Source organism: Mastigoproctus giganteus, chromosome 9, assembly GCF_048544385.1.
Source record: "Mastigoproctus giganteus isolate SK-2022 chromosome 9, ASM4854438v1, whole genome shotgun sequence".
NCBI classification, from domain to species: Eukaryota; Metazoa; Arthropoda; class Arachnida; order Uropygi; family Thelyphonidae; genus Mastigoproctus; species Mastigoproctus giganteus.
In genome coordinates this window covers 87,686,457-87,930,249 of record NC_143583.1, presented here as the reverse complement: position 1 = coordinate 87,930,249, position 243,793 = coordinate 87,686,457, and the positions used below count along the sequence as shown (strand labels likewise).

Here is a 243,793-nt window from a genome sequence, read left to right as displayed (position 1 = left end):
TGTACATACATACACATATGTATATATACAGGTGATTATAAAGCAACTTTGGAACTTCATTACTGAATGCCTTGATAAAAGTTCGTCCTTAACATCTGAAATTTTATAGGAAAGTTACAGAGGAACACTCAAAGAGCTATCATTACAGGTTTTACTACTAATGGTGCTACCAGGACAAAATAAGCATGAGCATGGTAAGTAGTTTGTGAGAACCCCCAGAATTTATGCAACTTCCACAATGTTAGTATTCAGGTATTCCCTTTACAATATATTAGTATTAGCAGTGGTAAATGATGCAAAAAGACAAGCTTTTAAAACATCAGCCAAAAAAAAAAAATCTTCCCACCTTGTCCATCCCATCCAGTAGTTTGTCTAGTCCTTCCTTGAATTTATTCAAACTACCTACCCACTTACACAACGACAGAGAGATTTATTAAAGATATTTCAACAGATATTTTAAAGTTTATTAATTCATTAAAAAAAATTTTCTGTGTTTATGAAAGTAGTTATATAAAGTATAAATTTGTAAACAACGTTGAATGCAGGTACTAGTTTTAAGTTTTTCGTGCGGGTAGCGAATATAATGTGTATTTTTCCCCAAATGGACTCCAAAAAACTATTTCCACTTAGGGTTCTGAAAGCACTAAATTCATTTCTGGGAGTTTCACCTGCTCAAATTCCATTGCATTTGTAGTAAAGAGACATATATATAGGCAAACTACTCAGTATTATATATAGGCAAACTACTCAGTATTATATATAGGCAAACTACTCAGTATTATATATAAGAATCATGTTATGTGATATTAATAGGAAAGCACAGCTGAAGTCACTACCAATGGAGTGCCCACATTGATCCACTGTCTGCCATACTCAGGCCAAGCTGCTCGTGATCTTTCTCACAAGGAAATCTGAAGAAACATACAGGATGCACTTGCTTCAAGCAAGGAACAGGAAGACCATAAGTGCTATAGACCAGAGTACCCAGTATCCACCACACCATACAGAAAGAGGCTGCCACAGATACGAGATGTTCTCATGCTGTCTGCTGGTATCTGCCTCTCCTTCCATTCTTTAATGTATGTAAATAGTGTTTTGCACCACACTACAGATATTTCCATAATGATGATAACAGCAGTGAACACAAATCCTCTAATTTACAAAGGAATATTTTATTCTGTATCATAAGAAATAGAATACTTTCATGTGTTCAAGATTAACCATTGCAGTTTTTCTATGCAAATTTACTATAACTAACAAACATTTACAATAAGAATTACATTAAGGATTTTGACAACAAAACACTACATAAACAAGTGGTGAAATGCTTGATCAGTGCACCAACAATAAGTTATTCTGCAAGGATTATCACTGAAGAAGTAATTTCATGCAAAAAAATATTTTCTACATAATAATGCAATAATATTTCTGGCAAGATGGTTGATGAGCAGGTGGCTTGGCCCACTTCACTGTTATCAGTAATGCTAACACATACAACTGTGCCAAGTGGATGGAGTAAAATCCACAAGATTTCCATAATGCTGCTACATTAAACTAAAGTGACTGTTTTGTTTAGTTTCAATGCCTATATTTCTGCTGTTATTCTCCAAAATGAGAATAACGTTGAAACTGTTGAAGTGTACTTTGTCTGCTGAACTGTACTGAATGGCACGATCGTCATACAACACAAGAGATCACTTCATGTCATAAAGGTGATAGATGCCCTATGAGAACCTTTTCATGGCAAACTACCAAACTCCATTTGGTGGATATTTGAAATCAAATGTGTATATGTGCATTGTAGCAGGTCTCATAAAAACCCAGAACCAAACCTGTCATGTCTCCTCATAATTTAATGAGAAGACATGACAGACATGATTTCCTAATGCATTCTGAATATCAAATAAAGGAATCTACACTGAGGAGCATACAATTGAATCACATCATATGAAAGACACCTGCCCAAATTAACAGAATAATTTAGTCATCAGTCAAGTTTGATATAATCATGTTACAGCTAGGAGTAAATGCAAATATGACATACTTGAGCATAGTTCCCCATTACATGCAAAATTTCAGACATCTAGGACTAATTTTTTACAGATATTTAATTCTGAGGCACCAAACTCCTTTATAATCATTCTACACTCACACTCACACATACACACACATATGCATATATATACATATATATCATTCTTTATAATAATTCATGCAGTGCATGCTCCTTATAGGAAATGCAAACTAATGGTTTATGTGCACTTTGTGCACGATGGAACATTCTGATCTGCAGGCTATATCAAGCTGCAGGATATCACATTTTGTCTTGGTGATAAAAGGAACCTATCTATGAGTCACCACATGACTATAACTGAGGCTTTCCATCTGCTCCAGATGACTGCAGTAATTTAAGTTGTCTTAGTACATTACTATCACAAAGCATCACTGGGTATCTGAGAAACTGTAAATTTAGTAAATAATAACTTGTCTAATTTTTTTTTTTATGTATTTTGTTTTTGTAACTTTCTGTGTAGTCCCGAATAATTTTTTGCTGAATGGTCCTGACATGTTTGCAGAAAATGATTGGCCTGGGATTCACAGAGAGAGTCGATATCCAGAGGTACTGATACAGATATTTTGGAGGCTTCATTCAATTGTAACTGCTTTGCTTCCATGTTCCTTTCTGGACAAGGTTCTGATCCATGTGAAGACATAATGCGATCATCATACAGTGAAAATCTACCTTTCTTTATTTCAAATGGGGTTTTAATTCTTTTTACAATTTTTTGTTTACCAGCACTTTTTTTTCCTATTTTTATATTACCACCATTTTTCTTACCTTCACATTCGTTATTGTTAAAATGCTTTCCTTCACAATCAGAATCCGAACACAATAAACTAAAATCAAGTCCATATCCTTGGACTGGTAAAGTGGTAGGGCGTTTCTGCTTACAAGTCACATCATCAGAGTCATTAAGAAACTTATTCAAAGATATGCACCCTACTTCTGGTGATAATACTGCATTATGTTCATGCATGGTATCTGAAATATGTTCATGATGCAAAACAAGGTTACTTGGCATTTCTTCAGATTTAGGAGAAAAAATATATTTTGATCCATTTTCATTAATAACGGGACGAACTGATGTATGAGAACAAATATCATCATGCCCTGAGGTGACAACATATACTTCTGTTTCTACTGGTTGTTGTGACTGTTGTTTAGTTTCCATGTTGCCTAGGTTTGACTTCATTATATCATTAGATCCGGAACACTGTGGATTGCCAGATTTTGATGGAGAATTTTGAGAACTATAACTTGGTACTGGATTTTCTTTGGCATCTTTATCTCCACTACTCCTTCGTATCCTCAAAAATCCTTTAAGTCCTTTGATTTTTCTTTCCCCACTAACATGTGCTTTCATTTTATCAAATATGCCAAGTGGTTTGCTCTTTTTATCTGTAGTTTTAGACTCTGAAGATGATAAAATATGGTGTCCATTTCCAGGAACATTTGGTTGTTTGGGTATGGTACTGGCTTGGTGAACAGCATTCTGCAGATATGGAATAGGATTGCAAACACGAGTGGAGTGATTAAGAACATCATTTGTTATCAAAGCGTTGCTCTCCATGTTATCAGGAAGCTGTAATGCATCAAAAATATCAGCATCTGAATGAGTTCCTTGAGTAGCCCTGTCATTATATTTTATGCCCTTCTCTAAGATAGTATTTCCACTAATTGATACTTCCTCTACTGGATCTCTCATGAGATTACGCTCCATACATGGATTGCGGCCCTGATGCGGTTGAAGGGGCACTGTTACTCTTGGACAGTTTGCTACAACATTGTTTGCTGAGTGATTCTTGACATTACTGTTACCAGAAGTGCTGTTCTGAGAGGAAGAATATGGTTCTGAAGGAGACATAGTTAAACTAGTTTCTGCTGTATTTTCTGACGAAGAACTAACACAACTACGGGTACTTCTGGGAGGTCCAATTCCATTAATTTTGTTGTTTGGACTGAAGGCTTCTCGAGTGGTAGAGCTTTGATTAATAAGTTCCGATGAATTTCCTTTATAGCCAGTACTGCTTACTGACTGTACAGAGCATGAAGAAATCACTTTGTGGTAGTTAGTGGGATTAACAGTTGGACTTACACCAGGAACAGCATTTCCAGCTATAATTAAAAGAATATTAATTAGTGAAAATCATTTTTTAACTTACAAACAACTTTGATTTATATAATTCGAAAATTAATTAAAACTATAATATACATAGTGGAAAAGTCTAAATACATGAGTTATAGCTATAATGAGAAAACTGAAGGATATCATATAAGTTGTGAAATTACGACCAAATTCTGCCAACTCACCTACCCTAGAAGAGGATATCATTATGAGCAATCCCCCTTTAATTTTTTATTAATAACTGATTTGCATAATACAATTAGCTGAATATGCTGCTGCATATTTTATATTTGATAGACTGCAAATGCTCTGTAGCTGAGTGGTCAGGAGCAGGAGTGCAATAGCAAGCGCTCTTTGAGTAGACCAGGGTCCAAGCCCCTGACTGCTAAATATGGTCAATCTGCTAACCTGCACTGAACCAGTGTGGCAGATTATGGTCCATTTCCCTCAACATGAATCACTGAGGAGGCTCCCATCCTGCAGTGGATTGATAATGGCTGCAGTTTAAATGTTCCATTAGCATTTATACAGAGAAATGGTGAAATTAATTTATGATTGATAAAATGTTATTTGTTGCAATTGCAAATCTGTGATACATTTTCACAGTTCCCAATTTTATACAAATTTTTTAATCTTTTTCTTTTATTAATGTAGAATTTTTTCCAAATTTCCTTCACACACATAGACCCAAACTGCTTAAATTTTTACAGGGGAACCAGTGAAAACATCAGAGGCTTGAGCTAGTTACTGCCAATATTTATAATATTAAATATTTATATCCTTTAAATGATATTTTACATATAAGGAATTTAAAAAAAAAAGGTGAAAGAGAAAAACATCACAATAATAATCAAACTTGAACCCAGAGGATGAAATGCCGACTTGCTTTTCACTGTTCTACTACATCTCAAAAAAGGATGCTAAAATGTTATTAGTCTCATACAGTCACATATTTAAAAGAAAGGACTGGGAATTGACCTCCACCACAAGAAAAATTAACTCTATTTTATTTCATTTATTGAAAGCAATAATTAAAAATTCATTATTTTAAATGCTTAATTCTATTAGCAAATGTCATGATACTAATTAGAATAATATATGAAATAGACCTACAATCCTATATTTTATAGGATTGCATATTTTTATGCAATATATAAATGTGAAAACAGAAAAAAACTGTGTAATGGACTACAGTTTAACTTAACCAAGTCAAACATAATGTAAATTTGATAAAAGTAGATTAAAAATTTGTCAAAGTTCAAAAGGCAGTCACCTGAAGATACATCTATCCCAAATTATTTTTGACTTCCTCAGTGAAAGTGATACAAAAAAAAAAAAAAAAAACAGGAAATAAACATAACATAATGAATGGAAACACATATGGGGCATCCATAAGTAATGATCATACTGAAATATCAACTTTTGTAAACATCAGCCAATGACATTTAAGACAAAATTATGTTTTATATACCAGTTAACATGAATTCACATAACAACAAATTGTTGTGTGAGTTAATGTTTGATAACAGATAAATCAAAATTGTTGATATTACCGGCAATGAATGTTTTATTTTTCCAAGTATGGGGGCTGGAATTTCAGTAATTTCGAGGCAGGTAGTCTTTAGTACAACAAGATAGGGCACTATTATATTGGTTGTGATTCATTTGAAATGCTATCAAATGCACTTCAGCTTAAACTGGAATCTATAAGAGACCACTCCCTTACTTTTTTTTACTGGTAACATGCCTTGGTGTTCTTTAGCTTGATAATGGATGGTTTTACCACAGATTACAACTATAAACTTCAACGAACTCCTAATTGTAAGTCTATAACTTTGCTTTCAAAATATGCAAAGTGGTATCATTCTAAATGATGGGTGGATATCTAGTATCAAATTTCCACAATACTGTATTAGTCTTGCTAGAGATAAACCGCAGTACATTATATGCATTCACTGCTGAACTCACACTAGATTAGTCTTTAATTCACATAGTTTGAATGTATTATCAAATTTTTGTGTTAAAAATTATTTTAATGCATCTGTTCTTAAAAATAAAATCAGTGTTTTTATTTAAGCAAGTGACTTTATGTACATTGAATTGTAGAATTTACAGAAGAGACTGGAACATGGTGTATAGTGCCGACTGGGCTAGCCGGGTGGGTAAAGTACCTACCTGGCAACCCAAAGGTCGCGGGTTCGAATCCCGCCTCGGGCTTGGATCAAAGTACTGCAAAAACCTTGGGAGGTGCATTATGACCACAGAAGCCGATGTGCCAACAACTACAAAAAAAAAAAGAAAAAAAAAGGTGTATAATGTTGATTGTCAGATGGCACCAGGGTTCCTCCAACTCTGCATTTGTATACTCTGTGTCACAGTACAAACTCTGTAAAGGCCAGAGATAATGTGAGTTTGCATGGTGTTGTGTTAGTCTGTCATTCCTCTAGCCATTTAGCCACGGAGCCCCTTGTGGGACTCCACATTGCCCATCCTTGCCTCAAGGAGGCAAATCAGGTATAGTAAGAAGTAGAAAGGTCTCTGGTGGGGGCAAACCCTGGGTGATGCCTGAGCTTGCCAGAGAGGACCCCATGAGAGGGGGGGGGGGAACCAACAACACTGTAAAGTGAAAAAGTGGAGTGGGGAGATAGGCAAGGGGAGGAGAAACAGATGAAGATAAAGAAGGTGGACGATAGGAAAACTTTTCACCTGGTAATAGGAAGTTAAATGGGTAGAAGGGGTACCCACTTTAGCTTCCTATTTCCAGGTTGGTTTGGGAGCTGGGGAAGGGAAACAGGGATTGTACGGGAGTAAAGTCATAGGACCAGGGTGCTCTATGTGGGGAAAGAGATCGAACTGCAGACATGCAGTGCTTCTCTATAAGTAATCCCATACTGGCCAGGCCATCTGAAGCCAGTATGGGATTTGGGGGGGGGGGAACTGTTAGAACAACACACACTCTACATGCACTTGGCCCATTTGCACACCTGTCATACTTATTAACTCTTTTTTTTTTTTTTTTTTTTTTTTACATTATTATTATTATTATTAGAACAGAGTCAAAAGTAGAAGGGAATCATCAAAGAAGAGAAGAATGATAATATACAGCTCAGGACCCTGGGTGTGCCAAGCCCATACTCACCAGATGTGAGCCCTGGGATAAAGATTAATCTACTGTGAGTTCTGCAGTGAATGCATATAATGTACTGCAGTTTATCTCTGGCAAGACTAATATTGTGGAAATTTGATAATAGATATCCACCCATCATTTAGAAAGATATCACTTTGCATATTTCATATAACATATTTCAGGGCAGACAATAACAGCACATAACACTCTCTTACACATTTGTCATTCTTACATTCATCATTATACAAACGGATAAGTCACATGTACAATCTTGATATTTTTTTTTACATATTAATCACACTCATTCGGTCACAGCATAGTTTACACAGGTGACCTGACATTCATTCACATTTATACAATTAACCTGCAAGATTAGTTAATTTAGAGTTCTTTTACATTATTTTTAATAATATTATTATTATTTTTATTATCCATATTCAGGGTACAACAATTGATACTTATAAGACATTCTCATTCATTCCCCATTTTCACATGCTTATCCCATTCAATACAGTACCATGAATAGGTCATTACACACAATTTTTTTCCCCATAGTGGATTCATTTCCCACCTAACATAAGACAAGAATAAGCGGGAATTAACTTTTTTTTTCAACGTACACACACACACACACACACACACACACACACACACACACACACACACACACACACACACAATAGCAGGCTCATTCAACCAAAACGTATACACATTATCACATTAAGACTTACTGTTTGGGCCGTTTTAATGCATGGGCGTGGATGCCAGGGGCCCCGGCCTACTGGGGGCCTCAGTTGTTGATCTTAATAATTTTTTAAAAGACCCTCCCATATGTTACGTTGCAGTCGAAAGCACCGCAAATACGGAACATAATGATATACAAATAATGTTTTTGGCTTTCTTTACAAATAGTTTTAAGTGCCGAAAATATTAATATTTAGAAAAAAAATTAAATTTATTTCTCGCTTTTATAAATTAATAATATATATATAATTATAAACATTATGTAATTACAATTATATAATATTTATAATTATAATTATATTATTTAATTATAATTTTTATGTGTCCTCTATGCTCCGTGCAAAGCTTCTCGCACGCAAAGTGACATCATGGATGCCATATAGGTCCACTGCCGGTTGACAAATTTATTGCTCGACGAATTGTATTATGCAGATTTGCTGCATCATCGTTATTGCAGTTGGCCACCATACTGGTTATATTATTTGTCATATAATTACCTGTCAGTCTTCACCAATATAGTATTTTACGTCCTGTTGGTCAAAAAAGAAAAGAAAAAGAATTTTAAAAAGAAAAAATTAAAAAAAAAAAAAAAAAAAACTCCATCAATGGGTTTCCACCTTGATGCAATGATGGAGCATAATTTCCAGTTTGTTATTTGGTTGTTTGTTATTTGGTTTTTAGGAGCATTAGCAACTAAGGCCATATTGCTACAGGATATGCGGTGGTCATTCCCTGACCTTTCCGCATCCTCCGTATTCTCTGTATTTGGTGGTGACGGGCTCGAACCCTGGTCTAATCAAGAAGCGTGTGCTACGCACTGCTGCTCCTTCCCACCTGGCTACGGAGGCGCCTATAATTTCCAGTAGCTCTTTTAATACATAGGGTTAGGAATGCAACTATGAGAGACCCAGAAAAAAAAAAATTAAAACAAAATTTAAACTGAATAGGGGCCACATTTAAAAATTCGCTGTATGAGAGACCCAGAAAAAAAAAAAATTAAAACAAAATTTAAACTGAATAGGGGCCACATTTAAAAATTCGCTGGGGGGGGGACCCAAGAGTTCTTAAAATGGCCCTGTTACCTGTGCTCATATATTCACACTCGTATATCCATTTATATTTATAATTTGTATACTAATAACAATAATAGACATATGTCTATTATTGTATTTATGGTTAGGAATATAAAATAATTTTAGGCACATAAATAAGTCAAAATATGACACAATGACAAATAAGACAAAAATATTATATCTAGAAAAGTGTTAGGAAAGAAGAGATGTTATAAAACATAGTCGTGCAAGCTCTCAATCATGCCCGACAAAGTGGATGCACCTGAGAGCTGCATCCACTGAGGAGCACCTGAGATGCACCTCAGTGGATGCACAAACCAGAACAGATCACCATTTATGCTTCTAACTTATAACCAAGCAGGAGCTCCTCATCAATTCCGACAATGCAGGCGTGACAGAGCACTGCAGAGAACGAAGGCTTGAACATACAAATGCTCATTGACCTTACATACACCAAGAAACAAACAGCCAGGCAAGAGCTCTCCATCATGTCCAGCAACTCGGATGCAATAGAGAGCTCCAACCAAGCAACCATGCACACAAGCATTAGCATTATAGAGGTATATGATGCCAGAAAGCAAACTTATACAGCATGAGCCAAAAAAAAAAAAAAAAAAAAAAACCCTTCCTATTTCACCCATCCATTTCGGCCCAAATGTTTGTCTAGTTCTGCCTTGAATTTACTTAAGCTATCAACTTCTACAACAGATGGAAGTTTGTTCCAGCAATCATCCACATGCTGGCTAAAGGCAAACTTCTGCACATCTATCCTACAAATGTCCTTCGTCAATTTGAATTTATGCCCTCTCAGGCGATTATTCCGAGCAAGAGGAAGAATCCCATCAGCATTAAGCACACTCAAACCATTCAAGGCCTTATACACTTCAATCAGACCACCTCGCAAGTGCCTAGTCATCAGACGCTGTAATTTGCAAATGTCAAGCCTTTCATCGTAAAAGCAACCCTTTGTTCCATTCACTAATCTTGATCTTGTTGCCCTTCTCTGAACTCGTTCCAGCAGCTCTACATCCTTCCTAACATGAGGACTCCAGACCTGTATACAGTATTCAAGGTATGGCCTGACCATTGCCTCATACAAGGGGATAATCACCTCTTTATCTCTGCTAAAAAAATTCCTGTATATCATTGAGAGGACACCATAACTCTTTCAGACTGTCTAAGGCTGACAAACACTAAGCAGTGAAGTTTTCTAAGCAGTGACAAACACTGTTTGCACTGCTTAGAAAACTTCATATCTGACTGCACAATTACTCCCAGGTCCTTTTCATTCTTTACCACCTTGAGTGCAGTACCACACAGTTGATATGTTACTCGGGGTTACTGCTATCCATATGCATTACCTTACATTTGTCATTGTTAAACTTCAGTTGCCACCTCTCAGCCCATCTGCTCAACGTTTCTAGATCCTCTTGCAGTAGCATACTGTCATTAACAGCCCTGCCAACCTTCGTATTGTCTGCAAACTTAGACATTAAGATTGATATACCTTCATCAATACCATTAATAAATACAGAAAACAACAATGGACCCAACACTGAATGCTGGGGGATTCCACTAATAACATTAATCCACGAAGAGCAGTGTTCACTGTTTACTGCTCTCTGTATTCTCCCACTCAACCATTCCTTGATGAATATAGATGCAAAATACTCACTTAGTTAGTTAGCCACCTGAGCAGGGTCATCAACAGTTGAACCATCGATATCCAGTGGGCCAATCTGATTCAGCCTTTTCCTTCTAGAGTTTACATAGATAAATAACTCTTTGCTGTTTTTCTTTGCATCCTTTGCCAAAGATTTCTCATAGTCTGCCTTTGCCTGCCTAATCTCCTTTGTAACTTGGTTACAGACCAGCTTATATCTATCATAGGCTTCCATGTCACCCATTAATTTATATGTATCCCATACATTTTTCTTCTCTGCCACATGTCTCATTAGTTCATCTGATATCCATTTAGGCCTAAACCTTGAACAATATTTCTTAGTTGGTATGTAAAGCCTAGTAGCTTTCAAGATTAATTCTTTGAATGCCTCCTATTTTGAATTTGGTAACATCATCAGTTGGTCCCGCCGTATAGAATTTAAATACTCTCTCAGATCATTGTAGTCACCTTTACGAAAGCAATAACCCTTCCCTTTACCCCTAATGGTAGTTACCTCTTTGAGTAAATCCCACTTCAGCACACTGTGATCACTGCCACCTAGTGGTTCATTTACCTGCAGATTCTTAATGCATGAAGAATCACTACTGATAATCAAATCAAGAGTATTACTCCCTCTAGTTGCCTCCCGAACATGCTGATGTAGAAAACAATCATCCAATAAATCCACAAAAGCCTTGATAGTGTGTGAGTGACCAAGCCACAATTTCCAGTCAATATCCGAGAAATTAAAATCCCCTATTATAAGACTCTCTGATTTACTGGCCCACTCTATTTCCCTGTACAGTCTTTTGTTATACTCATCAGAGTCATTAGGCCTATAGCACACTCCTACTCTCAATTTTGATCTCCTAGTGCTTATGTCACACCAAACTGACTCGACACTGCACTGTCCAGCGATGTCGACTTGCTGCACTTCCTTGGATTTTATGTGTTTCTTAACTAATAGCATAACCCCTCCTCCCTTCCTATCCTGTCTTTTCCTCTGTATTCAGTGTTGCATTTATAAGACAGTTCATAGCACCTTCAGTTGAACATCCAGATTTGAAGCCAAGCTGTTTGTCTGACTGAAGACCTTCACTTTCATAGTGGATCTCTAGATGGAGGTGAATTAACTGTTCCAATACCTTACCCAGTACTGGTAACTAGGCTATTGGCCCGTATTATTTTGGATCATTTGGGGGTTTTCTCTGGATTTTTTAGTATCAGACAGAGGTTTACCAGTTTCCATTTGTGGGGAATACTCTCTTATCCAGACAGTTGTTATATATTTGTAATGGATATTGTGGAAAATATTTAATTAATTCTTTTATCATTTCTATTTCTAATGAGGTTGTGGCCTGGACATTCTTTTATCTATGGCTCTTTTAACTGCTGCAAGCATTTCCTTTGAAGTAAATAGTAATTTTGTATTTCTCCTAGCATAGTTTTCATTCTCAATACATAGTTCAGTTTAATCATGAGTGAGAGGGTGACTGTCCTCAGGAAACAGCATATCCAGGATGTTATTTACTGTTTCCTCCCAGGTATATGTTGTTGCCAATGGTAGATCTCCCATTGGCAACTTGTTGGTAACTATGTGATAAACTACACCCTATGGTCAGCACTACCAGAGGTACCAACAAGGGTTTGCCAAACTTCCTTTTTCTTTTGTCTTATCAAACTTGTATAAGTGTTTCTCAGAGAATGATAATTCTCCCTCCAGGTATTTACTTCAGCTGGTGGCCAACCAGCTCAAGATCTCTGAAAGTGTTTTCTTGCCTGGTTCACCCTTTGCAGGAAATTCTCCAGCTCAAGGCACCACCAGGGGACTGCATTTGCTCTTAGTTGTTTTCTTTTCATGGCAGTTTTTGTGGCTTTCCTGATTGTCTGTGTTGATTTTAATCTGATTATATCATAGATTGGAGGTGGAACTAGATCCAGTTGGCAAGACAGCTGAAAAGTGATGGCATGGTAGTCAGATGCAGTCCAGACTTCCCGCACTTTCCAGTTTATTAATTTATGGGCAATGGCTTGGGTGGCCATTGTAACATCAATTTCACTCTTGTACAGGGTACTACTGTATGTTGCAAGATTGTGTGGCTGGTTGATAACTCTAAGTGATGTGGTGGCTACAAGGTCCTCCATTTCCAGCCCATTACGAGTGCTGTTTATGTCTATTGTATGGCTATGCAATAGAGGTGACCTGCAGTTAGCATCCATGGATACTATTATTCTGTTGCCAGATAGTAGGTTGAGGGCTGTTAGTAAGTATTGTACACTTGCGCCAATGCTTTCACCTGACCTACAGTAAAGCAAATTGACATGAAATGACCCCAGAGGGAAAGTAATGTGCACACGGAATGCATATATTGTTTATCCTGGTCACTGTGATTTTATTATTCCAGATTACTATTGCTGTTTATGAGGCGTCTGTGGTGGATTCTATAATCCTGCAGTATCTAGGGTATTCCTGAACCCTATTCCCAAGGGGGGGGGGGGTAGGGCTCCTAGATACAAGCAATGTCAATCTGTTTTTCTTCCATTATTACTTTTAGCTGATTGACAACAGTACGTGCTGTCTGGGCATTTAATTGCAGGAGCTTCGAAGCATTGGTGATTATGAGAATTATACAAATTGTCCATATTTTACCTTCTGTTTGTGCTGTTCCACAAACAGAAGTTTGCAAACTACTTAGGCACTTTGCTTCTTGGAACTTAGTCCAAGAGCAGACTGTAACAGTCTGTTACAGTCTGCTCTTGGACTACACAATGGCCTGTGGCCATTGTGCAGTCCAAGGACATGACTGTAACAAGGACAAGATCAGATGCTCCCAGCTTTCTCTGTCATGTCCTTGGACATGACAGAGAAAGCTGGGAGCATCTGATGTACCAGTGCCCTATATATGAGGTTCTGCGGGGAACCTTCATAACGAGACTGAGATTCATAATCCAACTGATCTTATCAGCATATTCTTTAGTCTCTATCACTATCACTGTCATTCTTATTTTTATTAGCCTCTTTATCTTAATTGTTTTAAATTGAGGTTCAAAATTCTTGGTAATGGCTTGCTTTATGGCTTCATTGAAGTCCAGCTTGCTAGACTGTTGGCCTAATGATAACAACATTTTCCTCTTTCTTATGTAGTTCAGTCTTATTGGAAGTTTACTTGTCATGTGGTCATGGTGGAGCCCTTTAATGCTTGTGCATATGTCACTGAGTGTTGTTTTTGTGTTTGACACTCTGCTTCTTTTGCTTCTAATTTAGCCCTGATTAGTGATTGTCCTTTCAAGGGTGGTCCAATATTCTATGGTCTGCTTTCTGACTGGGACTGTAATTCTACCAGTTTGCAATGCTATTAATTTCTCAAGCTTGAGCCTGACTTCAATAACTTTTTCCAGGGCAGAGCTAGTTGCCTGGGAGGATGGTTCTGTCTTTCATTGTAGTCTCTATTTCTGCAAACTAGTTTCAGTATTTTCTTTATTCTTTGGAGATTCAGTTTTGATTCTTATCTTTATTCTTGCAGGCTTGCTTGAGTCAAGTCCTGATCTGCTCTCTTCTTCATCAACTGTTTCCTCATCATTGTTCACTTTCTTTGGACAAACTACTGGATCCAGATCCTAAGTTTCAGTCTCAGAATTTGAGGTGATATTTCCCGTATTTTCTGTTTTTCAAATTTATCGATTTTTGAGGCATACTGCAGTAGAAATCGAGAATTAAGCCATCTTGTGATTCTGTCAAAAATTCATGCACAAAATAATGCTCTTCTGTTGGCAAATTTTGTCCACAAAGAGCGAGTTCAGATGTGGGAGGGGGATAGAAATTCCCAGTGGTTTACTCACGTACGTTTCAAGGTCAAATACTACAAAAAATGTCTCAAATTTAAACTCACTACACCTATTACAAGACATCTTATTTTTAACTAAGTCTACCTCTACACTAAAGTCAGCGTTCAAATAGATGTGAGCATGGCAAGTGTGGACTGTTAAGAAACAGACAACCCTATGCTGAAGCAATAGCGGCCAAGAACAATCATGCCATTGCCATCACATAGTGATTTAGTTTGCCCAAATGTTATTAAATAATGAATGAAAATAAAAATAACAGTGCTTACCCGGGGCACTCAAGGTTCTGGTGGGAGTCTTACCACTGGATCTAGAAATCATTAGGTGTGGCCTGACATTCTACATAATGAAAGGGATTACCGTTACCTTCTTGGGGCATACAATAGAACCAGAAAATGGAGAAAAACAAGAGTAAGCACAATTGCAGACACACCTGAAACAAATGTGGCAGACCAGATGGTCCACCTCACACAAGGGCGAGGTAACGAGAAAATTCATCCCCCTTGTAGAAAAAACTACCCGAAGTCGCCTGCATGGATCCACCTGGGCCTCTACACAACCTTCATACCGACTGGCCACGGGCCCTTTAATGACAAACTTGCCACACTGGGAATACTCCAAGATCCAAACTGTCCTCGTGGAGAAAGAGAAAGCTGGGAGCATCTGATGTACCAGTGCCTCATATATGAGGTTCTGTGGGGAACCTTCATAACGAGACTGAGATTCATACCCCAATGGCAAGAACATCACCTATTGGTTCAAGGGATGAATACCAAATCCTGTCCAAATTTGCCTTGGACCTCTTCACAAGAAGAACTTGAAATGCGATCAGGAACTGATGAGAAGATCCACTGAAGAGAATGTCGTAAACAAAATGACACAAGGACAAGACATCTCAAGAGACCGAGTATGACTCTCAACTACAATGATCAATCCTCCTGAGCACTCAAAGAATGAGATGAGACCCTGCTCCTATGTGCGACCCAAGCACATGAGGTACGGATTACCAGTCAACTCTACAACCCAGGACAGGAAGGCACCCCTTATGTGACCTGAAAACATTCCACAGTTCATTATTACAAAATTGGACCCATGGAAATCACAGCAGGGACACTGTCCCAGATATGGTCATTAGTGAACTGATAAAAGGCGCCATCCTCTGAGCAGACACCTGAACACCGAGAACTAATGTGACGACTTGCAAAGCAACTGATAGGACAACTGCTGAAGACAAATTGAGATAACCTGATCCAGCCAAACAACGATGATGGACGCAGCACCTGGCTGATAGTGATTCGCCACCAGCTGAGACAAATAAGGAACCAATCTCCCCAAAGAAAACACCCAAAGCAGGAATAAGAAAATACAAGGATGGGGTTAGCCCCATAAATGATGCAACTAGAAACGACGAAACTAAGTGCAGGTTAATTGCCAAATCCCATATGCCGACCTGAAGAGAGCACCCTAGACCCCCTTCATTTTTGAATTACATTTCCCTGGGGAAGGGAGGGGATGTTCCCCCCCCACTTTTCCTCTCTAGTGGTGCACAGAAAGAAAGTGGCCCCACTGAAACCTGGGACCACTTTCTTTCTATTGGCCCCATATTTCTGCCTTTCTCCCGCCAGTCTTGTCTCCCTCCCCTCTCCATTTATATGCTAGCAAAAACCCCACACCTAAATTTAAGGACGTCAAATCACCTTTCGCCCATATTTTGGCCTTTTCAAATTCAAGCAACATCACCCTCACACAATCATTTAGTTAAAAAAAAAAAAAAAAAAAAAAAATTTTTTATTATTATTTTTTAAGGTCCTAGCTGCCAAAATCTCAGGAAATTATGCGGCACGACCTGCTAGAGTAACTAAGTCTACTGGGTTACTGGTCTGCCTCTAGGGGCGAAAGTGGGGCAATGATGGGCCTCAGCAGGGGTCCAGTGTCTAAATGACCAGATGAACAATGGTACAAGACATCACACAAATACAAAGCCCACACACTTTTAAATCTCTGGCATTCCCAGCGAACTGGTACACCTACAATGAAAGCAACACGGAGATGGGAGGAACCCCTGGTGCTGTCAGACATTAATACATTTTCACTTTAGTGCTTACCCTCTTGCATCAGAATGCTGCAAGATCCATAATTAATAGCAAAGTAAATGCTGGAAAACTGCTACAAATTCTGAACTTCCAATGATGATCCTCTGTCTACATCAAATTCCCTTTATTTTCCTTAGAACTCGTCTATCCTCCATCTACCATCAAGTGCAGCGATCAACCGCATGTATAACCACGTCAGCATCCACAGGCAAGAGACTAGGACAGGAGGGAGGGTGGAGCCATGCTCTTAGTTAAAAAGTATACTAAATCTAAGGCAGTGCACCCAGCAGACATGGGTGGCCAGTTCAATGCTCAGTCAGTTTGGTGTGACATAAGCATTGGGAAAACAAAAGTGAGGGGAGGATGTGTATTATAGGCATCATGATTGTGATGAGTCCGGTCATAAACAGTAGGACAGTAAATCAGAATGTCTTATAATGGGAGGGACTTGAATGGACCTTGTGGGTTGAGTCCCTCACACAGCAGCAAGAATTTTGTGGATGATTTTTCCCACAGCAGCATGTTAGAGAGACAACAAGAGAAAGCAATATTCCTGATCTTATTATCAGCATACCCTTCTTGCAGAAACAAAGTCCCACTAGGTAGCAGAAATTAATGTATTGATGTGGGATTTCTTAAAGATGTAAATACAGTCGATTCCAGTTAATTGGGACACATCGGGACTAGTGCATTTTGCCCGATTAAGTGCCTGCCCTGATTATCCAAAGTTTCACGTAAAAAAAGTTAAAAATACAATGGACCCCCGCTTTACAATTGAATCACTGTACAATCAAATCATGTTACGATGGAGTCACCATAGTAAAGTACCGTTCACTATATAATGTGTAGTAAGTGCCGTTCATTGCAATCACATTTGCACACTGAATTTTAATTCTATTAAACAGTGATTCTAATGAGCTAAAATAGGAGGAATATTGTCCACTGGCTATAAAAGTAAAGATATATTAAGCACAAATTTACCTTTTATTACCTTACTAATTAAAAAATTAAATGATACGTGAAAATCGGAAGAATATACGTGATAATCGGAATAATTAATATGTACTGTAATATGTACATACCAACTAGTTGACATTTCTGTTCACTAACATTTGTCGGTGGGGGTTAAAATTTAAAACAGTATAAAGATAAGCAATCAATACCAAAGAACACGGCACACACACAAATTTCAAGTAATGCGATACACGCATGTGAGAACGGAGTAACAAGTTACGAAGCATTAAAAATAGGAATGAAGAGAAGATTCTGAAATAAAATTTTTTATATGATTGAAGATTCCATGGAAGTGTAAACACATTTCACCATAATAACCCACAGAGCTGTGAGTATTAGCATTAGAAAGGGCACATGATGTAAGAAAGCAAGCTTATATAGCATCAGCCAAAAAAAAAAAAAAAAAACCCTTATTTCACCCATCCCCCTTGCTCCAAATGTTTGTCAAGTTCTGCCTTGAATCTATTTAAGCTATCAACTTCTACAATGACAGATGGAAGTTTGTTCCAGCAATCAATCACCCGTGGCTAAAGGCAAACTTCCGCACATCTATCCTACAACCGTCTTTCCTCAATTTGAATCTATGCCCTCTCAAGTGATTATCCTGAGCAAAGAAAGAATCCCATCAGCATTGAGCATGCTCAAACCATTCACGGCTTTATACATCTCAATCAGATCACCTCGCAGGTGCCTAGTCTCCAGACACTGTAATTTGCAAAACTTAAGCCTTTCTTCATAAGAGCAACCTTTTGTTCTGTTCACTAATCTTGTTGCCCTTCTCTATACTCGTTCCAACAGCTCTACATCCTTCTTAAAATGAAGCCTCCAATCCTGTATACAGTACTCAAGGTGTGGCCTGACCATTGCCTTATACAAGGGGATAATCACCTCCTTATCCCTGCTAGAAAAATTCCTGTATATCATTGACAAGACACCACGAGCTACTTTTGCAGACCATCTGCACTGCTCACAAAACTTCATATCTGCCTGCACAATTACCCCTAGGTCATTTTCATTCTCTACCACTGTCAGTGTGGTACCACAGAGTTGATACATTACTCTGGGATTACTGCTTCCCATATGTAGTACTTTACATTTGTCAATGTTAAACTTCATTTGCCACCTCTCAGCCCATCTGCTCAACTTTTCTAGATCCTGCTGCAGCAGTGTACTGTCATTAGTGTCATTAACAACCCTGTCAACCTTCGTATCATCTGCAAACTTGGACATTAAGCCTGATATACCATCATCAGTATCATTTATAAATACAGAAAACAACAATGGACCCAACACTGAACCCTGAGGGACTCCACTAATAATAGTCCACAAAGAGCAGTGTCCACTGATTACCACTCCGTCTTCTCCCACTCAACCATCCCTTTATCCATAGCAGCAATATGCCTCCAATGCCACACTGCTCCAATTTGTGCAGCAGTCTTCCATGAGCAACAGTATCAAAGGCCTTTCTAAGACCAAAATATATGATATCAAAGTTATAGTTATTCTTTGCATCCAGTTCCTTTGTGACTACATCATAGTATCCAATCAAATTAGTCAGGCAAGACTTCCCCTTAAGAAACCCATGCTGTGTCCGAGCTATAACTGAAGTCTTGTCTAGATGATCCTGCGGTGCTTCTTTAACAAGTGCCTCCATTAATTTCCCTGGAACAGAAGTTAAACTAACAGGACTGTAATTACCTGTGTCTCCCTTTGATCCTCCTTTTTGGATTGGGGTCACATTTGCTCATCTCCAGTCCATGGGTACCTCCCCTGAGTCCAGGGAAGCTCTCATAATTATGGCTAAGGGTTTGCTTACTTCCTTTGCTGCCTCCTTTAATAAAACTGGATAGATTCCATCCACCCCAGGTGCCTTTCTTATGTTTATCTTCAACAATTTCTCCTCCACTTTACTCTCAGTTATTACAAGATTATCTAGCTTACTGCCAGAGTCGCATACACCTCTGGCATTCCCCTCCCTGAATTACTCCTCATGTGTGAATGTGACCCCAATCCACAAAGGAGGATCAAAGGGAGACACAGGTAATTACAGACCTGTTAGTTTAACTTCTGTTCCAGGGAAATTAATGGAGGCACTTGTTAAACAGTTGATATCTATGGTTAAACTGTTGAACCATCGACATCAAGTGGACCAATCTGATTCATCCCTTCCTTCTAGAGTTTACATAAGTAAAGAACTCTTTGCTGTTTTTCTTTGCATCCTTTGCCAAAGATTTCTTGTAATCTGCCTTCGCCTGCCTAACCTCCTTTGTAACTTGGTTACAGACCAGCTTATATCTATCATAGGATTCTGTGTCACATGTTAATTTATATGTATTCCATGCATTTTTCTTCTCTGTCACATGTCTAATTAGTTCATCTGATATCCATTTAGGCCTAAATCTTGAACAATATTTCTTTGTTGGTATGAAAAGTCTAGTAGCTTCCAAGATTAATTCTTTGAATGCTTCCATTTTGAATTTGCTGTTGGTAATATCATCAGTTGGTCCCACCATATAGAATTTAAATACTGTCTTAGACTTACGCAGTCGCCTTTACGAAAGCAAAAACCTATTAGAATGAGCAGAAGCCTGAAAAACAAGATGCATGGTATTTCAGAGACTGCTGGGAGACACTGAGGTACAAGTAAACACATGGGTTGTGTTAGGGTAGCTAAGAATAGAAACAGGTGCATGTATACCTGCGTGTACACCAATGCTAGGAGTTTAGTAAATAAATTTGATGAATCTGAAGTATTGCTCAAAACATCAAAGGCAGATATTCTTGGGATATCAGAGACGTGGTGTCACATAGATATAAGGGATGCAGAACTGCAATTTGGGGAGTACAACGTCTACAGAAAGGATAGACAGGATAGGAAGGGGGGAGGGGTTATGCTATTAGTTAAGAAACACATAAAAACCAAGGAAGTGAAGCCAGTCGACATCGCTGGACAGTGCAGTGTTGATTCAGTTTGGTGTGACATAAGCATTGGGAGATCAAAATTGAGAGTAGGAGTGTGCTATAGGCCTAATGACTCTGATGAGTATAATAAGGAACTATACAGGGAAATAGAGTGGGCCAGTAAATCAGAGAGTCTTATAATGGGAGATTTCAATTTCCCAGATATTGACTGGAATTTGGGGGCTGGTTACTCACACACTAGCAGGGCTTTTGTGGATTTATTGGATGATTGTTTTCTACATCAGCATGTTCGGGAGGCAACTAGAGGGAGTAATACTCTTGATTTGATTATCAGCAGTGATTCTTCATGCATTAAGAATCTGCAGATAAATGAACCACTAGGTGGCAGTGATCACAGTGTGCTGAAGTGGGATTTAATCAAAGAGGTAACTACCATTAGGGGTAAAGGGAAGGGTTATTGCTTCCGTAAGGGCAACTACGATGGACTGAAACAGTATTTAAATTCTATACAGTGGGACCAACTGATGATGTTACCAACAGCAAATTCAAAATGGGTAGCATTCAAAGAACTTATCTTGGAAGCTACTAGGCTTTGCATACCAACTAAGAAATATTGTTCAAGGTTTAGGCCAAAATGGATATCAGATGAACTAATGAGGCATATGGCAGAGAAGAAAAATGCATGGGATACTTACAAATTAACACATGACACAGAAGCCTATGATAGATACAAGTTGATATGCAACCAAGTTACAAAGGAGGTTAGGCAGGCGAAGGCAGATTACGAGAAATCCTTGGCAAGGGAAGCAAAGAAAAACAGCAAAGAGTTCTTTACTTATGTAAACTCTAGAAGGAAGGGGATGAATCAGATTGGTCCACTTGATATTGATGGGTCAACTGTTGATGATCCTGCTCAGGTAGCTAACAAACTAAATGAATATTTTGCATCGACATTCACACATGAGGAGTTATTCAGCAAGGGGAATGCCAGAGGTGTATTCAACTCTAGCAGTAAGCTAGAGAATCTTGAAATAACTGGGAATAAAGTGGAGGAGAAACTGTTGAAGATAAACACAAGAAAGGCACCTGGGGTGGATGGGATCTATCCAGTTATATTAAAGGAGGCAGCAAAGGAAGTAAGCAAACCCTTAGCCATAATTATGAGAGCTTCCTTGGACTCAGGGGAGGTACCCATAGACTGGAAATGTGCAAATGTGACCCCAATTCACAAAGGAGGATCAAAGGCTGACACAAGTAATTATAGACCTGTGAGCTTAACTTCTGTTCCAGGAAAATTAATGGAGTCACTGGTTAAAGAAGCACTGCAGGATCATTTAGACAAGACTTCAGTTATAGCTCAGACACAGCATGGTTTTGTTAAGGGGAAGTCTTGCCTGACCAACTTGATTGGATACTATGATGCAGTCACAAAAGAACTGGATGCAGGGAATAACTTTGATATTATATACTTGGATCTTAGAAAGGCTTTTGATACTGTTGCACATGGAAGACTGCTACACAAATTGGAGCAGTGTGACATTGGAGGCAAATTGCTGCTATGGATAAAGGGGTGGTTGAGGGGGAGAAGACAGAGAGTGGTAATTAATGGACACTGCTCATCGTGGACTAATGTTATTAGTGGAGTCCCTCAGGGCTCAGTGTTGGGTCCATTATTGTTTTCTGTATTTATAAATGATATTGATGATGGTATATCAAGCTTAATGTCCAAGTTTGCAGATGATACAAAGGTTGGCAGGGTTGTCAAGGACACTATGCTGCTGCAACAGGATCTGGAAAGGTTGAGCAGATGGGCTGAGAGGTGGCAAATGAAGTTTAACATTGACAAATGTAAAGTACTACACATGGGAAACAGCAACCCCAGAGCAACGTATCAACTCTGTGGTACTACACTGACAGTGGTAGAGAATGAAAGGGACTTGGGGGTGGTTGTGCAGGCAGATATGAAGTTCTCTGAGCAGTGCAGACGGGCTGCAAGAGTAGCTCATGGAGTATTGTCAATGATATACAGGAATTTTTCCAGCAGGGATAAGGAGGTGATTATTCCATTGTATAAGGCAATGGTCAGGCCACACCTAGAGTACTGTATACAGGTCTGGAGGCCTCATTTCAAGAAGGATGTAGAGCTGCTGGAACGAGTACAGAGAAGGGCAACAAGATTAGTGAATGGAACAAAGGGGTGCTCTTACGAAGAAAGGCTTAAGTTTTGCAAATTACAGTGTCTGGAGACTAGGCACCAGCGAGGTGATCTGATAGAGGTGTATAAAGCCTTGAATGGTTTAAGCATGCTCAATGCTGATGGGATTCTTCCTCTAGCTCAGAAAAATCACCTGAGAGGGCATAAATTCAAATTGAGGAAAGACAGATGTAGGATAGACGTGCGGAAATTTGCCTTTAGCCAGCGGGTGGTTGGTTGGTGGAACAGACTCCCATCCCTTGTGGTGGAGGTTGATAGCCTAAATAAGTTTAAGGCTCAGCTGGACAGGTATTTTGAACGAACAGAGGGGTGAAGTGGAAGTGGGTTTTTTTTTTTTTTTTTTTTGGCTGATGCTGCATAAGCTTTCTTTCTTGCATCAAATGCCTCTACTAATGCTAATGCTAAAAACATTTCCTTTAACCCGGTGGTAGTTACCTCTTTGAGTAAATCCCACTTCAGCACATTGTGATCACTGCCACCTAGTGGTTCCTTTATCTGCAGATTCTTAATGCATGAAGAATCGCTACTAATAATCAGATCAAGAGCATTACTCCCTCTAGTTTCCTCCCAAACATACTGATGTAGAAAACGATCATCCAATAAATCATAAAAGCCTTGCTAGTGGGTGAGTGACCAACCCACAAATTCCAGTCAATCTCTGGGAAATTAAAATCCCCCATTATAAGACACTGATTTACTGGCTCACTCTATTTCTCTGCAGAATTGCTCATTATACTCATCAGATTCATTTGGTCTATAACACACACACCTATTCTCATTTTTCCTTTCTCAGTGCTTATGTCACACCAAACAGACTCAACATTGCATTGTCCACCAACATCAATTGGATGCACTTCCTTAGATTTTATGTGTTTCTTAACTAACAGCATAACTCCTCCTCCTTTTCTGTCCTGTCTATCCTTTCTATACACATTGTACTACCCAAATTCCAGTTCTGCACTGCTTATGTGTGTGTGACACCATGTCTCCGATATCCCAACCATATATCTGCTTTTGATGTCTTGACTAGCACTTCAAGCTCATCGAATTTATTAACTATACTTCTAGCATTGGTGTACATGCAAGTATACATGCACCTGTTTCTACTCTTAGTTACCCTAATACAGCCTGTGTATTTACTTGTTCCTCTATGACTCCCAGCAGTCCTGGAAATCCCTATTGCCTTGCTTTCCAGGCTGCTGCTCAATTGCATTTCAATAGAAGTAGTGCAAGAATCACTTTTACCTCTGCCAGCAACTACTGTTAATCTATTAATCTGTGTATCTCCCCAAGTTAGCAGTTTTCTGACCCATCTAACTCTGTCTCGATAGCATCAGCAAATATTCTTGCACCCTTTCTATTTAAGTGTATCCCATCCCTGTATTATCGCAAATTCAATAAGATCGAGTTTACTATCCGTTTATGATAGATTGCACAAACAGAAAAGCCCAATAAACAGATGACTGCTAATTGTTTTTATTGTTTTATGGTTGTGACCTCCAGAAATCTGACCGAACCACGTGGTATGGTTGGAGACAATTGTAGGAGACAGTGGAGATAATCTCCAGTGCTGCGGTCTCCTGCTCCGATTAAACGGCATCTTGTCCCAATTAAGCAAAGTAAACCATGGATATTTTCTCGATTGGGTTCTGTTTTTTTAAGATTTGCCACAAATAAACGGCTGCCCCGATTAACCGGTGGCCCAAATAACCGGAATCCACTGTACTGTCAAAGGAAAGGGAAAAAGCTTTTGCCTGTGTATAGGTAATTACAGCAGTCTGAGACAGTTTTTAAATTCTATGCAGTGGGACCAAATGATCACTTACTAACAGTAAATTTTAAATGGGATGCATTCAGCAATTCAGAATGCTACCAGGCTTTTTAAACCAACTAAGAAATACATTCAAGGCACAGACCTAAACAGATGAACCGATGAGACTTGTGGCAACAAAGAAAAATGCATGGGAAGCATATAAATTATTAGGTGATACAGAGGTCTATGTTATACATAAACTAGTCTGCAATCAAGTTACAAAGGAGGTTAGGAGAGCTAAGGCAAATTATGAGAAATGTCTACCAAAGAATGCAAAGAATAGCAGCAAAGACTACTTATGCAAGAAGTAAAAGGAAGGGGTTGAATCACACTGGTCCACTAGATATGAATGGATTAACTGTTGATATTCATACTCAGGTTTGTTTCTGACAAACTTATTGGGTATTTTTTGCAATTACACTCACATGTGAAGAATATTTTAGGGATGTGGATGTCAGAAGTGTATCAAATTCTGACAGACAGCCAAATGATTTTGTGATAACTGAGAGGAGAAACTGTTGAAGATAAATGGAAAAAAGGCACCTAGGGTGGTTAGGATCTATCAAGTTATATTAAAGGAGGCAGAACTTCATTCCATCATTCATGCTAACATGGCAAGGGGAGTCTGAAAAGTTTGGGTAATACCTTATATGTTATTACTTACAACTGATATTTACAATATGTTTCTTAATTTTTCATGAAAATTTGTTTCCAACTCAAATATTTTCGTTTACAGCTTCCAGAAACAAGTAAGGACGGAAAAAATAGTTTCACTTTGTTTATTTTGGAATAATAACTTTGAAGTGAATAATTTATTACCTCCCCTTCCACCATTCAGATAGCAAATCCTTTATAAAATGATGACTTTTATGAAGGGTAGTGACAGAGCAGTAGATTTTTCAAGAAGAACAAACCAGTACCACACTTTTCAAATAAAAAGAAATGAATTAAACTCTATTTTTTCAGCTATAAAAACCATAAATGCCTTCCTTACCTTTATGTCGTTCCCACAAAATAGGTAATTCCAAAAGACGCTCCTCTACACACAAGGCTGTAAGTCGTGCTTCTGCATCTTGGTCCCAACAATCTTCTATTGTTTCTTTTAGTGCCCTCACTGCCTAATAAAAATATTAGATATGCACTTTTTTTTTTTAAATAAACTATATAAGAAAGTTAACTTTAATTGTGTTAGAAAATGTGTAAATTCTAATTCTGAGTACAAGTATTACTACTGTATTAAGAACACTTCTACAAAATAAGAAGCTCTAATTTTGATATAAACTTTTACAAAAAATTATTATTATTATTATTATTATTATTTTTAGCCATATGGTGCAAGGAAGTCTGAGGCTTATGCTGCACCAGCCAAAAAAAAAAAAAAAAAAATTTTAGTTAACCTGAGAGAGAGAGAATCACCAAGAAACAGAAGGATGATGATATCTGGCTTAGGACCCTGGGTGTGCCAAGCCCATACTCACCCTGGAATTAATAACAATACTAAAACGCATATTACATTATGGCACATTTCAGTTTGCCCTCTTCTGAGATCCTGCTGACAAGGGGCAATCTTTGTTAATAAGATTAACAAAGAATAATCCGTTAGTACTTTCTTTGTTAGTATTTTTTTTAGTATAAGTAGCAAGCCATAAAGTGCAAGCAAGTCCCAGACTTGTAACACTAGACAAAAAATAATTAAAATAACAATGCTCTAGACATGCTTCCTTCCTCGTATAGACGCAAATCCAACTGAATTTTCAATTTCCCCAAGAACAATAGATTGTTCTTTTAGGACCACTCCTATCTTTTACTAGGAGTGGTCCTAAAAGGACCACTCCTAGTAAAGGAGGTTTATAGCTATCATATAGTTTATAAGTCTTTGAAAGTTTTAGTTTAATTGAATTTCAAAAGAAGACATTCAGATGTACTACTAAATTGTAAGATTTGTAGAAAAATAAGAGAATTTACCACAATATGATATGTAGAACACTTCCATATTACACTCTCCAGCAATTAAAATTAACATAAAATTAAAGCAAAATGATTACAGTAATAAAATAAATTAACAATTCAAAAATATATTAAAAATGTTGATTGAAATTGTTCAAATTTTGCAAAACGACAAAATTTTGCAAAAATTTATGTTAATTTTTTTATATTTTTTAATTGTTGTTAATTGATTTTATTCCAGTAATCATTTTGCATTAATTTTAATTGCTGAAGAGTGTTATACAGAAGTGTTCTACATATCATATTGAGGTAAATTTCTCTTATTTTTCTACAAATATTGAAATACAATGAAGAACATATTGAGCACCGTAGCACTGTTTTATACTAATCATAAATTGTAAGGTGCATTTTAGTAAAGTTTATATCAAAATTAAATGGCCTCTTAATATCCTTATTACAACAGAATATAAATTATTTTAATGTAGTCCAAACTTACTTGATTTCAATGAATCTTACTAATAAATCTAAGGTTTAATGCAGGAATGAAAACATGAATAACTAAGAACTCCTTTGTAATGAGGGCTAAAAATTAAAGGTTTAAACTTTGAAGTTTCATCACTTGTCTTGGTTTTGCACTATTTCTTACCCTGAAAAAGAAATCTGCTATTTATTTAAAAGCTGCTGAGATACTGCTAAGGCACTACCAAGAAAACAGTAATGATTTCCCAATATCCTGCAGAACAATCCTGACCTGTTTTTTCTCAACACACACCTGTGTAAAAATGGTTTACATTTTTATTTAAGCTATCAACTTCTACGACAGACGGAAGTTTGTTTTAGCAATCAACTACTTGCTGGCTAAAGGTAAATTTCTGCACATCTATTCTACAACTGTCTTCCCTAAATTTGAGTTAATTCCCCCTCAGGTTTGTAATCCGAAAAGAGGAAGAATCTCTTCAGCATTGAGCCTGCTCAAACCATTCAAGGCCTTATACACCTTAATCAGATCACCTCGCAGGTGCCTAGTCTCCAGAAGCTGTAATTTGCAGAACTTACACCTTTCTTGGTAAGAGCACCCCTTTGTTCCCCTCACCAATCTTGTTGCCCTTCTCTCTACTCGTTCCAGCAGCTCTACATCCTTCCAAAAATGAAGCCTCCAGACTTTTATGCTTTACTGAAGGTGTGGGCTGACCATTGCCTTATACAGGGGGATAATCACCTCCTTATCCCTGCTAGCAAAGTTTCTGTATATTAGCATTAGCATTAGAATTAGTAGAGGCATATGATGCAAGAAAGCAAGCTTATTCAGCATCAGCCAAAAAAAAAAAAAAAACAACCACTACTCCCATTTCACTCCTCAATTCGTTCGAAATACCTGTCCAGCTGAGCCTTAAATTTGTTTAGGCTATCAACTTCAACAACAAGCGATGGAAGTCTATTCCACAAACCAACTGCCCGCTGGCTAAAGGCGAATTTCCGCACATCTATCCGACATCCGTCCTTCCTCAATTTGAATTTATGCCCTCTCAGGTGATTATTCTGAGCAAGAGGAAGAATCCCATCGGCATTGAGCATGCTCAAGCCATTCAAAGCCTTGTACACCTCTATCAGATCACCTCGGCGATGCCTAGTCTCCAGGCTCTGTAATTTGCAAAACTTAAGCCTTTCTTCGTAAGAGCAACCCTTTGTTCCATTCACTAATCTTGTTGCCCTTCTCTGTACTCGTTCCAGCAGCTCTACATCCTTCTTGAAATGAGGCCTCCAGACCTGTATACAGTACTCAAGGTGTGGCCTGACCAATGCCTTATACAAGGGAATAATCACATCCCTGTCCCTGCTAGAAAAATTCCTGTATATCATTGACAAGACACCATGAGCTACTCTTGCAGCTCGTCTGCACTGCTCAGAGAACTTCATATCTGCCTGCACAATTACCCCCAGGTCCTTTTCATTCTCTACCACTGTCAGCGTAGTACCACAGAGTTGATACGTTGATCTGGGGTTACTGTTTCCCATATGTAGTACTTTACATTTGTCAATGTTAAACTTCATTTGCCACCTCTCAGCCCATCTGCTCAACCTTTCCAGATCCTGTTGCAGCAGCATAGTATCAGTAGTGTCCTTAACAACCCTGCCAACCTTTGTATCGTCTGCAAACTTGGACATTAAGCCTGATACACCATCATCAATATCATTTATAAATACAGAAAACAACAATGGACCCAACACTGAACCCTGAGGAACTCCACTAATAACATTAGTCCACGTTGAGCAGTATCCATTGATTACCACTCTCTGTCTTCTGCCACTCAACCATCCCTTTATCCATAGCAGCAATTTGCCTCGAATGCCACACTTCTCCAATTTGTGCAGCAGTCTTCCATGCGCAACAGTATCAAAAGCCTTTCTAAGATCCAAATATATAATATCAAAGTTATTCCCTGCATCCAGTTCTTTTGTGACTACATCATAGTATCCAATCAAATTGGTCAGACAAGACCTGCCCTTAACAAACCCATGCTGTGTCTGGGCTATAACTGAATTCTTGTCCAGATGATCCTGCAGTGCTTCTTTAACCAGTGCCTCCATTAATTTTCCTGGAACCGAAGTTAAACTAACAGGTCTATAATTACTTGTGTCAGCCTTTGATCCTCCTTTGTGAATTGGGGTTACATTTGCACATCTCCAGTCCATGGGTACCTCCCCTGAGTCCAAAGAAGCTCTCATAATTATGGCTAGGGGTGTGCTTACTTCCTTTGCTGCCTCCTTTAATATAACTGGATAGATCCCATCCACCCCGGGTGCCTTTTTTATGTTTATCCTCAACAATTTCTCCTCCACTTTCCTCTCAGTTATTAGAAAATCATCTAGCTCACTGCCAATGTTTACTTCACCTACAACATTCCCCTTCCTGAATAACTCCTCATGTGTGAATGTAGATGCAAAATACTCGTTTAGATTGTTAGCCACCTGAGCTGGATCCTCAACTGTTGAACCATCAACATCCAGTGGACCAATCTGATTCATCCCTTTCCTTTTTGAGTTTAAATAGGTAAAGAACTCTTTTCTGTTTTTCTTTGCATCCTTTGCCAAGGATATCTCATAATCTGCCTTTGCCTGCCTAATCTCCTTTGTGACTTGGTTACAGACCAACTTATATCTATCATAGGCTTCCACGTCACCCATTAATTTGTATGTATCCCATGCATTTTTCTTCTCTGCCATATGTCTCATTAGTTCATCTGACAACCATTTAGGCCTGAACCTTGAACAATATTTCTTGGTTGGTATGTAAAGCCTGGTAGCTTCCAAGATTAGTTCCTTGAATGCTTCCCATTTTGAATTTGCTGTTGGTAACATCATCAGTTGGTCCCACTGTATAGAATTTAAAAGGCGCCTCCGTAGCCAGGTGGGAAGGAGCAGCAGTGCGTAAGCACACGCTTCTTGATTAGACCGGGGTTCGAGCCCGTCACCACCAAATATGGAGGATGTGGAAAGGTCAGGGAATGATCACCGCATATCCCGGAGCAATATGGCCTTAGTTGCTAATGCTCCTAAAAACCAAATAACAAACAAAACAACAACAACAATAGAATTTAAATACTGTCTCAGACCATCATAGTCGCCTTTACGAAAGCAAAAACCCTTCCCTTTACCTCTGATGGTAGTTACCTCCTTGAGTAAATCCCACTTCAGCACACTGTGATCACTGCCACCCAGTGGTTCATTTATCTGCAGATTCCTAATGCATGAAGAATCACTACTGATAATCAGATCAAGAGTATTACTCCCTCTAGTTGCCTCCCGAACATGCTGGTGTAGAAAACAATCATCCAATAAATCCACAAAAGCCTTGCTAGTGTGTGAGTGACCAACCCACAAATTCCAGTCAATATCTGGGAAATTAAAATCCCCCATTATAAGACTCTCTGATTTACTGGCCCATTCTATTTCCCTGTACAGTATCTTATTATACTCATCAGAGTCATTAGGCCTATAGCACACTCCTACTCTCAATTTTGATTTACCTATGCTTATGTCACACCAAACTGACTCAACACTGCACTGTCCAGCGATGTCAACTGGCTTCACTTCCTTGGATTTTATGTGTTTTTTAACTAATAGCATAACCCCTCCTCCCTTCCTATCCTGTCTATCCTTTCTGTAGACGTTGTACTCCCCAAATTCCAGTTCTGCATTCCTTATATCTGTGTGACACCACGTCTCTGATATCCCAACAATATCTGCCTTTGATGTTTTGAGTAATACCTCAAATTCATCAAATTTATTTACTAAACTCCTAGCATTAGTGTACACGCAAGTATACATGCACCTGTTTCTATTCTTAGCTACCCTAACACAACCCATGTGTTTACTTGTACCGCAATGACTTCCAGCAGTCTCTGAAATATCCTGCATCTTGTTTTTCAGGCTTCTGCTCATTCCAATAGAAGCAGTGCAAGAATCTCTTTCACCTCTGCCAGTGGCTACTGTTAATCCATTAGTCTTTGTCTCCCCCCAAGCTAGCAGTTTTCCGACCCACCTAACACTGCCTCGATAGCATCAGCAAATATTATTGCACCCTTTCTATTTAAGTGTATCCCATCCCTGTAGAAGCAATCTCTCCTGTTAACAAGTACAGTCCAGGCTGAAAAAAATTCTACCCCTTCAGCCTTGCACAATCTTTCCAGGGCCAAATTGATCGACAAGGCTCTCATCATATACTCCCTCCTATCGTGTCTGGGCAGAATTGCAGACACTTTCAAATTTAACCCTACTTCACGGCTTTTTTTCAACAGAATATGACTGACAAAACATTATGACCTGTCCTGGCAGCATGTCTACACTTCAAGAATTTCATGAGTGACCAATGCACAAGTTCTAGTCAATATCTGGAAAGTTTAAATATTAGTAGTAGTAGTAGCAGCAATGGCAAATGACGCAAGAAAGCAAGCAAGCTTATATAGCATTAGTCAAAAAAAAAAAAAAAAAAAAAAACACACACACTTCACCCATCTGTAACTCTTCAAGAATTTGTCTAGTTCTTTGAATTTATTCAACCCATACATTTCCACAACACCACATGAAAGTCTGTTCCAAAATCCACACACTGGCTGACAGCAAACTCAGCTCATCTATCCTGCAACCATCCTTCCTCAAATTGAATTTATGCCCACTCACATGAGGCGCCTCTGTAGCCAGGTGGGAAGGAGCAGCAGTGCGTAGCACACGCTTTATGATTAGACCGGGGTTCGAGCCCGTCACCACCAAATACGGAGGATGTGGAAAGGTCAGGGAATGACCACCGCATATCATGGAGCAATATGGCCTTAGTTGCTAATGCTCCTAAAAACCAAATAACAACAACAGCCACTCACATGTGTAGTCTCAGCAAGAGACTACACACGTAATGTTAATACCATTAACATTCAGCTTACTCAAACCGTTCAAGGCTTTAAACACCTCAACCAGATCTCCCCGCAGGTGCCTAGTCTCGACACGCTACAATTTGCAGAACTGAAGCCTTTCTAGGTATGCACACCCTTTTGTTCACTTCAGCAATCTATTTGCCATTCTCTGCACCTGTTCCAGCAGATCTACATCGGCCCTAAAGTGAGGCCACCAGACTTGTATACAGTACTCAGGATGCAGCCTAACCATGGCCTTATACAAATGGATAATCAACTTCTTATCCCTGCTAGCAAAATTCCTGTATATCATTGACAAGACCCCATGACCTACTCTGGCAGCCTGTCTGCACTGTCCAGAAAACTTCATATCTGACTGAACAATTACCCCCAGGTTTTTTTTGTTCTCCACTACCCTGAGTGTAGTACCACACAGTTGGTACATTTCTCTGGGGTCACTGCTATCCAAATGCAGTAATTTGCATTTGTAAATGTTAAACTTCAGTTGTCACTTCTCAGCCCATCTGCCTAACTCTTCTAGATCCTGCTGCAGTAGCATACTGTCAGATATATTTTCGTAAATATCATTCATAAATATACAAAATAACAATGGGCCCAACTCCAAACCCTGGGAGACTCCACTAATAACATTAATCCATAAAGTGCAGTGTCCATTGATTACCACTCTCTGTCTTCTCCCACTCAACCATACTTTTATCCATTGTAGCACGTTGCCCTTAATGCCATACTGCTCCAATTTGTACAGTAGACTTCCATGTGCCACAGTATCAAAAGCTTTCCTGAAATCCAAGTATATGATATCAAAATAATTTTTTTCATCCGGTTCATTTGTGACCACATATAACCAATCAAATTATTATTATTATTATTATTATTATAATTTTGGTCAGACAAGACTTCCTCTTAACAAACCCATGCTGTGCCTGAATTATTACTGCAGTCTTGTCTAGATGATCCTGCAATGCTTCTTTAACCAGTGACTCCATTATTCTACATGGAACAGAGTTAAACTAACAGATCTGTAATTACCTGTGTCTCCCTTTGATCCTCCTTTGTGGATTGGGGTCACATTTGCACATCTCCAGTCCATGGGTACCTCCCCTGAGTCCAGGGAAGCTCTCATAATTATAGCTAAAGGTTTGCTTACTTCCTTTGCCACCTCCTTTAATATAACTGGATAGATCCCATCCACCCTAGGTGCCTTTCTTATGTTAACTTCTACAATTTCTCCTCCACTTTGCTCTCAGTTGTTACAAAATCATTAAGTTCCCTGTTAGAGTTTAATAAGCTTCTGTTCTCCACTTCCCTATAGAATTCCTCATGTGTGAATGTAGATACAAAATACTCATTCACTTTGTTAAGTATTTCAGCAGGTTCACCAACAGTCAAACCATCGATCTCAAGTGGACCAATCTGATTCATCCCCTTCCTTCTTGTTAAGTAAGTCCTCAGATCTCCTACTCTTAATATCATTAATGCCAACGTGTACAACAATATCACCTTTTGTGCTCTTAAAAGATGATATCTGCTCTACAACATCATCTATCTTTGTCCCTGGTAAACATACTCTGTTTCTATTTCATCTCACTTTCTTGCACAACATATTTCCTGTTTCCCCAATAATAGAGTCACCAACAATAACCACCTCCTGAGGGAGTAGCACATTCTGCATTGAAGATTATTGCCGTGTTGTCTGATGCACAAGTGTGAGCTGTGCTGTTGAGTTGGGCAGCTGAGAGCTAGACGAACCCCATTTTAATTAATTCCTTCGATGGCATCTACCCTACTCTTCAAACTCTCACAAATGCCCATCAGAAAGCTGAGTTGCCTTATTTCTTCACACTTCCTGCACCTAGCACACAAAGACTGGCTGGATCGTGTCCTGTTCAGAAAGTTCTGCAAACATTTCACAGGTTGCACATTTTTTAGGCTGTGATATGTTGGAGAACCGCCCCCTTCATTTCTCGCCCAAACCACAGCATTCCCACTACTTTGTGCCCCTTGTTTTACTGCTCTAGTCTAAGGCATGATTTCTGTTTAAATACAATTTAATTGATTAACAATGAAAAATTAATAAATTTAATTGATTAATTGACAATACTAAAATAAGTTAATACAGTGGTTCCCAAACTACTGAGATCTACAGATCCCTTCGAGAGGGGGGAAAAAAAAAAACAAAAAAAAAACACGTTTACGTACCCTCCATACACACACAGAAGTGTGTGTGTGCACGCGTGCGCGTGTGTGTGTGCACGTGTGTGTGAACACTGGGTTTTACAAAAAGAAAATTCAAAGTTTTATATTTAAAAAAACAGCTTTATTCTTATTTTTACATAAATATATAATAATAACTTTTTTTTATCATCAATTTGCTATACACAGAACAAATAATTTTACTCCAGTTCCAGAGAGTGTGTTTTGCAGACCCCAATTTGGGAAATGCTGAGCTAATAGATTCCTAAATGCAGTGATATATATTACCCTACCAAGTTTTATGTTATACCTTATGTTATCAAGTTCAAGATAGACATTACAGTATGCCATTATGATTGCAGTGTTAAATTAGTTATAGCCTTACTAAAAAGTAAAATTCCTTAGCTAAACACAAAAAGATATGCCCAACAAGTGATTAGAGCCTTCAAGCTACTTATCACAATTAAAACCCCACTATTCCACTGCACTAATCGGTATGTGCTACAATATTTGCGCTGAAACACCAATACAATAGTGGTACGAATAGTAAGTAATAACTTACAAAATCACTAGCTAAATTTAAAAATAAGCTAAAGAACGTGACTAAGGCTATTTAAACTATTTGTAAAAGACAATTCAATATGTTAATAATCAAAAAGCTTTTTGTTCCCACAAGCTTAAAATTCTTCATAATTGCTCATAGATAAAGGAATAACATGTATTTGAAATTAGTATGCAATGTAATGCTAGATATATCCATCCCAGTGGCTTGCTATAAGTGAAAGTCACATCTTGAATTTCAGCTTTTTTTTTACATTTTGTTGCTTTTTTTTTTTTTTTTAAATCTCCTATAGAAGGAAAAAACTAATTAAATGAGAAACATGCATATCATTTAGTCTTTTAAAACTTTTTGATTATAAAACAGTCAATGCTCTTTTATAATTTAGATAGTCAAATAATACTTGCATTGGTCCATACTTGGGCACACAACTAATTCAGATTTAAATGAAAGAGAAAAATTCCAACCAATTAGAAAAATTTGAAAACTAAATTATGATTACTTTTCCCTCATCGGATAGCAGAGAACTTTTAGTGATGATTCCCTCACAAAACAAAATACGAAGTTGTTTGATATGAATAGTTGAATAGCCATATGGTATATGAAGGGAAAACTTCAAAATTAGAAAGTACTTAATGCTGTTCAGCCTTTTCAAAATTACAAAAGAGCAAAAGGACTGCATCATACTACCTTGTGTTATGAGATGACAAGAAATCTCTTGTACCTTTTCATAATTTTGAAAAGATCAAACGGCATTAGCTACTTTATAATTTAGAAGTTTTAAAACATTAAATTCCCAAGAATACAGTTTCCCAAAAAATAATCTTGGGAAACCATATTCCCATGAATATTTCTCAATTCACTAGTTTTATTCTTCTATATTATTTGAAAAGGGATTTAAAAAGGCAACATAATAAAAAGAGAACTGAAATGCAAGGTGTGGCTCATATTTATTATGTATAGCAAAATCCTGGGATGTAATATCTTTAGCATTACATTGCACAATGAATTCATATATATGTTACTCATTGATATCTACGAGTAAGACACATTTCAAGTGGCTACAGCTGTATTCAAAATCAAGTTCCATACAATCATGTTCAGTATTATTAAAGAACATGGGTGTGATATGCTCCAAACAAGGTTCTGAGCACACATTTAACCCATGACTGCTAAAATATTCTGTTGGGAATCATTGATGGTTTGAGAGTAGTGGGAACCATTTTTCTTTCATGAATCTCCCACTTGTCTATATCAAACAAAAACAGGTCAGAACTGACTGCCTGCAGAACATGGGCAGTCATTACCCTTTTAAATCAAGCACCCAGGAAACAGTTCTAAGGAGTTCAGGATGTGTGGGCTGCAGCTTCATCTTGTTACAGAATTTGATTTTCAAGGTCAATACTCCTGCTTTCAAAGGTTTCTAAGACATCCTTGGAAATGCTCAATACATTAGCAGCAGTATGCCCCTATGGCAACAATGAAGTATGATTCAAGGTTGACATAGAAAGTCTTTCTATATCATTCTTGATAGTCTTTCAATATCATCAATGATACTGAAAGACTATTTCATCAATTTCAATGATACTCTTTCTATATAATCTTTGATGAAGTATGATTCAATAAGACTGTAGTTCAAACTCAGCTACCCACATTCCTCAGACTTTTCCCAAAATGAAGTGCATATTTTGATTACTGAATTGATATTAATTCAGTAATAATTAATATTACTATTAACAGCATGACTTTCATCTGACCATCACCAGTTATTAAGGTAGATGGTTGTTGTTAGCTTTGTTGGTGCATCAGCAACTTAGGCTATAATGCACAAGGTAGATGGATTCTCATAAATGTTCTCAGAATATTTGCATGAAAACTGACCATGGCAGAGGAAGTCATCTGGTTTCAGATCTTGGAGTGTTTTGTATATGATACAAAAACACTACAGGAACTCATATCATATTATATGATATAAAAACATTTCAAAAACATTGGTGTGTTTTTGTCTATTCCCATTCAACCTTTCCTGTGGATGAACATAAAAATACATGTTGCCTTACCATTCTAATACATCTCAGTAAAACAAAACACAACATAAAATTTCATTTTCATTCACTTCAATTATTTCAGTAACTTTTCTGGACTAGCCTTTATAAAGGACTTCAAATGGAATCTGACTATTATGTTCTGAGATCTAATTTATCTAATTAATCTATCTTATCTAATTCTTAATTACAGACGATCTATTCCACCTCTAATTTATAGTTATTCACTTATAGTTATGAAACCTTATTTACCTATTTTTTTTATTATTTTTTTTTTAAAGTGCAACCAAAATGAACTAAATGTACTCAGTTATATTTCAAATGCCTTTTACCAAGGCTCTGTTGATGATAATATGTCCTTTGGAACAGTGGCATAACCAGGATATTTTTTCAGCGGGTACATTCACAAAAAAGGCACCAACTGCCTAATGCTAAAAGGTGCCACAATACCAGATTTTAGCATCAGGGGGTACAATATACCTATTGACCCTACCTTGTCTATGTCACTGCTTTGGAACCACATCTCATTCTGGTAACAGAACAAGCATTTGCTCTAAAACAAACAAAGGAACTGCCAATAAATAGTCATTGTGACTATCCTGGCAGAAAACAGATTTTACAATGCACTTAATTCAATTTCATGATTAAAAACTAAATATGAATTATTCAAACAGTTTAAAATATCAAACTAAAAATCAATCTTTCTGCGAAAGGTATTGAAAGTCTCAGTGTAACTGGCTATTCCATTTTTGAGTGGTTTGTGTTTGGTTCTTTAAAATTTCAGAAAAATTCTGTTCAAATCTTTCTGAAACTTTAAAATAATACTCTGCAAAGAGCTGTAAATGAGAGCTGCTCTTCACTTTGTAGTGCAAAGAGCTCTCCCTCTTATGATTTAAAAAAGAAATCCATCTATAAACAGCCAGCTGCTCTTCACATCAACCAACGTATACTATACAATTTTCATATAAAATAGAAACTAAGTATGTGTAAAATGATATAAGAAAAATAAGAAAATGGAAATTAAAACTTACTGGATTAGTATCTTTCCAGATATCTGGAAAGAGAGGCCGAGCTTTATGGCGAGCAACTAAAACTTGCATTTGATCCATACTTGGGTGCATACCCAATTCAGCTTCAAATGGCATTTTATAGTCTGGGAGTTCCATTCCTGGTAGACAAAAACCCAACTGGTTAGGAAAATTTAAAAACAACTCATTGATTAAATTTAAAATTGTGATAATACTTCTCAAAGTTCTCATTATATATAAATCATACACTAGCAAACAAAATAAACAACTACTACTTATAATGGTGCAAAGTCTGTCACCACTGGTATGAAAAACTTAGAAATATTACAAAAGAGAAATTTTTATTATTATTTTTATTATTAGCCATATGGTACAAGCAAGCCTGAGGCTTATGCTGCACCAGCCAAAAAAAATTTCTGAACTACCCCGAGAGAGAGAGAGAGAGAGAGAGAGAGAGAGAGAAATAAAAGGGAATCACCAAAGAAGAGAAGAATGATGATATCCAGCTCAAGACCCTGGGTGTGCCAAGCCCATACTCACCAGATGTGAGCCCATTTTTCTCCTTTCAAGACAATTATACTAACTGTTGTCGTTTGAGAGCTACTGGCACAAGAGAAACCTATGCTATAATGTGCGTAGCTTCAATTAGGAAAGTTTCACATGATGTAATGTTCAGGTTTTCTTGTCTTGTCCAGTGGTGAGCTATAGTGGCCTCGCAAGAGCCCATTGTTATTATTATTACTATTTTTTTTTTTTTCAAAATTTGCAAGCCCATTGTTGAAATGGTCATTTATTTTACAAATTAAATCCCAAATTCAATTACTGAGTGTCCAGAGCCAGAACTACAATGGGGTGAGTGGGGCCCCAGGCACAGTATTTTAAGGGCACACTAGACCAGTTATGTATTTTAAAATTGCTTCATTTTTGATTTAACCATGGTCAGACCTCTGTTTAACAAACTTCTTTATTTGAATTCCTCTTGGTAATTACATTTAAAATAGTTTCTGCAGAACAAAGAAAATTTCCATATAATGAACAGATTATGAGAGACTTAACTTTGTACGCATTGTTCCCACCTCTGACCTTTAGGCAATTATAAAGTGGGAATTAAGGGTTAAAGGGATTATTGTTCCACAATGTTAGTGGTGCCCGTAAAACCTATGCAGCCACCTATCCCACATACCAAGAAGTCGCACTACTCAATATGCTTTTCATAGCCAGTGAAAAGATTAGGGCATATTCCTGACACTGATCACAGCCTCTGGTCAACATGAGTTGTGGTTCCCCTTTACTCCGGCGAGAAGTCATCTGTTTTTCAGAGAAGTGAGTGATTCAGACCTTTCAGTAAATTTCGCCTGTCTATATGTTTACATGGTCACAGTAGCTGAATATCTGAGTAATTCCAACATTTTGGGCAGTAATCAAAGAACTAGTGACAGTAGCGACATCAGGGGGGGGGAGGATGAGAATAAGGGAAACTAAGATATTAAATAAACTTTCTGAAGATCAATGTTGGCAGATTTTGAAATTGCGTCGAGGCCTTCACTGTGAAGAAAATGTTTCAAAATATAATGGCATACAGGCAATAAATAAATAAATAATAATAAAAAACTGTATGCATTACATCACCAATCTCCAAAAACCCAGCACAATTTAAAGATGATTGCTAAAGAACTTGATGTGGAAATTGTAAAGATCGGTCATATGTTCAGGTCACAATGGGTAGCTTGCAGATGGTAATTGCAGTTTGGAAGAATCCCGCTTTGTGAAAACGTTTTGAATCAGAAGTTAAATATTCTGGATTATTAAACCAACTTTTAAATCTGGGATTTCTTAATGATGTAGCACTAATGATCGGCATCCTGCAGGAGCTCTCATACCTTTCAAAAGCTTTACAAAGTAGCAGCATCACTATAGTAAAAGCAGATTAATTATTTGAAATATCAATGCTATTGCTAATTTGAAAAATTCTGAAGGAACCAAAATCGAAAGTAAGAACACTTCTAAAAAAATTACCTCGTGACAAGTTATTAACTGTGTTGTTTTATCCAGAGTAGTAACATAACTTACTACTCTGTAGTTTTATCTGTACATGATTTGATTTTTTTGATTTGGTAGTTGTTGGCGCATCGGCTTCTGTGGCCATATTGCACCTCCCAAGGTTTTTGCAGTACTTTGATCCAAGCCCGAGGCGGGAATCGAACCCGCGACCTTTGGGTTGCCAGGCAGGTACTTTACCCACTCGGCTAGCCTGGCCGGCTTTTTATCTGTACAGGATTGGTTATTAATGCAATGGAGAAATTTTAAATTAAATAAAGAAAATAATGATATCATTGGTGATGAGGAATTCAAAGGAAATTTAAACATATGCTACCTGGAAATGGGGAATATGGAAGAACTTCTGTCTCCATGGCAAGAGGGTGGAGAACGAATAAGAAATTTAAGTTTTCTAATAAAATATGAAATAAAAATTATTGATTTTAAAGATTTTACCAGAGACAGTTTATTTTTAAAATTGAGTGAAATTCTCTTTTCAATTAAAAAAAGCCACAAAAATCCTTCGAAACTATTGCAATTAGCATTGCTGAAGCTAAGTGAGCTTTCAGCGTAATGAATAATATTGTAACAATAAAGAACATCTTTCACAATTAAACATATTGCAGATATGATGACCACAAATCTAAATGGAAAACCACTGCTTCAATTTGATCCAGATTGTTACATCAAATCTTTCCTCTGTAATCACTGCTCAAGCAGAAGATCAACAGCAAATGAGCAGTGTGGCATTGGAGGCAAGTTGCTGCTATGGATAAAGGGGTGGTTGAGGGGGAGAAGACAGAGAGTGGTAATCAATGGACACTGCTCATCGTGGACTAATGTTATTAGTGGAGTCCCTCAGGGTTCAGTATTGGGGCCTTTATTGTTTTCTGTATTTATAAATGATATTGATGATGGTATATCAGGCTTAATGTCCAAGTTTGCAGACGATACAAAGGTTGGCAGGGTTGTCAAGGACACTACTGACACTATGCTGCTGCAACAGGATTTGGAAAGGTTGAGCAGATGGGCTTCGAGGTGGCAAATGAAGTTTAACATTGACAAATGTAAAGTACTACATATGGGAAACAGCAACCCCAGAGCAACGTATCAACTCTGTGGTACTACACTGACAGTGGTAGAGAATGAAAGGGACCTGGGGGTGGTGGTGCAGGCAGATATGAAGTTCTCTGAGCAGTGCAGACGAGCTGCAAGAGTAGCTCATGGTGTATTGTCAATGATATATAGAAATTTTTCTAGCAGGGATAAGGAGGTGATTATTCCCTTGTATAAGGCAATGGTCAGGCCACACCTAGAGTACTGTATACAGGCCTGGAGGCCTCATTTCAGGAAGGATGTAGAGCTGCTGGAACGAGTACAGAGAAGGGCAACTAGATTGGTGAATGGGACAAAGGGGTTCTCTTACGAAGAAAGGCTTAAGTTTTGCAAATTACAGTGTCTGGAAACTAGGCACCAGCGGGGTGATCTGATAGAGGTGTACAAAGCCTTGAATGGTTTGAGCATGCTCAATGCTGATGGGATTCTTCCTCTAGCTCAGAAAAATCACCTGAGAGGGCATAAATTCAAATTGAGGAAAGACAGATGTAGGATAGATGTGCGGAAATTTGCCTTTAGCCAGCGGGTGGTTGGTGGGTGGAACAGACTTCCATCCCTTGTCGTGGAAGTTGATAGCCTAAATAAGTTTAAGGCTCAGCTGGACAGGTATTTCGAACGAACAGAGGGGTGAAGTGGAAGTGGTTATTTTTATTTATTTATGTTACTTTTTTTTTTTTTTTTTTTTTTTTTTTGGCTGATGCTGCATAAGCTTGCTTTCTTGCATCAAATGCCTCTACTAATGCTAATGCTAAATATTAAAAAAAGAAGTAAATTCTATATGGCAATTTTTAGAATACTTTGATTTTTTATGTAATATTTGTTTTTATATTCTAGAATGTAATAGCTTTTTATGTTATTTGTGATGTGGTTATATTTTATTCACAATATTAAAATTTTATCATTAAAAAAAATGTATTCATTATATTTGGCTAGATGAAAAAAAAAAAAAAAAAAAAAACAGAAGAAGAAAAAAGTCGGCAAAACTGCAAGCCCATTGTTAAAACATTCAAAGCTCAACACTGTTCTTGTCTCAGTGGATGTTAGAATACCATGACTCTGTATTATAATAATGTAGTTCCTATACAAATGATGTAGTAGTAACTTTTATGTGTTGGAAGTAGCCAATAAAACTAGGAAACATCACTAGCTAGTAAAAAACTCTCATGTGTTATACAGGGTGTTTCAGTTAAACGTTTCAGAACTTCTAAGAGGGGTAGGGTACATCCTGACAACTCGAAATCATATAGCAATGTGGGGTCGGAAATGCTTTCCTGAAGCGGTGTTGTACACAGAAGCACCATAAAAAGAAAAGAGACCGTAAGTGAGAAATCGTTTTAATAATACATGAAAAGAAGCAAAAGGTACATGGATTAAAGTAAGTGTTCGAAGTTTCTTCCACGGGCTACAATGCACGCCTCACATCTCCGACGCATGGACATCCGAACATTCTGGAATACTCCAGGCAGCGTGTCCAGACACAGCAACCGGAGGATTATGCACCTCGTATTGCTTTCGCACAGTGGTACCTTGGAAAATGTGCTACAAATCCCCTTTTTCCTGCTGAAGTGTTGTTTTCCGATGAGGCATCCTTCACAAGGGAAGGAATTTTCAACACGCATAACGACCATATCTGGGCGGTCGAGAACCCGCATGCAATACGACGTCGTGCAGCACAGATTCGATTTTCGGTCAATGTATGGGCCGGTATTATGGGAGATCACCTCATCGGACCTTACCTGTTACCGTGTCGTCTAACCGGACCTATCTACTTGACCTTTCTGCAGCAAGTATTGCCACAACTTTTGAGAGATGAACAGATTTCTGCATCGACGCAACAGACAATGTGGTTCCAACACAATGGAGCCCCTGCCCATTATAGCGGAGATGTTCGTAACTACCTGGATGTCACATTTGGTCAACAGTGTATCGGACGTGGTGGTCCCGTGCGTTGGCCTGCTCGGTCACCCGACCTATCATGTCTTGATGTTTATTTCTGGGGTCATATGAAATCACTAGTTTATGACACCCCTGTTGACAATGCTGAGGAGCTGGTTGCAAGAATCGCAGTAGCTGCCGAAGAAATTCGAAATTCGCCTGGAGTATTCCAGAATGTTCGGATGTCCATGCGTCGGAGATGTGAGGCGTGCATTGTAGCCCGTGGAAGAAACTTCGAACACTTACTTTAATCCATGTACCTTTTGCTTCTTTTCATGTATTATTAAAACGATTTCTCACTTACGGTCTCTTTTCTTTATGGTGCTTCTGTGTACAACACTGCTTCAGGAAAGCATTTCCGACCCCACATTGCTATATGATTTCGAGTTGTCAGGATGTACCCTACCCCTCTTAGAAGTTCTGAAACATTTAACTGAAACACCCTGTATATTTAATGATACCTGTCACATCTTTTCTTGATGAATTTGTATATGTATCTCCAAAAATTTCTTTTTGGCTATTACAGAAACCATTCTTTAACAGCTATTTTTAATTAAGTATCTTAATTGAAATGACAATTTTAAATACTTTTTCAAAGGAACAAAAACCAGAATTTTTCTCTCTAAATAACCATTCTTATATTACATGGGTTTTTCAGAATTAGTTTATTTAGTCTTATTAACTAAGTGTATTACTATACAACAGGTAATGTTTCAGGAACCTTGTCAGAACCCATCATCATGCCATACTTGGCTGTAGTCTGACGATAACTAAGTATATTACTATACAATCAGGTAATGTTTCAGGAACCTTGTCAGAACCCATCATCACATCATACTTGGCTGTAGTCTGATGATAGGTTCCGACCTGTTTGCATCAGGTTCTTTAATGTCTCATGCCAAAAGACTATTGTGAATTAAAAAAAAAAAATTTTTATAATTCTACCTACAGAAATTTGAGATCAACTTTTTTTTTTCCCTCTTGGAGACTGGGGATGTTTCTACTGCATACTGGAAGTCTACACCAGTTCAAAATGATGGCAGCAAGATTCATCTCCTGCCACGATGTTATTCAAAAATTCGTAGCCTTCCTGAGAGCATACCAAGTGCCCGAACAATAATTCCATTTGGAAGTTATTCTTTCAAAAACTTTAGAATCTACTGAGTTGTGATATTACAGTAACCACAATGATGAACAATGGGGTAGAGACTAATTATGCTCATGTTCAGCCATTTAAGATTCCCTTTGGGAATCTATTATTGCATAGCACAATTTCCAAAATTTCAATATTCACCGAATTTCATGGGGCTATCCTGAATGTGGAAAAAACTATGTCCTCTCTTGACCACTTTACAGCAGCAGTTCTGAGTTACTACTTTCACCATATACAGCCAACATTCTGCTATAAATTTCTTGTGGTTTTTTCCCTTTAGCAATTAAAAATTTAAACACTGTCTGGTCTTCTTTGGATGTGGCAACAAGAGAGATGATTTTCCACTGGGACGAATGCTGTTATATTTCTGGATCATACCCAGAAACAAAACAGATGTTATTTTATCATCTGATAATATATAAAAATTATCCGTAAACTGACAGTGTACAATAAAAGCGGGGGGGGGGGGGGGGTTGTCCGTCAAGATTTTAGCATTTATCAGAGTACTGACTTTGTTAAAAAGATTCAATTAAGCTATTTGAAAAAGCTATTTTTGAATATATTTTTTAAACTGAAAAAGCACATGTTTTTGACACACCTTGAAACAAATCAACACAACGTGTGGCTATCTCCCACAGAACCAGTCCAAGCGCATAGACATCAATCTGCTTCAGAGATGATTCACAGTCACGAAGATTGACTGCACCCTCTAATACTTCTGGAGCCATATAACGCAAAGTTCCAACCTGATAAAAAGTATTTGCCAATTCATTACATGCATAAACTTTAAATATTTACAAATATTATCATAATCATGCCATGTTTTATTATGATGTTTAATAACTATTAAAGTAGTGATGCATTCATTCAAATTAGTTTATCTTAAAAATACTACCTTTTGGTAGCATTTTTTTTATTTGAAACTACAAAACACATCAAGGCATTTGTTTTATAATAATTTTTACTAATGTTAAATTTTGTGCTTCAATAGAAATTATTTCTTAATTATTTAAATGAAGATTTTGCTCTCTCTCTCAGAGTAAAATATTGCTTAGTATAACAATGTTAGCATTAGCAATGGCACGTGTGCGAGAAAGCAATCTTATATAGCATCAGGCAAAAAAAAAAAAAAAAAAAAACCTAATTTCACAATTTCCACTCGCTCCAAATGTTTGTCAGTTCTGCCTTGAATCTATTCTATCTTTTACAGATGGAAGTTTGTTCCAGCAATCAACCACATGCTGGCTAAAGGCAAGCTTCTGCAGATCTTCTGCTGCTTCTGCAGATCAGAATAATTGTCAGGCGATTATTCTGAGCAAGAGGAAGAATCCCATCAGCATTAAGCACACTCAAACCATTCAAGGCTTTATACACCTCAATCAGATCACCTCGCAGGTGCCTAGTCTCCAGACACTGTAATTTGCAAAACTTAAGCCTTTCTTCGTAAGAGCAACCCTTTGTTCCATTCACTAATCTTGTTGCCCTTCTCTGCACTCGCTGTTGTTATTTGGTTTTTAGGAGCATTAGCAACTAAGGCCATATTGCTCTGGGGATATGTGGTGGTCATTCCCTGACCTTTCTGCACCCTCCGTAGTTGGTGGGCACGGGCTCGAACCCCGTCTAATCAAGAAGCGTGTGCTAGACACTGCTGCTCCTGCCCACCTGGCTATGGAGGTGCCCTATGCACTCACTCCAGCAGCTCTACATCCTTCCTAAAATGAGGCCTCCAGACCTGTATACAATACCCAAGGTGTGGCCTGACCATTGCCTTATACAAGGGGATAATTACCTCCTTATCCCTGCTAGAAAAATTCCTGTATATCATTGACAAGACACCATGAGCTACTCTTACAGACTGTCTGTGCCACTCAGAAAACTTCATATGAGCCTACACAATTATCCCCATGTCCTTTTCATTCTCTACCACTGTCAGTGTAGTACCACACAGATGATATGTTACTCTGGGATTACTGCTTCCCATGTGCAGTACTTTACATTTTTCAATGTTAAACTTCAGTTGCCACCTCTTAGCCCATCTACTCAACTTTTCTAGATCCTGTTGCAGCAGCGTACTGTCATTAGTGTCCTTAACAACCCTGCCAACCTTTGTATCGTCTGCAAACTTGGACATTAAGGCTGATATACCATCATCAATATCATTAATAAATTCAGAAAACAACCATGGACCAACACCGAACCCTGAGGCACTCCACTAATAACATTAGTCCATGAAGAACAGTGTCCATTGATTACCACTCTCTATCTTCTCCCACCCAAAAATCCCTTTATCCATAGCAGCAATCTGCCTCCAATGCCACACTGCTTCAATTTGTGCAGCAGTCTTATATGTGCAGCAGTATCAAAAGCCTTTCTAAGATCCAAATATATGATATCAAAGTTATTCCCTGCATCTAGTTCCTTTGTGACCACATCATAGTATCCATTCAAATTGGTCAGACAAGACTTCCCCTTAACAAAACCATGCTGTGTCCGAGCTATTACTGTAGTCTTGTCTAGATGATCCTGGAGTGCTTCTTTAACCAGTGCCTCTATTAATTTCCCTAGAACAGACGTTAAACTAACAGGTCTGTAATTACTTGTGATGCCCTTTGATCCTTCTTTGTGAATTGGGGTCACATTTGCACATCTCCAGTCCATGGGTTCCTCCCCTGAGTCCAAGGAAGCTCTTATAATTATGGCCAAGGGTTTGCTTACTTCTTTTGCTGCCTCCTTTAATATAACTGGATAGATTCCATCCACCCCAGATGCCTTTTTTATGTTTATCTTCAACAATTTCTCCTCCACTTTGCTCTCAATTATTACAAATTCATCTAGCTCACTGCCAGAGTTTAATTTACTTCTGGCATTCCCCTCCCTGAATAACTCCTTGTGTGAATGTAGATGCAAAATACACATTTAGTTTGTTAGCTACATGAGCAGGATCATCAACAGTTGAACCATCGATATCAAGTGGACCAATTTGATTCATCCCCTTCCTTCTAGAGTTTATATAAGTAAAGAACTCTTTGCTGTTTTTATTTGCATCCTTTGCCAAAGATTTCTTGTAATCTGCCTTTGTCTGCCTAACCTCCTTTCTGAATTGGTTAAGGACCAGTTTATATCTGTCATAGGCTTCCGTGTCACCCATGAATTTATATGTATCCCCAGTATTTTTTTTCTCTGCCACATGTCTCATTAGTTCATCTGACATCCATTCAGGCCTAAAACTTGAACAATATTTCTTAGTTGGTATGAAAAGCCTAGTAGCTTCCAAGATAAATTCTTTGAATGCTTCCCATTTTGAATTTGCTGTTGGTAACATCAACAGTTGGCCCTACCGTATAGAATTTAAATACTGTCTCTGACCTCCGTAGTTACGAAAGCAAAACCCTTCCCTTTATCCAATAGTAGTTACCTCTTTGAGTAAATCCCACATCAGCACACTGTGAGCACTGCCACCTAGTGGTTCCTTTATCTGCAGATTCTTATTGCATGACGAATCACTACTGATAATCAGATCAAGAGTATTACTCCCTCTAGTTACCTCCCGAACATGCTGCTGTAGAAAACAATTATCCAATAAATTCAAAAAGCCTTGTTAGTGTGTGAGTGACCAAACCACAAATTCCAGTCAATATCTGGGAAATTAAAATCCCCCATTATAAGACTCTCTGATTTACTGGCCCACTCTATTTCCCCATACAGTTGTTTATTATACTCATCAGAGTCATTAGGCCTATGTAACACTCCTACTCTCAATTTTGATTTCTCAGTGCTTATGTCACCCCAAACTGAGTTTACACTGCACTGTCCAGTCATGTCGACTGGTTGTACTTACTTGGATTTTATGTGTTTCTTAACTAATAGCATAACCCCTCCTCCCTTCCTATCCTTCCTGTACACATTGTACTCTTCAAATGCCATTTCTGCATTCCTTATATCTGTGTGATGCCACGTCTCTGATATCCTAACAATATCTGCTTTTGATGTTTTGACCGAAGCCTCAAATTCATGAAATTTATTTACCAAACTCCTAGCATCGGTGTACATGCAAGTAGACATGCACCTATTTCTACTCTTCGTTACCCTAACAGAGCCCATGTGTTTACTTGTACCGCAACGACTCCCAGTAGTCTCTGAAATCCCCTGCATCTTGTTTTCCAGGCTGCTGCTCATTCCAATAGAAGCAGTGTTCATGAAACAAAATACAAACTGGTGCTTCTTTGTGATACGTTTACATTATCAGTTAAACAATAAAAATCATAATCTTAAAAAAAAATTAAGAAAAATTTGTTTTTTTTTGGTGTCCTTATTCATACATAAGCAAAGAAATTAAAATAATTTACTTTATTAGGAGTGAACATAAAAATTGTACATTAAAAAAACTTAACATACATCTGCTAAAGATGTAGTTTCAGCAATCTGTTCTTCGCCATTTTGATAATACTTTGCTCCAGATATACATATGGCAAAACCAAAATCACAGAGGAGGCAGCTACCATCATTTTTCACCAGGATGTTACGAGATGTCAAGTCTCTGTGTGCAATGCACATTTTTACCTTATCTGTTAAAAATAGAAATTCTATATAACAGCAAATATACATAATTCATTTCATTCATTACAAAATTATAAATATCTTATGTTTACTACTGATATTCAATACATACAAATTAATTTAACTAAACTAACTTAACTTTAAGTTAATATTAACTTAACTTCACAAATCACTTCACATGAAGGAAATGAATGTGGTGGATCATCTATATGGCATACATACACTTAGCATGTTTATTGGATCATAAAAACAGAGTGCTAAGTGAATCTGCATTAAATGGGGGGGGGGATTTAGCCATAGGAAATAATGTAAATAATTTTAATTGGTTCACTAGGGTTTCTAGCTGAATTTAAGGCACTGTTTCTTACTTCTCCCTACATTTAGACTTTTAAGTATAAATTACCCTATATATGTTCAAGAAAATGCAAGAAAACTTGCTTTAATTACAGTATATTATATGTGCATGGTATTTACACTAACAGCTTATGATACTGTTAATTTTCAGAAAACTCAAAACCACTAAATGTGAAAATTTAGTGCTCTCCCAAATTCACTCTTTTTAGTTTCCAATGATAAGTTTTTCCAAAGATTTTCACCTTCTTCATGTTATTAGCACTGAGCAATTTGCAAAACTGAAGCTTTTCCTGGTAAGAGCACCCTTTTGCTCCTCCTCACCAATCTTGTTGTTTTCCTCTGCAGCCATTTGAACAGATCCATATCCTTCCTATAATGAGGCTTACAGATCGGTATGCAGTACTCAATATGAGGCCTAACCACTGCCTTATACAATGGAATAATTACCTCCTTATCCCTGCTAGCAAAATTCCTGTATATCATTGACATTTCATGAGCTGTCTTGAGAGTTGTGTGTGACTGCACAATTATCCCCAGGTCTTTTTCATTCTCTGCTGCCCAAAGCGTGGTACCAAAGAGTTTGTTGTTCTTGTTGTTTTGGTTTTTAGGAGCATTAGCAACTAAGGCCATATTGCTCCGGGATATGCGATGGTCATTCCCTGACCTTTCTGCATTCTCCGTATTTGGTGGTGACGGGCTCGAACCCCAGTCTAATCAAGAAGCGTGTGCTATGCACTGCTGCTCCTTCCCACCTGGCTACGGAGGCACCTACCAAAGACCTGGTGTGTTAATCTGGGATTATGGGTCCCCATATGAAGTACCTTGCATTTGTCAATATTAAACTTCAATTTCCACTTCTCAGCCCATCTGTCTAATATATCTAGACCTTGCTGCAGTAGCATACCCTGAGTAACCTTCTTATCATCTGCAGACTTAGACATTAAGCCCGATACGTTTTCATCAGTATCATTAACAAACAGAGAAAACAACAGTGGTCTCGGCACTGAACTCTGGGTGACTCTGCTAATAACATTAGTCCAAGAAGAGCAATACTCATTAATAACTACTCTCTGTCTTTTGTTATTACTTATAGAAAATGAATTAAACTAATAATGCCACTTCTAAAAAATGCATTTAAAGTAATAATAAGACTGCTTTCTTCTAGGAAAAACAGATGAACCAGAATGGCAATCATTTGTATCCATCAAAAAATGGGAGTATCACCGTCAGGGGGACACATGCATAAGAAAACTAAAAGTTGAAAAATTTAGCAAGCAGCACCTGTCTAGTTCTTTCAAGCAAAATACTCTGAAAAAATGTACAATATTGCTTCAAAAACAACCAGAGTAAAACTAGGTCTACATTTTGGAAGGCAGAGAGAGTTTCAGTAACTGATCTTCAACCAATCTTCTTAACTTTTATATATTTCTCATTCCACAAGCGACTGATTAGTCTGTGATATGAGGTGATGATTGTGGAACAGAAACATTTTCTGTATATACCAGTTGCTTTGTAACACATTTGTTACTACATAAACAGGTTTGGATCTAATTAAAAAAAAAAAAACACAAATTAGCTATTTTGCCTTTGAAAACTGCCACTTCTCAGACTCACTGCATGCATTTTTTACTGTTAAAATTTTGCAGATTATTGGGGAAACAGTCATGTTCCAATCTGGTCATATGATGAAGACTCATAGCAACAGATCCATAATTTCCTAAATAACAGGCACAACAACATACAATTCACATTCAAACTATAGGGTTCTCCTCTTCCTCCACATCATTCTCAACATAGAAAATGGTCCATTCACAAATTGGATCTATGGATAACTACCAACGAGAATAGGTTGTTACATATCTCTCCACTGAAGTGAAAAATAGATGTAATATAGGGCCTCACTTTCAAGACTCTAGAACAAGAGATTAAAAAACATTTACTATATCCTGCAACAATATCTATACTTTCAAGTACTTATAGGACATGTATTGAGAAGAGAAAGCATGTAGAGGAAAGGGGTTGAGGGGTAGATGTGTGGGAAGAGAACTGTTGGGAGAAGAAGAATTGGAATGATGGATTGGATAAGAGGAAATTATGCAGGAATTAAAAGTATAGCCAAAGACAGAGAAGAATGGAGCCCTGAACCTGCCTGAGGGCAGAGAATTTGAAGAAAAAGATTTTATAACTGCAAAAAAATATAAATATCTTTTCTTTTATGAAAACCCCAAACACGAGAGGTATTAGAACCTATAGTACTTAGTACCGTGCTTGGGTTGGATATTGAGAAGACGAAAGAAGATATTTGTAGACATTAGACTTGAACTTCTGTAGACTGTAATTTTCAGAAAGACATATGAAGGAAGGTTGTTCCAGAAAACGGCAGTTGAATGAATAAATGAGGAAGATGAAAAGTTGGTTCTGTGAGTTTGAAGTTGGACAGTAAATGGATGTTGGCTGGTGGCGGCACGTGTTCAGACTGTTTTGAAAGAGAGAGCGGGAATTATCAAAGCCAATTCAGAAGAACAGTGCCCATGGAAGTATCTGTAGAAAAAGCATGCAGTAGAAATAGTACGTCTATAAGACAGTCACTGGAGAGACTCTGTATTATTATTAAAATTATAAACAAAACCATCAACAACTTCAAAAATGGTCCTCTCACACCCAGGGAAGACATTAATCCATTCTTGTTTTTGTTTTAATTTTCTATACAACTGCTCTGCATGCAAGTGTAATATGACCTACATAAGGCAATCATAAAGAAAATTAAAAAGTAACAATGTGTGAATATGGCATCCCAAAAAAACTACACTGCTTTCCATAAAGGGACGGAAGACCGTAGATTCAGACTCGAATATCCTCAGGATGCTAGCCAAAAACCAATAGATAAAATGAAGAGAATGCCTAGAGATGTTTCTGATACATTAAAACCATCGAACAGAGTGAATTAAGTAAAAGATGCCCCTCCCCACCAGATAGCACTTGTCAACTAACCAATGTCAAGTGATTCCTGGAATCCTAATTAGCCTATCCTACTCTTAAAAACTTCTGATAGAATGCACTAATACCCTGCTATCAACATGCACCACTAATTACAAATAACTTATTAATGTTACTTTTGTGGCAGTCCACTCTTAAATTTTATTATTATCAAATCATTAATTTTAACTAACTGTTAAATTAACAAAACAGCTGGTAAAACTATGTGTGACTAATAACAGTAATGCATAAAAATTTAACTGCAAAAATTTAAATCTAATGCAAAAAAATTTAATATATTAAAAATTTTTAAAAATAAAATTAACACCTGTATTATGTTTTCTCTATAAAGGATTATCATTACAGTAAACCCCCGCTATTCGCGGTATCTGTATTCGTGGTTTCGCCTATTCGCGATCGCCGATTTAATATAAAATGAAATCTAAAAAAATGTGAATTTTAAAGCGCCATGAATATTTTCCGCCATTAAAAAACATGGGCGTGGCTAGAATTATCTTTCCCGATCAAAACAGCGCTAAGTGGGTGGGGGGAGAGGGGTGACAAAATCGCGAGCATGGATGTTTATCGCTAATCCTTGTTCAGTATGTGTTATGCGCTTGTCATGGAAGGTTTCGTCGTTTGCTTTTAATTTATATGCTTATAAATTGAATAAATTTATCAATTTATAAATTGATATGCTTACAAAAATGATAAATCTACCGTTTTGCAGTGTAAAACAGACTTTTTCGAGCGTGTTAACGGAAGAAAGTGACTTTATTGCGGACAAGTTCTTTCTAACCCGTACAAAAATATGGCTACGAATAACAAGGGAAATGTGAAAAGATCAAAGAAGGTGATGTCATTAGCGAATAAAATTCAGTTATTAGACAAAATTTCTAATGGTGAAAGTGTCTCCTCAGTGGCAAAACATTATAAAATCAATGAGTCAATGGTAGGATCAATCAAGAAATCAGAAGAAAAAATTCGCCGTAGTGTCCGTAAAAACGCGCTAATTGCTTCAAAAATTTGCTCTGTAACTCGTGATGTTAAATTAGAAAAAATGGAAAAGGCTTTAAATCTGTGGAGAGAAGACTGAACTCAAAATAAAATTCCATTAAGTTCACTCATCATTCGTGAAAAAGCAAAACTCCTTTATCAACACTTTAGCGAAACTGGTGATAGCACTGGCGGGATAAGTTTTTTAGCTAGCAAAGGTGCTGGTTTGAAAGATTTGTTTGAAATTTCTAATAAATATTACATTTAATATTAAATTGTTTCTTTCTTTTTTTTTTTTTTTTTATGAGAACCCCAAACACGAGAGGTATTATAACCTATAGTACTTAGTACCGTGCTTGGGTTGGAGGTTGAGAAGACGAAAGAAGATATTTGTTGATATTGGACTTGAACTTCTGTAGATTGTAATTTTCAGGAAATACGTATGAAGGAAGGTTGTTCCAGAAAACGGCAGTTGAATGAATAAATGAGGAAGATGAAAAGTTGGTTCTGTGGGTTTGAAGTTGGACAGTAAATGGATGTTGGCTGGTGGCGGCACGTGTTCGGACTGTTTTGAAAGAGAGAGCGGGAATTATAGAAGCCAATTCAGAAGAACAGTGCCCATGGAAGTATCTGTAGAAGAGGCATGCAGCAGAAACAGTGCGTCTATGAGAAAGCAAGTGGAGAGACTCTGTTAGAGATGAATCATTAATTAACCTAACTGCCCTCTTCTGAATGGAATCAAGAAGCCTGAGAGAGGTTTTGGGGGCACCACCCCAGATGTGGGAACAATATTCCATGGCAGGGCGGATTTGCGATTTATACAGAGTGAGCAGCTGTTTGGGAGAAAACTAACACCAAGAGCGAAAGAGAAAACCAAGTTTTTTAGATGCAGAGGAAGCAATATTTGTAATGTGCTTGTGCCAAGAGAGATTAGAAGTCAGGGTAATCCCCAAAAGAGATATATCATTTTGCCTAGAAATCGGAGTGTCACTAAAGATAAGCATAGGAGCAGAAGAATCCTTTTTGCGAGATATAAGACATGATTGAGTTTTAGAAGAGTTGAAATCAACTAAGTTGTCTTTGCCCCACTGGAGAATTACCTGAAGATCGGCATTTAAGGAATTGGTAGCAGATTTTCGAGAACTTGAAGCTGATTGAGCTGGACAAGGTTTCTCAAAATGGAAAGTTGAATGCAATGTGCTATCATCGGCAAAACTATGGATAGGATTTCCAGTCAATGGAAGAAGGTCATTGATATACAAGAGGAAAAGAGTGGGGGAAAGATCTGAACCTTGGGGGACACCGGCATTAGTGGAGAAGTTAGAAGACAGAGAGCCATCTACCATCACCCTCAGTGAGCGATCAGAGAGAAAACTGGATAACCAATTACTAAAAACAGTTGGCAAACCATAAGATGGAAGCTTGTTTAGAAGACCTTTATGCCAAACACGATCAAAAGCCTTTGAGATGTCAAGAGCAACTACTTGTGTTTCACCGAACCTTTCCATTGAATTAGTCCATAAATGGGTAACATAAGCCAGAATATCACCAGTGGATCGACACTGACGGAATCCATACTGGCGATCGTTGATCAGACGGAAGGTTTCTAGGTAGTTTAAGAGTTGGCGGTTAATTGATTTCTCCATTACTTTAGAAAGAGTAGAAGTAATTGCAATGGGACGATAATTGGATGGGAGGGATTTGTCACCCTTTTTAGGAACTGGCTGGATATGCGCAAATTTCCAAGCAGAAGGAAAAACACCTTTGGAATAAGAAAGTGAAAAAAGGCGGCAAAGAATAGGAGTAAGTTCAGGAGCACAGGTTTTGAGAACAAGTGGAGAAATACCATCAGGACCTGGAGCTTTCTTAGCATCAAGATTCATCAAAATCCTTCTGATATCCTTTTGACGGAAGACCACAGGAGGCATTGAATGGAGCGTGTTAGGAATGGTGGGAGGTGTTTTACCAAGATCATTAATACAAGAGCTCAAAGAAAAATGGGATGCTAGCAAGTCAGCTTTATCCTTGGCTGAAGTGACAACAGAACCATCTGGTTTGGACAGAGGTGGGAGCAGAGATGGGCAAAAGTTGCAGCCAATAGCTTTGGCAAGAGACCAGAATGCTCGGCTACCATTAGGGCAAGGAGCAAGTTTTCTACTCTTAGCCTGTTCAAACTCTAGTTTGGACTGATTAATAACTGCTTTACAATTGTTGCGAGCTTTGGTGTAGGCAGAAAATGAAACTGAAGAATTATAAACAAGCCAATTACGATATGCAACGTTCTTCTCTTGGACAGCCTTAGCACATTTATTGGAAAACCAAGGTTTAGATAAAGGACGAGATTTTAAAGTGGAGTGTGGGATAAAGGATTCCATTCCTGCAAGAATAATTTCACTGACACGATCTGAGCAAACGTTGACATTTGAAATTTTGAAACAGTAATCAGACCAAGGAAAAGAAGTCTCGCAGGTCATCCCATTTTGCATTCTTGTAATGCCAAAGAATACGAGGTTGGGAATAGCCATGAGATAAAGGTTCCATTGGAGAAGAGACAATCACCAAGTTGTGATCTGAAGTGCCTAAAGGACCTCTCACTTCAACCTTGTACTTAGAAGGGTTGTTTGTGAGAAAAAGATCAAGCGTATTGGCTGTATGATTAGGATTGTCTGGTATTCTTGTAGGTAAATGAACAAGCTGTGCTAGGTCATTAGTAATTGCAAAAGCCTCAGCATCTCGACCTGCTGGGTCGGTGTGACTAGAAAACGGAAGCCAGCTGGAGTTGTGAACGTTAAAATCACCAAGGAAAATTACCTCACTGTTAGGAAAGTTGGACTGGAGAAAGTCAAGTTGCAAAGAGAGGAAGTCAAAGAGCTCCAAGTGATTAGTGGAGTTGGGAGAACGGTAGAGACAACAGATGAATTTTACACAATGAGGTAGAGAGATTTTAAGCCAGAGAAGATCAAAGAGAGGAGATTCCAAATTGCCAAGTCTCTGACAGGGAATATCAGAACGGACATATGCACAAGTACCACCTTTGAGGCGAAAGGAATCATACAGCAAATAATTTGGACATCTGAGATGAGCAGTAGTTGAATCAACTGATAACTGAGATTCAGTCAGAAAAAGTACATGGGGTTTGGAAGACTGCAAGTGGAAATGAACATCGTTGAGATTAGAATTGAGACCACGTATATTTGTGAAATGAAGTAGAAGTCCTTGGGAGGTTTAGATCTTTTCGCAGATAAGCTTGCTCTATTATTTTGACAATTCATGGTGTATTCAATAGTAAGAAAAAGTGGGTGGGACATGCTGTATGAAGTAATGAAATTTTTGGATATGGCGTACATGTGGTAAGAATATACCCAGATCCTTGACATAACGTGGCCTCGACAACGCTCCCCGCATACACACTACTCGGACTCCCTCCAGTCACTATCTGGCAGAGTAGAGGTAGCAAGATTATACACTAGCTGATCCGGAAGCTTCCTAGAGAGTTACCAATAGGTTCAGTCTGGTGTACTAACCAGCGGCCGGCCTGCGAACACCGTTTTAGAGCTGTACCCTCGAAATGTAAGGAATATTGGAACTCGCCACGACATTCATCATAACCTCAAAAATCATCAATCATACTGCATGATGGAAGAGATAGGGAAGGGTTGGCCGGAACTTAGCTCTAGAGACTAAACATGGGTTCCACCACTTCAAGCCTCCAATAAGCAAAGTGGTGGTATTTCACCGGTTGATGAGAGTCATCTACCACCTAGTACTGCCTGGTAACATAGAGGGGCGGCGTTCCTCCATGTGGTGTGGGCGCCACACCTCGACCCCTGCTTACGTTGGTTCACACCTGGGTGGTCACCCACCATGTACTTGTGCATGAAGGTTATACCCAGGATTACTAACAGTCCCACCATCGTGAAGGTGCAAGCAGAGGATTTGGCTGTCATAGACCGTCCGGACTTCGCCGAAATTGGGTCCACTTTGACTTGAGTGTCACCCGAATATCAGTTCCATCAGCGTTTTAGACTCCCAGGTAGCAAGAACAGCTTGTCTGGCATATCTGAGAGAATGTCTGTGACAACCTCAAAGACCAAATGCTTGCATTTCACTATGTACATAGTCATAATATGAAGGTACATATAATACATACATAGACAAAATTTTAGACTAGGTTTTCTTATATATTTCATACTTTGGACCAGAACCCCTTTATTACTATGGGAGCCATAACTCAGTATTCGCGTTTTCGTTATTCGTGACATTTCTCAGGAACGTAACCCCCGCGAATAGCGGGGGTTTACTGTATTACTTGATTTAATATGCAAACTGAAAAAAAGTCTAAAACTCCTATACAATTTTAAAAAAAAAAAAATTTCTCTCATACCTCCTTTCTTTATTTCTGTATGGAGGTGAGCCAAACCACGAGTTATAGTCTGTGCCATTTTACACAAAGTTGGCCAATCAATATGGTTGTGAAGAAGATAATCATGCAAGCATCCTAAGGGTGCAAACGATAAAACCAACAGATATTCTGGCCTTCCTTCTGCTCCTGCACGCTCATCAGCTCCTAAACAATAAAAATAAGCATTATACTGGAGAGACTCTGTATTATCAGAATTATATTACTAACTGAAGGTAACTGACAAAACCTACAAAATTAGTTTAAAAAATAAAAACAGATTAAGAAATTTAAAATAAAACCTACAAAATTAGTTTAAAAAATAAAAACAGATTAAGAAATTAAAACATCTTTTATGATAAATCTGAACACTAAGCTATGAACATCTTATAGCAGTGTTGTGCCAACTAAACTAACAACAGAATGAGTATTTTATTAAATAAATCTGATAATTGTTGAAAGTGTGTTTACAAGAAGGTATGTATACAAGGTGTGGCGTTCCAGCTCCTGGAACTAGCTATAGCCGCATTCAACGAGTTTTAAAATAATGGAAGTGGTGTATTGTAGTTTGAACTTCCTCTAACAGGTGATGGTGAAAAGAATGTACAGTAGGCTGACAGATTGCAAGTAACAACAAATTTCATTAGTAGCAATAACGTTCTGTGTCACAATTTTGCAATGGAGCAACAAATGAATATCAAATTTTGTTTTAAACTGGGAAAATCTGCAACAGAAATATCTGAAATGTTAAAAACTGTTTATGGTGATAAACATAAGAAATACCAGTGTGTTTGACTTATACCATTCAAACACACAGTCATACCAGTGCAGTGTGTTTGAATGGTGTAAGTCAGTGGTTCCTAAGATACTGAGATCTACAGACCCTTTCAAAAATCAAAAAAAAGTTTGCAGACCCCTATATATATATGAACACTGGGTTTTCTGAAAAGAAAATTCAAAGTTTCATGTTTAAAACAACTCAACTTTATTGTTATTTTTACATAAATATGTAATAATAACTTTATTTACCATAAATTTGCTATACATAGAACAAATAATTTGACCAGTTCCAGAGGATTCGTTTTGTGGACCCCAGTTTGGGAAACGCTGGTATAAGTGATTTAAAGATTGGTGTGAGGATGTTCATGATGACTGAAGAAGTGGGAGTCTATCATCCTCTCGAAATGAGGAAAGAGTTGCAAAAGTTCGGGAAATTGTGGCAAGACATCATTGTTTGACCTTCAGGATGATAACTGATGTGTGGATATAAATAAGGAGATGATGCATCAAATTCTGCATGACGATTTAGGGAAAAGGAAGGTCCATGAAAAACCTGTACTGCATAGCCTCACAAATGAGCAGAAGCAACAAAATGTGTCATCATGAGAAGACTTCATCCAGACTTGTCAAGACAATCCTAATTTCCTCAACTGTATTGTCACTGGAGATGAGAGTTGTAGGTATTTCAGAACAACCCAGAGATGAAGTGTCAGAGCATGCAGTGGACTTCAAAATCATCACCAAGGCCCAAAAAGTTTTGTTTACAGAAGTTCAGGATCAAGACACTGTTGACCATATTTTTGATAAACAGGGTGTGATTCACAAGGAATTTGTATCTGAAGGGGAGAAAGTCAATGCTGCATTCTATGTACAGGAGCTTCAAAAACTATTGAACGCATTTCCCATGTGAGACCACACTTTCAAGGAAAAGGCAGCTAGCTATTTTTACACAATGCCCTTGCCCATTCAGCACCTGTTGTGAAGACATTTCTGACAAAACATGGCATTGTACAGATCAATCATCCACCCTACTCTCCCAATCTAGTACCAGCAGACTTCTTTCTCTTTTCCAAGGTGAAAAAAAAAGCCCTCAAAGGAAAGAGATTTCAGGATGTAGAGGACATAAAGAAAAACATAACTGAACTGGACATCATCTCTTTGGATGCCTTTGCTGACTATTTTTCAGAAACTTTTAGAATGGTGTAATAAGTGCATTTATTTGGGTGACAATTACTTTGAATGGAAATAAAACCATTTTTGAGCTCCCTCACTTTGTGTGTTCTTTCTGTTGCACCAGTGAAGATTTTTTAGAAAAACAAGAGAATGGTGAAATAACATTATACAGTTGAGCTTTTTTGCACTGTGGCTAAGGTTGCTTCAGGTGAGGGCTGCATGGTCAAACAGACAAACCAACCAGAGAACACACGTAACGCAGTACACTTTCAGAATAACGGCACCTTCGGGGATTCAAGGTACCATTATATCGATTTTTCTGTTATCTAGAAAGTTTTATTTTTAATATATTTAATGCAGAAATAATGAGGCCAAATAAAAAATAAAGAGATTAAGAATGCAATTTTATTAACTGCACATAAAAAACATAAACATGTTGACAATCCAATGTTATATTCTGCCATTAATACACTCCTACTTATGCCCCGTTCTATTTTCTTTATTACATCAAGTTTAGTCTGTGTGGGTAGCACAGTAGTATCGTCACCATCCTCCCCACACTGGGTTGAAAAAGCCTGAGTTCGAATCCAGTTGATGATGCGAGGAACTTTTATGAGCTTTTTTCACTTCATGGCTGAGTTAGTTGGTCTCAGGCATAGATAGCAAGGTTTTTTCTACAGAAACTGAGGTTTCCATCCAGTGGATGAAAAACAGGCAAATCAACCAGAGAACACACACAATTTAAAGACAAATACACATGGGTATATGAATTAACTTTCCGGGTGACCCTAATGTAATAGTTTGGATTGTATGAAGTTTATCACTAAGCTTTAACTGTTGTTGTTCTTTTTCTTTTCCTCTGTATAAGGTTTATTAACTTCAGGAGCCACAATGAGGGGTTTTTAATTTAAAATAAATGTAAAACAGCGGGGTATAATCTGTGATATCAATACAGAATTCATTTTCAAAATGACAAATGTAAAGTAATACAGTAATCACATGACTTTCCATTTTCTTTTTTTGCCACTGCAAGACATCTGCACTGTATATAAACATTCGATCTCAATGTGCCATTAGCTCGAATGTTCCGTTATTTGGGGTACCATTATTTCAACAGTCTATTGTATACAGAAAATTGAGGTTTACAGGAGAATTCCATAGCCAAAAAAAGTTTGAAAGCTAACTAAGGTCCTATAGATCATTGATAGTTACACCGTAATCCTTCACAATAATCTGCATAAGCTGCAAGGAAAATTTAAAATCTGCTCGTATCACAAGGTCTAAAATCTTTCTCATCCTGAACTGCCTTTAATTCCTTGTCACCTAGTCTGTAAATCACTTTGATTCCTTTTTCCCAAAAGCAAAACCTTAAATATTAAAGAAGATTAAACTTCAGTTTCCATCTTTCATACCATATCTGTTAGTGATCTAGCATTTTGAAGCAGCATAGCCTAGTCCTGATTATTATTTGCCATCTTGTCTACCTTTGAATTATTAGTAAACTTTGGCAGTATATCATCATCAATATCACTGAGAAAGATCAAAATGAAGAGTGCCCCAATGCTGATCCCCAAGGGATCCCTACTCACTGCAGTGATCCACTCTGAAAAATGCCTATTTGTTACCACCATCCATCTCCTTTCACTCAGCCAGACCACTGATCCACTCAAAGATCCTCCGAGTAAACCCCAATATACTCTATTTTGTACTGTATGCTCAATAGCCTCCTAAGGCAAACCAAATCAAAAGCTTCATTAAAATCTAGATATAAAATATCAATTTTTTCCTGCACTTAAATGTTTTATGAAATCCTGAAGGAATTACAAACTAATTCCTTCAGGATTTCATTCTTATAAATATGTTCCAGTGTCATCCTTAATTGCCTTAATCTTGACCACCAGAGAAGTCACACTCATCAATCCATAGTTGCTCATCTCCACCTTAGTCTCTCCCTTGTGAATCAGCAAGACATTTGCACATCTGCAAATGCTAATACAATAAAACTACAACAAGAACTAAAAAAAAGAAGGCATATTGGCTGAGAAATGGCAATTAAAGTTTAATGCTGATAAATGCAAGGTACCGCATATGGGCAGCAGTAATCCTAGAATAACATACCAATTGGGTGGTACCACACTTCTTGTGTGGAGAACAACAAAAAGACCTCTGGGTAAATGTTCAGTTCAATATGAAGTTCTCTGAGCAGTGCACAGACAGCCTGCTAGGACAACTCATGATTTTCTGTCAGTGACATACAAAACTTTTGCCTGCAGGGACAGGGAGGTGATTATATCATTGTATAAAGCAAATGGTTAGGCTGCAGAGAAGAGCAACAAGATTAGTCAAGGACAAGAAAGGGTATTCCTATCATGAAAGACTTCAGTGGTACAAATTGCAGTTCTTGGAAACCAGGCACCTGCAAGGAGACCTGATTGAAGTTTAAGGCTTTAAACAGATTGCATATACTAAATGCTGATGGCATTCTTACTCTTTCTCACACAGCACATATAAGAGGACAAACTTAAATTGAAAAAGGAAGGCTACATTACAGGATAGATATGCAAAACTTTTCTTTTGACCAGAGTGACACTGTTGGAATAAAATTCCACCTTGTGTTGTGGAAGTCGGTTGTACGAATAAATTTAAGGAGCCATTAAACAAATTATTAGAGGGGTTGGACAAATGAGAGATGAGATTCAGGGTAGGGTTTTTTTTTTTTTTTTTTTTTGTTGTTGATGCTGTGTAAGCTGGCTTCCTTGCATCATTTGCTACTATTAATACTAATACTTCTCCAGTCGAAAAGAATCACTCCAAGACTGCAGAAGCATTCCTAATGGTATGGTGGACTCTGTTGCCTTGTTTAACATAACTGTATTCATCCCATCCACCCCAGGAGCCTTACCCTCTCTTGAACCTCAGTAGTTTTTCTATTAGGCACTTCTCAGAGATCATTTTATTACTAATCTTATGGCAACCTGATTCTTCTTCTCTGTTATTCTTCCCCACGCTGGTTAAAATGTCTTTTCAATTATAAAAACAAAAGCAAAATACCTGTTTAATTCATCTGCAACTTCAGCTGGATTGTCTATGATTTTGCCATTTTGAATCCGGCAGCCGTGTACAACCCTATGTGCCACTAGGAGGCAAAATAAAATTTTCTACCCTAAATGTTGAATATTAATAAACATCAATCAATCAGAAAGCAATTTCAAAAAAAAATTTGGCACCCTCAAGAACTGCTGCCTGTAGGCAATGCCTACCTTGCCTACCCAATTATGGTGGTCCTGGGACCTGAAGAGGGACCTACATGATTTATTGACATCTTTTTTGAATTAGTATGAGAAGTACTCCTTGTATCTGTTTTTATCTCTTTGTTTAAGTGATTTCTCATACTTAGCTTATAGCAGTCATATGTAAAAGTATTGTGAAAACTTGGGTACTCCAAAGAGGCGTCCAGACCTCTTTGCAGTACACAAGATGTGACCTGACCACTGCCATATACAATGGAATAATCACCTGCTTATCCCAGCTAGCAAAATTCCTGTATAGCAATGACAAAACCACACAAGCTGTCATGGCAGCCTGTCTACATTGCTCAGATCCGACTGCACAAACACCCCCCAAGGTTATTTTCATTTTCCACTAGCTTGAGTGTAGTACCACACAGTTGGTATGTTACTGTAGAGTTACTGCTACCCAAATAGAGTACTTTGCATTGGTCAATGTTAAACTTCAATTGCTATTTGTGGCCTGAGTATAAAGGGTTTATTTGAGGAGTCTGACAACATGTTCATTTTCAACACAGTTTCAGCTGATCTGATTAACTTTTCTAGATCCTGTTGCAGTAGCATACCATAATTTCTATCATTAACAATCCTGCCAACCTTTGTATCATCTGCAAACTTGGACATTGAGCCTGATTTGCTTTCATCAACATCATTAATAAATACAGAAAACAAAAATGAGCCCAACACTAAACCCTGGGGATGCTATCGAGGCAGTGTTAGGTGGGTCGGAAAACTGCTAGATTGGGGGGATACAAGGACTAATAGATTAACAGTAGCCACTGGCAGAGGTGAAAGTGATTCTTGCACTGCTTCTATTGGAATGAGCCGCAGCCTGGAAAATAAGATGCAGGATATTTCAGAGACTGCTGGGAATCATTGGGGTACAAATAAACACATAGGTTGTGTAAGGGTAGCTAAGAAAAAGAACAGGTGCATGTATACCTGCGTGTACACCAATGCTAGGAGTTTAGTAAATAAATTTGATGAATTTGAGGTATTGCTCAAAACATCAAAGGCAGATATTGTGGGGATTGCAGAGACGTGGTGTCACACAGATATAAGGAATGCAGAACTGGAATTTGGGGAGTACAATTTCTACAGAAAGGATAGACAGGGTAGGAAGGGAGGAGGGGTTATGCTATTAGTTAAGAAATACATAAAATCCAAGGAAGTGAAGCCAGTCGACATTGCTGGACAGTGCAGTGTCGAGTCAGTTTGGTGTGACATAAGCATTGGGAGATCAAAATTGAGAGTAGGAGTGTGCTATAGGCCTAATGACTCTGATGAGTATAATAAGAAACTGTACGGGGAAATAGAGTGGGCCAGTAAATCAGAGAGTCTTATAATGGGGGATTTTAATTTCCCAGATATTGACTGGAATTTGGGGGCTGGTCACTCACACACTAGCAAGGCTCTTGTGGATTTATTGGATGATTGTTTTCTACATCAGCATGTTCGGGAGGCAACTAGAGGGAGTAATACTCTTGATTTGATTATCAGTAGTGATTCTTCATGCATTAAGAATCTGCAGGTAAATGAACCACCAGGTGGCAGTGATCACAGTGTGCTGAAGTGGGATTTACTCAAAGAGGTAACTACCATTAGGGGTAAAGGGAAGGGTTATTGCTTTCGTAAAGGCGACTACGATGGACTGAGACAGTATTTAAATTCTATACAGTGGGACCAACTGATGATGTTACCAACAGCAAATTCAAAATGGGAAGCATTCAAAGAACTTATCTTGGGAGCTACTAGGCTTTACATACCAACTAAGAAATATTGTTCGAGGTTTAGGCCTAAGTGGATGGCAGATGAACTAATGAGACATATGGCAGAGAAGAAAAATGCATGGGATACCTACAAATTAACACGTGACACAGAAGCCTATGATAGATACAAGTTGATAGATACTGTAACCTATGATAGATACTGTAACCAAGTTACAAAGGAGGTTAGGCAGGCGAAGGCAGATTACGAGAAATCTTTGGCAAGGGATGCAAAGAAAAACAGCAAAGAGTTCTTTACTTATGTAAACTCTAGAAGGAAGTGGATGAATCAGATTGGTCCACTTGATATCGATGGGTCAACTGTTGATGATCTTGCTAATGTAGCTAACAAACAATGAATATTTTGCATCGACATTCACACATGAGGAGTTATTCAGCGAGGGGAATGCCAGAGGTGTATTCAACTCTGGCAGTAAGCTAGAGAATCTTGTAATAACTGAGAGTAAAGTGGAGGAGAAATTGTTGAAGATAAATACAAGAAAGGCACCTGGGGTGGATGGGATCTATCCAGTTATATTAAAGGAGGCAGCAAAGGAAGTAAGCAAACCCTTAGCCATAATTATGAGAGCTTCCTTGGATTCAGGGGAAGTACCCATGAACTGGAGATGTGCAAATGTGACCCCAATTCACAAAGGAGGATCAAAGGGCGACACAAGTAATTATAGACCTGTTAGTTTAACTTCTGTTCCTGGAAATTAATGGAGGCACTGGTTAAAGAATCGCTGCAGGATCATCTAGACAAGACTTCAGTTATAGCTCAGACACAGCATGGTTTTGTTAAGGGGAAGTCTTGCCTGACCAATTTGATTGGATACTATGATGCAGTCACAAAAGAACTGGATGCAGGGAATAACTTTGATATTATATACTTGGATCTTAGAAAGGCTTTTGATACTGTTACACATGGAAGACTGCTGCACCAATTGGAGCAGTGTGGCATTGGAGGCAAATTGCTGCTATGGATAAAGGGGTGGTTGAGGGGATGAAGACAAAGAGTGGTAATCAATGGACACTGCTCATCGTGGACTAATGTTATTAGTGGAGTGCCTCAGGGTTCAGTATTGGGTCCATTATTGTTTTCTGTATTTATAAATGATATTGATGATGGTATATCAAGCTTAATGTCCAAGTTTGCAGATGATACGAAGGTTGGCAGGGTTGTCAAGGACACTACTGACACTATGCTACTGCAACAGGATCTGGAAATGTTGAGCAGATGGGCTGAGAGGTGGCAAATGAAGTTTAACATTGACAAATGTTAAGTACTACATATGGGAAACAGCAACCCCAGAGCAACGTATCAATTCTGTGGTACTACACTGACAGTGGTAGAGAATGAAAGGGACCTGGGGGTATTGTGCAGGCAGATATGAAGTTTTCTGAGCAGTGCAGATGTGCTGCAAGAGTGGCTCATGGTGTATTGTCGATGATATATAGGAATTTTTCTAGCAGGGATAAGGAGGTGATTATTCCCTTGTATAAGGCAATGGGCAGACCACACCTAGAGTACTGTATACAGGTCTGGAGGCCTCATTTCAAGAAGGATGTAGAGATGCTGGAACGAGTACAGAGAAGGGCAACAAGATTAGTGAATGGAACAAAGGGGTGCTCTTACGAAGAAAGGCTTAAGTTTTGCAAATTACAGTGTCTGGAGACTAGGCACTGGCGAGGTGATCTGATAGAGGTGTATAAGGCCTTGAATGGTTTGAGCATGCTCAATGCTGATGGGATTCTTCCTCTTGCTCAGAATAATCACCTGAGAGGGCATAAATTCAAATTGAGAAAAGACAGATGTAGGATAGACGTGAGGAAATTTGCCTTTAGCCAGCGGGTGGTTGGTTCGTGGAATAGACTTCCATCCCTTGTCGTGGAAGTTGATAGCCTAAATAAGTTTAAGGCTCAGCTGGACAGGTATTTCGGACGAACAGAGGGGTGAAGTGGAAGTGGTTATTTTTTATTTATTTATTTATTATTTTTTTTTTTTTGGGCTGATGCTGCATAAGCTTGCTTTCTTGCATCAAATGCCTCTACTAATGCTAATGCTAAAGAGCAATGTCCATTGATTACCACTCTCTGTCTTCTCCTCAACCATCCCTTTACCCACAGCAGCCACTTGCCCTTAAGGCTACACTGCTCCAATTTGTACAGAATTCTTATGTGCTACAGTATCAAAAGCTTTCCTAAAATCCAAGTATAGGATACCAAATAATTTTTTGCATCCGATTCCTTTGTGACCAAATTTTAGTATCCAATCAAACTGGTCAAGCAAGATTTTTCTAAAAACAAACCCATAATTTTCCCAAACATGAGTTAAATTAACAGGTCTGTAATTCCCCGTGTTACCTTCTGATCCCCCCCCCCCCCTTTGTGAACTCGTGATACATTCGTGATTGATGAGTGACAGTTCAGTACATTGTAAAGTCAAATGAACAACTGTATCATTTTCAAACAGATCAAGGAAATTTCCTTTCCAAGGTTTGTGACCATGGATGAGATGTGGATCCATCACTTTCAGCCAGAGACAAAGGAGCAGTCCAAATAGCAGGAAAAAAGCTCTTCCCCTCCTCCAAAGAAAGCCAAGTGGATTCCTTTTGATGGCAAGGTGATGGCATTAGATTTTGGGATGCTAATGGAGTATTGCTAGTGGATTACCTACAGAAAGGCCAGTCAGTTTATGCACAAGGTCTGCATTATATGCAGACCTTGTGCATAAACATCAAAGACAAATCCAGAGGAAACTCAGTAAGGAGTCCTGTTCCACCAGGACAAGATGCCTGATCACAAGTTTGTTATTTCCAAGGCTGTACTGCATGAGTGCAGCTTTGAAATCTTGGCCCATTCCCCATATTTACCAGACCTAGCACCATCACACTTTCACACATTTCCTAATTTGAAAAAATACCTGGCTAGCTTCCATTTCCCCACTGACGGTAGCACCACTGCAGCAGTGGATGCATTCACGGAGGCCCAAGAGAAAACTTTCTTTGCAAGTAGAATTAACGCACTGCAGCACTGGTGGCAATAGCATATTGACCCCAAAGGAAACTATATTGAAAATTAACATGCTGTCAGACTCCTCAAATAAACCCTTTATACTCAGGCCACAAACTTTTTAAATGCCCCTTGTATATCATGTTCTAAGATAAAGATTACACTGAAATTTTATTATTTCAAAAATGGATAATCACTTACCAATAAATTTTGGAAGGCACGTATGATCCATAAATGGAAGACTATAAATTTCTCTTTCATTCATAAAATTCTGTCGATGCTGATAAGCAAAAATCTTCACTGCTACAGTATGATTATTGAGTGTTCCTCGACATACTGCTCCATAGCGTCCACGACCAACAGTTTCTTGTACCTTTAGATTGTCAAGATCCAAAGTTGGAGTAGGAGGGGGTGGTGCTTCCATTAGGTGGATAGAGTCAGGATTAAGTTTCTTGGAGACTGAACACAAACGGAAGATAAAGAAAGCTGCCACCATAATGATAGCTAATGAGCAGACTGCAGCCAGAGCTATTATCACAGTTTCTGTATGGTAAGAAGCTTGTTCTACATATAAGGCTAAAAATAAAGAAAAGTAAAATCAGTTCTACTAAGAAAGTATAACAAGTCTCCAATATTAAAGAAATTCACAAAAAAAAGTGTAATGTTCCTCCTCATTTACAGAAAATCTTTACTGAGCATTTTATGTTATAACTGTTTTTATCAATTGTCTGATTCAATCATTTTTATAACTAGTTAATTGGAGTGGTGATGATAAGTAGTAAAGAGCAACTGACCATAGTAAATGATGAGTTTATAGCTTTCATTTGTAATATGTTTTTTCAAAAGCATATTGCATATTGCTTGTTTTTTACTAAATGTTTATAGCCACAGATATAACATAGGCAAAATTTTTAATTTTTGTAAGTACATTATGATTTTTACCCTTTCTTGGTCTCCTAGAAGTATCCAGTTTCTGTTTTAACATTGACACAACATATCTACTGTATTTTTCACCAACTTTTTGGTATATTTTTGGATACAATAATGGAGGGGTTTTAAAGATATGATGATAAGTTAATTTCTTAATATAAATTGTTGTCTGTTAGACATTACTCTTTTTATTTGATGCATTTTGGTGATGTTTAATTAATTCACAGTCTCTTTTCTACTGGGTTGGTAGGTGGCAACTATCTTTTTTTTTTTTTTTTTAATATATTATTTTTCAAATATTCTGGCTATCTGAAAGCTGATGGATGGGTGGCAGATAGTTATGCTTTTACTTTAATAATTGTTATGAAAAATTAATTCAACTAAAACAGTCCCAATAACTAAACCTGGCTACATTTTGGACTGAAATATTCAGGCCTGGATTTGAAAATACTGAAATCTGTCTTTGGGCATAGATTTTGGGTTTAGAAGATTATCAGATCATGGGAGGGTTAAGTTTTTTATTTTTTATGATCCAGGCCTGAAGACATTTAAATATAGAAATCTGAAATATGGCCAAGTTTATTTAGTTATTAGGACTATATAGGTCAAACTGTATTACTTTGTCCCATCATACCAATAAACTAATTAAATATTATTAATTAATATGTTCCCATGTAATGTCCTTCTCATGCTTAATTATGTTTATGTGATATTATTTGTAACATAAAAGGCACAGGTTTAACCTAGCATTATTCAAAAAGAAAAATTAACAGATTTGCATATAACTCTGAATTAATGAAACATCAATGATTATCTTCTCTAAGGTTTTATTAGGTAGAATCATAAAACTGCATATCGCTCACTCAGTAAGTTATGATACTGATGTCCATTTTAAAGAAAGATGTTCACTTAAAATAAAAAAAAAAATCAAGAAAATTCTACATTGTGCTTAGTTGATTTAACCTGTAATGATGCAACAAATCTGATAACAAATGTCCTTACATTCAGCTTTGTATGTTCTGTTTTTTTAACTTTATTTTGATTTTCATGTTCTTATTTCGAGTATTACTAAGTACAATAGTCACTCAATATCTATCGTTAATTGGTTCCTTAAATGTGCAATGGATCAGAAGCAACATACTCACATGTTATAATGACTATTGGTTCCAGGGGAGGTCATAAACTTGAGCAATGAATTATTTTTCCAAAAAATAAACATTGCTGAAAAATAATAATAATAACTCTATTGGTTTAAACAAATACACATCAACTTGATCAAATAAACAAATACACATCATATAAACAAATACACATCAAAAAGTTGAGGAGTGTAGTTTCCTGGAGGCACTAACCTTCTTCTTACAAAATGAATCTAGAGTTACTGCATCCTAGCCTTTTTCCTTTCATTAAGACTTCCGTACAGCAATCAGAAGCTCTATGTATTTGGATACTCATCTAATGCTCCTTCATTCATTCTTATTCTTGAAGAAATCTGTCAACGTTAAAATTCTTAATTTATTTTTCTACATCTCTTCATCAGGTAACACCTCTGAGGTCTTGAATTCACTCAGCCAAATCAGGTTTTAAATGGTGGATTTAAGCTGAGCTTTTCAGCATGTGCCAACAGTTCTTCAGGGTACTTAAATTATTTTTGGCTGGTGCAGCATAAGCCTCAGGCTTCCTTGCACCATATGGCTAATAATAATAATAACAGTACAGAACTAATTCCAAACTGAACAATCCTTTTATGCATTTTTTTTTTTTTTTTTTTTAGTGTCTCCTATCAAAATCAGGACACAGTTTTGTTCACAAAGCACTCATACAGCAGGAATTGACTTCATTGCAGCCAAATGCAATGTTTTCTGTTGCATTCTTGAATTGAAGTATTTCTAACTTACCCTTAAAGTGGAATATTGTACTCTTCAATGGCCTCCAAGCATTTACTAAATGTGTCCATATGGTAACATCACTTGAATCAGCAATCACATAGTCCATGTGCTGTAAGATCAATTTCATACTGATAGAAAGAAGACTAACTTCTTCATTCCATCTCCACCATCCTATCAAGATTGTCTGGGTGACCCAGAGAATTATCAAAAATCTACAATGAATAAAAAGCCCGTAACTCTTCCAAGCTGAAATAAATATATATTCTTATCTTGCTGAAGTAAATATTTACTGCAGAGAAGAAATGATGGCAGAATCACTCTTGGAATGAGACCCTGATAATCCAAGCTTCCTTGATTGATTCAAATCTCGAGAGCTAAAGTCTTTCAAAACCCTTGATTTCTTGTAATGGTAAACAGGTGTCAGTTTCAACATGCAAGAAGCATTGCCACCCAGAAGAAATCAGTTGGCTCTATGATGATTTATAACCTCTTATAAGCTCTTCTTTTCCTTCATGATGAAAGTTCTGTTGTGTATCTTCTTCCAGAATAGCCATTTCATCGAAATAATGCAGTTGAACTGATGTTCCTGGTGCTGCCTTCATAAGTCATCTACTTACATAATCAGTGAATGTGTATTTAATTACAGGTTTCTATAATCTTTCCATAGAATTATAAGAGAGAGAGAAAAAAAAACTTGTGCTATTACCTCCATTTCATATCAAATTAGGATTAATTAAGCAATTTACATAAGCAATTAATTTAGGGTTAAAGCAGTTACTACCTGCTTTAGGGTTAAAGAACCCTTCAAATACTGTTGTGCAGAACCTGGCAGATACCTAACAGTGCACAAAGAGTGCTTAATTTCTGTAGCAGACATCACCCAACAGAAAAGAAACATATTGTTTACATTACACTGAAACCAAAAGTAGCATGTGGAAGGAGAAGGCAAAAATAGTAAATAGTTGTATGGGACCTGACAGGTTTTTTGCACGTACAATTAAAAAAATAAAAAAATAATTGTACACTGCCAAAACTGCTCAAATAAAAGGCTCTCCATATCTAAAAATGTAGTACTGAAAGTTTCACCCAATTGTACTGAATCAACAATCGATACACAACAGTTATATTGGAGAGTGACTGTCAGGTCCTGCGTGAAAACCACCAGGTTAAGTTTTGTTGCAATCAATTTAAGTTTTAGCTGATGCAAAATCGAAAGAAAGCATTTTTCATTAACTTCATAAGTGAATTGAAGGAATGCTAACCATAATTGAAAAATAAGCATGACCTGACTTCAAAAATGTTCACAATTTCCTACCTTGGCAGTGGACTTACAAGACCAGTCTGTTTACTTGTGAGAAAAAGTTTTGCATGTTTTTTGGTTGTTGAAGATTAATGTCTGAAAAATTCTCTACCTTCCTGCAAGAGACCAGTTTTTTTCCAGTTATTTTTTAAGTAATGTTTTACATTTTTCACAGAATACGTTATGTGAAAGAACCAGTCATATGCAGTATGACCCTTTCTCTCACTTTTAATTTTCTCAGGCATGTGATCTCTCACATGTGCCACATCAATACTAACTGCATCAAATGATTGCTTCTAGTTTGCCCATTTCCTAGAAGTGGTATTATTAGTTAAGTCTGTTTCCAAGAAGCAACACAAATAAAACCCTATGGATTTGTAAGTTATTGGAAAATATGTAAGAATTCACAAAAGGGCTATTTCTTCCCTGCACCCTTCTTGTACTATAATTATTTTCATGAAGGGCTTTGGTTCTGAATAAGTAATAAATCCTCCAGTTTTACAGTGGCTTTTAGTTTATTAAACTGCTGACCTGTTTTATATAGTTAGTTAGATTCTAATTATTTTACACATACACAAGCAAGCAAGCAAGCAGAAACGTGCACGTGTGCAATTTTAAAATTTCACACATTTAATAATTTTATAAACTCGAAAATCAAATTGCCTTGATAGTTTCATGTTTATATTTATTATTATTAGCTATATGGTGCCAGGAAGCTTGAGGCTTATGCTGCACCAGCCAAAAAAAATTTTGGAATTACCCTGTGAGAGAGAGAGAGAGAGAGAGAGAGAGAGAGAGAGAGAGAGAGAGAGAGAGAGAGAGAGAGAGAGAATAAGAGTCAGAAGTAGAAGGATATCACCAAGAAAGAGAAGAATGATGATATCTAGCTAAGGACCCTGGGTGTGCCAAGCCCATACTCACCAGATGTGATCCCTGGGGGAGTATTTTATGATCATTACATTCTTTTTTTTATTTTTTATACATTTTCAGCAGAATTAATAAAAGTTTCTAAATATTTCTGCTTATATACATAATATATAAGTAGAAATATATGCATATGCACAATTTTGAAATAGGGAATGTGTTTTCTGCACTGAAAATGGGAAACTGTTTTCTGCACTGGAAATTGAAAGTGACAGTTTATATTTTATGATAACTTTTTTTTTTCTTTCAACAGAATTAACATTTTTTAAATGTGTAAAAAAAAGCACAGAATTTTTGAAATATTTATCATTTGGAATATAAATTTTTGGTTAAAAAATAAAAAGTTAGATACAATACATATGAAAATCTATTAAAAAAAGATGACACAGCAAGCAGAACTAAAATATCCAAAAACTTTTTCCATAAAAAAAACAAAGCTAGTTACATCTCAGATACAGTGTGACTTCTCCTCCCTTGAAACAAACTGGAGCAAGACTACTGCTGAGAGTTAAGGAACAGATGTCAATTACAAAAATTTTATTTAAAAAATGCAAAATACATTTCAAAAATGAGGCTGTAAGAGAAGTTTAAAGATTTTTTGCACTGCCAAAGCCTTTTTTTTTCTGGAAAAATCTTGTTTCTGTCATTGAGGAATAGGGTGAGTAATTCCACCAATCTGTAGGGTATAGTGAAAGAATATACCAGGGCAGATGGAATGTGAAGCATTATAGCAGATTGCTTGTCTTTTAGAAGAAGGAGATAGCTGACATAATGCATAAAATCGAAAAAAAAAAAAAAAAAAAAATTTCATTGGACCAAAATATCTAAAATTTATTCCAAGAAATCTGGTGAATCTGTAAGCATTCACTTTTATATTACTATTCTACTATTTTCTGTTTTTATAATAAAATGAACAAAATTGAGTTAAAACAAAAGTACATAAACTGTTTAATTAGATAAATTTTTAAAAAATAACAAAAGAAGATAAAATGTATTTTCCACTTTCTCCACTTTTCGAAAAGTCATTGTCACACAAAAAATTAATATCAGTTCTGAAATCAGTGTAGCAAATTTAGAGAAGTTAACATTAGAACAGAGACACCATTCCACATGTTTTTGCATGCCTCTGTAATCATTAAAAGTAGAGAATCTGAAAAGATTCCATTTTAATGTGAAATACACAAACTCACCTGGTTGTACTACTTCGGCATGCGGGGAATAAGCATCTGAAACATTCATATTGCACATGTTTCCCATACAACAACAAAATTTGGTATTATTACGTGCTTTTGAAGGTCTTTTGCTAGACGTGCATTCATCTGTACTGCAAGATATCTCACCACTGTCCCAGCACCCTAATAAACATACATGGTTTATAAAATGTATTTTAATCCCTTTTGAGTTAATTAAATAAATACATTTTATACCTATTTTTTATAGTACAAGCTATTAGTAAACTAAATTTTACATTGAAAACAACAAATTATAATTTTATAATGGTATCATCCCTCTTTTTATAGAACATTTATTTCAATTTGCTAACAGCCTATTCTTAGATATCCATGAATGAAAGTTTCTGATAATATATATATTTTATTTTTTTTCTACATATGCTTATTAATACTGCCGAAATGCACTTAAAAAGTAAATTATAATTTTTATAGTGCCTTTTTTAGAAAATTATATATGGCTATTTTAGAGATAGTACTATTGTGGAAACTGTGAATGTAAGTAAAAAGAAAGCTATCAGCTTAGATGTAAAGAAAAAGGATATTAGAAATGTGTAAAAAATGGTTCACAATATAGAGATAGCAAACAACACACTGAATATAGCTGAGAGTTCAGTTTCAATAATTGTTAAAGGAAGTGATAAAATTCTTGAAGGAATTCAGAATGTTACTGAAATCTACTTAAAGATGTAACTACCATCAAGGCTAAAGGGAAGAGCTTTTGCTTTCGTAAAGGTGACTACGGGGGGGGGGGTCTCGGATAATTTTTAAATTCTGTAAAGTAGGATCAACTGATGATGTTGCCAATGTTCAATTCTAAATGGAAAGCCTTCATGGACTTAATTTTGGAGGCTACTAGGCTTTTCATTTCAACTAAAAATTACTGTTCAAGGCTTCAGCCTAAATAGATGTCAGATGAATTAATGAAGCTCATGGCAGAGAAGAAAAATGTATGGGATGTATATAAAGGTATATAAAGTATCAGGTGACACAGAAGCCCATGGCAGATATAAACTAGTCTGTAATCAAGTCACAAAGGAGGTTAGGCAGATTACAAGAAATATTTGGCAAAAGATGCAAAGAGAAACAGCAAAGAGTTCTTTACTTATGTAAACTCTAGAAGGAAAGAGATGAATCAGATTGGACCACTTAACATAGATAGGTTGACTCAATAAGTTATTCAATGAGGGGAGGGCCAGAAGTTTATCAAACTTTAATGGAGAGCTGAGCGATTTTGTGGTAACTGAGAGAAAAGTGGAGGAGAAATTGTTGAAGTTAAACAAAAAAAAAAGGCACCTGGGGTGGACGGGATCTATCCAGTTATATTAAAGGAGGCAGCGGGAAGCTGAGTGACTTTGTGCTGACTGAGAGGAAAGTGGAGGAGAAATTGCTGAAGTTAAACAAAAAAAAAAAAGTACCTGGGGTGGATGGGATCTATCCAGTTATATTAAAGGAGACAACAAAAGAAGTAAGCAAATCCTTGGCCATAATTATGAGAGCTTCCTTGGACTCAGGTCCCCATGGACTGGAGGTGTGCAAATGTATCACCAATTCACAAAGGGAGTTCAAAAGGTGACACAAGTAACTATAGACCTGTTAGTTTAACTTGTGTTCTGGGGAAAATAATGGAATCACTGGTTAAAGAAGCATTGCAGGATCATCTAGACAAGACTGCAGTAATAGTTAAGACACAGCATGGGGTTGCTAAAGGGAGGTCTTGTCTGACCAATTTGATTGGATACTATAATGTGGTCACAAAGGAACTGAATGCCAAAAATAATTTTGATATATACTTCGATTTCAGGAAAGCTTTTTATACTGTTGCATATGGAAGACTGCTGTACAAATTGGAGAGGTATGGCATTAAGGGTAAGTTGCTACAATGGATAAAGGAATGGTTGAGTAGGAGACGACAAAGAGTGGTAATCAATGGACGCTGCTCTTCGTGGACAAATGTTATTAGTGGAGTTCCCCAGGATTCGGTGTTGGGCCAATTGTTGTTTTGTATATTTATCAATGATATAGATAAAGGTATATCAGGTTTAATGTCCAAGTTTGCAGATGATATAAAGGTTGGCAGGGTTGTTAATGACAGTATGTTACTCCAACTGGATCTAGATAAGTTGGTCAAATGAGCTTAGAGGTGGCAACTGAAGTTTAACATTAACAAATGCAAAGTACTGCATATGGGTAGCAATAACTGAAGATAAACATACCAACTACATGATACTACACTCAGGGAAGTGGAAAGTGAAAAAGACCGAAGTATAATTGTGCAGTCAAATATGAAGTTCGCTGAGCAGTGCAGACAGGCGCCAGGCATGTCATGGAGTCTTGTCAATGACATATAGAAATTTTGCTAGTAGGAACAGGGAGATTAGTTAGTTAGTTAGTTAGTTATTTGGTTTTTAGGAGCATTAGCAACTAAGGCCATATTGCTCCGGGATATGCAGTGGTCATTCCCTGACGTTTCCGCATCCTCCGTATTTGGTGGTGACGGGCTCGAACCCCGGTCTAATCAAGAAGCGTGTGCTACGCACTGCTGCTCCTTCTCACCTGGCTACGGAGGTGGCAACAGGGAGGTGATTATCCCATTATACAAGGCAATGGTCAGGCCACACCTAGAGTACTGTGTACAGGTCTGGAGGCTTCATTTGAGGAAGGATGAAGAGTTGCTAGAATGAGTACAAAGAAGGACAACAAGATTTGTGAGAGGAAAAAAGGGGTGCTCTTACCAAGAAAGGCTGAAGTTCTGCAAATTTCAGCACCTGGATAGTAGGCACCTGCAAGGTGATCTGATTGAGTGGGTTGAGTAAGCTGAATGCTGATGGGATTCTTCCTCTTGCTCAGATTAAGAACCTAAGGGGGCACAGTTTCAAATTGAGGAAAGACAGTTGTAGAATATATGTGTGGAAATTTACCTTTAGCCAGTGGGTAGTTGATTGGTGGAATAGACTTCCATCTTTTGTTGTGGAAGTTGATAGCCTAAATAAATTTAAGGCTGAGCTGGACAGGCATTTGGAACGAATGGAGGGCTGAAATGGGAGGGTTTTTTTTGGCTGATGCTGCATAAGCTTGCTTTCTTGCATCATATGCCTCTACTAATACTACTAAGTGCATTCATCTGTACTACAAGATATGTCACCACTGTCCCAGCACCCTAATAAACATACAACATGGTTTATAAAATGTATTTTAATCCCTTTCGCTTTTGAGTTAATTCAATAAATACACTTTACACCAATTTTTTTTAGTACAAGCTATTAGTAAACGAAATTTTGCGAAATTTAATTTACTAATAACTAAATTTAATAGTTAAATTTCATAATGGTATTATCTCTCTTTTTATAGAACATTGATTTCAATTTTCTAACAGCCTATTCTTAAATGTCCATGAATGAAAGTTTCTGATAATATACATATTTTCTTTTTTTTCTACATATGCTTATTAATACTGCCGAAATGCATTTAAAAAGTAAATTATAATTTTTATAGTGCCTTTTAGAAAATTATATGTGGCTATTTTAGAGATAGCACTATTGTGGAAATTGTGAATATAAATAAAAGAAAGCTATGAGCTTAGATGTAAAGAAAAAGGTCATAAAAATGTGTAAAAAATGGTTCACAATATAAAGATAGCAAGCAACACACTGAATGTAGCTGAGAGTTCAGTTTCAATGATTGTTAAAGGAAGTGATAAAATTCTTGAGAGAATTCAGGAGGTTACTGAAATCTACCATCATGCAATAGATGAGAATAAAGAATCATAATTCACATATCACTGAAATGGAAAACCTTTGAAAATTAATTGTTGTAATAACCACTCTGCTAGCACAAGTGAGATTAATAATACAGCTTATAGCCGAAACCACTATACATTTAATGGTGACATATCAGGCAATTTACTGCTGTTTATAAATTTAAAAAAAAAAAACAGGAAATAAAATACCCCAAAAATCCTGAAGAGCAGCCCACATACGACTTCCCCCAGATCCCCTGTACCAGCCTGCAGATGATACGAACATGAAGGTAGCGCACCGCAAACAAGAAGCACTGGGTCCAGGATAGTCAAACTTGGCACTGTACTATTGGTCAACAGATTTAATGCTATAATGTAACTGATGGCAGCACCTCTTAATGTGATTAATGCCAACATGTATAACAATATCACCTTTTATGCCCTTAAAGCCGACCGGGCTAGCCGGGTGGGTAAAGTGCCTGCCTAGCAACCCAAAGGTCGCGGGTTCGAATCCCGCCTTGGGCTTGGATCAGAGTAGAAAAGGCAAAAACCTTGGGAGGTGCAATATGGCCACAGAAGCCAATGTGCCAACAACTAACAACAAAAAAAAAAAAAAAAAAAAAAAATGCCCTTAAAAGATGATATCTACTCTACTTCATCAACTTTTTCCCTAGGCAGACATACCCTGGTGCTATTCCACCTATCCTTTTTTGCACAATATCTTTCCTGTTTCCCTGACAACTAGCTCCTGTGGGACCAGTGTATTCTGCTTTGGAGGTTGCTGCTGTGTTGCCTGATGATCAAGTGTGAGCTCTGGTGTTGATGTGGGCAGCTGAGAGCTTGATGGGACCACAATTTAATTCACCCTGCTCTTTAAGCTGTCATAAAGGTTCATCCCAATGCTGATTTGAAGCCAAATATCCTCACACTTCTTACATTGAGGATGACTAGGATGTGACTACGAGTGTGATCAGAACTATAAAGCTTATAGAGTATGATTTAATATGACAACTAGGTCAATAAAATTGCAAAATTCTTCAAAAACTTATCTTTTCTTTTAGCTGGAAGGTTCTTTGACTAGCAGGTGGATACTCTCTTGTTACTGGAGAAGTTTTCCATTTCATGAAAAAGATATGTGTACCTAATAAACTGGCAACTTGGTGTAAATAATATAGCTGGCCATGTGGTTCATTGCACTAATTCTTTTGAAAAATTAATTATTTAAGTTTTGTTTTTTTTTTTACCTGAACATTGCCCATGTAATTTTCAAACAGATCTTACTATTAGGTGGAGTAATTCCAATTCCCTGCAGTGAAAACACAGATGTATTCTTTAATTGTACTACACACATTATGAACAGAGGCATTAGAAGAGAAAAAATATGGCTGATCTAACATAAGTTCCTTTCCTTTCTGTCATTTTGTTGATAAATATAACTAATTAAAATAAATCAGTCCAACTAAGAAATATTCAAATCACGAAAGTTATCACACTGTCACGAAAGTTATCACACTGTGTAGGATTATCCCTGAGACAATTCTCCTGTTTAAAATACAAATACATTATAACATTTTAAAATAAAAGAATAAATAATAAACTACTTAAATTTCATTTATCAAAATTGTTATGCTGCATTTCCAAAACTACATGTACATAATTATGAGTAATAACATTATAGTATGCTTGTATGTAGCTGTGCTACATAAATGTTACTTTGATTGCCCAACTAAGACTATATATAAAAAAGTAACATGTTTAAAAAATCTCACCTTGGGCAAGGATGATAACAGTTGTTTTGTTTGATGGATCCTCTTGCCATAAAGCATAACAGTAATTTGATCCTCCTGGGCACCTTTCAGTTGTATTTGAATCCAATAATTCACCAGTTATGAAAGAATCACCATCATTTTCATCAGAAACTGATCTTTCTTGAGAGGAGAATTTGACAACTGACTGTCTAGAATATACACAGAATTCTGTTCCTCTTGCACAGTCTGTAAAATATAAATGATAAATTTGTCTTGGAATAAATATATTACAAATATATTTATTCCAAGATAGTATTGAAATATATTTATTTCAATCAACTATAAAAGACATTATTAAAAAAAAAAAATCAGTAAAGGAGTCCTCCCAGCACTGCATCTTGAGGGATTCCACTTATAATAAACAATGGCCCAATCTAAAGCAAGACTATTTTTAAACAACTCTGTCTCTTCTCCATTAGTCGTCTCTCAATCCACTGCAGGATCTTGCCCATAATCTCAATATGCTCCAGCTGGTAATGTAGCTTCCATGTTTCAAATGCTCCATTGAGGTTCCTTTGCTGAATGTTATATTCAATACTGACATCTAATTACGCAACTAGTGGCAAGTGACCACATACACTTATGTGGTTCTTTCTGAGATTGATCCCATTCATAAAGTAATGAAAAGTATATCAAAAAATATATGAATTGAAATTTTTTGTATGTGGATGCATGTTTGCACCTGCCAAGCACAAACATACATCTCCAGTATAAGGACAAGCAAAGTCCATACATATAGTCAAAATGCTACAGCAATATTTCTCTACTCAAGAAGTTTCAACCAATAGAAGTCACAAATTCACCTGCACGACTATCAAAGATAAAATATGCAATCACAGGGTGCTTGCTTGTCCTTCCAAAATGTTAAAAGATGATCAGTTTCTAAAGTTTAAAATTACCCAAAAAGGGATTTATCTAAATTCACAGATTAGGACTGCCCAAAAACAATTTGGATATAGCACAAGCATGCTTATGGTGTCACAAATTGTTATTAAAAGACTTCAGAATTACTTCATAAAGGCAGGTTCAAGAATGATATGCTGTCAACTTCACTGAGATACCCACTACCTGGCTACAAGTGCTCACAGAACTAATGATTAGATGTTATACAAATGAAATGAATTCCTTGAAACTGCAGGTAAATGCATATCAACTCAGACTAGGCAGTGTTCTTTAACAAAGAAAATTTACCAATGATCATGCATTATAACAGAACACAGAAAGGGGTAGAAGAATGTGGTCTCATTCACACAGAGGATGTTCTCTGAGTGAAATGGAAATAAGAAATACTGTATAAATAAAAAGCTGGAAATACAAAGTTATAAGTGGTAGCTAAATCTTATAACTGAGAAGAGAGTGGAAGATTAATCGTTGAAACTAAAAGTAAATAAGGCAACTGGGGTGACAGGATCTATCCAGTTATATTAAAAGAAGTAGCAAATGAGGTAAACAAACCCTTGGTCGTAATTATGAGAGCATCATTGGATTCAGAGGAGGTTCCTATAGATTGGAGGTTATAAAATGGTCTTCTATTCAGAAAGTGTGGATCAAAGGGTGATGTGAACAATTATAGACTGGTAAACTTGACTTCTGTTTTAAGGAAAATGGTTAAAAATGTACTGCAGGATCATCTTAACAGAAATCATGGCAATCGGTTTTTTGAGGGTGGATCCAGCCAGCCAATCTGATAAGCTACTATGATGCAGTAAAAAAAATAACTGGACGCTAAAAATTAATTTTGACAGGAACAGTGTACAAAAATAAATTTTGTACACTGTTCTATACAAAAGACTGCTGTACAAACTGGAGCAGTGTGACATTACAGGTAAGTTACTGCTATGGATAAAGGGATGGTTGAGTGGCAGAAGGCAAAGGGTGATTATAAATGGGCACTGTTCTTCTTGTATTAATGTTACTAGTGGAGTCACTCAGATTTCAGTATTGGGCCCCCTTACTGTTTAACAATACTGATGATGGCAAATTAAACTTTTAATCTAAGTTTGCAGATGATACTACTGCAGGAGACACCTAGAAAATTAGGCATATAAACTGTGAAGTGACAATTGAGGTTTAATTGTGGTAAATGCAGTGGTGGAGAACAAAAGAGACCTAGGGGTACATTGTGATATGAAGTTTTCTGAGCAGTGTGGAGAGGCTGGTAGAACAGCTGATGGGGTTTTGTCAATGATATATAGGAACTTTGCCAGCAGGAACAAGGATGCAATTATTCCATTGTATAAGGAAATGGTAAGACAACATCTTGAGTACTACATACATGTGTGGAAGCCTCATTTTAAGAAAGGTTTGAATCTAATGGAATGAGTGCAGAGAGGGGCAATTTTATTAGCCCAGAAAACAGTACTCTTACCACAAAAGACTGGTTCGGCAAATTGCACTGCTTGGAAATTAGGCACTTGTGAGGAGACCTGACTGAAGTGTTTAAAACTTTAAATGGATTCAATAAACTTAGTGATTGTATTCTAACTCTTTCTTGGACAACACACATACACACACGGGAATATAAAATTAAATGAAAAAAAAAAAAGATGGCTGCACGATGTGCAAAAATTTGCCTTCAGCCAGAAAGTAACTGATTGTTAGAACAAACTACCACTTGGTGTTGTGAATTAAACATACTATTAGAGAAGAAAATATATCAGGTGGAGTTTTTTTTTTTTTTTTTGTTTTTTTGATAATAAGACTTATTTCTAATGATGGTTTTTGATTATATTATACAATACAGTGTCAGAAGTCAGAATTAAGAATAAATTTTTAAAGTTCCCCCTTTGAAACTAACTCTTACCTCTCCTCCCCCTCAAAATGAAAGAGTGCGCCAGTTGTTGTTATCCTTAACTGAACCCCCTGCTAGGTGCTTATTCAAACATCAGTTATGTCAATCTTTTTATTATTATTATTATTATTATCACTAGCCATATAGTGCAAGGAAGCCTGAGGCTTATGCTGCACCAACCAAAAAAAAAAAAAAATTCCGAGTTACCCAGAGAGAGAGAGAGAGAGAGAGAGAGAGAAGTAGAAGGGAATCACGATGAAACAGAAGAATGGTGATATCCAGCTCAGGACCCTGGGTGTGCCAAGCCCATACTCACCAGATGTGAGCCCCTGGGGCTGCAACGGAAACGTACAATTACTTTAAAATCTTATTACAAGGAACTTCTGAGCAGGGTGGAGTGCAAAAATCATTTCACTATACCCAGTGGTGAGCTGTGAATATTTTAACAATGGGCTCGCAGATTTTCCGACTTTTTTTACTGAGTAAATTCTATCCGTTACGGAAGTGACATCATCCGCTAGAGGCGCTTCCCACGCTCGCACTACTAGTAGTGTGATTAGAGCGCGTGACGCATTTTTCGTGACCGGTATGACATCTCGAGTCAGGGGCGGATTTAGGGGGTAGACAGATGCGCCTTATTACCCTTAACCATACGTATAAGTGAATGTGTAAAACGTTCCTAGGTCTATCTAAAAAAAAAAAAAAAAACTTTAAAACCTGATCGTCATGCCTCGCCTTACGATGATAACTGGATACAGCAGTGTCTGGAGTACAACCTTTTTGAATAGTATGACGTCGCAATCATGCTTCCTGAAGTTACTACTGCAGTAAGTATGATTGCAACAATATAAATATTTGTCAACAATTTCTTTTTTCGTCTCGCATTTTCGTTACATTCTATTGTTAGGTTCCCCTAACAGCTGCGTATGTTGCTTCAACTACAATCGGTACAGCAATCGGTGCTATTTTACAGAGATATTTAGATACGTTGCACTCGCACGTATACATCTCTTACTTTAGTTATCATAAATCCATTGTATCTTGTCTTCCAGAAATTATGCAAATCTGTGCAAAATTATGCAAACCAGAAATTATGCAAAAAATTATGAATGATCAATAAAATATTTACAATAAAAAAGCTCTTATTTCGTAATCAATAAATACAAATTAAAATACCTAAAAGAAACGCGAAGGATATTTCGCATAAACCATCTACCGCGCATGCTCGGCACAAGCGCAACTTTTTTATTCGTCTTTTTTTTTTTTTTTTTTTAACAACTGGGGAAATATAATGGATACATTTTTTCATGATAAAATTTTAATATTGAGAATAAAAAATAACATGAAATATTTCCCTTGTCACAAATAACATAAAAACTATCACAAAACATTCCACAATATAAAAACAAATATTACATAAAAAAACAAACTTTCTAGAAAAAGTACACAAAAAAATCACAGATTACATGAAAAAACCTATTTCACAAATATTCAAGAAAAATTTATTCTAAAAATTGCCATATACAATTTACTTCTTTATTAATATTTGTTGTCGATCTTCTGCTTTGCTCAATAGCTAAGCGATGATTACAGAGGAATGATTTGCTGTTAACAGTCGGGATCAAATCGAAGCAATGGTTTTCCATTCAGATGTATGCTCATCATAATCTGTAACGTGTTTAATTGTCAACATTATTCATTCACACAATATTATTCATTACGCTCAAAGCTCGCTCAGCTTCAGCACTGCTAATCGCAATGGTTTCAATTTTATTTCTGGCTTTCTCAATTGAAGAGAGAATTTCACTCGATTTTAAAGATAAACTGTCTTCGACAAAATCTCTAAAATCATTAATTTTTATTTCATATTTTATCAGAAAACAAATTTCTTATTCGGTTTTCACCGTCTTGCCACTGAGACGCAAGTTCTTTCACATTCCACGATTTCCGGTAGCATATGTTTAAAATTTCTTTCAATGGTGTCATTATTTTCGTTATTTAATTTAAAATCACTCTGTTGCATTAATAACTTATCCTTTAAGGATAAACAATGCATTTAATAACTTGTCACGAGGTAATTTTACTGTTCTTACTTTCGAATTTGATTCCTTCAAATTATTTCCACTGCAACACGCTCTCAATTTTAGCTTCATAATTTCCTTCAGAATTTTTCAAATTGATAGTTCGAATAATTAATTTATCTGGTTTTACCATAGTGATTCTGCAAAGCTTCTGAAAGGTAGGAGAGCTCCTGCAGGATGTCGATCATTAGTGCTAAATGGTTAAGAAATTCCAAATTTAAAAGTCAATTTAATAATCCGGAATATTTAAACTTCTGATTCAAAATGTTTGCACAAAGCGGAATAATTCCTCCAACCCACAATTGCCGTCCCCAAGCTGCAGGCTGCTTAAAGTGGCCCAAACACACAACCGTTCTTTACAGTTTCCACATCAAGTTCTTTAGTAATCAATTTTGGAGATTGGTGATACAGTTGTTGTTTTTTTTTTTTTTTTTAAATTATTGCCTGTATGCCATTATATTTTAGAAAATTTTCCACACAGTGAAAGGCTCGACAAAGTTTCAAAATCTGCCAAAATTTCATCTTCGTAAAGTTTATTAGTAAATTAATAAGAGGAGTTTACCTCAATATAGTACGTGGAACACTGCCGTATGATACCCTCCAGAAATTAAAACGGAAAAAACGAAAAAATCGACAACTTACCGGTACATTAAAGAAAAATATAAATAATTAAATAATCAATTTAACACAATTCAAAACAATTAAAATTCAAATTAACGCAATTAAAAGAATCTAACGAAAATATTCAAAACGATTTTCCTTCCTCTAACGAAAATATTCAAAACGATTATGATTATTATCAACGTAGAACGTATTGAGTATTACAGCTCTGATTCATACTATCGTAAAGTTTATATAATATCTTAAAATGCTGGGAATGCATCCCCCCCCAACGTAGTTCCGGCTCTGGATACTCAATAATTGCATTCAGAATTTTATTTGTAAAATAAATGATCGTCTCAACAATGGGCTCGCAAATTTTCAAAAAAAATAAGAGTTGGCTGTCGCGAGCCCACTATAGCTCACCACTGACTATACCACAATTTCGTTCTAACAAATATCGTCAGAAATAGTAGTAGTAGTAGTGGCATGTGATGCAAGAAAGCAAATGTACAAGCTTATGCAGCATCAGCCAAAAAAAAAAAAAAAAAAATCACACCATTCGCTCCAAATGCCTGTCCAGTTCCTCCTTAAATTTATTCAACCTATCAACTTCCACAACGACAGATGGAAGTTTGTTCCAGCAATTAACCACCCGCTGGCTAAAGGCAAATTTCCGCACATCTATTCTACATCTGTCTTTTCTTAATTTGAATTTATGCCCCCTTAGGTTCGTAATCTGAACAAGTGGAAAGATCCCATCAGAATTCAGCGTGCTCAACCCATTCAAGGCCTTATACACCTCAATCAGATCACCGAGGAGGTGCCTAGTCTCCAGCCACTGCAATTTGCAGAACTTAAGCCTCTCTTGGTAAGAGGATCCCTTCATTCCCCTCACCAATCTTGTTGCCCTTCTCTGTACACGCTCAAGTAAATCTACATCCTTCCTAAAAAAATAATTCACTTGGAAATTATTCCAAGTGAATTATTATTTGTTCAAATCAATTCTGCTGAACTTTCCTAACATATAGTCATAGTAACTCCGGTTTATTTTACTTAATATCCACATTAAAATCAATAATAAACTAATAAAATGGCTAAACAGGTATACTACATGAGTAAAAATATTTAATATTTAATAAAAAAAATCCGAATTTTTCGTCAACGTTCACACCAGACTGACAAGACGCTAATAATAAGGAAAATCGACTGGCTCATAGATATATTTTCTCACTGAATTTTTTTCTAAAACGGTATTCGTTGTAACGGGATTTTACTGTACTGTACTTGGACTTCAGATCGTATTGGAAGGACTACAGGATGGGTTACCATTCTGCAATTTCAATTAATAAAAGATTCTCGGGCAAGCTTTCACGTTCCAGACCATCTATTAAACCAGTTCAACAAGCAACATCTGATGAATGCGACGATTACTTTAAATTACACTTGGAAATGGATTCAGCTCCCTGGAGAGAGAACCAAGGACAAACAGTTTACAGATTATGTGTAGTGGCGGATCCAATGGGGAAGAATGATCGCGGCTCCCAAGAGCCAGAGTAAACTGGAAATAATACAATGTTTTATGATATTCAATTACTGTCCATCGCATAATCATCATCATTATAATGGCTTCCTCCCTCCCTCAGAAAAACATTCTGAATCCGACCTGAGTATGTGATTTTGTTTTTGTCTGTAAATCCCTCTCGGAATCTGTACTGGGGTTCTGCCTTTCGTGTATTGTATTTAATTTTTTTATTATTATTTTTTATTTATCTTTTTATTATTTTAGTCTTGTGCGACTCTTTACGGCAATAAAGAGTACCATTTAGTGTGTGTCTGTGTGTGTGTGTGTGTGTGTGTGTGTGTGTGTGTGTGTGTGTGTGTGTGTGTGTGTGTGTGCGCGCGCGCGCGCATAAATGTGATAAAAGGAGCAGTGGGTGTATATTGTATAGAATGTCAGATGTAGAGGATATAAAAAAGGAAAGTAAGGAAAAGAAGGAATTTTTTTTTTAAAGAAGAAAAAATAATAATTAAAAGCAAAAGGATGCAAATTAACAGTAATGATATTAATTGATACTAATGCAAAAGTTAATGATGTTGTAGAGCGGAGCTAATGGCATTTGTAGCCTATTGCCACTTCAGCAACAAAAATATCGTGAGCTGTTGTTGGGCCAACTACAGCCACTTCGACCCTGGGACTGTCTACTCTACTATATACAGGGTGTCTCGAAAATATTGGTACAAACGTTTAGGGGAGGTAGGTAACATCTAAAGGAATGTGAATCGCATAGGAACCCATAACCGGAAACGTCACCGTAAGTCACTAGACGGCGCTGTTCATCAGTTCGCGAGAGGGAAAATTTCTGGTTTACTCATTAAAGCAGTAGTGGCCGCACGAAGAGCATGCATCGATATATGAACTGTGAGCTGGCAGACATGCACCTAGTGTATGGATTAGCAGAGGATCCACACGGTGTGCTCCCCCATGCGGCACAACATCGCTTCGCAATAAATGTGTGGGCAAGTATGGTCAGTGACTGCTTAGTCGGCCCATACATGTTACCTGTTACCATCCCACATGAACTCCGCTAAATATCGGATCTTTCTTGAACAAGTTCTACCAGGGTTACTTGACGACGTTCCAGCAAATGTGAGACGCAACATTTGGTTTCAACATGACGGGCGCCTGCCCATTATGGAAGGTGTGTTCGTGACCATTTGAACAGGCCTTTTGGGCGTCGATGGACTGGCGGTGATGGACCCGTTTCCTGGCCCCCACGCTCACCTGATTTATCGAACCTTGATTTCTTTCTCCGGGGGGGGGGGCTCAAATCTATCGTATATGAATCGCCTGTGGAGACGGAAATGGATCTCGTGGCGAGACTCGTCTGCGCTGCTGCTACTGTCAAAGAAACTCCAGGTATGTTCGATCGTGTCCGCCAATCCATGGTGTCACGCATGCATCGCGTCTCATGGTGGAACCTTCGAGCATTTGTTGTAACATCATGAAATGCATCCATCTCGTACTCCATTGTTAATATTATGTCAAATAAATGTTTGCCACTAATTACTCTCTTGTGTCATTTCTGCTTCTTTGTGCCTCTGCTACTACTTTCCCGTGACGTTTCCGGTTATGGGTTCCTATGCGATTCACATTCCTTTAGATGTTAAACTACCTCCCCTAAACGTTTGTACCAATATTTTTGAGACACCCTGTATATATAAAAAAAAGTTATAAAATTAAAAAGATACTTTATAAAACTACGTTTTGAACAATTTGGAATGAATGATATGCGCGGTGGAAGTGAGTAGTTTGAATCAATTTAATGAGGAATTAAGACTACTAGTACTATTAGAGATGAACATATCAGGTTTTTTTTTTTTTTTCCCTTCTCCCTCTTTCTTTCTGAGCAGCTCTTGGAACCTTATATCTCTCTAATAGATAGCAGGCACAAAAGGTTGATTGGATTGGGTTTTATTGGCGCATTAGCAACTAAGGCTATAATAGCTATATGGCCAAAACCAGGACATATAAAAGAAAAGAATTAAGCTTTCAACGACCTAACGAATTAGGTCACTATGTCAAGATATATAACAATACAGGAATAAAAAGATATAAAATATATAACGATAAAGAAATAAAAGTAAACACTGAATGCGAGTAAAAAGGTTTATTGATTTTAAATAGCTAAAAACAGCAGACACGTGGTCATTTTCAGACAATATCTGGCTGAATGTATAAGGCTCAGCCAGATGACTAAATGCAATAAAATATAAATCACGTTCATGTCTAAAACGTATACACGCAATTAAAATGTGAAGAATGGTTAAAATGATGCGACAGTTCTGACATATAGGAGAGTCATCTACCCACAGCAGAAATGCATGCATAAGATGACTATGTCCTATGCGGAAGCGAGCTAGAACAACTTCCTCTCTGTCAAGATTGTTGCCATTGTGAAAGTAATAATAATATTATTATTAGCCATATGGTGCAAGGAAGCCTGAGACACCAGCCAAAAAAAAATTCCCGAGTTACCCTGAGTAAGACAGAGAGAGAGAGAGAGAGAAGAATTACCAAGAAAGAGAAGAATGATGATATCCAGCTCCGGACCCTGGGTGTGCCAAGCCCATACTCACCAGAGCCCCTGGGGTAAATATGGAATGTATTAGCGATAGAAGTGGTTGTGATAGAAAGTTGAAACAACACCATGTGTTGTTGTTATTTGGAGCATTAGCAACTAAGGCCATATTGCTCCGGGATATGCGGTGGTTATTCTCTGACCTTTCCGCATCCTCCGTATTTGGTGGTGACGGGCTTGAACCCCGGTCTAATCAAGAAGCGTATGCTACGCACTGCTGCTCCTTCCCACCTGGCTACGGAGACGCCTGAATGTATTAGCTGCCTGTAGTCTGTATAGGAGACTGGCAGATTAATGTTGTGTGGTGGCGGTGACCGGGTTGCAGCGTTAGCTAGTTCGTTACCCATTATCCCAATGAGGCTTGGGATCCAGAAGAAACGAATGTCGAATGAACACTCAGAAAGAGAATGTATCGTCTGATGGATGCAGGTCAGGAATGGATGAGGATTATACCTAATCCCCGATAAAGCCTGTAGTATACTTAGTCAGTATACACCATACCTTTGGTACTTGTGGATTTTAATGTGGCCCAAGGCTAATTCTATAGCATACAAATCAGCTGTATAAAAGCTGCATTCGTGGGGAAGCCTCTCAGATACAGTGCTATCTGAGAAGAGGGCGGCAGATCCGATAGATGAATCTGACTTCGAGCCATCAGTAAAGACAGGCAAGAAGTCAGAGTACTCGGCTCGGTGGGCAGCATAGAGTTGTCAGTAGACAGAAGATTGGGCGATGGCCTTACCCAAATTTTTAATGTAGAAGTCGTATGATGGTACGCGAGGATGAAGTAGTTGCCTTGGTGACTGGGCAACATTGTCCACCGTGATATCAAGCTCTCTGAGCAGCTCTTGGAACAAGAATACCAAAGGGACAGTTGGCAGTCTCACGGGTGTTATAGAGAGTTCCTATAGTGGCTCGAAAACGTAGGGTTGTGTGGCAGGGGCTGCACATGTCGAGGGCCAAAGGCAGTTTAAAAGTACTGCAGATTCAAATAATAAAACAAAAATAGACCAGACAGAAAAAAATAGTTATGAGTTGGTAGCTCCCCACTTAGACACAGGAAATTTACCCATCCTTTAAAAACAATTTTATAACAAAACATAACCCCCCCCCCCCATGCAGGACCTCTACTAACGGGGACAGGTAGTCACGCACCCGGATTTTCGAGTGGAAACTTTCATATCATTTCCTCCAAAAAACCTTTAAGCTGTTCTAAATCTCTAAATTTTCAAATTCCAAAACTATAAGAGAAATACGAGGGGGTGAGAATTTTCCTTCTATCCTCTTCCTACTTAAACACCGCTCCGCGCGCTTTTGAAATACTACAATGGAATTTTAACGTATATTTTAGTGACAATTGCTTTCGTTGGAAGGGACAGTTTATATGTGGGGGAGGAATCGTATAAGGAGAAGATAACAGAGAACCTTTATTTCATTGTCTTCAGCCCACAGTGCTTCCCAAGGTAAGCAAAGGAAGATCTCTATACGAAGACTGTCGAAATACTAACTGGTGACTATCACCAGTGGCCAAGTGCGAGGGTTTGAAGTATACGTGCTTTAAGTGACTGTAGTTCGAGCCGGCATGATTACTAAATACGGTGCTGTTTCTTGTATTCTCTCCATATTGTTAACTCCTCTGACGGTGTGTTTGTCCCGCAGTATAAACAGAAAATTTATCACATAATATGAAAGACATTACGTGCTCCTAAAGTGTTTTCAGTGTGCTCGTTTGTAATTAGCATACTTTATGCCTGATTAGTATGCACAAAATAGCATAATTTATACGTTAAAGTGCACCACACGGTAACTTTGGTAAGGCGGCTTTGCGCTTTTTCAACTGTTATGATTGTGTCAGTGTTTTCAGTCCACAGTACGTTACATCTCTTGACGCCTACATGGAAAAGGGATTCATCAAACCACAAGATGTTCCTCAACGAATCGGGCATGTATTCCAACCACTCCAGCACACTGAAAATTCTATTCGCCAGTAGCAATCTTCTGGGAAGGGTTGGTGTACGTAATGCGGTTTATGCTGATGTGACCAAAAAAAGGACAGTAGTACAAGCGTTTGAGCTGACCATAATTAGAAACAATGTGATCACAAAATACTGGAGTGTAAACAGATCAGAACATTTCACTTCACGTTTCAATGCATAAATGAATGGCGCACCGTTTCAACAGTTGGAAAGTGGGATATCAAGAGATATCCACTTCGTTTCATGTCTACAACTGACTCTGTCGTCATGAGTTTTATGTGAAAATCCTCAGTGCCCAAGGTTACAGAGATGTATGTCCTCCATGCTTCCCCCCCCTGTCCTATTGCTTGTTTGTTTGTTATTTGGTTTTAGGAGCATTAGCACTAAGGCCATATAGCTCCGGGGATATGCGGTGGTCAATCCCTGACCTTTCCGCATCCTCCGTATTTGGTGGTCACGGGCTCCAACCCCAGTCGATTAAAAGAAGCGTGTGCTACGCACATGCTCCTGCCCACGGAGGCGCCTAATGTCCTATTACACTATCTCTGCACTTGTACAAGTGAATTCCGCGCTTCAAAGAGTGATGTTGGGTTCGACTAGCTGTTAGTGACCACCCGATATGCAACTCACTATTGAGAGTCACATCTCAATTTAAAATGACATAGAAGTACAGGGCAAAATACAGTTGGATATGTTGAGGTGCGCGGTGTGGAAAGTGAAATGATATAAAATAAAGTGCAATAAGCTGAAGATTGTTTCTTATTCACATCATTTTTCTACTTTTTATACGCAAAAAAAAAAATAAATAATAATAAAAAAAAAAAAAAAAAATATATATATATATATATATATATATATATATAAAGTTACTCTTCAAACTTCTTGTATAATGTAAAATGAAATTTGTGGTACAATTAATTCCTCAGCAATGGGCAGTTAACAATTCCTTTCAGTCAAATAAAACATGTCCATAAAGTACCTGAAATACATGTAGAAAGAAGAGTGAAAGTCTTAATTAGGTGATACATTACACCGATGGCTTTCAACAATGGTGCCGCGGCACCTTAGAACGCCGCAACAACATTCTAGCGGTGCCATATAATTTGGGTTTAAGTTACATAAACTTATTTTTTTATAAATTTATATATTTATTTCATTATAAAAAGGTGTACGGTACTTTTTAATTTTGTAGTGATCTATATAATTCATGCTTATTTAGTACCTCTATATAAAGAATAAAATTATTATTATTATTATTATATATATACAGTAAACCCTCGATTTAATGGACTAATAGGGAAGAAGTGGTGTCCGTTAAGGCCGAAAGTTCCTTAATTCGAATGTGACCCTGGGGGGGGGGGTTAATACAATATACAGTACTGTACAAAATAAAATTATGTTGCAATTTGGCCTTTGATTTCCGGATATCAGAAACAGTTTGTTTTTTAATGCCGTAAATTTCACAAACACGTGATACTGAGACGCCTTATTCTAATTTCTCAATTAGCTCTAATTTGTGTGCTACATTTAAGTTCACACGCTTTCTTTTAACTCCACTATAAATCGATGCCATTTTAAATTGTAAGGATTGCAAAATTATTTAATAAATAAAGTCACAATTCAGAAATCACAGAAACACTCTGTATACAACCTGACCGCACGACAGCTTGAGGCATACCGAGACCGAAACAAAGCGAGTCGGTAGACCTGCGGTTTAGTGTCCCGAGTCACGTTCAGCTCACAAGTCACCGCCTGCTCTTATCTGTTATCTGGGAAAACAGCTATTTGAAACACGTTTTGAGAAAGAATAAAAAAACAATTTCCTGAATTTTATATAAAAATAAAAGTAGGTAATTATCAAAACAATAATGGAAATTGGTAATAATTATTAATTTTCAATTAATAACACTGAAGTTTTGTATAACCTAAAAAAATAATATGGTCGAGATTAATGTGTACATTATTATTTGTCCGGTCTGTTAAATCCGAAATCCGTTATATCGGAGTCCGTTAAATCGAAGGTTTACTGTATAATAAAAGAATAATAGTATTAAGAAGCTAAGTAATCACAGAGAGTGGAGAGTAACAGTACTCTTGATTTGACAGAGGTTCGAGGCTGTGATCACCAAATACGGAGGATGCAGAAAGGTCAGGGAATGACCACCGCATATCCCCGGAGCAATATGGCCTTAGTTGCTAATGCTCCTAAAAACCAAATAACAACAGCTTAGTGGCGGTTAGATTCGTGTATCCCTATACAACCTAACGTATCCTACATATGTTAAGAAAGAGTACACATTGTATTCAGAAGATACACTGGTGTACAAATGTCTTGTTGGTGCGTGCGGACACTAGATCGTCCTTGGAAATTATTGCAAATGCGGCGCTTGTGAAGCTCCAGAACTGGGCAGCCTTGCACAACCTTACCATCTCGGCAGAAAAAACAAAATCCATTCTCCTCAAGGGCAGACTACAAATTAGAAGACCACCTACGATGAAATTAAACTTCTCTCCCATCCGACTGTACACAGAGGTTAAATACTTAGGTATTTACATTGACTCGGATCTTACTTTCCATAACCACCTGAAATATCTAGCCACCAAAATCCGTAAGTATGCCGCCATGATCAGGAGGGTGAGCAGAGCCGACTGGGGCCTGAAGCACAAAGCTCTGACCCTCATATACAAAGCAGTATATGTCCCGATAGTTTGCTACGGTGCCTCCACCTGGTACAGACAAGCTACACTAGCAAAAAACAAACAGAAGATGGATACAATTCAAATGTTCATGCTGCTATCAATTAGTAGGGCGTGCCGCACTGTTAGCACCCCTGCCTTGCAAGTTATAACAGGTTGTCAGCCACTCTACCTAGAAGTCGTCAGGTGAGGCCTATATTACCACCTTAGGAAAGGAACACCAGCTGAAATAGTAAATCTCCAGCTGGATCTTGCAAATGAAATGACCCCAAGATAGAGAAGAGGAGAATCACCCAACACCTACAAGCGATATGACAACGGAGCTGGGAAACCACGCAGAAAGGAGACATCACGAGGCGATTCCTCCCGACTATAAACCATATTCACCCAGAGCCCCCTCCCTGGTTCTCGCCTGGTCTGCACATGACGTTTATTATCACTGGAGACGGCCCCTTCCGTCAGAAACTCACAGCTATGGGGATTGAAAGAGACCCGCGGTCCGATTGTGGAGAAGAAGAGTCCTGGGGGCATCTCGTGTATGAGTGCCCCGCCTATGACAACAGTAGAATCAAGTTTGTTACCGCAATTCAAAGGAATCCACGTAATCAAGAGTCCTCGCTGCTGCTCGATGAAAACACATACAGGGCACTAATTGTGTATGCGCAGGAAATCTTCGCACTGAGGCGAGCCAAGATTGCTGAAATGAGAACAACATTGGATCACGCTGCCCAAGGCCTGAATCAGACTGGCGTGGGTTAGCTCCTTCTCTGCTAGAGGACACTGCCCTGACAACTTGCTAATCCTTTAAGGGTAGGAACACCGCTGGCACCATTCTGGTGCGGGGCTGCTGGCACTCATCGAGTGCAGGATACTGCTGCAAACCCCTTATAGGGTAGGATCAGCCGGCACCGTCCTGGTGCGGGATTGCTGGCACTCTGGAGAACTCCTGAGTGCGGGATACAGAGTCCACTGGCCTCTGGTGATCATGCAGGGGCACCTGTCCCCTGCTACTTTAACTCCCACTCCCAGACCCCTATTTTCACCTCACAAAGAGCGGACTGCTCTTCAACTTCAGTCCGTCCTCCTTTTCTCTCTTTCTGTTCCTTCTAACTCGTACCACTGTTCTGTTTCCTCTTCCCCCCCTTTTTTTTTTCACTTGGCCTTTGTCAGGAAGCTCAGGCAACCTGGCAAAGGCCAGCCAGAGTATAATGGGCAGCCTGGCTCACCTCCCAGTAGTGGTGGTGAGCAACGTGGGGTCCCACTAGGGGCTCTGCGGCCAAGCAGCCAGAGACAACAACAAAACATAACACTACTCTGACAGAAACCAGACATTACACTTTTTCTGGCTTTTACAGAGATTCTGTACTTCTTCACAAAGTACCATGGTGCAGATGTGGGAAACCACAGGTGGCGCCTTTCACAAAACACTGTGTACAAAACTTAAGGACCAACACTATTTCCAAAGGTTACAACCACAAAATATTTACTTAAGGTACTCTTTACTGATGGTTACAGATTCAGTCTCAGCAGCGATTCTGGACGTCAGCTAATCTAGCGAGAGGTTAGCACACGGTATCGCGCCGCAAACATCACTGAATGGGATCGATATGGCGGTCGAGGTGTTCTCGTCTGGAGAGGCGTTATCTTGGATGGACGTACACAACTCCAGATACTGTAACCGGTGCACGCTACTGTACTGAGGTAAATCCTTCCCCATGTGCGTCTGTTTCGAGGTGCCATTGGCCCCGAGTTCGTGTTTAGGGATGATAACGCCACATCCTATCGCACTGCAGCAGGTGATATGCTTTTGGAAAGTGAGGACATTGTTCGTATGGATTGGCCTGCCCGTTCCATCGATCTAAATCCCATGGAACGCTCTGAGGAGACGCCTAGTAGCACGTCCACACCCACCAGAAAATGTTCACCAGCTGAAGATGGCGCTGACAGAGGAATGGACGATGTTACCGCAAGAACTTATTAACAACATTGTTCTAAGTATGGACAGGCGGGTTCAAATCCCGTCGATTATGCGAGGAACTTTAGTGGGCTTTTTTCACTCCGTGGCTGAGTTTGTCGGTCTCAGGCGTAGATCGCAAGGTTTTTACCCCCGGATCTGGGCTTTTTTCGTCCAGCAAACAGGCAAATCGACCAGGAACACACGCAATTTACAGACAAAATAAATATGGGTAGATGTAATCATTTACAGGGGATCCTAATATCATAATTTGGTTGTTTTTTTTTTTTTTTTTTTGTTTTTTTTTGTCAAAGTATTGCTTTGTTGTTGTGTCTCTGGCTTCTTGGCCGCAGGGTCCTTAGCGGGACCCCGCGTTGCCCGCCACTGGGAGGTGAGCCAGGCTGCCTGTCGTATTCTGGCTGACCCCCGCCAGGGTCGGTCGCCTGACAGGGGCCAAAAAAAAAAAAAAAAAAAAAAATTGTTGAAAGGAAGCACTAGGTAAAAGAAGTAGAGAGGTCAGAATGGGGGAAAAAGGAGTAGGTGGTCAGATAGGGGAGATTGTCCATCCTAAATTAGGCAAAGTTTGGGAATGGGATTATAAAGTTACAGGGGACAGGTGCCCCTGTATGATCGCCAGAGGCCAGACTGTATCCCGCACTCAAGAGAATTCCAGCAATCTCGCACAATATAGTGCCAGCAGTATCCTACTCTTTGCGAGTTTACAACTGTATCACGCACTCAAGTGAGTGCCAGCAATCCCACACAAAAGGTGCCAGCAAGAAATCCTACTCTCATGGGTTAGCATGTGGGCCGGAGTTGACATCTGGGGCTATCCCACTCCAGTCGGGGACTGGTTGTTGGCGTTTCCGTGTAAGGCTCTAAGTTCTGCTAACTTGTTTCTTCAGGTAATGAATACAGCTTGGGCATATTTGGTGAGTCTTTGTATGAATCTTCGTCCTGGAGTAGGATGCTCTCATGATTTCGGTGGTTTCCCTGAATTTCAGTGAGGAATCTAAGTTTGTCTCTTCATAGGTTTGATATTCATACATGATGTGACCCCATGTCTCCACAATTGCAGGGGTTCCGTTTCAATACCCAGGGCAGTTAATTTCTGTTTAAACGGACCATGACCAGTGATTATAAAGGTGACTTGTAGGCCAGGTGAGTACCAGGGTAAGGGGTTTTAGGATAGGTTGTACTATCCTAATACTAGGTTGTATTTTAGGATAGGTTATATATGGGAGAAAACGTTTAGTTATTTCTCCCTTGGGCGTGGTTTCCCAGGATTGTTGCCAGAGTCTTTAGAGGTGATTGCAAGTTCGTCTTCGTTCCTACTTTGCATTGTTGGCTAGGGGAGATATATTGGGATGATGTGTATGTACAATCCAGTGTGAGTTGGATAAGATGGGGGAAAAATTATGTGAATTGGAACGCAGCATGTTAGTTGGCGCCAGAAGTGCCATCAGTCCTAGTGGGGTTTTCACTTACGACTGTGTATGGGATGTACTGAGATTGTCCAGTAACCAAATAACATCGAGCCAATGGCGATCTGTGATCGGAAACAGCTTGTTGATGCGAGAAGTGAACAAAGGCTGGCAAGATTTGTGCAGAGTGACAGAAAGATTACAGTCAGTCAAGTAATAATCCAGTACGACAGTGATAACAAAAGGGGCGTTTCAGAATGCACAACTCGTCGTACCTTGTCATGGATGGGATGTCGGAGCCAATGGCTGAAACTGGTTCTGCTCCTCGTAGCAAAAAAAACAAATCGATACGGTAACAGTGGGTTCAGAAACACCAGCACTGGACAGTAGAGATTGAAAAAACGTTGGCCCTTCCTGACGAATTCCAGTTTCTGCTGTTTCACGATGATGGGAGATCAGAATATAGTGACGATAGCATGAATTCATGGACCTGCCACATGCAAAAAATACAGGCGATGTTATTGATGTGGGGAATGTTTTCGTAGTACATATTGGATCCCTTGTTACCAATAGTGCGACACGTGTATGCTACAAGATGAGAAACTACAGGATTTGGATTCCTGTGGTTTCCCATAAAATCGCCGGATGATAAAGGTTATAATCTGCGAATGGGTTCTTCCAACAGGATAATGCGCCATGTCACAAGGCCAGAATTGTACAGAACTAGGTTTAGCAACATGAAAGTGAATTGTGTCCGTTGGTGTGGCCTTTCCACTCACTAGATCGCAATCCAGTCGAGGACTAAAAGGTGGGAAAGTATCTACTTGATATTAGGTAGGTGTATTTAATAAAGTGTCCACTCAGTGTATGTGTGTATATTTTTAAAGGAAAAGACTGGATGGGATAACTGTGTAGTGTGGAAAACCTTTCAAGAGATTAACAAAACGGTCGGCGAAATTTGGTGTCAATGTAATTTTTCCTTATCGAGTAATGGCCAAACATTCAAAACGTACTTCGATTTATATAGAGTACACAAAATTTTATAGATGCAAAAAAAAAAAAAATAAATAAAATAAAAATAAATAAATAATAATAAATAAAATAAAAAATTAAATAAAATAAAAAAATCCTATCAAGATGGCTCGAAAAATCTTTGTAAAAAATCCTAAGTCACGTTTTCTCACTGGGGGCCGAATCGTAACATGCGGACGGACGGATATGGATATGGTGAAGATAAATAAGCGCTTTAAAATTTGCGACCTCACAAATATATCATAGCATATGAACCAGCGCAATATGTGCTAAGTAGGCGATGCAACAAAAAAATCCACAAACCCAACTGCTGCTGTTTCTTCTTATAATTATCATCAGCAAGCAAAACTGTCCTTTTGCCGGTTACACATCTAAGCTATGCACTGATGACAACAAAATAAAATTGCACGATCTAATGGCACATTATTCGAAACTAGAGTTAGCGTATCTTTGATTTGTTTATCTTCAACACCACGATACCCATTATACGAGTAATTGGTTAATGTTGCAACTGCCTCAACACGGCCAAAAGCCACAGTTAATCCAATCAGAATTAATTAGGTAAAGTAATTATAAGATTAGTGGCTCTCACGCGTAGTACAGTTGGTATAATTGCCTTTTCGATACATCGGGTGAATGGGCCAGCGTTCGAATCTGGTCAGTGATGCGAGGAATTTTTATGGTCTTTTTTTCAGTGTGCCTGAGTTAGTCAGTCTCATACGAGAATTGAATGCTTTAACCCCCCCCCCACTGAAAATTCTTGTTTTTCGTGCAGCAAACTTGCAAATCGGCCACAGAATAAAGTAATTTACAGACATGATATACTGATGCCTTAAAGCCCTATTTGATTTGGCGCCTTAACACGCGCACACAGATTAGAATAAAATTAACATGATATAATTATTCCCCACACGATGCTAAGTATTTACTGTATTATGCTATTTACAATTTTACATCACGTAAGGTTATGCATGGATATGGTGCTTCAACCCCAGATACAAATAAGGATTTTATCACCAGACACAACAGAGACTGTCTAGAGCAGTGTTTCCTAACTTTTTTTTTTTTTTTTGAGATACGGACCATTTTTATATTTAAGGTGGAAGGAAACCAGGGACCACAAAAAATATTAAACTATGCATACAAATAATTAATAACTACACTGGTGTGCAAAATTTAAGGACCAGTCAGATTTTAACCTGTAGCTTTTCATAGGATTGGCCTGGATATATGAAAAGCATATCAAAGGAACCTCGTGAGGTACAGAAATGATGAAGGAAACAACACTGACACAATAACAGAAACAAAACGGTACAGAGGGACTTTATTCAAAAATGACAACATAGCACTGGCTGCCATGATACAGATGCATCACTGCCAAAGATGGAAGAAAGGGAAGAGGTGGTCCTCAGTAGGAGATATGGCCACCCTTGATGTCGATGCAGGCTTTGCATATTTCAAGCTTTGTGCCAAAATACAGCGTCTGACACAAACCAGACATTACACTTTTCTGGCTTTTACAGAGATTCTGTACTTCTTTCACAAAGTACTATGGCACAGATGTGGGAAACCACCGGTGGCGCCTTCCACAAAACACTATCCCAATATATCTGCACACCTACTTTACATCTCCCATGGTATACATCTTAAGTAGCGCCCCATTTCATGAAATGAGTAAGTGTATCTAATAAATTAAGTGACTACTCTGTGTGTGTGTGTGTCGGACATTACTCGAAATATATATAATTATTGTTTTTAAGTTCAGTAAATAACTACCGTAATTTCTTGAAATGCACTGTTTTAAATTGCTTATTGAAGTAGTGCACTTACACTGATATTGGTTTTTCTGACAGCAGACAGGATGCTGTTTGCAATAGCTCATTGTTCACTACACAGTTACTTGCAGTATCAATTTCATAGGCGCTTAGCCATAACGTCGACTTCGGTCACCACGTGGCAGCGAACATCAACAAGGACAAAGACTGCTTGTTGCTTATAGTAGTTTAACTGAATAAAGGATAAAAGGATTGTGTATGAGTGGAGATTAACTATGTATTTTGCATATCAGTTTATTTTTTCTGAAAGGTTGTTTTGACTACCACGTGAACACTTATCTTACGACACGTGATAAGGAACTTTAAAAAAGCTGCAGCTTTTTAAAGCTTGCAAATTAAAAAGAAAACAAAAACATGCCCCATTTCTGTTAATGATAAACTCTCTATTACGAATATTCACTTCAAGCGAAATTTAAAAAGGCGGAAAACTAACTACATATTTCTGCAGTAATGGAAATTGTTTCAACAAAATCTATCAGTACTTTGTAGAATGCCACGAATTAGTGGCGCACAGTTGCCACCCTCCGGATTTCATCCAGTTTTATCATAATATATTCTTTTAATAATATTTCCTTGACATCTTGATTCCTATCAATTTGATCTTGCTGTCTCTTTTTTCCGCATGGCTTGGCTATATAATAAAATATTCTTCTTTGAAAATGCCTAAAATTTTCAATTTCTCTAAATTATGTTGGGATAATCAACATAATTTAGAGAAATTGAAGTATCCAAACATAATCTCTGAGGCCAGGGGCGTTAGTAGAGTATGTTGCGCCTGGGTTCCAATTGCAATTTAGCGCCCGGGTACCAATTTAAAATTTCCTTCCCCCTTAAAATTTTCTTCATATGTGTATGAGGTTTCATGTTTTCAGGCGTTCCTTGAACGTTGGGGTCCGGGTGTAGTGCACACCTTGCACCCTCGGGACGGCCCGCCCCTGTCTGAACATTCAAACATAACCAAATATTATTTAGAGTAAAAATAAAAACTAAATCCTTTACATCCAATGTAGAAAAATATAAAAACCAGAGCTGATTCTGTCAGACTTGAAAAGGCCTAAAATTTAAGCTGGGAATAATATCCTACCAAATGAAATTCACTATTTTCTTAATCACTTGACTCTAGGAAAATTTGGTGCATTATGGCCTTGCTGCCCTTGCGCCGTAAAGCCCATAAACAAACAAACTTCAGGAAATGGCTTTACTTTATTCCGAGAGCTGACACCTCGCAGGTAATCAGAGCCCACCAAGTTGGCCCACGAAATAACTTCCAGAATTTCCTGATTAGTTCTTTAAGCTTTGAAACACAATATACGAAAAAGACAGTCAATTAGTTCCCTTATCCTGTGCCAATTATATAACCAGATTAGTAGTTATCTTAGACCGCCATTACCTCCATTTTTAATACGTGCCTGAAAGATTCTTTTTTTTTGGAAAACGAAAATAATAATCCTCCAGCTCTTAAAAATCTCCGTCCCATCTCTATGCTCGTCTTATTTCCTGTTCTAACAGAACAGATTCTTCCAGTTGAATTGCCAAATACAGTATTCATTACGCAAACAAAGGCATCTCCATTTTCACTAATCTGTTAGCATCATCGTTTCTTCCACAAAGGCGCTTGATCAAATGTAGCATCTTGACAATGTCTACCTTGACATTTTAGCTGCTTTTGATTCTGTTAGAAATCCACGAATATCCTCCCTCCTTATCCAATTCTATGGGATTTCGTGGGGATTACCTCCTTCACTTTATTAGAGCATCACAATCATTCACTTTCCACTGAGCCACACTTTCAAACAAAATTGTCTCACCTAACATTTCACGGGCAGGAACATTTCGGCCTTACTTTTTACCGCTTTAATCTTACCCTTACTTACTTACTTGCAGTCCCATTTTGGAAAGGAGTTCGTATATAGAAATGGAAACAGTGCATAACAGTGAAAGTTCACATTTAGTAGTTAATACTGAATCGAAAAACTGATGAGACATGATACAGCAAGGGGATAACTGGAATATCTGGGGTGACCTCAAAGTAACTGGTATGTTATGTGCACACAAAGAGGGTTCAAAAAATATTTCTGTTCCTATGCCTATGGGAGCTATCGCAGAACATAGCATCAAACGTGACTGGTCCCACAAAGAAGCACATATGAGTAGGGTTTGTTTCCGGGGATACCGGGATTTCAGATCCCGGGATCCCGGTTGATTTTTGCGGCGGGATATATCCCGGGATTTTCCGGTCTGAATCAATACTTACAGTCTTACACACACATTATAAATATATAAATATATATATACAAAGGGTACTAGGAAAGTTTTGCAATATGACGCAACAATGAATCACAGGAAGCTGCTTGTTGCTGCATGTTGAGACATGTTCATACGTGCATAGTAGCCGCCGCGCCAAGTCGATGGGCTCAGTTATTCATTAGTAGTGAGAGTGTAAAGTGCTTGCGATGGCATCGTGGTCACGAAATGAGATAAGGACAGTTTTGCGGTATAATTTCGTGCGTGGTTTAACCATAGACCAGTGCTTAGAAGAAATGACTCTTGCACTAGATGATGATTGTCCACATCGTACAACGATATTCAGGTGGTATAGAGAATTCCAAAGAGGAAATTTCACTCTGGAGGATTCTGAGAGGCCGGGAAGGCCACGAACGTCAGTTACGGAGGAAAACGTTACTGCTGTGAGGAAAATGCTTGACGAAAACAGGCGAGTGACCTACCAACAGATAGAGGATACTTTGGGCCTAAATGCACCAGCAATTCGTTCGATTCTGCAAGATCATTTGCACGTGAAGAAACTTTGTTCTCTCTGGGTGCCGCATCAACTGACTGAAGAGCAGATGACACGACGTGTGACTTGGTGCCGGAGTTAGTTAGTTAGTTATTTGGTTTTTAGGAGCATTAGCAACTAAGGCCATATTGCTCCGGGATATGCGGTGGTCATTCCCTGACCTTTCCACATCCTCCGTATTTGGTGGTGACGGGCTCGAACCCCGGTCTAATCAAGAAGCATGTGCTATGCACTGCTGCTCCTTCCCACCTGGCTACGGAGGCGCCTGACTTGGTGCCGGAAGATGTTAAAGAAGTTTGATAAGGGACAATCTCGGTATGTGAACAACATCGTGACAGGTGAAGAGACTTGGCTGTACTATTACGATCTGCCGACCAAGGCTCAAAACAAAGTTTGGGTCTTTGATGATGACGACACACCCGTAATTGTCAGAAAATCCCGATCTGTAAAGAAGAAAATGATAGCTGTATTTTTCAAATCGAGTGGAATTGTGGAACGTGTCGTTTTGGACACGCAGAAGACAGTCACAGCTAAGTGGTATACTGAACAATGCCTGCCTAAAGTCATTGGATCTATGAAGAACCTGCGGCCAAAGTCAAGAATGGACACCTGGTACCTCCATCACGATAATGCTGCAGCTCACCGCGCCAAAGCCTGCACCGAATATTTGACCACGACAGGACTGAAACTTCTCGAGCACCCTCCCTACAGTCCAGACCTTGCTCCCTGCGACTTTGCACTGTTCCCGCATGTGAAAATGAAGCTAAAAGGGAGGTGGTTTTCCAGTGATGAGGACCTTCTACGGGCTTGGGACAACGAGTGTGCTTTACTCCCTAGTGAAACTTGGCAGAATTGGTTTAAAGATTGGTTTCGGAGGATGGAGAGGTGTATTGAATGTAGTGGAAATTACTTTGAAAAAATTAAATAAACAAAGCTGTATTGCAAAACTTTCCTAGTACCCTTTGTATATATGCGATCATCGTGCGCTGGCAAGATATACATATAAAAAAAAAAACAGAAAGCGAAAGACCAGCACTTTCTTACATATCTCTGTAATGTCATCGTCGTCATTTCTCGAGTCTCGACTCTTCTTGACTGAGTTAACTGAGTCGACTCGAGCTCTTGTACACGTTCACGATTATACATGTCATTTGTCCTAGAAAGATCGTCTTGCAGTTAAGCCGCTTTATATATATTTTATTGTTTAATATTTTGTGACGATGGAAAGATCAAAAACATTCGTCTGGCAGTACTTCATTAAATGTAATAATAATGAAGAAGCAAAGTGTAGTCAATTGTGGTGCAATACTCAAATGTAGAGGTTTTTCTACAAGTGGCTTGGTTCGGCATTTAAAAACTAAAACATTCTATTGAGAAGCATACGTTCTTCTCAATAGAGAACCTCAAACCTCATTGCAAAGCTTGTAGCTGTAGATGAATTTCCTATCAGTGCCATATGTAAAAGTGAATTTATTCAGCAAGCATTCAGTGAAAAAGGTTTGCTTCTTCCTAAAAATCCCAATCATGTTATGCAATTAGTGTATAAACAGTATAATATTATAAAAGAAAATTATAATAAAAGAAATTGAACAATCATTAAAAAATGGTAAGAGATTCAGCCTTTCTCTAGACGAATATTCGTCGCTTAAAAACAAACTTTATTTAAATATCAATGTTCATCAAGATAAAGACAAATTTTGGAATCTAGGAATGATTGCTATTAATGGTAGAATAAACGCCGAAAAAATGGTTGAAGAAGTAAAACAGAAGTTATTGGGGTTTAAATTATCAATAGAGCATCATATAGTTGCTTGCGTAACGGATGGGGCGAGTGTTATGGTGAAATTCGGACAGTTGATAGATTGTGAACATCAGCTTTGCTATGCCCACGGTATACACCTTGCAATATGCGACGTTCTATACAAGAGATGGAATGATTCGGAAGGTTTAATTGAGGTAGAAACAACTGAAGACAGCGAGGAAGATTTAGAAGAGGATGAAACGGAAAGTTACGATTCAAATCTAAGCTTCGAAAACAATCCTGATAAGGAACAAAAATGTGATTTCAGAGATGACCTATTCTCCGGTGCATTAAACATAGGTAATATCATTAATAAAGTTGGAACGATTGTGCGAATGGTTCGAAAGTCTTCCTTGAAAAATGATACTCTTCAGAATTATGTTAAATCTTCATTCAAGCAAGAAAATTTAAGCCTAGTACTCGATTCTAAAACTAGATGGAACAGTTTGGTAGCCATGTTAGAACGGTTCTTACAGTTAAAATCGCAAATTGAAAAAAACAATGATTGAATATAATATGAAAATTCCAATATGTGAAGCAGAGTATACAGCTCTTAATGACCTTGTGCGTGCGTTGAAACCCGTCGAAATCGGATCGCAAAACCTTTGCAGTCGTGATGCGACACTTCTTACTGCAGAGGGAGTTTCTTCTTTCATCATACAAGAACTTTCTGAGCAAAATTCTATCTTTTCAAGAAAAGTTCAGGAAGCACTAATTTTAAGGATAAACGAGAGAAGGCAAAAAGCTTTGGTTTGGATTACTGAAGTATATAAAAACTGTAAAAACGTATTATAAAAGAAATAGAAAAATAGTAGAAACCGAGTTGCAACCATTTCCAAGCAAGTCAGCCTTGTTGGTTACAGCAAAACGAATAATAACTCGTCTTGGGTTTTCCTCTTCTGAATCATCGCAATCTGATTCGTCACATTCCGACTCCGAGAAAGAGTGTGACAGTGAGAGCGAAAGACAGCAGACGCTTTGTGACAAATTGGCGCGTCGAATCAAAAAACAAACTGAATGTGTTTCTAAAGACCCTCAACATGAAGCTGAAGGTCAATCACTTGCAAAGAATATATCCAAGGAGTTCGAAATCTTTGAGGCAACTGGTGAAAAAAAAACAACAAATGGATTAAAATGAATGGACGCTCTCGAATCCATACCACCAACAAGTGTAGAAGCTGAAAGGTCCTTTTCGGCTGCAGGACTATTTATAACCAAACTTAGAACTAGACTCAGCGATAAAAGTGTAAATTGCCTGTGTTTCTTACGTTCATATTACGTGTCAATTGCCAAATCATTTTCAAAATAAACTGAAGTGAAATAAATTTTTGTTTAACAATGTAGTCACTAGTCTGTCAAGGTTTAAAAAGAACATGCTAAGTTTCTGAAAAGTAAGTTTTGAATTCGTTTCAATTCGTAGTTTATATATATGTGAATAAATAAAATGCTGTAAAATTTTCAGTTTTAATTCCACCTACAATAATCCCGGGAAAAGAACATTTTTATCCCGGGATCACCGAAATCCGGGAAAAAGACAATCCCTACATATGAGCCAGGAATCGGTGGTGTGCAGTATGTTCCATCAGTGAATTCAATGAACATTTTCCTTACACCTCTCCACATTAAACTTAGCCTAATGAAGAGCTTTATGAAACCGATGGATAAGATGAATTAGAGAGGATTTCATTACTTACGTGAGAAATTCCCAAAGATCAATGAAAGAGGGAATCTCTCAGGGGAAGATCTCAAAATCAGAGAGCTTCTGCAGGATGAAAACTTTGTCAAATGACTCACTGAAACTAAAAGCATGGCAGGCTTTCAAATGACATTGTGGAACCTTTTGGGGCCTTCCTGCACACAAAGATGGAGTTCAGAAACTGCTCGATCCATATAAAGAAATGTGATTTCGTACGTTGCCAAAACTTCTGAACAAAAAACCCATAATAAAAATTAGCCACGTTTTGAAAAAGGTCCATAAAAATTCTTCGTCATTGACAGGATTCGAGCTCAGGTTTTATCTAACGCGATGTGCGGAGGACGGTGCTTAACTGAGCAATCCACGAGAGCAAATTTATTTGTACTGATATTGCCAAAAGTTGTATAACAAAATCAACACGTGTGCCAGAGCAAAAAAAAAAGAGAAATTATATTTGAAATTGGCGTGCAAAACTGGTTTAGAAAGTGCCTACATCTTTGATGGAAATTTAAAAAAATAATAATAATAAGTAATTTTTGTTGACCAGTAAAAGCGGCCAATTAGTCCTTCCCTTGTTTAAGAATAGTGCAATAAAAAGTCGAATTGTGGTGAATTAAAGTCCACAGTGGCGCGTTTACACATAGGTACACTTAGAGCACGCTTAGGATCCCCAATATATGTAATGAAATAAACATAATAATGCATAAAATTTTACAGAAGTAGAGCACTAAATCGCACAGTGCCTTATGGTCCCCATATAGTTTAAACAAGGTACTGGAAGTCCGTACGTTTCAAATCACACCAGATATAAAAAAAAAAGTGAGAGGGCAGGAAAGCCATATTAACCTCTCATAATTTTGGAAATGCCAAAATGCCATTAGCTACTTTATAATTTCAAAATACACAAATTGGTCAAAAAAATACGAATCTTTGTATTAAGACAGTCACCGACAGAAGAAATGCAAATAAATGCAAATAGATACAAGAAAACTGTGACGTGGAGTGATGATATGTTGCCTCGTTGAGTATAAAGACTGCAAAGGCTGTTTGACTGCAGTAATCTTAAGCAGAATGGGGAAAACACGTGATCTATAAGACTTTGAAAAAGGTCTTATCGTGGGTGATTGTTTAGCAGGAGCCACGACTCAAGAAACGAAAGATATGACTAGTTTCTCAAAAGCATCTGTTTTTAATGACTGGGGAAAAGGCGGTTCTTCCACATCTGAAAGGCGTAAATGTGGCAAAAAAACAATACTTCAAGGGCGAACACGTCATACTCTAAGGAGGACTGTACGAAAAATAAGACATCCAGTATGCAGAAAATAACATCTGAATTCAACCAAGTTAAACCTGACGTGTTAACTTGAACCAATACACAATTTCTGTTTTAAAAAAATAAATGATGGACGTGTGTGCTCAATTACGTTGTTGTTGTAGGAGCATCAGCGACTAAGGCCATATTGCTCCGTGTATCTGTAAATTGCGTGTGTTCTGTGGTCGATGATTCTCTGTTTGCTGGACGAAAAATCCGAGTTTCCGGAAGGAAAAACCATGCTATCCTCGCCTGAGACCAACTAACTCAGCCACGTTGTGAAAAAGGTCCATAAAAATTCCCCACGTCATCGACGGGACTCGAACTCGGGTCTTTTACACCCGATGTGGATAGGAAGACTATTCTATCAACTGTTGTTACCCACTAGGGCTCAATTATGTTGGTTTATATTTTATATATATTGAGAACAGTCTAGTTACAATGAAAAGTTTTAGAGTGGAAGAACTGCTGCAGAAAACAACCAGAATAAAGTGAGAATGGCGAACAGACGAAGAAACTGAGACTGAAAAATTAAATGACATTTTAAATAATTATCTTTAATAATAAAATAACTACTCGACACAAACACACACACCACTGTTAAATTCGCTCATGGCCAAGACTACCAATTCTTTGCGAAATGTTAAGCAGCTAGGGATATTGCTCACACGAGGTCTTTACACTAATAAAATCCGATAACCCAAGGAGAATGATAAAAGAAAGTTTACGTCCTGGGCACTGAAGTGGCAGGATAAAGTGTTCCAATGAGTGTTGACAAGGCGGCACAAAGAGGCTTTTTAAAAAGCGTCGAATGAAGTGAGTGTCGTAGTCAGTCAGCTAATTTTAGAATCTGGTGTAATCTGTATATCCTTTTTGTAGGTCTGTTAAAATATTTGGGTTACGTATCTGTAACCACGCACAATGTGTCACGATCAAACAGGCATGTCGACGGCAACAGTCAAAGACGTGAATCTCCAAAAAAAAAAAAAAAAAAAGAGAAAAATAAAAAAAATAATAATAAAACAACACAAAACAAGATGGAGGATGACTTTTGGAATAAATTGAAAAATCTGGCAAAATACAAGTACGGTAAAGTAAAATGTATAAAATGACCGTTCGATAATTATCGTATTTCTGTGTGTGCAGTTGATAATAATTATCATCACAAAACAGAATTTTAAATTTTTGAGTTTTACTGATAATATAAATAGTATTTTTCTTTGTAGAATACTAAAAGAGCAAAATTTACCTAACTGCCTTACTTATTTACATACAAATAGCGACGATTTAAGAAATCTTTATTGCAATAATAATAATACAATTCGATTATCATCATTATTATTATTGCAATAAAGGTGTAATCTGTATATCCTGTATAATCTGTATTTAGTTACCAACGTGGCGAGTGCGCTTTTTGTTGCGTGTTTAAAACAAGTTTATTACGTGCCTTTTCTGAATTTCTATTTATTCACGAGATTTCTGCAAAGCTAATTTATCACGAACAGATGAAACCATCCCTTATGAACTGTAAAGAAAAAGCTTTGGGATCATTTTTAAGCGATAGCATCCTCTAAGGAAGTAGTACTAGGATTGCATTTTGGAGATGGGAGAACCTGTTTTCATTTATAATGATGGAGGAACAGTTCCGACTTAACCAGGTGAAACGAACCAAGCTTAATAATAATAATAATAATAATAATAAAAAGGAATCACTGCATTTTAAATAAATAAATAAAAATGTTTGCTGTTTTTACTCCTGGAAGACCACAGGGTCAGAGTTTACAAAATTCAGAATACAAGAAACAGCACCGTATTTAGTAGTTACGCGGCTTGAAACACGATCCCTCAAAGTACGTGTGCAACCACGAGTTTGACCACTCGGTTATAGTGATCTTCCACTGCTGTACTCCATCCAAGCTATTCCCCCAGACTTAGTCCCCAGTAACTTCTTGTTTCTAAAATTGGAAACTAACCTTAAGGGAAATTGAGAGCATAGACAGAATTACAGTAAACGACGCAGCAGCCTAACACCAACCCGAAAGAAAAGTTCCACCGAGACTTCCGGACGTGGCAGAGATGCGAATATCACCGCATTCAGTCAGGAGGACAATACTGAGAAAGAAAGAGAGATGCGTTTGGGTATTTTCATACCCAAAAACTTCTGGAAAAACTTAAGCAATATGGTATCCGTGACCCTCTGCTCTCATGGCTACGCAACTATATTTCGCATCGTTCCTTGAGCGTTATCATCAATCAAGTGAACTCAGACCGTTTTATACCACTATGGGGAGTACCTCAAGGCTCTCCCCCAAGGTCCTCTTCTTTTCATTGTTTTCATAAATGATCTTCCTTCTTTCATATGCACCTCCAATATTCAAGTTGCTCTCTATGCAGATGATCTTAAGATCTACTCAGCAGTGAAGGAGATAACGGATTCTCAACAGCTTCAATGCGCCCTCAATAAATTCTTTCTGTGGCTATCTCTGAATGGATTGTCTGATAACCCCTCGAAGTGCAAAGTAATCTCTTTCTCATCCTGCAGATCTCCACAACTAATAAATACGGAGTACATTAACTCTGTGATCATCGAAAGGTGTGACCAAGTTAACGACTTGGGGATTCTCTTCTCCAGCAGTGCTAAATTTGATGCCCATGTCTTTAAAATCACCAGCAAAGCATTCAAAACACTGGGATTTATCAAACGGAACACCTACAAGTTCAAAAACTACAGATATGCTATCATCCTTTATAAAAATATAGTTCTCCCAATCCTGGAATTCAGCTCGCCCATCTGGAATCCTCACACGAAAACTCTAATTAACAAAATTGAAGCAGTCCAAAAAAATTTTGTCCGTTACCTTACGTTCCGTAATCCTCTGTTTTATCACACGGTGTACTATGACTCGCTGTGTGATTACTTTCTTCTGAGGCCTCTGTACACTAGAAGATTTACTGCTGACATCACCCTTCTAGCCAAAGTAATCACTGGAACTTATGAAGCATCTGATATCCTCAATAAAATTAACTTCAATGCTCCTTGTAGACAAGTCAGGAACCTTACATCGTTTCACCTTGACTCTGCCACCACGGACTTTATGAAGTTCAGTCCACTGAACAGAATCAGCAAATGACTCTCTCATTGACTTCTTTGACAACTCCCAGTCACTGATGAACTCCATCCACAAGTTTGCCTCTTCTCTTAAACTGAAAAGTGACTAGCTCTCATCTAATTACTGTAGTTTATTATTTGTTTTATTATTTTTCTATTCTCTGACTAATTAATTAATTATTTGTTTTGCCGGTAACTTAATGCAATCCTCTTTTGTACATATGATTTTAATTTTAAATCTATATCAATGTTTATCTTCCTGTTGGATTTCATATTTTTTTATCAATTGTGTTCATTGTTCTGCTCTCAGATACACTGTTAATGGCTACTTGTTGTGTATCTTGTTAATAAAATAAAATAAAAAATGTATGAGATGCTTTTCAAAAGTTATGAGCATGTACTTAAAACAAGAATTCGTTTAATCTGCATAACTTTTCATCATGCCCATTTCAAAAATATTCCAGTTGGTGCACAACACATTAAAACCACAATTCAGTGAATATTTTTCATGTGGTGGATTTTGTGTGTATGTTACAGACAAAGCAACTAAGGCTATGAGGCGTCAGTATACAGCGTGCGACTATTAAATAACGAGACTGCGCACGCAGACACTAAACACCATCTGTGAAATAAAAGAACAGCAGTTGACTTGGAATTTTTCCTTAGTTGTCTGCCAAGTCGCCTTCCAACACGCTCATTCACTTTGCAGTGAGACTGGTTTTCATTACATTGCCTTTTTGCAGTTTGCCAGAAAAATGACAGACAAAAGAATCGAACAACGAATCAAACTCAAATTTTTAACAAACACCAACTGAAAGTCATGAGTTGTTAGATCAAGTTCATGGGGAAGATATCATGTCAAGAGCTCGCCGTGTTTGAATATCATAAAACATATTTATTTTTTAGAAAGAAGAGAGAATGTAAAATGAACAACCAGGTCGTCCGGTATCAATGAAAACTGATGAAAATGTGGACCAGGTAAGGCCACTGATTGATCGTCGTTTAAGCATTAGAACTTAATATATACAAAGAAACAATTAGACAAATTTTAACTGAAAATTTTGGCATGAGGAAAGTGTGCCAAGATGGTGCAAAAAAGTTTGAATGAAGATTAACAAAAATGAGACGACTTCAAGTTTGTGAAGATGTTTTGAAAAAAATAAGAAGATCCGGACTTTCTGAGTACTGTAATTAATTGTGATGAAAGTTGGCTGTTCCAATACGACCCAGAAACCAAATGACAGTGCAGTGGAAGACAAAACAGTCCCCTCAAACCAAAAAGAAAAAAAAAAAAAAAAAAAAAAAAATCAAGAATATCAAAATCAAAAATTAAAACCGTGCTTCTTGTTTTCTTCGATATTAAAGGAATTATTAAGGCTGAATACGTCCCACCAAATCAGACTGTCAATTTACAAATACTACATTGAAGTTCTGCGTATAAGGAAGAGACCTCAATTGTAGAAGAACGGCTTCATCAAGACAAGGATGGAGCGCGTTCTCTGTTCGCAAGGGAACCCTTTTTCGGTCCACTGAAGACATTTAGAAAAAAATCGACCAAAGTGTTAAAAGAGTTTGTAGAAGATGACTAACAGAAATATTTCTGTGCCTGGAAGAAACATATGGAACAGCGTATGCAAGCTCAAATTATTTTAAGGAAATACGTATATGGTACAACATATTTCATTATATTTATTTTACTGCAGCAGTCTCGTTATTTAATAGCCACACCTCGTATTATCTGTAATTGCGTCTATCCTTTGGTCGGTTTGCTGAACGAAAAAACCGAGTTTCCGAGGGAAAAACCTTACAGCTCTCGCCTAAGACCGATGAATTCGAATTCCATTCAAATGCGAACACTGAGTTCGCCTCCGATGCATGCTAGTAAAATCGTCCTGATCACTGTAGCAGCAACTTAAAAAATTCATAGTAATTTAGTAATGAACAGAAGGTAGTAATGTAACCATTTGAGTCTTAAGTAAACAGCAAGAGGTATTTTATTTTTAATGAACTAAAAATCAATGTTCACAAACGAAGTCACTTTTCGAAGTAGAACACACTGGTTCTTTACAGGATCATAAACCCCAAAGGATGAAGTTTCCATCACTAACCAAAATGAGGGAAGCTGATGTACGCACTATAGTACGGAGAAAAACAACAGACAAATCAATATAAATCATTCGGCTTCCTTCTTCTCACGCACTCCACAATGGATAGACCTAGTGGCGTTGAGCCGGCAATTGATTTTTTCGTTACTATAGCCAGATATTCTCCATACTATAGATCAAATCATAAGATTGATCTGATTAGTCTTATAATCCAGTAACTAGCCATGAAGTTAGGGAACATGTTATTAAAAACCTAAAAAGTGATCTGAAAGAGGTTAAAATCAAGGCACTTCGAGCTATCAAGAACAATGGAATAATAGAGACAAATTCTAAGGAGGATATAAATGCTATTGCATCCTCTAAATTAATTTCTGAAACTGGTCTGTCTTCAGAGGCACCAAAGGAACTAAATCCTACAATAATTGTTTATGATCTAGATGACGATTTAACTAAGGAATTTTGGATGATTTGTATTTCAAAAATTTAAAAGACCTTAGGTTTACACGTGACCAGATAGGAAATGAGATTGTATTTAAATTCAAAACGAAATCAAGGTCTAAGTGTTCATCAAACTGGGTGCTTGCTGTTTCCCCACGTATTTTTTCGCAAATCTCCACTTTAGACAGGATATTTATAGGGTTAATGTCTCATAAATTTAAGGCCTTTACGATAGTTACCAAATGCTTCTGTTGTTTATCATACGGACATACGTCTAGCTCTTGCAAAAATGAAGTACCGACTTGCGGACACTGTGCTCGTTCGGGGAACGTATTTTCGGAGTGTCCCAACAAAAGTGACCCTGCAGTATGTGCCAATTGTAAACGAAAGAAGACAGCCGATCACTCTGTTACAGATGTCTTGTGTCCAGAATACCAAAGAGCTAAACTATTATTTTTTTAGGCCACCCGAATAATTAAATTCATCTGCCGTGCTGTGTCTAATGTCTGCTAATTGCTTGCGCTGTATGGTCGATTTATCTGTTTTTTGGGACGAAAAACCCCAGTTATGAGGGAAAAACCTTGCTATCTACGCCTGAGACCGACTAACTCAGTCACGGAGTGAAAGAAAAAAAAAAAAAAGCCCATTAAAGCTCCTAGCGTCATCGGCGGGATTCGAACAGAGGCCTTTTCCACTCGGTGTGGAGAGGACGGTGACGATACCACTGTGCAGACTTTGGCTAGTGAAAGGAAGGCTCATTCCCGAGACCACTTGCCACTCATTTTGAAAGGTCTGAGTTTATTAGAAAAAAAAAAAAAAACTTCCAATCGTAGTCGTAGTTAGCCTATCTCAGATGGAGTAAGGTTTCTCGAAAAATGACCCAAGATAATGTGCCATAAAACCACAACAGCTTATGTATTAAGTCTTGACACGTCTCAATATAATCAATTAATCAGTTATTGCACCAATGCAAAACTGTTTCAAATACTACTGCTCGTGTCAGCATGTATCCGGTTACCATAGAGAGTATCTCAATACGTAATTCAAGACAGCCTCAACTTTTGCCGGGGAAATATTTGACTTACACTTTACTGAGACCTCCACGTATGTAAAGAAGAAAATAGGCTAATTCTAAATAATTAAAATAATATGGCAATTTATAATGGGAAAAATACAGGACGCGTTGGTGAGGAATGATGGGCAAGAGTTGGATTAGATTAATGTAGAGGTATACAGTTAATTCAAATGTTTATTCCAGACAGAAATTAGCATAACATTTCAAATTATCTCTCTTTCAAAACAGAAAGAACACAAACACGTCACCTCAGAGTCAAAATACAACGCGCGTAGCAACCCACGAACAGAAATTGGCATGCAGGTTGGCCTTGGACTTTTCCACAACTGTGTAGACCAACGTTTATTTATTCATCTGGTCTTGAGCAACGGTTTGTGTCAAACAGGAAAGGGGAAAGAAAAGAAGCAGAGTTGCCTAGAATCTTTTATCATATAAATATTATTTAGGCTTGATATCATTTTCTTAGATTTTATCCTCAACCTCACATCTAATCACAGTAAACAGATGTTGCAGTGCAATATTTCGGACAAAACATTATCTTTCCCGAAGGCAGATAACCCTTGGTGTCATAAAAAAGAAATGCAATTCCAGATTTATGTTTATGAATTTAAAACTGAGCAGATCGTCAATTTATTATTGTACCTAACTTGTGCGACAAATACTGTTACACAGCAAGAAGGGGAATAAAAAAAAGCAACCTAATTTTTAATACAACAAAATTTTTTATTATAAAAGAAATACAAAATTTTAATTAACTGTTGGATTGGACATGAAAGTGTACCAAGGGAAGAGAGTTTGTTAAGAGGCAGCCCAGTGGTTAAATACGGGAGTACAGTAGCAATCACGTTTCGGTTGGCGTGGTTCTAGCTCATGCGACTACTAAATAATGATCATATTCTTGTTGAAATTCTATATTCCTCTGGTCTGTATATTCGTGCTGGAGTATAGACAGAACTTTCTTTGTCATTGAAGGGAAATTAATGGGCAAGAAGAAAGGGGGAAAGGGAATCTGAATGTTGGATGATTTTACAGAGGTTGAGGCAGGAAGAGATGGAGATATGATGTGGTTCATGGAATTACCATATGGCAGAGAACTTCAGATGATAATAGAATGTGCTGGAAATGACCGTTTTGACCGTGCATTCATTCTTAGATGATGCAAATCTACGAATATGCCCATCATCGACGCAAATGCAGTTCGTAATGTCATTTCTTCCACAGTACAGAGGTTGTTTGCGTATGCTTGAATAGAGTGCATCTCACAGATCTGGAGGTGACAGATCCAGCGAAGACGCGTCACGCGAAAAAAGGTGGCCATCAAAGAACTCCATTAATGGATTCACTGATATAAAAAATCTTAAACAGTTAGTTCTGAATGTTTGTTTTTCTCTCTCTCTGAGATCTCAGATGGCTCTCTATCTTCTAACTTCTCCACTAATGCTGGTGTCCCCAAAGGCTCAGTTCTTTCCTCCACTCTTTTCCTCTTGTATATTAATGACCTTCTCCATTTACTGGAAACCCTATCCATAGTTTTGTCGATGATAGCACATTGCATTCTACTTTCCATTTTGAGAAACCTTGCCCTGCTCAATCAGCTTCAACTTCTCGAATATCCGCTACCAATTCCTTAAATGCCGATCTCCAGGTAATTCTCCAGTAGGGCACAGACAACTTAGTTGATTTCAATTCTTCTAAAATTCAGTCTTGTCTTATATCTCGCAAAAAGGATTCTTCTGCTCCTATGCTTACCTTTGGTGACATTCCGATTTCTATGCAAGATGATATATCTCTTTTGCGGATTACCCTGACTTCTAATCTCTCTTGGCACAAGCACATTACAAATATTGCTTCCTCTGCATCTAAAAAACTTGGTTTTCTCTTTCGCTCTCCGCGTTACTCTCCTTCCAAACAGCTGTTCACTCTGTATAAATCGCAAATCCGCCCAGCCATGGAATATTGTTCCCACATCTGGGGTGGTGTCCCCAAAACCTCTCTCAGGCTTCTTGATTCCATTCAGAAGAGGGCAGATAGGTTGATTAACGACTCATCTCTAACAGAGTCTCTCCACTCGCTGTCTCATAGACGTACTGTTTCTGCTGCATGCCTCTTCTACAGATACTTCCATGGACACTGTTCTTCTGAATTGGCTTCTATAATTCCCGCTCTCTCTTTCAAAACAGTCCGAACACGTGCTGCCACCAGCCAATAGCCATTTACTGTACAACTTAAAACTCCCAGAACCAACTTTTCATCTTCCTCGTTTATTCATTTAATGTTTTCCTGAAACAACCTTCCTTCATAGGTATTTCCTGAAAATTATAGTCTACAGAAGTCTAATGTCAACAAACATCTACTTTCGTCTTTTCAACCTCCAACCCAAGCACGGTACTCTCGTGTTTGGGGTTTTCATTAAAAAAAATCAATTATCGACTTGATGCCCACATTGAAAGTTTATAACTTTAATTAATAAAAGTATGAAACAGAGTTTTTGTGACGATTGGTGAGTATTGCATGATTGCTAAGCTTAATGTTTACCTCACAATAAACATACGAAAGTGTATCATTCTCTTTGAATTGCCCTGAATATGTTTTAACACTACCAGTTCGTAATCTGAATTCCGCGCTGGATTAATAAAGTGGGGTCAAAATTAGAATAGATGAAAATCCAAAAATTGAGATTTTCAAGTGGTCACTGAGGAAAACTTTCTACAGCCAATTTTCCTATGGATGTCAAGCGTACTACCACTTATGATTGGCCTGTTAGTCTGAAGTTGCGTATAAGAGAAAGACGAACGATCTTTGGGTATTTCATTTTACTTTAAAGAGAAATAGACTTCAGAAATAGATTTATAATGGGTATATATAAACAGGTATATATACCCATTATATAGGTGTATATATAACGGAAACTCATTTACTCGGTGTAGCGAAGAGAATAAATCATTCAGTTAACTATAATGCAATAAAAATAAAAACAATTGAATGGAAAATTACAATATTGTGTTACTTATTTACGTAATAAAAACAAAATACAGTATAACAATAAATGTTTTTCAAGTGTAATTTTTAGCATAAATGCTCTATGGACATTCAATGCAATACTGACAGTTTAGAACTGCATATAGATGCTGACACCTCCTGATTAAGGAGATACTCAAAATTGGTATGTTTCAGTTACTATTTTGCAGGAAATATCAGGAGTTTCCTTCAAAAACAGAAAACCAGTAGCATTAAAAAAGAAAATAGACGACCTCTATTTAGGGGAAGTAAGGAAAAAACAAGGAAAATGCAAAGAGAAAAAAAAAACAAAGAAAAAGAAATCGAAACTATGATTTTCTTTCAGTTCTAAAAGCAGAAGGGAAAGAAAAAACCAGAGATGTGAAGGAATAAAGACGGAAAATTAGAAGACAAAGGAATTTCACCAGAAGCCAAAGGGTTGTAGGCACCGCACTCATTAATGGTGCTTATAGGAAAGGATTTTGTATGTGTATGTGTGTGTGTGTGTATATATATATACACACACACACACACACACACACACACACACATATATATATATATGTGTGTGTGTGTGTGTGTGTGTGTGTGTGTGTGTGTGTGTGTGTGTGTGTGTGTGTGTGTGTGTGTGTATATATATATATATACACACACACACATACACATATTTTTTTTTAAGGACCCGTTAATTCCTGAAAACGGTCAAATAGCATTCAATGCCCCCAACCCAACCCAATGATGATTAACAAGAAACCCGAAGGTACATACAGAAACAAATTCTTCCCATATATCGAAGATTATATAGACAGTTTACACCGACAGAACCAACTAAAACTTAAGAAATGTTCTAGTAAATTATGTAAGAAGTGTCTATACATGCACAACCCTACAATAGAAAATTCCCCAGTATTTTGGCAAACGCAAAACGTCACAAATCTTATTACATGCAAAGAATGCGCAATACAATACGTTGGACAAACTAGTACAGATTTACATATAAGATTGATCGCAAATTAAGAAATTTGGAGAAAGGCACACCAAAAGCAAAACTAAAAGAGCTTCAGATATATACACCAATGAGAAAAAACTAAAACATTTTCAAAAGCAAAAATTCACCGGTATATCTATAGCTATACTAACTACAGAATAAAACACTGAAAAAGGGGGAATATTGGGAAGACCTCTTTATATTACAATATAAATTATACCCATACGGATTAAACAATGGGTTTAATGGCAGAAACTTCACCTATACTGGAGCGAAACAGTGCACATACACAGCATTGCAACTAACTAAAAATATACACGGCAACGCTCTAAGAAACAATAAAGTTAAGCAAGAATACAGCAGCTACAACAGAACCAGTCCACAAATACTTAACTTTTAAATGCTGTTCACCGAATGGGATAACGATCCTATTAACATTAAAACCATCCATAACACCCTGTTATGGACGGTTTCACTAAAGCACAGCAAACTAAAAGCCCTAAATCAGATTTGCCTACGATATTCCTTTAAAAGCATACATTTTAAACACACCGTAGAAGACATGATTAGACTTAAAATCAGATTCACCTACCCAGAAAACAAAACAAAAGAATACTGCACAGTAAAATATCAAAATCGCATTTTCCACCATGTTAACCTCAGAGAGGTCATTGATAAAACCACAAAATACCTACCTATAGATAGAGTTAATATAGAGATCAGATAGATATGCAAGGCCTATTGGAATGGCCAAATGCAATTACAAAAACACGAGAGCAAACCTGAACAAAATTAAACACCCTTGTCACTGCAAAGAAAACAAATATAAAGATTACATAGAACCGCATCACAAGTACATACTTATGGGTGACCTTAATATAGTCAAGGATAAAGCATTAAAATAAATCATGGATAAAGGAATGAAATTCAGACAAAAACACTCAAACCACCCTAAAAAATATAAAACAGATCGATAAGAATTAATAGCGTTTCAGATCACGTTATGGCAAGATTTAGAGACAGCATAACTGCCAATATAACTACAAGCAATACAACCTAAAAAGAATAAATAATAAAATCAAAGACTTGCAAAATAAATTTGTTATAACTAGCACAGACAAAGCAAATAACAACTTCAAACTTCAGTATTATTTGCAAAAAAATTCTACACACACTCAAAAAGGAATTGAACAACAACGAAACATAAAATCACCAACTCCACCCCTAGTACCATTACAAAAAAGTTAAATTAAAAATTGATAACACTAGATTTCATTTGTTTATTGAATCCTAAAGTTCCATAAAGTCCATGCAGGCAGCAGGTTCATTACCATACGTAGGAATAGCTACATTAATTAAAAATCCCAGTAAAAAACTGGAGGCCGAATTAAACATAATAACAACCAACCTCACCAACGCCAAGTTCATTTCTGACAATAGAAAATACATGTATACAGGGTGTTTCAAAATGATGCTCAATAATTTAAAGGTGAAAAGTATAAACTAAAATAAGCAAAAAAGTCCTAGTGAACATCGATCGCAAATGAACCGTTTTGGAGATAATGCACAATTTCTATTAAGATCCGCCACTGACCTATGGGAGCACTCTGGGAGGGTAGTCTGTATTGCTGAGACGTTGTACACGCTGGATATGGTAGGGGTAAAATTCGCCACACACTACTATGACTCAGTACACGCTCTTGAAAAGCAACCCTCCTTGTCGAAATTCCTGGATTTTGTTCTATTCTTTCTAACACCCTTTCCTCAACATTCAGTGTTATGCTTCTGGGCCTACCTGCTCGTACTCCATATGAGAAGCGCCCATGTTCTCTTAGGCGTTGATGTACCCTGATGAACGTGCGCCTGTTGGGCTGCCTTCGGCGGGGAAATGCTTCTTGGTACAAACGTGTACTTCTTGGTACAAAGCCTCGAGTGCACTGCCGTTGACCTTACCGTACATGAAGTGCATCCGCATACTCTTCGTTGCTGTAACTTCTTTCCATGGTTGACTATCCTTTGACAAGTACTGGTATGCCTGCTACGTCTCCGAGCATTGAGAACGGTGAAAGGGAGAGAATGAGCATAACCTAACCTAAACAAACAAGTCAGTGGTGAATCCCAACTCTGTACAGTTCACCTTGTCACTGGTGGATCCCAACTAGAAATGTGCAATATCTCGAAAACAATTCACTTAAGGACCCATGTTTACTAGGCTTTTTTTGCATATTGTAGTCTGTACTGTTCACCTTTAAATTATTGACCATCACTTTTGAAACACCCTGTATAGAATACGTCAAAAATAATAATACTGTATCAGTAAAGTGTACTCCTACGATTTCAAAAATCTATTTACCAGCATATCACACGATAATTTAAAAAAAGTACTAATAGACAATTACGAATAAAATCAGGAAATTCTAGGCTGTAATAAACGATACTGGCTAGATCTAATAAATTTATGTGTAATTAACAACTACATACTTATGGAAGATAGTATCTACGTGCAAAGTAGGGGGGGTGGCAATAGGAGCAAGCAGCTCGTGTTACATTGCCAACTCTACTTGCACTACTACGAAAACAAAATAAACGACGACATAATATTCTTCAGATATATTGACGATGTCTTAGTTGTCAATTGTGATAAATTCGGCAGTTTAGCATTGGAAATATATCCTGTATACCTGACCATCGAAAGCACCAACCCTAAAAGCCGCCTCCAAGCCATATACATCGATAGCGAAATCACAATTAAAGAAAATAAGTCTACACACGACACTTTGACAAAAGAGACCACTTCAACTTCCAAGCACTTCAGAAATTGAACTATGCCCGTTCGACAGTATCAAGGGTGTATCGGGAATACGCCATTTCGGAATAACATCTCATAGTGGACAGCGCTGTGGACGGAAAAAGGTGGTGGATGAACGTGGCCTTCGATATCTCTCTCGCATTGTTTCAGCCAACCGGAGAGTGATAGTGGCACAAATCACGCCGACTTCAACGAATGAAGTACTAGAAAGGTCTCCACCAAGACCATCAGGCGATCATTAGCTGCAATAGGTTATAGGAGCCGACGACCCACCAGAGTCCCATTGTTAACACCACGACACAGGACTCTACGCCTCCATTGGACGAAAGAACATCGGCACTGGACCAAGGATGACTGGAGACGGGTCTCCTGGTCCAATGAGTCCCATTTCCAGTTATTTCGAGCGGACGAGACGGTGCATATCTGGGGGAAACCGCACGAAGCTATGCACCCGTCATGTCAACAAGGAACTGTTCAGGCAGGTGGACAGTCAGTAATGGTCTGGGGCGTGTTCAACTGGCAAACGACAGTGGGACCTCTGGTACGTCTAGACGCATCTCTGAACGGTCCAGATTACGCGTCCATCCTTGCAGACCATCTGCATCCCTTCATGATCATCTTGCAACCACAGGGCAATGGACTCTTCCAGCAGAACAATGCGCCTCCCCACAGAGCTGTGGTTACTAGAACACAGTTCGAAGAGCATTCCGCAGATTTTACCACCATGGAATGGCCTCCCCGTTCACCGGACATGAACCCTGTGGAGCATCTTTGGGATGCGGTGGAAAGGCCCGTTCGAGCTTTGGATCCTTCACCCAGGAATGCAATGGAATTATGGGCAGCGGTGCAGCAAGCATGGATGGAAATACCTGAGGAACGCTTTCGTGAGCTAGTGGACTTAAATGCCTCGCCGTGTGACCGCCCTTATCCGGTCGAAAGGCGGGCCTACCCGTTACTAGGTAGGTATCCTATGATTTCTGTCCATTCAGTGTGTGTGTGTGTGTGTATATATATATATATACTGTTTATATACACTGGTGTTCAAAGAAAGTGCATCACTCCTTAAAATTGTAATTGCCATCCGAATAACGTACGTATAAGGCAGTATTTCTTACAGATTTCATCATATAAGATTAACACGTGCAGGTGATGACGTAATATTGCATCAGCTGTTACTCTCAGCTATATAAGCACGCTCTGCAAGAGTTACAGTCATTCCTTGCTTGTGTCAAGATGGTGAGTTAGGTGCAGTTGACGCCACGAAGAAAGAGTGCTATTGTTGCTTTACGTGAGGAAGGATGTTCTTCCCATCATATTGCTTATAGAGTGTCTTGTAATCAGTCGACAGTGAGTAGATTTCTTTCCAAATTCAAGAATACTGGTTCTGCTGATAGGAAAAAAGGAACCGGACGCCACAAACGAGTCTCTACGCCAAAACAGGACTGCGTTTTGAAGCGCTTATGCCTTAAAAACCGTAAAGCTTCTTCGTCTGAGTTGAAAAGAGAATGGGAAGAACATACAAGAGTGGTAGCAAGTGCAGTAACAGTCAGAAGATGCCTCTTCAAAAATGGAATTGTAGCCTGTCGTCCTAAGAAGAAGCCCCTCCTCACACAAAAAATGAAAAAGGTCCGATTAATTTGGTGTAAGGAGCATGTCAAATGGACCCCCGAGCAGTGGAAATCAGTTATTTTCTCAGATGAGAAGAAATTCAACCTGCATGGCTCTGAGGGGAGACAAACAATTCGCCGTAGATGTGATGAAGAATACCATCCAGACTGTATGGTGTCTACAGTGAAAGCGCTACCAGCCAAATGATATGGGGTGCATTTCGTATTGCGGAGTACGTCACCTGCAGTTTATAAAAGGTTCCGTAAATGACAATGGATACCTGGCTATATTGGAAGGCAAATTGCTGCCAACCATTAGAGACCATTTCAACCTGCCAAGTAACTGCATCTTTCAGGACGACTCTGCTCCTTGTCATCGGGCGAAAAGTGTAAGCAAGCACTTCTGTAGTTACTTTAGCTTCGTTTCTGCATTAGAGGTTCGACAGTAATGTGTTTACATTTGTTATAGGTGAAAAAATGGTTGGAAGAATGGTCCATTACAACTCTTAGCTGGCCAGGAAACGGCCCGGAGCTGAATCCTATAGAGAACTGTTGGCATCTTGTGGAATCTGCAGTTGCCAGAAAGGAACCAAAGACCTTTCGTGAACTTCATAATTCGTGTTTGGAACCACGAACTATCAGTTGATTATCTTCAGAAACTGATCTTGTCAATGCCTCGACGGTGTGCTGCTGTCATCAGGGCCAGAGGCGGTTCAACTAAATATTAGTTTGCACCTGGTGAACATTTCATTCTGTTTTCCATTTAAAATGATAAACTGAATCAAATTGGGGGCTTCTGATAAAATTTCAGCCATAATTGTCGTGTTTACCAAAACTGTTGTATAAAGATTGCAAATGCAGAATTTGGAATATTTTGAGGGCACCTGTCAAATATTACTTAGCTTTGCCTTAACTATTAATAAATATCTTTTGTTTATATTTCTATTTATGATGCTAGTCATTAATGTAACATACCATCCCTAAAAAGGGTTAGAAATGTGAAATTCCTAGGTGATGCACTTTCTTTGAACACCAGTGTGTATATACACAATGTACTTCCATACCGTGTGGGCGGAGGAATTTTATGAGCTTTTTTTTTTTTTTTTTTTTTTTTTCCCCCATACCACCGCGAGACAACAGAATACACGCAATTATACACTGAGGCCTCATGCCATCAGTTTTTCTTCGGCGCATAAAATATTAAACAAACAAAAAAGGATCAACTTTATTATTATTTATTTTTTTTTATTTATTATTTTTTTGAGTTCCCAAGCAGCTGATGACACTGAGGGAAGTGAACAAGGCCAGTTTAACGATCGAGCGGTTACCCCGAATAGGGCGTCAAAATTTAGGGGGCGCAAAATTCGCCCGAAAATTCACTGATTTGCTGTAAATTTTAAGTTGGAGAGGGCGCACCAAAAAATTTCGCACTGGGCGCTGACAGACCTGGGGCCGGTTCTGGAAGTGAACATAAACACTAAAAAAGTAAACTGCAGCCATTATAGGATAGAAGCCTCCTCAACAATTCATGTTGAGGGAAATCGACCATAATCACTGGACCAGCGTGGTCCAGTGCCGGTTGGCAGATCAACCGTATTTAATAGTCAGGGGCTTGAACCCCTGTCTATTCAAAGAGCGTGTGCTACTGCACTCCCGCTCCCCACCACTCGACTACGATGCCAAAGTCTCTGAAAGTTTCGGTTTAACAATGTTTAAACCATCTATTATAGCAGAGTACATCATTAATAATTGGTTTATCAAACAGGGAAGAATGTTTCTCCTCACAAACTTGCAAAATTATCCTCAAAGCAAAATCCTATAAAGAAGTACGAGGAAGAGAAAATTTGGTGCACACAAATGTATTTGCACCTTTGCTAATCTCGTGAAAAATAATGAGGAAGCACAAATTTTACAGTTTGTATCCTTGGTAGAGCTATATCTGAGGGTTTCTCGGATTCATTACAATGAGACGGACAGAAATATAATTATTATATTTATTTGTAAAATGTTAGGCGAGTTAGTATTTAGTGATGAAGACAGTAGGTGCATGATGCGCCTACTGTCTTCATCACATCTGTCACCCTGTCTATCCGTCCTTCCGCATGTAACAAACTCAACTCACACTGAACGAATTTTCATGAAACTTTAAATTTGGACCTTTTCAAAAAGATTCCCCCCCCCCCCCACATCATCATGTAATAACTCGACTCTCAGTGGATCGATTTTTATAAAATTTTATTTTTTGCGCCTTTTAGAAGGATTTATAGAGCCAGATAAAATTTTCATTAAAATCGAAACTGCCTGTAATAACTTGACTAGAGTGTATGGATTTTCATGAAATTTTATATTTGGACCTTTCAGAATGATTTGCTAACCCTTCCCAAATTTCATTAAAATCGAACCAATAGAAATCAGACAATTATTTATTATTATTTTTTTTTTCCCCACACATATCACGTTTTTTTTTTTTTTTTTTTTTGATTTGGTAGCTGTTGGCGCATCGGCTTCTGTGGCCATATTGCACCTCCCAAGGTTTTTGCAATACTTTGATCCAAGCCCGAGGCGGGAATCGAACCCGCGACCTTTGGGTTGCCGGGCAGGTACTTTACCCACTCGGCTAGCCCGGTCGGCTACATATCACGTGGACTATCCATATACTACAGTATATGAAGTTTGTTAACAGGTGCTGGTTGGAAGAATGAAGGGACAGTGTGGCCGATGCACAAAAACGACATTTTCTCGGTTCGCGCTTAAAAATCCTTTACTTTTTGCTCATTTTATTATTTATTTTCGTTATAAATCAAATTATTAGTACTTCCTAACGCGCACAAAATGTAACGCACTGCATACATTAATTAACCTATATATATATATTCTAAAGTTCGGTTTTTCTATTTTTTCAGGGCAAAGAAACCAGAGTTGCCCAGGGGAATATCCCAATACTATTTCTATCTGAGAATGACTAATCAAATATTGCATGTCCTATAAAATATAGGACGAATTTTTATTCATCATGCTATTTCTATTCTTTGCAGTTTTGTAAGCTTCAAATATTTCTTAGCAACATTGAATACTCCTCAACTACGTAAAGAAAATGGCGGCGTCTGAGTACAGCATTCAGCAAAAAGTGTTTATTGTTAAGGAACAATACAAAAGTGGGAATTCAATTGCTTCTGCTCAAAAGAAGATACTGACACTTCGGCGTGCGTGATGGACAAACAAACCAAACGGTGTTAGCGTTAGTGGATCAATTTTACAGAACATTTAGACGAAAGAAAAAGTCGCAAAGGCCAGATGTCATTAAGAACTCCAGAGAGGGTTGATGAAACTCGGGAAATCTTAATGCGAAGCTCAAGGTAGGTTTGTGTAAACTTTCAAAACAAATGGGAGATGTTTTACAGTACAATAAGGAAGGTTCATCAAAGTGACCTGCCTGCATATCCTTACAAAATTTATCTGAGTCAGCCACTAACATGAAAAGCGAAAGAAACAGATTGCCAAGGAATTCAGTGCGCCCTTAAAGAAAGAACCTGATATCATAAATAAAGTTTGGTTTTCTGAAGAAGGGCACTTTCATTTTGATGGGTATCTGAATAAGCAAAATGCAATATTTTGGGCTCCGGGGGATCCACACGTTACTGTTGCCAATCCATTACATGCACAAAGAGTCACTGATAAACACTTCTCTGCATTGGGTATTTTTGGGCAGAGTTTTTCAGTGGAAACATCACGTCAATAGGGACAATTCTTTGCCTTTTTTTATAGCTATAGCATTGACATATATGACTAGTTTCAACAGGACGGTGCGATACACCATACTGCAAGGGTTGTCTGGAGTTCCTGGATTAAATTTTTGACCACAAGGTGGTTTCTAATCGCTGCTCTGAGGTGTATGGTAAAGGATTTAGCGTGGCGTCCAACGTCACTAATCTAAACCACTGTGATTTTTATCTCTGCGGTTATCTCAAAGACAGACGACTCCACGCACCATCCCTGCGTGAAAGAAACCAATTGAAGATGAATTTTTTTCTACGTCAGAGGAAACATTGGAGCATATTCTTTGCAATTTCGCACTCCGACCGCGACACATTACTGATAAACGTGAGGGACACGCCGAATACGTTGTGGCATGAATTTCCAAACACTGATAAATGTAGTTCAAGTGTTAATTTTTGCTTCTAAACAATATTTTATGTTCTTCAGATGAATAAAAATTACCCTGTACTTCATTATGACAATATTAAAGTTTTTAAAATGTGTTATGTTTCTAAGGATGAAGCTGAAAATATATTAAAGAATTGGTGAAATTATTTCCAACAAATCTCGTGGCATGTAACTCCAAAAGCTCAAAATCTAAATACTGAAATAACTAGAAAATAAGAAGTCTCCATATTTCTTCTGTGTTGATTAGAAAGTTTGCTTTTCTTTTTTTTTTTTTTTCACTTTTTAATTTCAGTGCAACGTACGTACAATGTAACTAGAAAAGATCGAAGTCCTTTAGAATGTATCGTAATTTCATGTAGTACGCACTTTGAAAAAAAATTAATGGGAATTTGACATGCATGCTCATATAGATTTTCTTCAATAAATCTCGTGAAAAATTGATTCTAAGTCCTCGGCAATAACGATTTCCATATTTAAAGCGTCAGTGTTTCATCCAAACCGATTTTTCAAGTTACGCAGTGTTTGTTTTCAGGAATTAGTGTCAAACTTAATTTGCCTAAAAGGAAACGTCAGATTAGGACATATAAAAAGAGTCTCCAATCCATAGTTACAAGATAAGCGCGACAAATTCATTTCCGACGGAATATTATGGAAAAACTGTGACTCATTCGAATTCCCAAGCTGATTTTTGTGTATGAGGGTGCACGCGCACGCTCTGGAAAAGTCTTGTCACCAACAGTTACTGCTAGGTGGGTGGGTGCGGCTCGTTCGATACGCGCTACTGGTTCGCTTTGTACAGCAGTGACGTGTTATGTATTGAGCGATGGCGTAGAACTTATAAAGGTAACAAATACGGACGGTTACTTTGCTCTACCCGCAGATATAAAAATTCATCTTCCTATCGATCACTAAAAGAAGATACTTCGACTAACTGCTTATTTTGATACTGGCAGACGAATTGGCCCTTACTCTAGCTGGGATTAAAACAATATCTGAAGTTCTCAGATTAGAATGGCTGTTTTGATATAATACAGATTTCATTTAAATATGAAACTACTAGTAAAATATTTTTCATCAATATCATCATCTTCTTTATCACCTGGTTCGGTCCACTGCTGGATGAAGACCTCTCCAGCTGAAATTTTTCTATCCTGAGTCATCCTTACGCAATGAGCGTCAATTTCATCACTCCATTTTTGGTTAGGCCTTCGTATTTCTTTCCAAGAAATACTGGGATTCTCATAATGACTAATGTAGTCAATCTATGTGTCAGTTCCGCAAGCGATGGAGCCAGCCCATGGATACACAACTCCTTGTTCGTTAAAATAATATCCTTAACTTGTATCTACCTAATCCAATTTCTCTTTTTGTCTATGTACAATGCTTGTTTTCCAAGAATGCATTTTTCTAGCTTTTGAATACTGTACTCGTAATGTCTGTTCCCTTCGTTCATCAATTTGTTATTTGGTTTTTAGGAGCATTAGCAACTAAGGCCATATTGCTCCGGGATATGCGGTGGTCATTCCCTGACCTCATCGTCCGTATTTGATGGTAACGGGTGCTACGCACTGCTGCTCCTTCCCACCTGGCTACAGAGGCGCCTTTTATTATTCATCAATACTCGTGTTTCACTTCTGTATATCCCAGACCAAGATATACAGTATAACACTAAATAAATAACTTTTTCAATTAAATTTATTAGTAAGATCGACCCTCCACTTTTAACTGCGCATGTACAGTTTGAAGGCATTCTGATTCAAAGAGTACAGACGTATCCTGTACATTTATAGAAGACCAATTAGGACGATATCAAAACTCTTAGCAGCCTGGATGCAAACAAAAAAATAAAAAAATAAAAATACTGCTTCTCACTACATGAAAAGGTAAGGGTCCCAGTAATACTGTCATTCATTCTGTTGTCCCCGAGAGCTGGAGTCTGATGCGTTGACGTCCAGGCTTACCACGTTAATACGATCCTGAAACCAATAATGGACTTATCGGCCACTTGTGAAAGTTGGATTACGTCAGACGATTATAATTCACACCTTTAATTCTACCGTCAATGGGATAAAATCATGTTACCTTCGTCCTAGATCGAGTAACTCAGCCGTGGTGTCCAAGAAGTCCATAAATGTTCCTCCTCTCCCAACAGGAAGCTTTTCTCATCTTTGGCAGATGATGGCATCGAGCCCATGCTTTTAGCACACAGTCAAAGAGCAGCGACGCTTTCCGCATGCTCCCCACGAGGGCACTCGTATGAACTGTACATATTACGTAAACCCATGGGAAGACCGACACTAATTACCAGGATTCCACTGTCGTTCTTTTCAGGTCCACATCTTTTCCTTTTTTCTTCAGGGGTTAATATATGAAGATGAGTCATGCGAAGCATGTAACGGGTCGATTAAAATTTTAAATAACAAAAATTCAAAAATTTCATCGCATCTCCATCTAGAGAACAGTTCATCGATTATCCAAGCTTCTTGCTGTTTTTTTTTTTTTTTTTAAACCAAACCAAAGACGGTGTGCAATTTTGAAAAGTTTTTCCTACCACAATAATGTCGTATTATACTTAATCAGACGATAAAGCAGGCTATTTGCTGCGATCCTACGCAATCTTTCCAACCCTCGTAGTTACTACTCCAAGAATACAACTTGATGGTCACCTGAGTAAGATTGTAAAGCGAATTCTTCTTGTTCGGTTTTTTTTTTTTTTTTAAGAGTTGAACTTTTAAGGAACGGTGCCGTTTATTTATGAACCCATGAAGCGCGAGTGGCAGGCTCGAAAAGCAAGAGAAAGAGAAAGAGAAAATTGGAGTTTCCAGACGGAAAAAGTAGCGTTCAGCTTAGGCAGACGGATTTGATTTGAAAGCATACAAAACATTGTTCCTTTGGTTCACTCAGTAACATGGGAAAGTAATACTATGCTACAAGAGAAAGAAGTGAAATTTAAAAACAGTTTAACGAAGGAGAACCCACAGCCAGCTGGAAGGAAGCAGCAACATGCCATTAACATTAAAACTGAACCTTTTCAACTAATAACTCGGCAGTTGTGAGAGTTAAAATCGGGCTTAGAGCTATAACTGCAATGAAAAGGATTGCAATAGGAGAAGAAAATCAGCAACAAAAACAACAACGGGGGGGGGGAGAGAAAAATAATTTTTGAACATGCTCTAATGAACTTGCGATTACCTGATGCTCTGATGCATCAGGTAATCACACGGTGAGGTTAATGCTCGTTGGGAAGTCGACAAATTCCTGGACATTTAAGAATGAAAAAAATGTCCACCCGAAAAGCGCTTCAATGGATATACAGAGTTATTAAAATTTTTTTTTTAAGAATTTGTATCAGAAAAGGAAAGGTTTCTAAAATAAAATCACCTTATCTTTGAAAAAAAAAAAAGAAGCGTTATTGTTTGATGACGCACCATTGCACCCAAATAAAAGCGCATTAAAGACAAGAACTATCTATTTTATTTATTCATTTTTATTACCAGTCACTTCTTTAGCTTCTAAATCAAAGCGCTCTTAGGTTTTGAAAGAACACTACAAAGAGTGGCTTGTGAAAACTCTGCTGATACGCTGAACAAGGCACAATTGTTGGATAGCTTAAAGAAAATCAACTTGAAGGATGAAGACATTGAGAGCAGAGTCCTCGAAGATTTAGTCTTCAGTTTTTATGAAGCGCAGAGAAAATTTATAGTTTTAAAGAAGAAACTGAAGCCTAAGGATAAGAAAACTTTATAGGAAAAAATTTCTTATATACGATACGTTAAATGAAAAAGACAGAGACTAATAGATGTATTCAGATGAATACTGTACTATGAACTGGCAGATGATGTAATCATTTTATCAATGAAGAGAGGGGAAGAAACTGAGGAGAGAGACATTAATAAATAAAATCCTCTCCCACCAAAGAAATCCCAGGAAGAAATCCTAGAAGGAAGAAAGGAGGAGCAAGAAATCCCAGCCGGTCTCCTTCTCTTTAAACCAATGTTTTTCAATCTGTTTGGAATAACGAAACACTCTGGAATGGGTAAGAACTTGGCACAACACCACATATGGCGTATTGTTATAGACAGAAAAGTGAATGAGCGAAATGAAGTCAATATAAATTTTATTTCGTTCATTCACTTGCGGTACTAAAAAAAAAAAAAAAAAAAAAAACCTTCGTCTCAAATAACTAAAAACATTCATTTAAATTAATTACATAAACATAATTTATTTTAAGTATGATATATCCAGTATATTTCTTTTTGTGTTTTAAATGCATGGAACACTTGACTATGCTCGCGGAACATCATTTGAGAAATAGTGCTTTAAATGATTGCGCGACATCACTGCAAAAATACGAAAAAAAAAAAAAGAGAAGAAAAATAACGATCAAACAGCGAAAACAAACATCTGTGAAGAATTATTCTTTCTATCATTTAAAACTGCAAGTTAAAAAACGCGAATTTGTTTGATACCGTGTATCAAATTCCCTTTTTTTGTCATAGCATTTCAGTATGTTTTTATAAGAAACCGTATAACACTGACCATGAATCTTGATATAGATAAATAAAAGCATTTTTTTACCTTCGTAAACAAATAAAGCACATTAAATCCATATACACACTGTCCAGTCAAAACATTATGACCACCTAGTACTGTTGTTGCACATCGGTATAAACAATTCAAATGTAGAAGAATGTCAGTGCATGATGAAGAAATCTCAAGACGCCCAGCAACTTCTGCCACAGAAGAGATTGTTGCTAAAATTGAGGCATTAGCCCTGGAAGATCGCCGTATTAGTGTCAAAAAGCTAGCTATAGAGCTCCAAATTAGTGCAGGGTCTGTGGAGAACAACATCCATCAACAGTTGCATATGAGTAAAGTGTTTGCTAGATGAGTTACTAGACTTCTAACCCCTTACCAGAAGAAGGAAAGAATACAATGTGTACATGAAATGTAGATGTGTAAGGAAAAGCAATAGTTTTTTTTTTCACGGCTAGTCCATGAATGAAACTTGGATCCATCCCTATGATCCCGAAACTAAACAAATGTTAAAACAATGGAAGCGTGCAGATTCATCCCACCCCACAAAATAGTAAAGCTGCAACCAAGTGCTGGCAAGGTGATGATGTCAATTTTTTGGGATCAGCATAGTGGAATACTAACAGATTACCTTCAAAAGGGCTGTACTATGACGGTGAAGTATTATTCCGACCTCCTTATAAGGCTATGTGCCGCTATAAAAGAAAAAAATACGGGTAAAGCTGCCAAAAGGTGTGTGCATGCTCCATGACCCTCGCTGCCCTTGCGGTGAAAACGAAAACTAGAATCATCTATTCTTTGTTTGCCCGCTCTACGAGGACCTGTAAACATTGCTCATAACAAAAATGCATGCCTTGCCTCGAGGAAATGAACATCTTTTGATCAATGAGGAAGACCAGTAACCACGCTTTCTCTGCCTTCACCCATGATCTGTTCACCGGAAGAAGATCACTGGTACTGCGTCCTGCACACTGATCGGCCTACTCTTCTCAGCTTGAACATTCAACAACATTCGTCTGTCTTAACCTCAGTGTGACTATTTTCATCTAGATCGTGACCACTTCCACCTACTCGACTTGACACTCACGTCGCTTGAATTTCTAACTCCCCGGAGTTTCACGTCGATTCCAGGAAAGAATTCTAAACCCTAACCTAGGGTAGGACCGTTCCAAGGCACCTGACGATCTCACGTGTCTCCCTTGATACGCAGCTGTCTTTCCCACCCTGTCGAGGGCTCTGTTCTTCCACTTTCCGCCTGGATGGGAGAAATCCCACCTAACCTATGGAAGATGCCTTCCCTTACATCCTCCGTCGTTCTATCTATACCCTCTTTCCTTCACTCTCTTCAAGTACATCCTGTACTCTTATCGTTTTTTTTTTTTTTTTTTTGTAACTTGGTTTCTTTCCAGGAAGCTCAGCCGACCCTGGCGGGGCCCACCCAGAGAATTATGGACAGCCTGGTTACCGACTAGTGGTACATGCGACAACGTGGGGCCCCACCAGGGACCCTGCGGCCAAAAGCCAGAACAAACAACAGAACTGAACACAATTCCTTCATATAAAACATAACACTTGCTGGCTTTCACAGTGATACTGTTTGTCTCCACAGAGTTTATATGGCGCAGATGCGGGAAACCACCGGAGGCGCCTTTCCCTTAATACTATGCTCACGATAATGCCCCTGCGCATTTCTCGCATGCTGCAGTGAGGTGCGTCTGCGAATGTAGGTTTGAAATATTGCCGCATCCTGCTTATTTCCCCGACCTTGCACGCTCGGATTTTTTCTTCTTTCCTGCCCTGAAGTCCTTTCTTCGTGGAAAACACTGCTGCTGCCGAGTCGTGGTCTGAAGGACAGCTAGAGGACTTCTAGAAAACTGGCCTGCGGAAGTGTATTGAGAGTGAAAAAAATATGTCATTTTGTCTGGTGACTATGTTAAAAAAGTGTAATACATGGCGTGTGTTTCAACCTTCTCTCACAACTACTACTGTGTGAATACAAATCTTTTTTGAACCTCCCTCGTATAAGGCCTCTGAACGTTACAGGAAGTATGTTTCTGCCATATAGACAGGCAGAAACATACTTCCTGTAACGTTCCATGGCTCTGCGACGACAGTCCGTGGCGGAGAATCCAAAAGCAGGATCTATCGATCTACGTAATCCCAGAGATAAAATTTTTTCTGTTTATACTCCGGCACGACAACCAAGTCAGTAGAGTTTACAATAAATCGTCAATACAAATATTTATCGTATTTAGTAGTCACGGGCTTGAACCCCGATCCACTCAAGGAACGCGTGCTATGCACTCTCGCTCCTGACCACTGGGCTACGTCTGGCCCAATGTTCTATGGGATTCATATCAGGCGAATTCAGTTGCTAAGGAGGTCACTTTCGTGTTCGGTGAACCATTCTTGAAGAATACTGGCAACGTGGAAGGGTGCATGATCATGCTGGAACAAACCTGGGTCATCAGTACGAGGGCTCCAAGAGATTCCCAGGAAAACATCCCCCAATACTAAAACTCTGCCATCACCTATCTGTTTTTGTTTGAATAGGACAGTGAAGTCATTCCTCTCGGCAGTTTGTCGGGGTGGTCATAATGTTTTGACTGGACAGTGAGTGTGTGTGTGTGTGTGTGCGCACATTTTTTTTTTTTTTTTTTTAAACCAATGACGAGTGTATATATTTAACTTAGCAAATGGCTACTCTTGCTCTTTTGTAAGTAGTCATCTCATTCAAGCTTCGCAAAGTTCTACGAAACAGTCATTCTTCAACTGTGAGTAGCCACTATCGTTTTTTTTTTTTTTTTTTCGTCAAAGCACAAAGACCATGAGGTGTCAGTATATCGCATTTATTCCACGATATAAACCATGTGAATCCACTGTTGGTTTATCTGCTTTTGAAGTGGAAAACCCTAGTTTGGAGAAATAAAAAATCACTCAAGCTTAGACTGACTTACTCGGCTACAGTGTGAGAAAAATAAATAAATAAATAATAATTAAAAAAAAAAAAAAGGCTGGAGAGGAGAATTGAATCTAGGCCTTCTCGATACTAACTACGCTACTCGAAGGGCACTACTCACATAAAAATTTGTTATTTCACGAAGATTATTCAGATAAAGAATTATGCGAAGTACGAATAACGCTAATTAATTAAGCGACATGAATTGTTATAAAGTTAATTTTATCATGTACGAGGGTCAGTTTATTATAAATAAGCTAAAACTCTCACTCATTACAACTACGGTACTTAACAATTGGCGACATTACTGAATTCCACGTTCAATCCTGTCATCTTTGTTGATTTGGACTAAATCCAGTAACGTTGTCAACTATTAAGTAGTTGTAATGTGTGGGAGTTTTTGCTTACTCATAGTAAACTCTGCAATCTTTTGACACTATAAAATTCACTTTATAATTCAATTAAATAGCTCACGTGATTTAACTAGTGTTATTTTTCCTTCAACACATTTATTCAAAACAAGTTTGAATTATAATGATCTAAATATTCTATGTTAATTACTAATATTTCTTGGCAATGTGTGTTCCCAACTAATTGTGAAACAAGCTATCTCGCAATATCACGGGTCGTTGAAAATTATCAAGGGAAAAAAAAAATCAATCGGAATCGATTACTATGCTAAAAAAAGAAAAGAAAATGTATTTCATATACAATTCGAATGATAAACATGCGTATTCTGTGAAGGAAAATTCTAAATGGTACATGATCAGAGGACACGTGATGTCACATTTGTTTATTGTCACTGTTAGACAAAATTAATGTGGTAGTTCCACCAGAAATATTTGGACTGCACCCAAAGAAGTTACGCAGTCGATGCGAACATGCGGTACCGAAACAATTGCATAACAAGCAATAATCTAAACATCCACTTTGACTGCAAGTGAAATATCGAGATCCGGTCGAAATTGCATACTCTGAAATAAATAATTGCTGTGAGATGCTGTAAACGCAACAGTACGAAGTACTGTACTACAATGAGTCCACATTTTAAGAACTTCCATCAGTTATTTATTCGTTGATTGCAAAGTTAGTTTATTATTTTTTACGATAACACCAAACATGGAAGACTGGTGAACCTATAGCAGGAGTGGCCAACTTAATTTGTGATGCGATCTACTTTTTTCCTTCAAAATGTGCCGCGATCTACCATCTCAAAAATTTCATTGCACAAGGTGTACAAATCGAGGGATGACTGTATATTTAAAATTCGTCGTGATCGACGGAAATTAAATCAGCGATCGACTCGTTGGCCACCCCTGACCTATAGCATTCCCATACCGTGGATGGACTGAGAAGCAAGCTGAAACATTAACATTGGACTTCAATACTTCATTTGCAGATTGTAATTACAAGCAGTGGTGGATTACCCATTAAGGCAATGAGGCACGTGCCTAGGGGCCCCAGGCTTTGGGGGCCCCCCCAAGCCAAGACATTTTCCTATAGTGTTCTAAAATAGATTAATGTTTTCAGTAAATATCAGAAAAATCTTGATTAATTTAAGCGAAAATTTAAGTAAAAAATTCAAAAGTACAAAATTTCATTTATTTGCCACCTAACTTTTATTTATTTTATCCGCCACTGATTACAAGGGCGTGTTTTTTGAGTTAGCGCCATAGTGGTTCAAGCCATGAGGCGCCTTGTATTGCAGCGGTGTTCAACACGTGACTAAAAATGGCACTGCACGTTTCAAAACAAAATAAAACTGACAGTTTTGGTTCAACTTTCCTGGAAATAGTAGCGGATTACTATGATAAGGTTGAGCATTACTGGTGCATCGTGTTCGTAAATTGCATGTGTTCTAAGGCCGATTTGTCTGTTTAAGAACGAAATATTCTACACACCTCAGCTTGGAAGTGGGTGAAGAGGTGCAGAGCTTGTGAAGACCTTATTGAAAGGGTCCAATAAATTCCTCACACTGTCGAAGCAAGATTCGAAACTGAACCACTCCAAACGGATTCCGAGTTGTTGGTTTAATTTTTCATGGCGCACTGGTAGCTCAGGCCACAATGCGCTAAGAATCAGACGAATTCTAAGTGGGCAATTTCCCTTCAGCCAGGAAGGCCGGTAATTTTCGTGAAATACAAATGAGGATTATTGAAAGTTAATTCACAACCTGAACGAAAAAGGGGATAAATGAAGATCAGTTCACTGAGTTTAGAGTTGAACCGTGTACGGATAGTAACTGCTTGCCAGTATGTATTTTCTAATAGATAGGATATAATTATTGATACCAATTCTGATAAATAATGCTCCTGCTAATCTGTATAAAAAAGACATGCACCAGAAATCGGAAATAAAATGGAAAGAATCTGTCTAACTCAACTGCTCTTTTCTAAACAGTCAAGTACCATTACAGATGTTTCAAGCCTCACCCACGTTCATAAAAATAGCGCGGGAGAAATAAATAAAATATTATTGTTTTCTGATACTGAAAGAACCTGTAGATCAAATCCAAAGTATTTAGAGTAAAAAAGGTTAAAAGCGCTGGGTTCAATGCTATAACTAGTGAATAATTGAAAGTTGAGTATTAAATGAGAAAGCAAAACACGTTGCTTAGAATAGCAAGGAACGGAATTCGGAACGAGTTCTGAATTTATTCTGTATAAATTCAAAACTTCGAAGTTTCCCCATGGATGGCAGTGTGGAAATCACAATGGCAATCATTAATCAGAAAGGCAGTTTCAGAACAATGTAAAAGTTAAGGAATTTCTCCATTACTTTTAGAAAGGGTTAAAAGTGCAAAATAAGGAGAAGAAATCTCGAACTGCAAGGATTTGTCTCTGTTTTCTTTTTTTGGAATTTGTTGGATATGCCAATAGAGTACAGCTATACCTCGTTTAACGGAGAGGATTAAGTTCCTAATGTCATTTCCTGAATTGAGATTTTCCATATACCTCCTACCGCCCATTTTAAACGTATCAGGTGTTCGAGCGTAATATAATAGTAGTAGTGGCATGTGATGCAAGAAAGCAAGTGTATGAGCTTATGCAGCATCAGCCAAAAAAAAAAATCACACCATTCCCTCCAAATGCCTGTTCAGTTCCTCCTTAAATTTATTTAATCTATCAACTTCCACAACGACAGATGGAAGTTTGTTCCAGCAATTAACCACCCGCTGGCTAAAGACAAATTTCCGCACATCTATTCTACATCTGTCTTTTCTTAATTTGAATTTATTCCCCCTTAGGTTCGTAATCTGAACAAGTGGAAGGATCCCATCAGAATTCAGCGTGCTCAACCCATTCAAGGCCTTATACACCTCAATCAGATCACCGCGCAGGTGCCTAGTCTCCAGCCACTGCAATTTGCATAACTTAAGCCTCTATTGGTAAGAGGATCCCTTCATTCCCCTCACCAATCGTGTTGCCCTTCTCTGTACACGCTCAAGCAAATCTACATCCTTCCTAAAATGAGGCCTCCAGACCTGTACGCAGTACTCAAGGCGTAGCCTGACCATTGCCTTATACAGAGGGACAATCACCTCCTTTTCCCTGCTAGCAAAATTCCTATATATCATTGACAAAACCCCATGACCTGCCCTGGCAGCCTGTCTACATTGCTCAGAAAACTTCATATCTGACTGCACAATTACTCCCAGGTCTTTTTCATTTTTTACCACCTTAAGTGTAGTACCACATAGTTGGTACGTTTCTCTGGGGTTATTTCTACCCATATGCAGTACTTTGCATTTATCAAGGTTAAACTTCAGTTTCCATTTCTTAGCCCATCTGCCCAAATTATCTAGATCCTGTTGCAGTAGCACACACGCCATTACTGTCATTAACAACCCTGCCAACCTATGTATCATCTGCAAAGTTCGACACTAAGCCTGATATACCTTCATCAATATCATTGATAAATATACAAAACAACAGAGGACCCAATACCGAACCCTGTGGGACTCCACTAATAACATTAGTCCACGAAGAGCAGCACCCAATGATTACTACCCTCTGTCTTCTCCCACTCAACCATCCTTTTATCCATTGTAGCAACTTACTCTTAATACCATTCTGCTCTAATTTGTACAATAATCTTCCATGCGCAACAGTGTCAAAAGCTTTCCTGAAATCCAAATATATGATATCAAAATTATTTTTTGCATCCAGTTCCTTTGTAACCACATCATAATATCCTATCAAATTTGTCAGACAAGACTTTCCCTTAACAAACCCATGCTGTGTCTGAATTATTGCTGCAGTCTTGTCTAGATGATCCTGCAATACATCTTTAACCAGTGACTCTATCATTTTACCCGGAACAGAAGTTAAACTAACTGGTCTGTAATTACTCGTGTCACCCTTCAAACCCCTTTGTGAATAGGGAATACATTTGCACATCTCCAGTCCGTGGGGACCTCCCCTGAGTCCAAGGATGCTCTCATAATGATGGCTAAGAGTTTGCTTAGTTGCTTTGCCGCCTCCTTTAATATAACTGGATAGATCCCATCCACCCCAGGTGCCTTTCTTATGTTTAACTTCAACAATTTCTCCTCTACTTTTCTCTCAGTTAATATAATGGCATTAACAGTGAAAGAAGTAGACCTGCTTATTTTGCATAAACGACGTAATAACAACCGCATAGACAAATAGCAGCGTATTAATAAGATGCGAGTTTATGGAGATATGTGTGTTTATTTTCTCTTTGAACAAAGGCTGGTAACATTCGTATGCTTTATGTCCCTGTTAACTGTGCTGCTGCTCCTTTACGTGTAACGTCATCTTTCTCAACAAAGACAGCCATGGCAGCTCTTTAAATGGGTAAACATTTCTGCAACCTTGTCATCTTGCCATTTCTTCAACCTTCAATGGGTAAGCATTTCTTCAACCTTGTCTTGCATTCTATGGTTTTCAAGTTCTTCGGTAGTCAAATTTTCACCATGTCATTCCAGGAAATCGACCATATTCGCTTCCCATTACCAAGCTAAACTTGTTTGCAGTCTCCACTGTGTTTCTTTGTATATCCTATGCTGGATCCTGATTCAAGGATACAATCGGCCATAATTTTAAACAACCTACAGTCATATTTCATATCTTAACTTTCTTTTGTGAGCATTTTGGATCAATTTTTAAGGGAATTATCGAAGCTAAATAAACAGAACATATAGTACTTAATAACGCTACGGTTTGTCGGTGGAAGTCGCGACGATGATTTATTTTTACTTTTAAAATTATTTTAAAGTGTCGTTATAACGAAAAAAGGGGACAAACCAAATACTGGTAGTAACTTTGCATCTACATTCATACATGAGGAGTTATTCAGGGAGGGGAATGCCAGAGGTGAATTAAACTCTGGCAGTGAGCTAGAAGATTTTGTAATAACTGAGAGGAAAGTGGAGGAGAAATTGTTGAAGAAAAACTTAAGAAAGGCACCTGGGGTGGATGGGATCTATCTAGTTATATTAAAGGAGGCAGCAAAGGAAGTAAGCAAACCCTTAGCCATAATTATGAGAGCTTCTTTGGACTCAGGGGAGGTACCCATGGACTGGAGATGTGCAAATGTGACCCAAAATTCACAAAGGAGGATCAAAGGGCGGCACAAGTAATTATAGACCTGTTAGTTTAACTTCTGTTGCAGGGAAATTAATGGGGGCACTGGTTAAAGAAGCATTGCAGGATCATCTAGACAAGACTTCAGTTATAGCTCAGACACAGCATGGTTTTGTTAAGGAGAAGTCTTGTCTGACCAATTTGATTGGATATTATGATGTGATCACAAAGGAACTGGATGCAGGGAATAACTTTGATATCATATATTTGGATCTTAGAAAGGCTTTTGATGCTGTTGCACACGGAAGACTGCTGCACAAATTGGAACAGCGTGACATTAGAAGAAAATTGCTGCTATAGATAAAGGGATGGTTAAGTGGGAGAAGACAGAGAGTGGTAATCAATGGACACTGCTCTTCGTGGACTAATGTTATTATTGGAGTCCCTCAGGGTCCAGTGTTGGGTCTATTGGTGTTTTCTGTATTTATAAATTATATTGATGATGGTATAACAGGCTTAATGTCCAAGTTTGCAGAGTTGTTAATGACACTAATGACAGTATGCTGCTGCAACAGGATCTAGAAAAGTTGATCAGATGGGCTGAGAGGTGGAAAATGAAGTTTAACATTGACAAATGTAAAGTACTACATATGGGAAGCAGTAACCCCAGAGTAACATATGAACTCTGTGGTACTACACTGACAGTGGTAGAGAATGAAAAGGACCTGGGGGCAATTGTGCAGGCAGATATGAAGTTTTCTAAGCAGTGCAGACGGTCTGCAAGAGTAGCTCATGGTGTCTTGTCAATGACATACAGGAATTTTTCTAGCAGGGATAAGTAGGTGATTATCCCCTTGTATAAGGCGATGGTCAGGCGTCACCTTGAGTACTGTATACAGGTCTGGAGACCTCATCTTAAGGAGGATGTAGAGCTGTTGGAACGAGTACAGAGAAGGGCAACAAGATTAGTGAATGGAACAAAGGGTTGCTCTTACAAAGAAAGGCTTAAGTTTTGCAGATTACAGTGTTTGGAAACTAGGCATCTGCGAGATGATCTGATTGAGGTGTATAAAGCATTGAATGGTTTGAGCATGCTCAATGCTGATGGGATTCTCCCTCTTGTTCAGAATAATCACCGGAGAAAGGCAAAAATAAAAATTGAGGGAAGACAGTTGTAGGATAGATGTGCGGAAGTTTGCCTTTAGCCAGCAGGTAGTTGATTGCTGGAACAGACTTCCATCTTTTGTCGTGGAAGTTGATAGCCTAATTAAATTTAAGGTTGAGCTGGACAGGTATTTGGAACGAATGGATGGGCGAAATCGGAGCCTTTTTTTTTTTTTTTGGCTGATGCTGCATAAGCTTGCTTTCTTGCATCGTGTGCCTCTACTAATGCTAACTTCAAGAAGTATACATATGAACTCTGTGAAGTGTTATTTTATAGCGCGGATGCCATTGCTTGGCGGGTGGCGTCCACACAATAAATTTAAAAAAGTGTTATTATAGGTGAAGTTGAACTGACGTTTAGGTGTCGCCCTAAATAAGACTCGCCACAAGTGTTATTATAATGAAATGGCGTTAGGCGAGGTTTACCTGTCAATGGAAAATAAGATAATCGAATGGTGAAATGGATTGCGAGTTAATCTAGAGTAAATATTTTAAGAACAATTGGAAAAAGGTCAGAGGACTAGATGCTTTTACTTTCACCACTGAATGCAAAAGAGGTATTAGAAGAGACAGACAAATTACAAGTAATGGCTTCAGCAAAGATCCAGAAAGAAAGATTGCTTTTGGGTCACATAATTGCGCTACTTATGGACTTTTCAAAATCAAGTTTGAATTAATTAATAACTGTTTTGCAACTATTGCGAATTTTGGGGTAGTAGAAAAGGAAGCTGGGGAGTTTTATGCAAACGAGCTGTAATATGCCTTATTCTTATGTTGAGTAGACCAAGGGCTGTTACTCCATACATCTTTTTACTGATTGTTTCCCAATTCTATTATATAATATTTGTAGAGGAGTGAGGTGAAAAATTGACCTGGATTTCATTTTTTATTGGACAGTTAATAAAGAAAAATAAAATTATAGCCACTTTTCGAAGTACTCTCCCTCCTTCAAAAAATAAATACGATTACTCCAGAGTTCTGAGGATTTTCATATTCCAGTTTCGAAGAAACCTTTCAGATGACGGTGGCACAACTTTAGGAATGCATTTTTCACCTTATTATTTGAGCTGAATTTTCTTACCTCAGAATTTCGTACTGCTTATTTCAACCGTGCAATAGATGGGAAGTCATCGAGTGACAAATCAGATCCAAAAGAAGATGGAGAAGAAAGTCCCACCGCAGTTCAGTGTATTCACATATGGATGAAATGTACGTGGAAAAAAAAAAAAAAAAAAAAAACCAAAAAAAAAAACCTCACTTTTGGACAAAAGGTAGTCACTTCTTCCTTATAGCTTATTTCAGATTTTTTAAGGTGTTAAAATAGTATCCCACATTAATGTGAGATACTACTTTAATCACCCCTTTGATCACCTTGTTGGTCGAGAATACGTTCCAGATTTTTTTCCCAGTGGAGATAAATGTGCATCTCCGTTCCACAATGGAACATTTGCTTTTGAGAGTAAAGTAATGGATCCATGTCACACCAGTGGTTACAATGCAAGTCACTCCTCATTCAGAATGAGAGTAACTTCCTCATTCACTTACAATGCAAGTCACTCCACTGTTCATTCAGAACCGTTTAAATGTAACCTCGCATTGTCTTTTGTCCTGGTGACAGCTGTTTGGGCCCATTGTGCGCTGAATTCACTGAACCCTTCCGCCGATTACGGTGTCAACACTGATGTTGTTTCAACACTAATTTGCTTACTGTATTTCTTCTTCTTTTATTAGATCGCATAAGTTTATCAAAGGGTGATTACAAAGCATTAATTAGAAAACTGAAAACATATGACACCATCTTACTTTATGCCAACATGAATTGTTAAAAGAATTCATGCTTTTTCTTACACAGAACTTGCATTATAACAATAACGGTCACGCAGTTTTAACGAACCGTTGATTAAAATAAGATATGGAAAATAAATGGCTAACTTCATTTATTACAATTGCATTGGTTCCGATGAGTGGTAATGAAAAAAAAAAAAAAATGTCGAGGCTTTTTTTTTATTATTAAAAATACTGTGTAAAAAATTCTTTTATTGAGATCGTGGTTATTATTTTTCAACATAACCTGTATCTAGTTCAACACCCTTGTCTCATCTCTGCCATTTTCTAAATATTTCAGAGAAGCTGCTGTTTGAAATTTATGATATCATGATATTTAAGATATTTCAGATTAAAGCTTTTTTCTGCTGCACCCGCAGATTCTCCATAAACTTTCTGTTCGTCCATCATCTTCCATGCGGATATGCTATCCTTGTTCAAGTTTGATGCTGGTTTCAGAAATTATTGCCGACCTTCTGAGAAAAAATTAAATACGTTAGATATGAATATCTAAGTTTAAATGTATATATAGTTTTCATTAATAATAATAATACTACATTTTGTGTAGTAAAATCAGTCTCAATCTTTTTTTTTTTTTTTTTTTTGATCACCTTAGTAGAACGGCCTGAACATGAGCATTGTCACTTAATACATGATATGCTTCATGGAGGATCATGTTAATTCAATTTCCCTTTATCACGAATCACAAGGCAAAAGTTTTAGGCATGTTTGATATCTGTAGTTTAGTATTCAATCCAAAACCATGCAACTTCAGTTTCAATTTCATGGAAAGCCTCTAACGATACTGGTAATCACTGAAGAAGAGAGAATGTGAGATGGAATCCAGAATTACGTTACACATACCAAGCATAACACGCTCACAGAAATTTTCTGTATGTAGTGACAAGGTTTGTTTAAGTTCGAAGAACCTTGCATACTAAAAATAGACTAACGTTTAATGTCCTACTTCCCTTCCGTTTTCCGGATATGAGGCAGTGTGAAAGGAACAAATGGGTGTTAGATTCTTCACATTCTTGTCTACAGAAACAGGTGTGTCGTATCTACACCTGCTGTGTGTTAGGACACAGTTTCTTCATAGAGAGCACAAAATTGGCATTTAGGAACTCTCAAGGATATCTTAGCATTTAGGAACTCTCAAGGATATCTTAGCATTTAGGAACTGTCAAGAATATATATTTCTTAATTATAAAATAATAATTTAAAAAAATGCCTTGAATACGTCTCCCTCCCTCCCTCCCTCCACTCGGTTGTATGAAAATCGTATTTTCTCACGTGCATTTTCCATCTGAAATACATTATCCAGTGTTCTTTCGTGAATAGGGGTTACTTAAATCAACTACCAGAACGGAAAGACAGAGTAGGTTAAATGAAATCTTTACGAAAGCGATCCTTTTTTATTTATTTATTACATGGCTGCGTCCAAAAACAAATTTCTACTGATGCTAAGCCATTCTACTTTCCTTATTGATACATATCATTGTTTGGTTTATTCAGATAGATTGTAATCAATTAAAAATCCAGGGATTGTTATACGAGTAAATTCACATGAACAGCACTCTTCATCACTACGTGGAAAAAAAACGTTCTTATATGCAGACAGTGAGAGAGAGAGAGAGAGAGAGAGAGAGAGAGAGAGAGAGAGACGATAATATTACAGAAGTCAATTTTAAGGCCACGAACAAGGGAAGAAGTGGGGGGGGGGACAAAAAAGAGACTTGGACGAAAATAAATGACGTGACCGTGAACCTCTTGTTAATTTGGATAATAATAATAATATAATTAACAGGCCCAATATGACTAAGTATTAAAACAATACTATTTAAAATACTTGAAATGAAAGCACTTCACCTATGTAAAGTTTAGAATCTTTTACTTATATAGTATAGAAATCACACGTTTCGCGGATGTTTTCTCCTCCGCTTCTTCAGTGATAGTAACCTTGCTGTTACACCGTTATAAAACAGCTAAAAGACCACATTGTCAGTTAGATATTTTTTTATTGCTTTTTAGATTTCTGCAGTGCAAGATGTTGTTCGGTATTAACATTTCAGGGTTGGGTATTTCTATCTAAGTTCAACTATCAGCGTTTTACTTTTAAACTAGATAGCGTATTTTGATTTATGGATGATAAATTTAGACTATAAACGGTAATTTCACATTTGCATTAAAATATGTACATCTACCACATAATGTTTATTGGTATTACAATGACATTACGGATAGTTAATAGATCGTCTAACTAAATTCAAAAGCTTTATCTCACACACACACACACACCAGTAGTAGTAGTGATGCTGCCACTAGAAAACAAGGAAATTCCGAATCAAAAATGAAATCTTTCCTTACTGTAGCATGTGTAAAGAAAGAATTTATTCCAGATGTAAACAGATGATATATGTTTATCCTACTTTCAGGCCGCCAAGCTCTAACCTACAGAACAACTAGAAAACACATTCTTCCATCATACTGAACGAATCCACGGATCAGTGGTCAGAGTGTAGCAATAGAAGACAATTAAAATTGAGTTAACGCTACACTGAATGTACGACCAATAAAGAACTTCCTCCAAGAGTTAAAGAGAAGCACAGTTGAAAGCAAAAAAAAAAAGATACTGCGAGGCCTATTAACTTTAAAAATTCAGGAGAACGTCACTACAGTGAATGGAATGCTAATAAAAAGTGCAATGTAGACAATTCAGAGAAGGAGAAGCTTATCGTTCAAACTATGGATAGTGCCGTTATGTGCAATAATTATCTGTAAGAATGAAGGATAAAAGGATGCAAGGAGAGGCAGAGATGCCCTTACTGGGCAAAAGAGAATTTAGAGAGAAAAAAAAGGAGTGAGGTATGTGGAAAGGACTCGGGCTCGTGCAAAGCTGTAGTATAAATAAATGTTCTTGTTAGGAGTTTACACCTCAAATCAATTCAAACGCGTGTGCTTCAGCGTTTGATGACTCGGCTGCCACAGAGGTTGTTGGATATTTCACCTTGAGAAACACGATGAATGTTGCAAGATGCTGAGGCGCCTCCGTAGCCAGGTGGGAAGGAGCAGCAGGGCGTAGCACATGCTTCTTGATTAGACCGGGGTTCGAGCCCGTCACCACCAAATACAGAGTATGCGGAAAGGTCAAGGAATGACCACCGCATATCCCGGAGCAATATGGCCTTAGTTGCTAATGCTCCTAAAAACCAAATAACAACAACAGCAAGATGCTGTGCAACGTTAAGGGAACGAGTATGGCCAGTCCTCCCTTGCTGGGATAACACAACCTTTTCATGCAACATTGGGCCTCACTTCAATGATGTGCGACAGTGAGTGCAGCAACATTTTTCCGGCAGGACTTTGGCTAGAGAGCGTGGCGTGCATGCATACCACTACCTTTCACAGCACTGACTTCTTGCAGGGATGAGCAAAAGAAGAAGCGTATCGTACAAAGCCAAGAAATGTAGATGAATTGAAGAGAGAATCAATTTGCTTACCAATATCCCTGAAAACAAGTAGTGAGCAGAGGTAGCGAACACATCACTTCAAATTGAGGAAAGGTGTTAAAAATGCGTGTGAAGATCTAAAGTCAGTGTAAAACCATAGGTTTTATCAGATATCTTAATTTAATTCTGTAAAATATGTGCTGCTCTTTTCCGTTATCAAAAATTTGTTTCCGCACGTCAAGTTTAGATGTATTTATACATATATTTACTGTCTTTTCTAAAATTTCGAATGAAAGAGAGAAATTGAAGTTCCTGAAATGTAAATACTGTATTTATATAACCTCCATCAGACACTGAACAGACTTGGGCATATATGTAACTGCATCTTTTCACATAGCTATCAGCTACTTCCTGAGTTGCTGCAATGGTATGCAAATGGCAGCTGTCATGTGTTTCAGTAGTCTGTGAATATTAAGCATTTAAAAACAGGTTCCGACCCACTTTTCAGTTTGACGATACATCTTTCAGTTGTAAAATAAAACAGTATATCATGGCAAGTGTTACTCCTATGGTTCAAAATGTAAGATGGTGATTATGTACTACGTGCAAAAATGTGAAAGATGTACATACAACTGTTTAACTTGAAAATCACTCCACGTAAATCATGGCTTAAACATCACATGGTCCTGTATAATGAAAGTCTAGACATAGTAGTTCTTGTCCACCTCCACACTACTTTCAAGATATGTACACTATACAATACAAGGGCTTTCAAGCATCCTGAACTGCAATGACTTTCATCCATATCACGTCTTTTCCGATTAGGACTGCATGTTTAAGTCCAGTGAATCAAACAATGCAACCTTGAGATAAAGAAGTCTGATGAAGACTGGAGATTCATTTACAAGGTTATGTGGACTGGTGAAACTATTTCTGCATGATGTTAAGACATGATCATCGCTAGTGAGAAAATAAAACCTTTATTGAACACAGGATATTTGTTATCAAATTCAGCTGTTGAAAAATGTGAAAGGCAGTAATTGGTACAATCAGGTTATAAATCTATTCTTCCAACAGGGCATGTATGGATGTGTTAAGTGTCAAAGTAAGACTATGAAGTGACAGTATATCGTGTCTATAAATTACGTGTATTCTGTGGTCAATTTTTTTGTTTGCTCGACGAAAAACCATGCTTTCCTCCCCAGAGACCGAGAGGACCGAGATTAACTCCACCACGTTATAAAAAAAAAAAAAAAAAATTTGCTCCAGTCATTGAGGATTCGAACCCAGGCTTTATCCACTCCCACCAGGACATACTCACTAATGTGCCAGGTTGCAAGAATACCTAAATGAACAACTATAGAACGCACTTAGGTTGGTCGGTCGGTTGTTTTGAATTTGTGTTACAAGCAATGAAGCATCATTACATCCTCATTGTTTTAATAATTGCATCGTTATATAAAAATTGCATTAATTCTGTGTTCTTCCTGCTGATACGGAGAACTTTCACATGGTATGGAAGGAGAATATACCGGATCAAGAGTTGATCAGCACGCGGTACAGACAATGCATTCTTACAGTTAAGCAGTTTTATATCATTAATGGTACAATCAGATTTTACGCGAGAAAATAAGAAAAGTCCAAATAACGTTCAAATTTCAGTTTATTGTTCTCACCACTTTTTTGGATTCGTCAAATCCTTTCATTAGGCCAATAAGTGGATTAATAATTGCACAAATTCTCAGACCATTTCCTTATGTAAAATACACTACCTTACCATTAATATCCGGACACCCCTCCATGGGTGGGGAAACAGGTTCTATGCATGCAACACGTCACAGAACCTGCTATAAATAGACACACTGGGCTTCGAACAGACAATTGCAAAAGTGGGCATGCAAGATGACACGTTCAACAGAACTGATCACCTCAACAAATGTTAGACGCCGATTAACATGGTGTAAGGAGCGCGAATCCTGGACTGCAGAGCAGTGGAAAACAGTCCTATGAACAGACGAGTCGAGGTTCGCATTCTACCAGTCTGATGGCAGTTCCTGGGTGTGGCGAATGCCAGGGGAACAGTTCCTTCCTGATTGTATCCTCCCAACAATGAAGTTTGATGGAGGAAGTGTCATGGTATGGGGCCCATTAGTCGTTATCGACAAAACTATGAATGCTATGCAATACCAGGACATCCTGGACAATTATGCACTTCCAACATTATGGCAATACTTGGGAGAAGGTCCATACCTGTATCAGCAAGACAACGCGCCATGCCATACTGCTCGGGTCGTAACAGAGTGGTTTGAGGACATGGGTGTGGAAAAGTTGGATTGGCCAGCCCAGAGTGCTGATCTGAACCCTATCGAGCATCTTTGGGATGTACTGGATCGTCGGGTAAGTGCACATCGAGATCGCCCAACGAACAAGGCCGAACTGGTGGCTGCGTTAAAGGCCGAGTGGAGGAACATATCACCTGACATTTATAAAAAGCTGGTTGAGAGTACGCCACGAAGACTGAAGGCCGTCATAAAAGCAAAAGGTTTCAGCACAAAATATTAAATGACACAATAAAAGCACTTTTTTTTTCTGTCTAAAGGGAGGTGTCTGGGTATTAATGGTAGGGCAGTATGTTAGTTAGATTCCATAGTGTCCTTTCCACAATGGACATTATGTAGGAAAAAAATTTATTACAGCATGCAGTGCCGTCACATTAGATGTATCAAGACTTGCATCGTAGGAGTGAGGTATAGTTGTTCAAGCGCATGTTTAACAATTGACCTTCCTTATTACTCCTTTTTTAGCTGAATCTCAATATTTTGTTAATTTTAGCTATCACGTATAGTTACAGAACAGCCTGAAGCTCCCTTTACCTCAAAAATTGGCAAACAGGATACTGCAACTGTGGTATCTTCTGATAAACCAAACGTTACATCCCAATACTTGTCTGGACATGGCCTGTAATTTCTAGTCCTGAACTTTCTTGGGTAAAATCACCAAATGTCATCGGTAAGCAGAAATTTCCAGTGTTCTTTACTCATTCCGCCTTCAGCGCATCATGTCTGGTGACAAATACAAAATATAACAATTTTATATCAATGTACCATTTTCCAATTTCTTTATCACTGCAGTTGTTACTTCATCCTGGCTATCTCCCTCAAGGCTAATTTGGGCTCTATAGCGTGGCCACGTATGCGCTTCAAGCAGGAAGCACACACCGGGTGGAAAAAGTCCGAATTCAAATCGCCTCAATGACGCGAGGAATTTTTATTGGCATTTTTCACAATGTGGCTGAGTTGCCAGTCTTCTCAGGCGTACGATGCATGGTTTTCCCCCCGTCCCCTCTCGAAAACTCGTTTTTTTTTTTTTTTTTTCCATTCAGCATACAGAATATCGACCGAAATTACAATTATGGACTGAAATTACAAAATTACAAGCACAATATATTGACGCCTCATAGTCTTTGGTGCTTTACCTACCTGTACGCAAGCACAAATACATACTGTACTTGAAATATCGAGCCCGTTGTTGTTGGTTTTACAGTGCATCGGCATTTAGGCTACAGTCCACCAGTGTATCATGTCTATACATGCACGTGTGTTCATGGGTCAATTTGCACATTTTGCGGGCTGAAAACTCCCGAATGGAGGGGGGGAATCTTATTCTCTCCGAATGAGATCGGTTAACTACCGCTTCAAATGAAGAGGCCTTTAGGAATAATCTAATCTCCAAAGCGATTCGAAGCTAGACCTCTCCAAATGGGTGATATGTGGCGAAACTGCTATAGACCGAGTCCCCTACGATCCACAGAAAAATGTACATCCTATTGTGAACTGCTGAGAGGGTGCAATAAAAAATAGATACAATGAAATCAAACTTTTCTAGCCGAAGAGTTTGATTTCATTGTACCTGTTTTATATCATCTAACCCGACTATGAATTTCCTTCTTAGTTCCCAAAGTGTGACACCTTTAGTTAATAATCGTATGGCTTTTCGAAGTTGAAAAATGCAATATATATATACTATTTTTGCTGCATCTGCTTTATAATTTAAATGGCTGCTACAATTACCTTTCCTATCATGCAAATTGAATACTGACAGTAGCTAGGAGCGTGTCTCAGTTTCTCATCTATTATTTTACTTCCGTTCCCAGTCCTATGCGCTACTGTTTTCTCGTATTTTACTTTAAATATTCACACCCACTCTGCACTTTCCTCTCCTCTTTCTCAAGTGCTCTTATCTCAATCACCACCACTAACGGCCCAGCTACCTTCCCGTATTCAGTGCTTTATGGGCTCTTCTAACTTACTCTTTAGTAATATCCATCACTCACACACACTCTTCACACAGTTCTTTTTTATTTTCTACATATTTTACAGACTTTTATTTTATTCGTTTTCATTCATCATTCACCTTTTTGATGCGGGCATTTTCATTCTTTTCACTTTTTTTGATGCAGGCATTCTTGATTCATTCTGTTTAATTTTTATGCTCCATAATTTACCTTACCTCAGGAACTATTTACCAAAACGTCACCATGTGATGAGTAGCTGTGAGATGAGATTTGTGTAGAAATACTTCTCTAAGGAGTAGTGCACATGGGGAAATGGATCAAACTACTAGCATGAAATTTAGTGCAAAGGTCACTAGGAATATGCTAAAGAAGTCCTGATTATAAAAAAGATTGGAGCCGCTGTTTCAAATTGATAGCAATGTTTCTGTTGGATTTAGGGGGGGGGAAGAAATGGGAGCAATAGATATGAGCCTAAAACTTTTCTAGAGAAAATAAAAACATACTATAAATCCGGTTATCTATCCGACTTTTTTCTTTTTGGTTAATGTCTGAATATCCGAAATTTCCTATATAGGTTTATATAGACCTAGCGGTGTGCCTAGAAAGTTCGGAATGACTATAACTAAGTTAAAATGTAACTTTACCAATCATTTGCTTTAGTCCCCTTTAAAGTGTAGCTCCACATACGGTCATTTTCTTCTGTCATAATTGAAAGAATTTTCCTAACTCGTACTGATACCGATTTTAGTACAGCACTCTCAACGCTGCCAGATTTACTCCAAAGACAAAAAATATGTCCTTTTCAACAAATCTTTGAAAGTTGGGAACAAAAAGAAGCCATGTGGAGCGAAACTTTGGAGAATAGGCTATTTCGCCTCTTCAGAAAATGCGTCACAGATAACGTACTGCGAATCGGGCGTTGTCATTGGGCAATTTCTGAAGGAAAACACGGATCTTTTACATACAACAGCCACAGCCTCAATTTGACTCCATCTGACTTCTTTCTACTCCCAACTATCAAAAGCTGTACTGATACGGAGGATTTAGTAACTATTGTCAGGAGAAATTCTTCGCTAGCTTTTCCACTCCTTACTCACGCTACAACGTCCTCCTCAAGCCAATCCATTCTCATCGTAATTTACATTCCATTTTTACCTACTGCTTTATTAAAAAAAAAAAAAAAAAAAAAGTTCTTGTTTATACTCCGACACGACCACCAGGTTAGAGGAGTTTACAATAAATCATGAATACAATCTTTAATCGTATTAATAGAGAAGTAGCATACTGACAATATGGGAGTCAATCAAAAGAAATTATACGCATGTATACAAATTTCAGAATTTCAAACTTCAGAAATTGCAACGGAAATAGAGCATCAGATGGTACAACTTCCGTACTACTGTCACTGCAAGGCGACAGAACTGATCCTGCGCTCATGTGAAGGAAGAAATTAGAGAAGATTTTACTTCAACACACAACAGACAGCAGCAGAAGCGTGTGGTCCATCAGATTTTTTTTTTTTTTTTTTTTTTGTTAGTTGTTGGCGTATCGGCTTCTGTGGCCATAATGCACCTCCCAAACTTTTTGCATTCTACTCTGATCCAAGCCCAATGCGGAATTCGAACCCGCGACCTTTGGGTTGCCAGGCAGGCACTTTACCCACCTGGCTAGCCCGGTCGGCAGGTCCATCCGACACAGAATTCGAAGGATTTCTCCTGAAAACAAATGCAAAAGCAGCAGAGGAAAGTCCAGAGAACGCTGGACGACAATCTTTCCAGTCTCCAAGTGTGGAAGGAAATCTCATACAAAAAGTGGGTTATAGAACTGAAAGTTTAAAAAAAAAAAAAATCTTTCGTCGTATAATTAGGAATTTCATGATGACAGATTAAAACCCACACGCCACAAGCCAGCGGAAATGTCAAAAGAAAAAAATTGGCTTTATCGGAAGTTATAATTCAACTAGAACTATTCTGAAAAAAAAAACTCGGGTTTAAAACCTAAAATGGTACGATGGCAGGTAATTTTTAATGGAAATAAGTGATATAATTAACCCTACAGTGAAAAATGGATTTCATTGAAAAAGAAAATAATCGCCGACTAAATTTATTTGGATGAAACATGAATTAAAATCTTTCAGGAAAATATACAGCGCAGAATTCCACATTCATTGGTGGCGTTAAGGTTCCCGTTTCAAAGGGAACCTTAACGTATGACCATCTGCCATGCAGGTTCAGCGCATGCAGGTAAAGCATGGATTTACTCATAGTGCAAAATTAGTGTTCCAATCAAAGTGTGCTGGAGATTACGACAGTGAGATGAACAACACAGTCTTTAAAGAATGTTTCTGTTTGCTTTCTTAGAGACTTAGAAGAAGGCCACGTTACTGTCATTCAACCATGAAATAAAAATTCCAACTAATTCCTGAAAAACAAAAATTGTGGTATGGCTGAGAAGTACAAATATGACAAACGATCAGACGCACATTAGGCAACACAGAGAAATTTATAAAATACATGAACCTAATAAAAAAATATTAGGGATGTGCGAAATTTATTGGAAGGCACTCTGCTAAAAGAAGGAATACGAAACTAGACAAGATAAAGAATTATTATCAATTTAAACGATGACTTGATCGTTCTCATGCATGAGGTGATTTTTCAAACAAAGATGCAATATAATTTTTTGAATTTAAATTGTTTTTTTTACTCACTCATTTTTTTTTTTTTTTTTTTTTAATGAAAACCCCAAACACGAAAGTATTAGAACCTATGGTACTTAGTACCGTGCATGGATTGAAGGTTGAGAAGATGAAATAAGATACTTGACATTAGACTTGAATTTCTGTAGATGGTAATTTTCAGACAATACGTGCTTGGAGGTCGTTCAAGAAAACGGAAGTTGAAGGAATAAATGAAGAAGAAAAGTTGTTTCTGAGAGTTTGAAGTTGGACAGTAAAAGGATGCTGACTGGTTTCGGACTGGTTTGGATGAGAGAGGGGAATTATAAAAGCCAATTCACAAGAAACTGGCCATGGAAGTATCTGCAGAAAAGGCATGCGGCAGAAACAGATCATCTTTGAGACAGAGTGGCGAGACTTTGTAAGAGATGGATTATTAACCTAACTTCTTTGGAATGGAGTCTAGCAGCCTGAGTGAGGTTATAGGGGCACGACCCATGTGGAAAAAAAAAAAAAAAAAAAAATCCTGGCACGATTTTGTCCGTACATCTGGGAATAATAATCCTTGGGGCGTCATTTATAAAATTGCTAAAAATAACATGATCCTGGGTGACATTTTTAACTCCATTACTTCCAACAGTATGGAAACTCTTACATTAACAGACTCCATAAATGCCATCTTGGTCCAACTGCTGCCTAATGATGATCTCACTATTGACACTTCATACCATCTATCTATTCGAGATTTAAACCAAAAATACCTTCCTTTAGAAGAAACAAGTCCATTCGCTGCAGAGTAACTTACTTCAATCTTGAATAAAATTCACTCAAACAAATGTCCTGGCGATGATCTGATTGACAATATATTTATCAAACATTTTTATGACCTAAGGCCCAAAGTTCTACTTAAATTATTCAACAACTGCTTAAATACTGGAATGTTTCCCACACCATGGAAACACGCCATTCTTAAGATTTTACACAAACCTGGTAAGCCACTAGATAATGCCAGATCCTACCGCCCCATAGCCTTGCTCTCTCACCTGGGAAAAGTGTTAGAGAGACTAATTGCTAATAAAATTACACACTGCAGGGAGCTACAAGCTCCACAACCTCTCTTCAATACGGTTTTAGGCCCGGGCTTGGATGCGAAGACACCTTATTAGAACTTCACCACCTTATTGATAGCTCCACTTCCAAGTACGTTATGGCGATCTTTATCGATTTTGAGGGCGCTTTTGATACTTTATGGTGGGAGAGCGCCCTCAGTAGACTCCGTTCCAATCATTGCTCTCTTCAGCTTTATAAACTTGTTAGAAACTACTTTGCCGATCGCACCGTCATCACAAAAAGCACGAAGATTCACAGATTTTTCTCCCGTGGTTGCTCCCAAGGATTACTTTTAGGTCCCTTGATTTGGAACCTAGTTCTTGATGACTGGCTACTTAGGACGACTGAATTTCAAAATGCGCAACAACTTGCGTATGCAAATGACCTTATCATTTTGGTGTATGGAAACTCAAGATCTGATTTACAACTCTATGCCAATAAAGCACTCTTTGAACTATCGTCTTGGTCCTCTAAGAACAAACTGAAATTATCCCCAACCAAATCGAAGATCATGATTTTTAAACACAAATTAGACTATGGCAGACCACCAGTTGTAAAACTTGACAAGAAATCACTTCCACTTGTCCGAAGCACCAAATTTTTAGGAGTTATCATCGACGATCGCTTTTCCTTTACTGCACATATTCAACATCTGTCCGTCAAAGTTAAGTTTTACTGCAATGCTGCTCCAAATTACCAGACAAGACTGGGGACTGAACACTAAAACCCTACATCTATTTTATAATGCTGCCATAATCCCAATTACAACCTATGCTGCCAGCCTTTGGTTTAGACGTAATGCACTTAAACCTGTACAAACTAAGTTATCCACTATTCAGTGTTGTTTTCTCCTTAGCATACTTCACGTTTACCGAACAGTATCTACTTCAGCTTTACAGACTTTTGCAGGCATACCACTTGACCTGCATGTTGTGTTTAGAGGGCTTTGCTTTTACATCCGCAGAGGCATTTCTATGGAATTTCATGGAATCATTGTTAACCCTCAGGCTGATCCCAAAACTGAACGAACCTGATGCTGGAATTTGTTAGTGAACATCTGGCAGAATAGATGGAATTCTACCGAAAAAGGAGCTATTACTAAAAAATTCGTTCCCGACGTAACTGCACTACTTTCATCATCCACCAGAAAATGGTTTTCACCCTCACTGTTTACCTCCTACATACTAACTGGACATGGTTCGCTTAACACAAAACTCTACTAATTCAGACTTTCCAATACAGTCTCCTGTCAATGTGGGCTATCGGAAGACTCTCCTCATGTACTTTTTGAATGCTCCATTTACAAGGACTTAAGATTGTCTCTTACGGCAACAGTACCAAACTTGTGTCCCGGAGGTGAGAAGATACTCATTTCTGTCAACAATTTCCAGGCCCTTCAAACCGTCTGCAATGCTGCTTTTAATCGCAGGAAGGCTTTCAACCTCAATGTTAATTCAAGAAATCACACTGAAAACGCATCATAAATCATAATACAACTGTGCGCTGCCTCGTCGTCCAGATGACGTCATATACAAAATTGTTGTGGTTTTCAAGAACACGCAAAGGTTTTAACAGATGCTGCACTTTTCTGATTCATCATTTATCAAGACTCTCCGCAACTAAATCTTTCCTCTGCTCAGTGATACCGTCATCGACCAGAGACTTCTGACACCATTCTAGATTAACAGAATTCAGAATTATATCTAGAACTTGTTCCTGCTGATCTTGTTTGAATGGCATTACTACTTCTGTTTGACAGTACACCTTTTCTCTTTGAGGACTACTTTGGGCAGCACTGCATAAAGACGTGGGCAAAGACATGGATAAAGATTTTATTTTATTTTAATTTTGTTTTATTTGATTTTTTTTTTTACTTTATGCTATTCTGTTCCTTATTTCTTCGTCTCCTGCTGTCCTGTCTCCTGGGAATGACTGTGTGTGTGTGTGTGTGTGTGTGTGTGTGTGTGTGTGTGTGTGTGTGTGTGTGTGTGTGTGTGTGTGTGTGTGTGTGTGTGTGTGTGTGTGTGTGCGCTGTTGCCGGCACGGGGTTCTTTTGAATGGCTCCAAACTCCCTTTGGACATTCAGTGCGTGACTGTTCAGGTTGGCCATGGTACATGCGTAGTTGTGGCCTTACCTCCCCGTGGTGTAGACAGACACTGGGCAGGTTTTCCAGCTGATCGCCTGCCTGGTGACAAAAAGGCCAGAAACAACTAAACAACACATACACTGCACGAACATTACATTACACACATTTCTGCCCTGTTACAGTGCTCTGTAACCATCACAGTGTACAAAGACGGAGTTGAACTTTCGTTCAGGTGCCGTCCTACATAAGATACTATACATGTCTACATGTGGAAACATTACATTGTAGAGCAGATTTGAGATTTGTACAGAGTGATCAACTGTTTAGAAGAAAAATAATGCCGAGAGCGAAAGGAAAAATCCAGTTTTTTAGAAGCAGAGAAAGCTATATTTTGCTTACGTTCCAAGAGAGATTAGAAGTTAGGGTAATATCTAATAGAGATATGCGATCGTGTCATGAAATGTATCTTTAAAAATAAGCATAGAAGTAGAAGAATCCTTTTTGCTAAATATCAGATAGGACTGAAGTTTAGAAGGCCTGAAACTGACTAAGTTATCTTTGTCCCATTGGAGAATTTCCTGAAGATTGGCATTTAAAGAATTGATAGTGAACATTCAGTAAGATGAAGCTGTTTGGCAATGGCAAGCTTTCTCAAACTGCAAGGTGCAATCATTAGAAAAACTAATGGATAAGATTTCATGTCAATAGAATAAGATAATTAATATACAAGAGGATGACAGCGGGAGAAAGAAGTGAACCTTGAGAGACACAAGAATTATTGGAGAAGTCAGAAGACAGAGGGCCATCCATCTACAAACACCAGCAATGATCGGTAAGAGAGAAAACTGGATTAAAAAAAAAAAAAAGTCGTTAATCCATGAGAGAAACTGATTTTGAAGACTTTTGTGCCAAACACGATCAAAAGACTTTAAAATGGCAAGAGCAACTGCTTGAGTTTCAATGGGAAAGTTTGGTAAATTTGTTTAGAGACAGGTAACATAAGCCAGTATATCACTAGTAGATCGACACTAACAGAATCCATATTGACGATCATTGATCAGATGGAAGATTTCGAGATAGTTTTGGAGTTGATGGTTAATGGATTTCTCCATTACTTTAGAAAGAGTTGCGGTGAGCGAAATAGGGCAATATTTGGATTGGTGGAATTTGCCACCCTTTTTAGGAAATGCCTAGATACGAGAAAATTTCCAAGAAAATTTTGGTCTGGATTGGTGGAATTTTCCACCCTTTTTAAGAAATGCCTAGATATGAGAAAATTTCCAAGAAAAAGGAAAAACCATAGTGGGTGGTTGTTGCTGGATCTTAGGCGCATTAGCAACTTGGGCCATATTGCGCTGTAACTAGCTATTTTTCTAGAGGAAAAAACCGAATTTTTGTGGGGGGGGGGGAGAGGAACCATGCACCTTTGCCTGAGACCAACTAACTCAGCCAAGTTGGGAAAAATACTCATAAAAATTTCTCACGTCATTGACGGGATTCGAACTCGGGTATTTTCTACCGAGTGTGGGGAGAACAGTGATTATACTAATTGTGATACCTATGAGGACAAACACCAGCAGAATAAAAGGATGTAAAAAGGCGATATAGAAAAAGGAGCAAGCTGAGGAGCACAGGTTTTGAGAATAAGTGGAGAAATACCATCAGAACCTTGAGCTTTCTTGCCATCAAGATTGTTCAAAATTCTTCTGACATTCTTTAGACGGAAGACTATAGGAGGCATTAAGTGGAGTGTACTGGCAATGGTAGGAGTTGATTTACCAATATTGTCAATTCAAGAGTTAGAAGAAAAGTAGGATACTGCTATATACCTTTAGCTCAGGTGGCAATAGAACTATCAAGTTTTAACGGGGGGGGGGAGTACATACGAACAAAAGTTGCGACCAATAGCTCTGGCAAGAGACCGGAATGCCCGACTACCATTTGGATAAGAAGCAAGTTTTCTACTTTTAGCCTGGTCAAAATCTAGTTTTGACTGATTAATAACTGCTTTTCAATTGGTGCGAGCTTTGGTGTAGGCAAAAAATGAACCTGGAGATTTGGATGTAGGCCAACTGCGATATACAACATTCTTATCTTCAACAGCCTTAGCACATTCATTGGAAAACCAAAGTTTAGATAAAGGATGAGATTTTAAGGTAGATTATGGAATAATAAAGGATTTCATCGCTACAAGAATAATTTCACTGGCACGATCAGAGCAAACATTAACATCAGAAGATTCAAAATAGTAATCCTGCCAAGAAAAGGAATAGAAATCTCGCTGATCATCCCATTTTGCATTCCTGTAATGCCAAACAACACGCGTCTGGGAATGCTCACGAGAGAAAGTCTCCACTGGAGGAGAGACCAGCACCAAGTTGTTATTTAAGATGCCCTAGAGGAACACTCACCTCGACCTTGTACTTGGAAGGGTTGTTTGTGAGAAAAAGATCAAGAGTCTGGTTATGATTGTCTATTATTCTGGTCGGCAATTGAAAAATTTGTTTGGGGTTATTAGTAATTGCAAAAGCCTCAGCATTTCGGCCAGCCGGGTCCGTGTGACCAGCTGGAATTGTGAACATTAAAAACGCCAAGGAAAATTACCTGATTGTTAAGACAGACTGGAGAAAGTCGAGTTTTAAAGAAAGGAAGTGAATTTCGTGATCAGTGGAATTGGGAGATCGATAGAGGTAAGAGACGATTTTGAAAGAGCGTGGAAGAGAGATTTTAAAGCAGAGAAGATCGAAAACAGAATATTTCAAATTACTAAGTTTCTGACAGGAAATATCAGAGCGGACACATGCACAAGTACCACCTTTGAAGCGAAAGGAATCGTACAGACAATAATTAGGACAAATGAGATGAGCAGTGGTGGTTGAATCAACTGATAACTGGAATTCTATCAGAAAATGTAAATGGAGCTTAGCAGCCTGTAAGTGAAAATTTTCTTTACAAAAATGTAATGATCGATCTTGGAATTTTTGAAATTTAATAGAGTTTAGTATTCGCGTTTGTTTCTACATAAATTAACAGAAATTAGTGCAACGGTAAAATATACGGGGATTGGGGGGGGAGCAACAACCAACGGCTGTAACTTAAACGACAATGCACTAAGCGCCCGAACTGTGGTTAAAAGCTATGCGAGAAGCGAGAGAGAGGAGATAGTTAGTGGCCTTGAACCGACTATAGAATTTCTTCTTTCTTTAACGCGACTGTGTAATTAGTGGGCCTACAATTAGTTCTGAGGTATAACTAAATATATGTTTCCTTTACTAATATTTGTATGCAGGATTCACAAAAGACCACAATAACTCCATCACAATAATACAAATAAAATCTTGTCTATATATGAGCGTCGCAGTGTAATACAACAACAAATTTTCTTAATTTTAAATGAACCGGATGTGTTAATGTCAAGGCAGCTGTGGTCACGAGCCGTCAGTTTGTGGCTGCAACTACGTGTATTCTTTGATTAGTTTTCCCGTTTGCGACGAAAATCCCGAATGTCCAGGAGTGAAAACCATGTACCCTTGGTTCGAATCCCATCTCGATGGGTGGACTTTCACTGGATTTTTCAGAACTTGGCCGAGTTGTCGGTATATCAAGTTTGCATGGTTTTATTTCCTGAAAATTCGAGATTTTCATCCAGCAAACATGCAAAGCGACAGAAGAATATAAGCTATTAATTACATACAAAATAAATTTACTGCCACCGCATGGCGTTAGATGTCTTAGCGTTTAACACTCCACCCCGACCAGTGTACCTAGGACAGACGCTCTACTATGACAGAAGACACTTTCAGGACTAGCGATCCTTTCCACTGAAAAGGAATTAGCAAGCAAGGTTGACTACAGCAAGATGATAGATCATTTCGTGACAATGAAACCAAGACGCAAGAAATTTCTGTCTCAAGACTAACTTTTAACTGCCGATTTGTTCGACTGTATAACACATTACATGCGTTTTGTGAGCCAAGGGTATTTTTTTAATTTATTTTTTATTTGTGTTGAATGTAAAAGGGGAAATTTCTCAAACAAACTTATATATATATTTATTTTGTTGTATTTTGTATTTATTATGTAATATGTATTTTGTTAGCCTTAACTAAATGCGTATTTTTTGCATTATATATTACAACTTAAATAGATTGCCCTCTTGAAAACGCATTAAAAACATGTGGTCTTAAAAAATCGTTGATGTGAAATGGCTCTGAAATAATCCTTTGACCTTTGTATGGCGCCTATTTTGTCACCTTTGCTCCCCTCAAGGAAAAAACCTGGATACACCACTGGACTGCACCGTTTCAGAGCTTACTGGCTCTTCACTGGTAGGTGGAGAGGTACCCTGGTATTGCAATGAATCTATACCTTAGTTAACTTCTTCGTAACCTGAGGCTATTGCCCTAAACAAATTATGTAATATTCGAAATATATTTATTTATGTATTTATTTCTCCCCTGGTGAATTAGAAAGGATAACAGTGCTGTTTCGACGTTGAATACTAATTAATTATGAATTAGTATGCAACAAATTGAAACTAATTACGAAATACAGGAACTCCTCGACTTGCATAAAGGTTGCGTTCCGCGGAACGCTACGTTAAGTCGGAATTTCCCCCATACTTGTGCAGCACTCGCAACTGTGCTCGCTGAATTGATTAAATCAAAAAAGAAATGTTCGACGAACATGTAAATAGAATTATTTATTGTATTTATTATCTCATGCACAGGAAAAATTACAAAGGCGTGCAATTTAAAAAATTTCAAAATTATAAAAAAAAGAGAGGAGACAGGCAGTAGGTTTTAGCTCTCGAGCATCGTTGTCAGAATCGACGTCTTCAGCTGATAAGTACGCCGCAGCGGAGGTTGAGGGCTGTGGAGATTTTGAAGGGGTCAGCCGCTCAACCTTACGAAAGAACGTATTAATGGATGACTTGACGGTGGCTTTTTTCTTTTCATTGTAGCAAGCAAGCATATCATTCAACCCTCTTAATTTTTAAGAATCGTTCGCTGTCAGGATCCATCTTCTCAAATCTCGCCATTGCCGATGCAATTTCACGAAATACCATTGCCATCTCTCTGGCGATGAAGCGTCTCGGCTGCTCATTTGGTTCATCTTGAGCTTAGTCAGCATTCTATTCTTTCACTATTGCTGCCTGCCAGTCAATGTTATTCGTTAGATAATTCCTTCTCTTCTTCCTCTATTAACCCCTCCACGTCTTTGGCTCCAACCTCCAACTGAAGTAGCTCTGCAACCTTTACAATCTTATCTGTAACTTCTTCATATGATTCGTCTTTTTCAAATCCTTCGTAGCCTTTTACGTGCCGTGGGCATAATTTCTTCCATGCGCCATTTAAACAACTTTTAGTAATTTCCGCGCAGGCCTTATTAATGTTTAAGATGGCGTGGTAAATATTGTAAGATTTCTAAAAGTCTCTCAACGTAAAATTTTTCTCATCGCCTACTGCAGACCTGAGCAAATGTTGTCCGTAAATAGTATGCTTTTAAATTCGAAATAACACCCTGATCCATAGATTGGATGAGTGAAGTCGTATTTGGCGGTAGAAATATGACTCGCACGTTCGAATTAAAATCATCTAGATGCAGGGGCGTATTCAGGGGTGGGAAAAGGGGCATATGCCCCTCCTTAACCCTAATTTTTTTTAGAACGCCTCTTGCGTTCTGAAAAACTCACTGATCGCCATGCTCCCTCCCCCTTACGATGACACCTGGATACGCAACTGCCTAGATGCGTAGGATGTCCAGGAGCATTATCTAATAGAAGCAAAATCTTGAAAGGAACGTCGTTGTCTTTACAATATTTTTCAACCTCGGGAATGAAGCAGCATTTAAACCAATCCTCAAAGAGAGATATTGTTATCCGTGCTCTATGGTCCGATCGGAAATGCACTGGTAGGGTGGCTTTATTGATGCCCTTAAATGCACGAGTATTTCCAGAATGGTACACAAGCAGTGGTTTTAATCTGTAATCTCCTGCTGCATTAGCCCTAAGCAAGAGCGTGGCCCTATCTTTTGATGCCTTGAAACCTGGCATTGTATTTTCCTCTTTGGCAATGTATGTTCGATCCGGCATTTTTTTCCAGTACAGAGCAGTCTCGTCAACGTTTAAAATTTTCTGCGTTGAATAGCCACCTTCATCAATAATTTTTTCCAACACATCACAAAATTTCTCTGCAGTTGCAAAATCGGCAGTGGCGACTTCACCGCATACTTTAACGTTGTGGAAACCAGCGCGATGCTTGAACCTATTAAACCACTCGTTGCTTGCCACGAACTTGGGTTGGGGGTTCGCCGGACTTATCCTTAATATCTTTATAAATACTTGTTGCTTTTGCTTGAACGGTCATTAGACTCAGGGGCACTCGCTTCTGAACCTGATTTTCCATCCATATTATTAACAGCTGTTCCATCTTCGATATAGCACCTGAACGCTGTTTTGTGATCACAGTTGATCTTAAGTGTGTTGATCCTTTGACATGTTCCTTTATACGCGCACTATCCTTTAAAATAGTATTCACTGTTGAAGCAACGAAACCTAATTCCCTTGCAATAGATGACAAACTTTGTCTTGCTTCGTACTTTTTAATCATTTTGATCTTCCTTTCTAAATCAATTTTGTTTTGTTTCCTGGCACTAACACCACTTGCACTTTTCGTTGGTCGCTTTCCCCTTCATCATCGTAATAAGTAAATAGGAATCAAGAGAAGTTTCTGAAAATTTGTTTTTGTATGATTGAATATTTCAGTGAAGAGGAACACATTTCACCATTATACCGTAACGTAAAAACCAACACAATTGTAGTTATCGGTATTATCGCAAATGCAATAAGATCGAGTTTACTACCAGTTTATAATTAGATGAACTAACAGGAAAGTCCAATAAATCGGAAAGTGTATATTGTTTTTTTTTGTGTTTTGGTCGTGAATCTCCAGAAACATGCTTTAGAAAAATATCACAAAGGCGTTCAAAATTGATTCTTATAACGGGTACATATGATAACGATGAAAGTGTAGTGCAATTTCCATTATAAAAATAGATAAATTTCTGTAAGTCGAGTATTACGTAAGTCGGAGAGTTCCTGTACTCTCCAGGTAACTTCATCATATTCCTTCGACCAATAAGATTTGTTCCGTAAAAGAACACGATCGATTGCGTAGCGTCTATACAAAGAGTCCATCGTACTGTCCTTATCGAACGAAAGTCATGCCAATCCTTGCAAGATACCATCCATAACAATGCAGCGATTTAGTCACTCGTTTGGAGAGGTCTGGGTTTGAATCCCGTCACAGACTGGAGAAATTTCTAATGGTCTCTTCAATCAGATCTGTAGTTAGTCGATCTGAGACGGCAGAATTAAGAGAGTAAAAAAACGCGGACCAGGAATAACTCTCCAGCTTTTTCAACTCGCACAGGCAAATTAGCCCGCGAACACATCTTTGTAGACACAATACCCAACCCAATACGATGCACCTGAAAAAAACAAAGAAAAATAAAAAATCTTGTAAGATTCAGGGTTTTATAGGTTAGCCGCAGGACTAACCTATAAAATACAATCACCTTGCCAGATTTCATAGTCACCATAGCAACAGTGTTTGTAAAGATGATTTCCACAATTTTCATTCAAGAGAAGTCACATATTCTCATTCAAGAGAAGTCCAACGCCATACCTGTATTGTTACAGAGTGAAAATGTGAGAACTGTCTACACTAATTAGAAATTAAAATAAAATTCAACATCAGTACATTAAATCAAGTACGTTATGAGAAATAACTGAAAAGAGCAGTTGTTTGCAATATACTGTACTGTCCTTTTCAGATGTAAATTTTGTTCTGAATTATGACATTTTCTTTATTAACCCATGGTTTTAAAAAAGAACATTTAGATTAACAACCTGAAAGCCTTGGATGTATTGTAGCAGTGCCGACCGGGTTAGCCGGGTGGATAAAGTACCTGCTTGGCAACCCAAAGGTCGCTGGTTCGAATCCCGCCTCGGGCTTGGATCAGAGTAGTGCAAAAACTTTCGGAGGGTGCATTATGGCCACAGAAGCCGATGCGCCAACAACTAAGAAAAAAAAAATTGCTGTAGTAGCAATTGTTATTACTCTTTCACACAACAGCTCCCCTCAAGCACTACGGTCCACAAGCTATCTGACTGAGTCAAAAATATCAGTTTTCCAGGAGCTGAGGGATTTTCCCATGTACAGTAGAACCCGGATAAGAAATTTCCGCATAAGAAGTTTTTCCTTGTACTAGGTTTGGTTTCCTAAGTCCCAATTTCATCTCTATACGTTGTAATGTATTATTTTCTCGCGTAAGATGTTTCCCGGATAAAAAAGTTATCCAGCATAAAAAGTTCGTGATAAAGAATACACAATGTATTATTATAATGACGTTTTCCCGTTTAATACGTTTTTTAAATATGGAAATTATTTATTTTTATTATTAAAAAATATTAAACAAATATAAACACATTTGGTAATCAAACAAGTTAGTGCCAAGCATCATTTTAGTTCATAGTAAACCACCGAAGTAGGTGAAATGGCATCGTGTTTGTTATATCTCATATTGTGAATGCCTTCACAACGAGCTGTCCTGATATTGCAATACCTCCAATAAGCAAGGCTTCGCCAATGGAGAAGACTAATGTTACTTATTCTCGGCGGATACCACCATCCAGGGGTGGTGGGGTGTTAGTATCTGCCGAGAATCCATTGGCGAAGTTTGCCTATTCGAGAATCCATTGTCGAAGTTGCTTATTCGAGGTAGTTCAATATCAGGGCAACTCGTTGCGAAGGCGATGTCATTTCATCTACTTCGGTGGTTTACTACGAGCTAAAATGATGCTTGGCACTAACTTGTTCGATTAGTGAATTTTCCGTGGTCTGTGGCTTTCAGCGCTAAAACCTTTTTAGTATAAACATTTTGACATAATGGAAGTGACATAGTGCAATTGTTTTCATCGATATCCATAATTGGATACGTAGACCACGTTAAGCGTTACGTTTTGATGATTGTGAAGAGTTCTGAATTACTTAGTGGATTATTGCTCTGTCTTATTGTAATTGTGACCTTTTAAGGTATGTTGAAACTCGAAAGGAGCTCATTCTTCCAACTTGGTAATGAGTATACCAATAGCAGAATATTCAAATAGTATTTAAAAATCATCTTTAACTTATGTATGTGTATCTTTTCATTTTTATTTGTGTAGTTAATATTTCATACCCTTAGATCACTTTCTCTTATATTACTTCATCTTATATATTAACATTCATAAATACACAAATCCGATTCCAGGAATCCACAAGAAATTTTTATAATGGAACTTTCCTTGCTGATCATCTAATCACGGAAACGGTTTTTCGAAGCGGGTTTGCCTTCGCCGGACTGGAGTATCATCGGCTATTCTTTCGCCTGCTACCCAGAGTCTGAACATTTTCTTATTTCTCAATTACTCTTTTCCGTTTTTCCTTCAAGACCGCAACGCACTTATCAGATACATCTTCCGGGCTTTTAACTACATCTCGATCGACCCTCGGGTCCCTCTTCATTCTGTATTTCAGTTACTCTCGCTCGCTCGCTCTCTCTCTCTACGTTTTTTTTTTTTTTTTTTTAATCTTTTCTCTCCAACATACTCCTTTCTTTTTGAGCGAAAACCTTATATATCTCCCTCTTATTTACATATCTCTGCCTATCTAATTTGAACTTCACCCAGTCACTATGCTATCCCTTAAACTTACCCACTCCATACGTCAATAACACGCAGTTTTGTTTTTCCCTTACAACGGAACCCTTTCATCTTCTCTACCTTTAGACCTCCTGCTGATTCTACTTTTGAACTACTCCGAACCAACACCCTTCAAAAAATGGCTAAGTGCCACGTGTTCAAGTAACAGTATTATAGAGGAATTAAATTAATGTCGACTACTACCTTGAGCACCTTTTAAATTTATACTTTTTTTTTTAAATTTTGACCTTCTTCCACACCCTGCCCTATCGTTGTTTACATACTGTAAACGCTTTATGTGCCGTGCCGACAGGTCCACTAATGAAATATTTCTGAAATGCTGTTTTCTTTGTTCGTTAATTGCTTTATTTCCACCTGCTATTCTTACTCAGAGAAATAAGTATTTGTAAGACTTTGTCTTACAACGTATAGCTAATCGATCTGAAAACAGGAAAAAATCCCAATCCGACAGCTAGTCGGATTATGGATTTTTCCAGTTCTCTTTCAATATCATCCCCTCCCCCCCCCCGGAACATTGCCAACACTCCAGATGAAATGTCCCCTTTCGGAAATCTGATTTATTTGTTATAGTTCCGACACAAGAACTATAAATCATAAAAATTGTTCACAGTACTGCTTAATAAAGCAAAGAACTGGCTTCCCCCCACTTCTGGCTGTAATAAATACAGCCAAAAGTGGGGGGAAGCCAGTTCTTTGATTGCATTAGAGTGCTCACAATGGGGGAAAAATCCGATTAGGTAAATAACTTAAACAGCACGAAGTCCCTTTGTTACAACACCAAAACAAAGTGGCTACGGCGACGACTAGTCTGACGCGAGAAACCAAAACACTGCTCTCAAAACAAATCTGCAAAGCAAGTTTCAAGAAAAATGTCTGGATTCTGGAAAATCCGGTCTTTTGTAGTAGGATAAAACGCGTCAACATGTATTACCCAATATGTCGTTAGTTTCTTTATTTGGTCTCAGTTTGTAAACATAAGTATAAGATAGCATTTAACTTCAAAGTGGGAACTACCTTCTCACTGGGGGAGCTAGTTCCCACTTGTCCCCAAAAGCTCTGGTTTATGCATGGGTACTGTACTTACATCATTTCTACTACCCAGGTAGTATATGAATGCATCGTTTAATAATATCTCATATTGTGAATACCTTCACAACGAGTTGCCGAGGTATTGCACTGCTTTGAATTAGTAAAGCTTTCCCAGTGGAGAAGATTATTAATGTTACTTATTTTCGGCGGTCAACAACTTCGAAACGGTGCCATCTAGGGGTGGTGGTGGTAGTATCCGCCGAGAATAAGTAACATTAATCTTCTCCACTCTTGCATATTCAGACATTTAGTCAAGAAATATTTTTTGAGCTCTGGTTTAGTTTATATCGTGCTTTTACTTATTTTTTATGAATATATTTTTAATTGTTTTTAGAACGTACACTTGTATATTACAAAATGCTTTAAATAAATAAAAGAATTACCAACCTTTTTCTAAAGGTAGGTAATTCTTTAAAAAGACAAAATGATCATAGTATTTTCAACATAGTTAATTAAAGAACGTTTAAGGGCAGTGAACTTGATAAACAAAGGGGGAAAAAAAAGTTGAATGTATGTGAGCGTGCAAGTGCCTTTGCGTGTACTATATGAATAAACGCGCAATTCATTGATTGGTGTAAAGGAAATACAGTTGAAGTCGATTATAACTAGCACAGATATAATATGATTGCAGCTATGATGAGCAAATTCGGAAGAACTCGTATAAAACTGTATTTAATAGCAAAATTTCTTGTTTATTATGACAGAATTAAGAAATTCAAATTTAACTTTGTATTATTTTTCTAAATTATCACTTTTGAGTTCTGATACTCAAAATTCGAACTAAATATTTTGGTGTTCAAAAAACAGTAGTGTTGCCATAAAAAATCGCGTTCAAGATGTTAAAAATCAAAAGATCACTTGTTTGGATTCGCCAGTTTTCAATGGATTCATTGAAAATGTAATGGAATCGTTACAAAAGTACAATTCCGTTACTTCCAATGATTCCATTACGTTTTCAATGATTCCATTACATTTGTATGGGCCAATCTTCTGCACAGAGTCAAGCCAATACAGTTTTGTCTCCTCTGCTTCTTCATCACTAGACTTCTGATTAAATGCAATTCATATGTACATAATGGAAGGAAAAATCGAGGGAAGAGGTGCAGAGGAAGACCTGCAACTAGGTGGAAGGATGGGATCAGTGAACTTTTGGGCGTGACATTTTGCGATGCTACTCGTATAGCACATGATTGGTGCAGTTGGAGAAATTTGTTGGTGGCCACAACAGCTCCTCAGAGAGCTATGTGACTGGTGCGCAGTTGGAGAAATTTGTTGGTGGCCACAACAGCTCCTCAGAGAGCTATGTGACTGGAAGAAGATATGTGAATATAAATTTTCTGTTTATACTCCGGGGCGACCAAACGGTCAGAGGAGTTAACAAGATAGACAGAATATGCAAATGTTTATCGTGGCCATTGTAGTCATTGATACATAAAAATGCAAATAACACAAATATTACAAGCAATACTGCATAATCCTTAACTTGATCTCGGAACTACGTAACAAGTCACTGCATTGCAATTAAATTAGAGTGGGTAATATTTCACAGAGCGTGAGAAAATTTCTCAAATCTGCGTGGAACACGTTTTGTAAGATCCAAATCTTATATAAGCTGGTGTTATGTTTATATATGTATATTTTTGTTTCTTTTTTAATTGTTTTAGAAAGGGATAATGTGGTACAAGAAAGAGTAGGCTTGTGTTAAGGGGAGGCAATCAGCGGAGTCCTTGTAATTTCGGAAAACGGAAGGAAATGTGTTCATTTCTGGTCGGTGAGGGAGCACCGCCGGTAGAGAGTAAGTAATAGCGACGGCATTAGAGGGGAAAGGAAATAAGCGCTTTGAGAGTAAACCGCGCCGTACGTAGTAAACAAGAGAATTATAACCGTTGGGGCAAATGATGCCATCTGAGGACCTTCAAGCAAGGGAAGTAGTATGTAGTATATGAAAATAGTGAAAACAAGACGAAAGAGACAGAGCAATTTCAGATCATAATGTGAAGATGCAAAAACCCCTACTACACTATCAGAGAGTGGAAATCTGGTAGACGGCGAGAGGTATGTCCAGTGGAGTAACCTTTGTTCTAGAGTTGCGTTGCCAATGAAGGATAAAAGGGGCCACTGACGAGTTGACCAGCAAGTGGCGGAGATAAAAAACAAATGACAATTCCATGGGAATAGGATCCAGGAAAGAGTGGGTAATGTGCGAATTGAGAAAATAGTGTTAGCAAAAGAAAGGAAAGAAAATAAAATAAACACGTAAATAACAGATAGTTTTAATGCTATTTTGCTATTCGTTCTCATGCTATCGACTACATCAGATGTAATGTTTTCATTAAACATGCCAAAATTTAAATTTGTTACAAAATTTCTAATGAATCGTGGATTGCCAACCACGGAAAAGATCTTATTACGGATGGCATTATTTTATTCTGTGTTACTGCGAAAAGAACGTTCCAGGCAAGGAAAAATTCCAAATCGACCAACATGTGAAAATATCATCGCACATTATGGCCAAGCAAAGGAAAAAATTCATGAGTAGTCTCTTTTAACCAAGCCATGTACAGTATACTTCAAAATAAGAGAAAAGTGATTTTCAAAGGATTTGTCTCGGCCTGTAAGCAGCAATATCCCTTTCAATAAGTCAAAAAAATCGTGTCTTCAAGCAATTTTTGAAAAAAAATATTGTATAAATCAAAATATTTCAGAGGAATCTACCTTGAGAAAGAATTACCTTAACGCTATTTATGACGACATTATTCGCTAAATTTGTCAAGGTATTAGAGAAAAACTACATTTGGATGTCCGTTGACGAAACGCCAGATGTTTGTTGCCGCAATATTGCACATTTTATATGTAAAAAATTAGAGGCAAAACAATTGCGTCCGTATTTTACTTGCTTGTAAGGCCCTCAAAAAAGTGAATTACTCTACAATAGCTTGTTTGTTTGTTTCGGGATTTATTGGGCGCATCGGCAACTATGACCATAGTGCGCCATACATATGATAATTATGCATGCTATTTCTTTTCACTTACAGAAAATGGAAAAAGAAATCAGAAAATAATTTTTTTCCCTAACTAAAGGAGGTAATATACTTTAATCATCTTCAGAAAGTTATATATGCTTGAGACATTTGTTTCATTGTTTAAAAGTGAGGTAAGTGTAAGATCTTTTGTCGTGGCTGAAGTGCAAAGAATCTGGCGTTCTCTTGTATATTTTGTGCATTCGACCAGAATGTGTTTCACTGAGAGCAGTGTATTACAGTGATGACATTGAGGGGGTATTTCTCCTCTTAAAAGATAACCATGAGTGATATTTGTGTGCCCTATTCGCAGTCGAGCCAATATTACCTCTTGATGTCGGATTGAATTAAAGCTGGAAGGCCATCGCTCAAGGTTTGGCTTGATACTTCGAAGTTTATTATTAGGTTGATTTTCCCATGATAACTGCCATTGGCACATGCATTTTTCCTGGATTATTGGTCGATAGTCTTGATGAGGCACTTTCCATTTTTTTTCGGGTGGTAGGTGAGCTGATTTGGCAGCATTGTCCGCTAGTTCGTTTCCAGGAATTCCAATATGTCCTGGGACCCAGCAGAAATGTATGTTTTTTCCAAGTTCTGATAAGCTATGTAAAGAGCTGACTATTCTTTTCACGACTGGGTGGGTGATGTTCATGGTGTTTTTTAGTGCTTGGAGTGCACTTAAAGAATCTGTGAAAATTATACTGTTGTTAATATCAGAGGACTCGATATGGTTCAGTGCGACCTGAATTGCTATTAGTTCGGCGGAAAATATACCGAACGCAGGTGATAACTGATAAGCTAATGTGATGTTTGGAAAAACTGCGGCGATTCCAACGTGGACATCATTCTTTGATCCATCCGTATGTACTATGGAAAAGCTGGGAAACTGGTCTACTACTGCATGGTATAGTTGCGAGAAGTTTTCTCTATGCAAAGTAGATTTATTCCATTCATGCAGATGTAAGTCACATGAGGGTGGAATGATATTCCAAGGAGCAAGAGAGGATGGGAGGCTATGTGCCACATTGTCTAAGGTTAGATTTAGTTCTTCTAAGAGGTGTTCTATTCTCATACCCAAAGGACGATTAGCATTAGGGCGGTTTTGGTATAACCTACTGTGCTGTGATGTGAAAAGTATAGGCCAGTTCGGGTGTTCTGGCATAGATCTAATTTTATAGGCATAACGTAGTATCAGTTGTTGTCGCCTGATTGAGAGAGGTGGTTCGTGTGCTTCAGCATATAAGCTATGTATTGGTGACGTGCGATATGCCCCTAAAGCAACGCGTATTCCACTATGATGGATAGGGTCAAGCCAGCGAAGGGCACTAGGTCTTGCTGAACTATAGACTGGTGCTCCGTAGTCAAGTTTCGATCTTATTAATGCTCTATATAACCGTAATAAAGTAAGGCGATCAGCTCCCCATTTGGTTGCAGAGAGAACCCGGATGATATTTAGTTTTTGTTGACATGATGTTCTTAGTCTTTTGATGTGCTCAACGAAAGTGAGTTTATGGTCTAAAGTGATTCCTAAGAACCGTATGCTGGGATGAACTGTTATTTGTTGGCGATTCAGTTGTAGCTCCGGATTGGGATGGAGTTTGCGTTGGCGGCAAAAATGGATGCAAAACGTTTTTTCTGGACAAAGTTGAAATCCATTAGTCTGAGCCCATGAACTGATCTTATTTATTGCCACTTGCAACTGTCTCTCAATAGTATTCATATTTTTAGCATGACACCAAATACTAAGATCGTCTACAAACAGTGCTTTATCAACAGTGTCTGGAATTTGTCCGGCAATGGAGTTTATTGCAATTATAAAAAGTGAAGCACTGAGTACAGAGCCTTGAGGAACTCCTTCTTCTTGGGAAAATACTTGGGACAGTGAGGTTTTGAATCGAACCTGGAATGTACGCTTGCATAGGAAATTCTGTATGAAAATCGGGAGGTGACCCCGAAGTCCATGACGATGTAATTCACGGAGTATTCCATACTTCCACGTGGAATCATAGGCCTTACTGATGTCAAAGCAGACTAACACATGGTGTTCCGATCTGAGGAATGCATTACGGATGGAATTCTCTAGTCTGACTAGTATATCTAGTGTAGATCTGTTTTGTCGGACACCGTATTGTGCAGAATGTAGCAGATTGAGATTTTCAAGGTACCAGATCAGTCGATGGTTCACCATCTTTTCGAGAATTTTGCAAATGCAACTGGTCAAGGCGATTGGTCTATAATGAGTGGGATTTGTAGGGTCTTTACCTGGTTTAGGGAAGGCAAGGACCGTAGCGTGATGCCATTGATTAGGAAATTTATCTTCCAGGAAGAGTCTGTTGAATAGATGAAGAAGTAACTGTAATGATTCGGTACTTAGTTCCTGAATCATGGAATAGTGAATGTTATCTGGTCCTACAGCACTGCGTCTAGATGTTGACAAAGCTCTATGTAATTCGTGAATGGTAAAAGGTAAATTATATTGTTCATCTCCTTTTGAAGAGAAGTTTAACTTATGTTTTTCTAAACTTGTTTTTAATCTTCTGAAGGTCGGTGTATAACTTTCTATTGCTGATGTTTTTGCAAAGGTTTCACCTAGTATATTGGCAATTCCAGCAGGATCATTTACATTCTGCCCTCTCCATTCCATGATGGGTAGGGGTATCGGTTTATATTTGCCACTCATTTTTCTGATTGCTTTCCAAATTTTATGTGTAGGCATTGCTTGATTAATAGTCGAAGTGAAGCGGATCCAAGCAGCCTTTTTATTGCAGCGTCTAACATATCTCGCTCTTGCTCTAGCACGCTTATATTGAATGAGATTGGTTGTAGTTGGACTCCGGCGAAAAGAATTCCAAGCTTTACTTTGCATTTTTTTAGCCACAAGGCATTCATCGCTCCACCAGGTTTTTGGATGAATCGGTAATTTTGATGAGGATTTCGGTACGGTTTGTTCTGCTGCATGTAATATCATTTTGGTGACATAGTCAACTGCTTCGTCAGTTGTGGAATTTTGGATTATTTCGGGATCAAGCTTGGTTAATTTTTTATAGGACTGCCAATCTGCTTTATCAGTAAGCCAGTGCGGAATTTTAGTAGGATGATGAGGGGGCTTATTAAGTAATTCAATTATTATGGGGAAATGATCGCTATGTAGCGGATCGTTGTTTACCGTCCACTTTAGAATAGGATATAAGGTTGCAGAACAGATAGACAAATCTATTGCAGTGCTTGTTCCTGAAGGAAGGTGAACGTATGTAGGTGAACCGTCATTTAGAAGAAGGAGGTTGTTATTGTCAAGACACTGTTCAATTAGTTTTCCTCTTTGGTCGATGCTGTTGTTACCCCAAAGAGTGTGATGACCATTTAAGTCTCCCAGAATGAGGAAAGGTGTTGGGAGTTGAGCTATAAGATTGTTGAGATCATTTTGCTGGAAGGTATAGCTTGGTGGAATGTATAAGGAGCAGATTGTCATATGGATGTCAGCAGCTATACGGACTGCTATTGCCTCGAGGGGAGTGTTCAGTGAGACCTGTTTGGTAGGAATATGTGGGTTTGTTAAAATAGCTACGCCACCATGTGCGATATTCTGATTGGTTCTGTCTTTTCTAATAATGTTATAATGAGACAGTTTTGGTGTATTTTGGGGTTTTAAATAAGTTTCTTGAAGGCAGATACATATTGGTGAGTATTTACAGGAAAGATCGTATAGGTCATCGATATTGGCGCGGAATCCACGACAGTTCCATTGTATTATTCTGTTCATTGTTTATCTCTTATTAGACTTTCTGAGCGTTTTCGGGTTGTTGATGTTTTCTGTTTTTCACTTTTGTTTTTATCTTTTTTTGGGAAGGAAGGCCTTTCGGTGTCCATATCTTCTTCAACAAAGATTTGAAGAACAGGGTCATCTGCTGATTTTTCTTTAGTGTCCATTTGTTGTTGGTGACTAGAAGTTAGGATATGTTTTTCTTTAAATCCTTCGTCCGGAGTGTGTATGTTTTCTTGTGGTATGGTAATTGGTGTATTGACTGCTTGGGTTTGAGTTGCACTGTACAAAGATTTTACGTAATTTGAGAAAGACTGCTTTGGAGGTACTGTTATTTCAGTTTGCGATCCGGTTGATTGGAATTTTTTGGTGGCTTGGGCATACGTAGGTCTGTCTGAATGAATTGGTGGTGAGATGATTCTTTTTGCTTCTTGGTAAGAAACATTATGCTCAGTTTTATATTTTTGGATAAGTTTCTCACTTTTCCAGCGCTCGCATATTCTGGCATAAGCGGGATGATCCTTTTTGCAATTTGGACATACTGATTGAGGAGCATTACAGTTTTCGCAATCGTGTTCGATTGAACCACACTTTGCGCAAGTAGGGGTTCCCCGGCAAGCTGTTTGGGAATGTCCATACTTCTGGCATCGGAAACACCGTAGCGGGTTTGGGACGTATGGTCTCACATTACATACCAGATATCCGGCCTTAATGGATGATGGACGATTCGGTGTGTTAAAGGTCAAGATCAGATTGCGGGTAGGGATGAGATTACCATCTTTTCTCGTGGAGATTCTCTTGACATGAATAACTCCTTGTTCTTTCAGTTCTTCTAGCATTTCTTCTTCAGTTACATCTAGTAAGTCCCAGTTTGAGATCACTCCTTTAGAGGTGTTTAGTGATCTGTGGGGTGTTACGGTTACTGGGAGACCTGCAAAGAAATTTGTTTTCAGAAGTCGCTCAGAATGTTTGGTATTAGATGTCTCAATGAGAATATCTCCTGATCTGAGTCTTTTTACGGATTTCGGAGATCCTGCTTTACTTTCCAATTCCTTTTGGATTCTAAAGGGAGAGAGTTTGCCAACTGCATTCTCACCAGTTGAATGGATGATTAGATAGGTTGGAATTGGATATGTCTCTGGCTCAGTTTTTTGGCGCTTTGCCGTTCCTGCTGTGGAACTGTCTTTCTTTTTTGATATCTGGGTTGCGTCTGGCAGCCCAGATAAGTCTGAGTTTGATTTACTCATGGTATGCTCTTTTTGGCCCCGGGAGATTGTCTTTTTCTCCCAGGTTACCAGCCCCGCCACGTGGAGGCAAGAGCGGTGCCGCCTAGTGACCCAAGCGAAGAAAAGGGTTAGTAATAACTAAAAATAAAAAGAGGGATTAAAGAAAGGTGGCTTTCCTTTCTAGGTTATAGTATTTGAATATATCTATTTAATTATAATCTTCAGGAGTTATCGGACTTTCGAAACTCAGGAGAAACGTATTTACAATTAAGCGTACTAGATAATCACTCTGGAAAGGCGCTGTGGTCACTAATATCGCTTGGCACTCGGGGCCTCTACAATAGCAAGATTTTGATGATTCTTTGCAGTTATTATGGCCAGAATTGACCCATAGCAAAAGGGTCTGCATTTTTGTTAGTGATGCTGCTTCGTATATGGTAAAAGCCGCTTCTATCCAAATTTGATCATGTTACTTGCTTAGCCCATGACTTAAATAGGTTGGCAGAGACAATTCGGAGGAATTTTGGTGAAATTGACAAACTTTCTATTTATAAAAATATTTTGTCAAAAGCGCTTTCGATAATAGCAACTTACCTACTCTTCCTCTCCCACCTGATTCTGTTCTCACAAGATAAGGAACGTGGTTACAAGCAGCATGGTTTTATGCTAAAAATTGATTCTATAAAAGAATTTGATTCCTTGTATAGTTCGCATTCAGCGGCTATTGGTAGTACTAAGACCATGCTTTCTGATTCTTTGGCTAGAAAACAGTTATTCTTCATCCAGACTCATTTCAGCTGGTTACCTAGTCGTATAACCGAACTTAAACGTGGGAACTTTCTTTAAGGCGCAATTGGTGAGATGGAAAAAGTTGAATTGCAAATTTCGACCGGGTGCATAGAAGAAATAAGATGATTAAAGACAATATTTCACAATGAATTCATAAATAAAAAAAGGAAATGATTTCCATTTTAAGTAGAAGCTTCAAAAGCTCATTTTTAAGTACAGCCCAGTCACTTCCGTAGATAGAAGCAGAAAGGTCATTCTCTGCGTATAAAATGATCTTGGATGATAAACGCCACAAATTTACAATAGATCACTTTGAGAAATATGTTATTGTGTATTAATCGAGGTATGAGTTTGAAAGGGAAACACTTTTAAAAAAGATGTTAAAATTTTTCATAAATGGTTTAACATGTTTAATACAAAGAAATTGTAGTTCAATTAACTGTAATAAACCAGTAATAAATGTAAAAATTGTAGTGCATATATTAACGTTTTGATATTTGTAAAAGAAAAAGAGAAGTTTGCCTCAATATGATACGTAGAACACTTCCGTATGATACTCTCCAGAAATTAAAACGAAAACAGTTAAAAAATCTAAAAACTTACGTTACAGTCAAAAATAATTAAAAATCAAATGAACACAATTAAAGATCAATTTAAATGCAATTAAAAATTAAAAATCAAGTAAATAATTAATTTAACGAAAAAATTGTAAAACGATTTTTACAATTTTTTCATTCATTCATTTGATTTTTAATTATTTTTTACTGTAATGCAAGTTTTTCGATTTTTTAATTGTTTTCGTTTCATTTTCTGGAGAGTATCATACGGAAGCGTTCTACGTATCATATTGAGGTAAACTTCTCTTATTCTTTTACAAATATTGATATCAACGTAGAACGTATTGAGCATTAGAGCTCTGGTTCATACTATCTAATTAACGTTTTGATGCATATTTGACTTGCTTTTTAGTGCATATAATTCGATGTCTAATCATCACTATGATTTCATGGTAACTAAGTGCGGCTGTTATTTCTGGAGGAGATAGGGATTGTTGTTGCTAATGGTTTTAACTTTTATATATTTTAATGAAAATCACAAACAAACAAGGTATTAAAATTATCGTACTTATGCATGGGTTGAAGGCTGAGAAGGCATAAGATATCGCCAAGGCAATTAAGGCCACAGCACATCCTATCTGTGCTATGCTATATTGTGGTGTTTCTTGTTTTCCTCAATGAAAAACCGAGATCTGAAAAGAAAGGGGGGGGGAGCAAAAACATGCAACCTTCGCGCGAGACCAACCAACTTGTCTACTCGTTCTGCATAATGTCCTGAAATAATATCTTGAAAAAAGAATTATGGTTTCCCTTCTCAGAATGCAACTTCACCATACAACTCTAATAGAAAAATTCAAACAAAACCTATCATCTTCCTGCTGCACAGTACTGTACTTCTGTAATAACTAACAAACATGTAATAAAGGATTTAATACTACTATAAATACAATATATATATATTTTTTTTTAGTGGAATTACAATCAAAAAGATTAACAATAATTGGCTATGCATCCAAATTTACGTCATGATTTCTAGACCTTATACTTCTTTAAAGAAGATGAAAATGAAATTCATTAAGAAAGGTTTCCACTAATTTTCCTAGTTTTATTTATTTTCAATGCTGAAACAAACCAGCCTTAAAACATACATAATTTTAGACACGTTACACTATCGCCTTGTGACCTCAAACTGTCTTGGTACTAATTCCAAACAATCTCTCTCTCTCTCTCTCTCTCTCTCTCTCTCTCTCTCTCTCTCTCTCTCTCTCTCTCTCTCTCTCTCTCTCTCTCTCTCTCTCTCATACGCAGCAAGCTGCCATTCCTTTCAGTGGAAACCATTAAAGGATTTAAAAAAAAAAAAGAAAAAGCTTCACTGTTCCGCTTTACTCAGGAATCATAAAGGGACGTTTTCCAACATGCTGGAAAAACAGCCAATTACATGATCATCTTTATCACCTTCTGATAAACAACTGACCTGTACTTTATATCATCCAGTCTTCTCATAATATTTGTGCATCTGTAAGCAATAATTTATTTTTGGCTTCTTGATTCTTGGAGCGGAAACTAACGTTAACATCATAAACTGTGAAACCTAATACATCATCACTTTTGTACCCTTGAGTGGAACAGCCATTCAACACGATTACGAATATCACAGTGCTTGCATCCTTAGAGGTTATGTGAGATAAAATACTTTAAACAGCGGTTTTAGTTTTAAGCAAGTACAGCAAATCTTATTAGACCTTATTCGTTTTCGAACTGCTGTGTACGAAAATAAGACGTAAATCGATGAAAGCAGGATTTAGAATTTTGGGAGTATGTAGTACAATTAATGTCTCTCTATTATCACAATCAAGTAAATAGTAAAACCGATGGATGAAAATAAATCAGTAGTTTTTGCTTTAGCTAAAAAAAAATTGCTGTTTGGAAACAGCAAAAAAAGATTAACATTATGTGATCAATGACCTTACGCCATTTCAGCAACAAAATATGATCATGCAACGAGATTCACTCAGCCACAAGTACAAATTTTTACTATTTGAAGATAATAAAGCCCTCAAAACCTTCGTTGGTATTATTATGCTTACTTCCTAATTGGAAATACAGTAGAAGCAGATAAGACGTTTTTCAAGAGACTGGAGGTTCAGAACTTCTTAGAAGGGAAAATGACCTAAGGGTATGAAATATTAACTACACAAATAAAAATGAAAAGATACACATACATAAGTTAAAGATGATTTTTCAGTACTTTTTCAGAATTTATAACTATTTCACTCTGCCTATGGGAAAACATTTTTAAACTGAGGATTTCTAATTGCTTCATTCGATAGAAGTAATGAGCATTACTCTTATAGTGGAGTAACTATACAAATAACGCTCATCCAATCAGTAGCCCTCTGCTCCGATCCCCATCGATATCGGATAACTAGATTTATACTGCGGTTATTTAATTAAAAACTTAAATATATATATTTATTACAAGTTACAGATTATTTTTCACTTATTGTGGCCCTCAATTAAAAAATATATTTTTAAAACTATAAGTCATCAGAAAGAGAATATGATAGTTTTGTTCACGATATCACGGTATCGTGATATATATTTTAGGAGAACGAGAGCAAAATTTTTAAAACATATGTTTTGCGTAAACAGAATTCCAAACATGAACAAGCTTTCAAACGACTTAAATTGCAGTACTGTATAACAGAAGAACCTGCAAACACAATTTACCTTACTGTTTATTTCGTTGGATTTTACCACCTTCTTTCAACTATATTTGCCTCCTCTGCCCACCCCTGAAGGCACCAGTTGTTTTTTCCGCTATTATTTTGACATTTCATTAAGTTTTAGTTGTAAACATTTTCAAGGTTTTTCAAGGAGATAAATCGTTGTTTAGCAAAGGTAGGTAAATTTCGAGTGAAGCACCATACAATAAAAGGAACATCTTCGCCCTAATAAAATAAAATAAAAAAAAATTGACTGCTATTAGTTGAAGTGTTTTTTTTTTTTTTTTCCCTCCGACTGTCGGATTTTAATATTTAATAACGCAGGAAGGTTTTGGGATAGCCATATTATTCAAATTCGTGTGATAATTTAGGCGAGATTGTATCTGTAGCATATTAAGTACGGTCAGGGGTATTCCATAATCATCAATGTCCACCCACTACCAAAACAAGGTTTTTGTTGAGGCAGCTGAGTAAAATTACTCTTACTGTCTCCAGATATACTGGAGCTACCAGATTTCAGTTTTTGCATTAGGGAAGGGGGCATTTAGTTTCGATATAATAATTGCTTTACACATACTATGTGGCATTACGTGGGTCATCCAAACTTTTCTTCTGGTATAATAGGGACTTTTACACTTGGAAACTGAATCTCTGAAATACATCATCCTAGAGGAACTTTTAAATAATAATAAAAATAAATAAATAATAAAGTGAAATACAGGAAGTCTGGAAACCTCATGATACGTTCTTCCTCTACCTTCCTTAAGTCTTGACACGCCCTCTCCACGTCTTCCTTTATAAATAATCTTTATTCCAATCATGGCAAGTTAGTATGGCTTTACAAAGTGAACGGATATTTCACAGAAAGTGATACATGTAGAAAAATAGTACAAAACAACAAAACAAAAAATATATATATCCTGCAAAAAGTTAAAACGTAAGGAATTTATGTAAGGGGGAAGACTTCATGTGTGGAGCACAGTGGAAGATGCAGTAAGTCCAGCTCGAGATTATGGCGGGTTGTCCATCCACAGCTGCAAAGAAGCCAGACCCAAAGCAGCAAGTGTTGAATGGCCCAGTTTGCACAATTATGATGAGTCAGCTGGGGAGCTTGCCGTGAGAAGCACATGGCGCCTATAAGCTGCGTTCGTGGCAAATAGATGGAAGGCAGCATCGAGTTCAATTATTTAAAGCATCTGATTTGGTAGGAAACAGTCCGGAAAGGCAAGCACGTTGGAATACACAATTACCGTTGTACGGGGGAGATGCGCCATGAACACATGTCCCACATATTAGCACCGGATAAATGCTGGTGAACATTTTAGCAGTGAATACAAGTACTGTATTCCGTCTTCAACCAGGTTTGGCAGCCTCCTTAACCCCAGTTCTTTTGCCATTGCTGTTGTGCAGGGGAAAGATTTAATTTGTGGATCGCCTATTTTACCAAACAGTATTCCCCGACATAAATGCGCTTCATGTTAGTGTGGACAGATTGCCCACGCTAACATGAAGCACCCAGATTTCCAGCTGCGTACAGGATTCCAGCATCGAGGAAGGTATTTCCGAGCTAACACAAGCTCAGACTTGGAGCCGTTAGAACTTCGCTTACAAGCGCATCCGACGGAATTAAGCGAGTGTATTTTCGATGTGATTGTGAAATCGTAACTTGGGTTCGAACGATATGCCTAAGTCAGTGAGCATGTGTACATGTTGAATAAACTAATAATAATAATAATGTACTCAGATAATAAATGTAAAATAATAAATGTACTGTACATTTATAACTGGAATCCTGCAAGAATAGCTGCGACCTGGGTTGGATTATTTTTCAGTTTATTTTGATACGCTGATGGAGAAGCAAGCATTTGAGATAGTTTTCTCTGAGATTTACACTGATTAGCGTTAATATGTGTCACCTTGATTGATTCAAATTAGTATCTTTAAATAATTGGCAGAGCATATGATGTTGGATCTGTTATCAATGAAGGGTACAATGAGAAAATGGTTCTTGAGATCGTCTGATCGTTAGACTGAAGAATTATAGTTCTGCTGCGAAGAGCACTAATGAACCCAACATATTCCCACAGATTTCAAAATATTGTTCCAAGAGGGTGTCGGGATGTGGATGGTATCGAAAGCTGCTTGGAGGTCAAGGTGGGTGGTGGCCATCTCAGCATTACCCTCAAAATCTCGAAAAATGGCTGCTAAGTTGGTGATGATAGACCTCCCTCCCAGAGACTACATAATGTATCTGTGGGGTGGTTAATGACCGGCGCCAGTTTCTCAAGACCGCTTGGATAGGCTGGTGGGATCGTTAAATAAATGACTACTATATTTTAGCAGTCATTTATTTGTTTTCATTTTAATGCTGCAAAATTAAAGGTTTTACACTTCAGAAATAAAAACCCAAAAATTATTTATACGCTTGAAAAGCTGAATTTAAAAAACATGGTAGCGAAAAGAGCTTGGGAATCATGATCCACGCAGACATGCAAGTTGTTTTTTTTTTTTTTTTGTGCAATGCAGATAGGGCAAGATGGGTCCATGGCGTCCTCTTGATAATTTATCGACAGTTGCTTATGGAGACAAGGAGGTTATAATTAAAGATTCTTTATAAGGTAATGGTGTGTCCACTTATGGAGGTGACGCCTAAACAAAGACGAACTTCTTTAAAAGGTCCAAATATGGGCAGTGCGCTTAATGAGATATCGGCGAAGAAATGGTTGCTCTAGGGTTTTAGACGCATCAGCAACTTAGGCTGTGAATTGCGTGTGTTCTGTGGTCGATTTGCTGGACTAAAAACCATGCTACCGTCGCCTGAGACCTACTCACACAGCCACACTGTGAAAAAGACCCATAAAAATTCCTCACTTCATTGATGGGATTCAAACTCGGCTCTTTATCATCGGTTTTCCACCCACAAGGATTGAGATTGACGAAAGGGCGTCCATATAAAGGAGAGATGTCGAATATGTAGGCAACAGAACTTGGAACCTAGGTACCTTCTAGACGATCTCATTGATGAAAGGGGACATAGTAAAATAAATGAGGGCGAAATTTTCGCGGTATTAACCAAGAGGAATAAATTTTAACTAATAGTTAAAATAAATTTTAATAGGTATATATAAACTGAATCGAAAGAAGCTTTTCCAACGTATTGTTATTTATTTATTTTTTATTATTATTTTTTTTTTTGCTGATGCAGCAAAATCTTGTCTTCTTTGCACAGTGTGGCCTGTATTAATACTATACCAATAATTTATTAATACAAAAATTAATCAGTTAATTGAAACAATATTAATTAATGGTTATATTACAATATTAATTTTATTAAATCATTTAATAATTAAATAAAAATGATTTAATTATTAAGTGATAATTTAATTAAAATTAATGAAAATCAAAGGCACATTTCTGATATTTTGCCATGGAGCCAAAACTCTTAAGTTACGGCTTTGTTCAAATGTATAATAATAAAAAGTACAATCTGCAGATGTTCAAGTCCAGTATTAAAAAGTTTCTTCTAGTTTCCCAACACTTAAACCATCCAAGATATTAGAGTACTTAAGTTCAACAACCTTTAGCGTTCGGAACAACCATTAAAAAAAATAATGATAAATGTGGAAAATATAACGCCCTCTAGAGCAAATGTCATCAACGGCCCTTTACTATAACAATACGGCTATATTGTTACTTTTAACATAAAGAATACTATACATAAATGGGCACACAACATGTTAAAAAACGAATACTATCACACTACTTCCAGTCAACAAAAAAAAAAAAAAAAAAAAAAAAATGGAAACACTGAAAGACAGACGCATGCTATCTTTTAAAGAAAATTACTGATAAGATGTCTGGAAGGCAGCAGACAAGATCACGATACAACGGAGATTTAGTTTGGCTGCACAGGACGAAGACAGTGACAGTTATTGATTGCAAAATTAAAGGAAGTAGCTACGTATTCACACAAAGTAACAAGCCAAATACTGTAAGGGATACATAGTGCTGCACAGCAACCAGTTCTTTGAAAAGATGTATGCAGGAAGCTAACCAACCGAGCACCATCCGGAGCCAAACCCATTTGACCTCGGTAGTTAAAAAAGAAAAGCAACAATAAACAAATACTGTAAATAGAAACAATTGTACTACGACCAACTTGTTACGGTTTTTATGCTTTAAAGAAGAAAAATTCCTGGAGCAGTCCTCAATTTTTCTTCTCTCAGGGTTGGAGCATCATGGCTTTAGTCGCCCTTGCGCCATAAAAACCAAAATCAAATCAAATAAATTCTCTTAGGAAGTAAGAGAGAACATCGAATCTCAATTTACCTTAGTAGCCTTTTTATAGATCATAGAAATAAGTTTCTTCCCAAAGTCAGGCGGAAAGTTTGGTAGTCCAAGACGAAATTGGATACTTACTTTTTTGGAAATGGAAACGTATGATGAAACTTGGGATATATATATTTTTTATTTCTATTTATTTATTTTTTGATAGATGCATACAAGTCTATGTTCTTGGATAATTTGGCTATTCTAAAACGAATAGCCAAATTATGCAAGAGCCAAGCAAACGAAAGAATTAAGACGCACTTAAAATGAGAGAAATAACTGTTATTTGAAAGAGCGATTTTTTTTTTAAATTCAGGTACGGAAGATGTAAAACTGCCTAATGTAAGTTATACACTTCTCACAGTATCATAACTTTAATATTTTTCACCCCCGCACACACCTTATAAGCTGGACAAAACATTTTTGTTCAGCTTATAAAGAGTAAATATACAATAAACAAGGGGTTATCTTCAACAGTTCCTATTACAATCTATTCCAAGCAGTACTCCTGAAGGTACACAGTAAAAAAGATCCAACTACCCTAAACAACTAAATCCATAAATTTACTCTCCTACCTTAGCCTCGCCACCAGCTCACCCAATCCCCGTAATATAGCTCGGTACCCAGAAACCACCATAACAATAATACATGCTCCATAATAAGCTCCCACTGGTTACACCAAAAATCAACCTAACCTATATAAACCCCTCGCTCGGTCCACTCCAACTGCCCAGGAAACTCCACTTTAGGAATCATGTAAACAGGTAAGCCCTTCCAATCTAATTTAGGAGGGTAACTCTAGGGATTTCCAGCTGATCATGTAAATTAATTAAATTACATTGCAATTACAATATAATTACTGTATACGGTAATATTGTAAATTGTAATTACAGTATTGTACATTTGTAAATATTGGAATCACTCAAAATAGTGTCAAATATTATAAAATTGCCCAAAAAGAATGTCTGTAGCCCAGGTATCCGAAGTCAAAACCAAGAAATAACTCCATCGCTAAATTCTATAACTTTGATTTAATTAATTATCTAACATAAATAAATTATTATTAATAATAATAGGAGTTGTAAAATTTTATAGAATTTGAGTCTTAAACCACTGATCTAACCCCCAGGCCTGAAGACGGGAGAAGTGAGTTGTATACAGACGTGTACAGATATCATACTGACATCGCAGTACAAAAATGATTTCTAACAGCGTCCAGCAAGGCAAGCTTTTCATCCGTACGAATACCTGTCTGATTATATTTACCACCAGTTAAATTAGTTCCACAATAAAGCAGAGATCCAGGATTTTCCTCATCATTATCTGCCATCAGTCTGTCTGGCGTGTCATACGTCAGCAGGATCCACCTGAACTCCTAGTAAGGATACTTCAGAGCTCTTCAGAATGAAGCAGCTTTAGTCAGTTTCCGCCATCCGACACCGAAATATTTCAAGCTCTTCTGTGCCACAAAATAAGAGCTTTAAAATACAATACTGCAGTACAGTATTTCGTGTTTTTAATTTCACAGTACCATGTACCTCACTTTTTCATAATATTCCAGTAGCTTCGGTTTCTACGTATTTCTTTAGATTTAATGGACGGAATTTAGAGGATAAGCATTACCACACAATCTGCTAAATCGAGGTTTATCATAATTAGTTTACAATACTTCAGCCAAATGTAAATATATAAAATAATAATTAGTGACTTTTTGTTCACTATCTAAAATTATAACCTTTTTACGATTCTATTGGGATCTATATTTCTTCAAGAATGTGGAATTAAAATCTGAAATTAAATTCGTAATGCGAACAAAAAAAAAAAAAAATGTATGTTTTCACTAAAAATTATAATATGCAAAAGTTACCATTAGTTTGGAAGAAATTTCACATTGTACTTTACAGTTTAGAATCCTCACTTCATAAATTAATTAAAATAGAGAACATATCAAAAGTGATAATTGTTTTTACGAGTTGTGCAGTTGCACCGAGTTGTGCAGTTGCAAAAATAACACTTTCTCCAACTTTGTTATCTTTTAACCTTCAGAGAATTATCTAACTACAGCATATAGCTCGTTTTACGCTTTGACGTTGTTCCAACCACATCAAGATGTTAAAAGAACGATATCTTTACATGTACAGCAAAGAAAGCTCAAGTCTCCAAGTACTCTACTTAAGAGAGATATGAATGACTCCTTTGAGACGGTGAAAATCGACTAAACATGTAGCTTGAGAGTGGAGATTTTACTGCTATGTATTTGCTTGCGGAGAGTTGTCCAATCTTTCATGATTAGATATACTTGGGGAAAAGGAGTGCTGTTACAAGCTTTCGGAAATTTCAGTATCTTCATACCTCTTTATTCTGGTTTTTTCAGACTAATAGCATGAGGACAAGAAAATAGCGACTGCTGTACGTTAAAAAAAAAAAAAAGTAGGAAAATAAATTTTAGATTTAATTTTTTACTATCTTTGTTACCTTCATCCATTGATACTTTACCCTCCAACAAATTTATTCTACATCCATTCCCCCCCCCCCCCCGGATCCATTCTTTCAATGTTTACTTGGTATCTTCTATTTCCAATTTAACTCAGTAACAATTTCTGCACATTTACAGTAACTGCAGTGTGCCTTGATCATTCTCTCTAATGCTAAGAAATTAAACAAGTAAATCGTGAAAAAGTTACAAAACTATAAACAAAATCATAACAACACTCCCCTCCACACAACAGAGTGAATCCGGCACAAGCCCCTGAAAGGTGACAATGCTTAGTACAAGGGTAGTCTCCGAAGTTATGCCGTATAATTCATAAGCTCGGCGCTAGGTGGCGCAACGTGTTCCAGCTAGATACAGTCTCTAATAAGATCATGCGCTGTAGCGTTTTCTATGGTTCGTTTAAAAGTTACCATTTTAGCTGGAAGCATCTTTGAACGCATGGTTCAAACACCGTACAGTTGTTGAGTTTCTGACTACCAAAACTGACTGTTAGACGTATTGTGCCTGGAAATGATTCCTGATTTCACCAACGGAAAACAAGAGACACTCCTAGAAACTTTACTATCAGAAATCAATTCTACTTTAAAAAATAAAAAAATTAAAGTACAAACATTTAGTCAGTAAAATGATGTTGAACGTTTTATGGGTATTATACGGGGGACTTTTAGAAAAACAGGTCACAATCAATCACTTCTGTACATCTGAGATACTGGACAGAATAAAATAAAAATAAGTAAGGACTGGCACCGATGTTACTTTTAAACAACCAACCAAGTCCACTTTTCCCGGTGTATGTTGCTCCGGGGTTGGAAGGTAGCACTGCCCCAGAATAAGGGGCCTTCGTGGCCTCAAATTTTGGCCTTCTAAAAATATGAACGCCAGGGACCCAGACTACCTAAATCTGGCATTGAACATAACAGCATGAGACCTCACTGCAGCCGTGAAACACTGGCAAGAACTTTATCACTGGAATCTGAAGTCATTCCTCCTCCACCTCCATTTATTTTTAGTTTTTAAAACTAAATATGACTCTGATGAAGAAATTAAAGCAACCACGAAGAGGAGTGGTTGGCCTATCAGCCGAAAGAATTAACTAAACACAGATAAACTGGTTAAGCACTGGACGAACTGTATCGAGTTAGGTGAGGCGTATGTAGAAAATCATACTTCAAATTAAAAACAACTTTTTTTAAAAATCTACAAATATCTGCGTTCCTTAAAAAATTTATATAACAAGTAGCATCACATACAGAGAGGATGCTAGAACAACTCATGTGAGTCTGTCAATGATATACAGTAACTTTGCCAGTAAGGACAAAGAGGTGCTTATACATCTGTATAAAGCAATGGTTTATATAGGTTTAAACAGGTTTGAAAACCTCATTTAAGAAGATCACAGATCTGTTGGAAAGCGTGCAAAGAAGAGCCATAAGATTAGCTGAGGATAAAAAAGGATATTCTTACCAAGAAAGACCGGATTCTGTAAATTGCTGCATCTGGAACGTAGGCATCTGTATAGTGACCTAAGCGAAGTGTGCAGGGCTTTAAAAGGGTAACGTAAGCGAAATGATGACGGCATCTTTACCCTATACCAGAACGACATGACAAAAAGAGAGGATGATTGCAGAATAGAAGTACGGAAATTTGCATTCAACCAGAGAGTAATTGATTGTTGGAATAAACTTCCACTTAGTGATGTGGGTAGTTTGAATACATTTAAAGGTTTGGACAAGGAGAAATGAGAAAATAAAGGCGGTAAAAAGGATGGTTGTTGTGGTGGTTTTTTTTTTTTTTTTACTGATAGTGTATAAGCTTTGCTTCCTGCATCATTTTGCCAATACTTTCAGCCCACATAAGTTAGGGCTCATTTTACAAATACAGAAATTATACAAATACAGTTAAATTTAAATTTTTCTGTTTATACTCTGGCACGACAACCAAAATCAGTAGAGTTTACAATAAATCATTAATACAAATATTTATCGTATTTAGTGGTCATGGGCTTGAACCCCGGTCCACTCAAGGAACGCGTGCTATGCACCCTCGATCCTAACAACTCGGCTACGTCAGGCCTACAATACAAGAAACAGCACCGTATTCAGCAGTCACGGACTTGAGCCCCGATCATTCAAGGCACGTGTATTTATGCATCCGCGCGCCTGACCACTAGGCTACGGCGGCCTTTTGTTTGCAATAATAATACAATACAATACAAATCGATACATTACAATATTTCCCTTCACGGCCACAAGGTCACGGGTTAAAAGTTCTGTTTCTCTAATCCTTAAATCATCTACAGTTGCTTGGATACCACAGGTTCAATAACCTGTCCTGTTCGAGATTGCCGTAAAAACCAGTATCAGTTGCCTCACTGTTCTTGAAGACCTACTTGTGAGGTCTTCAAGGATGGTTCCAAGGGTGTTCTTAAGCCGAGTGGTCAAGCGCGATTGTACAAAAATGTATGTGCTTTGAGTGACCGTTTTTCAACTCTGCGCGATTGTACAAAAGTGTATGGGCTTTGAGTGACCGTTTTTCAACTCTGCGCGATTACTAAATATGGTATAATTCTTGTATTCTCTCTATCATATGAACTCCTCTGATCTCATGCGGTTGTTCTGCAGTTTAAACAGAAAATTTATTTAATGGCCTGGTCCACTGGTACAAAATTAGTACTGTATTTGAGAACTCTTCGATTAAATGTTAAAGCATAATCAAAAAATAAATTCAATAATAATCACGTTACTTTTTTTTGTAAATATATATTTACAGGAAAATCCGGTTTAAAAGAACTTCTAAAAGGAAACGAATAATTCTGTTGTATCCACATGTCATTCTGTTTACTATCACACAAAATTATTTTAATCCCATTATTTGTTAAAATAAATTAAATTTTACTATACTTTTCTAACACAGTGTTGTAATTTTCCTTCTTTTTTCTTTTTTTACTTATCAATTACGAGGGGTATCCGAAAAGTAAGGTAACACTTTTTTTTCCTTAATAATGGTGAAAGGGAATGAGATGAAACGTGGCGTACAGATAGACCCGTTAATAACGTTCAAAAAGACCGCCAGTGTTGCGGTAATTTCGCCTCACAGTAGATTCCAGTAGGAAAATGGCGGCTACCGTGCGAGTGTGGTCCAAAACAAGTGTTCATGAAGTTATTTGCTTTTTGCAAGCAAAAGGGTCTTTACCCACCAAGTGACATTCACCGTGGACTGGCTGCTGTAAATGGCGAAAAGGTGATGACAAAGAAGCAGGCGTGTAGTAGTAGTAGTGGCATTTGATGCAAGAAAGCAAGTGTATGAGCTTATGCAGCATCAGCCAAAAAAAAAAAAAAAAAAAATCACACCATTCCCTCTAGCTGAATTGAGACAACAAACTCAACAAGCACGAAAAGCATACCAAAGGAATAGGCATCTATCGGACGCAGACACTCAGGCTTTGAAAAATGATTACAGAGACTTGAGGAAGAGGTACCATAAAGCAATTGCTGATAGCAGGCAAAATTGTTGGCAACGTCTGGTGAAGGAAACAGGAAATGCTGACCCTTGGGGTATAATCTATAAGCTTTCAAGAAATAAACTTTTGTGTGGTGAAATTTACAACACGATAATTAGAGAGAATCAAGAAACTTCGGACTGGGAATCTACAGTCGAAGGGATAGTGAGTAGCCTATTTCCGGAAGATTTGCCGTTTATGGACAGCCCTGATCAAGCGGAAATTAGACGCATTAATCGTGAATATAAGGGGACAACCGAAACTGCCATTTTTAATATGCTTGAGCTAGGTGCTGCAGTAGCTAAATTGAACCATAAAAAATGTCCTGGCATTGACCTCATTGAGAATCAAGTAATTGGAAAATTTTATGAATTCTTCCCTGAGATTTTATTAAACTTATTTAATAAATGCCTGCTAGAAGGGCTTTTCCCTCTCGAATGGAAGCTTGCGCTCTTAAAAATCTTGCATAAACCGGGAAAGCCAAAAACAAACCCCAGAGCATACAGGCCAATCTCTTTATTGGCAAATCTTGGCAAATTATTTGAAAGGATGATTGCCCCAAGGATTTTTAAATTATTTACAGAACATAATCTCTCCTCTGATTGCCAGTTTGGATTCAAAAAAGGACGTTCCACTGAGGACGCAATCTCAACCCTGCTGACTTACATTCAGGAGGCAAACAGCAAATATGTTCTTGCTGTTTTTATTGACTTTGAGGGCGCTTTCGATTCCCTTTGGTGGGAGAGTGCTCTCAGGTCACTGCAACTGGCAAAGTGTGATGACTACCTGTTCAGAGTCCTCAGATCTTACTTTAAGGATCGACAAATTAGAGTATGTGCAAAGCATTTATCATACACGACTACCGTTTCAAGAGGATGCCCTCAAGGTTCAGTCTTGGGACCTCTCTTTTGGAATGCAGTGCTAGACCAGTGGCTCACGAAGGATAGCGATGAGTTCATCAAAGTTGCATATGCAGATGACTTGGTGGTGGCGGTGCAGGGAGGATCAAGACAAATTCTCGAACAAAAAATTCAGTCAGTTTTGAATAATTTAGTGGCATGGGCGGGTTTGAATAAACTAAAGATTTCTGTCACCAAGACCAATTTCATGGTGTTTAAACACCACTTCGATTATGGAAGGCCGCCAAAGGTAACCCTATATGGTACTCAAATTCCATATGTACAGAACACCAAATATCTGGGTTTAACTTTAGATGATCGTCTCAGGTTTCATGTACATGTCACTAAAATCAATGAAAAAAATCAAAAAGTTCGTAGCTGCAGTTGTTAGAATTTCCCGCAAGGAATGGGGTTTATCCAAAAAAACTCTGGTATTGTACTACAAGACGATATTTCTTCCCATTGTAGATTATGGTGCTGGTATTTGGTTTGCGGCTGCTACCAAGGTTACAACTAAAGCCAAGCTTCTGTCCCTGCAACGTACAATGTTGCTTACAGTTATACGCGCTCCAAGGACAGTGTCGACAAATGCCTTACAGGTTATTGCAGGTACCATCCCCTTGGATTTACACATTATTTTCCGAGGTATTGTATATAACTTAAAGAAGGGAAGGGCGTTACAAATATTGAATATCACCTCTAATCCAAATAACAACATAAAGGAGGAAAAACGTAGAATTTGGGGCGAGCTTGTGAATTGCTGGCAGCAACGTTGGGATTTGAGTGAGTATGGAACCATTACAAGAGGCTTCATTCCAGCCGTAAGCTTTGCAATGGACAGGAGGGTGTCGTCTTGGTTTGCTCCCACCATGACAACGAGTTACTTAATCACTGGACATGGCTTAAGGGCCAAACTATTTGAAAGAGGATTAGAACCTGACCCCTACTGTTCGTGCGGTGAGGTGGAATCTTGGAGACATGTCATCCTTGAATGCGGACTGTATACTTCAGACAGGCAGGAATTACTAAATAGGTTGCCAAACCTCACGGAGAATAATTTACCTCTCTTGGTTCAGAGGTGGGACATCTTTGCTTTGCTTCAGGAATTCTCGGCCAAAGTTTTTAAAAGAAGACAGGAGCTAAGAAATCTATTGCAGGATACCAATTAAGGGAAGTGCTGCACATTTGACGACAGAACACTTCGTGTAATGTCATCTTTATAGGATGTTTCTTGTCTACAGCGAGATGATCTTCTGCTCCTGGACACCCAATTCAGGCTTGCATTTGTGGATGGACTCTAAAGTGGAGATAATGTTAATGTTAATGTTTCTAAGTGTTAAGTTAATGTAAGTGTATGTATTTGCTATTTGCATGTAAATAATCGTATAATGTTGCTTTTTTTTTCAACAAGTGTACATTGTTCTTAGTTGGAAAATTTTTATTTTTATTTTTTATTTTTATTTTTTTTTATTTATTTATTTTTTTTTCGCTGGCCTCCAAGTTTGGGCAGCCTTGGGGGCGGGATTGCTGGCACCTACCAGTATAGCACTACTTCCGGTAGGTGCAGGATTTGTGCATTACAGCACACATAGAGAATGGTGGATCCAGGTGTTAGTTAATCCCTGGTGGCGAAATGGCCTGACATAATGCTCTTTTTTTCAGGCCTGTCCTGCAGACGTTCTGAGCTTTCTCAGGAGTAAAAGGTGGAGATGGGCTTGTGTCTAGGAGCCACCCTTCATATCAGGACACACACAATCAATCAATCATTCCCTCCAAATGCCTGTCCAGTTCCTCCTTAAATTTATTCAACCTATCAACTTGCACAACGACAGATGGAAGTTTGTTCCAGTAATTAACCACCCGCTGGCTAAAGGCAAATTTTCGCACATCTAATCTACATCTGTCTTTTCTTAATTTGAATTTATGCCCCCTTAGGTTCGTAATCTGAACAAGTGGAAGGATCCCATCAGAATTCAGCGTGCACAACCCATTCAAGGCCTTATACACCTCAATCAGATCACCGCGCAGGTGCCTAGTCTCCAGCCACTGCAATTTGCAGAACTTAAGCCTCTCTTGGTAAGAGGATCCCTTCATTCCCCTCACCAATCTTGTTGCCCTTCTCTGTACACGCTCAAGTAAATCTACATCCTTCCTAAAATGAGGCCTCCAGACCTGTACGCAGTACTCAAGGCGTGGCCTGACCATTGCCTTATACAGAGGGATAATCACCTCCTTTTCCCTGCTAGCAAAATTCCTATATATCATTGACAAAACCCCATGACCTGCCCTGGCAGCCTGTCTGCATTGCTCAGAAAACTTCATATCTGACTGCACAATTACTCCCAGGTCTTTTTCATTTTCTACCACCTTAAGTGTAATACCACACAGTTGGCACGTTTCTCTGGGATTACTTCTACCCATACTTTGCATTACTTTGCATTTGTCAAGGTTAAACTTCAGCTGCCACTTCTTAGCCCATCTGCCCAAATTATCTAGATCCTGTTGCAGTAGCACACTGCCATTACTGTCATTAACAACCCTGCCAACCTTTGTATCATCTGCAAACTTCGACATTAAGCCTGATATACCTTCATCAATATCATTGATAAATATACAAAACAACAGTGGACCTAACACCGAACCCTGCTGTAAATGGCGAAAAGGTGATGACAAAGAAGCAGGCGTGTTTTTGGTGCAATGAATTTAAAGCGGGCCATGTTGACATTGAAGATCGACATCATGGCCACATTGTTCTGGGATCGCCAAGGCGTTCTTGTTGGTAAATTTCTTGCCGAAAGGAGGAACAATCAATGCATAGCTTTACTATGCAACGTTGGAAAAACTGAAAGCCAACATTCGACGCAAAAAACAGGACTCCTGACAATCGGCGTGATCTTGTTGAACAACAATGCAACTCCACACAACTGCCCACACCACTCGTGAGTGGTTGCGCCGTAATCGTTGGGAAACTCTGTCACATCTTTCCTACAGCCCAGACTTAGCGCCTTCAGACTTCAATTTGTACGGCCCTCTGAAAAAACACCTTTCAGGAAAGCATTTCATCACGGATGAGGAAGTTCATCAGGCGGTGCGACGTTGGTTACCGCGTGTGGGCACGGACTTCTTCAGTACTGGTATTGATAAACTGATCCATCGCTGGGACAAGTGCATCAATAAAACTGGAGACTTTGTGGAGAGGTAGTGCATGTTCACTTATTTCTTGGTGTGTAATTTCAACTTCGTATTATTCGAAAACCCCTCGTACATACACACTAGCAAAAAAAAAAAAAAAAAAAAATACGAACTTTTGTATTAAGACAATCACAGACAAGAAATGCGAACTGATGCAAACAAAACGGATGTGTAGCAATGACGTGTTTCCTCGTTGAGTATAAAGACCACACAGGCTGTTCAATTGCAGTAATCTGAAACCAGAATGGAGAAAAGGCATGATCTATCAGACTTTGAAAAAGGTCTTATCGTGGGTGAACGTTTGGCGCGAGCCACGATTCAACAAACGGAACGAAAGACATGACGACTGGTTTCTCAAAAATATCAGTCGCAAAGATTTTTAATGACTGGAAAGTAAGTGGTTTTTCCAAATCTCAAAGGGGTAATTGTGGCAGAAAAACAGTACTTTTAATAGAAGCAGTCGTACTCTGAGAACTGTCGAAAAAATAGGACATCCAGTTGCAACAAATAACATCTGAATTCAACCAAGCTCAGAACTGCCCTATTTCAACCCATACCATACACAGAGAATCGAAGAAATTGAGTATTGAGAAAGAGAGTACGAGAGAACTTCAAGAAACGATGACCCTGCTTGCCTACCCAAGCATCTAGAGGCGGTATCATGGTGTAGGGAATGTATTTTGGCACGGACTGGGCCCGTTAATACCGGTGAAAGATCGAACGTCATTCAGGGAGTACCTGAATTTTGTATCAGATATACTGCACCCTGCAATGTTACACTTTTGTCCGGAAGGTGATAGTCACTTTGTGGATGACAATGCAACAGCGCATTGTGCAAGAATGGTTCAGAGAACATGACACAGATTTCCACTATCTTCTCTAGCCCCAAATTCAGCTGATCTCAATCCTACCGAGAATGTGTGGGATATGCTAGAGAGAGCCATTGGGCAACGAAGTACTCTTCCTTAAATTCTGTCGTGGCCGCGAGATATTTTACTGGAAGAATGGTTACTATATAACCAAAATGCACTAAAACACCTTATAGAATCCATGCTGCCCCGCACACTTGCTGTTAACTGAAACGAAGGCGGCCCGATATTGAATAAAGGTTCGCATTGGTTTTGGCCAGTATGTGTATAAATAAATAAAAACCAACAAAATACGTACTACAAATGCAAATATGTACTATATTCGCATCTTTCAAAAAACATGTTGCAATGGTTTTCTTTTCCTACCAAATACAATACTACTCGCAAGTTCATTTACAAAATGGGTGCGCTCGACAACATTCAAAACACTATTAGGTTTCGTAAACGACTGACTAAAAAAAACTAGAGTTTATTCGTTCTGCACTATCCATTTACGATTTTGAAAATACAGCTTGAAAATATTTCGTTGTACTGAAATTTTTCTGTTAGAACAATCTCGTCCCAACGTGCAACGAATTAATATGGATTATTAATGAATATGAATGAAGTAATTTCAGGCAAAGTGTCCTCAGTCTAGACAGTTTGTTAAATCGCATATTTATAACAGAATTTCTGGTAAGAATAAGTACATACAAAAAGGCAGAAACGAATGTGAAAACTGTGCAAATAATTCATTTTATCTGCTTATTACAAGGTCTTATTATTTAGCAATATAAGAGTTATTTACTCCTTGTAAGCAACCACGAATAAACAACTCATTTATTGTTAAATATGTCTATCTGTACATTAATACCTACAAAATTGTATAGTTTATAAATTTGTGGATGTTACAGACACATTTCTCATAATGTTCTGTAAGTTATATGAAACTAACGTGTAATTTTTATGTATGTAATATCCTCCTACCCGATAAACTATCCCAGGGATGACACCAGTGATGATGAATAAACGGATTTTTATTCATTCAAGGGAAGTTATCTGGACTCGATAACATTTTCGTTAAAATCGTATTATAAAATCGTAAAGGGACTTTAATATACTTTACTGTATATTCGCTAACAACTCCCAACGTATTTTATCAGTTTGTTAGGGTTCTGGAACTCAACGAAAGCAGTTTGTAATGCTTTGGATGTAGGATGTTCATGCAGAGACTTGCTTTGTTTGATTCTATTCTACCGACAAGGCGTTGCCAACGTTACAGACCGTCTAGACAAGGTGATAATAGAAGCAACACATGACTGTCTGGCAGGTTGTTGTTGGTGGTGGTGGTGGTGATACAGAAAGGGGAGGGAGAAAAATATCAAGGGGTGTAAACAATGGCCAGGTGGAAGGGTATTCGAGGGCAGCCGGTAAATGATGTCTCGTATGCATGGTCGACAATGTTCCGTGCATCTCTGTCGTGCTAAATGGAACGTACAGAACTTATAAACGTGACTGGCAAAGTTTAAAAAGCGTGACGCAGGTAAGAACGTGAAAAGTTTGTCAACGTTAACTATTATTTCTGGGCCTTTCCCAATGCAGCACACTGTGGAAAAACACTGGAATATTATTTCACTTACCGCTAAATAAAATAACAATGTCTGACACTCAACGTTCACTCGTATGTACCCTCTTTCTCTCTGCTTCAAACCAATGTCATTGCTCTAGACGCCAATCGTGACGGCGCACAGAGACAACTACTTTTATTGTATGCAATGTATAATAATTCCTAAAATTTACAGCCGAGGATGAGGATCCCCTTTCAAGTCGAAACAATCTCCACCACCCACGCTCCGAATATACTATACTGCCTGTCGGTGGATATAACACGGCTTCTAATCAATTCAATTCATCTAATCAAGGTATGAAAACTATCAATCTATGAATATAATTCAAGAGGTCGCATATAGAGTAATAAAATAAACTTAGCCAAGGGTGGATCCAGCCTTCCCTTGTGTTTCTGGAGAAGAGAGTCAGAAGCTTAACTAGTGAATAGCGAACGTGGGCTCAGACATAGGCGCCCAACGGAGTTAGAGGAGAGAGAAAAAGAAAGAAAAAAAAAATCAGAATAACTGAAATTATATTCATTTTAAAAATATGACTATAATTGTTATTATCTAAATCAATTACTATAGCACCCTTTCGGATGATAAGTTGATAAGTATTTTATTTCATCTATTTTTATTTATTTTTTTAAGATTATAATTAACATTAAGGCCTTAAACCAGTGGTTTCAACCTTTTTTTTTAACAACGGCACCCCTAAGTAATTTATTTTATTTTGTGGCACCCTTACTCAATTTTCTGCCTGTTAGATACGATTCTATATATGTGTGTGTGTGTGTAATATTAAAAAATTTGTTATGATAGTAGTAATTTATATGCAGTAATTTATGCAAAAATATGTAAATTGAAAACGTTACTAGTGTGATGTGTGCAAGGAAATGCTGCAGAGCCGTATGACCCAACTAAGTTCACCGGCAACGGGGAACGAACAGGATCTCACGGCCTCCCAAAGAGGTATGTTTGTCGGCGTGCGCTCATCAAGTACAGTATGTACTATAGCAGAAAAGGCTGCTGAAATTTTTCGATTGTTCAAAGACTAGTGTCATTCCAGTCTTTAACAAATGGAAAAACACCTAGAGAAATCCGTTAATAAACAACTGTGGCCGAAAATATAAGGTGACAGCGAGCTGCTCGATGAGTATCATGTGTAATGATACTACATCATGAGCAGAGTATCACGTGTAATCTTCGAAAAACAACGGAAAAAATAATCTCTACATTTAATGGCTTGTAAAACATTATGAGGCATAACTACCCCACCATGAGTAGACCTCTACGATGAATACGCTACGGAAGGAAACCGTGTAGTGGCTGTTCCAAGTAGTGTTCCCTCTTTAGAAAATCCTTGGGCTACCACTGCCTTCGTGAAAACCACATATCTCAAACATCAACAAAAAAAATATGACTGTGTTAGTACCAGGAATGCAAAGGGCGGACGCATAATAACTGGGGCAAGTTACATGGTTCAATGAGTTCTCATTTACACTTTTCAATAGCCAATGGAAAGATACACATAAGGGGGAAGCCACATGGGAGCACTGGAACTGTCCTGTTGTGTATCAACAATATGGGCTGCTGAAGGAAGGGACATGTCACTGTAGGAACTGAGGATACTTTTGTAATATTAATGGTCCAATATTTCTCATGTTACTTTTCAACACCTTGCTGAATCCATTTCACATGCTATCGTGTCAGAAAAGGAAAATTTGGTATCATTTCATTTTAGCTTATTGCTAATCACAGTTGCCCTCATTCCTAAATATATCCAACTAATGTTGGCACAACCATCAAGCAGCAGTTGCATTAGCTGATTGAATCAGCTAAGATACATCAGTAAAAAACTAAAATGAAAGATATAGAATCCCTCTGGAGGTTTTTTGCTAATTCTGATTCCAAAGCACCCCTCTCCAAGTACCACTCTACAGAAACAATTTACAACAGGAGCTCTGATCCTTATAAAAATTAAGGCTTACTTGGAATAGCCTTCCATTACTTCGTACCAAATTTCATGTTGAAAACTTAACCCACATCCCCTTATCATTCCTGCTCTCCCCCATCCTAAAAAAACACAAATCTCACCTCATGGCAACGTGTCACACAGACATCATGAGGTGAAGTTTTGATCAACGCTTCTTGTATGATGCAGAAGTTTTTTTGTTTTTTTTTACCTCTGAAATCAGAGCTTGAAATGGAAAACCTTACAAACCAGAGCACTTGTCAAGATAATAAATACAGAAGGCAATTAATGAGTATACATTACATTACTGGTTTTTATGGCAAACTGGAATGACACTCCATTCCAAGCCTTGGCTGAATACCTGAAATATAATATAATGCATAAAGTACTTAACTATATGACAATCAGTGATACTGAAGTTAACGAATGTGTCATACATTTTTCATTTGACTCTACTGCATATTTGTACAGTATTTTATTATAATTCACATGGGATTGTGTTTCTTATATTATTTCTGTTATACACCAAGTTAACAGAAATATTGAGATAATAAAAGAAAAGGTAAATTTTTTGCAAAAAAAAGATAAGTCATAGGTAATGAGATAACTGCCTCCCTTATTTGTTTAAGTTAGGCAGATGGGTTGAGAAATGGCAATTGAAGTTTAACATTGATATGGAAAGTACTGCATATGGGTAGCAGTAACCCAAAAGAAACTTACCAACTGTGTGGTACTACACTCAGGGTAGCGGAAAATGAAAAAGACCTGGAGGCAATTGTGCGGTGAGATATGAAGTTCTCTGAGGAATGCAAACAGGCTGTCAGGGCAGCTCAAGGGGTTCTGTCAATGATATACAGGAATTGTGCTTGCAGGAATAAGGAGGTGATTATCCGATTGTATAAGGCAATGGTCAGACCACATCTTGAGTACTGCATACAAGTCTGGAGGCATCATTTTAGGAAGGATGTGGAACTACTGGAATGAGTACAGAGGAGGGCAACAAGATTGGTGAGGGGAACAAAGGTGTGCTCTTACCAAAAAAGGCTTTATTTCTGCATATTGCAGCATCTGGAGACTAGGCACTTGCAAGGTAATCTTATTGAAGTGTTTAAGGCTTTGAATGGATTGAACAAGCTCAGTGCTGATGAGATTCTTCCTCTTGCACAGACCACCCACCCACCCACCCACCCACACACACACACACACACACACAAGGGGGCACAAATTCAAATTGAGAAAGGATGGTTGCAGAAACTGTCCTTTCTCAATTTTCTCAAGATGTGCAGAAGTTTTCCTTTAGATAGCAGGTGGTTGATTGCTGGAACTAACTTCCATCTGTTGTTGTGGAAGTTGTTAGCTTAAATAAATTCAAGGTATCCTTTTTTCTTTTTTTTTTCTGCTGATGCTATATATGCTTGCATCATTTGCCACTGCTAATGCTATGATAAGATTATTCCAGAAGCATGCTTTTGCATGTTCTGCTTCTGTGTTATCTGAACGATTTTTCTATGCTATTTTCCCACCACACACCTAAAAAAAAACAAAGGCTGTATCCATCCTTTTGACAGAAGGAATATTAATATGGTGTAATCTTGTGTGTAAAATTAGTGGATTTATGAGTGTCAGCATACTCATAAATCCAATAATTTATGACACTTTTTGAAAAGCATTATATCCCGCATCATAAAACTGTATCAACGTTAGAAGAGTAAAGTGATCATGGATATCTCGATATTGATTCTTCTGCAAGGTGCCATGAAACCACTGACCCCACCCAATATTATAAAAAGACAGGATCAACACCACTATGCTTCAGAGATGGATACTATAGCCCTTTTAAAACTGTTCTCTGGGCTTGTTCCACAGAGTTTACCAATCTGACAAAACCAACTAAATCTTTTCCACTCTTCCAAAAGATAGTTCACCCAAACATACCATTGTAACCACTACTGTCAATAACTTTTGAGATTAAAAGATTCCAGGTGTCAGCACACTTATAAATACACAATATTCGACATGCAGTATGCTTACTGACAATTACACCTGTTCATTCAAGGTCTTCCTTTAGTAACTTTAAGCATGGATTTTTGGGATATGTATTGTTGTCAAAATGCCTAATCTACTCAATTGATGTTCAACTTCAATGTGGTCAACTGCTTTTTACTTTTGTTCCATGTTCCTAATTCACTAAGTTCATTTCTGTGCAGTATGGTGATAACAAATGGTATCTCTGTCTTCTACAGCCTCATTCATACCTCTATGCTATACTCTACAATATTTATATCATCAACAATTTGAATAGAATGTGCTTATGTGTTAGTTATTAGTAATATTATTTAATATTTGTATTAAAGCCACAAAGTATTTGCATTTGTACTGATCAATTTCCTTGTCTGCTTGGTGAAAAATCTGAATTTCTGAGAGAAAATCTTCATGCAACCTTGCCCAAAAACTCAGCCATAGTGAAAAAAAAAAGTCCGTAAAATTCCTCTCACCTTAACAGGACTGAAATGCTACCTTTTCCACATGGAGTGGAAGAACAGAAATTGTGGCCACTGTTTTCATTAGTATCTAAATACTTTGTAACACGGTGTTATATCTGGCAATTAATTTTCTAAAGAAAGAAAGAACACTATTGTGATAAATCAACTTGATAAAAATAAGAAAAACAAAATAAAATAGACAAAGCAAGTCACTTGAATCACTTGATAATATCCAGATTTTTCTCCCATTGAATATGATAATTTTAGTGATCACATTGGTTATACCAATTTTGATCTAATTATTTATCATATCGAATTAAAAAGAAACGGGAACATAATACAGCACTTATCAAACTGGCTAGGATCCCCTAATGTGTCTCTTTTTTGAGAGATACTAGAAGGTCCCCAATTACGTCCAAAATTTCTTATAAATATTTAAAAAGGTGGAATAATTTACAGCACAGAAACAATTTTGTTAAGTTTTAGTGGTCCATGAAAATTTTTCAAACTAAAGAGGGGATCTTTCTGTCACTAAAATCTGAGAACCATTGAACTGACACACCTAATGGTATTTTTGCCACTAATAAAGCAAGTACTATACTAGAAAATATAATAAAAGATATAACAAAGACAATTGAGAGAAGGGTGTGTGAGGGCCGTCAATTTGAGCTTCAGATATTTTTTCAACAGAATGACCTAATGTAAATAATTCTCATTATATTTCACCATTGAAATTATCAAGAGAATACCCTATATGATCTCCTTCAAATGCATCATGAATACAATTGTTTTATACCTTTCACAGTGCATTCATCAGCTGTTGAGAAGGCAAGTAAGCACATAAAGAACTCACTATCACTGTTCAACTATGAAACCATAAGCCTTAAGCTTCCTTGCACCATATGTCCATTACTAATACTTGATCATTTAAATAATGTTGCCATGTTCTAATATGGTTAGGAATGATTGTGCAGTTCAGTTTTATTTACTTGGAACAGGAGCCCTTCTTCAAATTTTACATTTCAGAAGGGGTCTAGCTAGAATTTTCTAGCCAGGTTTCTGGTTATAGACCAGAGAACCAACTATCATTCCAGGATTTGAATCTAATTAATTAATCTTTATTGTACATAAAGGTACGATACAACGTACCCATCACGGCATTCTGCCATGGTTCCATCCACCACCCACAAAAATGGCCACAAGAAGTTCTACAAGATTTGAAACTGTTGATCCAAGAAGATCTAACATATTTCAAAAGATAAGAGTGGAAAAATTATCTACAGAAGGAAGATTAGCACATAAATCAGTAGTATACTCTATGATAGTAAGCATTCATAAGAAACAAAAGAGATTTAATGGTAATACAGCAGTAGATGATGGACACTTGATTTGAGATCGGAATTGCAATTTTTCTAGATATTCAATGATTTTGATTATTAATATTTCAGACATGAAATCTCTGTATTAGAACTAGCAAAATTATGCTGGGAAGCAATGCCTGTTCAGAATCAGTTTTATCCTTTTGTCATTCGCACCCTTAACTTTACAAGGACACCCATGTGCATTGTGTGACACCCAATTTGTTTTAATTATAAAAAATTTATCTTTAATTTTTTTTTACTGAATTGAAAATGATCTATTAATTATGGTTTATTAAAAACAATTAAAAATATTGAATGAAAATAAATGAAAGAAACTAATAATAGTAATAGAGGCGTGTGATACAGAAACGCAAGCGCGTATGAGCTTATATAGCATCAGCCAAAAAAAAAATTCATACAACCATTCCCTCTAAATGTTTGTCCAGTTCCTCCTTGAATTTATTTAAGCTATCAACTTCCACAAAAACAGATGGAAGTTTGTTCCATCAATTAACCGCCCGCTGGCTAAAGGCAAATTTCTGCATCTATTCTACAACTGTCTTTCCTCAATTTGAATTTATGTCCCCTTAGGTTCGTAATCTGAGCAAGTGGAAGAATCCCATCAGAATTCAGCGTGCTCAACCCATTCAAGGCCTTGTATACCTCAAACAGATCACCTCACAGGTGCCTATTCTCCAGCCACTGCAATTTGCAGAACTTAAGCCTCTTTTGGTAAGAGGATCCCTTCATTCCCCTCACCAATCTTGTTGCCCTTCTCTGTACACACTCAAGCAAATCTACATTCTTCCTAAAATGAGGTCTCCAGACCTATACGCAGTACTCTTGACCATTGCCTTATACAAAGGGCTAATCACCTTTTCCCTGCTAGTAAAATTCCTGTATATCACTGACAAAACCCCATGACCTGCTCTTGCAACCTGTCTGCATTGCTCAGAAAACTTCATATCTGACTGCACAATTACTCCCAGGTCTTTTAAATTTTCTACCACCTTAAGTGTAGTACCACACAGTTGGTATGCTCCTCTGAGGTTACTTCTACCCATATGCAGTACTTCAAGGAAGAACTGCACAAACCTTTGGAGTTAATGAATAGGTGAAATGGGATTTTTTTTGGCTGATGCTTGCCAAAATATTGGAACACAGGAGAACTAAACAGAAAATGTATTAGGCGAGCCAAACACAGCCATCTTGTACAGGATTATGTTGGTCATTCATGAGTGCTACTGGCATGCAAGCGCAATTAAAAGAATCATACATGATTTTACATGCATGAGTGGAGGAACAGACTATAGTCATTGTATTTACAAAATATAACCCACGATTAGAAAAATAGAATTGAATAATCTTTATCAATGTTTACGAGATATAATCTATGTTAATTAGTAGTAGTAGTAGTGGCACTTGATGCAAGAAAGCAAGTGTAGGAGCTTATGCAGCATCAGCCAAAAAAAAAAAAAAAAAAAAAATCACACCATACCCTCCAAATGCCTGTCCAGTTCCTCCTTAAATTTATTTAACCTATCAACTTCCACAACGACAGATGGAAGTTTGTTCCAGCAATTAACCACCCGCTGGCTAAAGGCAAATTTCCGCACATCTATTCTACATCTATCCTTTCTTAATTTGAACTTATGTCCCCGTAGGTTCGTATTCTGAACAAGTGGGAGGATCCCATCAGAATTCAGCGTGCTCAACCCATTCAAGGCCTTATAGTCACCACGCAGGTGCCGAGTCTCCAGCCACTGCAATTTGCAGAACTTAAGCCTCTCTTGGTAAGAGGATCCCTTCATTCCCCTCACCAATCGTGTTGCTCTTCTCTGTACACGCTCAAGCAAATCTACATCCTTCCTAAAATGAGGCCTCCAGACCTGTACGCAGTACTCAAGGCGTGGCCTGACCATTGCCTTATACAGAGGGACAATCACCTCCTTGTTCTTGATAATATAATTACTTCTGAAATGGAATGTTTCTTCTCTTTATATTTTTATTTAATTTTTTATTACTTTACTTTATATTATAAAAATAAAGTCTCACGTTCAGTGGCCCTCTGCATACCAGAATAAAGGACAGTCAGAAAATGTATTAGGCCACTCCAACAGAGCCATCTCGTACAGTCTTATTTGGCCATTTGCAGGTTTTTAAGAATATTAATCAATCAATAATTTTTATATATTTATCATGGAAATTTAAAGAGATTCTTGGCTAATTTTATAAATAGAATGAAGTAAAAAAATTGTTAACTTAATATGAATCCTTAACATTGCCAACGAAGCTAATTTCAGCTAAGTACTGGTGAGAGGGAAGAGAACGGAGTATGTGACATTCTGAGATAGCATGGTAGCCACCCACTGAATGTTAACACACTTCAGCTACATATTTTTACATTTCAGGTTATGTTTTTCATGATTTTAATTGCATAACATTTGTTGAAAATTAAAATTTTCTCACAGGACTTGGCTAACACTTTTGAAAAAGTAACACTCCTCCACTGATGGCACATGAAATCTCTGTTGCAGAAAGTATTTTATTCAGGCTCTTGGGAATGATCAGACTATTAATTAATTGGACCTTCATCAATTTCTAGGCTGACTCTTCACATCTCAAAATGGTTACATGATCTGATGCTCTTAAGTTCTAAATCTGAATCCATATACAATAGAGCCTGTTTAAGAGGAACCTACTAAGATGTTTTCTTCTCATCTAAGAAGTCCAAATTGTCTGATCCCATAAAATGTAACATAAGCTGAATATACTTTTTACCTGTTTAAAATGGTTTCCTACCTAAAGTATATTTTGGTCATTCTGAAATATTTACCCACATATATCTTTACAAGTTTGTGTTGATTACTGACTTGCTGTTATGTATTCCTATGAATGGCATCTGTATATATGCACTTTTTTTTCTTTTCTTTTAATACATCTGTTTAATATTTTCCACTCTCTGTCTAATAAATGTTCTGTTTCAGCTGCATGCCTTTTCTATAGATACTTCCATGGGCACTATGCTTCTCAATTGGCCTCTAGAATTCAAGCACTCTCTCTTCCAAAGCAGTCCGAACACATGCCACAACCCACCAACATCATTTTACTGTTGAACTTTAAACTCACAGAACCAACTTTTCTTCTTCCTTATTTATTCATTCAGCTTCCATTTTATGGAACAACCTTCCTTCATACATATTTCCTGAAAATTACAATCTACAGAAATTCAAGTCAACAATATCTTCTTTCATCTTCTCAACTTCCACCCATACATGGTACTAAGTACTATAGGTTCTAATAGCTCTTGTACTTTGTTTTCATAAAAAAAAAAAAAAAAAAAAAAAAAAAAAAAACTTACCCTAAGTATTGTTATTAAAAGTGAATTAAAAACTTTTCTCTGTAACAGCACAGATATTTCACATGGAACCCTTTCCACCTTCACAATGAGTTATTATTATTATATTTGCGCGCCTCCGTAGCCAGGTGGGAAGGAGCGGCAGTGCGTAGCACACGCTTCTTGATTAGACCGGGGTTCGAGCCCGTCACCACCAAATATGGAGGATGCGGAAAGGTCAGGGAATGACCACCGCATATCCCCGGAGCAATATGGCCTTAGTTGCTAATGCTCCTAAAAAACCAAATAACAACATTATTATTATTATTAGCAATATGGTGCAAAGAAGCCTGAGGCTTATGCTGCACCAGCCAAAAAAAAAAATTGAGTTACCAAGAGAGAGAGAAGTAGTAGGGAATCACCAAGAAAGAGAAGAATGATGATATCCAGCTCAGGACCATGGGTGTGCCAAGCCCATACTCACCAGATGTTATTTGTTGTTGTTTGTTATTTGGTTTTTAGGAGCATTAGCAACTAAGGCCATATTGCTCCGGGATATGCGGTGGTCATTCCCTGACCTTTCCGCATCCTCCATATTTGGTGGTGACGGGCTCGAACCCCGGACTAATCAAGAAGCATGTGCTATGCACTGCTGCTCCTTCCCACCTGGCTACGGAGGCGCCTCTCACCAGATGTGAGCTCCTGGACTAAAGTATCACATTATTTGAAACAGTAAGTGCTCCCCTACTGAAATAGAGAGTACTATTAAAATGAATATGGAATGCTTTCCTCCTTCACAAAGAGTTGCCTCAGTATTGCACTACTTTGAGTGGTGTTTTCCTGTTAATACCGTAAACAAGATATGACTGAATATTGATAATTTCACAACTGGTGCAGTTTAATGTTATATTTACATAAAAGAAGTAGTTTATTTATGAAAATTCAGAAAATATATTAGCATTGACAATTCACAGATACTGACTTATTAGAACTGCACAATGGGCACTGGCAATTTAGGCATATGTGCCAACAGATGGTACATAGGAAGATTTCCTATAGTATGCTGATGGTATGATGCTTATTTCTATGTTCATACACCTGTAAAAGTGGCATGTGTGAAGATTTCTAGTGCTATAAGGAACAAAAATGGTGGCATTCAAGGGAAAAAAAGTCTCAGTCTCTCTCTCTCTCTCTTCATAAGCTTTCCAGCTCAGCAGGTCAAGGGCTGTGTTCTAATAGTGTGCTGAAAGTTAGTTTTCTTGCAACTAGTCTGCAAGAAAATTAACTTTTTGCTACACTAGCAGATGACTATTCTTTTATAAACCAGTTCTTTTGGAACAACCTTATATTGACCTATCGAATTGGTCAGATATGTCCAGTGGCAGTCCCATGTAGGAGGTAAAGGGGCTATACTCCCATCCCCATGATAAAAATGTGGATTTTTAATTTTTACTGCTGTGTGATAAATAAAGCTCGATGATTCCCAACACACTGCTTTAATCCTCTTGCTTCAAAAAACTTTGGAACAGCCCTGAAACATGTCCCCCCAATAAAACTTGATAATTAACTTAATTCTGATATTCTTATAATTTCATTATAAAATTCTATAATTTCATTCCTATTCAGATGGCTCTACTGATTACTTTGAACTATAGACTATATCATTTTCATGGAATTTCATATACATATACTCATTGGTACATTACAGTCTTACAATGAAATTACATTCCATGCTTATTTTAAAGTTACAGTATTTCATATTTCAAAATTTAAGAATACTTTATATGTAATATAGGAAAGATTATAAGTTAAGTATGCATTTTATATCTTTGTTAAAATTGAATAACACAAGTATGATAATCCAACTCACAAACTTTTTAATGTACAGACACTATAATAATAAAGACTAATCTGTAAGCAAGATTATAAATTTCCCAACTACCTCAGTACAGTATCAGATCCTAGATTTCTGAGAATTCAGTACACAGAAAATATAAAAGATGGACAAAATCTATTCAAGGGTGATACTCTTTAAAATAACGCTGTGTGCAAGAGCACTGAATACATCAAGATTGAGTGCATGTGTATATTCAATATTTCTTGGAACAAATTTTTGTATATTCAATATTTCTTGGAACTATAGCTAACACTTGATGCATACTAATGATTTAAGTCAAAATCACCTGACATGATCCACAGGAGATTCTTAGTTCATTGGCCAATTTTTTGAATGATTAATTGCCAATCGGAACAAATTCTTCCACACATTTTAGCAATTATTTCATTACTGCTTGAAGCTGAAGATTGACATGAACACTGGTCATCTTCAGCCAATTTGCAGTTTTGGAAACATTTCATTCAATGATAAATACAAGCCTTGCTTAACTAACCACCACAAAATGCAGGTTTTAACACCTGGAGGACTTCATTCCATTCTTTGCACAACATGATATACATAAGCTTTTGTATCCTTTATGATTGAAGCAGAAGCCCAAGATATGCTGAATCTAGAACTTCAACATATGCTGCTCATTACTGGTTTTCAAGGGGTCGAAAACGGCCTGAAAAAGTAATGTAGTGATCCCTTCCCTACACTTATTCATCATCTTGACCCTCTATCCCCATCACTTCTTTTGTAATGAATAAATATCATAGAACACTTTGATCAGACCATGTACATTGATAGTGTGCCTGGCCTCCTGCTGATGAAGAGCACTGAAACAATCCTCATTTTGGGGAAGTGGCACTGCATTACAATAAGTAATGGATCAGTGCTCATATTAGACTGGAAAGCTATTACAGTTGCTAAGCATCCAAAATCTGGCATCTGGCATTCATTCAAATGTCAGAACCAACAACTGGTGTGTACCTTTGCAAGTGTTATGGGTAAACTTCATAAATTAAAATTATATATATATTTATTATTAAATATTAGCATTCCGGTTGTTAATATTTGGCAAAAAAAACAAGATTAAATACAGCCACAATAAAATTTTCATCATTCAAGCCACATACAACTTACCTCTAAACTTACGTTAATAAAAATTATCAAAAATGTGAAAAATAACTAAATTGAATCTAGAACAGAACTTAGTTCTGGTGTATTTCTGCTGATATGCTTCACTTTATTTTCTGGACCATAAAAAATAGAAAAAAGGCCCAGCTAACTGTATAAGATATTTTGAAGTTACTATAATAATAAAATTCTGATAAAGGCATTAGGCCATTGCAGGCCATTTTCAAGACATTCTAAATTATTTCAGCAGATTCAGATGTTACAAGTGAAGCTTAAGAAGAATTGCTTCTGAAATTGATGGGGGGGGAAGAAATGCAGCCATGAAACAGTAGTTTTATAATAGAGAAAGGAAGCTTCTCCAATGATGATATGCCATCCCCAGTATAATCCTTATATGTAATAGTGGTAACAAGTAAAAAAAAAAGGGGGGGAGGGGGGGGGAATGACTGAGAAAATTTATACTACTGTGTACATGTACACATACATAGTGTTTATGTAAAAAAAACAGCTTGTATATGAAAGTGCCCTATATAACAGACAAAAAAGAAAAAAAACAATAAATGATATGTAGGTCATTTATGAGGTCTAAAGGGGCAGTAATAACTTATTTGATCACTGAGGGATAAAATTGCTGCCACTCTTAAATTTAAAAGAGGAGAACTATTCATCACAAATACATAATGAATTCGGTAAATGTTTTTTTTTTTTTTTTTTTTCATTCAAAACATGTAACACTGCATTAAACAGCAAATTTAAGAATTTTATTGGTAATGCTTTTAGTTCTGATAAGAAAAGTTAATTAATATAAAATCAAAAATGCCTGAACTAAAGATTTTTACTAATTTATAATAAGTAGAAATTTATTAATTTAAACTCTTGTCTCCAGTAATCTAAATTTAATCAATACATACCTTCTTCAACAAGTATCCTCATGGAAGAATAGAGAAAGCACAGAAATGTTTGGGTGTTTAGTTTCATTTATGCAATTTGGCATGTGCAGTGACCATGTGGTAATTAGCATTAGTAAAGGCATTGTGATGCAAGAAAGCAAGATTATATAGCATCAGCCAAAAAAAAAAAAAAAAAACACAAATCTAATTTCACCCATCTACTTGCTACAAATGTTTATGTAGTTCTGCCTCGAATCTATTTAAGCTATCAACTTCTATAACAACAGATGGAAGTTTGTTCCAGCAATCAATCTGCACATCTATCCTACAACTGTCCTTCCTCAATTTGAATTTATGCCCTCTCAAGCAATTATTCTGAGCAAGAGGAAGAATCCCATCAGAATTGAGCATGCTAAAACCATTCAAGGCTTTATGCACCTCAATCAGATCACCTTGCAGATAGCCTACCGGGCTAGCCGGGTGGGTAAAGTGCCGGCCTGGCAACCCAAAGGTCGCGGGTTCGAATCCCACCTTGGCCTTGGATCAAAGTACTGCAAAAACCTTGGGAGGTGCACTATGGCCACAGAAGCCGATGCGCCAACAACTACAAAAAAAAAAAAAAAAAAACCTTGCAGATGCCTAGTCTCCAGACATTGTAATTTGCAAAACTTAAGCCTTTCTTCATAAGAGCAACCATTTGTTCCATTCACTAATCTTGTTGCCCTTCTCTGCACTCACTCCAGTAGGTCTACATCCTTCCTAAAATGAGGCCTCCAGACCTGTATACAGTATTCAAGCTGTGGCCTGACCATTGCATTATACAAGGGTATAATCACCTCCTTATCCCTGCTAGAAAAATTCCTGTATATCAGTGACAAGACACCATGAGCTACTCTTGCAGACCATCAGACTGCTCAGAAAACTTCATATCTGCCTGCACAATTACCCCCAGGTCCTTTTCATTCTCTACCACTGTCAGTGTAGTACCAAACAGTTGATACGTTACTCTGGGTTTACTGCTTCCCATATGCAGTACTTTACATTTGTCAATGTTAAACTTCAATTGCCACCTCTCAGCCCATCTGCTCATCCTTTCCAGATCCTGTTGCAGTAGCATAGTGTCAGTAGTGTCCTTGACAATCCTGCCAACCTTCGTATCGTCTGCAAACTTGGACATTAAGCCTGATATACCATCATCAATATCATTAATAAATACAGAAAACAGCAATGGACCCAACACTGAACCCTGAGGGACTCCAATAATAACATTAGTCCACGAAGAGCAGTGTCCATTGATTACCACTCTGTCTTCTCCCACTCAACCATACCTTTATCCATAGCAGCAATTTGCCTCCAATGCCACACTGCTCCAATTTGTGCAGCAGTCTTCCATGTGCAACAGTATGAAAAGCCTTTCTAAGATCCAAATATATGATATCAAAGTTGTTCCCTGCATCCAGTTGCTTTGTGACTACTTCATAGTATCCAATCAAATTGGTCAGACAAGACTTTCCCTTGTTAAGGGTTTGTTAAACCCATGCTGTGTCTGAGCTATAACTGAAGTCTTGTCTAGATGATCCTGCAGTGCTTTTTAACCAGTGATTCCACTAATTTCCCTGGAACAGAAGTTAAACTAACAAGTCTGTAATTACTTGTGTTGCCCTTTAATCCTCCTTTGTGAACTGGGGTCACATTTGCACATCTCCAGTCCATGGGCACCTCCCCTGAGTCCAAGGAAGCTCTCATAACTATGGTTATGAGAGCTTCCTCTGCTGCTTTCCTTTAACAAAACTGGATAGATCCCATCCACCCCACGTTCCTTTCTTATGTTTATCTTCAACAATATGTCCTCCACTTTGCTCTTAGTTATTACAAAATCATCTAGCTCACTGCCAGAGTTTATTCACCTCTGGCATTCCCCTCGCTGAATAACTCCTCATGTGTGAATGTTGATGCAAAATACTCATTTAGCTTGTTAGCTACCTGAGCAGGATGATCAACAGTTGAACCATCGATATCCAGTGGTCCACTGGATATCGATGATTCATCCCCTTCCTTCTAGAGTTTACATAAGTAAAGAACTCTTTGCAGTTTTTCTTTGCATCCTTTGCCAAAGATTTCTCATAATCTGCCTTTGGCTTCCTAACCTCCTTTGTGACTTGGTTACAGACCAGCTTATATCTATCATAGGCTCCCGTGTCGCCCATTAATTTATATGTATCCCATGCATTTTTCTTCTCTGCCACATGTCTCATTAGTTCATCTGACATCCATTTAGGCCTAAACCTTGAACAATATTTCTTAGTTAGTATCAAAAGCCTAGTAGCTTCCAAGATTAATTCTTTGAATGCTTCCCATTTTGAATTTGCTGTTGGTAACATCATCAGTTGGTCCCACCATATAGAATTTAAATACTGTCTCAGACCTACGCAGTTGCCTTTACAAAAGCAAAAACCCTTCCCTTTACCCCTGATGGTAGTTACCTCTTTGAGTAAATCCTACTTCAGCACACTGATCACTGCCACCTAGTGGTTCCTTTATCTGCAGATTCTTAATGCATGAAGAATCACTACTAATAATCAGATCAAGAGTATTACTCCCTCTAGGTGCCTCCCGAACATGCTGCTGTAGAAAACAATCATCCAATAAATCCACAAAAGCCTTGCTAGTGTGCGAGTGAACAATCCCCAAATTCCAGTCAATCTTTGGGAAATTAAAATCTCCCATTATAAGACACTCTGATTTACTGGCCCACTATTTCTCTGCACAATTGGTTATTATACTCATCAGATTCATTAGGTCTATAACACACACCTACTGTCATTTTTCCTTTCCCATTGCTTATGTCACGCTAAACAGACTCAACATTGCACTGTCCACCAACATCAATCGGATGCACTTCCTTAGATTTTATGTGTTTCATAACTAACAGCATAACCCCTCCTCCCTTGCTATCCTGTCTATCCTTCCCGTACACATTGCACTACCCAAATTCCATTTCTGCATTCCTTATATCTGTATGGCACCACATCTCTGATATCCCAATAATATCTACCTTTGATGTTTTGACCAACACCTCAAATTCCTCAGATTTATTTACCAAACTCCTAGCATTGGTGTTCATGCAAGTATACATGCACCTGTTCCTATTCTTAGCTACCCTAACACAGCTTGTATCACAATGACTCCCAGCTGTCTCTGAAATCCCCTGCATCTTGTTTTCCAGGCTGCTGCTCATTCCAATAGAAGCAGTGCAAGAACCCCCCCCCCCAAGCTAGCAGTTTTCCGACCCACCTAATACTGCCTCGATAGCATCAGCAAATATTCTTGTACCCTTTCTATTTAAGTGTATCCCATCCCTGTAGAAGCAGTCTCTCCTGTTAACAAGCACAGACCAGGTTGAGAAAAATTCTACCCCTAGTCATCCCAGAATATAAACAGAAATTTTATTTATATCATCATAATCTTGGCCTTGGCACAACATTTGATGTTTTTTATATAGCTTTCTTCATTGATATTCTACTGGGTACTCCTCACCCTCCTCAGCTCAGACACTGGTGCAGTTGCACCACTGGAAGATATACCCCTGGGTATGTAGTCTGCACAAGTTCAGCATGGGATTAAATAAACATTTCACTTATAATGTAACCAACTCAATTGCTCCAAAGAAAAAATTTGTAAGGAAAAGTGGTGAAACTATGTCTTTAAATCTAATCAGATAATTGTCATTTTAATTATTATTCATCACCCAATGCATAGCAACAACAATAAAATAAATAAATATAATAATAATGTGTGTCACCATTCAATAACACTAAGACGAATATGACTATTTTTCTGATGAAAAATACTGTTTTCGGGTTAAAACCGTGCAACCAGTAGCACTGCATGGTATGAGGCCCAAGTCCCGAGATATATTTGGTTTCTTTTAAAATATATGTACAGAAGACGACGGAGGGGAACAAACTTGGATGCTACACCACTGTATAAATCCCTCGCCCTACATCGACTAACTCTGCCACTGTATGAAAAAAAAAAACGCCCATAAAAATTTCTCTCGTCTTGACAGGATTTGAATCTAGGGTTTCGCACGCTGTAGAAGGCCAGGGGTCCAACCCACTAGCTAGCTTGTAGGGTTATTATTTTATTATTATTATTATTAGCCATATGGTGCAAGGAAGCCTGAGGCTTATGCTGCACCAGCCAAAAAAAAATTCTGAATTACCCTGAGAGAGGGAGAGAGAGAGAAAACAAGAATCAGAAGTAGAAGGGAATCACCAAAAAAGAGAAGAATGATGATATCCAGCTCAGAACCTTGGGTGTACCAAGTCCATACTCGCCAGATGTGAACCCCTGGGGTTAAGTGATGACACCCAAATTCTGCCATTTCTTATAAGCTCTAATGAAGTACAAGTTAATTTCTATCCAGAAAAAAATTTTACCGTCTTCCCATAAAGAAAAACGGCTCAGTAATATTACGTATTAATTAGAAACATGCTCTTTTCCATTAAAACAGAATATATTCCACGTCATTCAATGAATTTCGTTTGTTTTAAATCCGAAAGTAACCCACTAAATATAATCATACAAACCCTATTTCAATTATTCATTACAAAACATTCCCCTAATATTTCCTTCTCATTCCAGACATCATTAAAATAAAATAAAAATGAAGTGCCATCACTTCATGAGTTTTATTTGTTATATTACAAATTTTAGGTTTATAGCATCGCTTACAAAAATACGAGTATAATTCATCTCCCTAGTGAAAACAGCAACCTACTGTACAAAATTTGACAACGAATTTTTGAATGAACATAAACAGTACTAAAATTTTACTAATTAAGTATTTATTATTTCTAAGGCAATGATTATACGAGAAATGAGGCTTTGTTTTCATATTCATACTTTTCACCCCTAAATATCAGTTTGATAAAGACAATATGCAATATATGTGTGTTTACTATACCCGCTTTCAGCGTCCGAATATTAAGTCTCAAAAAATATATAAAAATTTAAGAGAGTAATTGATAAGCTACGTAATTTTGTAATTGCCAACTGGTTTCTGCATGTATGTAACACTGACATGTTATACGAGCATATAGATCTTATATAATAAGTGCTCGCGAGGGCGATGAGATGATTTAAAGCACATAGCCACTATGTGCTTACATAAACATGGTTACATCAAAATATGCATATGATACTTTTAAAAAAAATGGTACCAGTTAACCTATGCAGTATAAGTAAATTAGCATGGTAAGTGCACCGCACTCACTGCAAAATTAAAATATCTCCACAAAGTTCCACATTTATATGCTCGTGCGCCAGCAATGTTTAAAATTAATAAATGCCTACCTGTATAGAGAAGAATAAGAAACCAGAATGCTGCTCTCCACTGATATGACATCATGTTACACCTTACAAGAAACTGCTACTCCTTAATGTTTCATCCGTAAATCTGATGACGTGATCACTATTCCATAATTTCGGAAATGGAAACTCCAGATCATGAGAGATGATATTAAAAGGCCAACATGGATACATGGCGAGGTGGGGGCTGATATCCATTCGAAAACGAAGATTTTTATCAACTACAAATCACAATCAAATGCAAACGAAAAATAAAACCCTACACTGTATTTTAGATTGCGTTGATGTACTGTATTAAGTTGTTTTATAAACACACGTCTTCTGAGGATGAAGTACAATATTCTTATTCATGCATAAGCCCAGCTACTCCCGAATGTCGAGGTTTGGTTTTATTTCTTTAAATCTAAGAGGAGTCGTTGATTAACAGCATGAGCAAAACGTTCTAGTTTCTATCGAGATTAACGATTAACAAATGCAAGAGCAATGTCCCATTTAATATACTTTTTCACATCTATACAGAGTAATGCACATATATATGTATATATTATATTTATATTATATTTTAATTTGATGATATAAATTCTATTTCAGAAATAAAAATGTCTCATTAAAATGCAGCCAGATGATGGCTGATAAACGTTAACGTAGTCTCTGACGGCTGTGGGTAATCTTCCCGACAGCCGAGTTCTAACAACACTCCGGATCTCATCATAAGCACTCCACTTGAATTGTGACGTCTGCATGTTGGGGCAGACGACAAGTACTATTGCGGACCATTTTAGCTACGCACAAACATGCTGTCCTGCAGATGAATCCACAAAATTTCTGATCTAAAGAAAGCCGCTCTAGACACTAGTTCTTGTAGCATTCCGTACTCTTGGGAGTGTACTTTCACCATACGGAAAACTAGTTCGAGACACAAACACAGATCATTTAGTCAGCAGCACAGCAGCAGACAGACTAGTCAAGCGGCAGTTCCAAATCTTGTCTAGGGGGTGTAGAGCGAAACACGGCCGCAGACATACCAGCCGTCAGACGATTCCAAATGGTGTCTGGCGGGTAAAAGGAAGGGTGTCCGTTTTTGAATAAGACAAGCGATATCTGTAAAGCATGTATTACGTTGTTAGTACTTAGTATTAAACAGCAAGAAGCTAAAGAAAAAGCAATAACTGTGAGAAAAAAAAAAAAAAAATATATATATATATATATATATAATTTTAAGAAATGTTACTTAAAAAGAAAGTTGGGATATATTGTTTGCTCTGACATCGCAGCTTGCACAGAGTTTTGCTGTTATAGGTAAAAATTTAAAGGTCAGCTTTTCGATACTCTTCGAACGAAAAAAATAAAATAAAGTAATAATAATAATAAATGAGATTATTTATCCCATTTTCACGAGCAGTAACTTTTACTGCTCGTGAAAATGAGCAGTAGAATTTTCAAACTTTCGGAAAATTCACGTTTCTCACTAACTTTACATTTACTTGCAATTTGCAAATAGACATAATAATATGATTATGTCCAAATCATTACTTAAATACCTTATTTAAATTTGATAGGTGTACAGGCTGGAGCAATAATGTAATATGTAATTCATTTGCAATTTATCATCTGATTTGGTGATATATATCAATCATATACTGTATATTTATTATATCATATATAATCATATGATAATGCCATTATCATATGATTATATATGACTGTCCAATTTAATTAATGATCATATCGAAATTAATAATTTAATACCCAATATAAATTCGATAGGCAAAAATCTGTTCTCCCCTTTTTTGACTGATGCAGTTATGTACTACATAACTGCAATGCCTATCGAATTTACAGTATTATCATATGTAATTCACATGCAATTAACTGGGGCGCTTCCAGAATTTCCTGAAGGAGGACTAAAGCAGCGTTCCAGATAATCATTAACATTAGTAGTGGCATATGACGAAAGAAAGCAAACTTATACAGCATCAGTCAAAAAAGGGGAGAACACACTTCCCATTCACCTCTCCATCCGCTCCAAAAGTTTGCCCAGTTTTTTCTTGGATTTATTTAAGCTATCAACTTCCACAGCGACAGATGGAAGTTTGTTCCAGCAATCAACCACTCGCTGGCTAAAGGCAGATTATCTTAAATATGGTGTGAAAAAAAGCATATAAGTTCCCTTCATCTAGCTGAGACTGAACCTTTTTCCACACAGTATTGTAAGGACAGTCTCATAAGCAGCAGAAACGTGTTAACACATAAAATCTCATTGAAAATCATGTTTCTAATTATGAAACTGAAGTAAATCTTTTAACTGAAATAAACAACTAAATGCATATAAAAGAGCAAAACCAGTAGCGTAGCTACCATGTAGGCAGGCAAGGCAATTGCCTCCGTAGCTAGGTGGGCAGGAGCAGCAGTGCGTAGCACACGCTTCTTGATTAGACCGGGGTGCGAGCCCGTGACCACCAAACACGGAGGATGCGGAAAGGTCAGGAAATGACCACCGCATAACCCCGGAGCAATATGGCCTTAGTTGCTAATGCTCCAAATAACTAACAAACAAACAAACAAACAAACAAGCCTCCGGGTCCTTTAGGCATCTTTGGCTGTCTCATGTTTTTGCAATTTTCATTAATTAAGTAGGGCCCAAACATGTTCTTTGCCTCCGAAAAAAGGTAGCTACGCTAGTGAGCAGAACAGTTCCACAACTGTGATTCACATCTTTTATTTCATGATGTTACATGTTTTATTTTAAAACTTTCCCAATTCACAACCATCTCTGAGTTCAATTCTAAACTTAACAAAATCCACGTTTATTGATAACTTTTCTAAATCTTTGTTACGAGGGCAGTTCAATAAAGAATAATCATAATTTTTTTTCAAACATACCTTTATTAATTATCCATATTTTGATGGTCCTTTTCAAAGTACTCCCCATTTGATGAAATGCACTTACGCCAACATTTCATTTTTTTACAATGGTTTGAGAATCGCCTCATATCTTTACAACTTCTTCTGATTGACTGGAAATGTTTTCTTCGCAGCTCCTTCTGTAACTTTGGAAACTAAAAACAAAAAATCACAGAATACAAGGTCAAAGATGTAGGGCAGACGAGGAACACATCTGACATTAATGCTGGCTAAGTATTCAATGACAGTATGGGTAATGTGAGGTCTCGCATTGTTGTGAGGCAGCATCCACCCACCTGAGTGCAGTTGTGGTCGGTTGAGACGAATGTGATCCTGCAAAGTGTGCAATACAGTTCTGTGGTAAAGTTATAACAGTCGTATGACATGGCACAACATGCTGGTAAACCATGCCTGGAATGTCAAAAAAGAGATGACCATAACCTTTCCTGCCGGAAGCCACAACTTTTGCTTTTTCCGTGTTGGCGATGACTTCCAAACAGAGCTCTGTTGCTTACTCTCTGGGTCCAAATGATGACAAATGATCTCGTCGGCTGTTATCACCTTGTGCAGAAATTCACCATCTTCAATGAGCTTCTGCATGATGATTAAGCTTTAATCATCATACAGAGTAAAAAAAAAAAACCCACATTATTTTGATCACATAATGAGGGAAGAGGGCTATAGCTTCTTTAGTACCCTGCCTGGGACTGTCCCTACAATTAGCCATCTATATACTCGACTATGGAACGGCCTTCCCATTTTATGAATTTCAAAATTATAAGGTGTCAGTATAAGCGTCAAGTGTAAAGTATTTAGGGTCTAACGGCACCAGGGGTTTCCCCATCTCTGCGTTGTATGCATTGTTTGTGAAACACAGTACTCTGTGGAGGCCAGAGATTTAAAAGGTATATGGGTATTGTTCTTTAGTGTAATGGCGTAGTGCGTTCTATCTTCTGACCATTTAGCCATTGGGCCCCTAATGGGATCCACCGTTGCCCACATTTTGCCAGGTCAGGTACCCAGTAGATTATATTTCGTACTCTGGCAGGCCCTGCACCTAGTTTCCGAAGATTTCAGTGGCAAAAAAAAAAAAAAAAAAAAAGGGATAAGCGCTAGAGTTTGATTAGGCCGAAATGGTTTAATAAGAGTGAGATTTGAATTTTAACGCTACTAATTTGGCTGTGCTAATTTAGAGGACCTACTCTGTCGTTGTAGCTAGAGTCGGGGGGGGAGACAGACAGAAATATGGGGACTATAGAGAAGCGACCCCAGACAGATCAGTGGGGATATGCCCCCACCAGAGGAAGAAGGGGGAGACCGGGAGGGGAGGAGACAGAGGATCGTCCCCTCCCCTCTCGCCCAGGAGAAGGAATAAAGGTACCGAGCAAGTAAGTCGGTACGGATCGCCAGAATGGCGATGGCAGTAAAGCTGCAGATGTCATGGTCAAATCAAGTAGGTCAAGTCCGGTTACAGTTCCTGGGACTGTGCGGTCCCATCCAAGAGTTGTCAGGTTGGGTTTTGGTCATACATGGGAACGTTGTCCCGTTCATGGAGTCCATTTTTGTGGCATTGCTGAGTCGTCTAGGCCGTTGTGCTACTCTTACATTGGGCAGTGTAACGTTTGGAGTCGGAGTAGTCCAGTGTTGAGTCCTATTTGATCAATCAACAGAGGGCGTAAACCGGGAGGTAAAGTGTAAAGTGTGTTTGGGGTCAAACGGCACCAGGGGTTCCCCCATCTCCGCGTAGTTTACATTGTCGTGCGATACAGTACGCTGTAAAGGCCAAAGATTTAAAAGTGTGTGGATATTGTACATGAGTAGTGTTGTGTACCGTTGTTCTTCTGGCGATTTAGCCGCCAGGCCTCTGCTGAGGTCAGGCGTTGCCCACACTTCGCCCCGTGGAGGCAGACCAGGTACACCAATATTTTAAATAAGTACTCTGGCAGGTCCTGCCACCTAGTTTCCTGAGATTTCAGTGGCTAGGAGCTGAAAAAAAAATAAATAATAAATAAATAAATTTTTTTTAATTAAATAAATAAAAAGAATTAAAAATAAAAATAACTAAGTAAAAAATAAAAAATTTGAGAGGTGATGGCGTGGTAGTTGCGCTAGAATTTTGAGGCCGAAAATTGTGGGCGAATCTAATTTGGCTGTGATTAAGTTTGGATGTGTGGGGCTTTTGCTTGCGTGCAGGTAGAATGGGAGGGAGACTGAAGGCTGGGGGGGACGACAGACAGCAGAATGGAGTCGATAGGGAGGGAGGTGACTCCAAGATTTGGAGTCACCTCCCTTTTGGTGGGGCATGCCCATGCCCCACCAGAAGGGAAAGTGTGGGTGGCAAGGAGGGAAGGAGACAGAGGGACCGTCACCTCCCCCCCCCGGCCAGGGAAAGGGAAGAAAAGTGGACCATGCAAGGGCACCGGCTCAGATCGCCAATAAGACTAGTGTGCAGAGAGGTTCTGCAGTTTCTTCAGTTGGTGGAATGTCATTTCTGGGACATTGTCCCATCCGAGGTTTCCAAAAGTCCAGTTTATTTTGTAGCCATTCATTGGTTAGGATCCCATCCGAGGTTATTTAGTCCAGTCAGTTTGGATGTGCATTTGTGATTTTATTTTGGTCCTTCTGCTATGAAATCGGATCCCTGCGGGTTTGATTTGTTCTGGTGGTCCTTAGTGGTGTCAAATTGTTTTTCAGATTATGGGCAGCTTTGATGGGTACTTGCATTCTCTTCATTGCGGTGGTTGCGGCTGGGGGGAAGGTGTGAGTATATTGTGTCGCTAATTGCATATATTTTTAGACCCATCTTGCTTGTTTGCTGGAAAAAAAAAAAAAAAAAAAAACGTGTTTCGCCAGATTAAACCATGCAATCCTTGGAGAGACCAATAACTTGGACTTATTCTAAAAAAAAAACTTAAAACATTCCTTGCGTCACTTACAGGATTCTAATTCGGGCCTTTTCCACCCGTTATAGAATGACGGTAATGTAACCACTGTGCGCGAGTGGGCCGAAAGTAACATGGCAACCCCTTTTCCCATCCACACGCTATTACAGTAGTTATTAAACATTGTAGGCGTATGAGTTTTTTTTTTTTTTTTTTTTTAACATTAAAATGTTTTTTTCTGTTTGTTTTTTTTAAAGGTCTCCTAAGAGAATGTTCAGAAAACTTTGCTTCTGTTAATGAGATTCCAGCTATCCACTATTTTAATTATGTCACTCAATGTCATAATTTGGCAGAAACCAAGGAATTCATAGTAATGGCAAATGATGCAAGAAAGCAAGCTTATATAGCATCGGCCAAAAAATTAAATAATAATAATAAAATCCACACACTTCACCCATTCATGCCCTTCAAGAATTTGTCTAGTCCTTTCTTGAATTTATTCAAACTGTCCATTTCCACAACAGCAGATGGAAGCTTGTTCCAACAATCAACCCCTCGGGCTAAAGGAAAACTTCCGCACATCTATCCTGCAACCATCCTTTCCTCGACTTGAATTTATGGCCCCTCATGTGTGTAGTCTCAGCAAGAGGAAGAATTCATTAACATTTAGTTTACTCAATCCATTCAAGGCCTTAAATACCTCAATCCAATTACCCTACAGGTGCGTAGTCTTCAGAAGCTGCAATTTTCAGAACCGAAGCCTTTCTAGGTAAGAGCATCCTTTTGTTCCTCTCACCACTCTGGTTGTCATTCTTAGCACCCATCCCAGTAAACCTATATCTTTCCTAAAGCGAGGCATCCAGACCTGAATACGATATTAACCTAACCTCTTGTTGAGTATTGTAAACAGGTGGAGGCCTCGCTTTAGGAAGGATGTTAAAAAGAATAATCCCCTTGTACAAAGGGACAACTCCTTATCCCTGCTAGCAAGGTTTCTATATACTGTATCATTGGCAAACCCCATGAGCTGTCCTAGCAGCATGTCTGCACTGTTCAGCGAATTTACATGTATATCTGACTGATCAATTACCCCAGGTCTTTTTCATTTTCCCTGAGTGTAGTACCACACGATCATGGGCGCCGGCAGGATATTTTGCGAAGTGGTGCATATGGGAATAAATTTTTTGTTCACCAAATTTTCGAATACATGCAATATCTTAATTAAGTCAAGTTTGACTGATTTACGTGCACAGCCAGCCAGCGTTCCGTAATCGGTGGGAGAAAGTACTGCGCAGACTTAAAAAAAAAACTCAAATTAATATTTTATTTATTTATTTATTTATTGTAGAATAGAATTTGTATTGTTTTAATGTTTCAATAAATTAATGCAAATATTAAAAATTGTGTATTATTTCGAAATCCAAAGGTGGTGGACTTGCACCATGCTGCCGGCGCCCATGCACACAGTTGATAAGTTACTCTGGGATTACTGCTACCCATATACAGCACCTTGAATTTGTCAATGTTAAACTTCACCAGCCATTTCTCAGCCCATCGACCCAATTTTCCTAGATCTTGTTGCAGTTGCTCACCCTGATTACTGTCGTTAACGACCTTGCCAACCTTTGTATCGTCTGCAAACTTAGACATTAAACCTCATATACCTTCATCAGTATCATTAATAGATATTGAAAATAAAATTGGGGGCCCAGCACTGAATTCTGGGGTCTCCACTAATAACGTTTATCCACGAAGAGCAGTGCCTATTTATAACGACTCTGTGTTCTTCCACTTAACTATTCCTTTATCCATAGCAGTAATTTGCTCTTAATGCCACATTGCTCCAGTTTGTACAGCAGTCTCTTTATGTGCAACGGTCAAAATCCTTCCTGAAATTCAAATATATGATATCAAAATTATTTTTTGCATCCGTTTCCTTGCTCACTTCATCATAGTAACCTATCAGATTGGTTAGACAAGATCGTCCCTTAACAGATTGCAGTATAATTGCATTCCTGTTCAGATGGTCCTGCATTACTTCTTTAACAAGTGATTCCATTATTTTCCTAGAACAGACGTTAAGCTAACAGGCCTGTAATTACTCACGTCACCTATTCATAGTGCCGGATTAAGGCACGAGCTAACAGGGCATACGCCCGTGGCGCCATTCTTACAGGGGCGACAGAAGCTGAAGAGCAAGAGAAGGATTTTTTTTACAAAACCTTATGCAGATTTCTAGGATAATCGTTCTGCCAGGGGCACGGAAATACCTTAGTCCCGTCCTGCCTATTCATATCCCCTTATTGAATGGGGATTACATTCGCACATCTCCAGTCCATAGGAACCGCCCTTGAATCCCAGGATGCTCTCATAATTATGGCTAAGGGTTTTCTCACTCCCTTTGCTACCCCTTAATATAATTGGATAGATTCCATCCAATCAGTTGCCTTTTTTTATGTCAGGCTTCAAAAATTTCTTTTCCCATTTCCTTTCTGCTATTACAAAGTCATTTAACTCTCCGCTAGAGTTTGATAAACTTCTGGAATCTCTTTCCCTAAAGAAATCCTCATTTATGAATCCAGATGCAAAATACCTATTCAATTTTTCAGCAACCTGAGCAGAGTCATCAACAATTAACTCATTGATATCAAGTACTGTAATGCAATATGATTCAACCTTCTCCCTTCTACTGTTAATATAAGCGCTGAAGTCTATACTATTTTTCTTAGCATTCTTTGCCAGAGACTTTTCATAATTTGCCTTAGCTTTTGCCTAACCTCATTTGTGACTTGATTACAGACTAATTTATATATACCATAGGCTTCTTGTATGACCTGATAATTGATTTGTCTATGCTGAAAAAAATCCGTGTTTCGGGAGTAAACGTGTGCAATCCTCGCCTGAGACCAACTAATTCTGTCACATTGTGAAAAAGATCCTTACGTCATCAACGGGATTCGAACTTAGGTTTCTCCCATCCGGTGTGGGGGAGGATGGCGATAATACCAACTGTGCTACCGCAAGGGGCCCTAATGTTACATTTGAAAAAAATAATAATAAATAATAAATAACTTGGAATTGCTGTTACTATTAGGTCGAATTTTCGTTTATTATCAATGAAATTTAATTGCCACTTATAGTCCTTGTTTTTTTAATTTATCAATTTTATTACCTTAATTTCTAATGCCAATAATTATGCCTTTTTTACAGCAACATATCCTAGTTATCGCTCTCAATAGCTCAGCCCACTTACCATCATGAATCAAATTTGATACCAGACGTAATATTTTTAACAATATCGTTCATGGTCTGAGCGGTAGCATTATGGTATCATCACCGTGCTCCCCTACATTGGGTGGAAAATGGCCAGGTTCGAATCCCGTCGATGACGCGAGGAACTTATGGGCTTTTTCACTTCGTGGCTGAGTTAGTCGGTCTCAGGAGTAGATAACAAGGTTTTTTCCTCTCCTAAAACTCGGGTTTTTCGTTCAGAAAAGCATGTAGATCAACTAGAGAACGCGCGCAATTTACAGACACAATATAAATGGCAACCGGATTGGTGAGGTGTGCTAATCGATGGCTATACAAAGAACGGCTTAAAAGGTCACACTGCAAAGTTTGGCAACATCTTGAGGGTAGAGGGAGGGGAATGTGAAAGAGGTACAAGGGGCGTTCAATAAATTATCTACATGGTATGTACATGGGTAGTTGAAATAACTTTCTGGGCTAATTAAATAGTTTTTTTTTTTTTTTTTTTAAATATCGTTCATGAAAATTAGGAACAAAGTGGCACTAGCATAAAACCCCAGGTGCTTACATCTGGTGAGTATACGCTTGGCACACCCAAGGTCCTGCTGGATATCATCATTGTTCTCTTTCTTGGTGATTCCTTTCTACTTTTTTTTTCTCTCTCTCTCTCTCTCTCAAATTTTTTTAGCTGGTGCAGCATAAGCCTCAGGCTTCCTTGCGCCATATAGCTAATAATAATAATAACTTTGATGAAATTTGCTAACACTTCTTCACTCAAAACGCTGTCCATTCATAACTACTTTTGTCTTCTACAATTAGTAATAAATTTACCTATTGCAAAAAACTACATCCCAGTCCGGCACTTTTCCGAATTATTTATACAAATGTTCATGAAAATCGTCTAAAACACCCTTTTTACAATATACACTGAGTGATCACTGAATTATGTCCACCTACCTAATACTTCGTAGGTCCTCTGCTCTCAGTACAGCAGCCTTGGCACCTGCCCCTTGGCATTGGGGCAAGTGCCAAGGGCGCCGACAGGAGAAGGGCGCCACTGACAGGCCATATCAGTACAGTGCCAAGCTATTTCGACACCCAAGGCTAGCTGACGAAAGGCACCCCTCGATGATGTTGAATCAAGATGACAGCCCAGGGAGGATGAAAATTAATTTTCATACGGCGATTCAAGCCTGCATGCATCTTTACACCTCAGTACATACTGCATAACATCATAGATCTATTTGCTGTCCAGAATGTAACTTTGAAGGGACCGATCAGGTGATCGCTTCATCAGCGCATGCTCGAATGCATAGTAGTTCGCAATTCACGCATTGTGTATGAACTGAATAAATTATAAGTTAGTATTTTTGTGATTGCTATATAAACAGGTAATCGTGAATATTGTGATTTTAGACATGCCACCAAAGAAAAAAAGTGGACATCAGTACCGCGTAGAAAGACTGCATAAATAGGAAATAAGAAAAAAAACATTCCACTAGTTTACAAAACTGGCTTACAATAAGCCACTCCAAACCTGAAAGTGACGAAGAAAACGAATGAAGATGAAATTCGAATGAAGATGAAACAAATGATGATGCCACTGAAATGGAAGTCCAAGAAAATTTCAAACAGTTGAAGTTATTTTAAAAGAATTAGAAAGTGTGGATAACAACCAAAAACAGTTGGCAGAAGAAAATGATGGCAGCAATAATATTAACATGGAACATGTAAGTCTGATCCGACCACATGGAACTTTAATACCCACAAAAACAGATCTCTTATGGTGCAACACGGTCCCGAACATATAGTCTTAAATACGTATTCTGTCACTAATGGCCGTTGTATCAATAATTCCTGGAAATACAAAAATGAAGGTATTGAAAAAAAAAGAAAGAAAAAAAAAAAAAAGAGAGGAAATGGTTATTTTATTACAAAAACAAAGATGCAATATATTGTTTTCCGTGCCTCTTATTTGTATCTGGCACAAATAATTTTACATTTTGCAGCTCAGATGGATTTAAGGATTGGAAACATCTAAATCCAAACGTAATTTTTCATAAGAATTTCACAAAATGGAAATTATTAGAAAAGGGTGTATCCAGACGCCTGATATGCCTTTCCATAGTGTCCCACAAGTGCTCTATGGGATTCATATCGGGGGAAGTTCGGAGGCCAATCGATATGCTGAAAGTCAGAACTGTGTTCCTCAAACCATTCCTGCACAAGTGCCCGATGGCTCGGAGCATTGTCATCTTGAAAGACACCATCGCCATTCGGGAAAGAGTATAACATAGCGGGGTGTACACAGTCAGCAAGCGGTTGACGATAGCGGAGACCACTGATAAGTTGTTCCACATGTACCAGAGTTCCAAGTTCCTGCCAGTGAAACATGCCCCACACCATACAACCACCTCCACCGGCCTGCACTTTTGATACCATGCATGATGGATCAAGAGCCTCATGTTGTTGATGCCAAATCCGTACATGACCATCCACGGTGTGGAGTAAATAACGTGACTCTTCAGATCAGCACACCTTCTTCCAGTCTCCTAACGTCCAACTTGCATGGTCTTTGCACCAGGCGAATCTTTTACGACGATGAACGTTGGTTAGGAGAGGATGGCATAGGGGTTTTCCGAATGGCGTTTTCTGGTATAGACCATACGTGCGACCGTGCGACGCATGGTCATGTCAGATATTGTTCCGGGTTGGCCCATGTTGTATTGGGTAGTCAACTCTTCAACAGTGCTGCGCCTGTTCGCCTGTACGAGTTGTCGAACCCGGCTCTCTCCTCTAACATCAACCTTTCGTTGACCTTTTCAATTTTGCCGTCGAGTCGCTTTTTGACCATTTTGAAGCCAGTCCTGGTACACTTTAACTAAGGCGGCTCTCGAACATCCCACCAGTTCAGCCATTTGGGAAATCGAGGCACCACCTCGTCGAGCACTCACAATCTGTCTTTCATCGAAGTCCGATAAATCCTTCATTTTACCCATCACACTCGGAATTTTACTACCTACTGAACCACTGACACCTTATCTATGCTACGTAGGTCGACTAACTCCACACTCTCGTACCTCACGTGGTCAACGGGTCGCATTCAGTTTTCATAGGGGTTGTCATAATTCAGTGATCACTCAGTGTAAGTTATTAGGAATTATTGTATTCTTTCATCCGTTTCCTTTCTAACTGCTTTATAATGCGATGGTGAAATCCCCTGTATATTATTGTGTTCAGGGTTGGAGGCCTTACTTCAAGAAAGGTCAACCAGATTGGTGAGGGGTGCTAATCGATGCCCATACGAGGAACTTGACAGAGACACCAGAAGCTTTCAATAAATTAACCACCTAAGGTGCTTCCCATTGTTATATTTCAATAATTCATGATTTATTATATTCCTACATATCTCAACTTGAATCATATTAATTTTGATTCCACTATATTTTTAGTTTGTGCTACTGTAATAGAAAGAAGGAAGACACCTGTATCAAATTATGGATTTGCTGAAATCGGAGCATCGTTCTGTCATCAAGTTTCTCACCAAAGAAGGAAATGGGCCAAAGGCCATTTATGAAAGGATGGTGGGTGTGTATGGCAAAAGTGCACCTTTAGATTACCAGGTGAAATTCTGGTAAAAACAATCCAAGTGGGATATAGAGTCCATCGAAAATGATCCACGTCCAGGAAGGTCTGTGATAGCAACCACTCCAGAAATGTGCCAAACTGTGGAAACCATTGTGCTGAATGACAGACGTTTAAAGGTGTCACAAACAGAGGTATATTGCTAAAAAAATAGTACCAGAACGCTCGTTCTCCAGAAAACTATATGATAATGCCACATCTACTGTACAGTAACCGAATCAATCTTCAGAGTCACAGTTCATAGAACAACCAGTTCTAGTGTTCAGCTTATGGCGAATCAAAATGCAGCATTCGCACGCATCACAGTATATCTCATTCGTTGGATCTCTTTATCTAACACATTGTACTTCAGTAAGAAACGTTCAAATTTCATTGCGAAATTTATATTTTTGTTTTTAAATACATTTTTAAAGAAATCTATTAATTTTAAAGATTACTATAAATATATATTTTTAGTAGCAATGGGTAAAATAGATATTTCTCCCTCCCCTTTGATTATGCCATTGTTTCATAATATTAGATGTATAAATTTAATGATTTTCTATTATGACATTTAGAAAAAAGTACCGGACCGAATACACCACTCGTCCCAAATCTCTAGGGAATGTGACATAACTGAGGGAACAGTTATAATCATTCTCCATGAACATTTGAGGATGAGTGAGGTCAGTGCAAGGTGGGTCACCAGATTTTTGACCCCTGTGCACAAGCAATTCAGAGTACAGCATTGTAGAAGAATTTAGAGCTTAATGGAAGGAATCCTGAAACTTTCATCTCCAGAATTCTTGTGGGTAATGAAACACAGGTTCATCGCTGGGATCCTGAGACCAAGCAACAATCAATGCAAAGGAAGCACAAGGATTCTCCTCCACCCAAAAAATTTCGGACACAACCTTCAGCTGGTAAGATTATGGCCACCATTTTTTGGGATACTGAGGGAACTTTGTACAATCACTACTTGGAACACAAGTAGATAATCACTGGGGAGCTATATGCATACCTACTGTGAGACCTAAGGGATGTGATAAAGGAAAAACGGCGTGGGAAACTTTCCAGTGGTGTGCTGCTTGCCCATGACAACGCACCAGTGCACAGGTCACGTGCTGTTGCTGTTGCTTTGTAAGACTCTGACTTTACATAACTTACCCCCAGTGGCTATTTCCTGTTTTGACACTTAAAGGAAAAACGTACTTGGATGTCACTTTGCTGATTGTCTGGTATTTCCTCATTGCCAACAAAATGGAACAAGTGTATTGAAGTTCAGGGGAGTTACATTGAAAATAAAAACAGATTTTTGCCTCTATCTCGTTTCCTTCATAAGTAGGTAGATAATTTATTGAATGCCCCTTGTATAATAAGGCCTTGAAGTGAATTAGCAGAATGAACAAGGAAGGTATATTTAACTGACAGAAGATAGAAGAACCATGGGTAAGAAGTACAATTATTTTGGGGAGTAACAGGAGGCTGGATCTCATGAAGTTTCCTTTCGGTTCGGACAGCATGCTGTAGATCATTAGAATGCAATGCTTGCCACATGGCCGAGGCAAAGAGTTTGGTAGAATTAAAAGTGTAAAAGGATAGTCACTTTTTTGATGAAGGGTATAAGTATAAGAAGGTATACCTTCTTATACTTATTATATCTTATAATAAGTATAAGAAGGTGATATAAAAATCTTTTCCCTTATCACCGTCCTCCCCACACCGGGTGGAAATGGCCCGTGTTCGAATCTCGTTGATGACTCGAGGAACTGTTGTGGGCTTTTTTTCATTTCGTGGCTGAATTAGTCGGTCTCAGGCATAGACAGTAAGGCTTTTCCCCTGAAAAAACTGGGTGTTTTTTTTCCAGCAAAGCAGGCATATAGACCAGAGAACACGGACATTTTACAGACAGTGAACATGAATAGTTGAAAGTAGCTTTCTATATCTGCAATAAGGCCTCAAAGGTTGGGATTATTCATACTCCAAATTTAGACACATACACCAACCGTTTATAACTGATTGAATAATGAAATAAAATAAAATAAAATGAAATGATAAAAAAGGCTGTAAAATAATATTTACAAAAAACTTTTAATTATTTACAATAAACTAAACTATAACAAAAATAAAATAAATAAAATAAATAAAATAAGTTAAAATGCATTAAAATATAAATATAAAAGCGATAAAAAGACGATGAGAACACTATTAGAGCTTTCGGAGGTGTCTACCTCCTTCCTCAGTAATAGTGAGACTTCAGCGACACATCCTTAAATACCAGGTTCATGGTACACATGGATGACCAGGCGCATACTCAGCATTCCTTTCACTTGTACCAGAACCGGAAGTGGTCTGGGGACGTGGAAAACTAAAACGCTTATCTCTGGCCAAAACCACCGCCTCAAAAAGGGGGTGAAGCCTAACTCCCCTGTCTCTATTCATACTATTGTTGCCAGAGGATCCAATCCACAGACTTTCCAGCCACTTGCGGTCCCAGAATCTATGCGCCCGGTCAAGGATGACAGCGTTGTCGGGGGAGATCTGGTGTTGTTTTTCCCAATAGTGCTCGGCAATGGCGGATTTATTGAGCTCTGCGGTCCGTATCGCTCTTGAATGTTCCCCCAGACGATCCTTGAGACGCCGTCCTGTCTCCCCCACGTAACATTCCCCACAATCCGGGCATGTGATCTCATATACGACCCCACTACTAGAATCCCTAGTAATGGGGTCTTTGACCTGTGACACTACTGTGTGCAACCTCCGGCCCGGGAGCTGCACACAGCATGTCTGAAAGTCGCGAAGCATCCTCGCAATGCGATCTGACAGGCCCGGATAGTAGGGAACATACACTGTGGTAAGCGGTACAGGCGGAACTACCCGGTTGGGCTCTTCCTCTCTATTGTATTTATCAATGACCCTCTGGGAGTAACCGCACCTCATAAGATCCGTCGTGATTTGCCTAATTTCCTTCTCCCCCTCCTCAGGGATACTACAATGTGTTCTCACCCTACCCAAGAGTGCTCTGGCCACACTATTTTTATGTTGGACAGTCTGTGCCGTCCTATAATGTGTGTACTGGCCCCTACACATTGGTTTCCTATAAACCTTAGTTCTAAGTCTGGGGCCTTCCCTATATACCATTATGTCCAGAAATGGGAGGGTACCATCTGTTTCTACCTCCGAGGTGAATTTTATAAAGGGGGAGAAACCATTGAGAAACGAGACCACATCTTCCTCTCTCCCCTTCTTTACAATAGTGAACGTGTCATCAACATATCGTTTCCACTTACGCATAGGGAACTCCAATCTCGCAAAAACCCTATTCTCGAATTCCTCCATAGCCAGATTTGCAACAATGGCGCTGATTGGAGAACCCATAGCTGTGCCGTGAACCTGTTTATACATCACACCTTGGAAAACCAAGGTTGTACTAGAAAGACATAATTCAACAGCACCACATATATCTTCTATGTTTAGATGGGATCTAGCACTTAAGGTATTATCCTTTTGTAAAGCCCACCTCACACAATCTACCCATGTGCTATGGGGATACACGTAAATAATGATATAACATCTAATGACATCATCATCTCGTCCTCCCCTATTTCTTGACTCCTTACAAAGTTCACAAATTCCACGCTGTTTCCAATAACCAACGTGGACCGCCCCACAACCGGGGAAATCAGCTGCGCCAGATATTTTGATAAAGCATACGTAGGGCTACCAATGAAGGAAACTATGGGCCGTAATGGAACATTCTCCTTGTGTGTCTTAGGTAACCCATAAAATCTGGGCAGTCGACACCCTGTTGCATGCATGGACCAATACTTGTCCTTTGGAATCTTTTCCATTCTTAACCAGGAGAGTAGCATCTTATTTACACCCTGTTCTAAGCTAGCCAAGGGGTTTCTGTGGATAATCTTATAAGTACCACTATCACCCAATGTGCCGGAGGCAGTTTGGTCTGATTAAGGTTAAAGTTGAATTGGATGATTTACCATCTGGGAGTGAAAACAGCACGAATATTGTTTTATTTAGACATTTATTATTATTATTATTATTATACACCGATGAGCCAAAACATTATGACCACCTACCTAATATGATCTTGATCCTTCACGTGCAGCTAAAACAGCTCGTACCCGGCGAGGCATGGACGCTACAACATTTCTAGATGTGTCTTGTGGTATCTGGTACCAACACGTAACCAGTAGATCCTTTAACTTCTGTAAGATCCGTGGTTGAGATGCCGCAGATCGGAGTTGCTGTTCCAACACAAACCACAGATGCTTGATGGGATTGATGTCTGGGGATTTGGAGGCCAGGACAATACCTGGAAGTCTTCCTCATGTTCCGCGAATCAGTCTGGAACAATCCGGGCGGTGTGGCCTGGCACATTATCCTGCTGAAAGACGGTACCGCCAGAGGGGAAAACCGTTGCAATGAAAGGGTGTACCTGGTCAGCAATGATGTTTATGTACAGAGTACAGAGTATTTGTATTTTCGGGTCTAATGGCACCAGGGATTTACCCCATCTCCGCGTATGTTCTTTGTATTGGGGACCGTACGCTGTCAAGGCCAGAGGTTTAAAAGTGTGTGGGTCATATGTTGTGTAATACGTTGTGCTCATTGTTCATCTGGGTTGTTAGCCGCCGGGCCCCTGATGGGATTCGACGTTTACGTACTCCGCCACAGGAAAGACAGCCAGATGTTCCCTTAAAGTTTGCTCTGGCAGGTCCTGCCACCTACTTTCCTGAGATTTCAATGGCTAGGACCTAAATATTTTTTGGGCGCAGTTGGGATGGTATATTATAAGCTGTTTAGAGGGGCTATAAGGGATATACGCTGGAAGTGATAAGATTTCCTAAAGGTCGGGCATGAAATTTGGTATTTTAAATTTGGACGTGTGGGACAGGTGCTCTGTAAGGAGAAAGAGATGGGAGGGAAGGCATAGTGGAAGATCAGACCTAAGGTCTCGTCTTCCACTATGCCAAGTGGGGAATCTACAGTTGGCATCCATTCCTACTATGAGTTTGGCATTCCGCATTTGTAGTTGGATATTTTGCATATATCTTGTCATGGGCAATATATCTTCTCGCGGATGGGCATATATAGAGGTGACATAAAATTCCCCTAGCGGTGAGGCTATATGGGCACATACGGCTCAGTTTTCAGTTTGTATATAGGTCCTAGATCTTGGTTACCGTGAGGTCAGGATTCTGGACTGCGATAGCAGTCCATCAACTTGTACGATCTTGTAATGTAGGAGGTAGCCTTTTACTTCCTTGTTGAAGGTGTAAGGCTCCTGTAGCATTAGTATGTCATAATTTTCTTCCGTGACTTTTTTTAGCCATTTGTGCGGCAACAGCCTTGGATTTCTGAGCATTGTGCTGTGCTGTGCGAATTTAATCTTTGTTTCATTATAGTGATTCCTGTTACTCCCCATAATCGGTTCTGTTTTGTTGTGCACTCTTAGCCTTTATGTAGATTGGACACCTATTATCCAGTAGTGAGTGATCAAATGGTAGCTTCATTTCTTTACAATTCATACAAATTGGGGGTTCTGCTTTCCTAGGGCAGAATGCGAATTCATGCATTCGGAGGATGCCCTAGTTTACATAAATTCTTGATTGTTGACTCAAAGATTTTCAGGACGCTGCTGAGAGCTCTATGATCCAGTTTATGGCATTTCCGTTTCTGGATTTAGTTTTATATTTAGGCATAACGTGTTGCCTTGATTCTTCCTCCATGAGTGTCTGCTTCAAGTTTTTGCAGTATATTTCCTCTGTTAGCTCTTCTCGGGTTGTCTCTTTGTCTACATTAAATGCAATGATGCTTGGCCCTTTCTGTCTAGGAGGTCAAAAAGTGTAGGAGGCTCAGCCAGGAGTCCCACCTTTGAGATTTTGGGGTTGCTAATTATGCCTTTTATATCCTCCTCAGTTTCGGTCTCAATTAACGCCCCTACCTTTCTTGTTTTCTGAATAGATATAATCTTAGTATGCTTGAAGTCATCCTTCAGCTTTTCTACTATTGTTTTATTTACCTTTTCACTAGTTTTATGTGTTTCTGTAGAGGCTGGCTTTAGTACAACTAGGTGCTGTTTTGTTATGAGGGTTTTCCTCTGGGCTGTTGTGGTCTGGTTTGTATTGGTCCTTTCATTTGGCTTGTTTAGGTTGGTCCTCAGCGCTTGGGAGTAAGTAGGGACGCGCTGTGGCATTTCGTTTGCCCTACTGTTTCGATAGACTTGAAGTTTGGTTAAAGCAACCCCTTTTTCCAAGTTGGTCTGCACTAGGATTGTCTCCATTTTCATCCATAATCTCACTATTTCCCCCCCAGAGTGCAGTTATAATCCTGTTATGTTGTTCTTTAAATAGGTTTTCTACGGTATTCTTTAGAATAAGAGACTGCTCAAGCGCAGTGCCTTCAGGCAGTATGAGGTTTCTTGTTGTTTATCCTGCGCTTTTTCTGTCGCATTTTCTTGTTGGCAGATGGTTTGCACCCTTTTGTCTTTGTTCTCGCTTTTGGAGCGGGTTTCCCTCTCCGATCTGGGAGCAGTGGGTTTCTTGCCCTTTCTCTTCGCTGTGATGTTGTTAGAGTACTGTCCAAGTCTTCGTTATTCTCTATAAATATTGGGTCATTGCTATTTATAGCCTTTTTCAGAGGCGTACTTGGATTTTTCGATTTTCTGGATTATCGTGATTGCTTCGGTTTATCGGTTCCACATTGTTCCCCCTTTTTTTTAATGACGTTTCGGTAGGCGGTAGACGCCAGAGTGCCCGGCACATGACTGGACCTAGGGTATCCCAGCAGAACATCGCCCAAAGCATGACACTGCCACCACCGGCTTGTTTTCGTCCCATCGTGCATCCAGACGCCATCACTTCCCCAGGTAAACGACGCACACGTACCCGGCCGTCCATATGGTGCAACAGGAAACGTGATTCATCGGACCAGACGACCTTCTTCAAATAGGTCCAGTTTCGATGCTCGCGTGCCCATTATAGATGCTGTCGCCGGTGAACCGTGGTTAGCATGGGCACTCTGAGCGGTCTGCGGCTACGCAGCCGCATTTTCAGCAGGATTCGATGTACTGCGTGTTGTGACACATTACTCCCGTCACCAGAATTCCAATTATCGGCGAGTTGCGCCGCAGTCGCCCTTCTGTTGCCACGTATCATTCGGGAGAGCCTTCGCTCACCTCGAGCATCGATGAGCCGTGGTCGTCCAATGTCTTGCCGGCGGATCGTGGGTTTCCCCTCCTCGGACCACATTCGGTAGATATTAACCACGGCTGACTGTGAGCCTCCCAGCAGCCGTGCCGTTTCGGATATGCTCTGACCCAGTCGTCTGGCTATTACAATTTAGCCTTTGTCAAACTCGCTTAAGACGCTGCCTTTCCCATCTGAAAAGTAATACTGATTAACGGAGTTCAGTATCAGGTGTTTTTTATACCGTGTCCCAACCCGCACACACGCCGTAGTTCACCTGCAGTTGCTTCGATTTGCATAACGACTCGCTGGTGATAATGTTTTGGCTCATCGGTGTATTTATTTATTTTTGGCTGATGCGGAAAAAGTTTGCTTCCTTGTATCATTGAGCCTTACTAATATTAGTAAGATAAGAAATATAACTACTACTGCTAATACTAGCCATCAAGGTGATCCGCACAGTGCATCCTTTATCAGAGATTTCAGCAACAAAAATGTGTAACTATCGATCAAACTTGAAGACTGATATTTACACAGTCATCTTTGTGTGTATGCGAGACGGTTGCACTCTGCAACATCACATGACCTCCCAGAACATTGGAGCTGTGAAACTCTTCCCCCCCCCCCTCCATTATTATAGCTAACAGTGTAGAGACTCTCCCCGGTCGCTTCTTTTTTCTATAATTGAAGCACTGATCGAAATTGAAACTTTTACTGAATGGAATTCTTGTTACTAACCTCAGGGGCTCACATCTGGTGAGTATGTGCTTGGCACACCCAGGATCCTGAACTGGGTATCATCATCCTTCTCTTCCTTGGCGATTCCCTTCTACTTTGGACTCTTGTTCTCTCTCTCTCTCTCTGTCTCTCAGGGCAACTCAGTTTTTTTTTTTTTTTTTTTTGGCTAGTTCAGCAAAAGCCTCAGGGTTCCTTGCACCATATGGCTAATACAGTACTACTACTACTACTACTAATAATAATAATAATAATAATAATAATAAAACAATACAATTTATTCATCAAAAGAATTTGTTTACAATAAATATACGACGCAAAAAAAAATAAAAATAAAAATAAATCACTCTGTGTACTTGGTAGCAATACCTGTCAGGGGTGGAAGCTCCCAATCAGGGAGTAATAATAATATATCTTATTTTTAATAATCAAGTATGTACATAATATCACCTATGCATGTGAAGAACTGGGTTAAAAACTCTTGATTGACGGTATTTACAAACTCACACTTATAAATATCAACTTCTGCTTTCTTTACTTTTTAAACCTAAGGATTTAATCTCTGTAACTTCCAACGCTAGAAAAATGTTAAATTTCGTAAAAATGTATATAGGAGCACTTGTCTACTTATCTAGATTAAAGCAAACGCCATAAAATTGCTTAGCTGTCTCCAGTACTCTTACCGTCATGATAAATTTATTGCCAAAAATATCTGGACATGCCAGGGACATGGGTATCATAGGATGCCATATTAATAATCAAGTTATTCATAATGTCATGGTAACACCATAGCCTGGAAACGCTCCCGAAGACAATAAACTTTGACAGAAAATGACTGGAAGGTCCACAGAAGAGTGGTTTGTTGATCTAATTACTTCTCATTGAATACTGTCAACCAGAAGTTTAGGGAGTCTACAGAAACAGATATCAGTATAAAGATGATGTGTGGAGCGACACATTGAATTGGATTTTATAGAATATCTGTGGCACACAAACCAAACATTACAGCACGCAACGCACATCATTGAATTTCCTGGGGCACAACCCATCGCAATGGTTCCTGAAACGTTGGAAAACTGTGTTATGGAGTGAAGAATCATGGTACACAGTTTACCAATCTAATGACTGCGTTTATATGTGGAAAATTCCTGGACAACGTTATTTACCAGCGTGGTCCGTCCCAACTGTGAAGTTCATTGTAGGTGCTGTCATCGTCTGAGGTTATTTTTTGTGATTTGGGCTTGGACCATTGATCATTTTTCCTGAAACAATGAATGACATGCCGTACATTAACATTCTACATATTCCTATTCTGTTTCAACATGACAATGCACCATTGCACAGCCTATAATGAGTTTGTTTGAAGATATGCGCGTGCAAAAGCTTCCTTCACCTCTCTGTAGCTGGACTATAACTCCATTTGACATTTTTGGGATGAAATGGAATGACAGATTTGGACCAGGCCAACATGTCTCTAATCAGTAATTGAATTTACCGTCATGTTGATACGGAGTCTACCACCGAGGATACAATGTGTAATTAATGCCATATGTGAACCGACACATTGTTAAATATTATATCAATGAAAGGTCCACTGAAACATAGAAGAGTCTGGTTACTTTGGATTCTCCGGTGCTAATGAACTTGAGAAATATCATTTCCCAAATTCATTGGCATTATATTCAGATATTCTAGAAATGTTTAATATATTTACAATAGTGTTCCACCAACTGGAATAAAAATTTCCAAAATTAAATAGTGAAAAAAGAGTATGGGATAAACGAGTAAAGAGATTGTCTTCTTTTTTAGTCGCATATCAACTATGACTGATTGTCTTCCACGCCTACTGGAAAAAGACATGGGTGAGAATGGCGAACAAATCGACAGGAAGAACCTATATGGGCTTTTATCACATCGGAGCTGTGTTATTTGGTCTCGACCAGGGAGGAGATTACACAGGACTGGTAATTATAATGTAATCATTCATTGCGGTTAGTTACCTATATAAACTGAAAACAACACAAACAACAGCTAGGACTAGAAGTGGGTTATTATGAAAACGGTAGGGTCAAACTGGAAAGTTTTAATCTTTGTATGATTCACGCGCTGTGCAGGATCTTTTCTGCAGTTGGCATGAAGTGTTACATGCAACGAGAATGGGAAGAGGCCGCAATATGATGGACTTACAACGAGACATGATTGTTATTACAAGGTGTGAAGGTTTGCCCATCTCTGAGTCAGCATGTGTAGGGAGCTGATGCAAACCAACAACGTGGTCACAGTGGCAAAAGTGACCACAATCTAGAGTAATGTGTAACAGGACTCTTCGATGTAAGCAAAAAAGAGGAACCGACACATTATTGTAATAATGAAAGGTTCATTGAAACATACAAATGTCTGGTTACTTTGGCAATGTAATCTAATTGAATTTGGGCTCACCTACATTCACACCATTTCTTCCATCATGCAGTGCGATTGATGTCTTTTGAGGCTATTATGACCACCATGGCGACATCTAATCTTCCTTACATTTCAAGAGTACAGCTCTAAAACGGAGTTCGCAGGTCGAACGCTAGACAGTCCACCCAACTGAACCTATTGATAACTATCTGAAAGACATTGGGAGGAGATAGCGTATAATCTCGCTGTCTCTACACTTCCCGATAGTGACTGGACGGAGTTCGAGTAGTATGCTTACAATACCGGTCATTTTTTTCCGGTATTCAAATACCGGTATCGATACAAAAAATACCGGTTTTTCGGTACTAATTTAAAAAAAATAATTGTTTATAATTTAATCACATAAAGGTTATAAAATCGCCTTTGTGTGATTATGACGTCTTTATCTCTACTAGCAATGTTCGATAAATCTTCGATAGGACACCATGCAACATACCAACAATTCTCGGACAACTTCATGTCACCGTATCGTAACTCCCAAGTCCCGTTCCTCCACTAGTGACTCTAGTTCAACTCCACCAAGTGTATAAGTTATTTTGGGGTTGCTGTTCCCCAGGTGTAAGACCTTGCATTTTTCTGAATTAAAGCATAGCTGCCACTTTTCTGACCACCCCGGAAGTCTATCTAGGACACTCTGAAGAAGCTCTGCTTGGCGGCGATCATTAACTACACTACTGATCTTTACATCATCTGCAAGTTTAGATCTCACGCCCTCCATCCCTTCAGAGATGTCATTTAAGATAATCAAAAACAACAGTGGTCCCAATACTGATCCTTGGGGAACCTCACTTTTTACATTAACCCAATCTGAGGAATAACCATTTATCACAACCCTGTGCCTCCTGCCCTGAAGCCAACCTGCTATCCATCTAAGGATTTTCCCTATGATTCTAGCCTGCTCTAACTTAAAAAGTAACCACTCACGTGGGGCTGAGTCAAATGCTTTGCTGAAATCCAAATAAACAATGTCGAAATTATTCCCTAAATCCAGCTCACGAGTTACCTGTCAAAATGGCTAACCAAATTTGTTAAACATGATTTTCCCTTTACAAAACCATGCTGTGTATCCTACAGAATTACAGTTCCATCTAAATGATCCCTTGATCATTGCTTCCATGATTTTCCCTACTATTGAAGTTAGACTGGCCGATCGGTAATTTCCCGTTACACTCCTAGAATCGCCTTTATGTTCCAATTTACACCAATCCAACGGAATCTCTCCTGAGTCCAGTGATGCTCTCTAACTAGCCTTAATGGTTCAATGCACTCACTTTCCGCCTCTAAGATTATAGGGTATATGCCATCAACCACAGGAGCCTTAGTCGCCTGTAGGCGCGAAAGTTTTTCTCATTAAATAATCATTTGAAATTTCAACAGCATTACATTTTTTTTCAACTTCACTTCTATAACATCTCATTGACACAAAGGGTTTTTTTTTAATGTAAATATAGCAAAGTAACTGTTGAGTTCATCTGTAACTTCAGCTGGGATATCTAATACTATCCCACGTCCATTACATAAGGGTCCAATCTGATTTGTAATTCTGTTCTTTGCATTTATATATGTGAAGTATTCCTGAATTGCACTCTTTGCTCTCTTCTTTATCCCCACTCTTTGCTCTCTCCCAGACTCAGTAAAGATACTATAGTGGAAATTATACTTCGCTTAATAAACTCCTTCAGAAAATGATGAACATAATTCAACCGATGCTCAATGCTGATGGGATTCTTCCTCTTGCTCAGAATAATCACCTGAGAGGGCATAAATTCAAATTGAGGAAAGACAGATGTAGGATAGATGTGCGGAAATTTGCCTTTAGCCAGCGGGTGGTTGGTAGGTGGAACAGACTTCCATCCCTTGTCGTGGAAGTTGATAGCCTAAATAAGTTTAAGGCTCGGCTGGACAGGTATTTCGAACGAACAGAGGGGTGAAGTAGAAGTGGTTATTTTTTAATTTATTTATTTTACTTTAATTTTTTTGGCTGATGCTGCATAAGCTTGCTTTCTTGCATCAAATGCCTCTACTAATGCTAATGCTAATGCTAACCATGGAAGACTAATGTGAAACAGAATATCAGTGTTCCGCTAATTCTTTCCAAAATAAGAAATTTCCTGACTCCAATGAGATTTTAAAAGATGAACCTGAGTAGGAAATTAATAAAATACTTTAACTATTTTTGCAAAAAAAGTTCAAAGCCTAGAAAATATGGACTGAGATCGTCTACAATTATCTCAGGACAATAGCACCATCCAGCATAGAATCCGAAAGGGCGTTTTCTGTCACTAATAAAATATGTACCAAAATTAGATCCATTTTAAACGACCATAGTATTGGTTGCTTATGTTTCTCAAGAGCTCACTTTATTCGGAGAGGTAGTGTGGATGCTTAAACATAACCAAACTTTGCAGTAAAAATATTTATTTTTTTGTTTTTAGAATAACTATTTTAATGATTTTTTTTCAAAATATATATATTTATTGCAGTAAAAGTTTATTTAAAACATGTATTCAAGTAATTACAGTACGTACTTGTTTTTTTCCTTACTTTATTGCTCTTAATTATCATCAAAATTTATTGAGAAAATCGTTTGTTTTTGGAATACCGGTATCCCGGTTTCATAAATTAAAAATACCGTAATACCGGTATTAAAATTTTGACTGGCATTGTAAACCCTAGTATGTTTGCGTGGTGTTGGTGGGAATTGTCGAGGCTGCAACGTGTGAAGGAGATGGGTATATTCTTGATTTGGGTGTATATGATATCCAAAAATTTCATTACTTCATATGTCCTCCTTCCAACGCATACAATTTCATTATTTCATATATCCTTTAAAATCTTTTCTTACTACTAAATAAATTATGAATAGTCAAATGAATAAAACAAACTTATCTGCTAAAATGTCTAAACCTCGCAAATACTTCCTCATTCATCAGACACGATCTGAGCAAACGTTGATATCAGAAGTTTTGAAACGATAGCCCGACCAAGGAAAAGAAATCTCGCAGGTCATCCCATTTTACATTCGTGTAATGCCAAACAAAACGAGGTTGGGAATAGCCATGAGATAAAGGCTCCATTGGAGAAGAGACAATCACCAAGTTGTGATCTGAGGTACCTAAAGGACCACTCACTTCGACCATGTACTTAGAAGGGTTGTTTTTGAGAAAAAGATCAAGCGTGTTGGCTGTATGGTTAGGATTGTCCGGTATTCTGGTTGGTAAATGAACAATCTGTGCGAAGTCATTAGTAATTGCGAAAGCCTCAGCATCTCGACCAGCTGGGTCTGTATGGCTAGAGAATGGAAACTAGTTGGAGTTGTGAACATTATTTTATTATTATTTTTTTTCTGTTTATACTCCGGCACGACAACCAAGTCTGTAGAGTTTACAATAAATCGTAAATACAAATATTTATCGTATTCAGTAGTCACGGGCTTGAACCCCGGTCCACTCAAGGAACGTGTGCTGTGCACTCTCGCTCCTGACCACTGGGCTACGTCAGGCCCCAAGATCACAAAGGAAAATTACCTCACTGTTAGGAAAGTTGGACTGGAGAAAGTCAGGTTGCAAAGAGAGGAAGTCAAAGAGCTCCAAGTGATTAGCGGAGTTGGGAAAGCGGTAGAGGCAACAGATGAATTTGACAGAATGAGGTAGAGAGATTTTAAGCCAGAGAAGATCGAAAAGAGGAGATTCCAAATTACCAAGTCTCTGACAAGGTATACCGGAACGGACATATGCACAAGTACCACCTTTGAGGCAAAAGGTGGTACTTGTAATTTGGGCAACTGAGATGAGCAATGGTTGAATCAACCGAAACTGAGATTCTGTTAGAAAAAGAACATGGGATTTGGCAGACTGCAAGTGGTAATGGACATCGTTGAAATTAGAACTGAGACCACTTATATTTGTGAAACGAACTAGGAAGTGTTTGGGAGGTTTAGATCTTTTTGCAGATAAGCTTACTTTATTATTTTGACAATTTATGGTGTATTTAATAGTAAGAAAAAGTGTGGGGGGAGGGCATGCTGTATGAAGTAATGAAATTTTTGGATATGGCGTACACATGGTAAGAATATACCGAGATCTTTAACATAACGTGGCCTCGACAAGGCCCCCCACATACACACTACTCTGACTCCATCCAGTCACTATCTGGCAGAGCAGAGGTAGCAAGATTATACACTAGCTGATCCGGAAGTCTCCTAGAGAGTTACCAATAGGTTCGGTCCGGTGTACTAACCAGCGGCCGGCTGGTGAACACCGTTTTAGAGCTGTACCCTCGAAATGCAAGGAAGTTTGGATCTCGCCATGATGTCCATCATAACCTCAAAAGACAGTCATACTGCATGATGGAAGAAATGGAGAAGGGTTGACTGGAACTTAGCTCTGGAGACTAAACATGAATTCCACCACTTCAGGCCTCCAATAAGCAAAGTCGTGGTACTGCACCGGTTGATGAGAGTCATCTACCACCTGGTATTGCCTGGTAACCCAGAGGGGCCGCCTTCCTCCATGTGGTGTGGGCGCCACACATCAACCCCTGCTTATGTTGGTTCACACCTAGGTGGTCACCCACAGTGTGCTTGCGCATGGGGGTTATACGGTTATACCCAGGATTACTAACAGTCCCACCATCGTGAAGGTGCAAGCAGAGGATTTGGCTGTCACAGACTGTCCGGACTCCGCCGAAATTGGGTCCACTTGACTTGAGTGTCACCCGAATATCAGTTCATCATGCATGGTATCAAAAGTGCAGGCCGGTGGAGGCGGCTGTGTGGTGTGGGGCATATTTCACTGGCAGGAACTTGGACCTGGTGCATGTGGAACAACGTATCAGTAGTCTCCGCTATAGTCAACTGCTCGCTGACTGTGTACACTCCGCTATGTTACACTTTTTCCCGAATGACGATGGTGTCTTCCAATATGATAATGCGCCGAACCATCGGGCACTTGTTGTGCAGGAATGGTTTGAGGAACAGTTCTGACTTCCGGCATATCGACTGGCTTCCGAACTTCCCCCGATATGAATCCCATAGAGCACTTGTGAGACACTATAGAAAGGCATATCAGACGTCTGGATACACCAATCGCCTCCATACCTACATTGCTGACCGCATTACACACAGCTTGGTTGGCCATACCTCTCGAACGCTTCCGACATCCTGTTGAATAAATGCCACGTCGGATAGCTGCTGCAATGAGGGCAAAAGGAGGATCTACGAAGTATTAGGTAGGTGGTCACAATTCAGTGCTCACTCAATGTAAGTTGATCTCTGTACATCTATGTTACTGGCCACAAATAGAGCTACAAGAACTGTGTCAAACAATGCCTTACGCGTGTTATCTGGAACTGTCCCATGGATTGGATATGTTTGTAGCCTACCCAGGTATATTATATTGGCTAAAGAAAGGAAAGTCTATCTATCATGGGTATTTCTGGAAATCCAATAATTTGATTTAAGACTGAAAAACTAAACATTTGGAACAAATTCATATCAGCATGGCAGAGTAAGTGGAACCTAAGTGAAGCAGGAAGAGCCACTCGTCTTTTTATTATTAAAGACCTAAGTTTCAATCAATATGAATAAAAATAATGTTTGGTTTTGCCCTAGAATTAAAACCTCATTTATTCTTACTGGACATGGCTCATTCAAAGAAACTTTGTTAACTGAATTTATAAACTGACCCTTTTTGTATTTGTGGAGAACCGGAGAACTGATTGCATATTCTTTTATACTGTCCCATCTATGAAGAGGCCCGTGCCTTGCTGTATAATGATGTACCCAATTTGAATGAGAATAACGTTTATGTCCTTTTGGATTCTCTGGGAAATTTACTCATTGCAGTATTTTGCGGCCAGTGTTTTTCCGAAAAGAAGAAGAATTGTGAACTTACTTAGGTAGCAACCTTAATAAGTTAGATTATAAATATCACAGGCATAATGGATAATAAAAGAGACAACAGATTTTTTTTCTAATTGGAATATGTGGTAGAAGTTTTTGTGGAAATGAACTGGACTCTCTTCTTTTTTTTTTAATTATATTTTATTTATTTTTATATGGTATGAATCAGAGCTACAGTATAATGCTCAATACATTCTACGTTGATATTAATATTTGTAAAAGAATAAGAGAAGTTTACTTCAATAATGATACGTAG

At 38.1% G+C, this 243,793-nt stretch overlaps 1 protein-coding gene across 1 annotated transcript; it reads right to left on the bottom strand.

Moving 5' to 3' along the window:
• Positions 1-347: 347 nt before the first annotated feature.
• On the bottom strand, positions 348-215,534 carry LOC150080528 (uncharacterized). The gene is made up of 10 exons (XM_090381562.1): positions 214,559-215,534; positions 79,217-79,441; positions 73,670-73,834; positions 67,638-68,012; positions 57,404-57,586; positions 48,532-48,701; positions 44,735-44,882; positions 37,899-38,035; positions 25,689-25,812; positions 348-4,177 (listed from the first exon to the last, which is right to left on the bottom strand). Exons 1-10 carry the CDS (start codon positions 214,611-214,613, stop codon positions 2,502-2,504), a joined length of 3,258 nt encoding a protein of 1,085 aa, XP_090237688.1. The 5' UTR covers positions 214,614-215,534; the 3' UTR covers positions 348-2,501.
• Positions 215,535-243,793: the final 28,259 nt, after the last annotated feature.

Excerpts from the sequence above, each read along its gene's own strand:
- LOC150080528 (XM_090381562.1), bottom strand. The coding sequence starts at position 214,613 with ATGATGTCATATCAGTGGAGAGCAGCATTCTGGTTTCTTATTCTTCTC. Across the intron at positions 25,813-37,898 it reads TCTGGAAAGATACTAATCCA|GCAGTGAGGGCACTAAAAGA; the intron begins GTAAGTTTTAAT and ends TATTTTTATTAG. Across the intron at positions 4,178-25,688 it reads TTTGTGGGAACGACATAAAG|CTGGAAATGCTGTTCCTGGT; the intron begins GTAAGGAAGGCA and ends TTTTAATTATAG.